Source organism: Caloenas nicobarica, chromosome 3, assembly GCF_036013445.1.
Source record: "Caloenas nicobarica isolate bCalNic1 chromosome 3, bCalNic1.hap1, whole genome shotgun sequence".
Classification (NCBI taxonomy): Eukaryota; Metazoa; Chordata; class Aves; order Columbiformes; family Columbidae; genus Caloenas; species Caloenas nicobarica.
The window spans coordinates 52,126,955-52,342,317 of NC_088247.1; the positions used below are offsets into that span (position 1 = coordinate 52,126,955).

The window sequence follows — 215,363 nt, forward strand, 5'->3', positions numbered from 1 at the left end:
ATACCTGTGTTGCTCATTATTTATTAGGATCACAGAGTAACTGTTTACTTTCTCTTATTTGACAGATTGTCAAATGTATGCATCCTACCTCCTATGGAAATGTTTACAAGGTCAATTTTTACTGTTTTAAATGAAACTAAGCCAAATTCTTAAGTTTTTTTACTGTTGTTCTCTGGAAAGTCAATTTCAAATGCTTAGTGCCTACTTGTGTAAGTGAAAGTCCTCAGGAAAAAAAATAAAACATATTGTGAAGATTTTTTTTTCTTTTAAAATAAGCCACTTTCTCTTCAAGTAAAACCAACAAAACATGCAAATATCATAATCTAAACAATTGTGGTAGCCTGCCACTCTATCTAGATATCTGAAACAAATGAAACTGTGCCACAAAATGTTGTGGGATTTCAAAATTACTTGGGGTATGAGTCCAAAATTTCTACTGGTCGAAATCCACAAAAAAGGAGTACATCAACTTTCATAGGTTTAGGACAACTACGTATATTGAGACCAAAAGTAGCAAAGATGATGAAAAATGTTATGCCCCTCCAGATCAGCTATTTTAATAAAAATATATTTTACAGGCACAACGATATTCAGTATACAAACATAAATTTATGTATGTTTCTGGAGAAACCAGGTGAAGAATATTCACTAATGGTATTAAAGAGGACAGAGAAAAGAAGGCAATTACAAAATAAGCTTTGTGCTACACAGTCATGAAAGAACAGATGTTATTCTACAATCAGATTGTTCCCTCCATCAGATTCAGATTTGGATTTTAATCCAGTCTTCTGAGTTGTTTGAGGCTATTTGATGTTCATATTCCAATTTGAACCATTGAACATATGCTGGATATCATGCAATTAGATAGTAGGGTATTTTTGGTGGAAGAAAATGGATAATACCATGATGAAGTTTTTATTTCTAATCCTGTATAACTTTCTTTAGTGTTTTCTATCACGAGAAGTCTGACTGCAGCAGAAAAGCAATAAGGAGCATTGACTGGACTAGCTCATGAATAATTCCTGATGTGAAATATTAATACTACTAATAATACTCCTAGAAGACTCCAGCTCAAGTCCTTCCTAATTCAGGGTGAAATCTTACATTGTGACCAAAAATGCCATAATGATGCATTAAAGTTTTAGTTTCAACAAAATTTCCCAATGACATATAGCGTAATACAGGCTGCTCAAACAAGGGCAATGCTTTACAGCAAGCGAAGTAAGTACTGCAAGAGAGTTTGTTCTTCATGGTTATTCAGAACAGTATATATTTTCTCCTAAAATTAGTCCCATAAAAGTCAGGTTGCCTATCTGAGCAGGTCACCTCTGTAGTCAATGGAGATAGATCCCTCCCATTCCAAGTGAGATAAGATGGGGGAGGGGATTATGAAAGGAAAGGATATCTCACTGTCCTGAAATGCTTGGCTCCCTCTGCTGACCAATGACATGGCATAAATAATTACTTTAAGCTGGAAACTTCCAGGCTGTTGAATTTACATGAGAGAAACACGTAGAATTTAGAGGAAGTAGGCAGCCACTAGCAGATAGTGTCTTAGTCTATCAAGCCCTAAATAAAAAGCACTGTTTGTGCTGTGTAGCAACTCATATGTGATTTATATGCATCACTTCCAGTCATTTTCTCTTTTTTATGTGAACCGTTGTGCATTGTGGGATTTTTTTTTGGCATAAATTACTTTATCTGCACTTGATCTGAGATAAGAAACAATATAATATCATTAAATGTGCAGATTCTCATGATGGCTGCAAAATGCAGAGTAGCATGAAGTATCACACTGTTGTTAATTGCAGTTCCTTATCAACAGCAAAGAGCAGTAAAAAAAAAAAAATTCTAATATTCGAATAGAAATTTAAGAGGAATCTCTTATAGTGCTGCAGAACAAAACAAACCTGAAATTGTAACTAGCAAAACCAAAGGAGAAATTTCTATTTTACACTCATTAGTTCAGTCAAATATGTGGTTTGATGAATTCAGTAAGTTTTGTCAGTGGGAAATTAAATAATACATAGCTTATGTGGATACCCCATGGGAAGATTTCTACCTTGGGTACTGTAGCAGCATTGCAGTAAATAACATGAAGAATCAATGGAGTCACTCCTTGGTGGTCTCAGTTCAGCTGCCTTTTTGTGGAAGCATTCATATGTTGGTTTAAATATACACATACCAAAAAATCTGTGATAAAAATTTGTACATTTTGGGTACAATCAGTGCCAAATGAATGTTGCCTAGAAGAAAACACAACAAAACAAAGCACACACACACAAAAAAACCCCAAAACAAACAAAAAACACACTTGTTTTTTTTCCTGAGAAGGAAAGTTAAAAATGAAATCCTTTTGATTATTTTCCAATATGAGTGAATTGGAACTGGTCCTAGAAAAGGCTAAAGAGAGGTAGATGAACAGGTCAAATCTGCTGTCACTTCCAAAGTAAAGCTGATTCTAACACAAATTATATAATCCAAGAAGAAGCAATATTGGAGAAGTATGTGAGCAGAGACGAAGGGGTCCTGCACTGCAGCGGGTAGAGGCGAGCCATTTAGATGAACCTTATATTTAAGACAAACTAGTAGATCACAGATATGCTGGAATGGGAACAGATGTTTTATATGACACAGTGCAGTGTTGTTTCCCTCCGTGTGGGATCAGAACTGAGTGGACTTAATTTTACAGTGCAAATGGATTAGAGAAGAAACAACAACAAAAACACCCCACACTTAGAGCACTTAAAAAAAACCTGTAGAGATGTTATCACTCTTAGAAGGGCAGATATACTATGCTAAAGAAACTAAATCTGTTAGGAACAGAATCAAAGATCAGGCAGAGAAACACCAGAATCTGTGGAAGAAAAAGAGTAAGAACATGGGCATTGATGTCAGACCTCTGGACAAAGATGTACTCCTGAAGGCCAGGAGATCCACAGTACCCAATACTATTGTGCTAAAATTAAAAGTGCCATTAAGCTAAACTAAAAGTTGTTGGGCTTGCCTGCTAGTAATTAGATCTAGGTAATGCAGGAGGCCTTACATGGTTTTAATAACTGTGAATAGACAGATTAGGGTTAGTTTGGGGGCTGATATGCCCCAGGTTGTAAGTGACAGCCTTCTGGATGAGTAGTTTTTGGCTATGGTCCAATTTGAACTATTATCTGTAGGGACTGGATTGGATTAAATTTTATATTAGCTTTGGGGATGAAGTCTGGACAAGGGTGGGCTTGTTGGTATGGGCCTTATGACTGTTGCAAATGAGGGCCTACAAAACTATTCTAAATTGCCAGGATGAAAGAGGTCACAGATCTAGTTTTTATGATGAACTCTGTAGGATTTGGGAATAGCTACAACTGGGTTTATGGGCTTGGATTCAGGTTAGTATGTTGGATGAACCTGCATAATGCCTAATCTCATTTTATGGCTCTTGCCAGTAGGGCCCATGTGGTATGCTTAATTTAACATAGTTAATTCAGGAAATTTTGCTTCTTTCTTCTTAGGGATGTACTCAGTGTGAAGCTTAAGTCACAGTTAGCTTTGGCATTAGGGATAATTTCAGAGGTTGGATCAACATGAAGCTGGGACCATGGGTCAATATTGGACTTAGAAGTGGCTATCAAGCTCCAATAAATGCTGTTGCTTAAAGGGAGCCACAAACTATGCTTAGTTGGAGATAAAAGAGAATGTAGGGAGACCAACATAGATTAACATTATAGTAAGAATTAGAACTGGGACTTACTTGGGCAGGAACTGGTGAAGGTGCGTTGTTTCTGGTTTTAGCAGGGGTTGTTGAGAGTATATGAAACCTACTGTCAGACCAGGTTATGATTCCTTCAAGGTCTGGTCTTAACAGTAGACTTAAAGTTGATTTGAAATGTATATTTGGAAATGAAAGATGAGTTATTTAGGTTAAAGCCAGTTCTAGAAGAATCTGAGTTCTAGAAGAAACTGAGGTTTTAGGTAATGGAGACCTCATTGTCAATCCTACTTCTGAGGCTGGCACTGGGGGATTTAAAGTCATCGTTAGGGTTCAGGTCAACATGAAGCAAAAAATCTGAACTAATTATGGATTTAAGATCTGCAAGAACCTATACTCATCATTGAAATTAGTAAGAGTCACTGACATAGTCATTAGCTTCAGCTAAGATTTGGAATAAAAGACTAGGACTAGATCAGTAATGGTATGCGCCAGGACCAACGCACATCTAAGTAGTCATTAGCCGAAACTTCTCTGCTGGAAGAGATGCATCTTTCATAGCCTAAGAGGAGAATGATATCCTTAATGGAAGGACTGTAGGTATCTGTAGCCTCTATGAGAGATGCTGCACCATCAGTAGTGATAAGACCTCAAGTAATTAACATTACTGGGACAGTGAAAGATCAGGAAAGCAGGAGATCCTATCACAAGCTATGCTGCTTCCATGGTCACCAGATATTTGCAGCAATTACAAGGCTCAGCAGAACCACTTCTCACCAGAACCTGAGCCTGCCAACAGAGGTGTGAGCAGGCAAAACAGGAGAGAAGTAGCACTTGGATCTGAAATGGAGGGAGGTGGAGTATCATGCCCATTACATAATTAGTGACACCAAATACTATTTCTTTGTATTTTGGATTCTTTGTTATATGCACAATTTTTTTCCCATTTAACAATGGCTGCATGTTACAGCGGTGTATGGAGCAATGGTTACACAGTTGGAGACATGTAAAAGACTATATTAGTGGCTGAACTAGGAAAATCTACTTCCTTTCCTTTTGGTTTAGTTGATTATTATCCTTGATCAAATAAAGGGCCACATGTTCATACTGCCCTTGTGCCCTGGTTGCTACAGTAAAAAGACACATACAGTGAAATTGTACATTCAGAGTTTGGTATTACATGGCTTTTTAATTCTTGCCATATTTCATTTTCTCATATAATTCAGTTTTGTTCAGAAACTGGCTTTATTGTTTAGTTACCTGTTTCACATCAAGATACATAGAGATCACACAAAATTTAATTAATTAAGTTACATATTTTAGAAATCTCTTCTACAGCAAGAAGTACCAACTGTATGTAATACAGGGGTGGACAATAAACAGCCCTTCCTTTCTCTCTAATATGGTCTTTACCAAGCTTCATCTTCAAAGTATGATCAGCCTTCAAAAAGTGGCCCAGACTTACAGTACCCTCGAATGACATCTTTACTTGGACTCTGCATGGTTTTTTTCACAAGTAGGTGTGCCATCCACTGACTGATATACTGGATCTGTCCTCCTCCACACCCACAGAGGCTGTGAGTTTCTGACAGCTCCCAGCTTTCAGTTCTTGGTAAGTACTTTAATTTTAGAGATGACGTGGGCAACCGCCAGGCATGCTTAAGATAGTAGTTCTCCAACTCCTGGCTCCTGAAAAGGAGCTGATGAACTACCTTCAGTGTCCTAGATGTAACAGTTATCTTTTCAGCTCTATTCCTGAAAATACCAAAATACTTGTCATTGCATAATTAATAGTATGGATGATTTTTAAATAATTTTAGAAGAAAATATAAGAAATTACCTGCTCTACTTAAGTTTCTTCTAAAATTGAAATGTGAATTTCATTCTAAATGAGGGTATGTGGAAAATTCTAGGGAAATTAATTTTTAAAGAGTAAAATATTGAGGATGAGACTGAAATGGACTCAGATCATTGCACTGGGGATGTAATACTTTGCTAAAATCAATAAATATGAACCAAGCCACAGATTAAGTTTGATAGTGAGCGATTCCAGCTGATCATGGTGTTTGCTCATTCAGAAGAAAAGCAGATCTCTGATCCTGCTCCAAAGTTTACATGAAGTGGAACAGTGTCATCAGAAGAAACTAAACACACATCTATATAGTCAGCTTGGTTTGCTTCTCTGCTTTTCAGAATAGTCTTTACCTCCTTATTATACCACCCATCCCGTATAACTGCTGGAGTACATCCTGGCTTCACCCTCAAGCCAAGCAGTTCCCTCAGCAGGAAAAGAGTACAAATCAAAAGTTTGTCCACTCCAGGGTCCACATCTACTCTACATTATTGATGTGAACCAGATTTTCCTCCTCAGCCCTTCACAGTCTTCCAAGAGTTGCCTTGTGGGTCTGCTGCTCTCTTCAGGGAGCTGGGAATGAGGTTCACAGTACTTCTGCCAGCAGTCAAAGAATGGTCTGTCACTGATATGCCATATGTCCCTGAGTCCTGGACAACTCAGACACAAGCAAAGCTGAACTATTTAGGCCTGGAACTGCGTCCCTTTCTCGTCTACCTCCAGGAAAAATGGAGTTTGGCAGATGGCTGTCCCTGAGGGATGCTTTTGCTCAGCCAATCCCTTTGCTTAGCACTTGTTGCTCACACAGATTCTTAATGTTGTGGCTCACATGAATTCCACGTGAAACACAAGCCTCCATGCATCCTATGTGGATCCTAGATGCCTCAGTTGAGGTTGAGAAGTCTGGTTGGCCACAGGACATGCAGCAGTTATGTAGTTACCACATGACAAGCTTTAAATCCCTTCAAGGCAGTTGGCCCTGGAAAGTGTCAGTGAAGTCTGCGAGGTCAAGGAGAGATGTTTGCCCACCTGCTTGGGCTACTCTGTGAGCCTCAGGCTGGCTACAGCCCTGCAGCACTGCAGTCAATGAGAGTTAACACCAGCCTCCAAGAAATACTAGTCACTTAGCAGAGCAGGCTGAACTGGGCATCACACAGGCTTTCAGATGAAATTGGATGATGTTCAGATAGTGTGCAGTGGAAAAGGTGTGTTTGATCAAAATCTGGCTATGCATTACATGTCCTGGTGGCTGAGCTGAAACGTGACCAGAGAGATAAGCTAACAAGTGCCTGAGCATGTTTGAAAAAGGAGTTTGGAGTTTAGCTTTATGCTGATGGGTACAGAGAGTTTTTGATACATATGAGGATCTGATCCTTAATCCCGTAAGTAATAGAAGATATCCAGGCATCTAATTTATAGGAAACTTACAAAATTATAAACTTATACAATAATCTCTCCAGGGAATTGGTGGATTCCCCAACCTGTAGACTTTTAAGATTCAGCTGGATAGGATGCTGGATCATCTTGTCTAGACTATGCTTTTGCCAGGAAAGGTTGGACAAGATGATGCTTGGGTTCCCTTCCAGCCTGGTATTCTATGATTTTATGATTACTTCTATAGCAATACTTACCTTTCTGTCTTTAAAGAAACAGATCTTCACTCTCATGATGCTGAGCAGAGCAACATATGAAAGCATGTAAAAAACCCATGAGACTGGGAGTTCAAAGCTTGAAAATGCCAGCCTCCATTCTTTCAGCTTATTGACAATTTCAAAGCTAAGACAAGGCTTCCACATCTGCATTTAGTTTCTCAAGTAAGCAAACAGTTCTGCCGAAGTGTTGCGCACTCAGCAGTTCCTGCTGACTGGCATTAGTGAAATGACTTTGCCAGGCAAGTGTGTGATGAAGAGCCACAGAGATACAAACAAAATTCTCAGGGTGGGGGTGGGCGTGGAGGGGGATCCGGTCTCGCTTCCCATCACTGGCCTGTGGTAGTACCAGCTGAAATGTGACACTTTTTCAGAACTACTGCATGGTACAAGAGTCCTTGTTTAGAAAAGGAAATAAATAGAAACATGCCATTTCTTTACAAAGTGGATATAAATTAGTGAAAGCCAGTGTCATTGATAACAGTGATTATTGTTGTCAGACAGGATTGAATTAAATGGAATTTCTCACCCACATAATATCATGCTGCATTGACCAATTTTCTTTCAGCCTCCAGGAATTTTGAAGAAATTGCCATTTTCCTGAGACAGGTTCATGAAGCAGGTTGGTGGGGCAGGCCATGTAAAACACACCAAAGGGTGGACAGCCGTCTATCTACATGGGCATGTGCAGCCTCAGGAGCCTTGATGTGCTTCCACTGCTTGACAGCAAAATCTGTCTCTCTCAAGCACTGCTTTATCTGCTGTTCCCAAAAGGAGCTTCAGAAGCTACAATGCCAAACAAACTTGGGCCAAGATCAAAGCATAAATCTGCACAATGTGTGTGATGGGCACAATGTATGGGAGAACAATTGGATCTGATATTCAGGTATGTAGAGCGTTTGCTGTCTGATTTCGCACTTTAATCTGTCCTGATAGAAAATTCTTCTTTGTTTGGCAGACTAGAACCAGAGGAAACAAATGAATTCTGCTCAAGACAACTGGAAAGTTTCCCTGCCACTTGTATCTCTCTCTTTTTTTTCAGTACTTCAGGTTTATTTGACAAGATGTGAGAGCACATATCTCTCACACACTGATCACAAGAGCTCTGCCAAGCTGACTGCCAGTAAGAGGATGTAGGTGAACACACAGAACAGAGGCAAAATGAAGCAAAATTAGTACATTTTTAACTAAGAGGTGCACGTCGTTTTCTGACCTAGTGTTTTAAATTCAAAGCAGCAAACCAGAAATCAAGAATTCAGACTTCGAGTTAACTTTATAGCGTAAAGTAGGAAAACCCCTACTTTATCTCAGCACAGGTTCATCATGCATTTGGATCTGCTGAAACTGCAGACCAAACCAATCTGGTGAAACAAAACAAACCAAAAGAATCCCACAGAATTTGGAGAGAGGAAAATATGCTGTTCATTTACCGATGAAGAGAAAGACATCCCAGGTTTTAATACCTAGCAGTATTAGTATCATAACTGTTTCAGCTAAGATCATCTTTTTTTGCAGTAACTTAGTTACACTGGTGGAAGTCTAAAATTTGGTGTTGCCAAGTTCTGATACTCTTTTTGTTGGGAATGGTGGACAGTTATATCCCCGGAATGGTTTGCTATGGCTTTCTTCATACTAACTTAGTGCAACTTGCAGGAGTAGGCAAATCCTGAGGGATTTGTCTAAGATTGTGTAGGCAGCAGTGCTATTGTTTGAGCAGCATTGAGAACTTCAGATACAAGGTGTTGGATGTCCTGGTCAGCAAGGGAGATGCACAGGTAGGTCAACAAACACAAATGGCTTCACAATATCTGCTGCTGCGTCTTCTGCCTTAACCCTTTATTCTGGTTTTGTTTATTTGTTTGTTTTTCTCTAGGCACAAAGAGCTCAGTGGTTCCTCACACGAGCAATCCTGCTCGCCAGGCTCTATCCTGGTATTGCTCAGGCTCCTCATCCTTTCCTAACTTCTCCCAGTGGAAGTCCCTGTCGAGGGCCGAAGAAGTCAGTCAGGAATGGGAGATGCCCCACTAGAAACCTTCTACCCTGCCCTGGGACCAGGTAACCAGAGGAGACAGGAGTGGAAGCCCTACGTGCGTCTCCTCTCACAAGGAGTGAAAGCTCCGTGCGTGAGCTTTTGCATGTTGTCTTAGAAAAAGGAAATTATCCTCATTTTCCCTTTCTACCCCCATCATAAGAGGAGGTTTGCAATTAAAAACCTGATGGAGTTTTGTTCCCAGAGAGGAGGGGTGGAGCGGGGGGTGGGGAAATCATCCATGTACCATAACAGATGGTTTAAGTACAGTGATTACTAAATCCCGAAGTTAAAATAGTTTAATTACAAAGTCAATACTGCCTCCAACCTCTGCTAAGCCTTTAGTGTAAAAACAACAGACGGTATAGTGCAAATGGTAGGACAATATTTAACCAGAACTTTGCATTAGCTACTGCAGTACAGCTCTCCATCAGGCCTTCAGCAAACGGAAGATCAACTGATTTTCCCAGCCTGTATTTGTTAACCATCTCTGCTTCAGTATCAATGGGTGGCTGTGAGAGAGCCACAAACAAACCCAAGGAAACAAACTGCAATACTATACTGCGAGCTGAGGCTCAGCAAGGTTGTATGTAAAGTACAATGTTGCAAGTGTACAACTGAGACAATTATTAGCACCTCACCAGGAATTAAGACAGAGGTAAAAAAGGTGAGCAGACAAAGTTATTTATATAAAATGAAAAAAAAAAGTGAAATAAGTAATGTTTTATTATAGACTATGGATTTTATAGAAAAAAATAACAGGACATGGGAAGGCACGGGGAAAGGAAAATTTGAGAATGATTTTAAATAACACAAATTTGATCTTTCACATGCAGAGAAAACAGCAAATCTATACAGCGTATTGTAGGAAAGTCTAAGCAAGCTGTGCTCTTGCAGCTGAGAGCCTTGGTCTTGGTCTTTACTGAGTGTGTACATATCCTCCATATTCTTTAGTAGTGACAAACCCTCCCTCTATTGGCTTATGTCCTTACAAACATCAACTGAAACATGGAGCCAGAAGAATCAGAGGAAATCTGGCTCTGCTTTATTAGCAGTATGCTAAAATTTGGACCCAACTGCCTCCATCAGGACACAGCGTAAGATACCCACCATCCACACCGCGTACGAAGCCCCGTGAGGCACTGCTCTGTTACCAAGCTGGGTGGGCAAAAGCAGGGTCTGACAAGCTGGTGACAAGAGACACAGACTCGTGAAAGTAAAAGCAAAAACTAGACAAATGGGAGATCATCTTCAATGCCTCTTCTTACCACTGACTCTTGCTGACCTCAAAGCAAAATCAGAAGCTAAAGCAAGAGAGAAAACAGGCGCCAACAGTGATGCTACAACACAGAGCAGTTCTTACAAGTGTGTTACCCCTTCATAATTTTTTTGACAGAGTTTGAGAGATGAAGAGTAACTTTGGGTGTCTGACATCATACTTTCTAAGTCAAATAAGAGTGTCTAGTAGCTGATCTGTTTTTCTAGGGTTCGTAATAAATACAGTCAGGACAGAGAGAGCTGCACCGGCCAAAATGGAGGGGGCAGAAGGGACACCCTAGTGAATCTAAAGGAAGATAATATTTAATCATTTAGAGGAAAGAGTAAAAATTCCTAGGGCTTGATCCTGCAAATTGCTGAATATTCCAGTCCTGCTTTTATTAAATTAACTTATATAAGTAGATTAATTGACTTTCAATTGAGACTTAGTGCAGGCTGAAGTGCTTCATTTCATTAGTGTGGAACTGATCTTCTGTAATAACAGAAAAAACCCCCATAAACTAATGTTCTGTTGGAAATGACAGAATGACTCAGGTGTAGCATTGATGATGCAAAAGCAACTTGAATTACTTCTTTACATGAATTGAAGATATTTGTATTTTTTCCTAGAATATGATAATAAGTGTTTATGTTACTATAATACTTTTAAAAAAAAATAGCCCTTAGAACATATTTTAGAAGCATTTTGAATTTCTCCTAATTTATTTTGTTCTCACGCTTGCCTCCCTTTCTTTACATAAGCATGTACTTGTAACTAGCAAATCAACCCAGAGAAATAAGGCACAGTCATAGCATGTTAATAAAACTGAGCCCAGGGCAGAACCCAGAAGTTTGCATCAGATCTTAGCCTCTCCCTGTAGCATGTGGGGCTCTATTGCCGTCTGCTCCCAGGGCAATTCTGTATTTAAGCCAGTAACTCTTTAATGACTGTTCTCACCCAGAACCACTGAGTCTGATGCTCAGCACCCAGTTCTGGGAGCAGGACTCTTTTCCATCAGGAGAAGATGATCCTGGGCACCCCTTGCAGATACCTGGAGGGAGAAGCTAAGAAGTGAAAACACCACCGCCTTCTCCTTCTGAACCTCAATAGGAGCTAAGGACTGAGGCTGCCTTCTCTGAACAGTCCGTTCCTACCAGTGTGCATTAGGTAGATCACACACGTAGTGATGCATAGGAGTTTAGGTGCATAAGTTCATCCGGGGTTTGTTACCTAAGCGCTCCTCATGTCACCTGAACTGACACTTTACAACTGGTTCTGACTCCGTGGGTAGGTTTTTTTGTTTGGTTTTTTTTGTTGTTGTTTGTTTGTTTGTTTTTACCTCAATAAGACATCAAGTATCTACTGCTTGGAAACGGCCTTGTATCCTGAGCAGGGTACAAGAAAGTAGGGTGATTCAAGTGATTTCAGGCTATCATCTTTGCTAGATAAGCAGATCACCATGAGAAGCATGCTAACACAGCAGTTATAATGTTTTTCCAGAAACACAGATATTTGGAAGAAAGTGCTCTCGGTGATCAAACATGATAGCAATATTAAGTCAGGTTGCCCAATGGCAACTGTTTCGCATGATGCACATTCAGGATTACGTCTGTGGGACAGCTGGAAACCATGACATCCAAATTCTGCCTTTCGCTGCCACACAAAATCTTGATTTCAGTAGAGGTTTCATGAGTAGATCAGGCAGAATTTGGTCCAAATGACCAGAGTCTTGACTTCACACTCTCACAGGAAACTATTCCTACAGCAATAATTCTTCACGGGAGATCTGCACTCTGAAAACAGCTGATTTCACTCTGAGTTCATCGGCAAGCCTTTGGATACATCCTGCCGGCACAAGGACTATCAGTGCTGTCATCACTGTTACCGGTGCTCTCGAAGCACTTGGTGACGCTGCTGCGGATGATGGCCCTGCTGTGCTGGCAGCTCCTCGGGCACAAGGAAGAGGAGGAAGGCAAGTTCCCACCACCCAAAGCTCACCCTCTGAAAATCTGGAGATGAAATGGCAGCTCAGGCTTGTTCAAGGCCTCACTGAAAAGCAAGGAGTCTGAATTCAGCCTGAAATATACAAGTGCATTAGAATACTAAATACATTTTTAATAGAGGAAGACATGTTTAAAAAAACTAAGCAGTGGAAAACCTGTTGTTGAAGATCTGACCTTTTTTTCCCCAACAAACATTTACCCAGAGTTGTCTCATGACTGGTTGACTTCTGTAATCCATTAGAAAGTGGCGCAGTTTCATGACATGATCAAACACCAAATGCAGCAGAAAGGCCATAACTGTATCTAAAAAGCTTTTGCTTTGTCAAAGCCTTTCACTAATGCTGGCAACAAAATTATTGAGGTCTATAATGAGCTGCTCTCTCTCAAATAATCCTTCTTATGAGCAGTGTTAAACTTTATATCTGCTTTTAAATTAAACACTTTGGGTTTATTAATGTTTCCTTTCCTCTCCAAATTTCTTTGTTGAGAAGACTTGCCAGAGGAAATGTACTAGCAACAGTAGGATGTGAAGTATAGTTTAGAATACATTAAACATATGTTGATGGGGCCATTAGGAGAGTTTATAGATACCACCACCTGTCTCTTATTCCACTTGCCATTACTTTAGTGACAGAAAAAATACTGTAAGAGAGGCGGCATGATACCATTAAATCTTTACTCTTATATTAGAAGGAACATATTAGCAAATTCACGACTTACTGCTAAAAAGATTTTCCAATAACGGCTCACTTATTGAGATAAATAAACCTGAATAAATAAGGAGGGTAGGGCCTAAAGAATAAATATGACTCTGGTTTTGGATGCAAGAGAGTCACTGAATATCTGAGAGGGAAGTACTTTGCCATTATAAATGTTCAACAGGTCAGTTAACGTTTTACTTGTTCTTTCAAAGCTGACAAGCGTATCCCTTACATTGTTATTGCAAAAATGTGCTCTTAGATATACCAAATACAGGTAGGGGTTTTTTGCCTTCAGGCAAAACAAAACAAAACAAATAAATAAATAAATGTAATTAAAAAAATTAAAATTAACAAAACAAAATAATAAAATAAAATAAAATAATAATAATTTAAAAAGTAAATAAGCTCTGTCACCGCAGCAGTCAGAGCAGCTGGCACCGCCTCGGCCCTGGGGCGCCCCCCGGCGGATGCGGGGAAGGCGCGGTGCGGGGAGCGGTGCGGGGAGCGGTGCAGGCGCGGTGAGGGGCGCGCAGGGCCGCGCAGGCGGCTCCGCGGAGGAGCCACAGGAGGGTTGGAGGGTGGGCTCGCTCCCGGCAGCGGTTTTTCTAAATCCGCAGTGAGAACCGTGCCTCGTTTGCGGGGGAGCGCTTGTTGTCCCCGGGTACCGGTGCCTGCCCCGACGGGGCCTCACAGTATTGTGGCTGCGGAGAGGAGGAACCCGAAATGCACCTTTGACGTCATGGAAAAAAGGCTTGACGCAAGGGAGAGGAGGTGCACGAGGGGCAGGTGGTGGCTGATGTGTCATCGTGCAGCCACAGGAAAAAGATAAAGATGAAAGTCACAGTAGCGAGGTGGGGAGAGGGGAGGAGATTGCTGTACCTTGGAGGTGGGCAAATACTGAGTGCATCAAAAAGGTGGGTTTGGAATGTCAAGGAAAACCTTGCTAAAAATCCAGGTTGAACTTTCTGAAAAAATTAGTTCGGAAAATTTTCCTCATCTACCCAGAATGGGCAAAGCTGCTGCGCAGCCTCTCCCAAGCCTGCTGCGTGAAACAGGGGAGAGCCCTGAGCAGGAGCACCTCCCAGCACCTCCAGTCCTCCTCCCAGTCCAGCCTCAGTGCACATGGTTCAGGAGCGTTCTCTTCAAAAACATTCATGCCAAACAGATCAGGTGAGAGGAAAAGGATGAGGTTCCTGGCAGAGCAGGTGCCGGCACGGGTAGAAGTCAAGGGCCATTTGCTGTCCTTTCTGGAGAGAGAAGGAAAAAGGTTGCTACACTTCGTTTCGGCCAGCATTCAGCAGGGTTTGATCAGGTTTGATCAGGAGATGGCAGCACAGTCCTGGAAAGCTCGAAAAAAATCCCCCCCCACACACTCTCCCTGTTAAGCAAAATTGCAGGGGGCTCAGGCAAGAAAAGCACTCTTGTGCCCACTGCAGGAAGAATTTAAAAGGGAAAAACACGCACGTCTCCAGTAAGTATTTGAACTTAATTGCAAAGAATCCAGTTAAAGATCAAAATTGGAATTTCTGCTGTGTATCACAGGAGTCCTTAAGCATGACACTGGCAGCACACCCTTCTGCAAAATGTTGCAGCCTCCCACAAAAGAAGACAACAACAACAACAACAACAACAAAGCAAACAAACCAAAAACAAAAAGGAGGGTGAAAGACTTCATTGCTTCAGTGCTGCTATCAGTTTATATGGAAGCATACACGTATCACCAAGAGAACCATAAAACTTCATAATAGAAAGATAAAACTGTGAGATTTTTCCTCCCTGTTTTCCAGTATTTGTTTTAAATAACTGAAAAAGAGGATTTAAAAAGCTGCCAGCCTGATAAGCAGGGCTTTACATCAGACTCACAAAGAATCTTCTGCTTGATACAGAGCTGATGTAGTTTTGCTATAATTGTTGCTCATTTCATTCCAAAAGGAAAAAAAAAAAAAAACAAACCTGTAGAGAACATAAAGTACCTGTAGCAATCCTGTGGCCAAATCAAGCAAACCTGAGCAAAACTGAAGTCACTACAAGCAGAGTGTTTCTGACATTCCTTGATGAGCTTTCAATCAGAAGCTGCAGGCAGAGATATTATTTTCAAGATATGTATTTTGCTTCTTTCCTGCCCCAGACTCTAGGCTTGGCCAATCCATGATTGAGGAATTCCCACAGACCTGCAGGTATTGCCAGGAAAAAACCTTGCAATTCATTAGGTGGTGCTGAAAGACTTTGTTGGAAGTGTCATCATGTTGACCCTGTCAGCGTTTTCTAGAGCTGGTGCACCTGAGAACTTAATGAGGGGAGATACTATTGGAAAAGCTATTTGGAGTTAGTTTGTTGCTGACTCTGGCATCCTAGCCAGATTCAAGACCTTTTGGTATTCACTGAATATACAAATCAATGCATGTAACCCCCTTTTTTGTCTGACTTTCATAGATCCATCTAATTTTTTGACACTTTATTTAGTATTAGAAACATTCAAAGAACATAACAAATGGAAAATTAGGGTTTAGCCAAATTGTATCAATTGTTGGTATTGGAACCTCAATGGTGCTCAAACAAGTTTCACTTGGCAGGACAACTGCACAAAAGCATTTGATGTTGAATCACAAGCTATTTTCAAGGTTCATACTCACAAAAGGGTTCAAATATAAGCAAATTAAAGTCCCAGTATTAATGAAATATGTTCTCGTTTCCTTTCTGCTTGCCAACTATTTAACCTGGTCAGGAGACAAATTCATGTGGGATTAATTCTATGGAGCCAACCTCAGATTCCTCCTGGCTTTCCTTGAAGTGAGGTATCCTTTGCTTCCTATCGTGCACAGTTTTGTAATGCAGCTGTACATTGTTGAAAAATTGCCACAATTCATGGCAGGGTGGCTGCACTTCAGCAATGAGAGAAGTTATTTGGAATACATATATCTATATTTGCATGCTTGTGAAGCTTACGTGTCTGGCCTGTTAAGCTCTAGGAAGCTCCTTGATGGACAATGCCATGATACACAGTGGATGGCAATTAAGTCATGAACCTAAGTGAAGAGAAACTGATCCTCAGCCCTGTGAACTCCAAAGGAACTTTAGAGTATTTTCCGTAATGCAAAAGGGTAAAGGCTCCTGTAGAGCGGAAAAACGTAGAAGACGAAGAAGAGGTGAAAAATCCTCTCCACAGCCAGTGACTCCTGTGTGCTGTGTGGTGTGGGGATCACCCCTCAGAACCAGGTGGCCTCAGGGCTCTGCACTCTTTGCACAGTGCACCAGCGAGAGAGATGACAGTGAGGAGCTGCCTGGAGGCAGCTCCTGCCACCACTCGTGCTCCATGCCTGCGGGTCTGCTCCAGCCAGGCCAGCCTCTGGTGGGCACTGGTGGGAACACGCTGAGCTGACATTACATTCTTCCAAGGTTCCATTCTGCCATGTGACAGAGAGGGAGCATTTGGCCCGGCAGTATAAAAACCTTCTGTTTTGGAGCAGAATGAGAAAAAGGAAGGAGAAGCAGAGATTTTGGCTGTAATCTCAGTGTGCCAGTCTTTCCCGGGAACTAAAACACATGCCGGCACAGGTACTACAGGAGGAAGGTACTTGGTGACTGTGAGGGGCTCAGCAGAGCCTGAATGACATTTACTCCTGCACATAAAGGTGTGATGAGTGGCAGAGGGAAGAGTCAGGGCTCATTCAGATCCGTGGTGGATTAGCTAAACATCTGCAAAACAAACTCACCACCTATGCAGGCTACAACCCAGGAACACAGGCAACAGATTTGCTCAGCTGCCAGCTAATTGGAAACTGAAAAAAAATTCTGCTTGCAACACATAGTGGCTGCCACAGTAACATGTGCTCATCTGTGCTCATTTAGTCCTTAAAGAAATGACTTGTTTCCTCCAACATGCACCAATTCTATAAGCACTTTTGGTGCCCTTATGCCTACACAGGTCCTGAGAAAATCATTGAGCAGAAGTCCACGCTTTTTCCATCTTTTTATTTAAACACAAACAGTGTGTCCAGGAGTATTTTTAAGCTGATATGATGAAGGCCTCCTCCGAAAGGCCAGAGAGAGGTGGGCACAAAAGGTCTGACAAAACTCCTGACCATACACCCTCCCCACAGTACTGGGCTGGTCCCCAGGCCAGCAGAGTGGCTGCATAGCCTCGCTAGCCATCGGCATGGAAGCTGGGAATGGAAAACAATTTTGACATTGGCAGCCTGGAGTACTGCCCTTCGCAAACACATTTGATGTTCATACATGGTCTCTTGGCTGCTGTTGCTGGGGACCATCTGTTGGGATGGCTTCGTGCCTGATCAAATGGTGTCATGCCAGTTTCACTGGGACATGAAATAGATGCCAAACAAAACGCGTCTGGTTTTACTTCTATTACTCTGAATTCAAAGCACATGCTAATACTAATCCCCCTTTTAACACTGCGGTGGTGCCAGTCAAACCTTCATTTTTTACCGCCATCTGCCAAATTTCTACCACGTACTTAGGTGCATAATGAAATCCGGCATAAATTGGTGCCGTTGATTTCACACAAATAGGGCACTGTTTCAGGGGTTTGGTGAGAGGTGTTAGCACTAATGACAGAGGTGAATGCGTGAGAGTTTCCTATACACGTAACACAGGATACTTGAAGGAGTTTGCCTAGGACATTTCTTTAAAAATTGCTCCTGAAACCACATCCAACTGACATAAATTTTCTGCTTGATTGAAATGTGACTTGTCAATTTAAAAATGCCATGGTGAACTAGGCATAGGTTTAAAAAGTCTCTACCAAATGTGCAAAGGCTTTGAGAATTTTGTATTACTCTGAGGTGTTCCAGAGACATTTTCTTTTCAATGTGCTATGAGTTCACCAGAGCTCCAACCCTGAAATACAGTAAAATCTTCCATGCTGTGGCAGGCTTTGCCATCTGGGTTTATATGACTAACTCCCTGTGAATGTTCCACATTCATAGAAGTGTGTTCCTGACCTCAGCCAAGATGAATATTATTGTCAAAATTGCCATCATTACAGCTACTGTGGGTTTTCAGATTCTTCTAATGTTTGTGGGGAAAATCCGTCTGCCACAGATGTTCCCTTGAGTGATGGATTTTCTCCTTTAGTCCCACAGCAGGTCAGGAAAGCCTAAGGGAGCATTCCCTGATGGACTTCCCTTTGGTCTTTGTCCTTCTTCTGCTGTGGAATCCTAAGAGGCTGGACATCTTGGACACCTCCTGCTGTCTCCTTCTCCTCCCTCTTTCCCCAGGTGGGAGATGACAAAGCCTTGGCAGTGGCCTCTCCTGGATCCAGGTGTGCCAATTTTAGGAAGGGCTGAAACTTCACAAGCCAGGCAAGTGTTTAATTCCTCAGCTCCTGGATTCATAATGATATAAACCTCTTCATTTTATTAATGATGCAACAGATTCCTGAGTTATTATCATTCAATAACCTTAATTAACTTTTTAACCATCTTGCTTACATTGCCTTCTTGTATATTCTTAAAATAAAAGTTACTGTGGCAATCTGAAAAAAATTACCACTAACAGTTAAAGAAAGTTGGAGAATGTGGAAGTTAGTTTCTGCTTGGTTGAGCATTGTATTACCAAAAAACCCCCAAAAAAAGGATAATTATTTGAATCTCCCAAGTAAATATGGCAGCGCGAGGAGCATAGGCCAACCAGAGGCATGTGGAGCAGCCATAAAATTAAAAATAAACTTAAGAGTAAATCTGCAGCTAAATGCAGACTGTGGGGATAGGATGTGAACTTCAGCTATTTCCTGGAGCTAGTGTGGCTCCAAAGTTTAACAGCTTTAGCCTTTGGAGACCCGGAGGCGTGCATACTTGTTTTCAGTTTCTCTTCCTTTCATCTCCCCCCACTCAGAGCTCTACCACCTCCAGCTGCCCTGCTCGCTTCGCCTCTCCCTGCAGAAGGACACTCCTCTCACCCTGTAGTGAACGTCCCACATCTGTTACCATCCTCCTGTCTTCCACCCCGTCCCAGCAGGATGGGGGCCCCGATTCCCATTTTTCCCTCAAGACCATCCAGGTTGATAAGTGACTGCCAGCTGCTCTCTGGATGTGCTGGCTCATGCCTGACAATTAAGCTTTTTATGATGAGTTTCAGTCTTGAATTTTCTCTTTCTAAATGATTTTTTGTTGTTGTTAAAACAACCATAGAGGTAATGGGGAAGGGTTAACGGAATAGAACACATTCTTATCTCACAGAGGCTGTGTGATAGCAAAGAGATACTTTCAGGCATAAATTTATTATTAGGGGGAAGTACTATAAAGCTCAAAAGTATCTCACTAAGCCTAGCTTGAGCTTTGTGTTCTTTTTGATTGTGACTCTTGTGCCTGCCTAGACTCAAGGCCAAATTCAATGTAGGAATGTGTTTCTAAAGTGTGTCTTGACATCTCCCTCATTTATGATAAAATTTTAATTTAATGCTCATTTCTTCTAATACTGTATGATAGTTTTCTTTGTTAAAAACAAATTCTAGTGTAACTCCTTGAAAGCCTTGAAAAATTGTCATGAATTATTTTTCATCAAATTACTTTACTCCAGTATTACCAATTTCCTAACCCATATCTCCAAGATATGTTCATTCCCCACTTCGCCCTATTTGTCAGTGACACTCAGCAAGGTCCTTTCCATTAAAATATTTTGTCCCCTTGTCACCTGCTAAATCCTCCAATTGTACAGTAGCAGACAAAATAGCAGAATACATAAATAGCAGAAGAAAATCAGCATACATTTTCATGAACTTTCAAGAAATTTGTTTACACATTTGAAATGTATAGAAGAAGGATAAACATAGATGTGTACACAGCTCTTATACATTCTAGTTCTTGATTTTGCCTGGAAGAAAATGTGTTGAATAGAGTTAAAGAATGGCAGAACAATGTAAACTGCAAACATGACAATGGAGGCTTTCTTATAGGAGGAAGAGAGAAAAACAAAACAAACCAAACCAACAACACCTTTGGAGATAACAGAATTAAGGACTTTGGATTTCTACATAGTGCTTTTCTACCTGTGCTTTGATTATCTATGCTACAGCCACAGGTGTCATTAAATGTGCATTATTTTTACTGTCTTTCAATGTAAATTCAAGACATGCTATCACCTAGCAGTGTCTTTAATTGGCAACACAGCTAAACTTATCTTAATGCAAAATCCATAGTAACATATCCTCTTTCCCTAGCCTGTTGTATCACCTCTCCTTCAGCACCAAAAATAAACTTATTATCAAGAAAGAAATGATAACAGCAAATAAACATTTAACCACAATCCATCTTCAAATATTGTTCATAATATCCTTACCTCCTTAACATCTTTCCTGAAATTAATCGTAAGTAAGTCCATTATTCATCCTTGCATGAACCAAAATTGAGAATTAGGTGTGCAGTCACTGTACAGCAGCTAATAAACTGCAGGTTAAAGTTCCTTCGGCATAGCAGTGTGAGCTAAAGACACTATGGCAACCTTAATATACACCATTTTTTCTTAGAGTATTTATAATTAGTTCCCTATTAATTTATAGATGAACAAACTTGTACTACCTGTATGTATATGTATACTCACATCGCACAGGTGTGATGTTTGTGCTTGCTTCTTTCATACAGAGTATATTCGCAGACTGCTGTTGTACCTAAATGGATCTTTCTCTGTACCCAAACTTTGGTGCTGTGTAATTGTAATTTATTAAAATGTATTTGCTATTGCAAAAGGCTCAATTCTGGGAAGCAACAAGCAACATCTTCCAGAGCTGAAACAGCACTGGACAAGATCTACAAAGAAGCAGAAGAGAACCTAATGTGCTCTTATAACAGCATTTTATTTAATGATAGAACCTTAAGGTTCCGTTAGGAACTGGGGTGACATATGAAAAAAATGGTACCTGCTTTATGTGTCCTGCAATCCACCTCTGTACCCATTTTCCATACACACTATCTTCCAATACTATTTTATTACGAATGTGGTAAATAGCATACTGCCACAGCAGATACCAGAAAATCACCAAGATGAATAGGCATCTATATGGTATTTGTGAGTGTTCCTAAGAATTCTACTTATATGAAGGGTTTTCTGGTTCCTCTAAAATAACTTCCTCTCTGCGCTGTAAGCTGGAGAAGACAGAGGAGTTAGAAGCTCACACAAGGAACTTGGGAGAGGAAAACACCAGATTTCAGTTTCTCCTTTTCTTTTTCTCTGGCAATGAAGACTTAATTACAGACAGATTTTTCCATAGGATACCTCTATGTTTGCAAACCTTTACCATGCAGCTACTCTACCAGTGACCCCTTCAGGTATATTGCTGCTTTGAGCTTACAAAGCTATCAATCCTGCAAATGATCTACCAAACTGACACCTGTGAGGGGAAAACCCCTCAGCTGCTGAAGCCCATGTGGTAGTCAGTGAAGCAGTTCTTATAGCAGCTAGAAGTAATCCTATATTGGGACTGATGATTGGAGTTTCATCACATGAAATAACCCTTCATCAGCACAATCGGTCTTCAAAATGTTTCAACAGTTGGGGCTAGTTGTCACTTCCAGAAGAACATTATCACCTGTTAAGGAAATAGGACATTTGGGGACACGCTTCACTGGCAATTTAGGAGAGCTTTCTTCCCAGAACTGAACGGGTGGTGGGGGAACAGAGTGGGATTTTTTGAGCTGTATCATCCAGTGTGCAAAACATAGAATAAAAAGTATTGCATAAGTGAATTGTTTGAGGAAGCGTTCCTCTGAAGTGATATGATACAGTGCTTTCAAGAGCAGCCTGTGAAAACAGCAGCTTTGCTGGGCACATTAATAACACCAGTTTGTTCACTGCAAACTGTTTCACGGGTTGCCAGTGAAGATGGAGTTCATTAAAAAATAATTTAAATTCTGCTACAGTCTGAGTTATACTGGAGGAAATCCAATGTAAACTTCACGTTATCAATTAAAAGATAAAATTGCCTGAACAATCTTAACTCTGCCCCATTGTACGTACGCATTGTGACACAGCCTTGAAGTACATCACCATGTGTTGCTGCAAGCCCACCTCAACATGTATTTCAGCTGATTCTGATGGAAAGATGAAGGGACTTCTAAAATATTCAATTTTGTATGTAGCCTTCAATGCACAGCCTTTTTCATAGCATACTGCAAACTACAGTTCCCCAGCACAGGATTCATCTCACCCATGATCAAGAAACCCTAATTATTTAGCCTCTGTAGGCATCTTGATCTCCTTTTTCCAGAGGGTGATTCATCTGACCTATTTTAGACTATCACTCAGGGTCAGATGTATCTCTTGATTTAGAGACCTGCATTTCACGTGAAACGATTGAGTCAGTACCCTCAGCTTCAAGATCAAACACTAATGTCATCTAGGATGATCAAATCTCTCTTTTTTTTTTTTTTTTTTTTTCCCCAAGGTTCTTCCAGCTTCCCTGTCTAAAACCCACAATCTCCTGAACACTATTTCTAAGAGTTTAGGGCTATCTATAAAGTTATTATGTTCAGTGAAGAAGGTAAATGGGTGAAAACAAGGTTCCAGACTTGACCATGGAAGTTGATTAAATGATCCAGTGATGTTTTCTGAACATTAATACTTGGTGTCATTTATTCTCAAACCTGAATCACTTGCCATAGCTTACTTCTGTGGTAAGAATGATGCTCAGTTCTTTGGGCCAGCATTGCAATTCCTGATTAAAACATCTTCAAATGCAGGATGGGATCAGCACTTACTCCCAGATCTAGGTCTGTGAAGAGTCACCATATGATTCAGCAGTGGAAGCATATTCTGATCTCTACAGTGGCTGATAGATCAAAACCCCCCTTGCCCCTAGCACATGCCTCCCAACCTGAGAGGAGCCGCGAGCGCTGGAGTGGTGCACGCCGACTCTGCCGTCGGGCATTACAGGCATTTCTCTCATTGGTGGTAAATATCTGGGAAATCTCTCTGCATTTTTGGCACTGTAAAGCTTGTGCTCAGCTATAACTTAGAGATAAATTATGGTACATTTAGCTGCCATTAGTTTCAAATTAGCAGTGTCATTTAGATTTCTACTTGTATAAATATTATTAAAGCTACAGATTCCAAAAGTTAGGACATATATTAACAGAGTGTGCTCACTAATCCTGGAAAGATCATGCCTCCTGTTCCATGGGATTTAGGCTTGTCTCTGATTCAAACAGATTTGTGGTGTGAAATGTTAAACAGTGCTTCTGGTGACTAGTTATTCACAAAGGCCAACGTTGATACCTCATTTTTCTTGTCTTCACACACTCTCGATTGCACTGGAAACTGCTCCTTTGAAAACAAAGCAAAAAATGAAAAAAACATGGTGTTTTCTTCCACGATTAGTTGCCAGTAGCTGGCAAAATAAAAGCCTGGACCAAGAAAAGATGACTCTTTCTGTTCTTATCCCTCACCATACCAAAGGGGACTCATGACTTGTAGTACGCATGGGTGGATTCAGATGTACTCCAGCTAGTTGTGTCCTTCACCCTGAGCTGCTTGCTGCAGCCTGTGAGGCAGGGCTAGAGCAGAGCCAAGTGACAGGGTGATGCTGACACTGCTTTCTGGTGGCCACCGTCAAAAAAACATTTAATTTATATGCCTCACCATCCGTGTACAGCAAGTTCCCTTGGCCCCCGTCAAGACTCTCGAAGGGAGAGCCAAGCCATGCCCCTTGGCCTGACTCATCCTTGGCAGACATTCAAGCTTTCAGCTTGCCTTGGAATAGATTACATTCACTTATAGCTATCCTTCCTAAATGTTTGGCCTTCAGAAGATAGTTAGTGGTCTCTGCTACTTTATATTGGTCCTGTTTGAAGTTGCCAGGTTTGAGGCATGAGGACTTTCCATCCTTACACAGAGCATCACATGGTAACTGGGGATATCTACAGATTCTGCAGTGCATCAGAATGAATGAAAACATTTTTCTTACAGTAAGACTTTTCTAAATTACTTTTAAAATTTCTTAATAATGAAAGAAAAAACCTAATGCTTTAGAAAATAATTAATAATGTTGATTTGCACTGGATGAAATTCTCCTTCAAGATGCAAATGATCAGATGTTGACAATCATTTATCTCGGGTACCAAGCCAGACAGATGTAAGTCAGCAGATGTATCCCTATTAGTGCTAAACTGAGACAGAGACAACAAATGTTACCTCTCGGTAGAGTTTATTAAACCATGCTCAACAGCATGTTGACATAGTTACACAGTATCCCAGCTTCTTCTGGCCTGCAACTGCCTAGTTCATTGCAAAGGTGAAGGAGCGGGCAATTGCACAAGTCCTGGCAGACATGCCTTCACTCTAAGACACTGGATTTGTGAAAGACTTTTCAAAGCATCAGTAGGAGCTGAAAGCTCTGTTGTCCTTTGCAGCTTTGAAAAATGTCCCTGTTGATTAGCGCATCGATTCCTGTGCTATGGCTCTCAAGCCATCTGCATAGTAGACCATTTGTTTGTACTGTAGATGGGCTGTTGCGGTTGCACATGTGCACTGACTATGGACCAAGTGTGTGCACTGGATGTCAGGAGATCTCTTATGTAGAGAAGCAATCATGCCATTCAACTAGCAAAGACTAACTATCAGAAGTAAACTGAATGAAAACCTCACTTTTTACCCACCTTCTCCCTTCCTGCTCCCCCTGTCAGTGCCCCAGGCTTGTTGTGTGCCACTTTATGTTGGTGCTTACACTAATAGTGATTTTCACGTGTAAGGAGCATATAGTGTCTTGTGGGTACCTGCTGTGGATTTCCATGCACAAATGATAATTGTTTCCATTTTTAATTCAAAATTATTTTTAACAATTTATTATTTTAGTCAAGTCTCATACTGCAGCAATGAGTGCCCAAAGAGCTGTCTTGCGTCAAGCTGTTCAATGATATTATGACACACATAATCTGAAACTAAAATAAGGACCTTCTATGTGTTTTACCCAGTAATGATTGATAATTTTAATTAATGTCTTCAGCGTTTTATAGAAGGGCAGTTTAAGTAATTCAGAATACAAAGCAGGGAGTTCCAGTACTCTTTTGGAGACTTGATCATATTCAGCAATTTGTGCCTTTCATTTACAAAAAGTCTAGGTTTCATGTTTTCAGAACAATTCTGCCAAACACCCATCTGTGTTGCTTTGTTTAAAATTACAACTAGCAAGCCAAAAATACATGTTCCATCCAACCAGCCTTATGGTAAACTAACTCTGAGATCCAAGTGCTAGCAATGCAATGGTGACTGTCATTGCAACGGCCTCAGGTGACACTGGCCTGTAAACAGGACTAGCAAGATGAAAAAAAAAAATCTTAAAATTATCTACCTTCTTCCAGACATTTCTGGACTGTTCTTGACCAGTGACTGGTTCTGTTTGAAATACACCATTTGCAGAGTCTGCCTGTGAAGACTATTCCAGAGACTAACAGATGCACTTTTCCATAAAGTTTATTTTTTCCATTCTAGTCTTTCCCCTGTATTTTTTTTTCAGTTTCTCCAAGGCTCCAGTAAGCTGCCAGAGAAAATAATGGCAGAAGTTCTGCAAGACGAAGAACTAAAGAAAAGGACACGAGGAGAGTTACTGCTTGTAGAAGGACTAAGTAAAGGGAAGATTTTTTGATGAACGCAGCAGTCAAGCGTGCCATATTCATCCTTCTGTTACCTTTTCTCTGTAAGTCACAAGTTGTTTTCTTTCTGGAGCTTCATTTCATTTACCTCAATAGTGAGAACAAACAAAAGGTCTGGGACAATTTGACTCACAGTGCAATAAGATATTTTCATACAGGATTTCCTTGTGTCTGCAGGCATTGAGGCAACCAAGACCCAGCTGCAGTTAGCTACCAACTCAAGATTTTGGACAGAAATGACCACTCAACTCTACCAGTGGTTGTAGCTACAGGGACAACAACTATGCAAGACTTGGACCACCTCATCATGCCTTGCTTGCCTGAGCACCAGTGCCAGAAACCAGCTTATTCTTATTCCAGACTCATTCTGGGATAATAATAATTTCTTTCTTGGGTGCATGCCACTTCAAAATAATTTGTTCATTTTTGTGTCTTTGAACTTTTACAAGACCAATAAAATAGTAGGAGGAAAGGCAGAAAAAAGGTTTACTTATATACTACAGTATCACAAACCACCTGAATGCACTTATGCACAATGAAATGTTAGATGGGCTGTGCTTACTCCTACAGGTCTGGTGCAATCATTTAAAGGCACATTCTTATAGAGCTAGTCTTCAGTTTTAGCCCATCCACCAAATCCCATTTGTTTGATATACTTTTCTGACACAAATGATGACTTTCAAAATGAGCAGTCAGTGCAAGAGCCTAACTGTTGAGCATGTAGCGTTCCCCAAACTTATGAAAACGTAGCATCTAAAGGCAGATGAAATGACAGTGACCTGAAATAACAGGAAGCTGGCCTCAGTTATATATCTGGCAAGGGCTGAGGGTGATGGAACCTTGTGAGCTGTATCTAAAACCATGAAATATATCTCTGCCCCTGAATGAACTGGAAGGCATATTTCAGCCCACAGCAAATCAAGATTCAAGTACCACTGGCCTTCGAGACCTCTGCTCGGTGCCTGTTCAGATCCAAATGCAGAAGCTTTGGGTGATCTTTTGACTCTACTGCTGTATTTTATTGGAACCTAAGTCTTCCCATTTATTTAGCTGTGGGCTTTCCCCAACACATTCACCAGCATTGATACTTCCCTTGTGAAAAATGGGAATGAGAGAGAAAAGTAAACTCTTGCATTAGCTCAGACCCTCTCCTGGGAGTCTGGAAGGCAGTGCTGGAGAATCCAAACTTTTGCAATCCTTTTTATTTTGTCTTAGAATATGTAATATTTTGTAAAATCTGTTCTGCAAAATGGTCAGCAAGAGATGAAAGGAAATCTCTTGGGACAAAAAAAAAAGTGTAAAGTAAAAACAGAGCCAGATAAGGAAAAAAAATGTTTGCATCCTGGAATGTTTCAATTCTTTCATCAGAGAGGGAAAAAGCGAGTTAATGCTCTGTATGGAAACATGCATGCTTTATGGGGCATGGGGATTTCAGGGATTTACAAGGTATACCTGCAGATCCCTGCATCCAGTTCAGATGCAGTGGCAGCAGTAATGGGGCTTAGTCTCCCTCTGCCCAACACCTGGTCCCAGTTTCCTCAGTGAGGAATGACAACTTTACAGAAGGATCACCAAGGGAGACAGTATGCAACAAAGGTTGTCTCATTTTCATAAGCAATGTAATTTCCATACCAAAAACTGTACCTAAGGAAGCTTGATGGGAAAAACACAGACAAATACAGTCTGACAGACACATTAGGTCGAAAGGTCTCTGCTCAAAATTAATCACAGTTCTTCCAGTTGAACAGTTACAAAAACTTCTGTCTGGGCCTCTCTGCAGTCAGATACATCACAAACATCACACACACATGGATTCATGATGTGTTGAGTCCAAACTAGATGCTGGCTCTCCCCTAGAAGGACAGTTTTGCTGTCCCTGATCTGTCTGTGTATCCTGCCCCATCCTGTGTATTGGTTCAGCAAGACACACCACTTCACTCATCAACTGGTTTGCTCTTCTTCACTGCCAGCTTCCAGCCAGAGCAGCCAGCAGAGGTGGCTCAGCCTGGCCATGCAGCAGCTGGGTACCAGTGACCAGGGAGAAGACATGTAACCTGGATCAGAGACGAGGAGAGCTGGCTTCTTTCTCCGTCTGCAGCTCAGAGCATAAGTTACTAGTGAAACTGCACCCCAGAGCTACCCGTTATAACATGATATGGGAAACCGATCACTTTGTGCTTGGAAATAGAAAGCTCTTAATAGGACTGAGCTGTTGCTGCTCACAGCAGTGATGTTCATGCCAGGGACTCCTGTTAATGACCATTGTTTTTGGTGGGATTTAGAGGATTGCTGGTGCTAACTAGTTTTGCTAAAATCTTCTTTGCTTTGGTGGGTCAACACTGAATCCCTAATCTTTTGAGGATGGTCCGAAGTGATTTTAGAGTTCACACTCAAAAAGTTTCATCACGCCTGTTGTTCATTGCGAAGGTGCAGTGGCACTGGCAAAGGGAGGAGCTTTCACAGCCCTTCCCACCTCACTGCTTAAGTCCATTGGGTTTTTGTGGTGATACACAACATTTGGGTAGGAAATACGTTATGGAACACCAGAAAACAAAGAACCAGAAAGGGCACAGACATTCTGCTGTGTAAGGAGTATTTCTAGTCTTGCCTCCTATAGCTCTGCTTAGAGAGGAGGACAGGGATTTTTTCACTGGCAGTGATGGAGATTTCTGCTATAGCCATTGGTAGGGAGTCAACACAGTGTCCCACGGTTGCTACTGCCAAACCTATTATAGGATTGTTGGCTCCCTTAGTTTATGGGCAATGTCCCTAATTCACCCATTGCAGGACTACAGGACAGGAGGAAAAATTTGGTCTTCCAAGGAGCGGAGGCCTCAGTCCCGTGCAGAACAACCCTAGAAGCTGCTTTCCTTCAGCAGCCGTGTGGTTTTGGCTAGTACCTGCCGGTGGCACAACTGGATGGGGGTATTGCTTGAACACCAAGAGGCTGGGGTGAAACACCAAGATAACTCTGACTATGTGTCATGGTCCATTCGGTGATGGACTCGTGATGGTTCATTTACCTTGATCTCGAGGTGCAAAATTAAGGCAACCAAAATGCCAAGGGGTTATAATTCAATCAAGCAGTGTTGCTTTATTAATTTGCCTGTAAAGCGGCAGGTGATAGAAAGAGAGTAGAGGAAAAGGGAAAGGTAAAAAGAAAAGGCAGAAAATGAGGCTGGGTTTACCACCGAACGAGCTCCAAAGGTGTCCCTCTGGTCTCAGGTCCCGTGACGAGAGTCCTACCGGTCCTCCGTCGTGGTTCAGGGTCCTCCGGTGGGGAGATCTCCCTGATGTCCCGTCAGGAGTTGTCTTTTATGCTTCTTCACCCCTCCTCACTCCTGTAGATCGAGGCCAATCTCCGCCTTTATTGCGCAATCCAGGCTTAACTGCGCAGGCCCGAAAAGTCCCCACTTCGCTTGCCAGGGCCCGTCTGCGCCTGCGTCGCCTCGGTTCAGGGGTCTCTTACCGGCCCGTTGGGTGACCTCAAGACCCTTGGCGAGCCTCTGTGCATGCTCTTCTTCGTTGGCCTCTTTTACAGGGAGGAGGTGGGGGGCAAGTCTGGCTCAAACACCAGGTGAAAATCCATCTTCTGGACAGCAGTTATTGTCCCTGGGTCGGAGACACCTGCACAACACAATTCCTTGCTTCAGGCCTCTCTCCAAATCATTGTCCAGTTCTTTCTCTCAGTCCATTCTGTTCTCCAAGTCCCTGATGGTGATGTTCAGGCAGAAACTGTTCTTCGGACCGACTCTCACACTATGCCTTCTGGAAAGCATTCTCAATAGAACTGCTGTATTTCTACATTTGCATTTGAAAGATGCTATGCACGCTTACATTTTAAGCATAAGTGGAGTCAGTGTATTAAGGTGTGAGTGATTTACAGACCACATTCAAAATTTAACCTGCCCATTTTTTAAAATGGAAAATGGTGGTTGCATAAACACTGTAACCATATATTACAAAAAAATCTTTCCGATGTCTGATATATAGCCTGAGTATAGTTCACCTAGGTATTGTGTTTTAAGAAAGACCAAAACATCTTTCAAGTCTTTCATTATTTAAAGATTATTCCAATTTATGGAAGTGGGGCTGTATTGTTAATTACACGTACTTTGTGTGTGTGCAGATATGGAATTACATGCAATTTCTGTCTGATTGTATTTTGATATACGACACACAGATTGAACTTTCAGCCTTCAACTTGCAATCTTTCCTAACAGTCACCTGAAAATTATAAAAGCATTGAATCTGGCCACCTTTGAACCACCGGTATTATTGTGGTGATTCAGGTTTTCCTTTGAAAATGCTGAAAGAAGATCATACTCCAGCAGGAGAAAGATAAGACTCAGTATTTTTCCTGTTCATCCTCACAGCATTCACATATGTGTTTCTGTATTGGTAGTGATTCATATCACAAATGCCTTTGTCCTTTTCTCTCTTTCAGCTACAATAGCCCAAGTAATTAACTAAGTGAAGAGGCTGTCAATTAAACACTGATACTAATCTTGGCATAAAAGCTCCCTTAAGAAACCCTAAGTTGGAACATATTTTACAGCATGACCACTGCCTTCATTCAGCTCACTTCTTGGACAATTAAGTGCTCCAAATGTTTGTGTGTCATCCGGGCAACATGAGTAGCGCGAACAACCCCTACTATAGATACAGTCCCTGCAAAGAATGCTTGGGGAGAACAATGCCTATTGTGCCAGCAAGGCTGATTTTATCAAGCAAGGGACATTATATAGTTAATTAATGCCAAGATCTTTAATGATAAGATTGTCAAGGACAATTAAGAAGATGATTATAAGTGTCCTTGGAAACAAGAATGCAATACTGATTTTAGCTTATTTTCAATAAGTGTAGCTTAAAGGTCAGTTTCTCTGAAGTGTGAATACTTAAGCATTCTTTGGATAGATGTCATTAAACATTAATCTCAGGAGGAAAACATATTTTTCAAATCTATCCATACTGCAAATGAAAAATGAATGTGAAACTCTTGCTAGAAAATTAAGGTAACATATTTCAACAATAAATAGCTAGTCAGTGTCACATCCTCAGCAACAGCTCTGGGTCCACACTCTGAAATTAAGTCAATGGAAAGACTTGCTCCAGCTTCAGCACAGCTTGTTCAAGACCATGACCACGTAGTCAGCAGATGAATAGGCTCTCCTTGGTCAGCCCACCCATGCTCAGGAAGCTTCTCCTGTTTCTCACCTGCCCAATTTTGGATCCAGCTTTACTGTGTCTTGCTCATGCACCAAAACCAAGCCCAAATGGCATTTGACATAAAATCCCTCTGTGAACTGGAAAGCTCACACAAGGAAAGTGATGATTACTGGTAGAACAGGTTGCACCTTGAATGTTGAAATTAGGAGATGAATTAATTTGTCCATTAGAACTGGAAAAGGGTTTGCTGCGAGAGAACATTTCAGCCTTCTACAAAGACATTGTCAATGCAAGACACTTTATGATTTAAAGTCTTAAGTAATTACATTAAAGATGAATCTAGCGCTGCATGTATGCTTAGGGATGAACAAATCCTTGTATCTGTCCATAATCCCCCCAGCTTCTAATGAACATTTTATGGTGTTAGTAAAGAAGCTCTTACAGCTTTTGAGTTTTGTAAAAGGGGTAAGCAAGAGAGTTTTCTTACTACACTATCTCTTACAGGTAAATTCAGTATTTGTCTTCTCTCCAATTAGCAAAGTATTAATTGCTGATTTAAAATATAAAGAAAACACATTTGCAAAGGTGAGACTACTGTAACCTTATGTTCTTTTATGGGTGGGAACAGACTAGAACTGAGATTGGCATACTTCCAAAAGCTTTTAGCGGTTGCTAGCACACTCGGAAATCAGTTTTAAGTAGGAGTTGTTTGAGGAATGGATGATCAGTAGATATGATTCCACAGATATGAAAAAAAAAAGGTTAGAAAAATATGTCATAATTAAAAACAGATGTGAACATTTCATACATATTTTTTTAAATGACAATAGTTCTAAGCAAGGAAGAAAAGGAAAGCTTTCAACTATAAGATGTAACACAAAGCTTCCATTCAGAGAAATGAAAAGAATATCTAAAATATCAGTGACCATTTCATTAAAACTAAAGATAAGGTAATAAAAAAGAATATACAATAGATAAACCCAAACTATATACAATAGATAAAAGCATAATGTAGGAACAGATGGTATAATTATAAATGAGGTACAGAAAAAATAAAGGGATTTAAGAAAGGCTGCTGTGCCACCTTTAAAGCAAATAATTCTGTAAGGAGCTATAAATGGATAGAAGAGGAAGCTTATTGTTTGGGAAAAAAAAGAACGTGAGGAAAACATTTTTTAAAATCAGTTATTTTCAAAACCAACGGGTTCAGACTTGCATACAAAATCCCGAAGGACAAGCTAAGGAGCTCTGCAGATCAGAATTTGTTTTTAAGCACTCAGAAATAAACTAAGAAGATACCAAATAGTAGAAAATTTAGCTTATTTTTTTTTCTTTCTTTTTAAAGAAAAGGGAAATTATTAAAGAAGTTGACCTAGGGAAATTTTTGCCAGTTGCCTGGTGTCAACCCTGAGTAAAATAATGAAAGTCTGTTCAAGATTATCAAGAAAGAGGTATGTTCAAGTCTACCAAGACTAAGAAACTACAAGCTACAAAAATGCAGTCAAAGGTAATCAGGACATTTTGTGGAATATTGCTCTTCTTAAACATTAAAAACACTGAGACCATACATGTGGTCAATAAATGCAACTATTTTCTGATAGTATAACTTGGATTTATCCCAGGTATCTGGTATAGTACCAAATGCCATATTGATTTTAAAAACCTGGTTCACTTTGAACCAGAGACGTGTACTGTTTGCCAGTGCCTGGTTTTAATGGGTTGGGAAGACCACTGTAAACCAAAATAGGATATAACAATAACATGTGACCTTGAAAGCTGCTTACATACAACCTTCTTCAGTCACCCCAAAGAAAGTATAATCTTTTCTTTAAAGGATCTTCCGGAGAAATCAAGATCTGGACCTTCCTTTTAGCAAAAAAATGTATTTCAAAGAGTGTGGAAGATGAGTGCAGTTCTGCAATGTAATCAGATCACGTTAAATATCTCTTCAGTTACTTCATAGTTAACTCTCTCCACTTCAGCTGAGACTATCGTTCTCCAGATTTTAGCCCCCACAACATGAACAAATTCACTGGAGCATGCCTGTCAGTCTGTAAGCTGCTACGCACTGAGATGTTGTTTCTGCACCTATTTTTATTTTGGAGAGGTGATGCCCAGTCGTGCATTCGGAGCATCATGGAAGGTGAGAGCTCGCCCTGTTCTCCCCTGGCATTTACCAAACATTTGGCTGCACACAACCCCATGGCCGCATCCCACCATCAGGAGACATCTGCTTTGCTTAAGGATGTGAAAAGCTGGAAGCTATGAAAGGGCTCTGTACACAAACATCACACATCCCCTGTTTGACACTCTTCTTTCCCCTTTTTTCTCTTTTGTTCTATTATACAGCAGATTCACTTCATATCTCTGTTAGATTCTAAGCTGGTGGGCAGAAAGACATGAAAGAAAAATGTATTTTAAATGAACCCAGGCTCCACACCTGAAGGCAGGAATAGAGCTAGGAGGTGTCAAAAGTCAGAACTTGCAGTATAATGTTGATAAGTATCCACTACAGTTGCCTCTACCTTTTCTTTCCTTGTTTCTTATCCCCTCTCCAATTATTATTTCCATTTAGTCCTGATCTTTCCTCTCCTCGTCTCCACAATGACGACCACTTAAAGCTTTCTGTGAAGAAAGTTGATTCATAATCTAATTTTCATGTACCAGCACAGCTGTGAGAAACTATTCCCTTTACAGCCATACCACAATGTGCATCACCGAGAAGATACTCAGAGACAGAACAAAGAATCTTGCAGCTCACTGGCCAGTGACACTCACCACCACAGGTGCCAAGTTCTCTGCTGCTTTGCTTCCATGCTCGAGCATGTTTCTGAGCAGAGGTGGGACTTCGTGAGCAAAAGGCTGAGCCTGGAAGCACAGCCACTCACCCCCTTCCCACCAGAAGCTGTGTGTATACCCGCAGCTTCAGAGCCCACCCTTCAGTGTACCCCGCACACTTAGAAAATTGAGAGGTTTGTTTGCATGTGATAAATACACAGAAATTTTGAAACATCCACAGTAGCAAAAAACCCCACACTGATACTTTTTCTACACAGAAATAAATCTGCAGGAAGCTAGAAGAAGACTAGTGAATAAAACCAAAAGTGCTAGGCTATTGCACAACACTATTTTGCCATGAAGTACATATGGATGTAAGCAGCAGCTGTTGCTCTGTAAGTCTGTCTTTCTTAACTACCTTATAATTTTGCTATTATTAATCAATCTCATTGCATGCTAAATGGTAAAGAAAATGTGGTTCCGATTGTCCGTTGACAAGCAACAGGGTTTTTTTCAGCAGGCTGTCTTCCTGGCAAACCAGTGGATTGCTTTTGCTGGCTCAGAAACTCAAACACACAGCCTTTCTGATGCTGACAGATTCCACCTGTCTCCCCTTTAATTAACATCTAATATGTAAACCATCTAATACATGTAACACTGCATAGCAAGGGATTAAGAAATAGAAGGTAACCCTTCATTCTAAAGCTGTGTCATCTCTTAGGATGTCATTACAAATGGCAAACAGTACCAAAATGAAATGAGAACTACACACTGGCAGAAACAGAAACATGTAGGTACTCTCACTACAACAAGTATAAACATATGTGAGCACAGAGACAAAATAAAGTGGAAGATGTAACAGCTTACCTAAATGGATTCACAAAGGTACTGCTCCAGCTCAGATATCATCTGATTTAATGCAATTATAAGGAAGAGTAGGATCTACTAATTTGTGTTCCCAGTTATTGCTAGCTAGATAAGCATTGTTTCTATAAGAATCTGGTGCCATCCATTAAGCCTATTAAAAGTGCTAATTAGCTTGTGTTCCACAAATGAAAGTGTCCAGGCTACACTCTGCTTTCTAATACCTGCCAGCAGCCAAAAGCTGGGGTTGAAAATAGACAAACACCTTCTAGGAAAGCCCTGTCACCACATTAAGATGTCAAAAGTAAGAGAGAGAAAATGCTCCTCTGCATCACAGTAGCTGATGAACAGGCATGAAATTTATGTGGCTGGGGGACGGGGCTTACCACCATTCACAGATAGCTAAGTTACGCAGAAGGTCAAGGCTGCTATGTTTTTATGATAACATCTAAGCAGAACACAAGCATTTGGAGAGTCTCATCCACACATCTGTCTAGGGAGTTAAACTCATGCAGAACAGCTGCAACAAGGCTTGCAATGCTCAACAAAGGGCAGGAAGATTAGAGAACTCAATAATAAGACATGAAAGACCCTAGTGGCAAGAGGAGAAGGGGAACTGTGCTCACTAACCCACAGCAATGACAAAAATCATTATTTGAAGCCTCTTAGAAATGACTGAAAGAGAGGGGCACGGGGGAACAGGGGGTCAGTGTAAAATCAACACCTCCTGGCAGGGTTGGCCTTTGTTTTTCTGCAGAATGTGAACTACGATCTTGTGGTATAAGCTCTTCAGCTAAAAATATTAAGTTGTAGCTGTTGTCTTTCATTTGCTCAAAATGAAGCTGGTGGCCAGTCCCCAAAAACACAGAGTGAAACTGCTCCATACCATGGGCTGAACCAGGTCTCTGACAGGAGAGAGGACAGAACTGCTCTCATGTCATTAAGGCATATACATATTTATTTGTGTTTCCCTCTTCCCTGCTTCCAGTTTCAGGAGATATGTAAACAAATATGTTGCTCCAACCCACATAAGACATCACAGGAGCCCATCATTCACAATATCTTCAGTGGCATCTGGTACCAAAGTGGAGGTGAGGAACAAAAGTTCACTCTGGGATCCATCCCATTTGGGAGTGATTTTTCAACCAATGATTATTCTCGCCAGAGTGGAAAAAAACAAAAAAAAGAGATTGCTTTGGCATCAGTGCAAATCCACATGAGCTGACTTTATCACATGCCTCACATCTCCATTTCTTAGAGCTTGGATACTTAATACTATGAATAATTAAGGAGCAATGAAAATAAATAAAGTCCATGAAGACCACAGACAGATGGCAATGAAGTGCTTCATTATAAATGTGCCCACATTGCCAACTACCCTTAAGTGCAGAGATCCATATTTATTGCTAACAAAAGACAGTGGAGTTTTAGCATGTCAGAGGTCTTTGAAAATAGTTTCCAAAAAGTCATTTTTGCTTTCTTTTCTGTCCACCTTTCTCAACTTTTCTGTTTACACCGCTAACATTTTTGAATGCTGGAAAGGGGTATCTTTGTCAGACGATGTCAGATGAACTGTCCATGAAACACTTGTCCCATCCTCTTCACCCCAGTTAATGGTCATGTTTACACTGTCACAAAGGCAGTGTCAGAGCACCCCTTAATAAAACACTCATATCAATATTGTGACAAGGCACAACTTTTACTTGCCTGATCTATGTATTGTTTAGGCATTGCATAGTCTGTGCTCTCTGTAATTTAGTACTGTCTTGAGTAAAGACCTAAAGGGGAAACAAAAAGCCTCCAAGTCCTGGTCTTTATTCAGTTCTTCCTGAAATAGGTGCTTTTTTCCAGTTATGTTAATTTGTAAGCATACAGATAATTGCTTTCTCACCCCATTGTTTTCTCTGAATGTTTTTGGAGAGAATAAACCTTCTACTCAGTTATTTACGTGCTGAGATTTGCTTCATTGTAGTTTAAAGATCAGTCCTGCATTTCCTAACTCTTTTTTTTTTTCCTACCACAGGCTAAATGCATTAGATGGATACACAATCATTCACAAGCCACTAAATCTTCCTTTTGAGATGGGACTCTCTAGCTAGAGTTTCACTCTTATCTCCATTTCTGATCAGAGAAGAAAGTCCTGCTACAGCCATCCTGCCTGGAAGCCTTCCACCAGCATCCTGCTCAGCAGAAGAACATGTGTCCTCCTCCCCCCACCCCTATGGCATCCAAAGACCCCACTAAACAAGCATCAGTTACCTCTTGATCTCTGTGTTTGCTCTGTTGGGAGTGATCACTCCATAGCAAGCAAGCTGAACTGGCAGATTTGCTGTGGCAGAGCCTTGTTCCAGACAAAATCCCAGAAAATGTGGGGTGATTTCTAGGTCTGAAGCGAAACTATTTAGAGGAGGAACCTTACACTTGCAATGGCTAATGGAGGATACATGTCAGTAAGGTTGGGGTCCCAGGGCTGGAGGGAAGAGGAAAGGAAAGAGTTTGTTAAAAAATAACACCTGCGGTGGGAGTAGGGTCTGGTGGAGATCGCCAAGCCAACCCTACCAGCAGGAGCAGATGAGCAACAGGAATTTAAGTGAGTAATCCCAGGAGCAACAGAAGTCATGCAGAGAGGTTTTCTATGGCTGCCTTGCATGGATTTTCTGCTCCTTAGTAATCTGGCTGAGCTCAAATTACAACATTTCTCCTTGGGGAAAGTACTAATGTTGGCATGTTTCCTATACTTATCTGATAGCTTTCTCAAGACTCAGGAGTTCAGTGTCATGGAGCTTTCTCAAGACTTAGGAGTTTGATATCATGGAGGTCTCTGTTCCTCCATCAGATATTTTTAAAATGGATAACAGCATGCAAACAGCCACGCACAGAGACTGGGCAGAGTTTACTTGGAGAAATCCTATGTTTTAGTGAAACAGGCTGAAAGTGGTTTGACAGCGTGCATTCAAAATCTAGCAAGTTTCATGGAAGGCTGGAATTATAGATTTGGGGAAAGATCTCAGTCACAAATTTTGACTACTTATTTTCATATTGATTTAGCCATATTTTTTTTTTCCCCCTCCTTCTTCTTTCTTCTCTCTTCTTTCTTCTCTCTTCTTTCTTCTTTCTTCTTTCTTCTCTCTTCTTTCTTCTTTCTTCTTTCTTCTTTCTACTTCCTTCTTCTTTTTCCTTTTTTTTTTTCCACACTAATAGAAGTTGGTAGTTTGGGCATGACAATTATTAGTGCACAAACAGACAGAGAGTGCCAAACACCAAAAGAAGACAAAGTCAGGGCTTTATCTCCAAGTAATTGAACTTAATCAAAGCATATGCTTTGTACACCTTGGTAATTTCATGCCAACGGAAGGGGAAAAGCTGTGGTCATATGTCAGTGAAGCTTTAAAAACTGTTAAACAAAAGTGAAGAGCTATTTTCCTAAGAAAAAAACCCAACTTTTGCATTTGAGCAAAGAGTGCAAGAAAATTGAACTCATACAGAACAAGTAGCAGAGAATTTGTCAGCTCCTGTGTTTCAGACTGGCTCGCTAGTGGATTTCAGGCATTTCTGTCTTGTTTAATCACTGTTAACTGCAGCCTGGAATGCTGATACAATGTGTAGTGAAAGCAAAGAGTGTAAATTGGGCATGATAGAGGTTTCTTGGTGCAGGAAGGAAGTAACATAACACTGGATGCAGCTCAAGTTGCACTGTGAGAAAAGAATGAATGAGCAAACCAAGTCTCTGTCACAAGACAAGAGAGACCAAAAAAATATATAATTAAGAAGAGGTTTAGAAGGGAAAGAATAATGAAATGTTTCCATTTTACTTCCTAAACTGACCTTTCTAAATACAGGAAGAAGACGTATAGATTTAAAAGCATGTTATGCTTGAGTTAAGATAATAATTTAAACAGTTACGTAACTTAGTTTTAGTGAGAAAAATCTACGGGTTAAGTGCCAATGTCTTTTTCCCAAAAGTTTCCAGGAGCCCAACTATTGTCATCTCTTGGGGACACTCGCATTCAGAACCACAGAGACGGATCTTCAGATGTACCAGCCATTTTGCTGTGAGCTCAACACACCCATGTGAGTAGAACTTCAGGATGTAGGTCCTACTGAGAAATCAGATGCCTAAACTCTGCTGGCTTAAAGTTCCTGCAGGGTATTTTAATATGGGAAAAGCTTTTTGAAGCTCTGTCCTCAGGTCTCTGACATTCTTGGCTGCTGACATCTGAACAAAATCCTTGGAAGTGTACTTTTACAAAAAAACACATATCACTATCTACCTTGTGTCTCCCCGGCATCCTCCATACAGAGAGGTAACAAGTGACTTTGTGTGGACCCCAATAATGATTGACTGCTGTTATCCTGTGTCCTGGCAGACTGGTTCATCTCCCATATTCTCAGATACTGTCTTTCAGTCTGGTGCTGTTGGTAGCCCAGTGGATCTGACACACTTACTGGGAGTTTCATGGGAGGCCACAGGACTGGATTAACCCAGAGCTAGCAGTGGTCATTGCTCATTGGGTGCATGACCTCCCACGCTCCAGATCTCATGGGGCTTTCACCCTAGTGCCAGCCCCATGGCCGTGGACAATGGTGCCTACAGGCAAGATCAACAATGGTGCAATTCAGTGATGGAGGAAACCCCAGCCACACTAGCAGACATCACCCTCCACTGCAAGGTAGAGCTTCAGGAGCTGGAACCCAATAGCTCCATACCTGGGAGCATAGGGGAGCCCATCCAGCACCCCTCAGGCTGTTGCCTGCCGTGGGCCATGCAGAGAAATTACTGGGGGCTGATGGGAACAGCCTCCTGTGGTATCTTTAGTTAGACCACCACATGAGCTCTGACCCATGAAGTGAGGGCAACAGATCAAGAATGTCCAACACGTTGAATACTTGCATCAGACCCTATAGGTTACAGATTGCCCAGAGACATTGTGGAGCCTTCATCATTGGAGATATTCAAAACCTGACTGGGCACAATCCTGGACAACCTGTTCAAGGTCACCTAGAGCAGGAAGGTTGGACTGGACGATCTAATGATGGGCCTTACTACCTCAGCAGTTCTGTGATTTGTTAAACCCAGTTAAGTTACCACAGAGTGGAACTTGCAGCCCTGCTCACTGATGGCATCCAACACTTCTTCACCAGCAGCAAGACAACTATGTGGACAACCTGCACAGGCACCAGTGTGTGGTTTCAAAAGGCCTGGTGATAAATCTGCCCTACCATTCAGAAGCTGTGCGAGGGATGGATGGCCCCATGGTTGCAGGTCATTAGTGTAATGAGCCCTGGGACACCCTGAGATCTTCTCAGGAGAAGCCTCGTGGTGGTACTTGAAGCTTCTGTTAGGACAACAGACATGGGAGACTTAGGCACCAGGGGAGAGGGGATGACAAGAGCAGCCTGGCATTTCCCTCTGTTCCCTGTGATTGTGCTTCTGTCCCTAAACCCAAAACACTGAACCTTCTCCTTGGAAAAAGACTTTGGAATCTTACTGTCTGCAGGTTTTTTATAATCAAGCCTGTTTTAACAATTAGGCTCACTCTCACTGAAACTAAGGGAGTTATAGAAAAACATTTTTTGCATTGTACACAGCTAAACTCTTGCTAGTGAAAAAATCCCAGGATGAGCAAGACCATTTCTTTGCAAGCAGCCAACTCAGAATTACCCTGACTTAAAATCCTGAAGAGACACTGACCCAATTTACAAATCATTCTTTAGTCTAAGCCACCCCTTTAGAACAAAAATCACTGTTTAGATGTTCTGAGATTGACAGCCTTGTTCAGATATTCAGCACCATATGAAGAACACTCCAGATAAAACTGCCATCAAAGTCCATAGTGCATTTCTCAGAGCTGTTATATTATAGACTCCATATTGTTTGTTGTATCTGGTTACACTACACTATAAAAAAGCCTCTGCTTTTTGTTACATGTATTTGCCACCTCATTTTACCTTCATAAAGAAATGTTTAGATTTCTGTCCTTTTGGATGTGGACTGAATAATGTCACATTTTTTTTATGAACATATATTTTGAATTTCAATGATAGAACACAAGGACAGTCCCAATGAACAGCTCTATTATACTTAAGAAATTGAGTTTCTATTCATAGGGAGCTGAGTAGCTCCTGTTAGATGGTTTCCCATACAAAAAACAGTGAAAACCTCCAAATGAGGCTGACTATGTCAAAACACTAAAACATTAATAGGATTTCTTCTCAAAGGAAAGACTGAATCAAAGTACAACTATACTGATATATCTTCTAATACAGCTATTTGCAACCTAAGAAGTGCCTTTACCTTGGTTTAAAATCACTCTGATTTCTGCTACAATGTTTTTGTCATAAATATGCACCTTATTATACAGAGGAAGGGCTTCTATGAACAGCATAAAGGACACGTTTACACACTAATTGTCTGGAACAGTGTATGATGTTTGCCACAAAATAAAATACTTGCCATTTTTCAGCTTTAGAACATCTTAATTTTGTGTTCATATTTTTCATTATCTGCTAGTACTTTTTAAAAACACGGACGTGAACAAAAGTGACTGTAATAATATTTGATAATATTTTTTCTGGAGTTATTTGGGAAAAGAGGACTTAATTCCCTGGTTCAGTGACAAAAACAGTCTCTCAAGTGGCAAGTCTTAGCCAAAACAACAGAAAATAAAAGGCAGAAAATATTTTGCTTTGTATAGAAGACACATGCAACCTTATCGAATTGTGCATGTTAGAAAAAACAAAGTCTTAGTAGAAATTTTTAGAGATAGAAATATTTCAGGGATGCAAGCACATATTCCAGATAATATATATGATTGTCAGCTTTCTCAAGGAGAATTTCGTCATTTGCAAGAGATGTGCAAAATATTGCCATTGATCTATTAGTCCTTAATATCCTTTCTGTTTAGGTAGAAGTATAAGACAGTGTGCAGACTAATGGAAAGACTAGCTCAGCAGTTGCAGCAAACTTTTGCTGAGGATCAAGAGACTGAAGCACAGACATCCCTAATCCAGCTCTGTACCACCCGAGAGTCTCCCTGTGCCCAAAAATCTGAAAGCAACATCCAGGGCTGGCAGGAACATAGACAGTGGCTATTCTGCTGGATTTTCCAAAAATGAGGCCACAATAACCAATTCACTTACTAATAATCAATACAACACATATCAGTGAACAGGTTCCCTACTTCAGCTTTAAGTGTACATGAATAATGGATACTTCATTGCGAAGTGAATATAAGCCCAAAGGAAGGAACAAGAGTGTTTTTCATCCCCAGCCTAAAGTATAAAAGGCTAAGCTCAGACATTTGGTGATCCCACAAACTTTTTTTTGAAAGTTTCTGTCTAAAATGTTCAAGTTCAAAAAGATTTTTGCCTTAAAAGGGTTTTCTGTTTTTGTTTCAGAAGATCTAAAACTCTTAAGTGCACTGGCCATGTGCTTCAACAGTAAAGCCAGTCAGAAACATCAGTATTTCTGCTAATAGAAGCACTGTTCAAAAGAAGAACACTACTCCTTAGTTTTCGTCCATAGCGAGCATTTGCTAGAAGGAAAGAGATATTGACCTCTGGCTTGTGGTGGGTAAATGTTAGATTACATTCAGCAAGTGAAAGTCAAAAGTGCTTTCTATGTTGCTTTTTAGTTAATGGCATCTGCTTTGTTATGACAGAGGCTGTTTGTTGTTCTTTCTACTCTAAAATACATATTTTGGTTCCAAAGCCCATTCTACATTTACAGTGGGAGCATCCCACAATGTGGGACATTAATGACAGTTACCTTTGTTTATAAAAATTAAATAGAATAGTTTATTTGTGATGAAGGTTTATAAGCTGTTGTCATAGAGTGGCTGTGATCAGTTACAGACAGATAGGAGGGGGGTTATTACCCACTGTTTATAAGTTATGAGAAATTGCCAGTAACCAGTGAATTCTTGCTTTGCTCCACAGAAATTTTGCTCAGTGTCCCTGTAGATTGTGTTACCCATTACCTGCAGGGTAAATTTTTTCCTGTTTCCCCTCCTTGGAGGCGAAGGCAGAGCAGGAGTGGACAACTAGCTTTTGACTGCGGAAGACTTTATTTTAGGCCCTTTACATGCCACAGATTTCCTATGCATTCTCACGGTTGCATGAGGTCGGCCCTACAACAGGGTCCCAACCCTTGGGGTTTGAAGCGGAGGTCGTATGCCCCATGAGACCCAGGGAGTCTGATGCCCAAGAACAGGAACAAGCCATACTGATCAGCAAATCTATCTCTGAATTTCTGTCGTCTTACTCAGTTTAAGTGCTTTCCCACTGCCCAGAGTTTCATATCCCTACATCTTCTCTCAAAAGATGCATTTTCATGGGTGGGAGCTAGCAACTCCTAAATAACAGTGCAGACCAATGAGCCAGGGAATGGAAGGCCTTTGGGGAGGTTCAAATCCTCAGTGTCTAGCCTGCAGGCTTTGCAGGAGTACATCTGGCTTTCGCTGTTCCCAAGAGGTTCAGCCAGCAACCCAAAGGGTCAGCAAGACCAAGATCATAGGGACAGGAGCATGACTCCATAAGAACACAAGTGCATTCATTGAGGTCAAAGTAGGAGAGGAGAGACATCTGTTCTGACCTCTGGTTCCTACCAACAACACTCCTGATGAAAAATGGATATGGACTTCAAGGCCAATGGCCAGAGCACAGGACCTTTTCTCCCTGTGGAAGGACTCCCTCACCAGGCTGCAGAGCAGAGCTCATTTTCTCTGTGACTGACCCCATTAACCTGACAGTTCTTGCTGAACAGTGGCAGAGCCTCAGTGCAGATATGGAGAGTACTTCTGACCCATTGGTCTCACTGAGGTGAGGTTTAATGGCTGTCATGGTTTAACCCCAGCTGGCAGACAAGCGCCAGAGAGCTGCTCAATCAATCCACCCCCTCCAGTTGGAGGTGGGGGAAAGAATCAAAAGGGAAGGGAGAAACTCGTGGGTTGAGATAAGAACAGTTTAATAAGACAGTAAAAAAAAGGAAATTCATAATAATAACAACAACAACAATATACATATGTGTATATAAATATATATAAAAAGTGATGCACAAGGCAACGGCTTACAAACACCAGTCTCATATAGCTGATCCTGGAAGAGGGGAGATCTGGACAGCAGTTTGTACTTGGACAGCCGGTCCTAGAAGAGTCCCCAGTCCTGAAAGACGATCCCAAAAGAGAGCAAAAAGGCAAAAGACCAAAATAGAAAAAGGTCAAAACCAGGCAAAAACTAGTGAGCCAGAATGGCCAGCTCCAGATATATATGGAGCATGATGCTAATGGTAGGGAATGTCTCATTAGCCAGCTGGGATATCAATCTGTTCTGTTTTACTCCCTCCCAGCTTCTATGCACACCTGGAGCTGGAAAGTTGAAAAAGCCCTTGGTCTACTTGACAACCGCAAAAACATCAGTGAGTTCTCAGCAACACCAACACCAAAACACAGCCTAGCTACCGGAAAGAAAAGCATGGGAAGTTCGGAGTGTTATCACATTATTCTCTTACTAAATCCCAAACAAAAGACTGGCAGTTACTAAAAAGAAAAAATTCTAACTACTGTGAAGAAAATTAACTCAATCCCAGCAGAACCAGCACAATGGCTTACTGTTTCTTCTTTCTGGGTGTTTTTATGGACCTGGTCTTACGGTTCTTGTGCCTCAGCAATCCCTCTCATGTTGCAAAAATAAGTATGTTAATGTTACAACCTGTATCAGGGGAATCATGAAAACAGCAGGTTAGTTACAACATATCCCCTCAGGACAAAAAAGCAGCTGCCAGTGCACTTCAATGGGTACATAAGTATCAGGTCAAAATACCTTTAAAAGGTAAAATAGGTGGCTCCAACAAGAAATTTGCAAAACAATTGCAACACAGACCAAAATTTTCACACAAAGGCTGATTTGTGCTATCAAAATCTTTAACAAATTCAAGTTTCGCAAAGTACAATAAATCAAAATTACCAGAATGCTTTATTTGTATTAGCACCTTCTAATTTTTCAGTTCATAATGATCTTGTCAGTGCCGATTGTTTTTTTATTCGAAGAGTGTTTGATCCAACCCAAAAACTAGTCTGGATAAAACATTTAATTTTGGTTCTTTGATAACTTCTTTTCAAATCAACCCAAGATTAATGTGAACGTGGTTTTTGGTTGTCTGAACCAAAGCCAAATAACTTTAAACTCTGGGTTACAAGTTGATTGTCCATTATGTGAAGTAGACAATTGCATTTAGTCTTAATGAGTTGTTGTAATATTAGACTAGGCTGAAACAACCAGCCAATTGCAGTCTTCAGATGTCTAGCATTTTCATGCATAGATTTTACATCCTCAGGTGCAGCCATTGCCACGACTGGTGTATCCGAGGTTTTCTCAACATTCCCTAAGCCAGTGTCAGCAAGTACTTCCAAAGGTGGTTGCACTCGTAATTAGATGCCATGATTGCTTCAGAAGATAACCTACCAAATCTGTAATTCACCCACATAAAAATGAAGGTGCATTTAAAGAGTTTAATAAAAAAGTGGTGATCTATGTTTTAGTCTCTTCTTACTAAACTCACAAGTTATTTAATAAACTCTGAAGAAACTACTTGCCAATAGAAGTTCCCCGACAGGTAATGTAACATAGGTTAGATTAAAAACCTCCACTGTGTCCCTCCCTGCTTCTGTACTTCTGTGGCCAAGGTGAGACCTGAGCTAGTGTCATACTTGCTCTCTTGTTCCTCAGCTAGTTCCAATGTCATATAAACCACCCTGAGCCATAAACAGCATTTATCCCACATCACTGGTTGTTTCAAAGCAGACATGCTCTCATTAGCTATCTCACATGCATCCCAATTTTTTTTAAAATGGTCCACTTCAGGGGATTACAAAAATCCACTGGCACACTACACACCAGAAGTGGTCAGATTCAAGTGTTTTCTTCAAGGCTGCCTCCATCTTGGTATTACACAGCTCCAGCCTCTTGAGGCTTCCACTAAGTAAAAGATGCCATTTAGCTCAGTCTGCTGAAATTCATCAGCAGGATGATTGTAAGTTAATTGGGAACATTTATTTGAACAATTTAGAAAGATAAAGCTGTATGGGCAGCCCAGTGCCACAGGACTACCCAGCTAAATTAACCTTAAAGGAAAACAGGAGGAGCTGCAAGAGGTATGCTCCTGAATGTGTGTTGAATTCAACTCTGTTCCATACTAATTTCATTTGAATATTTCAGAACTTTGGCATATCAATTAATGATGGCAAGCTGAGAGTAACCAGGTCCCAATTATTTCCATGTTCAGCTATGTGGTTAATTCATGAAAGTGTTAAATACAAGCTTTCCACCACTCAGGCAGAAGACACACATACTCCTGACACATGTTGGTTAAATAGACTTGAAAGGAAGTAGATTAATGATTTCTTTCCTTTCTTTACCACCATCTCACCATCTGACAAAGAACCAGGTACCCCAAGGTCTGCATCTGCACCCCCTTTCCCTTCTGGTAAGGTGTCTCTCTCTTCCCACCCAACCCCCAGCAATTTTTCCCCAGTTGTTTTCTTACCACTGAGTAATCCTATAAACAGGGGGATTGTGGCATTAGCCTGTTTACTTCTTTTTTACTCAACGCTGCATTGGAAGGATTAGTGTGAATTTAATCCACAAGTGCAAAGTGACAAAATGGGTCTCCAGCTTGCAGGTTCATAGTTCAGGCTCAGCACACACAATGCAGTCCCTTGGGTTTGTTTTTGTTTTCTTTTCCTTTTTTTTTTACTCACAGACAGAACAAGAATTTTAACAAATATGTAGAATGTCAAAACTGGCACCTCTAATCCGTGCCATACAAGGGAAATGGTGTTTCTGCAGCTCCCTTTCCTTCTCTGCCTGGATTAGCCACAGACCAACCAAAGTGATGGATTTTCATTAAGGTTTGGTGCCTAAAACAGGGCTGGGTGACATACAAGACAGGCCAGGTGAGTTTAGTGTTTTGTCTATTGATGCCTTGTCAGTGATACCACTGTATTTTCAAAGGCAGCGTGTCACTCAGCCACCCCTCAAAGAGCTCAGGGCTCTGATAAAAGCTGTGTGAGTGGTTTAAAGTTAAAATAAGTTCATACTGACAAAGACATTACATTTTTCACAACAGCCTCATACACTCTTCTCTTCCTATAGGAGGGTACATGAGAATTTTGTACCCACATAGCCCCTTTCAGGGAAGTGCCCAACTTGAGCAGGACCCTTGGGAGCCTTGCTGTACCTGGGCTCTATCACCTCTTTCTGTAGAAGTACAAAATCACAGTTAGCAACCATTTTCTCCCTACTGCATCTTGTGGTTAGCTGGGAATTGGGCATAAGCAACATCAGCCTATACAGCAGCAAACACCACCTAGGGCCACCGTAACCAAAAGAAGCCAGTCATGAATTTCCATTTCTCATTTACGTTACAGGGAGCTGACTGGCTCTTGTGGTCTCATACAAATCACATGAGATATTTTGGTATTACCAAAATTTTTCTTAGCAAGCTACACCATGCAATTGACTCCACCTTGCAGGTATTCAGCAGCTTCTGCGTAGAGGGGACATGGCACAAGAGTTTGATCCAATAAGGGGAATGTATGTGCCATTATTTTCAGGAGCTCAGAGTAGAGGTATAATAATTAAAGTTGTTCTGGAGACAGGGAAATTAAACTGCCTTGTAACTGAGAGACATGCCAACTCATTGGCTTGTCTGCAAGTTTGTGTCAAAATGCAAAAGCATTTTTCATGCCTGTGATATATGCTGAATAAGTTCAGAAACAGAGAGCATTCTGATAAATTGTTTTGAGGAACTCAGGGGAGACTGTGGAAGGACCAGCTGAGCAGAGTGTTTGCCGTACGCCTTGTACTGGCACAGCTGTATGGAGCCTCCTGGTGACACCAAACAGAAAAGCTCCCCGCTTGATTATTATAAATCAACATCCCAGGAGTGCTGCTGCATGAAAACATCACAGAACTGAAATTATTAGGGCACTTAAGAAATGAATTTTACTCAATAAAGCATTTTAAACTTTTCATTTTGTTTTGTTTCATAAAGCCAATATTCAGCTTCAGTGGTTCCATTCATTTTGCGTGCAACAACCAGTTTTAGGGCAATTATACCAAAGTTTAACTTAGCCAGCCACATCTCATTTGGTTATATGATTCCTTTACCTTGTTCATCATAACCAAAAAACATCTAGGCTTTTAAGAATATCTTAAATAAAAACATATTTTTTCCAATTGAAAACAATAATAAAATGTAAGAGGAGTTGCCCAGTAAAATACTTTTTCCTCACAGTATGGATGCAGGAAAAGAAAAAGTAGCCTTTTATATACACAATTAAATACACAGACAAGCTACGTGCGTACACATCTTTGTATGTGTATTTGCACAACTTAAACACTTTAAAAATAGCAATTACTTCAAAAGCAAAACAAATCAAAACAAAAAAACCTGCACGAAAATTTGTACTTCCTCTATTGTCTAACTAAAACTTGTAACTATATCCCTATTAAAAAACTGTAATTAGTTAGCACATTAATAAGTAAGGTGCACCTTCTATAATCTGAATGAAAAATCAACAGTTTTTCCTAGATAAGTTTTCATCCCTATTTAAAGACTTTATATGAGGATGCTGAAACAGTGTCTGATGTTAAGCTTTTGCCATTTCACTAGCTCTATACAACAAGTTTTCCTAAATAAAGTCAGGTTTTCTCCTTATTCACAGATTTTGTATGAAGATGCTGAAGGTGTCTGGTGTTAAGCTTTTGTCATTTTACTCGCTGTATCTATGTGAACTATTACAATAAGCAGTAGTCCAGCTGCATCCTTTTGGAATGTGCTATTTTTGCTTTCTAATTGTCATAATTAACCAGAAGCCAGAGTTTTACAGGTTTTTAGGCACTAGTCCACTGGAAGTCATGGAGTTTTTGAACCTACGTCAGTAAAATCTGGCAATGAGGGGACACACAAACATACCTTTTGAAATCTGGAACTAATTGATTTCTAAGCTTTCTCCACACACAGTGTCTTCCAAATGCAGAGAACATCTGCACCGTCAGCATATCAGGGTCTACACTCAGCAATCTGCCTGTGTAATGGGTCAGTCGCTTTGCAACAACAGTTAAGAAGGTATTGGGAAGAAGTAAGTCTTGCGTCTGTCACACCAGCCTCTGAAAAAGCCTCACAAGCTGTCTTCTGTCTGGGCATAAAAAGAGTTCCTTATGAATGTGGACCAAGCCTACCTTTCCATTTAGACACATAAGAATGTCCTTGCCCAAGTCAGAGTCATTTAGGTCAGTTTATTTGCACAAATACAGAGTCAGTGTGTGCAGATAAGTAAAGCATTGAAAATACTGGCTGGAAGGCATATGAACTTATGGTCAAACCTCTGAGCTGTCACACAGGATGTTTGGTCTCACTTCTTGCCATAGGTTGAGCTGGTTGGTGCTGGATGAGGGACTTTATTTTGCAGTGCTTCTGCCTACAAAGCAGAAGTAGCATACACAGTCCTTAATCTCATCAACTTTAGGCAAGATCTTTGCAGAGGCAGGAACAATCTTGTGCTGAGTATTTCAATATGTTTGACTTTTTGCAAATGGAAAGGGCAGATTTAATACGCAAGGCTAGGGAAGAGTGAGGAGAGCAGAGAGGGAAGTCTCCTCAACATGGAGTACAATAAATGGTGCAAGACCCACCTCATACAGCAGGGCAACCATTTGTCTTTGCTTAACTGTCACTTTCACACCTACATCTACTCCTAATCTTTAGGCTCCACTACATATAAGCAGTAAATCAGTGACAATATGAACCATCAAGATTTACACCTTGATTGGCAGGAGTCAATGGATTGCAAACACAAATCGCAATACTCTGTATTACATTGGATTGCAACCATGATTCGGGAGGTTAGAGTCTCACCACTGTTGCTTTTCTATTTTTTGCAAAAGCAAATTTCACAATTGCACCTTGTGAAACAACTTTCCAACAAGCTACCTCTTGCAGTTCGTCCTCTAGAGTGTGTGTTTGAGGCATATTTGTTTTGAGAGATCTTAAACTGTAAAGCGGTATGAACACTAGCCATCCACTTAATCTGAGCTGTCAGAGACAGTTTACCAGGCAAAGATGGATCTTGGTCTCTGACCCGCTAGGGCTGGTCATACTTGCAGCTCTATTGAAAAGAACCCAAACATGAAACAGCTTCTATAAGTCACACAGCACAGTGCATTTTAGTCAAAACAGAAAAAAACAGGAGGAAAGAAAACTTATCCGATGGTTATGTTTGAGGGAGCAGGGAGCGCAGAAAAGAACCACAGTACAGGAAAGGGGCAAGTGAAAAGCCATTGCTTCCTTCAGGATGCACAGCAGTGTTCGCTGTGGGGGCAGGAACCAAATTCTTCTTTTTATAATCAGCGTAATCCACCAGAAATAATACATAATTCCTTGTAACTGAACGGCTGTCTCACAGATGGATGGTGTAATGTGTCCCCTGCTTCCCTCACTCCCCCCTTCCATTTCTTTCCCTCACTGGAAGTTCCTGTAATTGTCACTTTGTAATGTATATTCCAGCACATGGACATGCAGAATGAACACTGCGTGCTCATTTCGCACTATAAATGATGTGTACAGCCTTGTGTCACAAACAGTAAATCCTTTATACCAAAAGCCTGCTCATTTTCACACCATTCACTTGCTCAGTAACAGTTGTCCAGATTTTTTAATTCAGCTCCTTACACTAATCCAGCAACTGCTGGTCTTAGACAGGTGCAGGGATCAAACAGGCTCAATAAACTAAAACATCTGGCCTGGAAATGATAATAGGCCCTTTTACTCTCCAAAGCAGGGGAGGAATGCAAAGTTTTCAAATGTTAAATCATGCAATTAGCCCCTGTAATATTCTTTTTTTTTTTTCAAAGAAATGAAACAATAGTGTTTTCTATTCAGAGTTTCATTCATTGCTTAGGTCTCTGCTCTCCTCTGTGGTGCAGTAGATGACAGGCCAAAGATGCTACATTATCATCTATTAAAAAAAGAAAAAAAAAAAAGAGACACATCTCCCCATTCCTTCACGACAACAGAGTTCAGTCATGCCAAGAGGCCCAGCCATGCATTAAGCCAAAAACAAGTTGTGGAGAAAAGCTTGGGAGTGCCTGTATCCCGGACAGTGGAAAATTGCTGTACAAGCCCAGTTTTGTGAAACCAAGTCGTGTTCAGCCACATGAAGGCTGGTAGGGGAACAGAGCTAATTGCAGACCATCACCCCACTGTCTGGATGACACCAGGAGACAGTTGTCCTCGCTCTCTCTCGAGTGCAGGGACTGCTGTCGAAGCTGGATAAAACATTTCAAACTCTGAAAGTGCTTTCAGAAATATTTCTGGTCAAGGTTGTCCAGGTTTGGAGCAGCTCTTACCACACTTACACCTGGGCTTGGTTAAGCTGAGCCCAGATTTGGGAGGCCCATCATCCTTTCCTCCAGGCATTGCTCCCAGCTGCCATGCCTCACCTTGGGTTGTCCATAGCTGCCACAGTGCCCCTCAGACTAAAATCAAGACTCTGCAGAAAAGGAGAGCCAAGAGAAGCTTTTATACCTATGACTAAGGTGATGTTGTCTTCTGGCAGTCCAAGTATGTGACCAAGTAGGAGGGACAGGTATGTTCTTATGTTTGTATTAGAAAATAATTTTCTGTGTCTTGTTCAGAAAGCTTTCCATCTTCTTGATGAAAATACTTTGGCCTGACTAAACAAAATCCTTTCAAAAAAAGTTTCAAACAGGCCTCACCTTGACTACTGACAGTCATTACATCTCATTAGAAGTGCTGGTATTTTTATCCAGCTGCTTTGCCAAGCTGCAGACTTGGTAACTCTGCACTGACTAAGTTTTCCTTTCTACTTGGAGCTGAATGTTGCGTGCTTCTCTTGAGTAAACAGGAATGTTCATCTTGAGCCAGAGAAACCTGGAAACAAGTTGTGGGTCCCACTCCAACCTTTGCCTCAAGTTTCCTGTGAGGTCTGAATGCTGGACTTTCAGACGTACTTCAAGCCTGGTTACACTTAGCACATCTGGTGCCAGACTTCCAAAGGTATGTTCAGTTCTTCTTACTGACAATCCAGCCTCAGAAATCTCTTTTGACAGGCTGAATTCAACTCTAAATAGGTTTCTCTTGAAAACACTGGTTTTAGGCTCTCATGGCTTTTAATTGAGGACAACTGGAATTGTAATATTAACACAGTGTGTAAGCTCTAGATGACCTACAATGCCGGTATCTTTTATAAGCACCAATATATAAAGGACTGATGTAATGAAAAGAAAAAAAAACATTCCCCCTCACTTCTGCAGGAACAGATTGCTGCAACATTCCCACACTACTGAATGTGGAGGTGCAGCCTTTGGGCCAGAGTCTGAGTGCATCACATAGATCCAGGTCAAGGTCTGCATTTTACTGCATGACTTCACTGAAAGGTCATGAGCCTTCAGCTAAAAACACCCTGCACTGCTGTAGTGCTGATGTAGGTTTTCCTCAGTCACTGTTTGTTGACAGTCACCGGCAGCTGTAGCGAATCTGGGTTCTCAGATAAAAGCGACTCAGAAGCCTGGCAAGGAAGGATTCAGGGAAACTCTTTATTTTTCCTGAATTCTTTTGGAAGGATTTGTTTAAGGACACAACAGTATGAAAACAGAGGTCTCTCAACACATGCTAAGTTATCGTTCATGTGTGTTAATGGGAACTGCATGATGCAAATGGGACAAAGAACCTAGCAGACAGAGTTAAGTCCATACCAGCCTTGAGAAGCAGTGTACCTAAGTCAGGGCCAAAGAAGAGACACAAAGTAGAGGTGAGTGCAAAGTAGAGACAGACAGAGACTTTATCTCAGATCGGTGCTCTTAAATGCTGAGGTCTTGTTGCATGATGGACTTTGGACTAGACAATGAGGTGGCCTGGGAGGCAGAGGTGTGCAATTAGAGGGGTCCTGTGTGCTCCCAAGGGCACTGAACTGCAGGGGAAGCCATCTCTCCTGCACAGCCCAAGGAGTGTCAGCTCCTCCTCACCTTGCTGCAACAGCTGGGTCAGACCCAGAACCAGCCACTGCATTCGACAGCTGAAGGAGCTTGGGTTGAACCCTAAAGGGTGGGATTGCCACAGGCATATCTTCATCCAGACCATCAGTAGAAGAGGGCATGCAGACATCAACCAGCTTAAGCCTGTACTCCTTCCTTTAGGAATCACAGGATGCTGGATTGGAAGCTTGTGGCCTCAGAAAAGATGCTGGAAAGATGTTTCTTTGAACAAGGCAGATGGTATGTCCCTGTGCTACCTTTGCTATACCCAGAAGCCAAGAAAATCCTTATAATCTCTGAAGGAATGACACAATTAAGAGCAAAATGCTATATTGCTACATATGCAAGCAATCTCTCAAGACGTAATTCTATTTTTGCCGATTAGAGTTTTAAAAGTCTCTCAAGTTGTGTTCACATTTACAGTTGCAACGATTTGTTTCAGAAACACACACAGATGAAGAAGTCAGGATTGTGTATAGGTTTCTTTTCCTGATTTTGTGGTGTTTCAGCTTCCCAGGTAAGCCAAAAATTTTTAACTTGTGACAAATCAACCAAGTCATTTACTTTTACTGTTACAGGGAACTGAAATTCCTCAACACATCCTTTGTTGGTCCCTGTGATCAATCAGCAAGTCATATGCCTACTTCAAATGGGTTCAGTGTTCAAAACCAATGGCTTATGGCCAAACTTAAATTCTTTGTGAAGGAGGTTTATGTCTCAGGGATGTTAGCACTGGAGTTAATGTCAAAGAAAAGTGCAGTAGAACAGTATAGAAGTCTGTGCAAAAGCCAGGAAAAAAAAATGTCTCTTCAGTCATAGGTGAGAAACTAGAAGCTCAGCTTCTCTATCTGGTTATATGGAAGTCAGAGGGTCAAGAAAATTCATCAAATCTGTAACAAGGTCTGTTCAAGCATTCTGAAGAAAGAGAGAGGGACCGGTCTCTAGAAAAACAAATCACTATCTTTTCCTCCCAGAAAACAGAGACCAGGTCTTGATTCATTAACATGCGGCTCCCAGTGGTACCTACCAGTACGCATGATTCTGTGATTTGCAACACAACCTATGCACTGAGGAGTCGCTCAGCTTTGCTTGACTTCACTTGTTTGTAGGTGCAAAACACCTGCTCACCAGAAATTGCAAGGTCAAGGCCATATTTAACACTGGCTACAAAGTTTAGGTGTTAAATGAAATCAAGCCAGAGATGCTTTTTTGTTACTAGAGAAAAAAAACAGCCAATTTTTTGTACATTTCGTGAATTCAGCAGCCCTTTTGACACATTAGATACTCTGGTTTGTTTAGGCCTGTCCCATGTCCTTACAAGTCTTCAGTTCAAATGCTTACTTCTAGTACACTAAATCCATCCTATATGTCTGTTATAAATAGGCTACTGCACATACAGCAAGTGCAGCCTCCACTACACACCCTTGTATGATCTCTTTAAATAGTGTACATATTCTCACGCTATATTTAGTGCTACATCCACAGTAACATATCATCACATCATTATATACAAAATGGCTTCATAAAACCAAATATCGAAGCCTGCATTAAAGTCTCCAAGACAAAAACTTCCCCTGGAAGTTTTATTTTATTTACTTTAATTAAATTTACATTGATTTTTACAGTCCTAGCTTGTGAAACTCACAAGCAAATTCAAGCAACAATTCTTTACCTTAGCAGATATGTCCTACTAGATAATTTTAAACTTACCAATTTGTACACAGACTTTCAAAACGTTCCAGGTTTCTCCAGGAATGCATGCAGACATGGACAAATATTCAAAAGCATTTGGAAAAATTGGCCATAAGCCATGGGAAAACAATGGAAACATTTTCAAAGATCTGGCTCCAGTGGCAGATATGGGTCACTTGGAGATATGCTCTTGAGTTCCTATTGAAAATCTGTCTCTCGGCAACTTCACCCATGTAACAATGAAGCTCCTGATCTCTTCATACCTTTATTCTCTTTTGTGTTTTTTTTTTTTTTCCATTTATTTGCACTCTATCATAGCTCATACTGTTTAGTTTGTGATAAACAACTTTGTAAAAAAAAATTATGTTGGTTACATTGCTTCTACAGTGCTTCTACATTTGAATCTAGCCATGTGAATGAGCTGTTCAGATAATTTTTGCCAATGCATATTGCCTTCTGTTTTGAACTTCAGCTTATTTGAATCAGCATACTGGCAACTTGCACACCTGGTAAAGACGGAATAGTCAATAAAAATGGAGTAGTAACCTCCTTCACTTCCCAAGTGAGAAATCTATACCAGGATGCTGTTCTGCTAGATGTTGCATCTACATAAAATAAGTATAGAAAAACATATGTATATGAGAAGAGGCACAGTAATACAATATTGGCTGACAGCAGTCTACATACTAAGCACATCAGCTACTTGTCATCTTTCTTTTTTTTTTCCTATTGTAGGTATCACAGACTAAAGGCGTCTTAAGTAGTCTCAGGGAGGATAATAATGTGGTTACATGGAATCTTCCCTAACATGGATAACTGCATGGGCAAGAGCATCTTGAAACTGAGCATATGATGGCAGTAGGGGTCAACTGGAGAAGAAAGTTGATATCTTGAAAGCAATAAAGGACTATTGAGTCAGGATAAAAAAGCCCAGGAAGCGCCCTGAGTTTAAAGTGTTTAATGCAGCAGAAAAATGGGGAATTGGTAGAGGCTGCATAGGGAAGGGTTGTCTGGAGAATGTGACAGGATGAGAAAATGGTCTTTGCAGCAACACTGATGAGACAGGATGATGTTTCATCAAGACCAGGGATGATAATTTTGAAGTAAAAAAATGCTGTATGGTAAACATGAAAGGCTACATTTTGCATAGATTATACAGTAAAATGTCATCAGTTGAGGTACCTTTCTGTAACACTCTAACTCAGCTGAACTCCAGACTGTTTTCTCCCCAGGTATTGACACTACAGTCCCTGAAACTTCACAGAGAGGTTCTCCAGGGAACCAGCCCAGATGAAAACTAAATCTTGCAAAAACAGCAGGTTTGTCTTGAAGCAGCATGACTCACTGAATTGCCTGACATGCCTGCACCAAAGCACAAACAGCATGAGAGAGGAGGAATATGGGACCAGAGTCAGGGTGGACATGGCAATCCCTGCGGTAAGATATTTCGCATTCATTCCTCTGCCAAAAGCTGGGAAAAGTGTAAGGCTGAGAAGAGTCCTGACTGCAGGATGATAAGTGTGTACAGTGCTAGGAAAAGAAAGTGTAGAAACTGAAAATGAAGAGTCATGTTTTAGATAGAGAAATCCTGAAGTGGTGACTAAGCTTCCATTAAGTGTTATAGGAGAGAGAAGACAAGATTTAAACTTGGGCAGAAGGAGACAGGTTAGGAGTTAAAAGGTAGACCTGTTAAGTTATTGATGTTTTAAATCCTATTTAAGATAAGCCATTTCCAAATGGTGCTGTTTGAGAGGTCACTGCCCTGAAAGCAGCAGTTAGAAAGATGGATCTTTTTGCTCCTGTCTGCAGTCGTTTGTCTGGTATGATATATGCCATGATATTACCTTACCTCTTGTACCATTACTAGTGTTTTCTTAAAAGCCTATTGCAGAGGACCGTTTGAAAGCCACAATTTTCCCATTATTATTGGAGTAATATCTTATCTTTGGTTATCGCAGCAAGATTGTTTTTAAAATGTTTCCAGCAGTTCCAAAACCAACTTAGACTGGGCTTAACCTCATTCCTTCTGGTAGTTAATTCCACTCAGAGACTTCATCCAGTCATGCTTTTTCCTTAGTTACAAGGAGGTTTATTAGTCACCATTAGCTTTGTTGGGTCAAAAGAAACCCTGCTCCAGCTGAGACAATTTCTAAAATACTCAAAAGATTTTTCAGAGAGACTAAGATGAGAGCTTAAATTGCCCTCAAAAACAAGGGAGTAAGTAGTTCTGTAGAACAAGCATACTGTGGTCCCACAAAGATGCCCAGGTTCTGTCTGCTTTGCAGATCATTACTTTGAAAAAAATCTCAAGTAACTCTCAAATTAAGCCCCCCAGACCTAAAAGCAGGTAAAGAAGAAATTAGCTAACAAAGGCAGGAAGAACTGTAGTGAGGAAACATGAGGAATGATGTCTTATCATAAAGCAAGATTGAATCATGATAAATAACTTCCATAAACTATGTTAAATTAAGATAAATGCAATTGTGTGGGCCTCAAGATGTTCCTTTCACATCCTGACTGAAGAGGTTTTCACAATCCTAAATTAAAAGCAAGCAAAGAAAACAAGAGCTTTGCAAGTAAAATACTGGAATTCTTTTCACCTGCTGTCTTAGAAGGACACCCACCACCAGCAGCCAACAGAGACCAGCGCTGCTCTGCCAAACCCCTTCTCAGATAATTATCCACGATATAGCCCACACGTTCAGACCTGGGCACCAGACTTCTGCAAGGGACTGCAAAGCAGCCCAGATAAAATCTGTATCAACCCACTGAGATAGAAATGTCCTCTCACCTCTGACATCTGACCTTGAGCTGGCAGCTGCATCATGCACTTCAGCCCATTACGTGAGTTCAGCCAAGTGGGTCTGGACCACAAAGCTGGTCTAGTGCATCAGGAGAAGACAACAGAGGGAAGGTCAACTGCTGGTCCCTATATCATTCTATACATATAACAAATCACACTGACTAAGGTCTTATTTCAAAGCTAACTGCAGACACAGCTGTACCAGTCTAATGTGACTGCACTCTTGATAATCTGTTGCCACATCCATTGCTGAGCATGTCTTGTGAAAATCTCTTGCTCTGCTTCAGGCTGAAGTCATCATGTTCAGTTAGGATGTAATTAGCTCTCACTGGTGTACTTCTTCTCAGGCAGAAGCTTGGGATGCATGCAGTTTGCATAAAATTTGGAGAGGGGAGTGATTTTTTTTTAAATCGTGTCTAATAGGAGAAGTGCTGTAAAAATGTTGACATTTTCATAGCATTTTTTTCAGATATATCTCAGTGCATTTTACCAACAGCGATCTGCTATAACTGTATCTGCTTCTTCCATAAGTGTATGTTGTCAGAAACCAGTACCCTAGTTCATTGGCTACCCTTGATTCTAAGAGACCGTCTCATTCATAACGTTTACAGAACACAGGAATGGATTTGTTTACCAAAACTTGTCCTTCAAACACTTTTTCAGTCTATTTTTAGAACAGGGGAAAGGCACCATAACCAACCCATAACGTACTGTAGGATGAATTCTGGGGTTGCTTCTTGTGCCCTCCAGAAAGTCTACTTACGTACATGATTGGAAATCAAAAGTGAAATCTGAGTGCAGTGAAGCAGACTTCAGTAGGTGAAATCATGTTAAGAAGCTGATCCTGTCACTTTAATATCTGCAACCAATTTGTCTGGACAAAACGTACTACAGGCATGGAAAATGTAAACTCATACTCAAATCCCACACTTTAAATATAGGACTATATGGCTGTCACATATTGCTAGGACAGTAATGTGAGTTCTGTCTACTTCAGGATCCCAGTGGACTGGATTATGAACTAGTTGTGCCTGGCAAGCAAGGACCCAGAGACAGATGAGTGGTCTCAGCAGTACCACGCAGGTCTGGAAAGCATGTGCAGAGAGATGCTTCTCAAAGACTTGTGTTCAGCTGTAGCAATTCATCACAGCCTCTCTCTTGGAGGTGTGTGTGGACCTTATTCCCGGACAGCAAAAAGCCTTTGCAGTCTGACAATATTAACTCTCTTACCTACCAGGGCTGGGAGAGAAAGGGCAGGTTTCAGTCAGGTGGTGTGTGAATCTGGCATGTCCTAGAGGTATCCAAGACTTCTGCAGGGGACTGGCAGATTTAAACAGATCAAGGCTGGGAACCTCCCAGTGCCTAAATGACTCTTGAAGCTTTTGTTCAGGCACCTGAGCATATAGGACTCTGATCCAGAACCTCATCAAAAGTAACTCCTGGCAAAAATATTTTGTTTGGTAGAAAATTTGAATTCAGACAGTTTTTCCATTTGTCTAATTTTTTTTTAACCTGAATACAGGGTGGATGGGGAGGGATAACTGTCAGTGCCACGTGGAGAGACAGGCTGTGGTATCATCCTGCTGCAGACATCAGAAAATCCAGCCATGAGCAAAAAAGCTTTACCAAACTGAACTTTGTCAGCTTGTCAGTTTAACTTTTCACTCCAAGATTGAAACTACAAAAGAAGGGTTTGATTTTGCACTTGCTATCATTACTCAATGGGCCAGCATTTTCAAGGTAATGAGTAACTGAGCTTCTTCAGTTGTCAGGCCTCCAAATCAACACCTGAACTCCTTCCTAGGGTTTTTCTCGACATGAGCTTTTACTCCTTGACCATGATACAGTTCACAGAGTACAGAGGAATGCTTCATGCTCCGTGAGTTTGAGACCAAAGGGATGCATTCAGACAGCCTGCTATGGCACTCAGGTTCGAAAGGACTATATCAGCTGCCAACAGTCTAAGGCTGCCAGATGCTGGATAATGAAAGAAGTAGACATGACACATAACTTACGCAAATAGATATATGTACTTCAGATCCAGCCTCTATCTCTTTACACGGGGAGCCACTCTAAGGAGCCAGCAGTGCAGAGTAGCTAAGGTTGTCTGCACATATAGTTGTTTCTTCTTGACTGGAGGCACAACTCTGACCATTGCAGTCTTTGCATTGGGACGTCTGCTGATAGCTATGGCAAAATTGGTAGAGTCGCTCCACCTCTCTATGCCTCCCTTGCCCCATCCACGTAACTCATACCTAATCTACTTGGAGCTGCAAATATGAGATGTGATTAATTAAAGAGAGAAAGTATTATAGATGTTCAGACAGAAGGAGCTGAGAGAGTCCGACAGGATCATTATTATTAACACAGAGTCAACATTCATATTCAGTGATGAAAGCCTCTCGGAGGAGTAATGCAAACCTATTGCTGGAATTAACACTCCCGCTCAAATTTGATAGTGCCTTTTATACAGGATTTTCATTTGTATTCACAGAAAAACATAAATAAGTGCTCAAGCTGGCCAATCTATCTCCTCTGTAACTAGCAGCATTCACAGTCACTTTATTGTATGAAATAATGTCTTGGTTTTTCCTCCCTTTATCTTGCTTGTGCCTGACCTTCCATTAAAAGTTGCTTGGAAACTGCTTAGAGAATAGTCAGCGGTGCTTCTTATTGATATCTTCCTTTTGTGATTTCTTTGCTATTCTATCCCTTTTTATTCCTTTCCAGAAGCTTTTTAAGCTAGAATAAGATGAAAAGAAACTAGAGAATCAAAGCCTAATATTTTTAAAAGGAACAGGAAAACCATCCTCCCTATGTACATTGACATGTCAAAGAAGAAATGCTCTTCTAATAAATGCTCCAGCAGATCTTTAACGTGTGTGTTATTATCAAGTGCTTTACACATTCTCTTTAGCAACCTGGTAATTAAAAGCCAGGCCATATAAAGTAGGTTGTGTCCAGAAATACACCTTACAATTGCTGTTGTATAGAAATAGTGGAAAGCGGGCACCAATATGACACCCATTTTACCAGAGGGGCTTTGTAAGGGTGGTTTGAGATGTCTCCTAAAATAAGGGTGGAGAAGAGGTGGCTCAGAGGATTTGCCACTGGGCAGCAGTGATCATGGTGGATAGTGGGAATTTAAGCAGTGGGCCAAGGGAAGGGATTATTCCCTTCTCCTCTGTTCTTGTGAGGCCACAGCTGGAGTTGTCAGGGACCTTCAAGGGATGGGGTCTCCCTGGGGACCAGGAGCAGTGGGAGCCCTTCCAGGGTGGCAGGGCAGGGCCTAGCAGCCAGAGCCATCCCACCACCACAGATAGGACCAGGGCAGCCTGGGGGCAGCTGGGAGCAGCCCCAGTCCCAGGCATCAGGTACCTCCCTGAGGACAAAACAGGATGTCATTCCTGGGGACAGTGTCCCCACAGCACTGTCTGACAGCCTCTGCCCACAGTCTCCAGGAGGATGCTGGTCCTGAGCCCAGCAACACATCTTCAAAGATCAGGGATACTCTCAGACCCTTGGCATCTGTGTCCGGTTTTGCACCTGTCTGCCAGTATAGAATCATATGGTCAGACTGGAACAAGTACAGCAAAGGACTAGCAGAATGGTTACGGGTGTGGAGTATTCAATATAAAAGGAAAAACTGAGAAAGATGTTTTTTTCTGGCCTGGAGAAGACAAAGAAAGAAGGTGAATCTAACAGTACTTTTCTACCAGTGTATCTACAGGGAATTACAGAGATGAAAGAGCCAGAGCTACAAATGAAAGAACAAGAGGAAGAGGTCCCAAGCTACAGTAATAGAAGTGCTGACTGGATATGAGGAAAGCATCTTTTATAAAAAGCACTGAAACATATGTCCATAATAGCTGGTGAATTTCCATCCTTGAAAATTTGGCTTGATAAAGCTGTGAACAAGCAGTTCTAACTTTGAAGTTAGCCCTGTCTCAAGCAGGGGACCAGACTGGATAACCTTTAGCCAATCTACATTTATTCTATGAAGCTATGATTCTACAGTGTCAGAGAAATATATTTACTGTGACGAATTCAGGCACACTTCTGAGTTGATGGTGTCTGGTGGGATGGTTGTCCACATGTATGTTCAGATGGACAAATCTGGAGCATCATTTGAGAAGAAGTGGCCTTATTCCGTAGCTATGTGTCTCACTGTGCTTTGTGTGAGCTTTCATCCTTCAACCTTTGGCCCTATGCTTGCCCAAAATTTCTGTACTGGGACACTAAGATGTCTCCATACAAACATGAAGGTCTAAATAGCCTTTCTCCCACTAACGCTTTGTTTTTATCCACGCTAAACCACATCATTGCCTTAACTGAAGTTGTTAGCACTTCTGACTGTCATGGACAGTAGCATGGTACTGTGTCTGGCTTTATTAAAATACACGGTAAAACTCCATGTTTTGGCTTAACAAGATTTCTGCCCCTGTTCCTAAACTTCCCTATATAAATAATATAGGTTGACTACAAAGAAAAGCCCAACAAAACATCTAAGTTTTATAAATAAAGAGGAAGCACATATTCTTGAAGCTGTGTTACAGTTTTCTCAGTGAAAAGTAATGGCAATTTAACCGTGGTGAGTATCATTTCAAGGTGTATTCTTCAAAACCATGGCACCTTAAAATGTTATTTATCATGTCCATATTTCATCACTTCTGGTTTTAATCCATAAATCAAGTCATTTTAAAGGAGAAAGTGCCAAGTATGGCATATTTGTAGACAAGACTAATTTTTTCACACACTTGCATTTCTTGGAACTGCAGAAGTTGCTTTCTTCAAGGTGCATGATAAGGATACACTTTTTAATAGGATTTAGCATGTAGAAATAAGACAGTAAATTTTACCAGCATGTAGAAATAAGACAGTAAATTTTACCAGCATGCAGTTCTTCTGTGAAGGAGTCTGCAAATACCACTTTAATCAATGTAGAACTGATGTCCTTAGATAATTTTTTGGTTTCTTTTTCTCCAGTTTAACTGACTGAATCCTTCCTTAAGTGTTTTTGAGCATGGTACTTTGCTGATCACAGTCTGATCAGCTTGCAAGCAAAGGTCACATCAATTCACAGATGTCAACATGTAGGTCTTATTTGCTTCGATCCAGAAATTCCAGGAAATTATCACATGGAGTTCTTTGCGTGCCCTTCCAGTGCATTGTCTTTCAGGCTAATATTTAAGATAGTGGTTGGGGTCAAATCTACATATATTAAACTGTTTATTTCCCTGGCCCTTTGTTTCTCCAGCCCCTTGACCCTGAGAAAATTATGTTTTATTTTCTAAGTTGCTCCAGTTTTGCTCTCTTTTATTTTCCTCAGGTTTCCCTATAGCTGGCTGGGTTACCTCATAATGATTTTAATAAATGATCACATTGCTGGCAAAATTTCTTATCAAAACCACAGCCAGACTCTGACTTGAGCCTGAAGGCAGATTTCTGCTCACAACGGATTGCAGTGATATTCTTCTGAAAAAACTGTCAGTAGCACTTTATTGTTTTTATGTGTTTGCATAATATCCTTTCACACTTATAATACCTTGAGGTATTATATTTTGGATATATATCCTCTGAAAGAGGAACATATGAATCCTAGATCAACTTCTCTGTACACTATTGGCAGTAAATTTCGTGATCACCTTTTTTTCAGTGAAAACAAAGAAAAGGTCTATTACAAGTTAAGAGTGCTGACTGTTATGAGGCCTGCAGACTTTCAGATTTGTCTTAGTCTGAAACAAATTTCGTTTTATTTTTACCGCCTTATATACTTATTTTAAGTAGTTTCTAAGTACTTCCCACCTGGTGCACCACAGTGGCTACGCTCAGGTCACTACAGAGACACAGAGATGCCCTGCATCTGGCAGGACAAACAACTGGCATGAAGGAACAGGACCTGTGTCAGTAGAAGCCATCGACTGTCTCCCTTCTGGGGCAAAGCCTAACAAGAAAACACTGGAAAAATTTACACGGCTGGGCAGGTTTTTCTCCACAGGGCATGGGGCTTGCATGCCACCATGTAGTCACCTCTTCCCTGTCCTCCTTTCTCCAGACCACAGCTAAACCACCTTCCCCGCTCCTTTTCACCCAGGTGCCTTTGCTACGTGCAGCCTCAGCTCTGCGTTGTCCATCAGGGCAGCTGCTGCCTGTGCTGTTGTGCTCCACATGGCAGGTTTTGTTCAGCAGCTGCATGGTTTGTTTCTCCCCAGCCCTGGGTGTCAACCCCTATAGCATTTCCTCTGCCCTTTCTACTTGCCATTACACTTCATCAGGACTGTCCCACTGTCATTGTCACAAGCATAGCTTCAGAGCCTTTCTGTGGACATAGCCCCTGGCATGTGTGCAGCAGCGGCCGCAGCTGAGCCTCACTGTCATTTGGGTTGTTCCTTGACTTGCTCATGCATTAGCTCACATGTCCCAGGGAGAGCTGGGAGCACATTTGGCTTGGGTTGGCACCTGGCATTTTGGTGCGTTCTTTGATGTCAGAGCATGAGAGACTGAGGAGCAGCCAGTAGTGGTCTCAATCCACCTTCATTTAAGGACCTTCTGTTTGCCATACACTGAAGCCAAAGTAACCTATTGCTCTTTGGGACCCATATCCTATAATGCACTGAATTTCTGGCTTGCAGATGCATGTCCCTGTGGGAACTGGAGATGTGTTTCAGGCCAGGTCCAGTTCAGATCCAGGCTTGTTCCTGCTGGCTAGCTCCACAGAAGGCTCATCAACATGGGGTAACAAGCTCTGTCCTCCAGGCCTTTTTTTCTTGGCTTGTACAAGGTTCTTTGAACTCCAAATTTAGGTATCTCTCCTAATTAATGATCATTTCACACTGTCTTCAAAAGCCATTGCATTTTGATTAGCCAGCAAATAAATATGGCTTCATTTTCTCCTCCAGGCACATATTTTCTCTGTCTCCTTAGCAGATAATTGAGTAGGCGAATAATAGCGTATGCACTTTAACAGTCTGCGCAGGAAAGGCAATACCAGCCTGGTCACCAAGAGAACTTTGCTGAAATAAAGCACTTAGCAAATTTGAGCCCTCAAAGGGAGAGAGAGGCTGCATTAGTGCACCCCGTTACATGGAGCCCTGATGGCTCCTGTGCAGGTGGTGCCTTGAAAGCACAGCACGCAGCCCTTCTTTGCCATAGATGCTTTGGCTCGCTCCCCCACCCCCACCTCATTGTGGAGCTATTATAACAGGGAAACAAACATGTTCTTGTTTCTCCTCAGCCAAACGTGGAAATAATCACCTTTGGAGCTGCCTAGGTCAACTCCACTGAAGTTGACGAGGTGGCTCTATCACAACTTAAAGATGAAAATCCATGAAACAATGAGATGCCCTTCCTTTTATTTGTTATCACTCCTAAATTGTTGCACGTTTCAACAGCACTTCAGGGCAAAAACAAGGGCAGAAGTCCCCTAAATGTTTTGCTATTCTCAGAACAGTGGTTAGGCAATGCATGTGGGGAAACAGTGAATGAATATGCCAGCCTTCTCACTGCATAAACCAGGTAAAACACAGCATGCAAAATCAAATAAGCAATTCAATTTGTCCTGTAATGAAGACATGGAGAACAGGGAGTGCTGGATACCCTCCAGATCATTTTGGTACATGTTATTTGCCCTTATTAATATATTGCTAGGATAGAAAACTTACTGCTATGCTTTCCGGTGAGTTGCTAAGTTCAGAGGAACAAGACGAAAGAAGTAAATCTTTCAGTAAGTGCTGCTTTTGAATTCTCTTGGCCTTGGAATGTGTTAAGGCATTGTATGTATCAAGTGTAAACAGATCCACCTACATATAACCAAATTAATATCAAGAGGTGCTGAACTTGCTTCCACAGCACTTAAGGCAGCCCTTCAGCCTTTATAGGGAAGAAAGGTGTCTTTATCACTAGCTTCAGAGAAGACCTGAATACCAAACTCCTTGAAAACAACAAAGCCTGTGCAGCAATTCAACAAGCAAAAATATTTTTAAACATATTCTGGAATCCTTTTTATTGTTCAGTTCTGTTTGTTGGATTGTAATAAAAAAACGCCTCAAGTTTACATGGGAGGTCAATGACTGGGAGATGCTTTGTTGCCTGTGACAGTTGTGCATCTCTTCAAATATATTAAAATACCAGAAGCAAAATGCTGTGGCACATCTCTTTGGGAAGCTTAATGATCTTGTATTATTTCCATGAACAGGTCCCACATCACTATGAGTCTACTGTCTTGCTCAAGAACATGACTGAATGCCTGACATTCTTTTCCTATGGCCAGGAGGAGGACTGTTGACAGGTTCCAGGACAAGACATAAATCTGCCTCTTGTCACCATAAAATGATACGTCGCATCTGGTAACACTGAATCTAAGGAGGAAATTACAGAGGAAGTTACCAAAAACAATTATTTAAGTTAAAGTTAAGTTAAAATATTTGAATGCAAAAAAAATTTTTAAAATAAAGTTTGCATATGTGTATCCTGATGGATCAAGGTGCTAGGGTCTACATTGTGACTACTAGGAATAGTGCCAGAAGAGATCTTGAAAGGTGATGTAGCCCCAGGGTAGAGAATAAAGTCAATTATATTTGCTTTCATACAACCAAGACAATTGACATTTTATATGTAGAATACAAACTTAGCTTTTCCCACATGCAAATATATAAATTACCAGATTATATTTACAGATATTTTGAGTACATTCCCTCACTTTTTGCCTTATGCAGACATGCTGGCTTTTCCCACAGAACAAAGCATTGGTACAGAATCATGAATAAAGCAACAGTGAAGCAGCATTTTGTAACATGTGTAAAAGCCCCACAAATGAGATTAAGAAACTCAAGCTACAGAAGTTTTATTCTGCCTCATGGCAGCTGCATAACCTCCTCCTCACCTCCTAAAATGTGCTCATTCATCAATAGCCATCAGAAGACATGGCTACTTGACACCCACCAGCACATCATGGGCACAATCATGAAAATCTTCCATTCTCACAGACTCCTGTTTATACATATGTGGTCACAGAAACCAATTCTCATGTATTTCTCTCTTCTGAGCAGGGATCCTACAACATAAACTCTTTCTCTGCTCTGGCAAAGTACAAAAGAAGTTAGTAATTGTGGTCTTTCAAGGTGTTGGTATTTGAAGTGTAAAATTGAACTGGCATCATTGGTGTTCTTTCTACGTCTTTTTTTTTTCCCTCAAAAACATTTGACTGTATAATGAAATTGGAGGATGTCTTTAACCTTCTTTTGCAAATTTTAGCTCAGAAGCTTTCATATGATGACACAGCCAAGAAAATACATAAGATTCTAATTAAACAAAATGTTTACCTCCTAGTATTACTATCTGACTTGAAATCTTAAATGCTTTGTTGGCTAAACATGGAAATGCTGCAAGTTATTCACAGGCTGAAGCAAGGCCAAAATGCTGCTGTTGTTTGGCCCAGATCCTACCAAGGGATTTTTTTTTGTTTCTCAGGCTACTTTAGGCACACAGCTTGCCCCACATAAATCAAGTCAAGTAACCCTAAAACTGACCAGGGAGAGGAAAAGGTAAAAAGTAGAAAGGATCTCGAGTGACAGAAACTTTAGTCAAGACCTTTCTTGACACAGTAGTTATAGCTGAAAAGTAGTTTTGTTTTCTACACAAGTAGGTGTCGTCTTCTCATCTTCATGAAATAAATGTAATCAGGCTCAGAACCTTGGATTATCATCCCTCCAGGAGAAAGGCAGGCTACCTTTTGTTTTGTGTTCAGCACTAATTACATCGCCAACAACAGAAATTCAAACATAACCACACTCTGCATGCAATAAAGAATAGCTAGGAAAGTTTTCAGCAGGCAAACCATGTTTTCGTGCAGTAAACTCACCATGATCCCCACAGATGACGCTTTTCTGATGTATAATTAATTCAATAGCACAAGTTGCACGATACCAAATGGTCCTGTGTTTTCACATGGCATTGCTTTTATTTACATGTCCATAACATTACAGGTTCGAGGAGCTGAGATTGAGACAGGGGCATCATGCCTGGTCACTGACTGTCAAAGTTGATGAGGAGTCGCAGGGAAGGGAAAGGGAGGCTCTGGAAAATTAAATTACTTCTTCAAGGACAAGCAGGTCTCTGGAAGCGCAGGTGCACAATAGAACAAGAATAAAATTAGCAGTCACATGACGTCTTGTAAAACTCTAAAAGTGTGAATCAATACCAACTTTCTGAGATAAGTATAATACTAGACCATCAGGGTTTTGATAATATTGAGTAACTTAAAGGTCCCATTTTCCACTGATTTCAGAACATGTTGGCTCAGATCAACAGTTCTGTTTAAAGACAAAAAGAACAATTATTAGCACTTTGATCCCCATGTTTTTTCTGAATCTTTTGATCTCGCCTGCAGAAATACCATAACCCCTGCTTTCTCCAACAACTGGCATAAATATTTCCCTGAAACAATTACTCCAATGGATCATTCCTTATTTCTGTATTACTGCTGATCTGACAAAGACAGCTGTAGGCGCTAGTAGATCAGTATGACAAGGACCATCTTATTTTCCCCAAGGCACTCTCAGCCAGACCTTTAACTGACATACCCAACACATTAGTTCACCAAAGACCAGGGAAGTTCTTGTGCTGTTGCCACTGGGGTGACCCTTTGCTTTGATTTAAAGTACTTGCTACTGTCATTCATGGATGTCCAATGGCATAATTTCCTCAAGATTTGGAAAGATGCGAGGTGACATTTTCCCAAAGTTTATTAACAATATTTGGTTTGTGAATGCTTTCCATTAGGAGAAGAAAAGAAGAAAGGAAAACAATGACATGGCAAGAAGCACTTTCTTTGCTGAAGAGTTATCTGTACTTATTACTAACTAGCACAGAGCTCTTTCCCATTTGTTTTTCCCTCGTCTTGTCATGCCTTAGCCCCTGTTGAGCTCTCCTGCAGCCCCATCATTTCCCCTCCCCACTGTGGGGCTGTGCTCCAGCCCCTGACGGGGTGCTCTGTCCTTGTCCTCTGCCTGCCCCGTGAGCCAGGAGCAGCTGTTGGGCCTCTGAACATCTCCTTACAGGCCACAGCCACCCTGGCCAGGGGCCAAGGGCTGCTGTCACCACCAGGCCCAGAGGACAGGAGACACACTCTCTGCTCGGTGTGTGCCCAGCACTGTGCTAGCTCGGAGGGGGGATGCAGCAGCGGCAGGAGCTGGGTCCCCACTCTGTTGGCAGTGGAGCAGTCTTCCCCAGAGGTGCTTGTCCTGCTTCATTTCTATTCTCGATCCCTTTGCTGACATGGGTCACTTCAAGGGCCCTGAGCCACGGCTGCTTCCTTTTTTTTTGGTTTGTTTTCCTGCAAATAATTGCGACATCAAATTGTTCTTTTCTTGAAAGACACGGCCAGACATGGGCTTTTGCATCACTGAAGGCTCGATAAGGTAAATGACCTAAAGTTCAATATGTAATTCCAAGACCTGACTTTTCAAATCTATATGCAGACGCCTTTTGTGCATATATAGTCCTGTAACTGTCGAACCCTACTAGGGACCTCCTCCAGTGGCATCTCTAAAGTTAGTTCATGGAACTCCTTCACATCCAAAGAAAATTCAGACTAGAGAAGTGACAAGCCCTACCTAGCCTTTTCTTGAAACAGTAAGAGATCTTAGAAGAGAGCTGGAACTGGACAGAACAAATTAGATTTTCAGCTTTTAGGGTGAGTTTCAGCTTCTCATACTTTTATTTTCCTTACCAAAACAGGAGCATGGATCCTTTGTTCTCATCAGGTTCAAACTCCAAATCCTTGTTGCAGAACAAAAATTTTCCACTGTTTTCAGCAGGAAATCACTTGGATATATTTTCTTCAAGATTCAGGTATCTTCCTGCACCTGTTGATGCTACCACCTAAAGAAAACCTTTTTGGGGTTTGTGTGTGTGTATGTATGTCCTGTATCATGGAAACTGAGCATTATGAAACTACAGTTTTGTCTGGATTGTCCCATCTATCTATAAAATATCACCAGATCCAGGAATTAGGTGATAGATGTTTTTAAGGCAGAAGACTTCAAACTATTAATATATATGTCCATACTTTCATTGCTGTTGTTGCTGCTGCCAGCTGGAGAAAGGGAGTTTATGTCCTCAATGCTGGCTGTTGCTACCAGGGCTGGGAGAGGAAGAGGAAAAGGACTTGGAGAATACCTGAAAGGACCTCAAGGAACATGCATACCAAGCGACTTCCCAAAGTACACAGTGCAGCACTACCAGTAGCACTCCAACTCCAATAGATGCTTATGCATTTATTTTGAGATACAGTATGGGAAGTACTGAATGGGACTGGGACCTTATCACTAAAGTGTTCGGTCTGTATTGCAGAAAAACTGGGCAATAACTGCTCCAAGTCACTACCTCTTGTCATTCTGATTAATAGTTACTTCACTGTGATATGTTTTTAAGCCAAGAGAGTTTTTCATCATTGTGGTGACAGTGTGCTTATGAACTGCACAATACAAAACTGGATTGGGAAATCTCTGCAAGAATTACCCTGATTTGGCTGAAGGTCACAGATTTTTTTTTTCTGAGGAGAAGATACCACCCTCTAGAAGGTAAAATATCATACATACCAGATCCAGGGTGAAAACCCCAGACCATACAATGTGCTTGGGAAGATAAATCACATGCAGGAATTGAAGCAGTTGACGTTACAAAACTTAGAGCAAATTATCTTTGGGGTGTCACTCATCTACCTCCAATCAGCCAATATGAGACCTAATTTATGGCCTCCTGCAAAAAAAGCCCAAACAAAACAAAACAAAAGATGTCACCTCATTACTTGACAAAGCAAATACTTTCATTTTGCAGCCTGCTCATCAGTTCCAGCTCAGTATTTTCCTTGAAAATCAATATTCATAATATTCAGAAGTGCAGCTGTAAGGAAATACAATTTATTTTCATATGAATCTAAAATGAAAAGAAAGCAAGGTGGTGCATGCTTACAGGCAACTCTGATTAGCACCCTTCTGCAGTCTTCTCTTACTGGTGAATGGGCTAAAACATCAACGATACATCCTATTGAGTCATCAAAAGGAACATGAAAGATATCCACTAGCTGGAAGAAAGAAAGCAGTCTCTGTTAAAATACACCTCATGGATCATTCAAAAAAATCAGGATTCCATTTTGCTGCAGTTTCGTCCTCCAGCTAAGGATCCCACGCCAACAGGGTAACAGATTTTTCTTGTGCCTTTGCAGGCAGCATACAGGTGGGTTGAAAAGGATGCCTGATCAATCTCTGCTCTGTTCAGTGCTTGTATTGCTTTTCCATGACACGACTTCACGGTGTACACCCGCAGTTATGGATTCTGAGAGAGGCCCGTGGTGCTGTGATACAGCAGGTGCTGTTCCCCAGACCTATGGCACTACTGGGAATGGATCCTGTGACAGAGAGGGACAACACACATCTGGGGAAGGAGTGGACAGATTAGGGAAGTGGGGTGTTGCAGCTTGTCTGACTTGTCTAACACATTCCCTGCAGATGCACATTACCTGCATGGTGATGGGGGTCAGTGCAAGGTAGACTGAGCAGCTGGGTTTGGGGCAAAGAGAAACACCTAAGTGTTTTGCTGAGTTCAAGCTGTAGGACTGTGTCAGGCTGTGGAGCGCACGTATGCTGGCTGAGTGTCTGCAACACATGGTGGAAGGAGGAAAACACATCACTGAATTAGTGCTCAGGTCAGTTATATGCCAGGTCTGTAACTGAGGAGCTGGGAGGTGGCAAAGGGTAGTGACGACTGTGCACAGGATTGCCCATTCAGCGTGGAGAACCTTGCTCCCCGCTCCTCATCCCATCCCTGCTGGTCCAGTTCATCCCAGGCATGCAAGGGCAGAGGTGCTGCACAAAACCCCCATCAGCCCTGCTTGGTTCCTCCACCTTTCCCCCACGGGGGCAAACCCCTACCTGGGGGCCAGCCCTGGCTCTCATCAAGCACAGCCACATGCCTGCTGGCACCAACACACCCAGAGTTTCCACCACGCCATCCTGGGCGCTGCCCGGGGCCTGCGGCGTGGCTGGCCCCCTGCTGCTGCGGCTCGCTGCCTGCTGCTCAGCTGTCCCACGCAGCAGCCCCGGGGCTTGGGTTACAGGACAGTTTCTAACTTTGTGCCTGTCCCAAGGCATCAAGGCAGAGGCACATGATTTGTAATTTATGAGGACACCCATAGAGCTGTCACTTTCAAGGCAGGTGTTGAGAAACTGGCAAGCGGCCCGAGCAAAGAAAAAGACTGACCTCACCCTGAAATAATGGTGGCCAACATGGTCACAGGACAGAGAGCATTGACATAAGCGGGCTTTAAAAATAACTAGGTCATCCTGCTAGACTAGCTCACTGTCTTATACAAAGAAGCCATGAGGTACCAATTTATAGTAAAAGTCAGAGCGTAAACAGCTATTCAAGGGGTTGACAAACGTGTAGTGTTTTGAGTCATCATTTTATTTAGCTTTTTAAATTCTCCTCCCCAAATCAAATTTTAAGTCACACCACTAGACATAGCATCAGAATAAGAAGAGAGCTTTCAATGTCCATGCACGGTGGTGGCACCAGACGCTGAGTGGCTGTGACTGCAGAGTGGTCACTAGTCTGCGTCATGGCTGCAGCCACCTCACTTCGAACCTGAGTCACGGCAAAAACCTGAAATGGCTGTTGGACTGGATGATTGATGTAGGTCTCTAGGTGTCTTCCAGCTGAAATGTCTGAAAATGAAGCAAAAGCTGTAAACATATAAACATTTTGTTGCAGAGGAAAGCTGCTGAATATGTGTTAGTAGAACCTGGCCTCAGGAAAAAAAGGAAAGGAAATCCAGAGAGGAAATGAATATTTCTCTTCCTAATCCAAACTTTGGAAAAAATCTTAAAGCAGACTGTTCTCCATTCAGGTCTGAGACAGGGCTGAGTGCTTTCAAACAAATGCTGGTTTACAGAACACACTTCACATCCTGTAAGATCAGGACATTTTGCTGCAATTCACAAGAGCAGAGAAACAGGATTTGGTTTAGCCAGAAATCTCACATAGTTTAAATAGCTACTAGGGGCCAATAGTGACTTAATTTTCGACATCCACATCCATAACACACCTATTCCTGGATTTATGGCACCCATTTAATTCCGCACACAGTTAAAGAGCACTTACTGCTCCTCCTGCCCTCTCCAGCTTGTTCTGTCATTTTGGAGAGAAAAAGGGTGATTTTCCTATAGAAATCTCTTTAAAAGTAACTCTTTCATACCACCTGAATGGTCTGAAGGGAAAGGACAAGAAGAGGGACTAGATAATGGCTACTGCAGCTCTATGCGTATACAGACACTGCATGCCCAGTAACACGAGAATTAAATTCATATGTCGGTTAACACTATTGGTTTTGTCAACAGTGTAAGTTTACAGCAAATTCTTCTTGGTTTTTGTTTCCTAAAGGAAAGCTACCCCTCAGCAGGGTGTACGGCACCCTTGCATTTAGCCAAACAGTTTTTCTCAGCCAGGAAAACAGAAACAAATTATATCGACATGGAAAACACTTGCTTTTGCTTTGACCAAGCATGCCTTTGGGTCAGCTGTTAATATTTTGTCACATGGTGACCGTTCCTCATCTGAGCAACTACTGAACTACCATAAAAAGTCCAGTATCACTGGCATTATGTTGTTTGTCAAGCTTGTAAAGCCGTTACCTAAATCAAGACATCAAGTTACCAGAGGTCAATAGATTGCTATTTCGTGCTTGATTATTTCTATACTCTCTCTAAAAAGTACTTGCTAATTTCCAGTTTCTCAGCTAACCTGTAATGATATAAAATGTCTTGTTCCAGTAAGGCATCTATGCTGCTGTTTCTGTTGTTCAGGTTTAGCATTCTCGGCTTATCACCCCAGGAAAGAGCAACACAGTGTCCCATGTACTGTGTTCAACTTACATCTAATTTTTCCATTACAACTTGCATCATGAGTGTAACTCCTACCTTTGCAGTTGTGGAAGAATTCAGTAGCTCAGTCCTGGAGATGTCAAAGTGAATAGCAAAAACAGTTAAAATAAAACAGGAGAATGACAATGAGTATGCATTTTAATGTTTTGCTTTTGTTTTAATAAACAAAACAAACAAACAACAAACAACAGTTTCTGGGACGCATTTTGTAAGACAGATTGAAAAAGGGGCTGTAAGCAGTTTGCAGCACTTTGTGATGCTTTGTAATTGACAGGCCAATTAAAGAAGAAATATCCTCAACAAAGCAGATTCTGTGAGCCCAAACATCTTATCAAAGTGACAGGCCGCCTAATTAGCTTCAAATGGAATTAGGAGCTCGGTCCCTGCTTCTTTTCCAGTAGTATGTCCATCCTAATTACCCATATCCTATTTCATTCACTTTGACTGTAAACACCTTTCCAATACAATAGATGCCTTCTTAATCAGTGTCCTACAGACTGGGTTTGAGAAAGCCACGGTGCCCGTGAAGTTGTCCTAAATTGATGCAACCCTCTTCGGTGTTTTCTCTACTACAACATAGCTGAGAATTATATTGATGAGCTGAATGACTGTAATTTCTGGATAGGTAACTAGGAAAAATTGACCCTGGAAAAATGGCATTCCCAGGCTTGTCAAAGAGCTATTATAGGCTGCCACAGAGCAACAGTAGAGTCTACAAGGTGATGTGAATGGTTCATAGAATCACAGAACATCCTGAGTTTGAAGGGAGCCACAAGGATCATTGAGTCCAACTCCTGTCCCTGTATAGGACAAACCCAAAATTCACATCATGTGTCTGAGGGCATTGTCCAATTGCTTCCTGAATACTGACAGGCTTGGAGCCGTGACTGCCCCCCTGGGGACCCTGTTCCAGTGCTCCACCACCATCTGAGTGAAGAACCTTTTCCTAAAGTCCAACCTAAACCTCCCCTGGCACATCTTCGTGCCATTCCCTTGGGTTCTGTCATTGATCACCAGAGAGAAGAGATCAGTCCCTGCCCCTCTTCCTCCCATTGTGAGGAAGTTGTAGCCTCCATGAGGTCTCCCCTCAGTCTCCTCCAGACTGAACAAACCAGGTGACTTTAGCCGCTCCTCATATGGCTACTGCTCTAAACCCTTCACCAACTTTGTGGCCCTTTTCTGGACACTCTCCAGTAGCTTAATATTTTTTTTATCCTGTGGCACCCAGAACTGCACACAGGGCTCCAGGTGAGGCCGCACCAGTGCGGAGCAGAGCGGGACAATCACCTTCCTCCCCGAGCTGGCAATGCTGTGCTGGATGCACCCAGGACACGGGTGGCCCTTTTGGCTGTCAGGGCACTGTTGGCTCATGTCCAACTTGCTGTCGACCAGAACCCACAGATCCCTCTCCACGGAGCTGCTCTCCAGCATCTTGCTCCACAGTCTGTATGTACAGCCAGGGTTGCTGTGTCCCAGGTGCAAAATCTGGCACTTGCCCTTGTTAAACTAAAAATGGTTGGTGATTGTCCATTTCTTTAATTTATCTAGGTAAACACAATTATTAAATTGTAATATTTAATTTACAGCTGGATGTGTAGCTTTCCCCTGTATGTGCAACTAATAGACCTTATATCCTTAAGTAAAGGAGAAGGAAAAGTGTCTTTGACTTTCTCTAAACTTGTGCTGCTAAATTACTTAGCAAAAGGTGAATCGAGCTACTTAGAATTTTGCAAATAGGGAAAACTTGACAAGATCATATTAGCAAAAATGTACAAGGAAGGAGTCAGTTAACTCATTCTCACAACACTGATCCTTACCCAGGAAAACGAGCCACAGATATCTCTTGGGACACTGGGCACACAGTCTCTCCAGGCACAGCTCTGCAGTTACCTGGTGAGCTGTTAAGTAGAGCAGAACTGAACTCAGTGCTTCCAGTACTCAGTGAGCCCTTCTTTGTCCCATGTCTATGGAGAGTGGTGGCAGGGCTACAAAACTTGGTTTATACTGCTTTTGTAAGCAGACAAAAACAAGTTCTGGGCAAATTCACTAAAAAGCATAGAAATAATAGCTAATTTTTGCTAAAGCTTATCACAGTTATGAGTCAACTGTAAACCATCCAGGCAGGTGAGAGCATCATGTTGGAGTTTTGTACCAGACTAGCTAAACATAAATAATCTCCAAACAACAGCCAGAGTTGCTAGGAAGCTACTTGAAGCTTTACAGTTATCCTCATTATGTTACAGGTTAAATAGGTTACATGTTTGAAGGTAACCTACCAGCAGACATCTTGATTAGGTATTTCTAGACTGACATCACCCACACATTTCATTTCTTGATAATTAATTCTATGCAGCACGAGAATTGTTGCAGCCATACAAAAGCTTTCATTATGATCCTGACTCTCTTGTTAAGATTGCACTAAATTTTGCATGAAAACAGGGGTTCCACCTCTTTGCATTTTTAGCAATAATATACATTGGCTGCTCAAAGAACAAGAGCTTTAATTTTGGAAAGGCACAATATTTTCAAGCAAGGATGCTCACAGAAGATCTTGTTTGCTGGAAACACTCGTGTAATTTAAAGACTATGCCAGGCAGAAAAGCATCTGAATTATTTTACAGCTATATGCCATTTTTGAACTATATGCTGATATAACATTTATACACTGTGAGTAGGATGATTAAAGCTTGTTGTACAAAAGTGAAAACATACAGTAGTCTATGCTTATTCTCCTCTTCCATGTCTAATTGGCTGAACATGTTGGTGGAAAGATGAGCACAGTACTGCTTCTGATTTAAAGGAAATGCTCCTTTTTGTTCTTAAACATCTTTCCTTGCTATAAATGCAGTCAATGAAACAGTAACACTGTTTTTGAACACGGTGCAGGTTATAAGTGTTCTCCTTGGCACCACAGCTACAAATGCCTCCAACTGCTCCAGCACAGCCTGCAGTGCCCTCAATTTGCACTTAAGACTTCCCAGTACACCCAGTTCCCTGCTTGCTCTTGTTGCCACTGAAGCAGCTTAGCCACCAGGGAATAGTCTTATGGAAGTGCCCTAATCCTTATTCTCTTCCCTAATCCTTGCAATCAGGGATATTTCCAGCTCAGGTATTATTAGAAGGATGCAACGTAAATATCAAAGGTGCTGTACACCAAACTAGGTCCAGAAGACTTTCTCACTACCATGCCACCCATCTTCCAGCCAGCTGAGTGGCCAAGAAAATAATAAATCTGATCCATGCAAAGTAGTTGGCCTGGGATGCCTCACTGCCCAGAGGCAAGCACGGAATCCAATTGACTAAATCCTTATGGCATCCCAGAAGACTGCCCTTCTCCTTAGTCTTCACTCAGCAATGTCTGTGGGTCTCTATGACTGCATCAATGGACCATCTTTTTTTCCCCACTCCTTCTCCTTTCCTTCCACAACTCCGAAGTCAAAAGATTTATTTTTGCCAGCCAGGTGAATTCCTTTGTCCTGTCTACTTTCTGAGGCTGCTTTGTCCTTTTCAGCATATTCAGGGTCCTCTGTGTCCAGAACCACAAGGTACTCAGTAACCTCAGTTAGGCTCACACTGTTGCAGTCGGTGCTCATACTGAGCTTGACACAAAGTTAGTCTGGTACTAGCAAAGTAATGAAGCATATCTCCAATTATTAAAAGTGGCTGATTACACCGGTCTCAAAATTTAAATTCTGACCAGAAAGAACAGACAGAAGTGTCTCTACTTAATTTCCCCTATACATAAAGTGTTCAGATGTTCATAGTTCAGATGTTCATAGATGTTCAGATGTTCAAAGTGTTCAGATGGTGCAGTGTTCAGTGTCCAGTATATAAACAGTTCAGAATTAGACTCAGAAATCCGCAGTGTATGCTCATCTGCAGATATTTGCCTTTGTTAAAATATTGACTCTTCCATCGTCTACAATAATCTGTGCTGTCCTTCCACAGAAAGGTCTACCCAAAATACTGTTATTCTGTTAACACCTGCTATGTCCCTAAGGATTGTGTAAGGGTAAAGTGTTACCAATTCTAATGCAACAAGCTTTTATTATTAATGCTCATTTCATTAAGGAACGATAAAAAAAAAGTTGTTTTGTTTTCTGTGAGAATCAAATCACAGTCAGAGACCCATTCACTGCATTGGGTAGAAAAAAGAAACAACATGCTAGTTCAGAAATCCGACAGCCTAAAGCCCTGCTAGAAATACTTTCTCTATTTGGAAAGAAGATTTATTGGATTTCAAGAAATACCTTTAGAAAGAAATCACTGTAGTACTGCTATTATTTGTAAATATCTGAACCAATTTAAAGAAAAGAACCCAACATCTCTGGGAAGTAAGGCCTGGGAGGACAAAGTGGAAAGGGTATCTCTCAGTGGAGATCTTGTAGGCTCACATTTCACAACCCTGTCTGTCCCCATTAGTTCCAGTTGCTAGAGGTTTTGAATGGACTTCCCATTATATGTTACATTTAACTCCCTCCCACACCTTTTATACAACTCTGCTCCTCAGAGGACAACTTGGTCTGAAGCAAATATGACTTGCATACAAGATTGTGTTTTGATATAGCCACATAAAAGATTTTTGCATGCTACAATGAGAAGAAAAGTGGTAAAGATCTCACAAACTAAGACTGTCCATAAGCTAAACACACGAAGATGTCAATGGAATTTCATTTGGGAAATTAATATGAGAGCTTTTGGAAACGGGAACATGCTATAGGTGTGAGATAACATACCTTGGAGTTACTTATTGTTTCTTTAAAGTAAAGTATAAGTGGCCTTTTTATTTGCTGAAATACATTTTAAACATTCAGAGCACACAGCTGCAAGCTCCCTGACTCTGTGTTCTAAAATCTTAATTACTAGAAGCATTTAGGTCCCTACCTGTTCAAGAAAGCCCTTCCTTAAGTGCAGATGAATATACAGATATTTAAGCATGTGTTTAGGTCTCTTTCTCAATTACAATTCAGCTTTTTAAATCTGCAAACATTGTTCTTTAAAGTTCATTTTGTGCAGAAGTAGTTAACTGTCATCACTTCTTGTGACCTAATGAGTAGAAAAGTCAGGGTTTAGTTTGGTTAAGACAAGAAAGTAGGCCAAAGCTGTTGACAACAGCCAGGTTGGCACGGTCTGGCAGGGAATGGACTGTTCTGGTCTCAGCATTTCTCTGCAAGACCTTCACCTGTAAATCCTGGGTGTGAGCGGGGCCGTCCGCTGCAGCAGGCAGCACTTGCTGCCTCTCATGGCTACAGCCCAGCAGGGAGAACGAGTTGGTGGTCTCAAACCAGGCAGTTGTGCATGGCAAAAATCCCCAGCATTAATCCATACCCTTGATGGCAGAAGTCATGGCAGAAAGAACCAGCACCAAAGTAAGAAGAGAAATATGCCAGCCAGTACAGGACCCCACTTTCCTCTAAACAGGCTAGGGAGGCATGAAGGGAAAAGCCTCTGGAGCAAGTCATACAAACAAGTCAGTGTGGTAGGAATCAGCGATGGTGTCCAGGCTGTATCTTTTAGACACACAGTGCCCAAAGAAAACCCAAGACACTTTTCTAGATGAAGTAATATTTTGCACAAAGAAAGAAACAGAACACAGCACACTATACAGGCAATCTGCAGATATCAAACAATCCCTAAGTAATGCTGAGATACAGCTGCAAAAAAACCCAACAACAACAACAACAAACAAACAAATCCCACCAAAAAAAATGAAAACAAACAAACAAAAAACCCCAACAAAACAAAAAGACCCCAAGCCAGACCAATCCAAAACAAAAAACCCCGTGGTCCTGTATTCCTGTGGGACAATTGTGGGACAAATGGGGAGCTAGCAACTTGATAACTTGCTCCTACATCACCTAATTAATCTTCATCACAAGTTAAGGCAAATGTTCAGGACCACTAACTCTCACCACCACTGAAGTCTTGTCACTGAAACCACATGCACTGCCAAAGTCTAATTCACAGTCGATTTTTCTTTAATTCACCAGATGGCAAAGATATGGAAGAAAGAAGAAACAGCAAATTTTCCTTCCCCACCATTATGGAAAACTGGTCAAAGGAACAGAATATTTATGGCAGATTGTGTGGGGACAATCAAAAGATGGAAAACATGAGCTATTAGATAACCCTCCAGCTCCTCTCATCTGGCAGAAGCGCGTGTTACCACATCGTCTCATGCACATTCCCAGCCACCGCTAATTCATTACTTGCAGACCTGCCCCCTTTCCCTAAAAATGACAGATGCCAGTGCTCTAACACGGGTCTGCCCAGATGCGTCCCCCCACCGCCCCAGCCTGTGCCTGGCCAGCCCTGCGGGAGGCTGGCCGGCATGGTGAGTTAAGCCTAAGATTCTCAGGATTCCCCACAACATAACAGCAATGCTTCGGAGAGTTTCTGCAGCTTGTTATGGGGGATGCCGTGCATGGTTACTACAGGGTATATTTTCATTTAGTCTGAATGCTTGGCACCCTTGGACCGTAAACAGAAGCCTAGGTAGAAATAGATGGAATTATTTACTTACGCTCCCAGTGATGAAAATGATTAGTCAATTAACTTTACTAATGTACAGTATCTTGTGAGAAGATAAGATGTCAACAAGTGAAGCTAGCTTCCAGATCGTGTCAAAAAGAACAAGCCTGCTGGCATTTAGGCTGATTTATGGTGAACTATGACAAGTATGCAAATTATGAAAGTTCCCTTTTATGTTTACATTTGTGCATTTTTCTTTGGCTATTTCTGATGATAGGCAGATTAGTGCAGCTACTTATAATTTGATCTCATTGACAGGAGAGCATTCAGCCTAGAGAGACATCCTGCAGCCCCAGCTTCCTGTACTACAACAGGCTGAGGGCGCCGTGTTGGTAAATATCTTCAAGGGGAAAATGGCAGCTAAAATTAGGCACGATGATATTACAGGGATCACTGAGAAAAAGCCCAGATGAAAAAAGTTTATAACATGAGACAGGTTCAATTAGTTATTCAGTTCATTTAAGTAGTCCAGCTGGACAATTATAGACAGCTACCAATTCCATTACATAATCATGAAGCAATGTCCTCATGAACTTCTATTTGTGCATCACTGTATCCATCCAGGATCTCTAAATCTCTTTTCAGTTCACTTGTCAAATCCAACCTTCCCCTTGTACAGGATAGCTCCTGGCCTATAGTCCTGCATGTGTTATCCACACTTATGTAGTAAAATTTCTTGATGTCTCAAACCATGTAGGTGCTTCAAACTTTCTCCAACTTAGCGGTCAGCTCAGGTACTAAAAGTGCCTTGATCATGGATGGCCTGGACCACAGGTTTCCAGTCATTTAATGCAAATGTAACTTCATCCTCTAATTGTACACTTCCACCTTCCTGGGCGATCTTACTCTCCCTCTGCTAATCCTCTGCTGTCATTCTACCAAAGGAAGGGAAGATTACAGATTACAGTCAAGCAACAGGGTTCCCTCAAACACATCTAGCTGAGTGAAACTGGTTAAGGGATGAATTCTACAAATATTCTTTGGGAAAAAACTGCCCCAAACTCTCAGTTTGTCAAAAGCCACATGACTCTGTGAATTCTCCATGTCTTTTATTTGAGTGGGCAGTTTTGGTGAAGAGTAAATCCAAGTATTATGGTCTCCAGAGAGCATACTTTAGAGATTTCCTGTGAACATTCATTTTCCATCTTCAATGAAAGTGACTCAAAACAATTTGTCCTCCTTAGGTTATTAAGAATCCTTTCAGGCAACCACTGAATTAAGAATCTTTTCAGGCTCACTCCAAGTGATGGCCAACACATAGTCCACTATATGAGGAGCAACACACCCGTGTTTGTACATATAAACCCAAAACTGCCAGCATCTTCCTGGCCATTCCTGTATGTCTGGACATCTTGTTTGCACTACCACCAGCAGATGAGGTCTAGCATCAGCAGCAAGCAGGAATTTCTGACAATGAGTAGCCCTGATTTTGGTGCATTTGCTTGTAAGGACCTTTCATTGCACATGTGCGAGAACAGTTTGAGATAACATTCAGGTCATAAAAAATACAGAATATTAAGGAATATCTAATATCAAAATGAGGTTCATTATCTGTGTAATCAGTTCCTGTGTGTAGGCCCACCTCACAGTGTACAGAAATATGTTAAAGCAGCTCTTCAGCTTCAGCTGTAGGGACTCGTATTTTAAACTCATTTTGTCCCCCAATTCAAGCCCAAGCTGCAGATAAAAATGACCCTGACACAATAAGGTAAGTGGTGGTAACAAGGCAGACCCACTTTCAGGTCTTGTCAGTTTGTATTTAACTGAATAATTCGTGTAACTACCAATTTTCTCATTTCTGGCATTTGCCTCCAATGTACTGTGCCATAAGATATTGCAAAGCTTTCAGTACTATCAGCTGCTAATAAATTTCTTTCATGTACATTGGTAATTCTCTCCCCACCCTGTAAATAGTAATAATAATAAGTTACAGTTTGCATGCATATTATTTTAATGTAGACATGTGCAAAATAGCTGTTGATTTGAAAAGCAATTGCATCAGTGGGAAAAATGAAATTTTCCATTGCAAGGCTATATGAATTATCTGGAAGACCCTCTGTCTCCTGAAATCAAGTAATGCTGAGTCTCACAACACTAACCACTGCTGCTACATTCCCAAAATGCTGAAACGTGGTTCAAAGGGCAGCTTACCATAGTAAAAGCAAAAAAGTAAACTTCAGTTTCATTTTTTCCAACAAACATAATGTTCCAAGGCAACTTACAAAGCTGTGTGGTCACTGGCGTTCCCAGACACCAGCAAGGGCTCACAGGGTGAGCAGACCCCGCGCAGTCAAGAGTGAGCTCCCGGGCACAGCTCCTCCATTCCCAGCCCGTCCACATTCCTGGTGAGATGACACAGGCTTCTCCTTTGGCCATGTCTGACAGTAGGACACAAAACCCACCGTCAGCCCTGCGACACAGTTTCCACCCAGGGGGAGTTTCCAGCCCTTGTAGTCCCACACCACTTAAAGGGAGCTAGGCCCTGGGATTTTTCCAGGCAATAAGATGGAAGAACGATGGATGGGACATCCCCATCCAGATTTGATTTACTGGAGGTAGATTTCAACCAAAGGGTGAGGCCAGGAGTCCCCAAGGACACAGGTGGTTTTCATACATTCTCTTCTCTGTCAGACAGACTACCTCAAAGCACAGGGCACAGCCCAGGCTTTTGTGGCCACGTGTGGTCAGTGTTTACAGGTCACCCCATGACAGCAAAGCCCTTGCTGGTGGCCTCAGACACTCCATCTCAGTCACTCATTCAAGGGCAGGGTGCTTGTATATTTTCTTCCTGGCCATGGGTTCTTCCCCTTTAACAGAAAGATAACACTAACTCTAACACTAATACTAATGAGATAAATGGAGGAAGATAAAACACCTCACACATAAGTAGCCAAACAATTGTTACAATGTCATATTCAACAACTCTTGGCCAGAGAATGTCCTGAATAACCCAGATTACTTAGATCTGATTCCAGGCTGAACCTCTCTCTCACTTATCTGTAAAAAAGTTAGAAGGGGATTTAAAGGACAGCCTACCTTAGCATAGACAGAATGGTCAACTGCAGTTCAATTCTTTCCATTGGACACTACCTACAAAGCTACTTAGTCACTGGCATCCCCAGGTGTCATCTGTGGACAAAATTGTACATCTTGGCACTCCCAAGGACTGAATTCAGATCTAAACTTTGAGGAGGTCCACAAGCGTAAGGATGATGCAAAAAAGTCTCTGAATGAATCCTGAGTGTTAACCAAGTACAGTCACATTTTTTTCAGGGTAAAGGAGTATTTCCACAGCAGCTTCCAGATGAGTGAAGCAGAAGAGGCAAGATAACACTGTTGGTCTTTGCCTTCCTGTACAGCTGCCACATGCTGCAACCAGTGACATCCTCTCTGCCAATGACTGCATGGGAGGTACAGCATTTCTGCTGGGCCCCTGCAGGCTGCTTAAAAGTCCAGCAGAAAACCTGGGAACTTCAGAATATGAAGCTGTTTTCTTCATCACTTTTTCCTGTGGATGGTTGTGCAAAAAATTTGAAAGCTTTGGAAAAATGAAAAGGAAACATTTTCCACACAGAAGAGATACTTTTTCTTGGAAGGAACAGTAAGAGAACCTCTAGAGTATTTTCTTAAAGGATGTAGCTCCTGAACATCAAGCAATCAGTTTTCCCTCTATAAAAATTAAGCCTTTCACATGATGTTGCTTGCCTGGAAAACTTGCAGGTTTACATTATTAAAATTCCTCTGTTCCTTAGGTGATATTACTTAGTATTGTGCAGTGTTAGCAATACAAAAATATCTCCACATACATGTTCATGAAGTAAAGCTGAGAGGTATAAGCTCTGTTTTCATTATTTGAACCCAAAGAACACATATATGAACGTAAAGTTTAGGAAGAGATGATGTAGCTAGACAAGCAGCTAAAAGACATTACTTTTCTTGCAAAGTTTGCATCTCATGTGTTCTTAAACTATCCAGGATTGAACACTATTATTTCTACTATTTCCACTAGAAACATACACTTGTTTTTTTCTAACTAAACACTATAATTCATATTCTTAAAGTTAAGAAAATTTCATTTTAATTACAAGTAAGTAGCCCACATTGACCTTTCAAACTTTAGTTATTAGAAAATAAAGAAGTACAATAAAATCTGAAAAACCTTGAGGAGGAACGTTGATTTCTTGGGCTTCAAAACTTACAGAAACTTTGCACCTCTGTCTCTAACTAGAAGCCAGCAGAAATTACCTGGGACATCAAAAAATAAATGAAATAAACTGCGAGCAAAAAAGCTGTTCTGAGCACTTGGTTTAACCATGTCATAGTTTAGTCAGTCACATAATGTTAGAACACACTTGATATGAGAGAGAGAGATGTCCAACCTTATTAAGCAGAAGCTATCTCAGAAGTTGAAACAAAAGAGGAATCAAAGATTGTTCCTACTCTGGAAGCAAAACAGGCACTGTTGGGATAATACAATTTACATATCTCCCTCCTTTTCTTAATAGAAAGGAAGAAAATGAGAGCAAAGTCACCAAGTCTGAGAAGTATTAGGCCATATCTGCTGTCATGAATATCTACACAAGTCACTAGGAAGCATGTCTTTGCAGGTCCCTGTGTTCCTGCCAAATTACTAGTAGATCTCCAGTGTAACAGAAATAATGTGAAATAAAAATGTGAGCTCATCATATGAGCTCATTTATCTTACTGGGTCCTGAGAACTGTAGTGTGGAATGGGAGTAAAGGCTGGGGAAGTGCTCATCATTGGGTACAGTTGCAGTCTTATTAAACATCCAGTTGTCACCCTCTCCAGGGATAAGTCACACAGAATGAGGGATGAAGTAAAAAACTTCAGGAGTCGTTAAAACATTTCTGTCTTAATATCAGTTTGGAGGAAGCCTACTGGCAGAAAATGCTGAACTCAGTCTGGACACAGTAGGAGTTTCAGCAAGAAGAGGAGTGAGATCTTTCACAGGAACCAGCCTGTGCAATCTCCCTTGGCAACCACCAACTAGCACTGAAGGAAATAGTTTCTGCTCCAAGTACACAGATCATTTAATACACATGTAATACACATTTAATACACATGGTCATACAGCAGTGTGTGCATGTGGATGTGTGCACACATATTACTTTTAAGATACCAGGGTCTCTTCTCCCAAGCAGTAAGAAACAGGACAAGAGGAAATGGCCTCAAGTTGCACCAGGGGAGATTTATACTGGATATTAGGAAATACTGGTTATTGGGAAAGACACTGTGAGGGTTGTCAGGCATTGGAACAGGCTGGTGGAGTCACCATCCCTGGAGGTGTTTAAAAGATGTGTAGATGAGGTTCTTAGGGACACGGTTTAGAGTTGGACTTGACAGTGTTAGGTTAATGGTTAGACTCGATGATCTTAAAGGTCTTTTCCAACCAACATGATTCTTTGATTCTATGAAAACAAAACCCCTCTGGTGCACATAGCCTTCTTGGGGAAAAGATGACAATAAATGTGGGATAAGTGTTAGTTGCATTGAATGAAGCAATACTGTAAGATACTCAGACAGTTTAATGATGAATATGGTAACTGAATATAGGGGAGGAAGAACTGAATTTTAGCAGAATATCTCTAAACTGGAATTTGTGTAATCAAACTCTGTAAATATGTGTAGACTTGCCTACTGCTAAGAAAAGCACCAATCTCAACATAAAGCAAAGTATATTAATTTCTATGTATATTGTGGCTGAGATCATGTTGATGACTGCTCATTTTAAAAGGCAAAGTACGACATGCAATCTTACTTGTTATACATCCAGCTCAGCAAAATATCTTGACTTTAAACATGGGCTTCTGCCCCGAGGAGCAGTTTGCTGAATGAAGGCCGGACATAGCTAGTGCAAGAAATGAGAGAGTTTCAGAAGCGTAAGATACACACTCCTATAAGACTGTAACTTTACGGGAGAGCAGCAGGCACCTCTCCTCTTACACAGGCAGCTGCTCCAGAAATGCTCCCTTGTTTACTGCCAGCAGTGCGTGCAGCAGAAGAGCTCGCCTCCACTCCTGCATCGCGATTCAAAGGCGCATGTAACGAGGGGGTGCGTGCCTGCCGAATCCTCCTGTCAGCATATCTTCTCGGTTTTCACTTCTTCTTCGCTACTTTGCAAACTCTCCGCTATTTTTTCCCAAGCCATAACACAGGGGCTCTTGGAGATTATTGCCATTCTCCCCCTGCCTGTCATACACCTTGTTTCCAAGTATGGTCACTATGAGGGGACTGTCGCTTGGAGCCTTTGTGGAAAATTAATGGCAGACAGGAAAGGGCAAAAAAGACAGGACAGATGGCTCTGTCACCACCAGCCTGATGCCATGAGAGAGCTTCGGTGCCTTTGCAAATGCCACTCTGTTCTGCAGACTTACTCTGAAGTTGATCCGATTGCACCCTTGGCAGCTGTCTTTCTTGTTTTTTACAAGATTTTTCCTTGTCCTTTGACTTACTGGCACCATCCACCTGGCGAATGAAAAAGTTCAGTTTTTAAATTAGTGACTGGGTGCTGATGGTCTGAAATACTGTTTAACTATAAGCGTATTGGCATCTTGCTAGAAGTGGTGTTGAATAGTGTTGTTAATAGGGCTTGTTTACTTGCTGGTTAAAATCCAAATCGGGTCAGCTGAGACCTGAAGAGGCAATGAGTAAACTTCTAATTTAGTAGATGAACGGAGTGATGTCACCCCACTTTATTCTTTAAATGGCATTCTGTCTAGTTTCACTTTCACAGTGAAACACACACCCATAGTATATTTGGAGTACATTGGAAGCACTAAGAGATGCGTCTCCTTCTGTGAGCAGTGCCAGACAAACTGTGGTTCAGTTTATGCTAATACTTGTAAAGATATGATTAGGATTTTATGCGTTTAAAACACAATGGACTTCAATAGGGTGAATAAATTGTGATATGACACCAGGCCACGCAGTCAGAGTCTGCAGATAGAAAGCTAATATCCTGTCCTCTGGAGAAGCGGAGCTATAATCTCTAGTTATGTAGTTTCAGCCTGTGTGATTGTAATTATAGGAAAAGTTCTACATTGCACACATCACAAGACAGTTTGCTATTAGGAAAGAACAATTCATGTCAGGCATATTTGCTTTCAAAGACTGGTATGTTTGTAATATTTTGTTAATTAGATGCAAGATTAAATGTTTTTAATTTCCACCACTTTTGATATTGTAGGAGAATATTTCCAGGATTGGGCAAAATTTAAAAACTGGAGAATTAGACTGACAACCGGAAGAGCTAGTGCTCCAGTGTGATTTGGAGTGGAACCACTTGTCTACATGTGAATATGTGTCAGTGTCCCAAATCTACAGACAGTACTCAACTGTGGCTACTTGATGTGAAGAAATATCTGAGATCTTGCACATTCTTGGGTGCATTAATGGGAATTTTGAGACAGAAGTAAACAGGAGATTCTTGCCATTCCTGTATCTCACTCCTAAGGAGAGGTACAGGCGGTTTCTCTACTACCAGGTCTAGCCCCTGCTTGATGTCAGCTTTTCCCATGATAATTTTGCATAGCACACCAACACTACTGAGTACTGGAAAATGCTGGAAACATAGCTACAGATTGCTTGCAGGAAGACAGCTGACAGCCCACCTTCTGGAGTGAAAAGAGCTTTTTCTGTTGCTGTGAAGCAGGAAGGGGTTTGCTGTCACAGAACTGTATCACCAAGTCAGTGATATCACTCCTCATAGAGAAGCCTGCTGCTCCACATGCTCAAACAGGTTGATTTTCTTTTCCTAATCAAACTCATCTTCAAGACTGATTCAATGAAAAGTTATTACATTAAAGTTTTAAGATAAAACGAAGCCCCAATCTGGGCAAAAAATTCTCATTCTGTAGTGATGGGTTACAATTATACCTGAATATAAAGTATTAAAAGAATTTACATAGTCTGCCTGGAAAATGGGCCTGAAATAACTGAGCTCACTGTGTTGTAGTTCTGAGGTTGCCAGCACCCAGCTTTGTGACATTAATCCATATATCAGAGAAGACCACTTTAGAATAGTCTGCAACAGGGGTAAACTCTGGATTTATGAAAACAGAAGTTGAGCAATGTATATAGCAGCAGGATTTCAGGAATATCCAGGATGAGGCATCTTCCTATCCTAAAGCAGTTGTTGATAAGTTTTCTAGCTTTACCTGAATCATTCTGTATTCTTCTGATTTCTTTGAGCAAGAAGAATTTGTAGTTCAATTATACCGTTACCAGCAGACCTCACTTCTGTTTTGTGTCCAGACAAATTAGAATGGAAGTGAATTTTATCTTTGGGATTTACAAAGCAAGATGGTATGCAATGACAATGTCACTTATGAGGTTAAACAGGGAAAAGTGTAAGTCATTATATTACAATATATCTGCTTAACAAGTGGTGGTCTTACCTTGTCTGGGCTTCGCCAACATGTCAGCACTCAAAGACATGAACAATAAACACACTGCTCAGTTGCAAAGCCTACTGTAGACACCACTACTAAATCTGTTGCAACTAAACCAAGCTCCCGCAGCCATTCGCTTCCAGGCCTGGAAACATCTTTTCGTGTATTCTATACCCTGTCCAAACTTTAATCAGAGGCTGAAAGCAAAAAGATTGCCAAGAAGGATGTAAAAACATAAGCGTAGTCCAATATTCACTCTTGGTAGTGGACATGCTGAGTATGCGACATGCCACGCTGCAGTCCCTTGGGTAGGAAAGTTGAATTAACTCATAGATGCAATTTCATGTCTTATATTAATTACTCAGGTAGCTTCCATGCTGCCCAAATTCATGGAGAGTCATAATGTTTGCCCTTTCCAGGATGAATCTGAAATATCTGCCTTCCTTTCCTGATATATTTGCCCAATGATCTCCATTCCTCTCCTTTCTCATTTGTCTTAAAACATTCCCCAACATATTACTCTTACTCCACACCTTTAAATGGTCAAGTATTCTGTCCTTTGTCCAGCTGGATGACTTGGATTTCTCAGCCCCAGCCTAGATGTGACATTTCTACTTGTTGTCCTTCCAGAATATTAAAAAATAAAGTGTTGTCAATAGAAGACAAGCACTTGACTTTTGCTTTTGCAGATGGAAGCTTCTGTTCACGTTTCCACCTGTGCGGCATCACTTACACATATCAAAAGAATTTTCTACTATTACATTTAATTGTCAACATATTCTGTAGTGCCCATAGGAAAATTATGTCATGATGAATTGGAGGGAAGAGTTCCCTGTAATCTCCATGGGAGGACAGATACCGTACTTCTGTTTCACATCCCAGAAGGACAGCCACCTTGGCCGTCTTCAATTCTTGTTCTGTGTCCCTTCTTTATCAGGCAATAAGTGTATGTCACCACCATGAGGTCTCACTAGGAAGGCTGCAGAGGAACTTTAGGAATATCAGGCTCTTAGGCAATCCACAAAGCCTAACATGAGGTTACTTTTTCCAGGCTGCAAGCCTGAGTCAGGTGCTTGATGGAGGGTAACTAAATAATATCTGCCAGCTTAGAGCGTATGTTTGAAAAACAAAGGTGGTGTTAGAGTAAGTCTGGAGTTATGTGCACAAACTTGGACTGTAGTTCCTCTCCCTGGCAGTAAGCCTTGGTGCTCTGAAGAGCCTACATGAGGTCTAATGAAAGTGCAGGGTAAATAAATAATGCCTGTGATTTTACTTGTTTCATTTACCAGATAGATATGAGGAAAGAACTTTTTACCAGATAGATATGAGGAAAGAACTTTTTTCCAGAAAGACCTTGAAATTCAAAGATGAAGCTTCATCCTAGGATTGAATGGTGGTGGCAACTGCTCAGTGGCAATGTGTGGAGAATAAGCACTGGATCAAGACCATCTCTTTTAGGAACAGACAAACCCATTGCAGATGAGGAGATGAAGCCCTGCTACTTCACAGGTTCAGGTGGGAATAAAGGATGTGCTCCCTGGACTGCAGACTAGAAAGGGGAGTGCTGCCTGAAGGTATAGCTACAGTGGACCAAGAAGAGCTCCAGAAACAGCTGTGGGAAGACACATTGCCTCTCCCCGCCAGCCATGCCTCCTGTTGTATGCCCCACTCAACCTTGCAGAACAGCAACCCAAGTGCTGCCAGTATTGTGGCAAGAGAAAAGGAGGCAGAGATTAACTAGTGGATAAAGTTTCTCCATCTTTACTACTCCAAACTTTACAAGCAATACTGATGACTTGCTGCTAGCTGCAGCTTGTTAGGAGAACCATACCTTTTTTCCACTAACAAAAAGTCTGTATCAATAAGCAGAGACCAAGCCTCTGCCTTTCACTGAATGCAGTCCTGTGGATCAGATGTGATGGGATGGCAAGGACAGAGACATCACAGTGGTAGTGGGCTCATTTCAGTGTCTACCTGACACACAACTGCCTCGTACTCATTAGAGTCTGGAGAATGCAGAAAGACAAGAGCTTCTTAAAATACTGCAACCCAAACATCTCATCAGATACACTGTGTTGGAGCAAAAGACCTCCTGAATGTTTATAAATATGTAAGGAGTGAGTGTCACGACAATGAAGCCAAGCTCTTCTCGGTGACAACCAATGATAGGACAAGGGGCAATGGATACAAACTGGAACACAGGAGATTCCACTTAAATATGAGAAGAAACTTCTTCACAGTGAGGGTGACAGAGCACTGGAACAGGCTGCCCAGGGAGGTTGTGGAGTCTCCTTCTCTGGAAACATTCAAAACCCGCCTGGACGCCTTCCTGTGTAACCTCACCCAGGTGTTCTTGCTCTAGCAGGGGGATTTGACTAGATGATCTTTTGAGGTCCCTTACAATCCCTATCATTCTGTGATTCTGTGAAATAAGAAGGTCATGTGCAGTGACTCAGAAGTCATGTTCAGGGTAAGCAAGTAGCGGAGAGGAGGGGGGAAGAATGGGGATGCTGCATGGGACTGGCAGAGAAAATGTTAAAAGTCAGAACTATATGAATGTGACATGCACATGTTCTTAGTAATACAGGATGCTTAGAATAGACAGGATGCCAAGGAGGACACAAGCAAGGTGTTGGATAACAGGTTATTAAATGTCAAGTGAATTAAAGTGTGTTCTATACCAGGTCAGGTGAGTGCTGATTAATTATGACTGTGTCAGCAAAATGGGTAAGCACTTACAGGCACTCTTGAAAAGTAGTTACATGAGGTTGAAGAAGATGCCTGCTCCACCCAGACACTTGTGGCAGAGACATGGTTTGCATTATGTGATAGTTACAATGCCTTTGTGAGGCACATTTAGTCCTTATGAGCAACAAACAAGGAAAACTACAGAGAATACGACTGAAACTGTAGAATATTAAATTAATGCAGTCAGAATATTGACTTGGATGGCTTCTATGAGAGGAAAATTAATCAAAAAGCAAAGCTTATGTAAAATGTAGCACATGCAGGAATACAGGCATGTGCGTGTAGCCTAAGGGAAAAAGGGTGAAGAAACAAATTCTTCTCTAAGACAAAGCACAGACAAGGACCTATTTACCTCCAGACTAGCTTCCCTGCTTCCCAGAATTTAGAATGTATCATTTCTTCATTCATCCTTACCTGCTCTCTCGTATCAAAGACACATTACTCTAGTATTTCTTCAAAAAGCCTGCATTACCCTGGTAAGCTCACTCCTCTCACCCTATAGACTGGTTCTTGTTTTCCAAAATAAATGTTTTGAAGGGGGAGGCTGCTGAGCCCATTTTCTTCATCAGTTTGGAAACATTTTTCAGCTCTTTGTCTCTGAAGCTGGTTTTGGAAGAGCTGAAGAACCAGAAAAGTGACATCAACCTTTTAGGGTGGCAGAGCAGAAGAAGAACCAGAAAGGTTCACCAGCAGTTCTGACCATGGAGAGAAAGCTCCTCTGGTCAACCTGAACTGGCCATCTTTGGGAACAGTTCCTTGCCAAGTGGGTGAGGTCAAGTATGGATTAAGGAGCTCCAGCCTGCACAAGATTTAGGCAGGAGTTGAACTATGATAATAATTCACAGCAGTCTGCAAGGTGCCATATTAAACCTCTTGCTTTTCTTTCCTCCGTTCCATCAGCTCCTTTTCTTACGAGGGATGCAGAGAAGAGTTGTTTTCAGGGAATAGTGCTATTAACAGCATGTTTAGAGGAATAAATGTAGCAAATGAGCACATTTTTTGAATATTATCTCCATGATAAGTCTAATACACTGTTCTGTCAAACCAATGGAAAACATTCTTCCATATTGCCAAGCGCCCTGGGAGTTCGGAGTGTCACTTAGCCACCATCAGTTTTTACTGTTTGATCTGACTCTTAAAACATCGGCAGTTGCAATTAGTCAATACATGTATCCAGAAAAACAAGCATCAATAATGTCAGCCAAAAGAGATACATGAGTAGCTTCTGTATATAGATGACATTTATTACTACTGTGGAGACTGAGATGAATAGCTGTGTGTGACCAGGATCAGACCACAGGCTCGTCATGTCTGTGTAAGAGCTCCTTAATGACATTTTGGACATCTACACTGATATACATTTTTAAAGTTTTTCAGAAAGCCACAATCAGCATGCTGCTTCATTCACCAGTAGCAAAGTCAGTCTCCATTAAACTCTTGCTATAGGATGTGCACTGTCAAAAGGAAGTAGGAAGCAACTCAGGGGTGGCAGGAAATGGCAGCTGGGCCAATACTGCTCAGGTCAACTGGCAATAACAAGCAAGGAAGGTGAGACCAAAGAGCAACAAAAATGGATTCAAAAAAATGGAACAGAAAGCCCTCCTACTCAATAAAAACTTAGGCATTTGCAATTATTTAGCAGCTCAACTCAAATAAGTAATGTAGATGCTAGAGTATTTAAGGAGGAATCAATCTTCTGGCCTCCCCTAGACATTCGTGACCTTTTTGTGTCCTTGCTTTTCCATAGTCTTAAGCCAAACAAACATTATCTTTCCTTCATCATGTTCACAGAAGAGCACATTCAAACCAATTCTTGAATACCACCTTTTCTCTTTGATTGAGCAGAATGACAGTAGTGATGAAATTAAGTAGAAAGTTTGATTTTGTATAAAAAAGAAAATAAAAAAGAATATCAAGAGAACTAGAAAATTCTATTTTGAGAAAGCTATTGAAGTTATGATTTAATGAACAATTCAAAATCCTAAGCTACTTTCCCAGGAGAGAGGAATCTGTAGCACCTCTTGTAATAGCTTATCATTCCAAGCAATCACAAACCATTGAGTGATGCCTGGAAGGTCAGCATTTAGATTTATGTTAATAAGCAAACACATCACTTTTCTTGCAAGGGGAGTCAAATGTTCAGAGTTGAGAGAACGGAAGTAATAATGTGTGTTTTAATGGACTCAAAGAAGAGTACGCTAAAAGATGCAAGCCCTGTATCTTTTAAATAAAGGTGGCACTGTTGAAGATAGATTTTTACACACTTCTTGAAACTTCAGATTCTGCTATTAAAACATTTCATACAACTTGACTGAAGGATACCAAGCAAAAGATTTAAATCTTAAGATTTAACATCCCACTAATGAGGATGTTAGTATAATCACACACCAAGTCTAACTCCAGCAGCTCCTCTAAGCCTGCTCCCCTTGGTGACAGCCCCTTTGCCAGTTGGAGTGGCCGACTCTGCCTTGTCTGGAATTTTCTTGATCTCCTGTCTTGAGTGGCAGCTGCTGGCACCCTGTGAGTTCAGGGAATTTGCTGGCATATTGTGGGTCAGGCACAGCGGACACCTGAGCACAGCAGAAAAGCCGGCTGAGGCCCTGCTTACTGGGCGGGGGGGGAGAGTACTGAAAAGAGAAAGAAAAGAAAGGAGATTGGTGCATCAGACCTGAAGGTATAATGCTTTTTTAATTAATCTCTGTCCAGACAGTAGTCAACCCCGTGTGCCATATTTTGCCTGGACCAGATTGATTAACCTGACTGCAATGGCAATGTACTAAAACACCAACCCATGCACACATGCCTGGTGACTGCTAAATTCAGGTGCCAACAGGCACAGCCACCTCTCTATGGTGCCAGGTTACTTCCTTAGGGTTGGAGTGGCTGCTTCAATACCCAAGTTCCCTTATCTGGCTCTGCATGGGCTTATTTGGCACAGACACCATGCTGCATGCAGACCTGGAGCCAGTTGCACTTCACTGAGCCCTGAGGTAGGGCTGGAAATGCTGTGCTGGGGTATCTGATGTGGATCTGCCTCGGCATCCTCCCATCCAAAGAGTACTGCAAATTTTCACACCTGAGTCATCACCTGGAGTTTCTCTGTCTCTGCAGCATCGCTTATACCCACAAAGAGTAACCAGCCTGTGAGTATCAGATGTATTTCCTTTGGCTTCAAAGCTTTCATTAGACTGGAAGCATTTAAAATACCAGACTGTTAATACCAGCAGACATTTGCAAAAGCACAGCAGGCACATTTCTTATTGCTCTGTTGTTTACTAAGTGTATTTCTTATTAACTTCAAGTATCTTGCTTTGTGCTGTAACTGAAGACCTCTTGGAAATTTCTGTTAGAGCAACATATCTCAGGCTGTCTCCTTAGCAGAACTTTCTACATTGATTATGTTACTCAAGCCTGAATTACCTACCATGTTTTTCTCCAGGTAAAACTTTAGTCTTCTTTTTGACATACACATTTTTAAGCAGCTTGGGGATTAGTTCCCTGAGAAGTTAGTTATTTCTCTATGCAGCCAGTAGAGATCTGATGGGGCATTTCCTATCCCCACCTCCAGAGAGCTCTCTGAGCGTCTTCTTTGCTGTAAGAGGAGATACCTGTCCTTGCAGAGGGGTGTTTCATACCGGCTCAGGCTGTTGTGCCTGGTGTCCATGTCCAGGTCTTCCATGAATGGATTCAAGGAGAGCATCTCAGGCTATGGGGAAGCATGATAAATCCCAGAGAGCTGTGCAGGACCTTGCCTGCCAGGCTGCCATGGCTGGTGTCACTGGCCAAACAGATGGAGGTAGGTGTGATAGGAACAGAAGCAAGTGTCAATAGCTATCAGAGTGCTGCATCCAAGAAAGTCATCCATACAGGCATAAACATTTTGACGGACTTGTTTTTGGCAAACGGAAACTTCTGATTACTGAGCAACCCAAAATGTCTGCTTGTTAACCAGCTAGTCCGTTGATGGTTCAACTGGAAACAAATTTTCCCAGTTAAAGTACAGCCTTGTAGAAACCAGATGTCCTGGTTCATCATTTTCAGGTCAGGAGCTGTCCATCATACAACTAGATCATGACAGGGTGAGAAGCCAGAGCTATGGATTTCCACCATGAAAAAACTAATGGCATAATCTTATCTTTTGCAATTATTGGAGGAAGCCCTTGGTCAGAAGAAAGCCAGAAAATCCTGCTAAGTCCTTTTCATGAAGTAGATCATCTGCTATCCGAATTATAGGAGCCCAAACTGATGAATTACACATGGCACTGACATTAAATCTTGGTGCGTCTAGTGCTTTTTTGGTTTTTAAATATGTCTACCCTCTATTGGAGAGTCAGCATGTGTTGTCACAGCTTGGCTGCCTAATTTTAACCACTAATGGGGCTCGCTTATCCCCAGGATCCAACTTCAGGCTAGAAATAGGAAGCCGAGTGATGGTCATGTGTTTGACAAGGAGCCGGGCAGTGGGCCAAAACACATTTGAGCTGGATGGAATTTCTTGCCCCTGTGAAAATGCAGCGCTAAATCTTCCTCCCCCACTCGCCTCTTTACACACAAGTGGATCCCTCTAGTACAGTGAACTGTCACCCGAAACTAACAAGGAGGATGTGTCTCCCGGCAATCCGAGCTTCGGTCAAAAGTTCACCACTTGCCAGCCCCCTTATGCCAACTTGGACCAAGATTTCTGGAATGGTTAGAAAAATATTTTAATGTAATTCACCTTGCTATGCTATTTCATTAATAACCTCTAAAAATGCAAAGAGTGCGGCCTTCAAATTCCTTGACATCCTCAGCATATGACTAATAATAATGAAACTTTCTCGCTGTCTGCAAAGCCACTCTGTGAACGCTCTGTTTTCCCTGGAGTTTCATGGAGCCTTTAGAAAATGAAGCACATTTGCCATGTCCATTTTTTACAGCCAAGTAACCGCTGTTCGGCCGAGTCCGCCTGAGCTGGCTCTTTGTCCACCCCACCAAACTGAACTTTCCTCTCTCCCTGCACTCTGCTATTTTTCTCACAAGAATATTTTGTCCGGGCATAATTTGGACGTGCGTGAAATATTCATTTACACATTACATCTTTCTTATTTTCTCTATATCTGTTTCGAATCCAGTCTCTCAATGTCTTCCAAAATATGTCATCCAAGTGAAGCACGGAGCTGTTACCAGCCCAGGACTGTGTGCGCTCCATACTGCACTGAGGGAAAAGGGCTCAGCCCTCGGATGGGGGCAGAGCGTGTCTCACATGCCATTATATAACATGAAACCAATGTATACAAGAAAGTCTTTAAAAGTACATTTTACAGAGATCCCTATTTCTACATCTTACTTCAAGCATTTCTTTCTAAAATAGCCTTTTGGGAGTCACTGGATGAGACTTTGTTCACTGGGGGTAAGGCCAAGGCTACAGGATTGCTTTCTGCTCCATGTCTGCATTCAGGCTTCTTGAACTAAGAGTTTATAAATCACTGAGTGGTATCTAGGTTTAAACTAATTCCAGATTAATTTTTTGCTCTTTGCTCTAGATTTTGCCCCAGTGGCAAAAGAAGAGCAAAGAGTCAGAAGTGTTTCATTCTGAACACCTCCCAAACCAGTAGTAAAACAGAAATCCTCTCATCCTCAGCTTTTTTAAAGCAGTGACAGGGGTGATTATGGCCCATATATTTTGCTTGATAGATCCATTTCCACTACACAGCCAGATCTAGTGGGATCATGTTCCACAGCTCCCAGTTGACATGCAAGCATTTGGAGATGCCATGCTAGATGATTAGAACAGACCCTTTACCTGACTGAAGCCTCCTCTACACCTGGGAGATTTGTGATTTTCCCACCATGAGAAGCACTTGAGATCAAATCAAGAGTGCTACCAAAACCCATGAAAGGTTATAATCCAAACATACTCCCTCCAGCAAGCTTAGCCAGAGGAAGAATTCCCTGAGAACCACCCCATGCAGTGCCCAGCTGCCCTATCTCGCATCATAGGGTCTGTTCATATCACACTCAACCAGAGGCAAACAGACAGATCCAGAAAAGTGTAGAAAGGGGAAGTGGCGAAAAACTATTTTTATCCCTGATGACCTTCCACTGCATTAATTCTAAATTATTACTTTCCTAATTAATCCCATTTTTTTCCTACCCTGCCCTGTGCCTGCCTCAATCAGCCGTTCATTTTTAGATTAAGATTGTGCCATATGCACTGAGAATTTATTTCCAACAACTTCACTCACTACCAGATGTAATCTTCCAGCACAGGTGAGGTTGGCCACAGAAGAAGTTTTCCAGAAGTGTAATGAAGATGGAATATTTTTTCCAAAATATTTCCCTATTTGTTCAATATTTTCCTATTTGTTCAAAAATTGGGCCCAGGAAAAAACTGTAACTTTCCAACCTGCTCTAGAGGTAAGCAAAAACTGGGGAAAAAGAAACAAATTTTTTTCAAGACAGTTTAGTGACATTTTGAGGTCCAGAATATTTGTTGATGGTTGTAAATGTTCCCAGTCCCATTTGCCTTGGAATTTGAAATAACACAGACAACTAACAGTGGGTTTGGGAGTGTACTTTTTGTGGTGTGGACCACTGATTTGATATTTAGAAGATAGAAACCAGCTTTCCTCCAAAGTATGGGCAGCTGTTACACTTCCACCAAACACCGCTATATGAACAGTGCTCCGGGTTTTTTCCCCATAGGTTTGGCCAATGTCTCCAGTCACCATTTGTAACCCCATGGTACATGGTGCAGAAACAGCTGCAGCCTGAGGTGGGAGAAGTGTTCCCTTGCAGGTGCTTTCTGCAAACAGCCACTTGCTGTGTCTTCCAGGAGAGAAAGAAGAACCAGCTTCTTGCCTCTTCTGGTTTCAGAGAAACACTATCTACTGGCCTGAACACTGGCTTTATGTTGAGACAATTCTTCAACAAAATACTAGAGTTTTTTTTAAAGAAAATAATCCTTTTCCAAGTTTTTAGTGAATAATTTGATAGTTGCTGACAATTTTCATCTCTGGACTTTCCTTATGGTTGCCAGAGAACGAGAAAGAATATGTGTGTACCTACATATAATGTATACATACACAAATGAGTGTGCATGTATTTATCTCTACATACACATGCATACATTTTTAACCACTTTTCCTGTCTTCTTCACAATAAACTGTCCATTTGTGACAGGGTGTCAGAATATGGTTATCTGAGAGTACGTCCCAAGTGGCTGACATACCAGTGGTGTAGCATTTTGATCAGTCACAAACCCCATTTACCAAGAAAAGCCAATTGTACATGTATTGTAGGTAAGTTGATCAGTGGAAAGCCGTCCATACATGTAAACTGATGAAGAAAACAGGTTTTGGAAATAACTGTGTATTTAATAAGCATTTCTGCAGGTTCATTTTTCATGTACTTGCTGTTGGCTCATCATGCCAACAGTGTGCTTCTGCAACTTCTGCTCTGAAAACCAAACCTAGCCCTCTACTCCTTTTCTTCTCCCTTTCCCATCAATAGCAAAGCATTTTCTTGATTTCCCAGCTGTTGCTCACTGTGGGTCAGCAAGTCTGTGAAGCTGGAAACCTCAGTGCAGGTGGGAGCAGGCTGTCAGAAGCATTTTTCATGCATCAACAAGACCTGCTCTAAGTAGGTTTACATAGCATTCACAGAATCACAGAATCACAGAATGTTAGGGATTGGAAGGGACCTCAAAAGATCATCTAGTCCAATCCCCCTGCCAGGGCAGGAACACCTAGGTGAGGTTACACAGGAAGGCGTCCAGGCGGGTTTTGAATGTCTCCAGAGAAGGAGACTCCACCACCTCCCTGGGCAGCCTGTTCCAGTGTTCTGTCACCCTCACTGAGAAGAAGTTTCTTCTCAAATTTAAGTGGAACCTCTTGTGTTCCAGCTTGAACCCATTACCCCTTGTCTTACTGTTGGTTGTCACCGAGAAGAGCCTGGCTCCATCCTCGTGACACCCACCCTTTATATATTTATAAACATTGATGAGGTCACACCTCAGTCTCCTCTTCTTCAAGCTAAAGAGCCCCAGCTCCCTCAGCCTTTCCTCATAAGGGAGATGCTCCACTCCCTTTGCATTGTGTCAAAGAAAGGTGTAACGGCCAGCTGGCCATCCACGCCGGGAATGTTGCTTATACTGGCAGGGCTGAGATGAGGGTGCAAGTTCTTAGGAAAATGTCCCAGTCCAAACCAGGCCCTGCGAGGGGCACCTGTTGAAGGCACACATGCAAAAAGATCTCCCCACAAAAACTGAAGGAACCATGCTGGCATCTCCAGGGGCTGAGACTTCACCTAACTCTAGCAAAAAGGGTGGAAAGGATGACCCTGATGGAGGAATGAGGCGTAGGTGAAAGTTCTCCCTTCCATGACTGAGGGACCAGCAACAGACTTAGAAAGCAACAGCATCAGGGAAAACCCTGTCAAAACTATCAACTACAACAGAACTAAACAGTGATCAGCTGTAGTGCTTATTGTATAGCTGAATGCTAATTAATCTATGCTAGGGTTTTTAAAGGCATTGATCTTCCCAATACAGGGAGATTTTCAGCCATCCATCAAAATAAATTTAAAAAATAAGTAAAAAAGAGAGAAAAATATGAATTCAGTAGAGCTGTGGGAAATTAATGGATTTGGTTAAGCCAAGTGTTTCCACCAAGGACAACAGCAAACTGGAAATGCTATGGGTCTCTAAAAGAGATTGGAGGCAAATCTTGTCCATGAATCTGCTGCATATTAACTTTCAGGCTGACCAACTGCAGTAAGCCAAAGTGTTCTCTCCAGTCCTTGGTTTAGAAGTTCCCCCATAATTTCTTTTAGATCTGAAGGCTTGACTTCTAGATATTAGGTGTTCAGCCTTTCCTTTCCATGAAATCCCTTTCAAATTGTCTCTACTTAGGTAGCTCATAATTGTGACAAATTTGTATAATAGGGTATTATGTAGGTAAGAAGGTATGTATGTAGGTAGGTAGGGTAGAAGAGAGAGAGAGAGAGAAGTAATCTTGATAGGAATATTCTAGCAGACACGTAAACTACAACTCCCAAAGTATTTGGGGCTCTTCAGTGCGAAAGACGCTGTATATATTTTGTGCGTGTTTTCATATATATTTTAAATGTTTTTTATTTTTTCTGGAAAGCAAAAGGATTCACTCTTTGTGTTGATAAACTTCTAACTGACTTATATTTTAGGATAAATGATGAGTGCAGAGGAACGTAGTTGAAGAAAAAAATTTGTTGGCTTAGAAATTATTGCCTTTTTACTAAGTTAATGAGGATGATGGAGTATTTTTTTCTGCTTATTGTTTCTTGTATGTGTGGAATCAGTACTAAGCATGTGCTCTCCTAGATGCAGAAGAAAACAAGGTTCTGATTAAAGCACATGTATCTACTTGGATGAAAGCATGCAGTCTCAGGATGCCCTGAATACCCTTTTGAAAGTTCATTTTACCCTTGTGCCAGCTTTCTCTCATGTATGTAAAAGCTGTAAGGCAGCATCACTGATTTAGGAGATTAACACTGATACAATTCATGGAGCAGGAGTCATCTTGCTTTTCTCAAATAACAGAAGCATACAGAAGTGTGCCACAGGGCAGTTGCTTTTAGGATGTTGCTGGGACTGACGGAAGGGTATGCATTTCCACATTTCCTCCTGTGCTGCAAGAGGAATCCCTGGGCTGGACAAACTGAAGAACACTCAACACTCAACGGTTGAACACCACCCTCCTTCTGTGGGGTGACTGACTTTTAGCACTGTGCCAGGGTAATGAGCAAAACTAACATGGCAAAGAACCAGTGGCCAACCTCTGAAGCTCCAGTGAAGAGCAGGACACACAGCCCAAACTATCTGCAAGCAGAAAAGAAGCAGCATACCCATAATTCTTCATATATGGTCTATGGGGCAAGAGAAAGCATACGGACAAATGGTTATGACATCTTCTCCAACACCATCTTGAAACAGCGTAATGGCAATTGCAGGTCAGTGGAGCAGGCACCTGGGTATGTATTGCTGAATAATGACTGTTGTCCTCCCCTGAGAGAAGATGCTTACCTGGAAAAAGGTTCACCACCCGTTAATCAGTGCGTGGTTTCCCCTGGAGCGTGGTCACAAGCTGTGCTCTGTATGGGAAGGGGCAGGAGTGGGATGTCCCATGCTGTGGGAATGTGAGGACTGTGGAGTTTGCACGGTACTGGAAGGCGAGAGACTGAGGTATGGCTCAGTACACGCCAGCTGGAAAGACACAATGTACTGAAAGACATGCGTCTGTCCTCGGCTGCGCAGGAGGCTGGGATGCACCATGGGGCGTGTGGTAGAGGAAGGAGCTGTAAGCGATTCCCGAGGCTCCCACCCTTCCTCTGAATCACGGGGGTGGTGACAGGCCTTCCCAACAGTTTTTTCTTACCTGTTTCTGATTTCCCTGGAAAACACCATCAGCCCCCGCTTCAGCTGCTTTGCTTGCTGGAGCAGCCTGAGCAACTACCAGCCTGCCCCAGGAAGGTGTTGAGGGCTCCAGGAGGCAGTAGCATCCCTGCACAACAAAACCACCTCCCGCAGTAAAGCTAGGTGCCAGTCTATTCCCAGGCCAGGACTACAGGGGCAGATCAGGACAAGAGTCACACAGGCTGGTAAAATTGTCACCATGACCAGCATTAGGCAGTATAACAAAAACTAATGCCTTAATGATGGGCAAACTAGTTTGTTCAGTGCAGCAGTTGAATTATTTCAACAGCCAGAGACATACAAATATCTCTGAGCTGCCTTCCCGCTCCACACTGTGTTTGGCCAGCTCTTCAGCTTTCATGCTTTCCTCTGAAATAAAACATCCTCCCATCTGGCTAGTGAACTGTCTGTGAGTTAAAAATGGATTTCTGAAAACAGTTGTTCAAAAAGTTATGTCAAATTCTGGGCCTAAATGAACTCCTGACTATTAAATTCTTCTGAAGCAGCAACTCAAAGTATTTGTCACCCTGTGTGCTTGGCTCTTGCTGACTAATACAGAACCTCAACAGAGACTTAAAGGTAATTTTTAAAGTTTTCCTCAATTGAGATATCTCTCTGAATTGAAAATTGTATTCTCTTACTTTGATATATGAGACAGACCTGCATTTCAAAAGCTTGATTTGTCAGGATAGTACCTCCATAAATTTAACTCAGTAGACCAGAAGTTCTTTGATGCACACAAGCCTTCCTGAAAGAAGAAAGCATAATCATGTGAGAAGTATGAAATGCCTTACTTTCTCTAAATTTATGGCTCTTACCTCCTCTGCCAGCCCACTGACTGATTTGTATGTACATGGAAAACACTTTGCAGTCTGGGAAAGTGTCTACCTCAGCATGAGAAAAGTTCCTTCTTTAAAATGCATGACCATATTGTGTGAAGACCTCAGCACATGATCCGTTGTACTCTCTTTATGATTTCTCTTTGGGGGTATGTTTATTGTATAAGATTTCATAATTCCATCCCTATCCTAGTATTTTTGTGTACAAGCAGGAGCATAGGACACAGATCACATGTGTCCTCAATAGAATCTGGAGCATTGTTATTTATTACAAATATTTCATCTGCATAGTATTTCTTAGCCTTCCATATTAAATCAGATAAATCTACACAGATACTAATATAAGATTAAGGCAGAGTTTCCAGACGGGCTACAATATAGCTATGTATATACTGTTTTCCAGTGGATTGGTCTACAATAAATAAGTATTATTATGAAAATCAAAGGGCATTTTATTTTGTCCCCTTCTCCCTCACACAGGTTGATTCCATACCTTTCTTACCATTTTCCTCTCTTTTGCTTGTTTTTCGAAACTGATTTCTAAAGGTGGAGTTGGCTTTTGCAACCATCAGGACTAAGTTCTCTCTTAAGTATGACCATAAAAAATGTTAAATGTGGGCTCTGTTCAGTTTCAGAAGGTCAGGACATTTTCCAGCCTGTGAAATCACACCTATTTACATTCAACCCAGGAGCTACATTATTTGGGGCAGTTCCAGACAATGAGAACACAATTCGCTGTACCATGGCTCCACCTCCAGTATTTTACTATGAATTTTCTTTTGGCTTAATTTTGCACTTACTTTGTTTAAAATTTACTCTGTTATCATTTTCTAGCGACATTTTCTTGAAGGTTAGCCAAACATGCGTTAAAGAAAACAGAAGTAAACCAATGAACCCCTCTGGTGTGATATAATATTGCCCACCCTGAGCAATAGTAGTTTCCACTTGAGGAAGGCTTAATCATGGAACTAAATGAGAATCTTTTTTTTCCTTATCCCAGCTTCATGTTGCCAGTATTATACAAAACCTTGTACTGACAATAAAGCATATACTTTACCTGTTTGTGCTCTATCAAAAACCTGATCATCTTGTTTCCTTGCATCGAGCCACCTGCTCTCTCAAGCTGCAGTCTTTCTCTGCCATCTACCTCCCTCTGTCTGAAATATTAGCTACAAAAGTGGAAAGATGCTTTTAAAATGAAAACACTTCTAGGAATTAAGGCCTTCACTTAAAAAACACCTTCTTTTTCAAAACAAAGCACACAAATCTAGGACTGTGTGCCATCAAAGTTACTGAAACTGGATATTGCAGAGGATCTACAGATCACAATTGCATAAAGAATTTAGTGCATGTATTATATTAATAGGGCTAGTGCTTAAGCAGCTTTGACAGACTTCAGACACAGCCTGTTTCTACTTTTACATCACAGAAATAAAAAGAAAGTAAAACAAAACAGAAAAATACTTAGTTTGTGCTTGGGGGTGATTGCTAGGGAAAATTTTGTCTGAAGTTGCCTCTCTGTCCTGAGCACAGCTGCGGAAATATATATTATATAGCTTGTATATAAGTACAAGGATATCTGTAGAGCATCTTGGTGAATGAATCTCGGAACAAGCTGGATTCACCCACCAGTGGTTTAGTGCTGGGGGTAGGGGGGTGCACAGTCATTCAGCTCATATCCGGGTGTGCCACAACACGTGCATCAGAAAAGATGCTAGCTCTACCTCTGAAGACAAAATTGAGCCCATTACTATAATGATTTGTGAAAAAACTTCCCTGAGCTTTTGTATTGCAAAATCAAGTCCTAAATTCAATGTGTTCTCACACACGTTAACATATTCCCTCATGACAGCTCTGAATTTCCCTTCCAGCCCTGCATAACGATCTCTTCATCTGCCGCAATCAGTAGAGGAAAGACAGGTGATGCCTCTGGCCCATAAGGGCTGGGTGGGACGGGTGAGTGACATACGCCAGATGCTGAGCCCTGAGCCAGACTGCAGCTCCCCTGTAAATACATCATGGAGTAAAAATCACCACGTACATTCCAGCTGCTGCAGAGTGTGTCACTGGAGTAGACATGTGGTCACATATACAAACATGCACCAAATAGTATCTGTACGTGTCGCTAATTAGCAGCTAGCAGCTAATTCATAGACCCACAGGGAAAATAGGAAAAGAAAAACAAATAAACAAACAAACGAAACCACCATGCCTTCAAAAGAAGATTACAATTAATTATAAAAGGCCTCTGAGGTTGAAAAGTAAAACCAAAATATTCTTCAGGACAGTGAAGGAGACAACGAAGCTAGTGGTTTGTGTCACCGTGCTGGTTTACCATACTGATTTTTATCTTTAATTTCAGTTAATTCAGTGTCTGTAAAAACTAGCAAGCCAGCAGCTCTTGAACCTAAAGTCTTCTGCATCAATAGAGACCCAGAAGCTGCACCTCAAAAGGTCCCTGGGAACACCATGGTAACAGTTGCCAAGCCCTAAAAGACCAAAAAGCTTTTAGGCAGATAGAGCACAAAGACTGACAAGATAAGAAAGAAGAACAGCAATATTGCTCTTAATCCATTTCAGCCGAAGTAATGCATTCTACTGAAATTTAAGTATGTACTGAGTTCTACAGACAGATTGAGGCATTAAAAAATAAAATAGAGAGCGGAAACAGGAAGACGAGTGAAACCAAAGTTATCATCTCATAAAGGAGGCACTGCACACACACATCACTCTGTGATGTGCACAGTAAATGGACAAAAATTGAAAGAAACTGGAGTCACCAGAAAATCTTTAGTATTTAAGAGTGTGAATATTGCTATATAGGAGTACAGTATATGAACATTATATATGACTATATTAGCTATTTTGTGAACTGTGCAAGTTGTTCATCAGCCACTTGGAAGGTGATATAAAATCACATCAATAAATTTTGCAGGTAACATAGTGACAATACTGGTGAGTAAGGTAGGAAGTGGGACATTTGGAAAGACCTGAGTCTTTTGCTAAGTCTCTCAACGCTTTCAAGAACAAACAGCACACAAATGGAGCTGTTTCCAGGGCTGCACATCTAGGACCAAGGAAGACAGGTGATGGAAAGGGTCCTGGAAAGATTGACTCTACAAAGGGTTGTGAGCAGATGTCATAGGTTCGCATAGGATCACCAAAGGTTTCAGCCTGGTTACCTGCAATCGCAGTCAGCTATGTAAGACCTGAGAAGAAAGGCTAGAAACATCCCGGTGCCATCAGCCCCATACCACCAAGTAGTCCTTGGTTTTTACAAACTTGTAATAGTGATCCTGAAAATAGTGTGGTATCCCAATACTGGGAAAGCATGTCTGCATGATGTGCCTTTATAATTGTGTTGTGGGGAAAAAAAAAAAAAAGCTGTAAGCATCAGTTGCTAAGAAGGGATTCAGCAGGAGTGATGCTAGAGTAATAACAAGTTCTTGTGGAAGTATTTTTAAAATAATGTTGAAAAATTGCACAGAGTGCAAAGAAAAAAGGTACTAAAACTATCTGAGGACTGAAGAAATTGCCGTAGAAAATTAAGGAGCTGCATCTATTTTGGCAAAACCAAAAAGATTATTATGTAGAATAAAATAGGTTTCATAACAGAAACATTACATACCAAAGGACTGTTTAGCTAAGCGAAGTAAGGCATTACATGAACCAACAGCTGGAAGCTGAAGCCAGCCCAACTCAAGCTGGAAGTGAGAAACACTAAAGGCAGCTGAACACTCTGGTAAACAGCTGCAGCAAGGTCTGGATTCTCCATCCACCTCGTGTATCTTCCAGTCGGGAAAGTGTCCCTTCCTGGAAACAGCAAAAGTCTTCCTGAGCTTCTAAAAAAGTGCGTTATCAACAGCTTGAAGTACATATGAGATCAGACTGACAAAACAGAAAGGTGCCTTCTAGCTAACAAAAACTTAATAATTTTGTCAAACATTATGTTCGCTGCTCAAACATTTGCACACTGGGTGCTGGCAGGTTGGCACTGGACGTAGGGTTTCCTGGAAAGGTGAGCAACAAATGTGGTCAGTGCTATCACGTTTCCACTATTTTTTTGTCCCAGCCTTTCTGAATGTTGTTTTGTTTGATGTCCTGTTTGCCTGTCCAGTGAGCCATTCACATTAATACCCAATTCTTCTTTCATGAAAGGTTCCAGCTTAGTTAGAAGATAACTTTGACTTGCTTTATAGGAATGTTTTCCAAGGCAAGTTTAACTTTCTGCATCTTGCTGTTTATCAGAACCCATCATTCTTTATTCCTAACAAGATTTTCTTTTTGCACTGCTCCTATGAAACAATAGCAGTGTATGACTGTAGGAGAAAGCCCATGCCAGTGTTTCAATGGTACACAGCCAAATCTTAACCCATGTCCTTCTTAAAAGTGTGCTTTCCTTCATTGCTCTCATCATTTTCTCCCTGAGATGTCTCAGCCATTTTTGTCCAAGCCTTTGTTGTTCCTCGAGTCACTCAACCCACCTAAAATTCTTCGGTTAGGACCAAGAAAAACTATTTATATATAATTGTAAATATGCAGTGAGATCATTAGTGAATATAGTTTCTGACCCTTCGTTTCCAGAATAATCTACTATACAAGGACTGATTTCAGAGAGTGAACTGAGAAGGCAAAACAATGCCAGCACCTTTGCATGAATGTTTGTATTGCTTTGCATTAAGGCACTAAAGTTTGCTTGTGTCTTATATTGGACAGTTAGACAGTCAAATAGCTGCTTATAATAAAATAACTGAATTCATGCCAAACTCCATCAGACCTAATGCCTCTAACCTATACTTGAATGTGAGGTAAAACTCCTAAATTCATCCCTCAAGGAGAGATTCCCCAGGGGACATGAACTAGACTATCTGCCACATTGCAGCACCTGGTTGCACATGTTGTTATTTTATTGATGTTATTTTATTGTTGTTATTTTATTTTTCACAAGAAGAAATGCTCAACCTTGGCAAGTGTCAGGTCCTAACTTTACTACTGCACAAAATCATTGATGAAGAGCTCGTATGAACCGCAGGAAGGTGTGCTGTGTCTTTGGAGTACATGTTCAAACAGACTCACCTTCTGAGAAATTGGCCTTTTTTTTTGTGCATCGCCCAGCGTACCGTTACTTTTGAAACAGGCACAGATCTCTGTGTGGTGGGAAAGCTCCCTGCATCTCAGGAGCAGGGACACACAGGAGAAGCGAGATCCCGTCTTCCCAAGAGAGGACCCTCAGTCTCTCACTGCACAGAGCGGAGGGGCGTTCCTTAGCTTACTGCCTTATTTTGGATGCCAGCCACAGAGTGAGTCCTTCCCCACACCATGGCTATTCGCTTGCTACTCAGGAGAAATAAAATGATAGACTATGAAATACATTTCCCTTTTTAAGACCTAATACCAACAGTTCTTCCCCTCATTTTCTTCTTGAGCACCGACACAAAATTTGCTCTGCTGGGGGAAGGAACAGTGCTGAGGCTGAACCCCACAGCCATGGCGTTCCAGGCTGCACCGCAGTATGAGATACAAATTTACCAAACTAGAAGAGGGAGGAAAAAAAATGTTTAAATATGAGTTTTAAACCTTGCACCTGGTGCAGAAAAAATTGAAACATATGCTCATTAGGCACTAAAAGATGATTGTGGTGAAGGACAGGCATTCAGAACAATTCTTCTGACTTGGAATTCAAAAATTATGTTTTGGGGGAAACAGAGCCAAATACTAATTTTTAATTGTATTTTCTGCAAAAATTAATTTAAGATTTCCTGGTCTTCAAAATTCAAAGTGTTCATTCTTTTCAGATATTTTTCCCCATAGTTTTGTAAACAATCAGAATTTGAAAACCAAGTAATGTTATTTTGCTCGTATTTTCTGTATTTTTTATTTTATTACAAATGTTTAAAACATGACTTAAAACTGGTCTCTCCACAGTAGTTGTGACCCATACCATGAAGCTGAACGCTTCCAAGAGTTGATATTGAAATGAGAACTTACATCTCTGTTAGAAACGAATCGACCTCCCATGCATCTCCTTCAAAATTAGCGGTTAAGATGCGTTCGCCTATTTACACCTCTGTGTGTCGTACTCAGCAGAAAGGCAGGGAGTAAATCGAGTTTACCTTCAAGATAATTTGTTCTTTTCACGTGCCTTTGCCCTCGGCGTTGTTTGAGTTTCTATTAAATGCAAAAGCATCTTAATTCCCGGCATTTTTAATGATTCAAAGTTTCTCGGAAGATTCCTCCTTGGAAGCCACCGATTTTTCCTCCTTTGCCTCGTCGGAACTTTCAGTACATGTAACTTTGGTGGTGGCATTTTGCGGCGGACGCCGGACTCGGTGGGATTAGAGGGGGTTACCCACATCCCTGCCTTTCCCGAAGCCCGGCTTCATCCACTTCGACAGCGGGGCCCGACGAGCCGGGGGACGATGGGAGCGTCCTGCCCGGGGGGGCGCGGAGGGAGCTGGTACCGGCGGTGGGGCAGCACCCGGTACGGTGAGCACATGAAATAAATGAAACGAAAAGCAGCCGGAGAGGGTCTGCCCCGCTGGGCAAGCCCCCCGCTTCCCCCGCAGCCGCTCCGTTCCACCACACCCCGCGGCCGCCGGCGAGTCCCGACGCGGTCGGGGCGGGCGGCGGGTGCCGGAGCTTCTCCCGCAACTCCCGCCCCGCTGCTCCCGGGCAGCCCCGGCTGCAGGAGAGGGCTCTGCCCGGCTCCCCCACCCCTGCCTCTCGCCGGACCTGGGGCCGGGGCTGAAACTACTCCCCCCACACGGTGCCCACGGAGCCCCGCCGGCCCCGGTGCATTTGCGGGAGGAAGCCGCGCTATAGGGAGGGAGAGAGGCAGGGAAAGAGGGCAGGGAGGGGTTGTCATATCAGCCCAGCGCGGCCTCATCCCCCCTCACTCCTCCCACCAATGAGTGGTGCCTCTTAACCCCCGGGAACCTCCCTCCCGCGAACCACTACTCCACTTTGCAGAACACGAGTTGATGAGAAAAAAAATAATTCTCGGCCGCGGCCAGCCATGAGCTGTTTGGATGTTATGTACCAAGTCTACGGTCCTCCCCAGTCCTACTTCGCAGCAGCCTACAGCCCCTATCACCCGGTACGTGCGGGGGGCAGCGATGAAGAGGCAGGGGGTGGGAGGGGTGCCATCTGGAGGATGGTCGTCTGGGGCCTTACCAAAAGGAAAAAGGGAAAAGGAGAAGGGGAGGGGAAAGGGTGGAGGGGGGAAGATCTGGGAGCCTGCGATGGTGAGTGGAGCAGAACCGCATCCCACCTTGGCGCGGGGCTCGGCAGGGTACGTACCCCGGCGGCGACCGACGGGCTGCGGGCTGCCTTGAGAGCGATTTTATCCCTGCGACGGTTTTTTAGGGATTTTTTTTTCCCCTTTTGCCGGGACGGGCTCCATCCAAGTGCAGCAGCTCAGGGGAGCGATGCCCGCGGTTTGCAGGGGGCCCGCGGGCAGTGGCGAGGGCGAGCTGCCCGGGGCATCGCTCACCCCCTGCGCACCGGCATCCCGGCCGCAGCCGCGGGAGCCACTTCGGGCAGATATTTTGCCAGCCCCTTGGCGAGGTGCTCCGGAATTACCCCTGGAAGAGCGGGACGCGAGAGTGCCGGAAGGTTGCCGCGTCTCCCCGGCTTGACGTAGGGGGAGGAAGCCCCGGCCCCGACCGGGGCAAGGGCTGCTCCCCGCTCTCTCCTCCCGCTCGGCGGCGAGAACTCGGTCCGTTCCACCGGCTCCCGCGGCGGCAGCGGTTGCCTGCGAGACCCGCAGGTACTTCGTGGCCGAGAGCCACGTCTCGCCGCCGCAGTGCGTGCAGCTCCGCCCGACTATCGCGGGTACCGACTGATCACCGAAAGTCGATAAAAGGATCCCGCTGACCGCAGGGATGTTTCGCGGCAAGCACAGCCCGTCGTGCGCGGGGAGCTGCCCGCCGCGGGATGCCTGCTGTCCCGCGTGGGTCAGGGCTCGTTTCCCCGGCCTGCACCTGCTGCACGCCGCTTTCTCTTTCGCCCTCTGGTTTTCTCATTTTTTCCTCCCCCTTATCCGTTCCAGAAATTAATTCCTTCTTCCCTCAGCAAAACGAAAAAGAGGAAGGATAGAGAGAGCAGCACTCCGGGCTCGGGGCGGGCGGCAGCCCCCGTCGTGCGGGGCCGGTGCTGGAGCAAGCGGTTCCACGTAGCACCCGGCGTGGTGGCCCGTGTGCCACCTCCAGCGCCTGGCAGGGGAGCCGGAATACCTGTTACAAATAGCAAATTATGTCTTCCCCTACCTTGCTTTCCTCTCCTACCCCCCCACTCCCCGCACATGGCTTCGTGGCATTACTTAGGGGGATGATCATTACATCAATATCAGAGCCGGGAGCCAAATGGAAAGACCGTCGTCACGAAAGAGTGACATTATTAAATATCTCGCGTGTTTCGGCCCAGGACTTCGAGCCGTCCCCTCGGTGCTTCACCCGGGGCCCGCCCCAGGTCTCTGCCCGCAGCGGCCAAGCCCGGGTTCCGCGTCTCCGTTGCTTATTTCTAAGAAACTCCCAGCAGCTGCAGACAGGCTAACGCTGATAAAGAGAAAATGGGAAACATCCAGCAAACTTCTGTTTTCCCACACAGCGGGATCCAGTGAAAACAGAATGATCTTGTAGGAAATACCTGGAACTTCTTGCTGGCCAGGGAAATACTTTTTTTTCCCCTGAAATGTGTTTGAGGCTGCCAGTGGTTTGTTTTGGTTTTGTTTTGTTTTGTTGGGGTTTTTTTGTGTGTGTGGTTGGGGTTTTTTTGTTTGTTTGTTTTTTCCCTTCCTCCTCCTCGCCGCTGTGAGTTGCAGGACACTCTTTGGGTCAGATTTTGCTATCCGGGGACCGAGCGGCGCTCGCCACCCCCGAGTGCGCGGCCGCCGCCTGCCCGCGGCCCTCGCTTCGTCACCCCACACCTCAGCCCCTTGACGGCCGCTGTCCCCCCAGGAGCCGGCCTGCAAAGTGCCTTCTTGTGCGGGACTTCGTGCTGGGGACCCATCTGTGTAATCCCCCTATCCGGTACGGAGGCTACCTTGCTCCATCCCGGTCGGCATCTCTGGGTTTCGGGTCCCCAGACCAACTTGCAGCCCCTTCGCTGCCTCCGCAGGGTGGGGCAGAAATGCTGCTACGGGGTGCTGGGTGCTGCTGGTGGGACGGCCGGCAGCCGAGGACCAGACTTTTGCATCCTCTGGGAAAACTCGCAAGAGCTGGCTCGGCGCTGCATCCCGGCTGCCACAGAGAGGGACAGCGCACCTTGCCGCGCTGCGCTGCGTAACCGGCTCTGTTTTCTTTCCTTCCTTCCCGTTCCCGCCCCCTCGACTTTCCTCCAGAAACTCGCCTTTTACTCCAAAATGCAAGAAGCCCCGGAGAGCGGCAGCAGCGCCAGCGCCAGCAGCTCCTTCTCTAGCCACCCCGCGACCAGCATCAAGGAGGAAGACTGTAGCCCCGAGAAGGAGCGACCCCCCGAGGCCGAGTACATCAGCTCCCGCTGCGTCCTCTTCACCTACTTCCAGGGGGACATCAGCGCCGTGGTGGACGAGCACTTCAGCCGGGCGCTGAGCCAGCCCAGCAGCTTCTCGCTCGGTAGCGCGAAAGCGGCGCGGAACGCCGGCTCCTGGCGCGGTGAGGCGCGGTGGGGCGCGGGGGAGGGCGGTGGGGCTCGGTGGGGCGCGTAGGGCGGCGGGACCCCCTCCGGGGCATCTCCCTCCTCTCCGCCGGCCGCGGGTGCCCGGCGGGCAGCCCCTGAGAGCCCGTTGTCCCAGTTCGGGAGCCGCGAGCTGCTTGAGTCTTTTAGAGAAAAAAAGGAAAAGAAAACCCCCTTCTGTTTGCGCCGTGCTGCCCGTGCCAAGCGAGGCAGTCGGCGGAACCCAATCGCCTTTACACAGGCGATTTACCTGACGGGGGCTGCAGCCAAACAAGCTGCTGAGGGATCCCCTCACTGTGGCTGTGGCAAGTGCCTCCCCTGCTGACCCAGCCGGGGCAGCTTAAAGTCTAGTGTGGTGGTCATCGAAGGTGGGAACAAAGCAAAAGGCAAATGTGGAAATCATCTTGCCAGCTTCCCACTGCTAAGAATCAGACTGAGTATGTGCCTGGATCTTGTACTACATGTATCACCACCCTGCTTGCTTCTGGAGCAGAGACAAGGACCCTAAATTTCTGAAAATGGCAGCTTTCAGACCTGCCCACAGCAGCGGCCCTGTGCTGGCAAGGCTGAGGCCACAGCTGATGTACAGCTCTCCATAGCCATGCCTGATTCAACATGGACGAGCCCGTCAGGGTACCCAAGGAAGAGGGGAATAACCTTCTCCACTCTCTGCCCACCAGACTTAGGGCAGGCACACCTCCTGTGGCAGTTTTGAGGACCCTTCCTTGGAGGGTCACCCACTCAGCCAAGAGTTGGTTTCCCAGACCCTCCACAAGTTGCCCTTGGTGGTTTCTAAGAATGAAATAGTAGTTTAAATATTTCATGAGCAAAAGATATTCAGTGTTGGAATTGATGCCAGGAGAGGAGAGTTCTTTGCTCATTTTGAACCTCTTCCCTTTTTCCTGAGTAATGCCAGGAGGCAAAACTGACCTACCTTCTCGCAAACACATATCAGGAGTGTGTTTTTGTGTCTCAGGAACAGTGTGCATTGCCAGTTAATAACGCATAGTCTCTATCTGTGCTATTAATAATCCCTAGTCCATCCTGTATGTTGCTTACTGAGTAAAGAAAATGTAGGGTACTTGTCCTTTGCCCTGCCAGTCTCCAAAGATCTGGAGAGTGCCTCCCAAATATGTTAATAATATACCCAAGAAACAGCTGTAAGTCCAGTGTAATAGATGGGAAATTGCCCTCACGTGTTTAGAAAATTCAAGCTGGCCCTTAGTCACATCTCATGCTGTTCCTGCCCACTTTGAAACTGCACAGAAGCAGCAGCCGCTTTCCTGGCAGGATCAGTCATTCCCTGAGGTGTTGGGTGTAAATGCTTAGGCAGGGAGATTACTACAAAAACAAACAAGAACAATCCAATCCTGGAAATTGCTGAGGTGCATAAAAGCTCCCGCTCAGTTTCCACTGCTGAGGAAAAGAGATGTTTACCTCACCTTGGATAACAGCCTTTTCTCTAAATACATAGTAAGAGAAACCTGGAGCAAATAGTTTCAGTTCCATGGGTAAGCCCTGGGCAAGGTGCATTGGATGTTTATCTGGAGGGGAATCTGTACTTGTTGGGAGTAATTTCTTGTGTTTGGCAGTTTTGAGGGGGATAAAGGGAAGGCGAGGGCTGGCTTGAGGGGATTTGGGAATGGGTTGAGCCCTAGGGAAAAGAGGTCAGGGCTTGCTGGATGTGCTCATTGCTGTCTTTCCTTTCTCTGCCTCTGCCTTCATCCAGATGGCTCCTTCCCGATGAGCCAGCGCAGCTTCCCGCCATCCTTCTGGAACAGCACGTACCAGCCCTCCTCGGTCCCAGCCACCCTGAGCAGCCCCCTGGCTGCTGCCGCCCACAGCGAGCTGCCCTTCGCCGCTGCTGATCCCTACGCACCCGCCTCTCTGCACGGCCACCTGCACCAGGGTGGCCCCGAGCCCTGGCACCATGCCCACCACCACCACCACCACCACCACCCCTACATCGGGACACAGAGCACTGCTTACCCCCGCCCTGCCGCCATGCACGAGGTCTACGGGCCCCACTTCGACCCCCGCTACGGCTCGCTCCTCGTGCCCACTGCCTCTGTCCGCCCCCACCGCCTCACCCCCGCCTCCGTGCCCACGCCGGTCAGCCCCCCCTGCGAACTCGGCAAGAGCGAGGCAGGCACTGCCGCAGCCTGGACAACACCGGGACCCTTTCCCAGTGGGGCGGGGGACATGGCACAGAGCCTCAGCCTCAATGTGGACGCAGGTAAAAAGCTGCCCTTGGCCTCTCTGGGTCCTCCCGGCTCAGCTGCACTCCTGCTCCCCGCCTCCCTCACACCACCCAGAGTAGTGGGGATGGACCCTCTCTGGTGGGGTGGATGAGGTACTGCTGTAGGGGGACAAATTGGGGGTGGAAGCCCCGTGGGAGGTACCTGAGCTGTGCCCTGGGTGCCCTTCTTGGGGCTCTCAGGTCAGGCAAGTAAGGAAGGGGAGGGCAAGGATGGGACAGGGCAATGCATCTATGCCCCCCCAACTTCTTTTGAATTTCTGACACCCACAAACATGCCCTGAGGGTACAGGTTGCTTTGTGGTACTCTTGTCCTGGCCCTGGCTCTTCCTCTGCCTTGGACAGCAAGAGCTGGGAGCAAGACAGAGCTACCCCAAAGGTCACGGCTCAGTCCCACCACAAATGGCTCCTTACAGTGGCCCCACTGTAGGCAGGAGGGAGGTGTGCCTACCTGCCATCTGGCTGGGGTCTTCTCCTTGCTCCACAGCCTCCTGGGGCTCCAGAGAGCCCACGCTTTAGACTGATTCCTGATCTCACCTGGCAGAAATGCAGTTTATCTTTCTCTGTCCTTAAATGCCTGTACCTATTTTTCTTCTTCCCTTTTTTTTTTTTTTTTCTCTCCGTTCTCAGGTTTGCAGCCGCAGGATAAAAGCAAGGATCTATACTGGTTTTAGAGCTGTCCTTCACTCTTCTTCCCCTGGCTCTCCCCTGTAGATCTCTGCCTGTTAGACATGGTGGCATTCGGAGCTGAAATCGGGTCAGTTTGTAACAGCTTCTGATCTTGGTTTGCAGCTCGCCGTTACTCCTTCTGTGGTGGATCCCTTCTGAGCTGATGTGCTGACACAAAGACTCCCAGATCCCCCCTTGCCCTTTTCCAAGCCCACTGTGGCCCTGCAGCTCGGGGAAAGACAACAGGACTTAAAAGGACCCGGCATTGCAAGGACGATACTTCAGACTTATTTCAGAGAGGAAGATCCTTCTGTTGCAAGAGGAGAGCCAAAGACGTTGAAGTTCTATTTAAGCAGACCCCATACCCAGAACTGCAGTCAGACTACTCTAAAAGAGTCAAATGACATCATGGATGGTGATGCAAAACCACTGGCCTTCATACAGGGGGCAGAGGAAATCATGAGGGCCTTTTTTTTAGTGGTATGAATATTTTTTTATGGCAGTGAAAATTATTTCTCAAATGCAAACACGGGAAAGCTACTTAGCAGTCTTGAACTGGATTTATACTTTACATTATAGAAAAGTAAAAGGAGAAGAAACTGGAACTCATGAACATTTTTGAATTATCAAGGAACTGTTCAGATTTTTCAGCTTTGTGGTTGTGAGTGGCAAGTGTCTGGCTGAGGCCACCTGCCCTGAGCTTACAGAGATGCAGCTGTTCCATGCACAACTGCTCAAACCCCAGAAAGACAAAAAAGCAAGGTGGCACTTTTCAGACTTTGGCACAACATTTGCATTGGATATAAAACAGTTGTTTGGTTGTGGTTTTTTGGTTTTGTTTTGTTTTTTACAAGAAAAATTTTCTGGTGAAAGAAACCCCCTCTTTAAAGCAGGCGAAGGAAACCTGTGAAGAACTGCTTGCCCTCAACCCACCAGCCTTTAAGAGGAACATCTGAAGGAAAGGCACATAATGGACAATAGGTCTGAGTTGCCTCTAACATTTCTCTTTGTCTTCTTGTTGCTGTCATTTTGTCACTTTAATAGTTGTTTTGTTTTGGTTTTTTTGAAAGGAGGAATAAGGTATCTATTTAACAGTAGAAAAGCTGTATTAAAGGTATCTCCTTTTTCACCCTGTGTGCTTTTATGAAGAATTAAAGCTAAATAAGATAAATGAAGCATACTGGAAGCTTCAGGATGAAACAGGAAAAATGCCTGTCATGTGGATGAAGTGGGTTATTTTATTACTTTGCATTATAGATGAAGAGAAATCCTAGCAGTTGAAAATATTTCATTACTGAGTAAAAAATACAGTGATAAATACAAAAGATAAGAAAATGCAAGTTGGTTGCAGTGCTACGTTTTAGTGCATGATATATCTGTAAGACAGGTTAATGTAAGGGGGCTGCTCCATAGTAGCAGCTGTTCCTTCATAAAGCTGATAGAAGAGCGGACTGTAGCATTCAGCATTGCTATTGCACAAGCAAATTAAAATGCTATTATTGGGTGATGAATAATTAATGAAACAGAGCAGAAGTGGCAATTTCCCCTTAAATGCTGACTATTTACAAGCAAAGTGTCTGCTCCCAACACTACTGTGCTTTGTTTTGTTCTAATTTTTCTTAATGTAAGGTCTTTGAAAGCTGACAAAGTTCAATGCATGTAAGAGTCTTAACATTACCTCTCTGACACTGGGAGAAGCAGTAGAAAATGGACTTTTCTGCCACAATGAGAGTTTTTAACTTCTGACACTCTCACGTAATCTGATGTAATGTTCACCACGCGTCAGAAATGGAGTCAAGAAAAACCAAAACACTCTTGTCCCAGGTTTCAGCTGAGCCATAACTCCATTTATGGGAAAGAATAGGAATCCCAATAGTAAGAATACCATGACACAGTGTGAGTAAATACTGTGAGAAGCTGACAAGGAGCTGCTTTGAAATACACCGTATGTGGAACATCCCTGGCCAGAGCTTGGCACATGGCAGGAGGTGACTTGCTGTGATTCCTTTAGCCAAACGCGCCCCTGAGCATTTCGCCCTCAGCCTCCAATTAGCCAGAGCCCAGACAAGCTGTAAAGGGCAAGGGCACGACTCCAGAATTTATATGACTGGTTAAACCAAAAATGTTCTGAGGTGTCTATTAAGAAAAAAGGCAGCAGGGTTTTGCAGGAGAAAAGTAGCTGAAAATGACGTTTAACTTTACTGTTGCAGAGGCTTGGAGCTAACAGGATCATTCTGTAGCATTTGCCTGTGGTTTTCTTTAGGGTGTTTTTAACGTTTGTTTGGTTGTTGTTGTTTTTTAATATTAATGTGGCTCTAGCATTGGTTGTGCTTCACCAGAATAGTTTCTTTTTTCTTTCTTTTCCCCCCCTGTCCTCTACGATTCATAATAAGAAGGACTGGGAAATACAGCACGAATACATTCGGAAATATTCATACAAGCACAAACCAGTCATATACTTTATTGGCATTTACAATTCATTTTGACTGTGAATGTTTTCAAGCATGAGAATTTATGCAATGAATACATGGATATTGCCTTTGACATTTGTTCTTCAGGTACTCTTTTTTATTGTCGTATTGTGAGAGCATCTCAAGGCGAGATTGTGGCTCAAGGTGTTAGATGTTATGCAAACAATTTTTTAAAAATATTCCTACTCCAGATGGAGTGCAGTCTGAAAGTGCACATGCCGTATTTTGGCTAATCCTTGCAGAGTTTTGCTCACTCAGCATTACTCTGACTTCAGAGGCACTGCTCACAGCATCTACCTTTAACGTTTGGGAGTGAATCTTTGCAGGACTGGAGCCACAGCTCCTAAGGCAGTAACAGTGCAAATAACCTCGGTGCTATTTCACAGGTCTGTTTTATTCCTCTTCGCTTCACAGATTGATTGCTTAATCATGAATGCTTGCAGGAAATCTGGAAATAGAAAAGGAATGCTTCTTATATGTTACATATGTCTTATACGTCATGTGTTTGTCACACACCAGAAGAACAGGGCTGTGGGTCCTGTAGCCCGAAGAGCAGAATATCCCACTGCCCCTTTTGCAAGTGTTGTGCAGAGGTTTGAACCAGCTTGTGCTCTCTGACTGCCCACCTGACAAACAAAGGAGCCTGGCTGGGACAGACAGACAAACAAGCTCTGAGCCCTTTCATGCAGAGTCCAGGGAAAGAGGCAGAGGGATGGGATCTGCCTCAGAGCACGGCAGTACAGGGTGTAGCGAGAGGATCCACTGATACCAAGAGTGGTTTGTAGAAGTTTGCAGAGTGAACTCTGAGCATATTCACTGCAGACATTTATTTTCCATTCTGAAAGTAACTGAAACTTAGCAAAGTACAAAAGAATACTGTTTAAATCAACTCCAAGGTTAACAGTGATCTATCAAGGAAAGGGTGGAAGTGAGGATGGGATATAATATTTGTGGTCGTAGTCTCCACTTTATTTTAATGAGGGTTTCACTTTGGTACAGCTGCAGTTGCAAGAACGTGGCAGAGAGCTCTTTAGACACATCTATATGTGGCCCTGAACTTACAGTCTAATGTTGGCGAGCCTTAGGGTAACCTTCCTTGCTTCCCGTCTCCTTTTCCAGTGGATTTTCCATAGGACTTCCCAGCAGAGGAGGAGGGGGCAAGGAGAGCGAGGGTGAAGGAGCCTGAGTAATCCCTTGTGCCTCTGCTGGACCATGTGCTGCCTGTCTCTGAGGAAATATATCTGCCCTGTCTCCTCCTTGGGTCATGCTGGACCGCTGTCCCTTCTCGCCTTCCCTTTGAAGTCCTGTTTAGGTTCCTGACAAGCTCTAGTGAGGGCTTAAAGGTTGGTCTCTTCCTAGAAGGGAGGAAAAATGCTGCTGGTGGCTTTAGATGCACTAGCATTCTCAGACTGGTAGTTCTCGTGCATCTTTTTCTGGGCAAGGGTTGTAATTAACATGCCCTTTTGATTACAGAAGGGTGAGCCAGCTCCTCTGGGGGATTGCAGCGTCCTGGCTGGCTTCCCTGGCCTGCTACCCAGAGGAGCAGTTGTGGCATGGGAAGGAGAAAGGCTCACGGTGTGATTATCTAGAGGAGTGAGGTATTGATTCTGTAGGCTAGGGAATTTTGCTTAGGGAAATGGGAATAGGGGAGAGTTAAAATAAACATTTTTTAAAATCAAAAAAAGGAAAAAGGAAAAGAAGAGAAAGGAGAAGAAGAAGGAGAAGAAAAAGAAAAAAGGAGAAGGAAAAGAAGAAGGAGAAGGAAAAAATAAAAATAAAAAGAAGAAAAAAGGAAAAGGAGAAAAAGAAAAAGAAAAAGGAGAAAAAGAAAAAGAAAAAGGAGAAAAAGAACAGGAAAAATAAAAATAAAAAAAAAAGAAAAAGAAAAAGAAAAAGAAAGAGAAAAAGAAAAAGAAAGAGAAAAAGAAAAAGAAAGAGAAAAAGAAAAAGAAAAAGAAAGAGAAAAAGAAAAAGAAAAAGAAAGAGAAAAAGAATAAGAAAAAGAAAAAGAATAAGAAAAAGAAAAAGAAAGAGAAAAAGAAAAAGAAAGAGAAAAAGAAAAAGAAAGAGAAAAAGAAAGAGAAAAAGAAAAAGAAAGAGAAAAAGAAAAAGAAAAAGAAAAAGAAAAAAGAAAAAGAATAAGAAAAAGAAAAAGAAAAAGAAAGATAAAAAGAAAAATCTTTACTTCAGTCAGCCCCCAGGCTTCAGGTCTACAGCCTTGGCAACCATAGTGTTAAGTTAATTCCCAGAACAGTTAGACTGTTCCCTAAACCGACTGTACTTATAAGCAGCTCAGGCCAGCAGGGTCCCCCTGTTCAGGTCCATCTCTAATCACAGAGGAGAAGTTACCTTTGCAGTGCACCTTCTATTGCCTCCACAGCCCGGCATAACCCATGAATCATGTGCACCAACCTGTGAGTGTAAACTCTAACAGAGAGGCGCTGGGGGACCATGTCTCCCCTCCTCCTGCCTCTGTCCTCTGTGCATCAGGTCCTGTGGGAGAAAGCGAAGGCACTGGAGGAGCCCAGGCAAGGTGTAGAGGTGTGGGGTGCTGGGTTCAGGGAGCAGGCTGCAGGTTGCAAGGGTGCAAGGGTGCACATCCCTGGTCCCCACTCACATGCAAGGCAATCTCCCTTTGCCATGCTTGCCTGCAGCTCACAAAAACACAGGCTGACAGAGGAACGAACCATTTCTTTAAGGTTGTGTCAGTTGCTTATTTACATCCACAGTAAAGGCAGGATAAATACAGAACAGAAGAGCTGTCCCACTAGAAGTTGTAATACCACACTGGACATTACTGAGGGGGCTCCGTCTCCTCATTACGTGGGATATTCCCACCTGGCCCAGGAACGGCTGCAACGCACGCTCCTCATTCATCACACCCCCACAACTTCTCCACTCATCTTCTCCTTGACTTCTGGATCAAGGCCTGACTCTGCATCTCGTCCCCTCTCTGTTCTCCTGCTGCACCCTGTCTCTTCCTTCCTGCACATACTTCCCTGGCCCCACGCTGCAGCAATGAGGAGCAAAGAAATGGCATTAGGAGAGACACAAACTTTCCCATCAGTGCTGTTTGCATGAAGTTGAAGCACGAGTATTTGTACAATAAACAGACTTGGACCGACATAGACTCCCTGCAGAAAAGCCAGTATGTGGCCTCAATCCCGTACCATACTCCTGTGGTAGGAACCAAGCCCTAATCCCCGATCCAGTGGAACTACTTTTTTTTTTTTTTTTTTTCCACAGAGTCCTAAAGAGCTGCAACAGCCCCAGTTGCACACAGACACAAATGATTATTCTCTCCTGACAGAGCTGCACAGCTCCCTCCTTGTATTTAACTGCAGTCCCAGTGAGCTGGATCAGGAAAGAGACACTTGATAGCTGCTGTTTCCGTGGTTGAAATATTTGTGAAGTTAGCGCATAATCTGAAAGCAGAAACTAATAAATTATAGGGTGCTAATTGGGGCCGGAGTGGAGCTGTCAATCATATTATCCTAAACACACAGAGACCCTCATAACCTAAAAAGGCAAGAGAGCCTCCAGGAGCAGCTCCCAGTTGTCACTAGCCATGACCTCCACTTCAGTGAGAGCACAGAGAGTCAAGGCAGAGAATTTATTCTGCTAAGAAAATGCAAATCTCATGTTTAAGAGGGCACTTGTATTTGGTTTTGTTTGCCCTCTTTGGGAGGGTATTTCTCAGGGCACTTTATTGGTTTGTTTTGTCACTTCACTTGACATTCTTGCAACTTAAAAAAAATATAAATCAGATAAGAATTTGCAATTTTTATATACGCATGGTCCTTAGAGTAACAGTCATAAATTTTGTCACAGTCCAAACTCTTTGGATATAGGCCTGTCTTCTAAAAGCCATCTTATTGCTCACATTTTTTTTTTTTTCTTCTCATGCCCCAGAAACACATAAACTACTTTGAAGCTGCAGGAGTCTGTGATCTGGGCCAAAACACAAGTGTGCAAACACAGTAGTAACAGGGCATTTGCAGCTCTAGTCACTTTGTCACCACCTTTTCTTATACTGCTTTCATCAAGATCAAGTATTTTACTCATCGTATAAAATTGAATCGAAGGATGCTAAAGAGGTCTAGTAACACTTTTCCCTATAAATTAATTTCTATATGGAGACAGGTAGACATTTCAGAAAGCATTCCTTGCACAAAAGATCTGAAAGACATTAGGAGCAACCTAAAAGTTAGGAGTGAAAAAGCTTGATTTTGGTGGCAGTATGACTACTGCATGCAGACCTGACAACTGAGCCTGAAGGTCCAACCCTTTTCCTGGTGACACCTCACCCACCCCTCGGTGACTATCTAAACTTACTGCTGCAAGACCACATGACTAAGTGTACAAAGACTTTTAAAGATATTTCTAAATGTGTGATTTTTTTCCTGCATTTTTGATGCCTGTATTAATTATTTAATGCCAGTCTTGAATATTGGCAAGAAATAGGACCCACAGTCCCTTCTCTGCTTGCTTCTGTGAAGAGAAATGAGAGCATCTAACCTGGCGATGCTGCCACTAAAGCCAAGAGCCATCTCTGAGTGGGGTAGGCAAGAGGACATATTTGACAACGGACTGTGGTTTATCATGGCCACTAATTTTGTTTTAGTAGATTCAGGTACAGGATAATTCTTTGTGCCTTAAGCAACAGACTCAAAAATTAAAGAGTGATGCCTCTAGTAAGATAACAAAGACTATGTCAGCAGACAAACCGATGGAAGCACAAAGCTGGAAAAGTCCTACTTGAAGAACACAAGGCTGCACCGTGTAAGTAGGTTTTGATCCTTGGGGATGTGGTGATATCAGACTGAAGAAATACAAAGATGTAAGAGAAGATATTCTCATAAAAGGTTAATTCTGTGACTCCCAGACTTCTGCCTCTCCTGTTTCTCTGTAAGAGAAAGCTAAATATATTCGCAACTGGAAATTACTGAGAACTTACACATGGTCAGCCCTCCTGGAAAGGTGCGAAAATTGGATAGGTGAAGAGAAATACACCAGGAGATTAATCAGAGTGGTGAGATTTTGGTGGTACAAAACATGTTGAAACTCCACTGAGTTTCCTATAGGACAGGTGAAGAGGTAACTGTAGTTGCTTACTGTAGTGCATAGGAGAACAAAGGCATTTCAGTGGCCACATCTCTGCCAAGCACTAAGTGACTTGTCAGGGAAGATAGGAGAGAAAAAAAAATCAGGAAAAAGAAGATCCAGCTATGTCAACAGCATTGCAAAAGGGACTGGTACCCAAACAGAGAGTGGCTGTTTCACAGCTCCATCCTTACCGTAAAAGATAGAAGGTCGTGATGAACATCCTCCAAATGGAAGACGTCATCTGAAGAAGTTAACACATTATTAAAAAGGTCATTTTATACGGCAGTATCAGTCGTGTCACTGGCAATAATGACAATATTTTGGCGTCATCACTTGGCTTTGATGCACTGGGTTTCTGGTTATTTATTAGAGTTAAAACATAATGTCAGTTAGAGGTGCCAAGTGTCATTATAAATAGACCCACGATCGCTTAAAAATCCACCTGGTATGCAAGCTCCTGCAACTCACTGCAGTGTGTGTGTGTGTCAGGAAAACTTTCAAGAATCAGTTAAAAGAAATGAAGGTGAACCAGAATTTTTTAACCACCATCAGACCTGTCAGGGGTATTTTACAGACATTCTTTTCTATAATGACTATTTTCAGGTCTGTTATAGCTGAGTTAAGATCAGGTTTGCGTAGAAAGACATAAGTTTGAATCTAGAAGGAAGCTTGCCTTCACAGTTCTTATTAAAATGCACAGTCTTAAACCTGTACCACAAAGAATCAGTTTCACCTGGTTGTGTGCCTTCATATGCAGCATGCCACAGATATCAGAGAAAAAAAAAGCCACCAAAAGATGGAGGTATTAGTCAATTAAAGTAGACAGTAAAACTGCGCTGAAAACAGCTGAGAGAAGCAAGGATTCAGTGGCCCTGCAATAAAGATCTTTGTGCCCTTCCATACAAGTATTTAGGGAACCAAATTTTGAGGGACCTTGTGATCTGAAGGATCTTACTAGTCTGTGTTATCTAGGGTACCAGGAAAGCTGAGAAACAACAACTTATTTCTCAGCCCTGGGCCCTGGCTCGAGCTTCTCACATAAGCGCGGCTGTGGTGAACTCAGCTCCTGCCTTTCTTGTCCCTGCCACTTATTAGTTTTTGCAGGTAAAGAAGTAATAGAAAACACTCATGTTAGCAGTGTAGCTGCACGACCTTTTGCCTTTATGGTAGTGATTAAGTTGCCTGAATCTTGGGACGATGCCATTGAATGACTGACAGTAAAGTCTCCCAGAGAAGATGAGACTTGAATGTTAAATATAAAAAAGGCAAAGAAATAATCTGAAGGCCTCACATTTTTCAGTCCTATGTGATACAAGCAAACATGTCTTTTGCTTTCCATATCTCAAAAAATCCTCTTTTCAAAATGTATAAGTTTCGTCTTTGGAGATCCTGACATCCACAATCCCATAACTCGTGTCAGGCTGCTGAGTGGTCCCTCTGCGGCACATGGGCATGAGTGAGTGATCCCACTGAAACGTGGCATGTCTCACAGCCGCAGCTACATGTAAATTTTCTATAAGTTTATCTGTGACCCAGTAAAGACTTAATATTTTTGTTATAAAGCATTATTTTTTCCTTTGTAGGATCTTGATTGTGGTCCTGAATGGCAAACCTGAGGTACACAGGTTTTGGATAGATCTGGGCATGAGGATGTGCTGGCTCAAAGGCCCTTGCAAACAACTCTGAAAAAGAGAAATGCACTGATGGTCGGGTGTTACCTTCTGCTGTAGACCAAGGGAACTGATGACAGCAGACCTAGAATTGATGCCACTGGAAATACTGCCTTAGTAAATATGTAGCATCTGCCCTGGCCCTTCACATTTACAAAATAATTTAAAAACTTTAATTAATCACCACAGTATTTGTGTTATGTTGTAGTAAATACTATTCATAGGTAGCAGTAATTATTTTTCATCCATTCATATGGATGTCAAGTCTGCAGCTGAGAGATTAAATAAGCCAGCTAAAGCCACATAGTATGTCCATGTCTGTCCAAGCACGGCTCAGAGTTCAGTCATTGCCAGCACTAGTGGGTAGTGTGCGGTATCACGTCCTGAAGCATGCTCACCATCATTCCTCAGTGATCTCGCCAAGTGTTTGCGTTGGCATCAAGAAGCAAGTAAGATCTTGAGACAGGAACTGACTGCAAACCAGAGACTCACCTGGGACATCAGCACCTGGCACCACACGTCTCCTCTTCCTGGGCAGGTTAGAGACTGTGCTGGGTCTGGCTGGGATGGACTTCATTTTCTTCATAGCAGCTTATCTTCAATGAGATAGAGAAGGTGAAGTGATGAAGATGTGTAAAGAAAAGGGTGATAGGGAAACATGAGGGAATAAGAAATTCTTTGCAAGTGCCATCATGAGTGGATGCAAGTGAGGCAAGTTTGCATACAGCAAATTCAGCTTTACCGTGACTCAGTGGAACAGTTGTGTTTGCATCCTTCCTCTAAGCCAGGGAAATGTGGGGGAATGGAGTGATGGGTAGGGCCATGCTCAGAGCTGACAAACTGTATCACTGAGCATCCCTCAGATCACTGCATGTATGGGGAAGGTTAGGTATTGTGTCTTTCAGTGAATTCAGCAAGTTGTAGATCAGGATCCTTAGATTTGGATTGAAAGATTTGTGGTTTATCCAGTCCAATCCATTTTTCATATTATTAGGTGCAAAAGGCATAGATCACTAGTCGATATCCTGAGCTTTCCTTTATTGGCAATGTGTTAAACTTGACGTTTTCTTCTTCATCATGCTGTGAGAAATCCTCCATTAAAATTAGTCTTGTCTTGAAACACTTATAAACTGTTGAGAAAGCAAGAGTTATCTTCCCCTCTGTTTTTTCTGTACTGCTTTGGGTATTCATGGCTACTTCAAGAACTCAGGGGCGTTACTTCTGGCTGCTGTCTGCCACTGACACTCACCTTGCCCGTTAACCTATTTTCCCTGTGTTGGACAGGCTCTTGCGTGACTCTTTTCCAACTTGGACCTACACGAATCTGAACTGACTTGGGTTATCACATCACAGACATGGTCATGGGGCCTGTGAAAGGTGTTGCCTAGACAAAAAATTGGCAGGATTCTAGGCCTCTTCTGCCAAAGAAAAAGATAGCATATGAAGTCCCATTGATTTTCAAAACTTTTGTTTGTGGCTTGCTGAGTGAGCAGTACTCTGTAGTTAGGTGGAATTACACACATATATGAAGTCATCTGGGTGTGGTGAGTACAGAACTGGGGTCTTCTTGGTTTCTGACCAGCGCATGCTACTGGTTAGTAAATGTTATTCATGTTTAAGTTACTGAAATGGAAGGAACGGCTGTACAACCACTCAAGCAGCACTTGAAGAGCAAGGAAACATTATACAGTGTTTATGTATTTGTCTGTCACTCGTGGTCTGGTAAGCATAGCTTAGGATTAAAAAACAAAGTGTTGCAGTTATTGTTATTAGCAAATCTGGCTTGTACACTAATTTGTAGATGAAGAAAAAAATTTACATAATTATAGACTGCTTGAATGAGCTTTGTCAGGAACTTTGAAGAATCCTGATTCAAAAGATGTCCATTTCTATTTCTTTTGAGTAAAATGGTCAAGCCCCTAATTTCTTGTTCATTTGTGTTGGATCTCTGTTTAACAAACTTTTGAAGCTTGATTTCAGTGGAGCCACGTATTGAAAATGTATACATTTTGACATCAGATAGTGCCTTTACTACTTTTCAGTGTCTCCCATTATCAAATATTTGCATAAAATCAAAGCACATTTCTAGCTTCCTGACAGATGTCAGTGAAGAGCTCTGCATAATTTGCAAACTTCTATTCATGATGGAAATGTTCCAAAAGGTTCATTGTTGTCTTTTATTCAATAATGATTTATGTATCATTTTATTATATACTTTGACTTGATCTTCAAACACATCAAGGAAAAGTACCTCCCTTCACCCAGTCTGATAAAAAATAAGCAAGGATGATGAACATTAAAAAGGGAAAGGAAAATAAACGTAAGAGAAAAAGGACTGTCTAGATTCACACATCAATTGCTGTGCAACTTAACGTTCAAGATGACTGTAAGCATTTGCTCAAATTAAATAATGAAATAGACCATTCCCAGCAATGGGCAACCCAGACTCCTTTCTTCAGTTGCTTTCTGATTTGGAGTTCATAAAAATACATCAGGAATTTATGTTAGTTTTTCAATTTGTAAAGTCTTATTCGTGCACAATGAAGCTATATTTCAACTGTTTTTTCTTTTCATGAGTGAGTTTGTCCCTTCTTTGAAACAGCACATCAGCGCTTCCTTTTCGGAAGGACTGCCTGTGTCTGAGGCATATGTGATTGCATAAGTTTGATCAACACTACAGTAAAATCACTTGCTGTCTGATTATAAGTTTTATTCCCTTAAACTATCTCCTGTGAAACACCCAAGACATAACATGTAGAAAATTAAAAGTTACATAATTGTTGTCTTATTCTGCTACACATCATTCAGTACCTTATGATATTTTGTGATAATTTTAGTGTTTTAGAGAGTTGTTGGGTTTTTTTAAGACACCTCTGTAAGTGTGACAACGTGCTGAATATTTTCCTTGGCTTTTGTCTTCTTTGACAGAGCTTTTTCTCTTCTTTTCCTCCTTCTTTCAAACAGAGGGAACCAGACTTAAGTATGTTCAGCCAAACTGATGCTTCCTTGATCTTGCTTGCCTTCTTTGACTAATACCAAATAATTTAAGCCCTCTTGATTCCTTGTTTCCATCAACATGGCTGAAAGAATACTGTCTGAATCTGCACATGGAACATCACTATCTGTATTAAAAAGAAAGACAACAGCCCAGTGATATACATGTAGTATTAGAAAGTAAACAACATCAGACAGCTGTTGGAGAAAGTTGGCTTAGTGACCACATAAAGAGCGACTGATGATTCAGATTTGTTTTCCCGCTTTTGCCTGTGTGGATTATAGCTTTAAGCAAATCACTAGGGAAGGTTGGTCATCACTATCTGTACCTCCACAGGCAGTAATACAGTTATGAACACATGGTTCTCTTCTTTTGGTAATAAAGATAGCCTGCATAAAGCCAAAGTGATTTTAATCTGTACCTTTGTGTCACCCTGATAATAACACTGCTAAAGAGTACTGTAACATAGGCGGTTTTCTGCCTACTAAATCATTATGTATAGTCTCTCTAAAGGACTTGTAATATTCTGTCTTTCTAGAAGCTTAAACTTGGCAATCCAGTGTGTTTTCACCATTTCTAAAAACTTTATATTTTTTCCCTAATTTGATGCTGTTCACACATGCAGTTGCCTGAAATCTGTTGCAGGGGATACATATTTTTCAAAATGTAAAAATACTAACTAAAGTCTCAAGTGATAACTGTTACCATTTTGTGGATTTATTTTTGTAAGATATACCTTCTTTTATTACACTCCTTTTCTTACTTCATAACTGGAAAATGAAGCATGCAACATTCAAGGTTTTCTGTTCAAAACAAACACAAGCATTGTGTTGTTGCACAAGGCAATATACAGTTTATTATGTCACTATAATCATACACTCTCCCAAGCTATAAAGTCAGAAGTCTGTTCCACATGCTAGAGTCCATCAGGAAAGATTATCAGGAGAAGTCTGAAGGAGAATTTAGTTTTTAGGAACCTGTTAGCAAGATGAGGACTGAGACACAGAGCAAACTGTGGTCACATACCACAGTGACTGACAGCTATGAAAAATCATTTGATACTCACTTTGTCAGTTCAGGACTATTATGGCAATATTTAGTAATTCAATCCCGACCAAGACTTTACCAAACAGTACAGCTCTTTGTATTTGAGTTTTGTTTCATAAAGCTTTTAATGGAAACCCTTGGGGGCAAGTTGCTTTGGAAAACGCATACTGGGAAATGCTGAGGGCATGTTTGCAGTAAACCCTTAAGAGAGAAACCTTAAAATAAAGACCCAAGTAAAACTGGGTATTTACAGACCAGACATATGCCGGCTGACCTGTCTAAGTATAGAACACTAGAGGAGCATTCAGATTTGTTTCCTGTATAAGTATCTGGAACTGATGAGGTGATGTTTACACAAATGTGAGTATGAGGTCACTGAGATATTTTTACCAGATATATAGATACATTACTAATTCTTTCCCCAACAGATCTGAAGAACTACAGAATATATAAAATATTATAATCCTTTTTCAGCTTATGCCCCACTGCGTTTCTCATTATAGTGAAAAAGAGCTAAAAATATCAAACACCTTGCCCTGGTTTTACTTTTTGAGCTTGGGGACAAAATAAACAGGAAGGACTATTTTTGCAGAATATGCTTACCCTATCCAAAACCAGAGGAAGAATATAATGTTGATGTCCTTTCTTCTATGACATGACACATATGAGCTACATATTGCCACTCTCACAATGAGATTTTTGACTACAAGTGCCCTTTCCTTCACTGTTGTGTCATCTCTTAACGCAATGTTCGGCACCTATGAAAGCTTAGCACCATTCTGCCATACAAGCCAAAAAATCTATGAAAATATGTCAGTAGTACCATGCTTGCCTCTCATGTAAGTCAGCAAAGCAAGCAAATAATTTTTGCTTACTTAGCTGTATGATGGATGGAGGTAAAAGGTAATTAAAATGAGTAACTGAGGAAAAAAATATCATTATATGTTGTGAAATTCCCTGAGAATTGTCAGATGTAGAAGCTCCACCAACACCCTGGGAAGCCAGAAGCCAATGCAGAGAATTCTGAATACACGTTGGAAGCCCCTTCCAAAAAACATTAAGAATTTGAAGCAAGATAGAGAGAAGCTGGAGTGAGAAGGTAGATCAGTATATTCATGAGATATCATTCTTTTACTTTCAGTTTTAACATTGCTAAAATTAGTTGATTGATGTATAGTCATGCTGGGTTATACGTGAGTAAATGCAGGATAAACCATGTGATGTGATCCCCTCAGATTTCACAAGCAAGGCCACGCTGACCCAACAAAACATCCCAAGACAAGGCGTCCAAGGAACACCTTCATGGAATCTGAAGTCGTGCTGGAGAGTCAACTCCAAACACTTAAATCCTGAGGGGTTGTCTACGCCGCGGACTGCTGCATAGTGTAGAGTTACCCATGTCTGCTTTGAACACCCTACCTCAGGACAAGAGGCGGGCTAGCTCTTGCACTCCAGAACTTTGTACAGGCTGAGAAGTACGCTGCTGAAGAGCAGGTTCTCACCAAGCTCCGTGCTCTCTCAGGTAGACTGCTTCCAGTAACTAAAATGGCACATTCAAAGCTCGGCACTGTACTTGCATGGATACGTGTTATCAGGTCCTAAATGCACGTAGCTTTGACCTTGCTGGACACTTTTCCTAGTAATGGTGTGCTTGAAGCACAACTTCTGAGCCAAATTGCAGGTAAATTTATCACAACGCATCCCTCCAGGGGTAGGCAGATGCTTACTCTAGAGAGGCCTGCATTAATTAACACAAGAAACTGTGGTCGCCTGACTCATACTAATGGGGGATGGAGTTAGCTTGCTTAGCCTCCTCTGAGGAGACTGGTCCCAAACTGATAAAATCTGTGCTTCCTCCTCCCCAATCTCAGCATCTCAGTCGGCTGCTTCCTGCCACAGGGCAGCCAGGGTGCCGAGCTGGGTCACGTATCCTGCCTTGCAGTCGCAGAGTGGCTTTCCTTGTCTGCTCTATAGGCTGTGTGGGCTCACATGTTTTGAAGTCTTGCCTGGAAGGGTGCAAATTTTTGTGGTGTCTTGATAAGCAGATGGTTTTTTTGGTGTTTAAGTTCAGAAGGTGACAACATAGAAGAAGAAAAAAAAAAGTCCATAGAAAGGCTGATTGGTAGAGACTGAACAAACTGATCTAGAGATTTTGTTCTTCTAATCACAGTTATTTCAGGGCCAGATCCTCAGCTAGAATGAATTAAAAACACTCCATAGAAACTGGTGGGATGCCACTGATTTACACCAGCTAAGTAGCCAGCCTGAGGCTTTACTAATTCTGGGTAACACAATCCCTTATGATGCTTAACACCTTCAATATGGTAAGGTATTTAGAAGTGAAGCCACGTTTACTTTTTCCCACTAACATCTTCTTGCTTTTCTCATATGCGCTCTGCCCTTTGTCCCTGCCACACAAGGCACATTGTAGTAAAACAAGAGAGTGGCTGACTTACTGGCATGGCTGAAAGATGTGCCCCACGGTGAACACATTCAAAAGACGCGTTTGATGACATATCTTTATTAAGGGTGTAAAAGGTGGCTATTGAACCCTGACTTCTGCACCTCAGCTATGTTGGTAAGCTCACGGAGATAGTTCCTGTGTGGAGAGTATTTTCCTAATACCTGCTGGCCACCTGGAACTGAAGGTGCTGTGTTTCAGTTTCTGCACATTGCCAGTAAGAATATAAATAGAACAAATATATATCCGTTTTAATACTCCACTCTGTATTATATATCAGCTGAGATATATCTGTGTTTCCTGTCTGATGAAGCATATGATCTTGCATGGTTTGAGGGTGACTCACCAAGCTTTGCTATTCTGTCAGACACTAAAGGTGCTAAAAGTGAGAATTTTGCTCATCCTGCATTTCCACTGCACTAAACTGCTTGAAGCACTGACTACCTGTCTTCTTATTTTAATAGATTCTTGAGAGATCTGTGGATTGAAACCTCTGTGTACAAGAAGCTGTCTTGGGAAATACAGATATAAACCTGTTTGTTATCTTGTTTGTTATCATTTATAATATAAGAGCACCAAAAAAGGTAATTTCCATATTTGCTGAAATACAATAAGGCTGCATAAACAGGAAAGCATCCCCCTCACCTTCTCTGGGTCACAAAGCAGGATTCATTTTAATAAGTTTGAATCACCCAGATCTTACATGTCTGGTTTAAGCTCCTTGCCTAGGCTGCCTTACCAGTCAATGGAGAGAGAAAGGAGGAATTAATCCCTTTGTAGAGGTGATTATTTCACATTCTTACCTTTACGCAATAACATCCCCTGAACATGTCCGCAACTCTCTGGTGACTGTCAAACAGCCTAGACAGCCAGCATAAATGCAGTGCCTGAGTTTTAGTTGCTGATATCTATACACCTATACTACACAAATGTCAGCTCTTATCATATAATCGGATTTTTTTTCCTCAGTCCCAGGCAAAATATTAGCATGACTTTCTTTGCAGTATCATATGGCTTGTGTGTGCTCTCTGGAATCAAACAGCATTTTTCTAGGGGACAAATAAGAAACGATCACGTCACCAAGTCACTCTTTTCCTGCAGTGTTGTAACCACTTGCTGTTTTGGAAGAAGCCTTTTCTCTGACCTCCGCTGGCTTTGGGTCAGCCACTCACTAAGCTAAGTGGGGAAGAGGATTACTGAATTTCAGAAAAATACAAAGGAGGCTAGGTTTTTAAAATGTCTCTTATCAACACATCTGCTTTAGAGAAGCTTCCGTTTGTCCAAGTGATTACTTTAAGTTCAGAGAGGTGTGCAGAATAGTTTTTAAATTTGTCTGGTTTTAGGAAAATAAACTGATGACTCTCACACAGGGAACAGCAAACCAGTACTACTCAGCCAGTAGAGAGGGCAGACAGATAATTAATGGTGAAATCACTGATTCCAGATTTTAATATCAAATCCCTTCAATATGAGGCTTTGCATTGAGATTAAAAAAAAAAAAAGGTGATATTTTTAGCAAGTACCTTAATTACTGAAAAAAAAAAATACACCGAGCCAGTGGCTTTGGAACGAAAAGCAAAAAAAAGGAAACATTACAAAATTCTGTTTTATCTTCCCATATTTTTCAAGCAGTATCTCCAGCTTAGAGATTTAAAAATGATGGGTTTGAGGCCAAATGTGTTTCTTTTCAGTCTTTTGCCCTGGATTTCCTCAGGCTCTCTCCAGCTGCCCTGCATCTCCTCTCACCACTTCCAGCAGTAAAAGTGTGGTGCTGTGACACAGCTTCTGGGCAATTACACATTTTTTCCTTATAGGTCCAAAAAGGATTGTGGGGAGCAGCACTGATAAGAACAGCCCTCCTGGGTCATAAAGGCAAGGAGCTGCTCCAGCTGCTTAATGCCCAGTTGTCTGATGTTGGAAAAGATGTTTGCCAAAACAAGCAGGTGTTTCTATCCATAAAGGTGCACACTCGGGACCTGAAAACATATAGTGCTGTCTTGTATGTGTAAATGTAAGAAGCTATGTCTGAAAATAGATGGACTGGTTATTTTTACAGCAATCCTGTTAGAATGCTGATTCATGACATTTCATCTGCATTTCTTGAAACTGGAAGAAGAAGAGCAGATCTTTCAGCAATGAATGGGGACTCTGGTGACGGGGCCTCTGCTCAGTTGATGCCTACCAGATTCAAAACCCACCAGTGTCTCAGTCCTCCAACTGGATAGTCCCTTCCTTACTCAAAAAAATATTGTTAATGCTCCTTAATGCCCATGACCAATGTCCTGGGAAAGCCTGTAAGAGCAAGAAGAAAAAGCTCTGAACTGTTAGACCTGTGTCTGGTCCTGAGCTTGCTTCCCGCCCTTCGCAAGCAGCAGTGCTAAGAGCTGCTGGTATTTCTCAGGCATATTTATTGCCACTTGATGCCTTCTTTGGAAGGGTAACTCTTGCAATAACAAACCTGGTGTCCCTTTTGCCATCTCCATGCTCTCCCATTAGTGTGCTGTCTAGACCACTAACATACCGTCCGTATTAGTTCACCCAGACTTGCAAGCTGTGTGTCATACTGCACCAGCATTAATGTTGTTGAGAAAATCTGATGTTTTCCAGCTCTCCCACCTAGGAAACAGTATTGACAATGTGTACAGACCTCCTAAAGGTAAGGCTCAACAGAATTTGGAAGGTGTATGATTCTATGTAGGGCTAAGTATCACAGTTATTTTGAGGCCTGTGGTTCCACTTTGCTTGACATTTGGCTCTTTCTCTGGAACCAAGTCTTCTGGTGAAAGCAAGTATTTCTTGGCAGGAGGCTCGTGACAGGAGTTTCATTACACACAAAGGCCAATGACCACGTAACATTTTTGGAAAATGTTTTCCAGGACAATCCGTCATGGAACAGTCTTTTGGATTATTTGTTTTGGCTGTCATCTTTCTACTACCACTACAAACACCAGAGGTACTTCAGTTAGTCCCAACCGAAAATGAATGCAAATTTTAAAAATTGTTTACTTATTATATAGTGTTTTACAAATCACAAACTGAGATACTATTTACACAGAGTCATAATGGAGCATGGATTTCAGTCCAGAAGCTTAACTAGAACCCAAATTGCCATTTCTTGCTTAAATCAATTGCACTTCTGAAGCCCATGTTTCACTGAACTCCACTGCATGAGATTTACATTGCAGGGAGAAAAACCGTTGAATTAATCTAATGCTGGAGAGCTACATGCATGTGTCCCTGATCAGACAATTCAGCAACACTTAGACATCACCAAGACTCTAGGCCTTCAGGGAAGTATGCAGCATAACATTTTAACAGGCTTATAAAGCCTACTTGGGGAAAGAGTCAAGTGTTTAGCCTTTTAAAATACATTTAAATGAAAGTATGATATATAAATGAATAAAATTCAAGCTATACTGTCTCCTGATGGGTACCTCCTGTATGAAAATCACCACATGAGACTGAGGAGAAGTTGAGGAGTTTCAAGAAATGAAGCATGAAAACATTGAATGGAAGAAGAGAAAGAGTTGCTTTGCCTTCCCACCCCAATGCAGATCCAGCAGTGGCTCTGTGGCAACAACAGCTGGGCAGAGCCTATGGAAAGAGACGAATGAGAGGAAGCCACATGAGGGAACAGGGCTCGGGGAGAGAATGTGCCGAGCAGAACAGCCTGGCTCTGAGACCCATTGCCAAAGCTCTGCCTGCATTGAATTGCCCTGCTTACCACAGTGGGCCAGATTTAACCAACTAGGTTATTATAAACATGCTTAATGGAATCTTATTTAAAAAGTGACCATGGCCAACAGATTCCCTGAACACAGCGTACATTATAGAGTACCACTATTATTAAAACTACCCTGAAAGTCCATTATACAACAACATTTTCTGTAGTAAACTCTTTTTTCAAATTTTAACCATTCAAACTGAAGCTTTGCATGGAAGCCTCAGTCCATATTTTTCTTTTCAATAGTCTGGCCATTTCTAAGAACACTACGTTTGTCCCTGGCAAAACAATGGCTTTTACTCCGTGATCTCTGCTGTGTGGCAGAACCTGAAAATTTGGCAAAATAATGTCTTTTACATTAAAAATATGAATTTGTCATCCCAGTGAAAGTAATGATTCAAATAGATTGAGCAAGTTAACAGCAGGGGAAAGATCATGCCTAGCTGGCACATGCTAAGCAGAGACTTGCACTGAAATGAAAATCCTTGCGTGTTACACTTTTGCAGGTCTGCTACACCAAAAGGACAACACCTATATTCCAGCTTCTTTCGCCAACTCTAAGGAGCAGAAGGGGAGGCTTGTATTTAAAAGATTCAGCCCTGCTAAAGATTTTAACAGGTACTGCTGCAATGCCACAAGAATTTCTTAACGCCCTTAGTTTTCATGTCTCTGTGCCCAGGGAGTTAGGGAATACAGAGCAAAGATGTCTAAGCTCGGAAACCACACTAGCTCAGGAGTAGATGCAAGCCGTTGAATCAGTACAGCCCTGTGCCCAGTGGATGTTGTGTTCCTGTAGCCTTCTGAAAAATAAACATCTAGTCTGAGATGCTGTGTCCAAGTCAAATATGGCAAGTCACCTAGATTCCAGACGTCATCAATGGAGAGAAAGGCAAAAGGCGACCGCTTTCATGCTATGATACACCCCTAAAATATAGGAGTTGTCACTCTCTGGAGATGTCTGTTTCTGCCCCTGACTACAGAGATATCTTAGCTAGTATGTCCTAGCTTCTAGACAGCTGCATTTAGGTGAGATGAAGCCCATCCAAAATGTAAGGCCTATTAGCTAGGGCATAGTGCCTAATTAATTGGCTGTAATCCTTTCCTGAGCTAATGCCAGGCCTAGATTTGTGCCAGATTAAATATCTCTTTCCTGAACTCCGCTATTCACAATGAAGATGCCCTTAAAGAAACTAAGAAATTACACTAAATGCAAAGAAACAAAGCTTTTCATTATACATAAAGGTGCAAGATCAGCTGTTAAAAAAGTAGAAAACTATAGGTTATGATAATGATTAGCAAAATATCAACTAGGCTATAATTAACTGAGCATTTGACACTGCCAGGGAATTGATTATAGGTAGAATCCTGCAGAAAAATGACTACTTATTTGTGTAATTGAGTACTGAGCCACTCCTGGAATGGATCAGGAAGTTTTTAGGAAATCCTGATGTATCAAAACTGCTTATAAAGCAGGGTGAGTGCCTAGTTCAACAACATTTTGTGAAAGAAAAAAACAAATCAAAGAAACCAACAAACAAAAAACCAAGTCTTGAGATATTTTAGAAACAACTAGTTTTTGCTTTTTTAGAATGGAAAGTAATTCTTTTAACAAGAAATATTTTAATTAGAAAACCATAGAATGCGAACAGGTTAAATTAAATTAAAAGGAAAAAAACACCCTCTGAAATAAAAGTCAAATAATTAAAAGTTCCTTTTTGTAGATTTTCAGATCACATTGTTTACTAAGACTTCACTTTTTCTCAAGGATTAGCCAGTCAGGAATTACTGCTTCTTGTTCTGTCTCAGTCAGGATGTTCATTTCCATGTTTTGATTATTTGAATCACATTTGCACAGACAACTTCAAATTTACCATCACCTACTGGTTTTTTAATTCCTGTCTTCACAATCTTAATAATGTTCTTGTATAATTGAGCTTTGTTGTGCCTCATGTCTTAAGTATCTCTTTCCCAACAACACTTAGTTCTATTCATTCCCAGTGTGCAGAGCACAGATATGGTGTGACTCCTGGCTGGATCTGTCACAGTTTGAGCTAGGGTCAAGGCTGCCCTTACTTAGGTACCTTATTTGTGCCTCACTTTCTGGCAACTACTGAATCGGTGCTCCTAAAGTAAGTGCCTAACTGCCATGTTTACCTGATGAAGAGGGAATAGATGCCTTTGAAATTGGAACAGACTTCCACCCAGAAGCCTTCTAAAGCTTTCCTGGATGTACAAGGAACTTAAGTTTTTATTTTAGTGGAACAAGGTCATGAAGTATCAAAAATGTAGATGCAAGCTGGATGTCTCTGTGAAGCAGACTCAGTTGCAACTTCATAGGAGTCTTTTTGTTTGGTAGTCTTACATGCGCTTTACCTAATGCATCATACCTAATGGCACCTAGTGAATCATTACAGGTTCATTATGAGAGAGGCAAAACTTTGGCTTCCCCATTTTATAGGCAGAGAATTTGAGGTGGTGACAAATGCAGTGAAAAGAACTGCCGAATCCCACTTTGTTAGTGGGGAAGAGGCCATGGAGACAGCAGGTGTTGGCCCAGACTCACCTTCAAAAGCTTGGTTGATGACTCCAGTTGCTACCTGTTTGTCTTCAAGGTGGTGGATTAAGGACAGTGGAGAGTGTCTTATCTCTTGCAGTTTGTCCTGAATATGTGCAAAGGTAGGTCTACTGTGAGGTTCTTGGGCCCAGCATCTTGTCATTAAATCACATCTGGAAAAAAAATTGTTAAAATGCAAACAGGAAATATAATAGAATCATTCATCTCGATACTTAACATTAAATCATCTGAGAAGCAAGTCTGGCTTAGATTTTTAACTTCCAAAAATGTTATATGTGGTACAAAGATTATCATCAGCTGCTGAGGGAGGGAAAAGCAGATTAAAGATCAGTTGTCAGGAATACTCACTATGAATGCTTTAAATTTTTTAAAGATGGATATTTTTGAGATTGTGAGCAGCTATAACATTAAAAAGACACATTTGCCATTAATATCTGCTTCCACCAAAGAAGTCACCAATATTTTCTAAGAAAGGAGACAAAGAGGTAATTCTTCCACAGAAAAAAAATAAAAAAATTAAAAAATTAAAGATACCTAAACCTAGAATCTGCTCTGAAGTTATCAGGTTATTTAATGCTCCTTCAACTCGTGGTACCTCAAATTTAGGGGAACTTCAATGAAAACCCTCCAGTACAGAGAGGGTTAATTTAGACTTTTGCCTCCAGATGAAAACAAATAGGGATAAGTTTTCCCATCAAAGGCAAAAATGGTATGAGTTTCCTCCCAGTGCAAGGACCACAGCCCACCTTGCACAACACTATCTGTACCATTCAGTGGAAAACTGCCCCTCCTGTTTGTCTAAAGGACGGGGCTGATTTATATTGCTTACTCAAGGTGAGCCCAGGCTACATAAAACCAAATCCTACAAAAGCCAGGGCAAGCCAGGCTGAAAACCAAAACACAGCTAGCACCTGGACATGCAAATTGTTGGGAGTGAAGAGAGGTCTTAGAGTCTCAAAACCCCCGAGTGTCATTTGGGCAGCCAGTGAAAGGCCAGTTTAGGAAGCTGCTACTGGAATGCGGAGTATTCACCTCTAAGCCCTAAGTTCAAATCCTCCCCTGACAAGCAACCTCCCAGATCTGCTGCTATGTGACACCAGCCGCTACTGAATTATGTGAAATGAACTGGCTTGCTCAGATCCTCGCTTACCCATCTTAAAAAGGAGACTTCTGTCCTTCCCCCCAATTGGGTATTTTACAAAACCTGTGGTAACAGATGGGAGTAATCTTGACTTCTGATTTTTCAATCATATTAAAATATTGGCATTGGGTGAGAAATGTGAGCAGAAAAATTGTTTCAAAACCACTTTACGTTGACCTGTATTGTGTGGTTGTGGAGCTGAATGAAGTGTTTCTTTTTTTTCAAAAGGATCCAATGAAAACTTGAAAATCCATTTTAAGAATCTAAAAAAGTGATAGAGACTTTCTAATGCTCTGAATCACTTCATCTGCTTACCATCAGGTGTACTGTTTTTTGATGACACTGGAAATATAGATTGAAAAGTACTGAATAGGACTCAAAGTAAAATAACTCTGATTTTACTTCTGCTGCCAGCAAAGTGTCTGTCACATCGAATTTGAAAGCCAGCCTTGGGTGCTGGAAGGCAAACAATCTGCTTTCTGGTGATACTGGTTGGTAGGATATCCAATAAAAACACATGAGTTCAGGTGCTGTGATCCACCAGGTTAGAACTTGGGCTCTCAGGAGCAGAGCCTTGTGCAAGGTGTAGCAATGAAGGAAAAGAGCTGACTGAGTACACTGCTCCTCTAATGGAAAGGAACAAACAGCCACAGGCCAATGGAGGGAGAAAGAAACAGAAAATGATACATAAGCCATAGAGTCATAAACTGGTTTGGGTTGGAAAGGGCCATCTAGCCCAACCCCGCTGCCATGGGCAGGAACAACTTCCACTGGACCAGGTTGCTGAAAGCCCCATCCAACCTGGCCTTGAACACTTCCATGGATGGGGCATCCACAACTTCCCTGGGCAGCCTGTTTCAGTGCCTCACCACTTATCATAAAAAATTTCTTCTTTGTATACAATCTGAATGTACCCTCTTTTCATTTATGAAAGAAGAACATGACAAAAATGGATTCTGAATATTTTTGTATTCATAAGACCAATCTCTGTATGTCTAAATAACAATTTTTTTATTGGACAGTATGCTTTATAAAGCTGTTCAGTTTTGTTATTGAGTGGGGATATTCATTGCTGTCAAAACACTCAGGACTAGAATTTTCTCATTTTAATCATATTCCATATTCTTATTTCAAAGAACTTGCTGGTTGGCTTAAAATATTAATAGCAGATAGAACTGATATTGTTCATAAAGTATTTAATTCAGATAAGCTTTAGGTTTCTAACAACAAAAACTTTCATGCTGTCTCAGAATATAACTGCAAATTTTGCATGGACAGCTGTTTGTGGCATGATATTTAGCTTTCAAGGCATGTTGTGACATCCAAAGTTTTAAGTCACGTGGCATAAACTTTCATTAGCCCAGAAAAGCATCAGCATGATGCAGGTGAAAAGTCAGGTTGATATGCCAAGATATACATAAATGACGGCTTGAAACATTCCTATATTTTATGGGAGCCAAACATGGGCTAGCAAATAGTACACCCCTTCAGTATGTGGATGAGACTCAGATGGTTCCCTTACATCATGGGGAAAGCTTTTCAGGAAGAAATGAAAAATAACAGATCCAAACACAACTTCAGCTGAAGGTTTATGTTAGGTTTAAGTACTAGCCTGTACACGTAGATGTGCACCTACACACTTACATTTCACAGCTGTGTTTTATCTGGGTGGGGCAACTGGTAACCATATGTTCAACAGAGATGCATACGTGAGGCAAATAAGAATTCAAGAGCCTGGAAAACCAAAGAACTAATACCCTGTATCTAATATTGGAGGCTGAAAGTGAACAATTCCTGAAATGAGCTTTAGTGCACAGAAGCCACAGGACATTATCAATTTTCTCTCACACATGATGGAAAATATAGTTGATGTGGGAATTTTTCTTAGAAAAGGAGACAATTTGTGGGGATCAAAAAGATCCCTTGCTTCCATTTGATGCATTCTGAGCAAGCCCTCCTTTTCTCCTGTCCTCCATATCCTTCCAGTGGGGCATTCCCAGAACCAAGTAGCAAAAGCTCTTAGTTACCAAACCGAAGTTTCTTCATCAAACTCAGTTGTGTACCTTTGCATGGGACTGAGCATTTGGTGAAACCACAGCCAGTCAGCAAGTGGCACCATGCTTGTACAAATTCTCCTGACTGTAATCCACTGCCTTCGAGGATCTGTGTTAAGTTAGCTCAGTTCAGACCCAACCTTGGCATGCTCTTGCATGCAAGCCTCACAGCCAGGTGGTTGTGCCAGATGTGGATCTCTGACTGCAAAAGTAGTGCCATTTATACATCTAATTCATCTCACTGAATGAGGCTCATTTATAGATCCCCAAACCCCTTTTCCAATTCATTAGCAATCTTTACTCATCCACACTTCTTTGGGGGAAATCAAATGATTACTCCCTGGAGTAACATCTTGTGAGGGAGAGGGGGAGCATTTCTCCCCCCTGCCCAAAAAAACCTGCAGTCCCACTTCCTTAGTGATTTTACACCCCAAGGTTTCTGTGTCAGTCCTACTTGCCCTTGCAGTGTAAGCCTACCACAGATTCCTAAACACTTCTCAGCTGAAGTAGTTTGGCCTTTGAACTCTCTTCCTATCAGTGATGGTTTGTTTTGTTAAATGACAATGAGCAAGTCAAAGTGCTGAGGAGACAATTACTGACTGCTGGTGTCCTGATGCAGGTTCAAAACCACAAGGAGGGAAGCAGGAATGTCAAGAATCCCAGCATGCCATTAATGACCCAGCAAAGTAGCAAAAAGCTATTTACACTACTGACAGAAGATGTGTGCAGGTGCTGAGTGTTCACCAAATGAGATAAAAGATGGTACAGGAGTCTAAGAGCTCATTCAGCCCCTTGGCTTTCAAAACCTACGTTACTGCTATTAAGCCCTCATCCTACAAGTTACAACAGGCAGACCAGTATTCAAGCTGTACCTTCTGGGCTAAATTTAAGATCTGGGACCATAAAAATGACTTCAAGCAAAGTTTTCTTGATTCTTCTGAAGATCTGGTCACTTATTTTAAAGGCAACTTATAAGCCTCTGTGTGAGCTTGAATATCACACTAGTACATGGCTATACATTACCTCCTTTGCTTTTTTGTTCACAGGACACTTGTCAGGAATTTTTCGAGGAAACGTTTTTCAGCAAAAAATATTGAAATTGAAATTACTTTGGGCTTTCATTTGTTCTGTGACTTTCAGTTTTCACTCTGTTCTTAAAAAAATCCTTATCTCTTCAGTTCTTCAGTTCCTCCAAATGCTAAAGCTTACTTTAAAAAAAAAATATCGCTAATATGGTGCTTCAGCTATACTTACATAATGATAAATAATGACCCTCTCTGGAACTCAGAGCATGGTAATTATGTGTGACCTATCACGGAGATCTGGGCTTGCCAATTACAGAATTGTTCTCAATCCATTTCCTCAGCCCCAGGAGTAAGAATTGTGCACTTTAAGTAGCCTGTCCTTCAGTTTGTAGGACCTGTTGTCAAGTGCATTGCTGTGACTGCTTGTGCAGAGTGGGTGATATAGGAATTGCAACATGAAATTAGACAATACGAAGTGATCACTGGGCTCAGGTTCAACTTCCTCCTTTGTACACTTCTGTCCAGTATGGGTTTGATCCACTATATGTATTCATTTTATTCTTTTAGTTGCAAGAATTTTGCAATTAAACCAGAATTTTGTGCTCAAGAGACAAATGGGAATTGAAAGCTTTGTTTATACAGTTCAGTGAAAGACTAACCAGAAGTGCAGGCTTGCCTTTTGCTCTACTGCTTCAGCTTTTCCTATTGTCTTTTGTAAGAGTTATATCTGCAGAGAGAACACAGTTTATTTTCCACGTATGCTCTAATATTAGCCTAATTCTTGCAACTACCATTGAGAAAGCCAGTTATATCTGCTATTGTAGGCACATGGTGTACAGGGACCAGTAAATTCTTTTTTAAAGCCATCTTAACTTTTAACCAATACCATCAGGCACAGTCAGTCTGTTGTCACATTACTACCAGATTCATGCCCAAGACTGACTTTACATTGTTTCTGAAATTCTGTTTAAAAGACCAATATCCACCATTCAACTTCAACACTTAAGTTCTTACTCACAAGCAGCACTACTGGATGAGTTAGTAGTGGGTTGGCAGCTACAAGTGCTAACTGTTTTATCTGAAAAAAAATGGAGGAAGTTGAACTCTTAATGGGTATAAGTAACATTCAAAATGATGGCCATTTGGCAATAAGCCTCATGCTTCTTATAAATATTATCAACAATATTTAAACAAAATTAACTTACAGGTCATCAGGACAGTTATCTGGAGATTCCAGCCTTCCTCCGGATCGTACATGCTGTAAAACTTCTGTATTAGAGAAACCTGGATATGGCTGTTGACCCAAAGTTAGTGTTTCCCACACTAAGACTCCAAAAGCCCTAAGAAACATCAACAAAAGAATCAATTACCATAGTCATCATGAACAATCTCCTCATAAACCGTTAAAATGTCTCTAACCTAAGAATAAGACTCAGTTACGAAAATTAGGAGTAAGAAGTTTTAATTTTTTGTGAAACAATTCACATTTCCTTAAGCCAGCCTCTGGAATAGCTAAAATAAATGTGTAGAACTGACATAATTTTCCAGACTCACCGCGATACAGCTTAAAAGACATTGAGAGCCCACAACTTCCCCAAGCAATGCTCTCTGGTTGAGCATGTCCTCACTGAAACAAGGGTTTAGAAATCTCTAGAGGTGTGGTTAGAAATGGAGAGAGACACATTCTCCTAAGCACCACTCACTAAGCAATCAGCACCTCATTTGGTTTGGCACAGAGCACGAAACCACTTGCTTAGATAAATGTAAGAGTGGCAGTCAAATGGATGGGCTGCGGGGGCTGAGGACTTGGACAAGATTACAGAATCACAGAATGGTTGGGGTTGGAAGGGACCTCTGGAGATCATCTAGTCCAATCCATCTGCCAAAGCATGTACACCTGGAGCAGATTGCACGGGAAAATTGGTGGGCTATAGCCCACCATGAGTACCTACGGTTACCAAAATCTAAATTTGTGTGAAACTCAGGTTTAATGGATCTAGTCCTTTTTTTTTTTCCCTCCCCCTCCCCATACCTCCTCCTGACAAGGCATCTCGGCTTCTTCACCATAAACTGAAACCCACCCAAATACACACTTTTAGTAAATTTCCATAGTAAAGTACTATGACCTTCCCCTGATGATGCTGAGAAAATTTGGCTTCAAAATAAAGAAATCACCAGAAGAGGGTAAAACAGTAAGGGGAAAGTATTTGGCTGTAGGAAGGAAATGTCAATCAACCTAATGGAATACAAAATGGAACAGCATGCAGGCAGTCAATTTACTGCCCGATCAAGCAAAAATCATATTGTGGGCCTAGAACAAAGTTGTTTAATTGAGTGACACTAGTTCTTTCCAGCCAGAATCCAAAGGTAGAACTCAAAGCATTAAGAAATATAACCATGCAGGTACTGTCATGATGACAAACTTTTCATTAGTTCATTAAAATATCACTTAGGAGGAAATCTGCCTTAGCCTAGAAATTATTAGGGATGGCAGTATACTACCTTATCATTCTCCCTGTAAATCAATATTTTCTTGCTATGGGATTTAGTATGATTATTCCCACAGCTGTGTGGCTGCTATAACTCACCAGACATCAGAGCGATTTGTAAAGATACCATCAATGACGCTTTCAGGAGCCATCCATCTGACAGGGAGCAGGCCTTCTCCTATTTTCCTGTAATAATCATTTTTATAGATATCTCTGGCAAGTCCAAAATCACCAATCTTTACTACCCGAGAGGAGCTCACGTATCTTTTCTCAGACACAAGGCAGTTGCGAGCAGCCAGGTCCCTGATTAGAAAGGCAGAAACAAGAGGATGGAGTTAGCACTGCATGGTAGCTCAGGTCAGAAGGAACCTCTGGAGGTCACCTTGTTCAACCCTCTCTTCAGAGCAACGCCAGCTTTGAGGTTGGATCAAGTGGCTTAGGGCCTCATCCAGTTAAGTTTTGCCTATCTTCAAGACCGGAGATGGTACAGCCCCTCTCTACAACCTGTTCCAGTGATTGATCCCACATATTGTGAACAATATAATCAGGTTTCTCTTGCTGTAACTTGTGCCTGTTGGCTCTCTTCATTTCCCCATGCACTTCTGAGAAAAGCCTGACCCTGTGTCCTCTGTAGCTACCCGTTAGGCAGATGAAAGCAGTAAATGTATCTCCTCTCTTGCCCTTCCCTTTGTTGCACAGGATATGATTCTTGCCTAGGGTGCAATGAGTACTGGATTCAGGTCTTAGAGCAGCCCACCGTTTTGTGACACAACTGTAGGTGAGTTTTAGCAGGAAAGCATAACAAATTTTACTCCAGTGCTCTTATCTTCCCTGTTACATTGTGACATCTTTCTACGCATTTTTTCCCAAGTAAGATAATTAGTCCCGATATTGTGGGTAAACCTTGGAAAACTTAGGAAATCAGTCTTGTACCTGTGTATAAAACGCATTTTCTCTAAATAGACACAGCCTTTGCAAATATCCAAACATATATCCAAGAGATCAGTCACTGTCAGTAAGGGACTCTGGAGCTACAAGAAACAAAGACGGAAGTTAGCCGTGTCTTCCAGCTTTACGAGCTCAGAACAACCACCTCCCCATGCAAAAATGGTATTGTTTCCTCATTTGAAATGTATAGGATTTTTCAAAAACATACAAAGAACAAGTACAAAATCTCTGGATGTCAACACAGTGAATGCTAATTACTGTCACAATAAACTGCCAAATCACTACAGTGCAAGGCAGGTTAATACTTCCTGTTCTTTGATTTGGGGCTAAAAATATCCTGGGACCTTCAGAATTGTTTCTTCATTATAGTGGAAGAAATGAGACCCTCAAAATTTCCTCCCACTATGAAATCAGGTTTGCTTGCTGTTTTATTATTCAGTATAATATTATCATTCTGTTACTTAACAGATATCTCACTACTGAAGACACAATTTTTGTCGGTGACCTAATGACATTCAAGCTTCTTCACAGCAACTCTGAATGCAAGGTCAGCACTCAACATTGAGGTCCCAAGGTGTTAGGGAAAAGTCAGGTCAGACCTTGCAGGTACACAAACAGCTGAACTCCAGGATGACCTCCGAGAAAGGGAAAAACTGAGAACCTGTGGGCAGTTACAGGTTAAAAATATGTGTCTTATGGTCTTTAGCCTACCTTTTGCTTTCTGGCTCCTCGTAAATAGCTAAGTAGATCCCCTCCTTCCATCAGCTCCAGTATAAGGTACTGAGGTTCATTTAACAGGCAAACGCCAAGCAACTTCAGAATGTGGGGGTGATCAAATTTACTGAAAAGGAGGACATGACCGTAAGATTCCATATAAGAAATCCAGCTGGTTGATGGCTAGAAAGTCCATATAGCTGCAAGCAATGAATGAGCCATTTGGCCTTTACAATCCCACCTCTACCAACAAGAGGATTTAGTAACTCACAGTGCCTGGATTTGCTCAGTCACGGGGAGAGTTCAGGGACATCCTTTCAAGACACAGGCTTACACTGTGCTTTGATGGGTAGTCTAATGCATGCACGTGTATTAAAAGCACACTTCATAGTATTTCCAGGAAGCAAAGAAAGGTAGCCAAATGGCAATCTCGTCTAGGAATAACATTAATTGCCACCTGCACATTAAAAGTATCTGTATTATTTTAATAGAGTACTTTTACTACTATATTCATAGTAGAACTGCTGATGCAGAGAAATGCACAGAGAAAGGAAGAGCATGAGGTGCAACATATTATTTTCACAGTTCAGAGGAGAACTGTTTCTCACAGTACATTTTCAAGAGAAACAAAATATGCATGAGAAATACTTGCAGATATGCTAGTAATTGCCCACGTGTGTCCAAAGAGAGTGGGATTACCACAGAGCAATCAGCACTCTCAGATCTAGCACTTCTCAAAGAACGAAGAATATTTATAGCCTCTGTCAGTGCCTGTGTTTTTACAATCACATTTCTTGTGTTAGAAAATGGTGTTCCCTTTGCACTGCTGTGTGATGTGACTTGCATCAGCAGTCATAGAAACTTGACTCTGTTGGGGGAAACTGTTGGTGTCTAAAATGCTGTTAAGTGCACAAATGTAAACAAACAAATAAAACAGAAGGACAGTTTCCTTCTAACTTCTTTCAATTCACATAACCTTAGGTGTGGGCAGAGACTCTAGAGTAAAGTGTGATTTTGAATTTGACAGCTCCCCCCGGCCTCTAACACATACCTCTCAGCCAGCCAAACTTCGGCACTCCCAAGACCAGAAAGAGGGGAAGGTGCACCTGGCACTTTCCTTACAGCTCACACAGCCCTTTCTCCACAGAGCTGCCATTCCTGACTTCCCAAGTCATGGGATACACACAAGAATTTGCTACATATATTTGTACACAAAGGACTGACCAATAACCAATATCAAATGCCTTTTGAAATACAGGCAACTCAATTTCCACATTGCTGCATAGCAATAATGGAAGAAACAAATAGTCGTTGCTTAACTGGGACAGTATGCGTAACACTACAATCCAGATTTTAATGAACATCCAAAAAGGCGAGCAAAAAAAAAGCTACATTTACATATCTAGCATCAACATTTGTAAGCAATCAGATCCACTTATTTTTCCTTTCTGCTCTTGGCTTCATTTATGAGACCCTACAGATAAATATCAATAAAAATCATTAAGCCCTCCATGAGGGAATGAATCATTCTTTTTTCACATTAAAAAATGTAAGATTTAAAGCATCTAAAACATACCCATTTAAAACCATTATTGTTTAATGGGAATATATAATGTTTTAATTTCTTTATTCTCTTTGTTACTATGTCTGATTGTATTGGTGTACATCAATGCTTACATTTAAATGTATTAATTTCCAATTACGTATTTTTCCAGGATTTCTAGTTTTGGATTATTAGCTGCAACAAGAAAGCAGTATTGGGGAATCTTCAGAGACTTTTAGCTGTGGGTACGTATAATATCCATACTACATAGAAAAGAAACCTTAACTGGGTATATGACTGCTAGGTAGACTGAAAATAGATTGTAGGAAGTTTACACACAAAACTTACTATTTCCCATTAATTTACATTTTAATGACATGGATCCATTTTGGTTTTCAGGAGTCTTTTATCTCATTCAGTGTATGGTATGTGGAAAAAGGTGAAAAATGCAAGATTTTTTTTAAAAGTATGTAAGTACAAAAATGAATGCCATGAAAACAAATGTCAAATTTAATAACATTATGTTTTCTGTGCAGGATATAAAATCTTTCATTTTTCAAAAGATGCTTCTAATTCTGCACTCGTGAATAATAAGGAAGAGAAGTGCAGACATGCATCTGAAAACTAAACCACACTCTCAGTCTTATGTTACCAGCTGAAAACTCACTCAAACTTCTATTTGTTTTCATGGAGACTCTGGAAAGCCAGATTTCTAGGTGGCACACAGACCTTCTATGTGAAATTCTCACACTGATGACAGACACATTATTTTTTTAAGTCTGCTTCAATAGAAGAGGTATGTGGCAACCTCTAGTGGTAAGTATGTGCATTTTTTAAAAACAGTTAATTGAAACTTCAAGGCATCAGCTTGTTCTGATATGTTTATTTTGGTAAAATGGGATTAGCCAAATGTTACCCAATTGCCTTTAACAACAAATGCGGTTATAGGGAAGCAAAGATACCGAAATCATCTGTCCAAACCAAATAAATCCATGACATGAGCACACTGAACTTGCTGTCTGTATGTTAAATTTTGCTAATCAGTTTTATAGCTTTATTTTTAAAATATTAATCAACAGTGATTTAATTTTTTTTGCAGAAGGAGGAGAATGCCCACAAAACACCACAGTAATTTGTTTAGAGGAAAGTGTTACTTTCATTCCTCTTGAAGGCCACCACCCTCACATGATACTGGCTCCGAAGGGTGTCCAGTGGCAGAGCTGTCCCTACCTCATTAAGTGTGCCTCCTTCAAGAATTCACTCTTCTCATGGTCTGTCGCACCCTTCTTCAAAGTCTACTCAATACAAAGCAAAAGTGTAATAGCACTTAGGTCACCACCACTATTATCACGTAGCACTTAAGTAAAGCAATCAGACATAGACATGGCCTTAAAATACACATTTAGCAATCATTACAAGGAGATAGGCTCAACCCTAAGTGACCTGCAAGAAATACTGCAGGAAAATACCCAGATCTGTCAACATCTGTTTCTGTGGTTTAACCTCTGAGCCAAATCCCTCTGCCTACCCCGCTCTGTTGCCAGAGAAATACACAGCTGCAGTTACCTTGACTGCTACTTTGGATTCTCCACTTCCATCTGCCAAGATGTCTACCGCAGTCCCTTCATACACCTCTCCAAACGCTCCACTTCCTAACAATTTGTGTAAGTTCAGTTTGTCCCGAGGGAAAGCTGGCAGTGATTCAATCTCTGCTTGAGAAGGAAGAGTGCTACAAAACAGCAATAGTAGTCACTTGTTCATGCCTAAGAACGTATGAAATGTTATTAAAATTCATCCTTAAATGAATCTGGTACTATTTGTCTCATTGGATACATTTAAAGGGAGCTCAGGCAAAGCCTGGATATTTTGGAAGCTACTGGAAAACACTAGGTGTTCTTCCTTCCCTTGTACTTGTGTTTCTTGCTAATGTGAGTGTGTAGGGTGGACTGGGGGCAACCCAGGCAAGGGTGCACACCAGAGAGCCAACATGGTAGGGCCTACTTCAGAGCAGACCTGCCCTACAGTGCAGATGCAGCCCTTAACTCCACCTTGAGGTGTCACTGATGAAAACCAGTCCAGGGAAGCCCTCTTAGATGTTTTTGTCCTGAAAATATATTTGCTCCAGGAGCATACCTTACAGCATAACAGGCATTGGCTAGTCCCACTGTCTCAGCCATTCCCCTGAGTCGAGCTAATTCTTTATCTTCCTTCATAAACACTATCTGCCCAAGCATGGCCTGTTTTCTGGATTTCCATCTTTGGTGCCATACTGGAACAGAAAAGCAGACCATCAGATATTTCACTCTGAGAGCATCCCAGCATGCAAGCAGGCTGAAAGGCTACAGCTGTTTTGTTATCCTGTTCAATATGACCCCTCAGCAGCTCATGTAAGCAAGACATTTCTATTTGGTCACCATCTTTTTCCCACAAAACACAGACAACTGGTCCTTGAGCTGAGAAATTAGTCAAGACCCAAACCCAAAGGGCTATTGCTGTATCCCAGGGATAGGATGAAGAGTGAGAGGGCAGGACCACCACATATGGACACCTACATCTCAGGGTAATCTCTACACCAGTAGAGATCAGTAATTACTCCTACATTTATACAGTCCTAAAACTACATTCGGTCCTTTGAAGGCAACCGCGAGGCTGGTGTGGCCCCCAGTGAAAATGAGTTTGACACCCCTGCTCTACACCCTTTCTTCAGGCACAAAGCTTAAGAGAAAAAAAATTGGATCCTTTGCAGAATAAAAGCAGTGTCCAATTTGAGAGTTCCTTCAGCGTTCCTGTGTTCTCCTTGCAGGTAATCGACAGCAAGAGCTGCCTGAGGATAGAGTGAATTGGAATCCTGTCCTTGATACTGAAAACATAACTCACCATCTCTAGGGCCTCAAAGGATGAGAAAATACAAATTCCTGTCAGCTCTTACCCTGAGGATTGTTCAGCATTTCCCTAAACCTAGAGGCTGATCATCTCCCATCATCTGAACTGCCTTTTACTGAGGCCTGGCAAACCAAGGATATGTGAAAAACTCAGCTACATACCAAAACCAAATAACACGGCCACAGTCAAGCCCAGCACAACAACTCCGCTCGCAGCAGCAATGGCAATGATGGTGTCTGGGGAGATCACTGTATCTATTAAATAGAATGGGAAAATTGGTTAGTAACTCTGTATACAAACCAAATCAGTCCTAAGGAGCTGAGTAAACCTGAGAAAACCCTTGAGCTGCCTGCTGTGTAAATGTTTTCATCTGCACAAAGCTCTCTTGTAAGCTGTATGTAGATGTCTACATTTGGTCAGACTAATCCTCCTCCCACAGCTCTGGGCCACTCCTGTAGTGATGATCTACTGTGTACATGGAAAGAGAAAATGCTGAACTGTTTAACCACTCAAGGTGAGATTTTCAAAAACACAAAGTGCAGGTCTAATGTTCTGTCTAAGGGCAAAAAGTAATCCTCACATCCTTACCCAGTGTGGGAGCTTGCCTTTATTTCAGGAATCATACCACAATGCAGTGTTCAGGCCCACAGATACAAACTGGTATAAATGATCAGAAGCAAATTCCAGGCCCACTGTGCCATACAAAAGAGCCTGGATGAGCACCAGCAGCTGGGCTCACCATATAAAAGTCGCCATTTATAACTGCTTGGACACATTACTTTACCTGTTCAGCAATATCATGATTAAAATAGCAGGTCTGTCTTCATAAATTGGTATGGTTACTCTGAATAAAAAAACTTCATTAGCAGAGTAAGAAAGTACAGGACATACCTTCACCCAAAATTATATCCTTGCTTGTGTCACTGTATTCACCCAGTCCCAGCACATTTGCAGCTGCCACTCTGAACTGGAAAGTTCCTTCTAGGTTCTTGGCCTCCCATGTGCAAATACTGGTACAGGAGCCATTGTAAACCACCTCCCACAAGGACTTCGTGGTGTTGTCAGAATGCTTCCTGCAACAGGTAGAGCAAAATAACACAGGTACGTCATTAACGCAGTCAGGGCAGATTACTGCTTCCCTCCCATCTTTCTTCACTTCAGTTCCATGGCCTTCAAAATATCTCTCTCTGCCTGCATGAAAGCAAGCTCAATCTCGTAATGGGGTTTTGGCTGTGGAGCAGAAGATTGTATCATGCCATTTCAGCAATGCTAGGAATCACACATCTTTAGCTTGGCATCAGAAGTGAGATGGTAGGATGTTTTAGACATAAAAATCTCCAGCACTGTTTCACCTGTTTCAGTAAACACCTCACAGCCAAGAGCTCAAAACTTTCCTATTTAGCTTTCAGAAAAAAAAATAGACATTTATTTTTGTGTCCTGCTAGAGGTTTTTGCTTTCCTGGGCTCAGAGTAATTCAGTGGCTCTTGTGCATCAGGTTTCACAAACTAAACAGGAAGCAGGTCATTGGCAGTGAAGACTCAATTCTTCAGCTAGCCAGTTTCCCACAGTATCTGCTGACTGCTGGGTATATTTCTTCCTTTCCCCATTGGACTGAGATTGATTGCTCACAATAAATTCAGAGCTGATTATTCACCAACCAAAAGCAGACCATGTATTTAAACTTGAAAGGCCATATCTGAAATATCATTTCATGTCACGCAAGACACTAATATTTCATATGAAATGACCTTCATGTGCATGTCAATCATTCTCCCAACACACTTTAATGCAGGAAAAAAAGGTCAAACACTTCTAAACCAGAAAGACATGGGAAAACTGTGTGTTCATGACATCTCTACCAGAACTGTATGAAAAACAGGGTTTGTTTCAAAGGTCTATGTAAATATTTTCTAGAATGCTATACCACTGGCCTAACATTTTTCTACCTGGTATAAAATGACCATGAGGTTCAAAGCCAAATTCAGACAAAAACATCAGCATGTGCACATTCAAACTGCAGGAGGAATGCTCATTTCATTAAAAAAACCCAACACCTTAGCAATGTATTAAGATTTCAGAGATGAATGAGAAGCTGGAGCCTAAAGAACATAGTGGCTAACACACAGCCCTGACACAGGCCAAGGGTCTGTCCTTTCTTTATCCATGCACAGTAAGCCAGGTACAAACTGGCTGTTGGCATATCAAAATTATGGTGGTCTCATAGCATGCAGGTCAGTGCTGCTGCACACTCACAAAACTGTACGGAGGAAGCTTACAGCACCAGGAAAGTATGTCTGGGTGAAAACTTATATAGGTAAAGTATTCCCAGCTCCACGGTGCTGTCAGTCCTTAGCTTTCATAAGCACAGAGTTAGCTGAGGAAAAATAAATAATATCTGAGTTTAAAAAATTGCTTCCCTCTATCAGTCCTGATTTCAAAAAATGTCATAGGAATATATCAGAAGATGGACTTTCCCCATTTTTAAACAATGCATTAAGTCTTGCACTGCCTACCTTAAATAAACCACTTCAGAGTCATGGCTAAAAAATTAGAAATTTCAAAGTCATTAACCACAACAATACACTCTAACCTGTCCATTCAGCCCTTACAGTGCCAGTGCAGGAATGAGTGAGAACTGGCACTCTATAGATGCCTAATGAGTGTAACATGTATAGTCCAGACAATCTGTATTTGATGACAGAGTGCTTTAAAAATTATCTCGTCATCCCAAGTTAGTGGGAATACCTTATGATTCTTTCTGGCCACTTCCTAACACCCTTCCATTATTCCTGTGAACAATATTTCTACATATATTTTAGCTGAGAATACATACTAAATGTTTAAAATTTGCGATCTGATGGTATGTCCAAATCTTCTTCTAATCCACCAACATATATCCAAATATATCCCTGTATTTCAGGGTTGGTCTGTAAATGTTGTTAGTGTGTATTTTCTTCCAAGTTTTCCAGGAATTTCTGGAAATGGTGGCTCCTTAGTTTACCCGAGAAAGAGATCCCATGAAAAGGGCCATTTATGAGAAGGGTCATTGATATTTCACTCTTCCTATCGGAGCCAAACTGAAAGCCCCTGCACGTCCAGATTTGTTATGGGCTGCTCTCTATGGGAAGAGTACCTGCACGCATAGCTTACCTGCTTTCTAAGATGTAATAAGTCAGGTTGCTTCCGTTGTCATCAGCCTTTTCCCACTGTACAGAGTTTTTGGTGTCTTCTGATTCTTTTGGAACTCCTGGCTTACTGGGAACACCAGCTAAGACCAAAGGAGGGGAGAAACAGAATACTTACAACATGTTTATAGCAAGACAAAGGGCTAATGAGCACAGGGAAAAATTTAGACGTGCACATGAGTGTTCAGAAATATAAAACAATGGAGGATCTATATCAGTAATACTCATGGAGTATGAATCTTTGGCCTTTGTTTTGTGATGGACAAATTTCAAAATTTATATTCACATGCGGCCTTTCACCTGTAGTTATGAGTTCATATGCATCCAGGCATTTCGTTTCAGTTCCCTTCACTCTTTTCCTGTGCTCCACTTGAAAGTGAACCTCATTTCTTTCACCCTTTTACTTTTGCAGATGTGATACTGTACTATTTATTTTTCAAACACACAAAACTATTGGGTTTTAGTACAAGAAAGTTGCCTGCTAAATTTTATAAAATATTGTATTTGAATATTCACGTCCTGAAAAGAGTCTTAAAATCTTGTTATCCTACATTCAGCGCTTACCTGTAGTTTTAAAGCTTGTTGGAGAGGAAGTACTTTTCACTCCTGTAACATAAACTACTGTTACTCTTACAAAGTAGTTGGTTGAAGGAAGAGTTCCTGTGAGATTGCATGTGTAAACAAGATCTGCTGTGCACGCAGTGCTTGCAGGAGAAAACCAGTCACTTTTTGTTTGCCACTAGAAAAATAAAATATCATCATGGTCAACTTTCTTACTCCGCTGAACGTGTGTCACAGTTCTATTCCTGGGTAGATTAATTACTTTTCCACCTTTTAATATCATAGGAGAGAGTTTATGCACGTGCTGTTTCAATCACGCGACTTTGTCCTCTTGGAGACCAAGGACAAAAAACCCATTTTTTTCTTTGTTTTCAGGAGACCTACAAGTCTTGGCAGCCACAAAGGACAACAGATTAAGTGACCCCTTTGCACAGCCAAAAGGAGCCTTCCCCTTGCTTATCTCTGTACATCTTGTATTTCTGGATCACTGTGACAGACCCATGAGTTCAGCTTGCCATGATGCACTTGAAAGGAGGCAGTTTAGTGGAATTGTGCTATGACATTTGTTTTAGGGCAGATGGGAAATGTTTGGTGTAGGTCTAATGAATCTGATGATCTATATTAAGGAATCTACGTGATCCAGCTTAGCACATGACATTTTCTGTGTCTAGTGGTCCAGACATTAAAATCTGAAGCTTCCATCCATGCTGCTCTCACTGCAGCACTTACCTCGACAGTCTGCACTTCCAGACCCATTTTTCTCTCCATCATTTTCTCCTAGCCTCTATCACAGGAAAATAAAATTCAGATACTAGCTTGTAGCTCATATTAAATGCAGAAAACTCCTTTCTTCTCTTTCTTGTGCAGAGCAGACATAGGATATCCAGCTACAAGCCAGCTTGAGGGAGGGCAGTGAGGAAAGAGGGAGGAGAGTCTACTGAAACAGGAGACCTGGGAGGAATTCTGGTGGGGTCATCCAGGATGTCCTTTGGCACTATGGAGTATTATATGCTACAGCTGCACTCTCCCTTGTTCCTGGCAAACACTGCCTCCATCCTGCCCCTTCTGAGCCACTGAGACTGATGTCACCCTGCCCAAATTAACCACTGAGCCTCTTCAGATTCATTCTGCCACCCTGTGCTGCTCATGAGGACAGAGTGGGTTAAATTTGCTCATCTGGACAAAAACTGAAGGGTATTTTTACCTTACACAGCTCAAACCAAAAGCTGGTTTCATTGACGTGAAGAGGAGCTCTCCATTCCAGCTGGAAACTGGTATTTCTGGGAACTATATTGTCAGGTGCAGCTGGAGTCTCAAAAGTTTCTGCAATAACAGGGACACTTTCGGAAAACCAGTTCTCGTTGGGATGAAAAGCAAGAACCTGGTCAGGAAAGAGATAAACAGTACAACACCAGACCAACTGGAAAAGTAGCGTTAGCAACTCCAAGTGCTTGGAAGATTAGCTGTTTTCAACAAGACAATATTCAGGCAATAAAAGTATAGGCATAGAAAGATTTTGAGCCTGACGGCTGAGGCGTTGCACATCTTCAGACTGGAAGTTTATGGCCTAGAGTTTCCTTCCTTGGAGACTCTTCTTAGTTTCTCATTTGATCTTTCTAAAAAGACTCTTCTCTTTCTAGACTTCTCTTAAATGCCACAAATTCTTACACAGGCATACAGGTGTCACTTCACGTACTGGGCAGTGTTTCAGAATCACAAAAATACAAGGTGAGGAAATGGCCTGGTATACCACCTTCCAGTAAGCCACAATCAAATATGACAGATGTTTGAGTATGCATACTTACATATATATATAAAGCTATACAGGTTTATAGGTATTCCTCATTTTACCATCCAAACCATTCACAAAAGCACAAAATCAATTTAAGGACAGAACAGGTCCCGTCCAGTCATCAGCTCAATGTCCAGTCACCAGCTCAGTGTTCTCTCAGACCATGGGTGAACTGGGATAATCACTCTCTCACTGTATGTGATGCACTCAGTGTGCATTCTGCAGACATGTTTACTTGGTTGCTTTTGAAAATGTCACTCTGGTGATAGCCCTGCTGGCCTGATATGTCATTTATTATTTCCTTTTAACCCTTCACCTGTAAAGGGCAAAGCAGTATGTTTTATTCTCATGAATCCACATTGGACATTTTTATTCCTGTGTTATACTCTAGATGCTTGTAGACCAACTATTTACCATTCTGTCTTAATAATACCTATGTATGTTCTAATATAGTCCTAGTAAAACCATATACATCCTTAAAATAACTTCAGGTACTAAATTCACACAGAGTAGTCTATAATTTCCTTTTTGAAGCTAAGTGTGACTTTTTTTCTTGGTAGTTCTGTGGGACTTCCTCTCTTCCAAAAGTTACTGAAGATAATTGTGAACATTCATAGACTATTTTTAACCAGCTCCTTAGGTAGCTTAAGGCAATCAGATGCTGTTGACTTAAATATATATAATCTAAACAAATATTCTTTAACCTGATCTTTCCTTCTCCTGATCTGTTCTGCTAACATTGGCTTCATGCAGTTGTGTTAAATACCTAGCCACAAGCCTCCTGTTCCTAAAAACTAAACAAACAAAAAAAACCCCACTAGAAACTGCAAGTTGTTCTTTCTACTGTCTTCCTCTTCAAAATACTAACAGAGCCTTTCCAGCTGCCTTTTTAGTCCTTGCTACTTTGAACTCTTTTGGTTCCTCCACCTTCTTGATTTTGTCTCCACATTATTTTTTTTGCTCATTTTTACCGAAATGACTAGTGCTTAGGAAGGTAATACTGACATTACTTCAGGATGGTGCTTCCCCTGCCCTGGCTGCCCAAAAAGCCTCACTGCCTGAGTCTGAGAGCAGGGGTGGCGGGAGGGCTGCTCTGTCTGCCCCCAGTTCTCACCGTTCATAGCCCAGCATAACTACACAAGACACCGAAGTTTTTGTGCAACACCAGCGTGGGAGTCCACATGAACTGCAGCAGCTGGTGGATGGATGTCCCAATCTGCTGCTTCTGCTAGCTAGCCTGCAGCTGGCCTCTTATTATATTTCCTATCTTCCTCTATGACTTGCTTGGACAGTGGGAGAAACTACTTCTTCACTTGCACCAACAGCATCATATTTCAATGCAATCCAAACTCAGAGGGTTTGTAACCACCCTTCAATATTCTTGTCTACAGAAATTGTCTTCAAAGGCCACCAAATAGCCAAGCCCCTACTTGCATGTTTAAATTATTGTTAGTCCTCTACATCTGTTAAAGGGTCAACATTGATATATTGTTCTTGTTATGAACTTTGCATGTATATTTTATAGTACACTTTTCTTTAAAATGTGACTGCTGGAAGACAGAATCAGGCAACTATTAATCCGCTCATCTACTATATCTCTATGAATATTTCCAGTACTTTTTGGTTTATTAGACTAAGAATTTTTTTTTTCTAAATGAAAAGTTATTTATTGAATGAAAAGCAGCAATTCACAAAATGGCTGAGTTTGCTCTTGGTGTAACATAAGGAGGTTTTCCCTTTATGAAGGTTTCAGATATGTTGCTTTCCTGAGAAAAGCTTTTATCTTTCAGCCATGTACTCACATAGCCCTGGTTATTGCACTACAACTAGTCCTTCACAAGCAGGTCACATTTCCAGGTGTCCTCCTTTCAGAACAGAGGTTAGCCATCACTTGACCCTCTGTTAGCGTGTTGCATGGAGATTAAGGGCAGTAACAACAGGATTGCAGCAGAATCTCCTATTTATTTTTGAGATTTGTGGTGTGCTCCCCAAATAGAAAAGATCTCAGTTCTAGGATTTTATCTGAACCATCTATGTAGGAATAAACCGTGATGTTTATTTTTCCTTAAGACTAAAGGACTGAGAGACGTCTGCCAAGTTTTGAACTCATATTTTCAAAACACACATACAGCTTTCCAGAAGAGCAGCATAAAGATTTGCAAGTTAGTGCAGGTAAAGCTGCTTATATTATACCTTGAATGAATAGTTTGTTCCGGATTGGAGCCCACTGACAGACCAGGCAAGTGTCCCATCTGGAAATTCACTTTTTCGCAAGGGTGTCGCTGGGACAGGAGGCAATAAATTGACAGAGATTTGATAGCGGACAGATTCTAGAGGTCCATTTGTCTTCAAAGGTTCACTCCAAGATATGTTGATGGTGGTGTCAGACAAAACCACTGTCGTAATGAAATCAACTGCCTCTGGGACTGAAACAGAAAGAAAAAATAATCTCCTTTCAGGGACAGATGTTACTAGAGGGTTTTTTTTGTTTTCTTACGTTACTTTTAGAGAAGTCAAGAACTATCACTGAAGAAAGAAAAAAGGTTACAAGTTTATGGATATAACCCATTTACAGGGCTGACACTCTACACATGTAAAACTCATATTCTTCTATAGTCAGTCAGCTGCAGATAAGTTCAAAATATTTTGAGGGACTTTTTTAATATCGCCTTGGTTACCCTACCATGCAAGCAAACTAAAAAAACCACCAGCTGCTGTCCTACACTTCTACATTTGTAGTCATATCACTGAATTCCTGCTGTCTGTTTCCTGATCAGGGTCTCAGATGTGAGTTTAGTATGATGCTTACTTAGATATGCACTAGAAAAAGTACTTATGTACTATTCCAATTGGAAAGTCCTTTCTTGAACCAAAACGTCTGAAGGAAGAAAACCCTAAACTCGGCATTGTTTGCCATCATTTACAGTTTTGCTCAGAAACACATGGTCTGGCTGAGCTGCGTAAGCAAGAAACTGGGTTGCTGGTCTGGTTACTCCATGCCAACTGGTTACTCACTAATTGTTTTGGAAAAATGAACCCTTCCTTTGAAGCTTTGAGATCACAGACTTTGAAATCGTATATGACATGCCCCAACTCCACATTAAAAATTATTTTTTCCTATTGAACAATCTAGATAGGTAAAAAGTTAAGTCATTACGCTATCTATGTTCCTAGCATAAAATACTTATGACTACATATGCTATAACGTTTATTCTAGGAGCAAGACTGCAGATTATTTAAGTGAAATGTGCAGAAGCTGAACTAGTAAAGACAAGTCTAATTTCACTAGCTAAAACATATGTGGAGAAAGAGTGACACTCTGTGGCAAGAGCAATGCAGCAGTTTTTCCAAGTCGTCTTCCTTGCATTTGTTGGAAAGTACAGATTAATCCAAACTACTTTCGTTTCATTACAGAATTGAGGGAAAGACAGAAGGAATTCACACAGCTTCAGAGGTACAAAACAGTGCACACATTTCAAAAAGCCCTAGCACTATCTGATTACAATTTAAACTAGCAGTTACATACAAGCAATTGAGAACATAAGTGCCAGAATACATATGCATTCTGTTTACAGTGGGTTGGAAATTTTTAAACAAATTGTGAGAATTTCTGAATGCTGATACAAATATATATTTAAAATGCTCTAGCTTTGGGGGCTGGTGTGGTTTGGGGTTTGGTTTGGGTTTTTTTGTTTGTCATTGATTTTGGAGGGTTGGTTTTTTGCTTGCTTTGCCTTTTTTGTTTAGTTGGTTTGGTTTTGTTTGCTTGGGTTTTTCGTTTGGTTTTCTTTGTTTGTTTAGGACTTTATTCTGATCATGACATTCTGGTTTGCCCCAACTAGAGTTTCATGTTTCATTTTAACTTTACTGAAAAATTCCATTTGAGTGGAGCAACCCAGTCTCCCATTTCTAATGCTACCTTTGTGCTTTGCCCCTGAGAGGGTACGTTGTTGCAGGATGGCTCAGAAGCAATAGTGTGAATTCTTGCCACATCCCAATAGTATTCAGGCTTATTCAATCAGTGTGTCATATAGTTTTTTGCAATACAGATGTGGGTTCCCATGCAAAGAATTGAAATCTACTTATCATAGGCCAGGTTTTTTTTTTATTTCTTGCCATACTCTCCTAAGAAATATGCTCGTAATAGCCAGAGAACCACACAGGATGAGAACCTATCTGCTTGATGCTGCAGATGCTAAAAGATCTGATTGTTAAGAGGAAAAAAAATGCATGGTGGAAGAGAATTTCCAAAGTGTAGCATCCCTGGATCCTAAAAGAAGAGTGGCAGTGTGCCTGCACCTCTTGTTCCACTTCCATTTGAAAGATGAAAAGAGGCTCATCTTAGATTGAGGTTTTCTTAACAGGAAAAACATGACTGCTCCCAGGACAAGAAACAAGGAATGATCTGTACTTAAGAAGAGCCGCTGGCAGCTCACAGGTGATGCTCTCCTGTGGACAACGGTGGCAAAAAGAAACGTTACTTGTTCTATGGATGAACCTTTAAAGAAACACTGAGACGAGCAAGAAAAACACAGCGGTGGCTGCTCTTCTTTGAATTCAGTTGCTTCAGCACCTTCTGAAGGAGCCAAAAGCCAAGCAGAGGTAAAGAAAGAGAAGTGAAAAACATAGGCCTCCTGCTGTGGCACCCTGTCTGCATATCACAGCAATATCCCCATAGCTGCGTGGTCTGCAGAGCTGTACCTCAGCTACGGGCAACCCTGCTGTAGCTGGGTTAACTGAGCTAATGTCCAAGGACCAGGTGTTACCGTGCCTCTCAGTTTCACTCCCTCACCTTCTCTCGGAGAAGAATTGCTCCAGTGCTGCAGGACAAGAGCCAGGCTGGAAAACTAGTGATGGTGGCAGCTATAGCATTCCCACATCACTGTGAGTTCAGCAGCAAGCATCTCTGGGTACAATCTCCACAGTCCTTCCTGCAAAATACAAACTGCCTGCCATGTAGGCTTGGCTACAATTCGGCCTTGCTGACCTGGTTATTGTCAGAGGTGCCTGATGGCTCTGCAAGTGGTGAGTTTATGTGGATCAAGTTCACCCTGGCTGGTGACACCAGGCACAGCAAATGGAGCACAGATGCAGAGCAAATCCGACCCAACAGAAGAGCAAGTGCTATGTATACTACAGGAAATAGCTAGCTCTCATCATAGTTTTCCATGTTTTCATCAAGTGAGTCCAGCAGCTTCACTCCAATGGTGAGAAAATTATCTGAAGAGCAGTGCAAATTCAGCTGCTCATGAAGACAGATACAAGTGGGCATGTGCATACACACACATGCAAAATAAGAAAAAGTGCTGAGCAAGCTACTTCTATTGGGTTGGGTTGCAAGTCAACACAACCCATGCAAAGGCACAGCATGCATCTTCAGATAATGCTTTTCTTTCTGGGAGATGACGAGAGCTTCAGGGAAACTGGGATGGTGGCTGCTCCACAGCTGCAAACAGGTGGAGTGAAGCAGGGAGTGAGCAGAGGCATCTTCCTGCCCTAATTAAGGTACTTCCAACCACAGGAAACATCTAGCTCAGACTAGTAGTATTCTCAAAGAATAAGGACATCTTGAACTCGGACTGTCTATGAATCTCGGTTGCCCTTGTGGCATCTGAGCAAAGCTTCTGGGCCATGTTGGTTTCAAGGAGAGATGGGAGACAGGCTGGCACTCCTAGTGCCAGCACCTAGGTCTGCATTGAAGTGTAGCAGAGAGTGGAGTTTCCTCACTATGAAATGCCCCTCGTTTCAACAAATACGACAAGACGAGCAGTCAGTAGTTTTGGACTCAAGCAGACGTCTGAACCCACAGACAAAAACCAGCATTTCTAGTTTCTATTAAGTCAGGGAACTAAGCCAGCACCAGATCTATGTTCTGCAATGGAAAGTCCAGCACAGGGTGGAGAGGATAACTATGAAGGTAGGTAATCCCTAACCAGTCCACTCTCTGCCTTAAATTACACAGTGAATATTCAAGTTCAAAGCACTACTCCTAACTTTCTTCTTCTAGTGTAAAAGGGCCTGAGAAGGGCACATCAAAATTCTTGAAATCAGCTGAAAATGTGCAATTGTCATTCAGACCAAGAGAAGTAAAAATAAAGTGTTGTATTTTTGGCCTGGTTCACAATAAATCAAACCTGCATTACCCTAAGAAATAGTAATTATGAGAATAACGTCAAGCCATGGGGAAAAATCTTAATGCTGAATAACGCATGTATTTAAACATATATAACCACATATACATTCAAACACAATTTATTAAAAATGTGGTCCAAGGCAGAAACTGCAATTGTTTAGCCACTTTTAACCACAGTTTATCTTTCCTCAGGAAGCCAATGAGCAAAAGCACTAAAGAATACATACATGTGTCATGAATCTTACAGATTCATCAAGTCTGGTTGCTAAAACCTTATGAAGATCTACATAGGTTACATTTTAAGCAGAAAATTTCTCTGTTTTCTGATTTGCAACCCAAACTTACACACATCTTCCTTTAACTGAGTTGAGAATTCTGTTCAAAGTCAGAATAAAATGTGAAACAAACCTCCATACAGAGTTGTGACAATTGTCTCTTTTCCCATAGGCAGCACTTCCTGATCTGAATAGTAGTTTTTCACTGCAACTTGTATGACATAACTTGAAAATGGCTGTAGATTGTCTATGATAGCTATAGGACCCTGAAATTCCTGTAATTCAAAATCAGATAATAAACAGGTATTCTTAGAAAAGAGATTCATATGTCACACCAATCATCTGTCAATAAAATGAGTGTTAAAAAAGTAATACAGTAGGGCTTTTGCATTCTAATACACTTTAGCATTTAAAAAAGAGAATGTTAAAATGATAGTTTTGTTAATAGGTCACTACAGAAAATACATGCTAAAAAACAAGCTGAGATGTAATTAGCATGGCTACAACAGCACATCGTTCAGTGGCTGGTGCTTAAATAGGAAATGGCAAAGCCCAAAAAAATGTAACAGAAAAAATTACTTTAGGCAAGTACATTTACCACAAAACACATGAAGGCAAGCCTTATGATTGCTGGAGAGTCTCAAGAGTTATTTAAACAGATTAATATCAACCACAACTGCTCTTTTTACAAGTACAAACTGAAAACCTGTTTTAACAGGATTTTAGCAAAGACATGTTAAAAAGTAGAGGAGTACTTGCACAAAGGAAAGTTAAAGAATCTACCACTTAACAAATACTGGTGAGAAAGGGGAATTACTATTGGGGATATAGAAGCAGAAAAACTGCCTGAGAGAAAGTAACAAAATGGCTTGTAAAATGACAAGCAGTGATATCACATTCCCTGTTCACATATGGTATCATGTGCGTTTTTACTCCAAAATAACCATACCAATGAGTTTTGCTGTAGAGCAGACAAACAGTAGCTTGAGTTCCCGTGGCTGTTAGTCATTTGTCCAAAAAATACCAGATATGTTGGCGTAGGCTGCGCTATGCCAGGACATAGCTGCTGTGGTATGGCAGATGGCAAGCTTAATGTAAAACTGGTGTTTGTCGTATCAAGAATAGTAGGTTTCTCAGTGTCTAGCAATAGAATCAGGCATCTTTTATCTAGGAAAGACATCAAAAAATGAAAAAAAAATTACTCCTGGACCAATTCAAACTTGCATGGCATTCAATTACCATTCCTATGAGAAAGCATAACCACAAATTATTCTCTCTGCTTTCACAAACAGAAATAGAAAAAAAAACCCCACCACCCGAATGTACTTTATTTGATTGCTTTCATGGACACAAAAATGGCAGTCATCAAAGTAAAGTCTCATTTACAGATTCATTTAAGGTACAGATTTACTGAAGAATTTAAGTTCTTCTTTAAGTACCTAAATACCTTGGAAATCCAGATCGTGTTGCTGTATTATCAAGGACAGTACACACTGATGAGTCCGAACTTACTTTTCACAGAAAAGACAGATATGCAGAATAGAGAGCAACTTTCTCTAGCAATTAAATGTTATCTCTTTTTTCTTTCAAACAGATTTTCACGTGTAAAGTTGACAGTAACACAACAGGGAAAGAGGAGACATTTTGGAAGGAGAAAAGGAGTCTATAGAGAGAACACAATAGAAAACTACTCTCTGGTAGTAAACAAAAAGTAACAAAAGAGCACCCCTCATCACTTGATTCAATGATCCTGAGGGTTTCTTCCAACTGAAATGATTCTATGGTTCTAAATGGTCTTGCTGCCAAGAAGGAAAAGATTAAGGAGATGCATGGGGAAGATGGTACAAGGACCAATGTTTGCCCTTAGGCCAGAGCAACTGACCTCATTGTTGAAATCTTTTCTCTCTGAGCAACCCCGCCAGTCCTACAAATGGCAAGTTCATGCACATAAGGGAAGGAGAATAACAAATTCTGTTTAACAAAAATAAATGTGAAGTTGAATCCTTGTCAATTTTTTAGTTACTTAGAGTAGTATAACTCCCACGGGAAAAGTCCCAGATGGAATAAAGAATTGAGTCATTTTCAGAGTCAAAGTTTCTGTCAGGTTGTTCCATAGAAATGTGTTTACCCCGACAAGAAAATCCTTCACTCATATTCAGTCCCCTTCCTCCTAACCCTGAAGAGAAATCATTCTCTCACAGAATCTGTGACAGGACAATAATTTTCACTGAGTACTTCTGATGTTTTAAATGATCAACTGACATCACATCTCTGGATGCCAATTAAATAGGTTAGAATGAAAGGAAACTCTAGCAGTACTCCTTGCTCACATCACTAAAGCAGCAAAAAGCATGTCAGTCAAACCAGCTGGTCTTTGCAAATACCACTTTTTCACAGATACACTATTTGCTTTCGGTACTGAAAGAAGAATTTCTTTTCTTATTTTAGTGTGTTCATTTATCTTAAACTTGTGTGAATAATTCAGAACATTGTGTTCCCTCCACCCCCAAATGCCAAGGCTGTGTATTTTTCCAAATACATTTATAGCAGTCAATGTAAATAAGAAAAGCTCTATGAGGATCTCTGGGTAGAAATAATCTCTTTGGACTGAAATTCGGTTCTTTCCCTTCTGCATCAGCTAAGCCTGAGGCTCTTGCATGAAACCCTGACCCTGGGAACAGGGATTGGCACATTCTGTACCAAGCCCGGCTCCTGCACCAACGCCAAGCCCACACAGACCTCACGGGAACAAACTTGCCCAAAGTGTTGGAGAGAATAGCCTGGGCACTGGTCAGAGCAGCTGCGGGCAGGAGTAACTACTGGCTGCCCAAAATAGCGTGAAGTTATTTTATTCCAAAAAGTCCATTCTGTTAAAATATTATCTTGTATATTTGACAGGTTATTATGCAAAACTGAAGTTAAAGAATTATTTTTAATATATTCATTGTGCTAGTAGGTGTTCTAAACCTCTACATTCACCACGATAATCCCTAGAGGGACCATGAATCCTAACTTTCTATTAAAACTAATTTGTATTTCTTTCGTTGTCGTTCTACAATGGTTTTTTTAAATTATTAAGAGTCCTAAGTGAAGCCTGGGTCTACTATAATGTAAGTTGTAATTGCGTCTCAGGTACTTCTTTATAAATCATTTTAATAAGCAGAGTTCTTATTTGTCTTTGGAAGGGCAGGGGTTTTGTTTGTTTGTTTGTTTGAACTTCGCATACTTGTGAACAAAACCAGAAATCTGTATCATAACAGGGAGCATTACCAAACTGTTGCTACACTTTGTGGACATGTTTGCTCTTTTTCTGTGTTTTAAAGTGCACCACCTTTTCTAAATCTCCAGGTCTGACACAACTTTGAAAATTGGCATGATTTGGCTTCAACATCTTGAATCTTTGAAACACGGGCAATATCCCTCATCATGACCTTCCACGTGATCCAACACAAGGTCAGTCCTTACATTCATCCTTTTAAAAATACATATAGCGAATTGTTTCCCTCTAGAAGGCATCTGAATCTATAAAGCATACTTTACATAAATACACATAGCATGGTCTGCAACTTACATACATGCTCTGAAATAAATTTGTTCCATTTACAAAACAACCCATAATCTCCTCTACCTGGATACAATTGCGCCGCTGAGCTGTACGCTAAGATTTTCAGCTCATGATTTGCTCTCTTCTGAAGAGAATGTCTTGTGCTTGCTTTATTTGCTAGCCAGATTTCAGTGTATTCCTCCATTTCAATGCTCCAGTATATAAATTTCTTATCTACAGTCAAGCTGCCAATTTTCTTACCTGTAGGAAAAGATTGTACAGTTAAGCTTCAGAATAAACCCTGAGCAGACAATTTTACAAGAGGAGATGGCTTTTTGTATTCACAGTGAGTCATTATGAGTATGTTGGTCATACCATATCTTCAAAAACCTCCCCTGGAAAAGAGAATTCTGATATTTTTCAGTACATCTCATGCAGCTGAGATACTTTGTTTTTTGAGTCTACAAGTGCAGATTGGTAGGATTTTTATTATCCACAATTATGAGAACTCCAATTCAATTAACAAACACCAGAAATAAAACACAAGAGCAAGAGTTGCCTATGGAAACTTCATCATTTTTCCAAGATGAAAACCACAGTGCTCTGCCATCTCCCAGGAACAATTAAGACAGCTCCTCAGGTAATAGAACAGCTTTACCAGCACTCCTCCAGAATCAAGCTGAAAATTGAGCAACCAAGATTAAGTGTTATTATTACAAGAAGCACAACACAGTTAAATTGTCATACAAGACACTATCAGTATAAAGTACCCTCCCCACATATTGAAGTCTGCAATGCCACTTTCACGCATAACTTAAGAGAGTATTGTAACTTTACATTGACATAAAATGGAACAGGTGTATCTAATAGGACACCCTAGCAAAAAAAATGTGTTAATACTATAAGTAAGATCTACTGACATTTAGCATTCGAGGCTGTAGTGTCTCCCTTTGGTTTACATCTTACTGGAATACATACTTGCATCAGTAAATATCTTCACACTGCTCCTCCTAGTTTGTATCAACAGGTTACACAACTGGAAGCACAGAACATAAACATTTTGTCCATCTTGCCTATAGATAAATCATTTCTATAAATAAAGTGCTTCATAAATGCTGTTTTACTGAAATGAACATTGTTTGATGTAAGAGACAGCAAGAATCACAAACTACCTAGAAACATAACAGAGCGCTCAGACCTTGAAAACTTGGTATTTTGGTAATTCTCCAGCAGTGGCAACCATCCACGTCTGAGGCCCATATTTCATCTCTTCCTTTGATAAAGAGCAGCTGAGGATTCTTGGAGTCAGACACATCTATACTTATAGGTCTTCCTAGCTCTGCTTCTGCCACGTTACAGGTGCAGTAGTTCCTCATCTGTTCTTCTGCTGATATGTATCCCAAAATGTGGTGCACGGTGTTATTCAGAATATCGTAATAAAACATGCGGCTGCCATAATCAAGCTCTTCCATCCAGTACAAGCGGCTATCAAATAAAATGCATTGCTTACAGTCGAAAAACTTCAATCTGAGCAATCTGCACTACATGCAGTCTTATAAGTGACTACAGCTGCAAACCTCCCAAACATTTAAAACAAGGTAACTACAACAGCATATTTGCAGAGTGATTCCAGGTGTTTAAAGGATATTTTTGAGTGGAACATCATAATAACTTACTATTCTGGATAAAACAGTTACTGTAAAAAAATGTTGTCTGGTGCTGACTTTGCATCACTTCAGTAGAAGAACCTATCAGTATTTAAGTATCATTTGAAATTTTTACTCAAATGCAGACATCTTTTGAAATTAAATGAGTCCAAACTCAACTAGCAGCATAAAAGTAGAACTACATCCAGAAGTTTCTGAGGTTTACATGATGCAAAAAATCATATACTGTAAAAGGTCCTTTTTGGTCCCAACAGTTGATGATTTCAGGAAAATCATGTTTAAAATATGCTTTTAAAAGTTACTAGTAATATATATCTTACCTTAAGAAAGGATATGACAACAGAGATGATACAGTTGAATTACTTTTACCCAACTGTATGTTCAAGGCTTTTAGAGATTTTATCTTGAGCTCAAGATCAATAACAAATACTTCAGTTTCATTCCATGGCGTTTTCAGGGCAACAAAGATATGTCTTGCAATCCAGTCAACTGTGATGGCTGTGGCATTGTGAAGATATGCATCTTTGAAAAACTTATGAGAAAGATAAAGACATTACTAAAGCTGCTTGAAAGCAGAATTTTCCCACCTGATGCTAGTGCATTGTGAAATTAGATTTTTTTCTGAAATAGTTTCTACTTGGCAAGTAGAAGTCAAAATATAAAGAGATTCCATGGAGTAAAGATTTCAATATTTTTATACAAATGAACAATGTTGTGTTACAAATACCAATTGTTGCTTCCATATTGCTTCCATATACTTGAAATTAGAATGAAATCAAGTTTAATTTAATTACATTTGACAAACAAAAAACATTGTATTTAATAATGTGAATTTTAAATTAAATATCTGTTGAAATACCTTATCAACAAAACAGAGGACAGTAAATCATACATGTTTAATAGGAAAACTTTACCACTGGCATACTCTGGTCTATTCTAATAGCTATTGATGAACAAAAACAATTATATTATATTATACATTAAAAAATTATATTATACATATTTTTATTGTACTGCTAGACAGGAAAATTTTCCAGCTAATCTACTTCATATTATATCTCAAACGAACCAACAGTCATTAAGAAAATTGTCTTTCCACTTCTGTTTTCCCCACTGTATTTTGCCATTAAATGTGCTTTGTTCAGCATGCTGCTTTTTTTCTGTTTCAAATATGCAGCTTTGACTTCTTCAAAAACATAATTGACCGCAAAATAATGCAATAATGGCCACATATTTTCCTAGATTCTCTCAAGAAAGGGAATGAACAATGGAATACCTGAAATTTTGAAGTAGTCTTCATATGCAGGAGAAAAAGAGAATCTTCTACAATATAGTACGCTTTGTCATCATCAACAGTATAACAGATGTCCTTTACATTTGCCTTTGCTGAAAGTTCCCATATGGTATTATTATTGTCTGTGTCAGTAAGAAACAACTTGTTGGCAGAAAGAGTTATTAGAGTTGGGACAGGGAAAAGATCTGGAAAGAAAAGTGCACAGCAGAATTTTCAAAAAAACAATCTAGACAATAGTAATCATTCAAAAGGAAAGCAAGTACAAGATAAAAATAAATTACGGCCCTGCACAAATTATATTTGGTCATATGTCCCAGCAAATAAATAAAATAATGAGATATCTTCTTGTCATCACTTATAAACTCCTGAGGTTTTTCAAATGTTTTTTTTTAAAGCCTAGTAAAACCAGATTTGCTCACTTAATTATCTTTAACAGCCAAAGTATAAATAGTCTATGATCCCTACTAGATCTCTAACTCTCTTGGTTACTTTTCACAGCCCAATTAGAAATATTCTATGATCCCTAGCAGTATGCAGGTTACAGATCAAAACCTGCTGTTCCATTCTCTCCTGAGGTTGTGTAGAAAAGTTAATTTTACATAATTTTGAGGAAAGGCTTGAAATGCCTGAAATCTAATCTAATGATAAGAAATATCTTAACCATTTCATGTCAGAAGCTGTAACTCTGTGGTGTCTGGTGTAGGGTGTAACAAATGTCACACGAAGTGTCAGAGGCTCTTTATCAGATTACCAAATTCCTGTACTGCCAATTTCACCAGCTATAAGACACAAAACATGAGATGACGTCTAAGTCACCCATACCTGATGAGTTCCACTCTGCTATATCAGACAAAGGTCCTGGACCCACAGAGGTGAAGGCTTGCACCTGTGGGACAGGAGATTGTTATATATGTTAAATAGCAACAAAAATCATTGCATCTGAGAGCCTGTAGAATCACAGTTAATGAGGAAAAAAAAAAAAAACACACGCACACAAAACACAAAACAACAACAACAACAAACAGATCCCCTGGCTGCTCAGCTAGGAACCCATTCATGTGCTCTGTTTGACCTAAGGATGTGCTGGTCAGTTTAAAGGCTATATTCAGGGCTGGACCACGGCTATGAAGAGAATTTTAAGCAGCGGTCCAGAGAGTGACTATTTATGCTGCATTTATCAATTAGAGCTCAAGGGACACCAGACAGGCTTGTCTTCTTCCCCAGGCTGGAGTAGTTACTACTATTGGTTGATGTTGCAACCAACATGGTGTTCTCTCCCATCAGTACCCTGCCTATTACATGCTATTGTGTTTTTAATGCGTCCTTCAAGTGCATATTCTGTGTGTTCTAAACCTTCTATCAAAATGAAAATGTGACTTCTTGAGAAGCTTTAATGTGGAAGTCTCTTCTTATGAAAGCCATGTGAGCCCTTGCGTTTCTCCAGCAGGGGAATTTCTCTCAATCTCTGCCTCTGTTTTAACAGCCCATCACCCTCCACTAGCTCAGCAGAATCTGTGTTTAACTTGTAGCTTTTAGCAGTGGTTTTGGGCAACCTCTAGAAAAGGTTCTTTTGGGCCTCACCAAACCTGTATAACATTGCAGCATTGTTTTACACCTTATTTAGTGAACAATACAATATGTAGAAAGGTTAAGACAGGTATCTAAAGGTGAGTCAGTGAATGAGCAGTTCCATAAGCAAAAACCACAAGTTCTTGCTCCAAGCTCAATACCATCTCCTGGGCAAATCCATCAGGCTGCACTGATAACATCTACCATCTAGCATGAGATAAGTTCAGTAATTTTTCATACCTGAAACCTTACTGTGAGGCTAGGAGGCACATTTCTGAGAGAAAAGACCATCAGGGTGGGTTTGATGTTGCTCACGTTCCACTCTGTGGAGATGTCAGCGGTGCCATTCTGACTCAATAGTTGATAGTAAACCCTGAACTGTGTTAATATGCCATTGTCCCTTTTGGGCCTGTCCCACCTGAACTCCACAAGGACTTTCTCATCACTCCTATGTAGGTTATTTTGTAACACATATATTCTGGGGTTCGTAGGGGCTGAAGGAACTGTGTCAAAGAAAAAAAAAAAAAAAAGGCAAAAACACAGAGCAAAGTACTCCTATTGAAACACCAGCTCTACTTCATAAATAACTCTTCCAGTTTTGAGCCTGAACTTTACAACTCCAATGCTGGCAGAGGCAGATAGCAATTGGTGAGGTGTAAATTAGATAAGAATATCTAAAACTTAATGGTAATTCCTTTCTGGTTTTCATTGGTGTGTAGGTATCTGATTTTAATTTGCTTAGCAAAAAAGAGCTGTATAAACAAAGAAAAATGCACTCCTGCACTCAGTTTAGGACATATCTATTTAGCCAAGTCCTGTAGATAACAATGGAGCTGCAAGAATATTCTCAATATAGAATGTACTCTATTCACTCTCCTCACCACTTCAAAATCTATCGCAACTCATAAGCTTTCTCAGTGCTCCAGTCACTCAGCACTATGTTTTAGCTGACTTGACTTTGACCTACATGAGTGCAAAAATAAACACCGAAGTAAAAAGTGCATAACCTTTAGTAAAAACTTAATAAGCAGTTAATATATTATATGCAGCCTTTGATGGTCATGGTAATGGTTCTCAATTTCTCTTTCTTGTTCATAGTCATAGGCACATGGTGCATACATTGTCATGCACTTTCTGTTCCGAATTTTATTGCTGATGCTGTGGGCATTTATGTGTGCAGTGGATAATTGCCAAAGATACTCAAGAACATGTTCTTGCAACTTTGCCTAGAGCTGACTCGCCCTGAACCTGCTCATTCCTCTCCAGGGTTTCACTTGCTGACACAGACCTGGTTCCAGTACCTGTTACAGATGAGGAATGGGGTTTAAAATACTGGTACCTCCTTCAGGGGCTCGAAGGAATACAGATGTTGTAGGTGCCTTGCCCCAGTATGTGTATGGAGTGACAGTAAAATCAAAGAGTGCAAATGGTTCCAGGCCATCGACTCGGTAGGATGGCACTGTCAGGTTATGGTGATGGAGGCACCGTTCACCCTCCAAAGTCTGTGAATGAAACAAAACAGAACAAAATAAAACAAAGCATTTATTTCCCTCTCAGAAAGGCCTTCAGTTTTCCAAAATTCCCCTCACCAGTCTGGTCAACTAATTCAAGACAGAGTTTCTCTTCCTGTGAATGATTACTGTTCCATCAGCTTCTGTAGCACCACAGTGATGCGTAGCAATCTGCTAGCAATCTGCCCTTTAATTTAAAGTACCGACTGCCAAACATGCTGAAATTAAGCATGGATGAAGGCTAGATTTCACATTCAGGCAAAGGCTGTCCCACTGGAAGCTCAGAGGACACTTCTTGTCTCTGACTTACTGCGAAAGGCTTTCTCACACTTTGAGCACTGGGAGCTCCTCACCCACTCTTCACACCCCAGCAGCTTGCCCAGAGCTACTGCTAAGCCTGTGCTCCTCCTGTGCTGGCCTCAGTGGTGGAGAAACAGGAAAACTTGCTTTATACCTACAGTTTAGTTTCATTGCTTGACTGATTTGCAAATGCTGGCGAAGAAATAAACTGTATTTTGATTTTAAAATATATACATCAGCAAGTAGACACAGAAATACATGTAGATAATAAAGTAGGATTGCATTAATATCCTCACTTGTAGAGCTTTTGATCCCGTGCAGTAAAAGACAGTTCCCCAGTCCACATTTGTGGAGGGACTCCAAGTGATGTGAAAACTTGAAGAATTTCCTTCAACCCTGAAGGAAGACTCTGGCACTGGATCTGGAATCACTTTTGGTGTAAAAGAAAAATTTCCTGTCCATAAAGAGAGGAAGAAATAATAATAATTTAAAGAATATGAGCAGTAGGTAGTCTTTTCAAACCTGACTTAGAATATTAAAGTATTATGAAAAATCCTGTAAGCTGCCATTAGATAGAAACAATGACTAACACCACCATGTTTTCTTTTTAGCCATACCCATCAGCTTTTATAATTGTACGTTATTCAGGTATAGTCTGATGTATTTATTAATTAGTTGTTGTTGTTGTTATCTTTTATAAAATGACTAAAGAATTTCAAGAATGAAGAATTACAGGTTGACAATGAATGCCTTTGTTGAGGAGTTTAGATAAAGAAAATAATGTACCTGGCAAAGGTTTAAGTGATGTGTGAACAAGTGTAAAGGCTTCAAACTCTGCTGGCTGTGAGAAGGGAATGCTAAGGCTCTGATTGACTTCCTGAGTTGTAATGAACTGAAGACTATTAATCCAGAACAGACGACCACTGTAGTACTCCAGTGCAACCTGAGATACTTCTGAGATACTCCATGCTACAAATTCTGTGATGATGGCATTACCACAACTGTGAAAACGTGTATGAGATCAGCAAAATGAAAACACATGTAGAGAGAACAAGATTTATGCAATGTTTGACACATTGATAAGATTCTCATCATTCAAATTTTTAATACTCATGTAGGAGGCAAGAAAACAATTCAAAAAGTTTTCTTGAAGTTCTCTGCAGCAGAACACTTTTCAGAATGGCACATTGCAGGAACACCCGCAAAACAAAGCCTTCATTCCCTTGATTTCACTAGAAAACTGTTATAAAACAGCTTAATATTCTGACGTATGGATGTAGAAAATTAAAGATTTTGAAACATCAGCCTCACTGAAACAGTGGAGTCTACTTCACAGCATGAGATTCATTCTGCTTCATTACAGCAGGTTCCCAGATTAATCTTACCCTGCTAGTTTCCTGATAACCTTCCATTATTTATTCAACTCTATTAATATTCTCCTCCACTGGCCTCACCGGTTATTTAATCTGTCTTGTTATTTCTATGTCAAAATTTACAGGCTTTTTTTGGTCTCAATTTTTCTTCTGGGTAAGAGATTAAATAAGGCATAAGAGGCATCACTTTGCCATGTCAGAAATGTATTTCAGCTTAGACACATGCTATCCAAAACAAATTTTCAAAAGCTTTCACAGGCTATCAGGTCCATTAGAATGCATTATTTCTAATCTCACTATTCTGGCATGCCAGGGACAATGATTTATGGCTGCCAATTGGTTCACAATGGAGAGGCATGTTATAGCTAAAAGTAATGAACACATTTTTATTCTTTAAACGTTTACCATTAATCATAGTACGTCTAAAATCAGAAAGTTCAGCTGATTCCACACAAAGCCAGCAACTTCATGAGCACATGTAAATACAGATACTGTTCAACTAAGTTTAAGAGGTTTAACCTGATGCTTGGGAAAAAAAAATAAAAAAAAATAAAAAGGCACTCTCCATACTCTCCGTATGAAAAGAAGCAAAAATGCAGTTTCATGAGCTACCACTCATCATGCACTTGACACTTAAAGAACAAATTACTATTTTTCTCAAGGTCTTAGTATATATTCAAGCTGACCTAGAAAGATGGGTTTATTCTGTTTTTTTAAAAAACTTTGCCTCTCAGGAATACTGAAGCCATTTCAAGCTCAGGATGCTCAAGAGGAAACCCTGCTGAGTTCTGATTGCTCAGGTGAGAAAGTGGTGTCAGTTCAAGTCCTAAGCTCCACGCAAGATGAGCAAGTTACAGCTCTGGGTACTTGAAAACTGTCAGCTGTTGTAAATGTCAAGATAAAATACAAAATAAATGGTGATTACTTCCTAAAGCTAAGTCTTAGAATTGATGAGTATGACCTTAGTTCACTTAAGCATCCATACTATGTTTCTCTTACTGTAAAACCATGTTAATAACACCTCAACATGTAGTTTGCCGTCAATCAGGTGTGACCATTATGTCTTCTTTTGTTCATTGTAAAATTAGCAATGAGTCTGCCCAGCACTGGATGAAATTTGTTTCTAAAGAGTATCACAAAAACTAGAAAATACAGACTTTCTTACCTCTGATATACATTTACTTACCCTTCTTTGCAAAGAGAAACTCTGTACAGGTTTAGGCATAGACTATCTTGCACAAGCCAGTAGAGAAAACCATAGGTGAGATCCAAAGTTAAACTGACCACCTAAGAAAAACAAGTCCAAATAGCAGTTTAAACATGCCTTCTCTTCTGAGGCAGAAGCCCTTAGGCATAACTGTTGTCTTGACAGCATCATGAGTAGCTCTTTGGCAAAAATATTATTGTCAAAAATAACATTACTATGAAGCATTATTCTAACACAGAGAGAAGTAGCACTAGAAAATAATTTGGTCTTGGGTAGACACCCCTTTAGAGCAACCGATGATTTTCTAGGCAGCATTCTATGAGTGTCCGTCACAGTGTTCACCCCTGGAGTATCTGAGTACTTCTGATATGATGACAATGGTGTATCAAGTGATTAGTGGAACTACCTTTCAAAATTTCCAGAACATCTGTTGTATTTTAATATTCTTTGTCAGAAACAGGTGGTTGATATCCAGTCTGAAAGTCAGACTCACTTTTTGAAATAAGTATTTCATATATTTTGTCTTTGTTTTCTAGCTTTGATTTTACTCATAGAATATTTAATGTGTTACATTATTTATGGAATATGGGGCAAAATTTTTATTGATGTATTTGGTTAAGCAGGAAATCCAAATATTTACAATTTTGTAAATCATCTATTATTAAATAAGAGTCAGGGAGGGAAATTAAACAATCTTCCTTTTCCTTACTTCAATATTTCATCTTCATCTAAACCAGGTGCAAGATATTTTTTCATTTTTAATATGATCCAGTATTTAAAAATAGAGCTTTCTTGCTCTTGCAGTAAACAACATATTCAATACCATATGCAAAAATAATAGAAATCAGATATGTTAATCTGTTCTGTGAGTAACAAAGAATTTGCTTCCACAAAATTAGTCTGCTAAATGTTATCAAGTTCAGTCATTAGCACAGCTTACAAGTTGTTAGGGGCTTCTCTGAACGTGTTTTCTGGCAGCTCTCAAACTTCTTATCCAAACACTAGTTGGAGTTATTCTTTTATAAGCTTAAATTTCCATTATGGATGTAAGTGGAGCAGACTTTTTTTTTTTTTTAACTCTTCGTTAATAAACTGCAGAAGATGATGACAGGAAAGCAAATGCCACATCCCTTAGTTGTCTGTTGGTCCTTATGTAACCACAATCTTGACATATTTCTGTTGACATTGTGTGTCAGAAAATCAAGGTTTGAATGATTGCTCCTGTAGATTTTCCTGTTAAAAATATTTTACAGTATGTATGTGCCCAAGTGTATATTTGATCAAGCATGTTATATTTTATTCCATTTACCTATTCTCCCTCTCTTGCTCAACACCAAGTCACATCTTCCTGGATCTGTCTTGCTTTTTGAAACATTTGGATCCTCTTTCCTTGCCCCACTATTTTCTGCAACTATTACATTTTCTCATAGATGTGCCCATCTTCTTTCTCCTAATCCCTCTCTCCCCATTAACAAAAGGCAAAGAAATACTGGTACTATTCATATTGAGGACTTAGGCAGTAATTTACCACCTCCCTTTCATTGCACTTCAAAAATAGACAAACTTTTCCCATTTCAAGAGAGGTATGAGTGTCTGGACATGATATGTAGTTGTGATCATGCAATGTAACTCCATATCATAAGATGCAAGATAAATTTAGCTTCTTGAAATACACCTTGACTAGAAATATTAAGAGGCCACACCGAGAGGGTCCTGGTCCCTCCTTCATACAACACACTTTGCTGCTCCCCTATAAATTACTTCTGTCCAAGGCACATTGTACCATGTAAACGGCTTGCTAAGGGCTTTGGAAGTTCTGTGCCAGATCCTAAACTGGAATAAATCAGAGTAGTCTGCCAAAATCAATCAAGCTATGCCAATACACACTAGCTAAGCTAAACAACTGATTGGAAAATAAAACAATTATCATAAAGGAATCTAGTTTCAGCCAAAGAAATTAGACTTTCAAAGCTCTGCCTTCATATCTTTTTAGGAAACCTGTCATCTACAAAGTAGTCGCTTCTATTCTTATAAGTCAGATTTCAAGCTAAAATGAGATACAGCTATATACTGATGAAGATTCTGTACTGACCAGCTGAGCAGCCACTCTTTATTAGAAAAAGAGCTAGTAAATACCAGTAACAACCAGTTATACAGAGAACATGCTCTAAGTGTTGGATAACAACAATTAACTATTACATCTGTGTTTTAATGTTGAGGAAAGAGGTACTCTTTTCAGGATAAAGGACTCCATTGTATAAGGAAGATATATATTTCTATTTGTGCAAAACATAATGACCAGCTTGGTAATTCCACCTTTAAATAATGTTGTACTGCCATTTTTTCCTGATAGGTTTATTTTGGGTTTATTTTAATGAACAAACACCTGTCAGCTATAACTGGTCACTTCTCAACCTAGACATTTTTACTTGGCTTTTTTCCTGTACACATCACAGCAGGAGGCTGAGTTCAGGAAGTCAGTGCATAGATTAGGGGCAGCATCGAAGCAGGAGAGGAGACGTTTGTTTGTAGGAGGTGTGAATAAGTGGATGGTTGAAGGCTGGTATCACTGACATAAAGGTGCAGAAAAAAAAATGACATGAGCAGACAAGCAGTCTTATTGCTGCCAAGGTTCTCGAAAACAAGAACAAGAAAATTTAAGGTTAGCATGAGGCAATTCAGAGAAACAGGTAGTGGATCAAAAGAAAAGGGCAAGGAAGGTGATGTTCACCACTTAGAATAAACTGCAAATTGTCAGCGCTTTGCAACAGATCGCCCAGAAGGTATGTGGTAAGTTAAGTGCACTGTTGAGCTGGGACAGCGTGTCTCTTCCCGTGAAGACAGTCCACACCAGCCAGCTTCCGTGAAGAGCCGTGGAAAATGCAGTGACCATTTGCAACACAGACATGTGACAAAAGTTGTTCAGTTCTTCTGTAGTTAGGTTTACAAATACAGCAGGTGCCGCACCAGAACCAGCTTTCCCTCTGCCCCCCAGGCCCCCATCAATGTAACAGGGATCTGTGAGACTGGCTGGCCTTTCCGAATGTTAAATGCCTTTCAGAGGCTAAGCTAAGCCTGGCTTTTGTTTTAATGATCAGAGAAACATCAGCCTCTTCTCCTTTAGGAAAGGAAATGGGAATGTTCTGGGCAACGATACAAAGGTAACCAAGAGACATAGATGTCTAAAGTTTAGAAAGGGTCTTTAATAGAGAGGTTGTCTTCAGGTAAAATGGGAGCACAAATTGTAAGACAGATGGAATTTTTTTTAAAGGCTTCTTTAGCAAGAGCTGTGTTTTAAAGAATGCTGTTGCAGCAATAACATAGCTAACTTAACCTCTTCTGTGGCAGTCTAACACTTGGGACAGAGGGTAAAACCCCACGCTGGCTGTGGTTTGAGGTGGAGAGCATTCAGCTTTTCTTTGAGAGAGACTTCATAGCATAAAAGCACTGCAAAAGATGGGACAGTCACTCAGCCTGATCTGCTCAGGACACAGGCTGGGAAAGTTTCATAGGTTCATCAAACCTTGTGTGCTTCACCAGGTCTGCAGTCCCCATCCTACTGACTCCCAGTGTCCTCCAGTCCCTGTTGTGGCAGTAGGGGGCTTTCTTATCAGGGAGTTGGGTCATCCGTCACTTTTCTCCCAGCTACATGGGGAGGAGGAGGGAGGGGAGAGGAGGGGAGGAGAGGAGAGGGAAAGGGAGGAAGGAAGGAAGCAAGCATATGCATGGCACCAGTTGCCACCCCACCTCTTTCATCAGCACAAGCAAAAGCTGTCTCTGCAGCAGCATCTTTGCAGCATGAAGTGCCACTCTGGTGTCCCCAGCAAGTGTCTAGCCCCCAAACTAGCTTTGTCAGGACCTGTGAGGTGGGAAACATCACAGAGGAGGCAGGATGCTATGGAGCTCCTGCTCCGTATTTTGATTGGAAAGCCAGAACTGACAACTAGAAAAAGCAAATAACTTTCATACATGGGAAGGAGCAGCATTACAGCCATAAGGACACCTTTTATATCACATTTTGTTGCGAGGGTGTGACTTTAGAATTACAGGCCAGAGTTTTGGTACAGCTATTACAAGAATTAATTCTTATCCTGTTCTTGAAATGATATAACAATATTGTAAGAAAGGCATGTTATTTTTCTGGTCATAACACAGTGATCTTGACAACCATGAACACTGACTATATGCAAGAGATCTAAGCACACCCCCCCCAATTAAAAAAAAAAAAAACACAGTCACCTGTTTACCAGAAAACTGTAGCTGCTCTTGTAACACAAGATACTCCTCTCCATTCAGTCTTGCGCTCTCCACTGAATACATCGTGGCCCAGTACAAATAGCCATTTACTGAATCCACTACTAGGTCCTTCACTAGGAACACCACATGAGCCACAACATCCATATGGCCTCCCAGCAGCGATTTTCTGTAGATCTAGGGACAAAAGAATTGCTTTTAGCATCACACCTAAGTTATCAGTCATGATCAATTGAGTATACATAAGTGACATTTCCACATCTGTTTAGCAAAAGCTTATGTAAGCCTTCAGCTTTCAAAGCCTAAACCTTTTGCATTCCAAGTATAAGGATGAAGAATAAGGCAAAATTATTAGTTAATGTTTGCCAGAAAGTAACAAAAGCAAAAGCTGAAATATCTCTTCCCCTTGGCTTTCCCAGTTTTGGCAGCTTTCTGTCTGACAGAGTTTCTCACCCACTTCTTATTCACTATTCACAAGTGTAAATGAGGGTGCAAGGCAGTGTGAAATCTGGCCTTCTAGCTCCAGTTTCTAAAACAGCTTCTGACTTTGCACTTACAAGAAATAGAAGGCATAATTTGACAGCACTGCATAAATTAGCACTGCAATTTTGAAGGCAGATACCTTTTAAATAATTCACATGTCAATGTTCCTGATATGAGAGTGTACAAAGAGTAATTGTAATTATTTTTTTATCTGCAGTGATCTGCAAAATATCACAGTACACAGGCCAATCATGAAAGTCTCTCTGTAAACAAATTGTGTCAAATTTCCTGCATATATAGGGATTAAAATAAAGTCCATCTACTTCTTAACTGAGATCAACTTGGCAGCCTCCATTTTCACTATCTTCACTTATTTTTACAGTGCTGAACCCAACAAAAGTGCTGATAGCATGTTTGATTTGCCTGGTTTGCCCCTGAAGTTCAGTATCCTGCATTAGTGAATATTAGTGAACATTTTACCCCAAACTTTTGTACAACTCTGGAAAATCACACGGGAAAGGCCTCTTTGTTCTACACTATAATAGCAAAGGTCCAAATGCATGTCTGGTTGGAAGAAATAAGGATTATCTTCCCGAACACTGTTTTACAGTCTTTCTTACTGACTTGTTTCTTTTTTTCCTTTCAAAAAGTGCAACTATACCTACCGTATTTGCTTTACCAGCCCAGTACAAGCACTGACCCAACCAATCAAAGGCCAACATCCTTGCATTTCTGATGTCGGATATATAAGTATTCTCAGTGGTACCCTCTCTTTTGCTCAATGACCAGGTCTGTACTTTGCCCATGGAATTAATCCAATAAAGAGTGTCATTATACCAGTCAAAGTCTTGAAGAAAGAAAAGGAAGATATTAAGTATTTCACAAACACGTAAATAAAAAACCATATTTTCGAAAGAAAAAAATGTAGCCAGACACTTCCTTTTTTAAAAAATCAATACAAATGAACAGTTAGGCTCAGTTAACATGAAAACAGATACTTCCTTACAGGAATACAATGCACATATGTAGTACATTTATAGTCCTGATGATTATAAATGTAGGACATATATTAGGACATTGGAGGCAGAACTATTTAGCTCAGAGAGTTGATTTTAGCTCTGCTGTAACTGTGGTGATGTCAGCAGAGTTTCACTAAGGATTAATTTGGCCCATAAAGTAGAAGAAAGCGGATGAACACAAAGGCTTGGCTCAGCAAAGATGCTGCACTGCACTGCATTCAAATCTAGACTGCTGCAATGAAAACTCTTGTCTTTCAGTTCTGTTGATGAAATTTATGAGGAGCTAATAAATGCCGACAACTCTGTAGCAGCAGCATGTAGTTTGTTTAGTATTTACCTGAAATATTTCTTATTTGAGAATAGAGGAGTTGTCCTGGCCCATAGCTATCCAGCCGCTGCTTCCAGAGCCCTTCAACCCCCACCGCCAATATATACGGTTCTTCTTCAGCTGATAAAGAAAGAAAAATGCAGTTGTACACACAAATACTTGATGCATAATATTTATATTTCAATACCAGGGGTTCCTGTTTCTTGCAAGGTACTGAAGCCCAGTTAAAACTGCCCCTGACCTAAGAAATAATGGACAAAGAAGAAAGGCGTGAAAACATCATCATTTGAGAAACTCAGAGATTCAGGGCAGGTTTAGATCTGGAACGATAAGACAATTTGGAATCCTACTAGATGCCTAAAAACCACTGTGGGTCTACAAGGTCTACAAACTTCGGATGTTGTGCACACATCCATTTCCTTCAGTATCTATGTTCAAACTAAAGATTTTCAGCTTTTAGTGAGCCTCCGCTTTCCCATAAACTGTCATTAATCCTCAAGGCAGTGCTCAAACCACTTCATCATAGGAAGTGCTTTACAGAGAACAGGAAAGGAATAACACCTCTCATAACTGTTCATTTGATAGTGTATCAAATAATGTGTTTGATAATGTATTTGCATTAGAGAAATGTATATAAGTAGCAATAATAAATACATAGTATATACCACTACTGTCCTAGAGAATCTTGCTACTTTAACTAAAAGCAAATTTACTTATCCTGGATTCTTTAATCGTTCTAAGACAGCTCTTCTCGTGTCCCTCATTTTGCAGTCTTTGCCCAAAGCTTGGACCTCACCAGATGGAAAGCTGTATGCATAACTTGTTCTTCCTTTCTCCTGCACGACAAAGCAATTCTCACCTTCTTCTAAAGTTGTGCCTCTAAATGACTCCGACCATGGCCCTTCACCAGCAGGAGATGCAGCTCTGACAGACACTTCATATGCCGTGAAGCTGGCCAGTTCCTTCATTGTAAACCTCGTGTCGCTAATGTTTGAGACAATCCATTCCTCCTCAGATGGGTGCCGAGATGACACTTTCACATCATAGGTCCAGCTCTGCCAAGCAGACAGACCTGTGAGATAGAAACAATCATGTTATTACAGAGTGGATAGCTGTAACAGAAGATGTGCATTCTTTGAGAAAACTGTATGTATGTATGTATGTATGCCAGTATCAGGGGAATTAGAAAAAGGATAAATTAAAAATGTACGCTCACTCACTTTGGGACCAACCAAGCATAGTGGTTCAATCCCTCACAAAGAATGAAGTTGAAAGAATAAACATTTTCCTCAACCAGGTAATTTTCTGCTATTCAAAAACACATGCACAGAGGACAGAGACTATAGCACAGTCACTGATCAAAAGCCACTACGTCTTTGGCCTGCATTTTCTGTGTGATATCAGCAACCAATGTTACTGCTACTTGCCCTGATTAAAATACCGTGAAGATGACAAATGAGTTAGCAATATAAAGTTGTATTAATTTAGTCAGACAGTTTACCTATTCTACTGGCAAATTTTTGGTTAAATATTTCAAATTCAGGTAATTGCACAACTTCCAGCAGAATCAGAAACTGAAGTCACCAAAGCCCAGCATCAGGAGAAGGGAAACCAGGAAGTTATTCTGCTAGAAACAAAAGGACTGGACTTTCAGGAAGAAACAACCAAACTTACTGGTTCCAATAGGGTGTTCAGGTGGTTTCCAGCTGATCACAGCTTGGTCCAATCCAAACAGTGCCGTGACAAACCGAGGAGGAGTTGGTAGAGGAAAAGGCTGAGTAGATGCTCCATAGAAAACCAAGTTGCCAAAGCCAAAGTACTCTGGATAGGCCAAATTGCAATCCACGACATACTCATTGAAGCTAGAACTCCCCACTGGAGAGGCCTCCTCATGGTAAACTGCCCAGCCATCTGTGACAGTAAATGTGTCATCCTCATAAACAAAGCTCTCCACGTCATTAAGTGGCATGTGTGATCGCAGTATGTGAAGTTCTGAACCATCAAGAAAACCTGACACAAAGGCTTGTTCTGTTTTGTTGAAGAAAATAAGTCTCTTAGATTGGAAGCTGATCATGAAGTCTCTCAGAGCGCTGGATTGTACTACGGGTGAAGCTGTGGAGGCAGTGCCAGGAAAGAGTGGAAGGTTTGCTCTGTATATGCCATCCTCCAGGAGACAGAAAATGTAGCTGGCCATGGAGCAAAATAGACCCAAATAACTACAGCACAAGAACTCCGTAGATGAGTTACAAATATTTTAACAGCTCAGAGATGTGCCTATCTTTATGCAGACAATAGGAAAACACTTTTCGTGCTATTAATATACATCCTGGAAGAATTAAGCATATCAATTTTTACCTTCTGGGGATTTGGCTGGCAGATTATTGGACAATATTCTTCCATAATACCTCAAGTATTAAGCATGGACATTTAAAAAGTACAGAGCTTCATATTTGTAAAAGCAAGGAATGTCTGGAAACCAAATTTCTGCATTGGAAATACTTAATTTCCTCTAACACCCTAGGAAGAAAATGCAGAAAACAACACTGCATGGCATGACTCTTGTTCCAATTGTTTTGTAGTTTGTTATGTCTTGCCAATTGCACTTCTGTTTTGATAAGGGAAGAGTTTGAAGCAGGAACCTAGATGACTAATGAAGTGAAGAAAATTAGAGAGGAGCTTTATAGAACCTTTGACACCAAATGCTCAAAGGAGGACACTTACCCATTAAAGGGATCTGCTATAACCTTCCTGGGGGACATCACATAAAGAGGAGTGATGTCTTCAGCTGCTGCGCAATTCTCTAAATGGCAGACATGTATCTGGGGAATGAGAAGAAAAACTGGTGATGCATTCATAAGGCATTTGCTGGTGAGCAAATGAGCTGACCTGAGATTCCTTCAGGAGAACCAGACAATGAAACATCTCTCTGACAATCTTAGGTTCTCCTGGGCTCCTGAGCTGTCAGTCACCCGAGTATAACACTTGCTCAGTGGGGAAAGTATGAATGCATGCATGACAGCTTACCCTGAAAGAGCTGTCTGTCAGTCATCCTCGTCTTAACTTCCTGCCTCTAAGCTGGAGGGAAACCCCCAATTTGGGGGGTATAGGCAGACTGTGCTTCGAAAACAGTCTAGTAAAGAAGGGAAAAGAGGGAAGCAAGTGCTTTTCTGATCCTGGGAGCAATACCTTGGGATTTCGATAACCTGCAATGGATTCAGAAATCCCTACCATCAGTCTGTCCATCTACACCTCATTTGTATCTTTTTCTCACTACTGCTTTTCCTGCTCCCTCTTCCCTGAGCAGTAAGCGAAAAAATCAGACATAGCAAGAGGTTTACAAAAACAAACAATAAATCCCCCATTAACCATTTAGGGAAACTTTCCAGTTCTTTGTGCATTAGAAGATAACAAAGGTACATGCAAAGTCTGACCGTTAGAGTAACTGATGTTTTATGAGTAGGGATCCAGTGCAGGGTTGCCATCACTTTTACTTCAAGTTGAAACAGTTGTAATCTCAGCTGTCACCATAGGTTTGAAACACTTTCCCTCTTGAACACCATTTGCCAATTCTGAAGGGCATTATATCACTAATTACTTATTTGACCTCCTTCTTGAGACAGAATAGGAACTGAACAAGCTAGATGGAGAACAAAGTAACGAAGTCGCTTATATTGGGTATGAGGTGGGTGTGAACTCAGTCCCAAAAACAAAGCAGTTAAAATCAAAGTGGTTTATGTGCTAAGAAGAAAAATAAGACAAGGACTCAGAGTTCCATATAGCCTGTTTGCTTTAAATATGACCTGATATTCAAGCCTTTCTTCTTTTTTAAGTCTCTGAAATATGTGAATATTATTAAATTTTAAAAATCTATTTCTATAATTATATTTTGTGCATGCATACTTATATAAAAATCAAATTTTCTTATGTAAAATAAATCACAGTAATGTTTCCAATGAAATAAGAAATTAATTAAGGCCTAGAGCACTACCTTTCCATTCATGACAAAGTATATCCTCTGATAAAGCCAGTCTACTGAGATGGATGTAATATTCCCCCAGCCAGCATAAAAGAGTGTTAGGTCAGATACATCGGACATATTTGTAGCTCCTTTCACCCAGATGGAATTCCCCTCAGAAAAATAGACAACTTCCTGATAAACATTCACAGAAATTCCTAAAATAGAAAGATATGTGCAGAGATAATAAGTTTCAGTTTTTCAGTTACTTTTTCTACTTGCCTTAAAAAGAAATATTTTTCAATCTGCAACCCAACATCATTGGAGAAAAGTTAACTGGTTTTCTCTTCCACTTCTACTTTCAGATAATAAGGAAACTTTCCTATTTGCTATGTAAGTGAAATTATCACAGACAATTCCCCTTCAGAAAGCTAATCAGACAAAAAGAGGATGTATGACATGCAAAACAACTGGCACTGATCGACCCTCTCCAGGGCAAACAAATGTGGTTCTCATTTCCTCAAAAGAGATTAGACAGAATTGGTCCCAATACTGAGCCCTGGGGAACACCACTCGTGGCCGTCCACCAACTGGATTTGACTCCATTCACCACAACTCTTTGGGCCCAGCCATCCAGCCAGTTCTTTATCCATTGCAGAGTAAACCCATCCAGGCCATGAGCTGCCAGCTTCTCCAGAAGAATGCTGTGGGAAACAGTGTCAAAAGCCTTACTGAAGTCTAAGTAGACAAAATCCACAGCCTTTCCCTCATCTACTAGGTGGGTCACCTTGTTGTAGAAGATCAGGTGGGTCAAACAGGACCAACCAATTACAGGGAAACACCTGCTTTGGCTTCATCCTAACTCAATTTAGCTACTTACTATGTAAAAGTCCAGCTCCAAAGTAGCTGCCTAGATTCAGTGAAGAAAAGGTTGCACTGGGGAGAACAATTAATCTCTTCCCAATGTCTGTCATTTCAAATAGCTCGAATCATGTCCTGAAAGTTCCTGTTTCTCCCCACTGACAATGAAGGGAGGCTAGATACTCTCTCATGCTAGAGGAGGTTCATTCTGTCCTTGGTGAACACAGAGGTCTAAGTCATACTTGAGATAAGAGGAGAGAGCCCAATCTGGTTTTACCTGTAATGTTGTGGTGTATAATACCATTTTGCAGGCACTGGGCTGCTTCAAGGAAATGTTCTGTGTACCTCTTCCTTAGAGACTGATTTCTGGATAGGAAGAGCCATGTTGCTTTTTCCTTAACTAAAAAAAAAAAAAAAAATCCGAATTAAGATAGGTGACTGCATCACAGAGAAAAATGTTTCTAGCTCAGATACGGCACTAACAGACATGTGTATACACGTGCACACACATATATACGTGTACATATATATTTTTACACTAGCAATGGCTGACTAAAATTCAAACTCTTTGAATGTTGAAAATGGACAGAGTTATTCACTGCAGTGCCTTCTGGCTGCTCACCACAGGGTGAGAATGCACCACAGGAATTTCACACCGTCGTTTCGGGTAACAGCAGTGAGTCCTCAGTGAGGGAAAGGAAGCTGGAGCAAATGAGGCCCTACGAACTCTCGAGGAAACAAGGGCACCGAGACATCCATGTCACTCCGAGATCCAATGGAAGTGGGACATTTAACCTCCCTGGGCCTCTTTGAAAAGCCCATTCAAACTAGAATATTATCCCACAGAGCTGGGGAAAAGCAAAGGAAGTATGTTTGTTTAATGTATTTCATCATGCTGACCAGTGTTTTCAAGGAGCAAGTAGTTTTCACAAGTAAAGATGATAATGGGATAATATTATCTTCTTCAGAGTTGATAAATTTAAAAAATGTTGTGGATTTTTTTCTTTTTAAGTCGCAGATTTTGAAGTCAAGTCGTGCTTATACAGGCCCAAGTAACTTACATCAAAACACTGTAGCAAATCCATACCTTCTGTCTAGGCTATGCATAGCTCTGGAAAAGATAGCTAGTCTTGCTTCTGAATCTCAGATCCCTGAAAACCTTGCATATCCCTTGCTAAATTGATTCACAAAGTAGTTACCATCATTTCGAAAAGCAGTGCATTATTTCAAGTCTGCATTTGGCTACTTTCAGTTTCCAAACAATCCTTCCTTTTTTTTTTTTCTCTCCCTCTAGGTTAAACAGCTGTCTGCTACCAGATATTATTTCCTCATATGGGTATCACAAGACTGTGGTTGAATGCCGTCTTAATTAATTCCTGCATAACCTGCATAGATTGAGCTGCATGTGTTTCTCACATGACACACACACACAATGAGTCATCTCAGTAATGACCTCTCCAAAGCAGAGTGCAAGAGGCCACTATCACTTCCTTATCTTGAAAGGAGAGGTGGAATGGTTCTCTACCCTCAGAAAATGTTTTTTTGGGGGGTATGGTTGTTCGTTTGTTTGTTTTCTACCTGAAATTAATTGGTTGGTAATTAGCTTAATGAACACCATCAAATGTACCAGCCTGGACATTTCACAAATGGCACAAATGTTTATGGCTCAGGGTCAGCCAGCCCTAGGGCAAACCTTTGTGGAGTCGCCAGATAAGGACGTATCAGTGTGTCTGAGTACTAGAGAAGCTATAAGCTCGATTTCTCCAACCAATAGCAGAAGATTAGAGATTCGGAGACAGACTTAAAGTGTTCACTAGGATTGAAGAGTTTCCAGGTGTTTGACGACTGGATTTCTTCAGGAGGAGGGGAGCATCTTTTGTTTTCTTTTCTAAAAATACGTTTTGGTAATATTGATTTCGTTATCACTTATGCTGCATCTCAACATGTACCTTTCTCTGGCAATTAATTAATATTTCTTCAATGCTTTGAGTGATATCTACAGTGTATCATTACTTTCATTATTAATTAGGTAATATAGTAAGATAAATACAGCTACGAAAGAGCAATAAATATTGATAGGATTTCTTATATTTGGCATGAGATAACTGAGGAAGTTTCGGCAAAAGAGATCTGTATTAAGTACTTATTATTATTAGAAGAATAACAAATAAGAATTTGTTTGTAAACTGCTAAAATCTCACCTAGAAAATGAAAGTATGTCCTGTCAGTCACTGTCTCTAACCACTGAGGTGTTTTTCATCTGCAATACACCTCAGGCCAAATTTCTTGGGGCTTACCAGCATCACAGGTTATTACCATGCTGTGTAGCCCAATAATGTCTACAGATAAAACACAGGAGTCTCTCTGATATGCTAGTGACTCTTCAGTGTACAAGTCCTTTTCATGCACTGTTTACAGTCTAAATATTATTCTCTTCTGCCAGGTACATGGCAGCCCAGCAAACGTGACTTTGTCCCCAGGAACAGACAATTATAAGGACTCTACTACTTTTGTACCTTTGGATTCCGGGGTTGTGATGTTGGCTTCAGCAGGGGGTCCAGTACCAAACTCATTAACTGCCACAATACTGAACCTACAGTAAAGCAAAGAGACAGGTTTTGGTTTGCAGGTTTGTTTTGAAAGATTCCCTGAGAAATATTTTATCAAGTAAGGCAGCTGCTACAGAAGTGCTTAACTTCCAGAAAATGCCTGTTTAAATATAATGCCCTGAGAAATTTATAATAAAAATAAAACCAACCAGAATCTGAATTCCCTGAAGGTGGGACAACAACAGAATCTTCTAAATTAAAATTCAAAGTAGGATTTCAGACTCAGAAGAGCAACACAACTTCATTTCAAAGCAGTGCAAACAGAATGCGGGCCTTTGTGTTTAATAAAAATGAAGGAATTTTTCCAGATGTTTAAGGGGCTAGGGAGTATTGCTCTGTTATTCCCTGCATATGCTGAAAACATGCCACATAAGATTAAAAAAATGAAAAACAGCAGCTAAGAAAATGCACCCTTCTGGACCTATTGCTTTTCCTTCCTCCTCATCTCACTTGCACATAAGCAGCCAACTCATCTGGAATAACTCCGTTATCTCAAGGAAGGAACTCTTGTTTTTGGCAAGAACAAAAGTAAGCTGCATAATTGTGCAGCAGTGGTATTTAGGCATATCTTGTACTATCTGGGCAATAAGAGCTACAGCACACTTGGCCACTCTGGTTGTATTTTCTTTTTGTACCTGTAAGTGCTGTTTGGGAAGGTGGAGTAGAACTGAAAGCTGTGCCCTCTCGAGGCTCTCAGCAGTTCATGATTCTCACTGGTCAGGAGCAAGTTATATCCAACAATCAATCCGTTGGGAAAAAGTGGTGGAGACCAACTAACTTCAACAGTGTTTGGACTTGAGCTCTGGATATCTTTAATGACAGGAGCTGTTGCAGGAGCTGCAAGAGACAGAAATCATTAACTCTGGGACGGCATTTAATACATTAATTGGTTTTTTCTTTTTTTTAGGTACATTTTTAGGTTTCACACCTGCTAATTCATTTATACTAATAAACATGATTAGAACAGCATAAGATTTCAGCAATGGTTAACCTTTTTTTTTAGTATCCAGGAGAATGTGCGTGTATTTCAGTCAAAAAATTAACATGCATAATTATGCACAAAAGTATCCAGTGTGCCCTCACAATATTGACCATATACTTTTCCATATGTGTTTTTCAAACTAAAAGCAGGAAGCAGCCCTAAATCTTCTAGTTCAAATAAAAAGAGCCTATAGAATTTTAGTTTGGTCTTCCGCAGCTACACAGCAGACAGCATACACATCATTCTGAAGATTAAGCATCAGTGTTTTCCATGAAAGAAACAACAAGGAAATCTAAACATTTCTGATATGGTCCTGAAAGATGCAATTAGAAGTTCTATTCATCACCTCCAAAAGCATGTGTCCGGTAACTGGGACTTGACGGAGAATGGAGCTGCAGCTGAGATGTAATGATCCAAGTGACTCGAAACACGTACCCCGTGAAGGCTTGGAGGTCTTTGACTGTATACGAATTTTCAGATACTACCTAGATCAATGCACAGACACAATCATTTTTTTTCTTCCTCCATCTGCAGTTCTATGTAGAGTGTTATCAGGGCAAAAGAGGTCTCATACAACCACATACGTATTTCAAGATACTGAAATGTAGCATCCTAAGTTTAAATAAGAGGAAATTCTGGGAGCTATTTTCACCATAGACTTTGATTTTCCATCCTTTCAGAACTTTTTGTCTTTTCTTCAGAACACACTACCAAATCTAAACAACGAGTAGAGAGATGGAAGGATGGATGCAATATAATAGTAAATTTGAAGAATCAGGTAAAAAACTAAAACAATAACATATTATGGGCAATGTATTTTAAACTGTTGATATGTATACTACAAATTCAAGATCCAATAGCTCCTAGTTACTCTAAAATATTTATGGTCTGAAGCAATTTTTCCCCGTTATTTCACCAATGATTAATTCAGTAGAACTTCCTGCTTAGCAAATTATCTTTACCTTTGATTTGTGGCACAAACTTGCCATGCTCTGTAAATTGGTCCAACCGAGTTGATAGCAAGATAAAAAGTGTACAGTTGACGCAAAAGTACATAATATGAGAATAACCATACTGAGTCAGAACAAAGGTCTACAAAGCCAAGTATTGTGTCTTTGACAAGAACCAAAAAATATGTCTAGGGAAAGGTACAAAAAAAAGAGAAAGCCTACAATGATATTTATTTTAAATACTCTCAGACTTGGCATTTTATAAGCATGGCTCAACACGAAACAATGCCAATGTTTGCATTTACTAGAACCTAATTTTTTCTTCCATTAATTGGTCCAGTGACTTTTTGAACTCCACTTAGTAATTTTAGTTATTTCAATATTTAGTAGTTGAAATTCAGTAATTTAACATCCACATCTGCCAGAAAGCAGCTGAACATTTGAACTACACATTCTGTGAGAAAATACCTTCATTTGCTAGTTTTGACTCTGATAACTGCTAGTTTCTATCAAGGTCCCTAGTTCCTATGTTGGAGGAAATGGATAATAGTTGTCCATTTCTCAGCTTCCCTATGCTATTCATGATTTTGTAAACCTCTTTCTTGTACCTAACATATTATCCAATATTTTTCTAAAATAAAATGAAGAGCAGAGATGACAAGCACAACCATTGTCCTGCAAATACACTAAGAATCCCAAAATATTTTACCAGTCTTAGCCAACTGCTAGGAAAAGACAAAGGAACAACTTAATTCAGTAGTAAATTACAGCTACTTCTGTTTCAAAATCTAGTCATTACTTTCTTTCCTCATGTGTTTTTTTAATACGATTGCACGCTATTAATAAATTACCCTTTCTTTCTCCAGTGAAACAGGATAGGATTATAAATAAAATCAAGAACCTATTTCCTTGCCAAGTAAAAGGAAATGTTCTTCTTTACCTCTGTGTACCTCCAGTCTCCAGGGAGCTGATTGAACTTCCACTGGATAATATATTTCACTCCAGAGATGTTAGCTGGCTTCCACCCTAGTGTGACATTGTGACTTCCAATGGCAGATGCAAATGGAGCTCTAGGCTCGTTCAAGTAGTCTAAAAGGAAAATATAATTCAACAGTGAGAAAAAACCTCCATGACAATCTCTGGGCCTTAAAGGTTAAAGCCTGTCACTCCACACACCCAAAAGTTGTGAGGCCAATGAAAAGACAGAAAATAATACATTGAAAATGTTGCTGAATAAATCGCATGACATTTTAAACACAGTTTGATAAGTAAGCCCGAACTGGGCCAAGCTCGATGAGAGCGTATGTGATTACAACTCTGTGCTTTGGTAAATGAACTTTTAGTTATAGATACTTAGTAAAATTTTGCTGAATAGAAACCTAGAGAAGCTGTGGTAGACTTCCAAAGAGATTTTCAAGGAGCCTATTTCAATAGCACTGTATTAGCCCAGTTGTTCCCATGTAAGTCTCAGGAGCTTTTGGCAAAGATTTCAAGGTAGCAGACAGGTCTTGACAAAGTATCATCTTAAGCAGTTGAGAGTGGATTTTAAAAGTCTGGTGTCCATGAAAGGGAGGAAAATTAGTTTCACGATAAGAAACAGTTAACTTCATTGTATTTGTTAAAAGAAAATAGAGGAGTGGTAATTTTCTGATGAATAAAAATACTCCAGACATTCCTATTTTTTCAAAGAAATCCAGAGAGTAGGACAAGACTATAATGTTAAAAGTGAATTTATCAGACTGTGAATCAGACACAGGACTCCATTCAGACTTACTCTGTGCTTCAACTCCGTATGCATCCTCTGCACGGCTACAGCCAAATTTACAGGAAACTGCCTGTGTAGGGTACAGAACTCACTGGTTAGTTTTGTGCAAAGGCAAACTTCCTTCTAGAATTATGCAGACACAGCTTAAACACGTACAAATCCTGTGGACATACTGAATACATACAAACCCTGTGGAAGTCTTTACATTCATTCTGAAAAACAGCAGTACCACAAACTCAATCCGAAGAGCTTCCTGAGAGCGTTTCCATCGGTTCACTGGGCACTGAATTAGGGTTCTCCTCATCACACACTGTCCTTTTGTGGAAAGCACAACTATGGGGCTACATTAAAGCTGGAAATAGAATTCAGTGACAACCATGGAGTCAGGAAACAATGTTTTTTAACATGTTAATGCTACATGCCACATGTTTGATTTCACTCTTTCCTGATTCCTGTCTTTCCTGTGAATGAGGAACATTCTTCCAAATGTACTTCCAGTCAGTTTACAAAATAGTTGAAATTAGTGATTCATCAGAGCAGCCATGCCTAATTCACACTTCCTTGTTAGTAGTTACTCCTTCTGGTACAGTTGCTGCAAACTGTACAAAACTGTACAAAGCTGCAAACATAACAAATACCCCAAGGCAGTGAGTTCTCCATGCTCACATCCTAAAACCAGAAAACTCCTAAGAGTTTCCAGTTTAGGTAAGGAACATAGATATAGTTCTACCCAGCTTTATAGGTAGAGAACTTAAGACGACATAGTAACATTTTCCAGGTGCATCTCAGTAGCTTAAAAATTACATATATGACTGTGTTTTCTGGAAAGCTGAAACTTTTGAGAAGTGATGGTTTGAGCTTTTCTAGACAAGTATTTTATTTGGGCTCATGTTATTCTGCAAGTTCATTCACCCTATAAAATCTTGAAGTTTGCTTCATACAGCAGCCACCTTCCAAGTGATAATTAACCTTCAGATCATTCAGAAACAATTCATTATGTTAAGTGAGCAAATTTTTTAATTGTTCTTCCTGCGATTCTAGGATATACACTTCCAGCACCCTACAGAAACTGATAAGGCATGTTATTTCAGACAACAGAGTTGCAGGTGAGATGGATTTAAAAACTTGCTTAGCAGTGTATTCCTACATACATTATCTCATATCTAGGCATTCAGTGCCAAGTGCAAGTACTTAAAAAGTTTTTTTCTGATGTTTTTATATTTGGAGAAATAAAATACTTTGAAGAGAATTATCATGACTCCTGCCATCTGCTCTGCCTGAAAACAAGCAACAGTCACATATTCTCCATTGATCAGAACTGCCCCTGTGTGAGCCAGATTCTGCTGCCCTTGTGAATATTCCTACCAAATTCAGCGGCACTCCCATGTTTCTAGGTGAGCGATAATATCCAACAGGAGTGATACTACCAGATTCCAGTCCCATGGTGTAGTCACAGGACAGAGCTGAGCCAACACCAAAGGAAAAGCTGCGCACTTACTCGCCCTCCTCTCCCCTGCAGACCGCAGTGACCTGTTCCTCTGCAGGCAGTGACCTCCTGCTCACCTGACCATGTGGGGAGTCAAGTCAGCCAACTGATACAGTGGAAAAATAATCTCGCAAAAGCCCTTGCAGAGTTAGTGAATTTAACTGGCATATTGTGTGGCAAGACAAAAGCAAAAACAAAACAAACAAAAAAAAGCCAACAACAACAACAAAAAATCGCACTAATTTGGTGTTTCTACAAAAGTTGCTTACTTCTTGGATTGTTCCTACACTCCAAAACCATCATTTAGCGTATTTGAAAATCTTTGTCATGGTTACAATTTCACAGATTAAAAAGCATTTAAAAAGTCAGCCTTTTCAATCCGAGTTCCAGCTTGCCAATGCACTTGTGCTCCTACTCGGAATTCCCTCCAACTCCACCATCTCCTGCTTGAAGTACATTACTCCCATCTGGGTACGACCTTCATACTGAGGCCTCAACAGTCTCAAATGCAATCCTGCAGTCATCCCATACCATCCCACACTCTGTATTCATCATAAAAGGGCCCCAGAAAGGCACCATCTCTTTAGCAACACTTTGTTGCCTCGTACTTATCACTGTAAACCCAGTCCATCTGCAACACAGACCAGGTGCTCCCCATTTGATATCTCTTTCAAAGGACAACACATTGCCCCTTACCAAATTGCATTTTACTTCATTCGAAGACTCTACCCAGTCAAGAGTGTATTTTGTCTTCTAGTTCCCACTCCATGTTGCCACTTCTCATCAAACAGGTGTCATACCAGTCTTAATAAGCATTCTCCTAGTTCATCTTCAATGGCATTAATGAAAAACTGGATAGAACAAGACTTCTGTGAGAGCCTAGAACACAGTTTAAATCTATCTGTACTGCATACCATACTGGTGTGATTAGTCTGCTTTCTTGAAAGCAATATTCTTTGCCACACAGCAGTTTTAAATGCAAACATGTCCTTATCCACCATACTGGAAAGAAAGAATTCAGATACTTAACTCATTCTTCATCTTTAGGGAGCACAAAACAAGTAGACCTGGACTGATAAGTTTATATATCTACATTGTATTTCTTAGCACTATATGGACATTGTAATCACTGAAACCATGATTTTTTTAATTGATCTGATAGCATTTAACTTACCTCACATGCTCTAATGTATGTCTTGTTCTGCCAAGAAGCAAATAAATAAAATGCAGGATTAGCATAAATACAATCACAGAGTATTTCAGATAGTATCAATTAATTAATAGTTTTTTGCAGTGAAAGTATGCTACAAAACCTTATCACTGGCAAATAATGAAAGAAAGAAAACCCACACTTGAAAAACCAGAAAGTCAACATTAAAATGATGCCAGGGATGAATGAGCTTCAGGTGTTCAGGAGGTCCAGAAAAAAAGGCAGTTAAAAAACTATCATGGCAGTTGTCCCAGACCAATGCTAATTCTTATTCATTGGTTTAATAAAAGCGAGAAATCAATCTAGTAAAGACCATGTGCTTCATTTACATATGCATACAACTCTGAGACAGGCCCCAGTAGAGTAAAATCCTGAAAAGCACTAGTTCTTTCTCACTGCCTGAATATCTGGGTGAGTGGTTGAACTTAATGAACTGTAAAACGTCCCCACATTTTAACAAACTGGGAGGAGTGGCTGACATGTCAGAAGGCAGTGCTGCCATCCAGTGAGACCTGGACAGGCTGGAGAGTTGGGCAGGGAAAAATTTAATGAAATATAACAAGGGCAAGTGCAGAGTCTCACATCTGGGCAGGAACAACCTCAGGTTCCAGTATAAGTTGGGGAATGACCTATTAGAGAGCAGTGTAGGGGAAAGGGACCTGGGGATCCTGGTGGACAGCAGGATGACCATGAGCCAGCACTGTGCCCTTGTGGGCAAGAAGGCCAATGGCATCCTTGGATGTATTAGAAGTGGGGTGATTAGCAGGTCGACAGATGTTCTCCTTCCCCTCTACTCTGCCCTGGTGAGACCTCATCTGGAATATTGTGTCCAGTTCTGGGCCCCTCAGTTCAAGAAGGACAGGGAACTGCTGGAGAGAGTCCAGCGCAGGGCCACAAAGATGATGAAGGGAGTGGAGCATCTCCCCTATGAGGAAAGGCTGAGGGAGCTGGGTCTCTTTAGCTTGGAGAAGAGGAGACTGAGAGGCAACCTCATTAATGTTTATAAATATATAAAGGGTGAGTGTCACGACAATGGAGCCAGCCTCTTCTCGGTGACAACCAATGATAGGACAAGGGGCAATGGGTACAAACTGGAACACAGGAGGTTCCACTTCAATATAAGAAACGTCTTCACAGTGAGGGTGACAACACTGGAACAGGCTACCCAGGGAGGTTGTGGAGTCTCCTTCTCTGGAGACATTCAAAACCCGCCTGGACACCTTCCTGTGTAACCTCATCTAGGTGTTCCTGCTGTGGCAGGGAGATTGGACTAGATGATCTTTCGAGGTCCCTTCCAATCCCTAACATTCTGTGATTCTGTAACTCCCATAGCAAGGATTATTAACTTTCCAAGTTTATGAATGCACTGAAAAATATATTCATTGTATCTTTTTCATAGAAACACTCCTCTGGTTAGGTTTTCCACATCTGCCATTGGCTAAGGTTCTTGATGGACTGGATACAAGTGCTATAGAGCCAAGGCTAAGGCAATACTCACACATTTCAGTGGGCAATTGATTTGCACCGTTGCATTCCAAAACTGACATCCCTGTGTGCACTGCAAAGACAGACAGTGGCTTTAAAAAAGGATGTTGAAAGTACATTTTTAAAGAGAGGGGATACTCCATACGCTAAGAGTGAGGACAACAGTTCAATTTCCAGATGAAGGAAAATATTCTGCTTGACCAAGTCACTTAGGTCTATAACAAAAATATTAAATATACCAAAGATTATAGGTACTCACATACTATGTACAGTAAGGGAATTATGTTGCATAGTGTTCTTCTCAATGTAAAATCAAATACAGAGCAGAAGAAAAAATAAATAATTCTTAGAGATTGGTTTGTGCAAAACAGTAGATGTTCAACTACCTGTTCAGTTCTGCTAAAGTCTTTGACACCCTTGCATGTACTGAGGGCAGTAAAAGGATTGCAGGACACCTGAGCAGACTGTGACTGTCACCTGGAGAGAGTGCTTGGCTTTACACAAGCCCTGGGAAAGGGCTGATGCACAGCTCCAGAAGCAGAAGGAGCCCTGGCTAATGACAGTCCATGTCCAGTCTTGCTCTGGGAATGAGTCATCCAGCCACGGTGTGTGCGGTCAGTGCTCCCTCTCTCCCAGCTTTATTTTACCCCTTGTTCTCTGTGGAGAAGAGATATGGAGCACACAGTACATCCAAGCACAGTGGAAAGCCACGTGACGCAAGCCTCCCACTCTCCAACAGGCAAGGCATTGGCTTTAAAACCATGAGTTTTCAAAGATGTAATGAATATGATGTGGTTTGGGTTTTATGTTGGACTTCACTTGTGTATTCAGTCCCACTCACTTCTTCATGATCATGTATCATTTTTCTTTTTAAAAGGAAGCTGGAAGGGAATGGCTTTGGAAGCAGGAGACTCTGACATTGAGCATTGCAAAGCCTCATGAAAAAAGTAAGACTTGGTAACACTGAGCAAAGGTACACAGTGACCTAAATGAGTGAGTCAACCTTGCTATGCATTGTCATGACAACACAGCTTTTATGGCCCCAGCATCATAAATGACCTGGCCTTGCTAGATGCCAGGTGCTGAGAGGCTGCTTCCCACTAGTCTCTGTGGAAACATTGATGATTGAATTCTCCACCACTCTTCAAAGAATACGTATAACTGTCAGTTTAAATTGCATTTGAAATCTGAACTAGGAGAACATTAGCTGAAACGGTTGCAAGAATGCTGCTATGGAAAGCTCATGTAAAGCTTAAGAGTCCTCCATGATAGACACAGCAAATTGAAGTCCTATAGATCTCTAAATTCTCAAAAATTGTAATTTTAAGTTTTCTCCCATCAAATCATTGCAAAAACAGAATAAACCACTTAACTGTACAAAGGTAGCTAAATAAAATTGTCTTAATGATCTGTATTTTGGAGGAAACACTAGTTTTAATTCATTTTCTCAGAAATGAGTGCTTATGAACTTTGTAGATCACAAATGTGAACACGACTCACGGCAGAGATCCACACCCTTTACACATTTTCTTTAAACAAAAAAGACAATTGTGTCTTTAATAACTTGAGCCAATTCTAAACACACAACCTATTGACTTATGCCAGACAGGCAACTGTGCACATTTATGTGAAGTCTTTGACAATACAATCATTGTACCCATTTTATTCAAATAGCAGTAACATAAAATGTCAGTAATTAACGAAGTAAACTGTTACTCACTGCTCCAGTTATGTCACTAACATTGCAAAGGTTAGTAATTCCAAGTTCTCCTTCCTATAAGAGAAATACATACATTTTTACAGAGTCAAAATGTTTCCCAAAAATTCTTCGATTAAAATATATTAAAGCATTATTTTCTTGCAAAACAAATTTTCTTTGACTAATGTTTCCTAATTTGAAGAAATTTATCATCGACAGACCAGTAGCTTCTCACTTGAGAATAATTTCAGAGTACCATCGAAGACATTGGCATAATCAGCTGGTGTCAATTACGTTATCTCAGATAAGAATTTGGTTCTCATCTGATTCTGGTTCACGGAATCAATAATGAAAGTTTCATAAATACTTTAGGCATAAATGACAAAGCCAAGTGGTTTTGACCTCTTGAGAGCAGAAAGACCTTCCTTCAAGTGGAATGTCTTTTGTCTAGCATCTTTTTGAAGGGATTTTACACAGCCATATGGTGACCGCCCTTCGTCCCCTGCCAAAAGTGCTCTTGAGCTAAGGTGCCTATTTTTTCACATCATTCAAAGTGTGCAAAACAAGTCACCACCTGTGAAATGCAAATGATTTGAGGATGTATCTAACAGCCTTGGAGAGCTGAATGTTAGGTCTTAAGCTTTGTCCTGCAAGGAGGTAAGAGCACCCTTAATAAAACAGCTCTCAGGAAGAAATTTTCAGCACACTGGGCACACTGTGACAATAGTGAGAATCAAAGGTATCACAAAGCAAATGTAAATGCAATAAGTAGTCTGGAGGTGAAAAATACGATTTACAGCTCTCGGACTCCAAGATCATATTTTTCTCATCTGAATCCCTTATACAATACATTCGCTGAACAGGAATGAGATTTTCCTGTCTTTCAAAGCTGAGAGGAACAGAAACTTACTTCTTACTCTGAATTAATTTAAGCTTAAATCAAAGGATCCTCATTAAAGTTATCATTGCATGATAGGTCTCCATCAGGGAAGGCAATTAATTCTTTCACTGATGCAAAAATTAGAAATAGTTTTAAAGGAACTGTCAGACAAATATATGAAATAAAATGGAGCAGGTGATAGTCCTCTGCAGTAGGTTTCCACAGCTAGTTAGCCCTAAGGCACAAAATGTTCTTTTTACAGAGCAAAGGTACATGGTCTTCTAAACAACATCAACATTTCAGGCAAATAGAAACAAGGAGGTAACTCCTGAAAGCCTCATACAGAATTGTTGTTTGGATTTGAGAGGTTTTGCTTATCTTTGTTGTGCATCAGTAGAAGGAAAAATAATAAATTCCACTTGAGTACTCAAAGGAGCACTATGAAAGTACAAGATTAAGGATCCAACCACTTACTTTAGTACTTAAAGAAATATCCACGATTTAAAGAGTAACTGACTTAAAAAAGAAGCTGAAACTATTTTGGGATAATTGTGCAGGCCACAGATTCCCAGCCAATTTCTTGTGAATTTCCAGTTTTTCTAGGTTTATATAAGAAAAGTCATAGACTAGACAGAAACTGATAAGTAAAGTGTATAAACTGAAAGAATAAAGGGTTATCTCCTTCACCCTCCAGGGTCTTTAGCGTTTATAGTAATTTCAGGAGCTGTTGGAACTTAAGTATATAAAGTATAAAACAAAAACACATGCAAAGTGGTTAATGGCATTTATTCCTTACCCGGTTCCACAAATTCAAATATTAAACATTAGTTCTCAAACTCTGTTTTTACTCAGCTACATTCTTTAAAACAATTTTGAAAAAAGCTAATACGTAATAGAGAATTCTTACAGTGCTAATAACCATCTATGTTTCAAAAGATCAAGCACAGTTTTTCAAAACTTACCAGGTTACTTGTACATAAGTTTTGACAGTTTTTTGAGAAAGTACAGTACACTGCAGAAATCCATACACAGTAAAAAGCAGCAAATCTGTTTAGCGGGAGATCCCAAAGGCAAATGTTCCTCATAACTTGAACAGTTTCATCTGGCAGTCCAATTCTTTCTTTGACTTGGCCATACAAATTCCTTTTAGTCTAGATGACGGAGATGCGACTGTGAACTTTCTGCATTTCAGTGTATTAAATATTTTTTAAATCCTTGTTTACACTCCGTTCCTTCAACAACTTTTCAGCTTCCTGGAGCACTTGTCTTGAAATTGCGTAACATCTATTTCATAGTTTCTTATTAAACCACTGAAACAAAAGAGTCAGCCAATGAAACTCAGCGTATCTCCTTACATAAATATAATCAATGTACAGAGGAAACTGAGTGCAATGCTGTTAATCGGGTGCTCCAAGCAACACGGAAACAGGGAGAGAGTGAGAGAAAACTGGTCTAATCTTCATTTCCACTGTGATTAAGCTATTTCTAAGTATTTTCAAGTGGATACAACTAAGTAAATTTGTTTGCGATGATGGATAAATTTGTTAGAACACTATCATATCAGTCAGTACAAAAATTATAATTAATTATCTATTTTAATGACTGTTTCCAAATGTTCCATTTCTACACCAAAATACCACTCAAAACAGACCCCTGCCTGTCTTCTGACGCAACATAGACACATGGTAATGAGAGCAAATCCACATGAGTGGGCACGATGGTACTAGTAAGTTTGTGCCCATATCATGGAATAAAATAGAACCTGATGGATTATTTGTGTATCTAATTTAAAAAGACTTGAAGAGTCCTACCTAAAGTTGAAGACTCACATTAAAGAGGTCAGTGAGAATCCAAGAACACCCAGCTCCCAGTCTGTAGTACATCTCTGTTGTACCACGGGGCCGTCCACAGAGTCATTCTGTGAACTGCAATAGGAAATTGATCCAGCTTACAAACATATATGTATATATAAACAAATTATACATAATTTCTGTGCATGTGTATTATGCATTGTAAATAAAATGTGCTATTTTATACATAACATAGCATTTAATGAGAAGTTTAACCTGACACATTGTGTCATTGCTGCTTAAACAGGGGACCCACTTTCCTACCACATGTAAATGTTCCTTTACCTTCTCAAGCCCCACTCACCATGCAAAACATCCTGCAGTCATGCGATAAACCAGGCTGAGAATCTGGTTAACACTAACCCAGCAACAAAAAAAGTGAATTGGTTAACATGACCCTGATGTTATTTTCTTTGATTCAGGCTGCAGCACAGCCCCATGTGCTGCTGTGCCCATGCATGGTAGGTGAAAGGCACTAAAAGCACCGAGATGGAAGAAAAAGATAAGCTGGGCTGGAGAGAGATGGTGGATATTGCCAAGCACATGGCTCGAAGGTGGTCAAAGGAAAGGCTTTGTGGAGGAGACTTCTTCCTTTTCTTCCACTTGTCCTGGGAAGCATTTGGGGGTTTGCTTGTGCATTATCTCAGCCTCCTCACCACTACTCAAGGGAACTCCTAGAAGAGAGGGCTGAGGGCTAAGGGCTTTCAGCTTCACAGGTGAAGGGAAGTTACTGCCCCATTTGCTTGTCACTTCTCTGCTCCAGAAGGATGCTGCCCACCTTCCAGCCCACCAGCAAAGCTGCTCAAGAGGGAACTCCTTAGCTCCAGCCAAAATAATCCAGTCTAGTCTGACTGCTTAAATAGTAGTTCTTTGCTAATCCAGCTCATCTGGGCTGAAGAAGTTTCATCAGAGCTCACATGAGCAGCATAACTGAAGAGGAATCTGGTGACAGGCAGCTGTAGGCTGCAATTTCACGAGACAGAGCACTTTGTGCTTTGGGTAGATCTTTAGGAGATTTAAGACCCTCAGGATTTGACCTCTAGTTCTATACCAGTAAATTAAATGTACCCACATCCACACCCTAACAGGTGGCATAGGATAACTCAGATCCACGCTTTAAAAATCACTCATACTCCAGGAGAGGATGGCCACAACTCAAACACCTATGAGGAATGACTCCCAGCTTTTACTAACTCACATACTGTTCCTGGATATTATTTGGGCTAGTGCTGACATTGACCAAAGCAAGCCAGGCACAAATATAACAGTTTAACAGTAGGTTTATGTGGTCATTTGGAATTAGCACTGCTGCCTGGCATGGCTTTAAATTGCTAGTTTAGATATAGCACAGGTTAACAAATGTGTCTAATTTCAATCTTAAATATATATATATATATCATTGCATCTATTATTCAACACTTTGGGGTTTGGTTTTGTTTTTTAGGAAACAATTTATTGTTAGGATGTGTCTTGGGTCTTATTTGAAGTTGTATAGGGAGGTGCAGTGGGAGGGGAAAAAGAGGGATCAAGTTAAGATTCTGATGAGGAATGTAATCAAGGTGTACCTGAAAGCCTGAAGAAGTCATCAGACACATAAAAATATCGGCATTTGGCTCTTAGGGCAAGAAAATTTCGCTACTATAAAATATGCATAACTAAACCGTTCTTTATAACTGGAAAGATTTGCAAATACTGATGCTGATAGTTCTTGTGAGAATTTTCACATTCATATATGTGTACTACATGCATACCTTGCACAAATGGGCTCTAACCATTACTGCAGATAATTAATAAAATAATATTAAAGATATTATTCAAAAGAATAGTTCGTTTCAGGATGCAGAAATTTTTCATAGACTTTCAGCACTGTTTTCCACCAGGTGTCACTGTAACATCCCATAAACCGGGATCTTCAAAGAAAAAAAGCACTGAACTCTTTCCTTTCTTGTTTATGATTATACTGACACATTGGCCAAACAAATACTAGCAGTAACCTAGGCCTTTGAATTTTTCCCCTAAATTTAAAGAATTCTTCAGGAAGAGAGTATTTATGGGCTTTAGAAACCAAACTTTAAAAGGAGGGTTTGTAAAATCTGCAAAAGATGGGGTATGTGTTATTTTTAAGGGCATCTCTTCCATAAAACTACATCCTGGCACAGAACTAGGAATCCAAACTCTGTGGGACATCATTAATAAACCTTGTCCTTTATATTATAGATCTACATAGAGAATATAATTTTCTTAATTGAAAAGCGCAGCACAGGGAGAGAAAATCTGGGAGGCTGCAAGAGAGAAGACTGTAAATGAGGAGAAAAATAGCAGTGTAATGCATAACAGAGAAAAGCAGACTCTATTACAATTCCCTACCTGAACAGCAGCACATATCAGAGCACCTCACAAACTGTGGATTCATCTTTTAAACTTCCTTGAAAGCAATAAAAATATATACAAACAAATGATCAGCCCTGATAGTAATGAATATGGACTCTTATATCCTGAGGAGAAAAATGCATATTATTACTTCCATTAAGGCAACTGACATCTTCTTTATACCTGGAGTTATCATGATCAGTAAAGAAAAATCTTTCCTGTGTGTGAGCATGCACATATTTGTGCATATGTACACATGGATGGTATTGTATAAGCAGATTAATGATCCTAAGAGACAGAGGTTTAGGGCTCCTATGTACTTAGAGCAGAAGACTGAAATCGTTGGCTCAGGGTGGGTTGGCAGCCTCCCCTACCATACACCCCAGTGTGCAAAGTGTTACCCCTACGGCTGGAGGCATCTGTTGGAAAGCTGGTAAGGCTTTCTGTTTGAAAGCCCTGTCTGGGCTGCCAAAGGTTATAACCCAACACATTATACAAACTGATGCCAGCTCCAGGTTATTTTCATACTCCAGAGGAAAAGCTGTCAAATTTCAGGGCAGGTCCCAGCTGCCCCAGGCCAGGAGCCATGCAATCATCCCTGACCCAGTGGCAGCACCTCCATCAAAAAGGGAGGCCAAGCAGCTCAGGGTAATACTCACTCCAGCCATTTAATGTTGATCTGCTCCCACGTGTGAGTTCGGCATCTAAAATCACATCAAATGAAACACTTGACCATGCACCATCATTTGAACATGTCTGTACATAGTTTCACAAAACCACATCATTCAACAGCAATTGGAAGGACTGCAAAACAGAAAAAAAGGATGCCTGAGGAGGCAAGGAGGGCGACACCCAAAGGCCCCAAATGTCTGTGTATAATCTGGACTGCTTGTACCAAGTTACATAGCAATAAAAATTCCCTAAAATTAGACCACATTCATGAGTCCTGTCTTGGTAGGGGGGAAGTTGGGAGAGGTGAGAAAGGAGAGACTGAATCCCACAGGCAGCCTACAGGGCAGAGCAATGAAAAGGAAAATCTCAGCTTTTACTTATCAGTTTCTAAGCCCTTTGTCTTGTGGGGGTAGCCTTGAAAAGATATTGCTCATGTGAAGCACTCAGTAGTGGTGACAGATTCTCACTCTTTTCCAAAGATCACAGATTATTCTCGTTTTCCCTCCAGCTATGGGCCCTCATTAGCTTTTGAATTTCTCAGTAAAGTAAGTGAACAAGGACCCTGAGGGCAAAAAGCTGCCCTCCGCTGCCCCTGCCTCCCTCTCCTTTTATTTGCTAGCGCAACTGCTCGGGCAGTTGTTCGTCTGGCAATAGCAGCCAGTCGGTCAGGGAGAGCTTTGCACAAACAGAGGGAAGACTCGTACAAGAGAAACCCCCTGGAGTCTGGATCAAGATTTATATCTATCTCTGCAGATTAGAGAAGTGGGGTTGGGGAGGGGGGAGAAGCAGACTGTTAAACTGGATCAAATTGGAAAGACAGTCATGCATGAGATACTTAGCTAAACCAGTCAGGAGACAGGGATTTGTTTCTATTGATCTGCAGTAATGATGACTGGAGAAATGTCTCATTAAGCAAAGTACAATGATGGATTTCAGACTAGGCAAATTTGAGCTGTGGAGATGAACAATAGCAAGAGATGTGAAAGGTAGGCCAGGACAGAAAATATAAGGAATGCGCTAAAGGGTAACAAGGATCTATAAATATGCTGCTAAAAAAATGAAATCTTAAAAAAACCCCAAAAACCTGTATCAGGGCTTACTAAATTACTTTTGTGTAATCATCCTATATGACATCAGGGGACAAAGGAAGCAACAATGTGACAATAAAAACCTTGCTGTCAAGTAGATAAAGCTTGCACTGCTTTTTGTATTGTATTGCTTTAAAGAGGATAGGTTGGCAAGGTATTTACAAAGCACTTTAGTGATTTGTTCAGCTATATTATCTATTAGGTATCTTCTGATTGGCACTAATCAAACGTGCAGTCTGAAATGTGAAGAAAACTACATTTCAAACTACACATGTAGCAGACAGGGCAACAGTGTAAATGTAAAGTGGCCTGATGCAGTATGTCTGAAGAGGACTGCATGGGAAAGATTTACAAAGGTTTTTAGAGAGGAACAGAAGGAAAGAAGATTGCTTACTGCAGAGGGAGTGACTTATTGCTCTGAGCATGTAGATCAGTGTATAAGAAGATATAAAGCCAAGATTAGGAGAAAAAGACAAAAGGAGCAGAAGCAGTAGTGTAGATTACATGATCTTTGTAGACATCTTCAGAACAGTCATGCTCAGCCTGCATAAACATCTCCCATAAAAGGCTTTACCTCTAAAACCTCCTGGTTTCCATGGTATTCCAAAATACCTGAACATTTAATCTCCCAGTAGTTTCATGAAAAGAAATTGCTCATCCAGCAACCCAGAAGAGAGCCCATCTGCACAGAGTTTGTGACAGCTGGAGAAGCAACAGTGCCCACCATGTGGGGAAGGAGTTAGCAGGGCCTGGTTTTGACCATTTCAATCACCTGCTTGTGACAGTGTGTTTCTGGAGTGCTGTTTGGATGCACTGCTCACTAACCTTTCAGTAAATATCTAGAGTTTCAGTCCCTCTCCCCCAAAATTTCCTGTCCTCCTCTCCTTGGCCGAGCAGTGCCCCTGGGTACAGGCACTGCCACTGGTCCACGGGAACAAGGAGTTCGCTTTCTCTACACAAGCAAGAGCAAAGCCCCTTGTAGTAGAAAAAAAAAAAAAAAAAATTCTCTAAAATGTTTTCGAGCCTCCAACAGGCAAACACAGATTTGTTGCAAACAGCTGGACATAAGTTTGATCCCTTCTTGTTTGAGGGACAGGGAAATGTCCCTGGAAAGACCACGGTTAGCTGGGACTTCTGACATCAAGAATCTTGGGGATGGTAACCCAGGACATCCTTTCCATCTGCTTTAACAGGTGAAAAGGTAAATGCTGTGGGAAAGCCATAGCTAACATATACCAACACCACAGGCAACCCAGTCAGCTCTTAAGATTGTATCTTCTAATGGTTTCAAACCCCTTTGGAGTACCAAGAGCAGCCATGATTTAAGAGATGGCCTTTCCTCAGGAGTCGCTTGTCACCTCGCTGGATGGAGGCGAAGGCCTGAGCACTCGTCCACAGCTGCCACATCCAGACCAAGCCCTGCTGAGAGGCAGCCAGTGCTGAGCCCCATGACTGTGCACCTGCTCCTTGACACAGGGAACGCCTGGTGCTCCATCCTGCTGCCTAAATATAGGTCACTGGTGATACTCGCCCAGTTTTAGGGTATCCCAGAGGTTCATCCAGGGATGGGGGCAGCTGGGCAGGGCCTGGCAGGCAGGGTCTGTCCCAATCCCAGCCAGGAGCAGGGCAGCCAGGAAGAATGGGGCAGCCCCAGCCCCAGGCATCAGGCACCTCCCTGGGGATGGGGACAGGCTGAGACCAGGCTGGGACATGGGCACATGGCTCAGTGGGGCCCACAGCTGGGGAGGGCAGGGCTGTGGGAGCTGGAGACCAGCCTTGCTGACGCATCCCTGGGGCAGGGGATGATGGTGCCAGGGCTCTGACGTGGACTCCTCGGCTGTGGCCAGGGGGTGAGCCCCTTGAGGCCAGGCAGGGACAGGCAGACCCCCCTCAGGTCCAGGGCAGGGAGGTGTCACCCCAGAGCAATGGAGACCCCTGCCCTTCCGGACCAGCAGCTGTGAGGCAAGGGGATCATCTTAGCATCTCAAAAGGCAGGAGATGCCTCTGTTCAGGCCACTGAACCAAGCCTGACATCTCCATTGACCGCAACAGCAGTCACCTGCATTTAGATTTATTGATTTTAAATTAATTACAATGCTTTAAAACAGCCTAAGTATTATCTGTCTCCAGCTGTGTGTGTGCTGCCCCTCGTGCTGGCACTGATGTGCTGTCAGACCCACAACAAAGCAGTTGCCTGGGTGTTGAACCAGCTTTTCCTTTTCCCTTGGCTGAGGAAGTTTCCTGACAGTTGAGGGAAGTTTCATTCCTGAAGAGGTTTTCTTCACTGAGAAGTCAGGCAGATGCCAAAGCAAGAAGAGAGGCAAACACACAGAGCTACACCTGAACGCTAATAGTGAGGTTGCACACCAAGGCTGAGAGGATTTATCACCCTGCGAAAAAGAGCATCCCTGACATTTTACCTTCCCTTTCCCTCTCACCATGTTCCCAGACCTCAATTTCCCCTGTCCTGTCCTAGCAGTGTGGTCATCCCTTGCACCAGCTCTGGTGCTGTTTTGATGCTCTGTTGAGCTAATTCAGGTCACTGACACAGCAGAAAGACTTTCACCTTGTTGTCAAGAAAACGTTTTGCTGGCTCAGCAAGTTGAATTGTCTCAACACATCAGGTGAGCACCAGGAAGGCCAAGAAATGGACCTTTTTACTCAGCTAGTTCAAACCTTCACTCTAACAGCTGCTATTGTTAACTAACTTTCTGTCTGAGGATACATCATTGTTCCTTAATAGAAAGAAGCCTGGGGACCTGGGTCTGCTGTTTATGATGTGTTTGAATGTGATCTTGGACAATAGAGCAGTGACCTCTCTCTGCATTATGATAATATAAATAACAAGAGTTGGCCTTCAATTGTGAGCACATCTGTACTCCCTAAAGATTTGCAAAACAATGACATGCTTAAGCTGTAATTACAAATACTACCTCAAGATAAAGCAGGATAAGAGAGGAGAAGCATTAAACAAGGGATGTCATACTGATTCATATGTTTTTACTCCCAAGATTAAAGATATAAATTGACTTATGAAAAGTATATTATTTTTCAGTATTACCTATATGCACAAACACATGCACACACACAGCCCTGCATCTTCTAATGCTGAAATGAGTCAGTGGAGCTCAAAGAAGAAAGGAACGCACTAGAAAGAGAAAATCTCTAGATCAAAACAGATGTAACAGAATTACTTATTTTAAAACAATTGATACTGTAACAACTATTGCTGAGAAGAAGTTTCTGTATTTTTTCTTTTCTAGCAATGTTTGGAATATGAATTTAATTACACACCAGAGAAAGTCTATTCTGTGAAAATGGCTAATGTGCCCTTTTGCAGTAATCCACAGCAGAGACTGCAGAAGAGACCATATCCACCAACCCCTGCAGACACTCGTGTTCACAGCCCAGTGTGCAGGTGGATACCCATCGTAATAGCATCTTAAATGAAGGTTGAAGAGCTGAGGTGCCGGCACATGCTCTGTTCTGCTGCTCTGCAGCTGCAGAAATTAGGCAGATCAGATTACTATGGGTGCAACAATGCCCTGAAACACTACAGCAAGATCCATCAGAACCTGGAAAGCAAGGGCCCAAAGGAGCACCCACTGCTGCTTTTAGCACAGGCTCCTCCGGTAACTTCAGGGTAGTTTAGATTAGGCCCAAGAACTAAGAGGACTGCTAAGTAATAATTCTTCCTTTGGCAGAGTTTCCAGGTCCAGAAAGAGTGCCCAGGCACATACACTTTAATATCTGTATGCCAATCAAAATAGTTCATTGCTTTTTTGCACATGGTTTTCAGATAAAGATGATCCACACGAGAAATTTCTATAAGACCAGTGAAACAAAATAGCTGTAAATATTTCTCTTGTGTAGCAACAAGTCAGCCTTCACTTGGTAGAACACCTGTCTGCAAATGTTATCACTATTTTCTGACTGTGGTATCTCTGTCATGCTGGTTTTCATTTTTTTGCTTCAATGTTCACTATTTTATTACATTAATGTAATTCCACACATGAAAACAACAACAAAAAGTCCCCAGGACACTAATGTAAAACAAGGAACATCAAGAAAAAATATTGTTAAATATTGTTTAAGATGTGAGGAAGTAAGTGAAGGTTCATGGTCCACCATAGCCAGCCTTTGCAACCAGAGCAAACCAATGTGGGATAACCTACATGTGCTCCAACAGTGGTTTGTAACTGAGAGGAGGCTGAAGAGCAGCCAGGCTCCCTGCTCCTGCTTGTTTAGAAATGGTTGAACTGGCAAACTGAGAAGTCATAATTCACCACCTTACCAGTGACAGGAGTGGACGGTGTGACAGAGGATATCTGACCACCATTTTTTAATGGCTTTGACTCTCTAGATCCCTAGTAATGAGGGCATGTTGATAGGAGTATGGGAGAGGGACCAAATAATGCCATGAGAACGAACCAAAATCCATTTGATTTCTCTCTTTTCGAAGTAAAATCTACAAAGTCGGTCAGAAAACAGTTCAGCAGTGTTAACATGAATCCTGATGATTGATTTATATAGCATGTTCATCTTTTTTGAAACAGTAGGTCAAATACCTATAAATACATAAATGATACAGTATTCAAATGCAGAAAACAGAAGTCTGAGCCTAAAAGATTATGGTAATCCCTGAAAAGATGCTGAGTTCTCGTAACTCCCAGATGAGCAGGATGCTCCATGAGAAAGAAGCTGCAGGGAATCATGTCCTCTCTAGAGACTAGAGGTATGTGTTTCCACTGCAGGACCATACCAGGTAATTATTATCAAGGTTAGTTTTGCCCTGGTTTGAGCAGCCACCAACACAGCCTGTGGCTGACTGCACCAGCATCATGCTCACCATTTGGGATTCTGGGTGTGCATCCTCCATCCATCTCCTCCGTGAAGCTGCCTGTTTCTCTGGGCACATGAGGAATGTGGCTGGGTAGTGGGGATTGTTGCAGGGACTTTGGCCACACACAGGTGTTCTCCGACAGGGTTGGTCATGCCAGCTGAAGGTTTCCTTGTTCTTAACTGCTTGGTGCTGTTCATCCACTGGAGGAATGTCTTCAGACGAAACCAGCTGGGTTCACTCAAACCTTTTAAGCTGCTGTGGACAAATGTGTACGAAACAGGTAAGAAAACACATATACTGCAGAGCCTTTAGAGTGGGAACTCAACATACCCAGACAGCAAGAGCTGGAAATGAAGATTAGGCAGCAGAGCTGCTCACCTGGTGAAAGCCTGGCCCTGGGCCTCATGTCTGCCATCGGCACAGGAGAGCAGCCCACAGGAGGTGAATTCCTGGGCTGAATCCACATAGGCAGATAGCCCGGCCCACCACTCTGCACCAAAAACACCGCCATGCCCAAGGGAAGGAGAGGAAATCACGTCTGATTTTGGTGGACAAATGCCATGCTGGATATAGGGGAAACAAAATACAGGTTGAATTTAAGACTAGGAGGTAGACCTAACTAGGTCTCAGCTACATAGATGACATTTTGAAAAAGGCCTTAAGGGCCATTTGTGAACCACAGGGCCAAGAACAGCCACCAGTATGCATGTCTAGCATAACTACAGTGTCTTTAACAAAAAAGAATGGACAAAAGGATGACAAAATTTCTTACTTTGGGAAGGAATATTTGAGAAATCATACTGTCCACACAAACCTAACTTTAATTGATAAAAATTCTCAATTATTGGTCATTTATTATGTTAGGAGGAATGAATGTTTAAAGCTGATTTGAGTGTTCACCATCCTGCTACATTTACTTTCTGTTATCCAGTTATCTTTGACAAGGAACTGAAGGTGGGCTCTAATTTTTTTTATTTCATACACAGGCACAATAATACATTGAATACTGTAATTAAAATATCGGAAAATATTCAAAATCAAGCCAATTTTTAAAAATTTTTTTTAGAAGGCACAAAGGTCTTTACAAAGATAGATGACATTTGATCAGTTTTTTACATTTAATAAATAGCCTGGCCTTAAAAGCAATTGACAGTAAACCCTCAAACTATATATACAGTTGTAATCCACAGCTGTGACAGTTATGAATTACAAGAATTTGACCTTGTAATTCATTGGTGTAATGCCCCAATGCTATGTGAAAAAGTTGCACAAGAAGCTTTTTCTCCACACATAATGATTATCGCAGATTTATGAGCCCAGCTTCCACTATGCATAACTGGCTGATTTCTGTGAAGCTCCCAGGGAGTGCAAACTTCCATAGAGCCCAAAGTGAGCACAGGGTGGGGGGAGGGAGCACAGTCCCACACATCACTAATTACTGAATTAATAAGCATGATTCCCATCCCTTTCTCTTCAAAGAAATCAACTGAAGGGAAAGAAGGCCATCTCTGGACTTATTTTTCCACCCCTGAGGCTTTCTGCCTGATTTCACATCACACCCTGCAAGAAAACTGCAACTTATCATGAACACTTGAAATTTGGATAAAGGGCTAGAACTGGTGTAAATGGAATGATTTTTGTTAAACCAGGCAGTCACTCTGCTCACACTTGTATTTGCTTTCAGCTCTCTAAGCTTACTCCTATTGCCAGGGGTTTAGTGATCAATAAAACAGTATGTAAACTGCTCTCTCTAGTATACATGAGAGTAAGTGCCATACTCACTACATGAGAAATTGTTAAACTCTGCTCACGTGCCTTCACCTTCCATTACTCCACACATTTTTTTGGAAGAACATAACTAGACTGATTGCTGTCTTTATTAAAAAGGCATGTGATTCAAACATAATTGGTTATTCCTGGAAGTGACCACGGGATTGCTTCATATCTTGCACAAGTTCTTTCTTAGCTCCTACTTGGATGCAGCCTCATAAGCATGAGTAAATTATTAAGACTACTTGCCTCTCACGGAAAAAAAATGCAAACCATGCAAATTCAGCTGTGAACTCACCCTCAAAAAGAAAACATGCTACAGTTCAAAATTACATACTACCTGTGTGTTAAGAGGAAAGATTGGTTATCTTTTGAATGTATGAGGGCTAATACCTCACAGAAACAGGAGAATTCTTAAAAACACCTATAAAAAGCAATGAGAGCTTTGTCACTGGCAAACTGATCAAGGATGCTGCCAACAAGTCAGTTATAAAATAGTAGGCTCTGTTTTGACAAAGAGTGTCATGAATCTTTAGATCACAATATTTTTCAAGACAACCCGAAAACAATATGTTTAAATGAAAAGGAACATTCTGCCCCATATTTCTTGACAGAAAATAAGACAGCAGCATGGCACGTCTGGTTGATTATCTTTAAAATCTGGATGATTAGCAACTTTATGTCATTTTGCTTGAAAGTAAGACAAATTATGACCTAAGACTATCAAGCAGCTGTGAGAAACGGCAAAATATGTGGCAGTGGGACAAATGATTAGTCTTCAGCTTGATCTCATAATTGCATCATAATAGGTGACATGATTGGATAGGTTACAGTAATTAAAGTGATGAAAAGTGCACATTCATCCCCTATATGGCTCTCATTAGAGTTACACCCAACTGCTGCTGTTGTAGTGAATGAGGCTGCGTATCCTCTTTAGCATCCAATTATCCCACAGGCAGCGCCTGCCAGCCCTGGTGAGGAAGGGCCCTGCTACTGCTCCCGCCCAGACAAGACCTATTATTCTGCTGAAAATAGAAGAAAAAAGTCTTGAAGCCTGCTGCAGTTTGGTTTTCTCTCCCAGAGATTATTACTCGAATTTATTGCCCCAAATTTCTTCTTCCACGTTCTGAAGGTCTAAGAATATTTATGGTCTCTCCTCCCTGGGGATTTTTGCTACTAGCTTAACTGCATAATGCCAGTATTATGGTTCCAACTCATCCGTACGGGTGTGGGCAGCAACTTGTGCCAGTGCAAGTTAAACTGTTTCTTCCATCTGAAGAAGTTTTTTTCTGGCTAATTTTTGCCTTGTATTTCCCTTAAAGTAATGAAGCACTGAGTCATGATATCCTCTTAGTTACTTGCACAGAACTACCTGAAAAGTGGAAATGTTATTTGACTACTTCCTTGACTCCTGTGCATTTTGACACCTGGAGAGTACAGTACGCAGGGATGGAGGTTGCTAACATGAACCTCACCAGAACCACAGCTGGCTCTGACATGGGGAGCCCAGTCCGGCAGTCTGGTACAAATTGAGAAGACCTTTTTGCAGCAATGGTCAGGTGAATATCGAGAAGCCCAGAGGAGTCCTGGAGGTCAGTCCATCTCTAGTTGGTGTAATAGTATGCAGACCTTAACAGAGGCTGAAATGTTTTTGCTGCTCCCTAGGCATGGCCTTAGTCTTCCAATGACACAAATGCAGCAGAGTGTACTGTGTCCATTAAACACTCTGCATATACAGAATAATTCAGGTGTATCTCAAGGAACTCGCCAGACTTTTTAAGCCATGCCACAACCTTGCAGCAGCACTGATCTGGCTGTAACTTAATAATTTTTAACAAGGAGGGTTCTTTATGTATCATATACAAATATTGAATCGAGATGCATCTCAGGCTTTTACTTCCTATGTTTTATTTTCTGATTTTTTATTTAACCACCACATATGCTTCTGGTAAAACACAGTACCTGAGTACACAGAGATCAGCAACTAGGGCATTTTGTTCTCAGTTTTACCTGTAAATCCATTGTACTATTTGTTTTGCACCAATGAAACTGCAAAACCTGGCCCATGTATAAGGACAGTTAAAAGACCTCAATCTGCAAGCTACCCCTCTGCTAAATGACAAGATTAACATATCTCTCAATGTCTAGAATTGTTCTTCCGCTTTGTGATTTGTGACCTTGGGCCCTCTCCACTTCACTGTGCCTTATGATTCTTCCCCCTTCTACATGGTCAGCAAAGAGCGTGCTCACAACTTCTGAAGAACAGGAATTTTCCTGTTAGCTGCACAAAAGAAAGGCTGCTTCAATACAGTGGAACTTAGACCTCTTTGTATAAATTACATTTTTTGCCTTTTTTCTTTCTCCTAGAACAAATGTACTAAACAAGATGCTTTTGAAAGGAAATATGTATATAGTGTCAAGCTTGCAACATAAGCTTAGGTAAACTCTTCAGTGTGTTTTTACTTCCTTCTCTGCCTCTTCCCCCAGGCAAACTACTGGCTCTAAATCACACAAGGCAACAAGGACTCATTAGATACTTTAGATCTGTTTAGAAGCAGCTCTTTCAGTGTGTGTTACATACAAGTATGTAACAGTATACAACAAGTGTAGGTAAGAACGTAAATCCATGAAGCTATAGATTGTACAAGTCTATAAATGACAACTGAGCATGTTCCCGCCATACTGACCAACCACCTTCTAAAGTGTTTTGAACTGATTTTGTCTTGAAGTCCTGTCTTGCTGTGCATCCTGGAGTCAGACATCATTTCTGATTTGCAAGTGGCTGCACAGTAAATGTATCAATATAATGAAAACTAGTTGAGATACATTATCTACTTTTGGGTGACACAGTTAATACCATTTGCATTAAACACACAAAATACTCCTAACTGGTATGCTCAGAAAACTAACTGTAAAGGAAGGGCATGTGCTCATGCTAAAAAGCAACCTGTTTACATCCTTGGGTGAATACTGTTTCTTCCAAATTAAGTCAGTGTTATTGACCAAAATTAGCTGCATTAAGCTGTCAGAAGCGGTCTGCCAGGGAGCATTCGTGTTGTGAAGCTCCCATTGTGTGTCATCCCCACAAGTTATTAGTCAGGCTTGATGTATGCCTTTTTTCTGAATTAAACTTTTCCCTTTGCTCAAAGCACTTGCCTTTAAAACTGTATTTATTTAAAAGCTGGTTTTAATTCTCCTCCTTGCAAAGGGAAATTTGAAAAAGTACACATGAACCAAAGTAGCAATGTGACAGGGGTTACACAAGTTCTTGAATAACAGCTTTGAGAACTATAGACTACTTCATTCATCTTCATGATTATTTAATCTTGGAAGCTGACAGCAAGTTCCTTGCCCACAGCATATTGAAAACTGACAGGGAGAGGGCATGATAAAGTAACGTGAATTTAATAGCAAAATAAATAATAGAGAAGCTACTGCACTGATTGTGTTATTCATTATCCTACTGAAGTCAATAGAAACCCCCTGCTTCCAACATCTTCTGGAAGATGTGAAGTTTCCATCTGAACATTATAGACATTTGCAATGGGAAACATGTGGCCTTGGGTAAGCAACCAGCTCCTGCTGAGTCCAGGGTGGTGAGAAGATTGAAAAGACAACCCTTCTGTACAGTAAACTCTTTCACCAATCACAAAAGGAAAACAAATACCACTCCCAGATATTTTACAGCCCTGGTCTCAAGGGCATGACTTGTCGTTTTACTGCAAATCGTTGGAATAAAAATAACTGTGAAGGGAATTATTCTCTAGCTATCTGTCCCAGAGGACGTTGCCAAGCCTCCAACGCCCAGCAGAAGGAGAAAGTTTCCTTTCCTAGTGTGTGCCAACCCGTCTCCCTCCCCCTTATGAGCCTCCCAAAGGTGTGATAGGCAAAAACCTTCCAAGGCTGCTAGCTTGCCTGTACCAGCTCCCAGCCACCCAAGTTCTACTGAAAGCTCAGCACTGGCAACTTTATCTGCAAGCACCGCAGCAAAGGGTTTTGCATATTCGGTTGCCCAAGACCACCAGACTCAGTTTATTGCAGCACTGCCTCCATAAAGTTACTTGGCACTGACTTGCAGAACTTTCCTGCCAATATTCATCATGACCCTTAACAAGTACAACTAAAACCTGGCCCTATTATGAAGAATATATTCTAGATCTCAGTGGATGGAAAGCAAATCAGTTTAATTCCCAGTACCAATCTGTGTATGACTGACTGGTTTTGATTCCCACTGAAACTGATACAAAACGACATTTGCTATTTTGTTGTTACATTGCTTTTCAATAACTGCAACTCTTTCACAAGTGATACATGATTTGCAACATCTATATTATTCTAGTTATTTCTCTCTCTCATATTTTAATTTATGTTTGGTGTTGTTGCTAGGTTTTGAACCAGCATTTGGTATTAGAGAAGTTATTTTCTATGACAACAATATTTTTACCAATTCCATGTTCTTTTAAAATCTAGTCTTGAGGCTGTTGCAGAGTTTGACTTTCTTGCACTTGCCCCTCCATAATCACTCTCATTTGTATGGATTTGTTCCTGACAATCTATGAGACAAATACAGTAACAGGCCACTTTTATTCATATGGACACACTCCTCTTTAGAAGTGTCTCAGCCTTCAGATTATTGAAGCGAATGACCCACCACAACCTCCTTCAGCCAGAAGGATACTGGCATTTGCTGATGAGGTCCAGCAAGGATTAAGTCTGACTGCTAAACTGCTGCAGTAAAGAAGGCTCTGCCTTACACCCTGTCCAATGATTTAGTCGAGATTTCAAACTCTCCTTTGCAAAGAAGGGATAAGTCTCATCTACTAAAAAACTGTGTTAAATACATATACCAAGAATGCAATGTACTGGGTACACAGTAAAAAATATGCCTGATCACATATGGAGTCTGAAAAGTTAA

The 215,363-nt window shown here is 41.2% G+C and overlaps 2 protein-coding genes and 1 long non-coding RNA gene across 7 annotated transcripts; 1 reads left to right on the top strand and 2 right to left on the bottom strand.

The window, feature by feature from the left end:
• Positions 1-71,647: 71,647 nt before the first annotated feature.
• LOC135987769 (uncharacterized) lies at positions 71,648-81,984 on the bottom strand. Its single transcript, XR_010606046.1, has 3 exons — positions 81,846-81,984; positions 73,129-73,162; positions 71,648-71,877 (listed from the first exon to the last, which is right to left on the bottom strand). It is a non-coding gene; the product is annotated as an uncharacterized LOC135987769 (long non-coding RNA).
• Positions 81,985-108,973: 26,989 nt separating this feature from the next.
• On the top strand, positions 108,974-117,175 carry VGLL2 (vestigial like family member 2). 5 transcript variants are annotated; one of them, XM_065631732.1, is made up of 4 exons: positions 108,974-109,147; positions 111,392-111,683; positions 113,435-113,941; positions 114,593-117,175. In XM_065631732.1, the coding sequence occupies exons 1-4, from the start codon at positions 109,067-109,069 to the stop codon at positions 114,634-114,636; spliced, it is 924 nt and encodes a 307-aa protein (XP_065487804.1). In that variant the 5' UTR covers positions 108,974-109,066; the 3' UTR covers positions 114,637-117,175. The 5 variants fall into 5 exon arrangements, with proteins under 5 accessions (XP_065487804.1, XP_065487805.1, XP_065487803.1 ...); XM_065631733.1 differs by having other exon boundaries at positions 108,975-109,147; positions 114,755-117,175; XM_065631731.1 differs by lacking the exon at positions 108,974-109,147 and adding an exon at positions 109,205-109,342.
• Positions 117,176-126,539: 9,364 nt separating this feature from the next.
• On the bottom strand, positions 126,540-198,940 carry ROS1 (ROS proto-oncogene 1, receptor tyrosine kinase). The gene is made up of 44 exons (XM_065631224.1): positions 198,818-198,940; positions 196,997-197,050; positions 195,290-195,349; positions 193,756-193,782; positions 191,105-191,165; positions 190,271-190,419; positions 188,727-188,865; positions 188,034-188,235; positions 187,306-187,382; positions 185,067-185,189; positions 183,962-184,146; positions 182,695-182,792; positions 181,648-182,159; positions 180,833-181,045; positions 179,983-180,093; positions 179,292-179,473; positions 178,129-178,320; positions 173,869-173,969; positions 172,096-172,310; positions 171,598-171,763; positions 170,838-170,998; positions 169,739-170,001; positions 168,752-168,815; positions 167,912-168,114; positions 166,956-167,167; positions 166,167-166,453; positions 165,053-165,229; positions 162,374-162,591; positions 161,558-161,699; positions 157,210-157,442; positions 154,429-154,605; positions 153,228-153,402; positions 152,629-152,746; positions 150,369-150,550; positions 149,639-149,731; positions 148,728-148,863; positions 148,161-148,323; positions 147,825-147,889; positions 145,049-145,178; positions 144,323-144,420; positions 143,489-143,692; positions 142,106-142,240; positions 136,669-136,832; positions 126,540-127,000 (listed from the first exon to the last, which is right to left on the bottom strand). Exons 1-44 carry the CDS (start codon positions 198,938-198,940, stop codon positions 126,855-126,857), a joined length of 6,936 nt encoding a protein of 2,311 aa, XP_065487296.1. The 3' UTR covers positions 126,540-126,854.
• Between the last annotated feature and the right edge of the window lie 16,423 nt (positions 198,941-215,363).

Bases quoted from the DNA above. Each gene is read 5' to 3' on its own strand.
- VGLL2 (XM_065631731.1), top strand. From the start codon at position 109,205: ATGGTCGTCTGGGGCCTTACCAAAAGGAAAAAGGGAAAAGGAGAAGGG. The intron at 109,343-111,391 runs GTACGTACCCCG...ACTTTCCTCCAG, and splicing joins TTGGCGCGGGGCTCGGCAGG to AAACTCGCCTTTTACTCCAA. The intron at 111,684-113,434 runs GTGAGGCGCGGT...GCCTTCATCCAG, and splicing joins GAACGCCGGCTCCTGGCGCG to ATGGCTCCTTCCCGATGAGC.
- ROS1 (XM_065631224.1), bottom strand. From the start codon at position 198,940: ATGAGGAACATTTGCCTTTGGGATCTCCCGCTAAACAGATTTGCTGCT. The intron at 185,190-187,305 runs GTACAAAAGTAG...TTTTTTTTTTAG, and splicing joins CACAACCCCGGAATCCAAAG to TTAAGGAAAAAGCAACATGG. The intron at 180,094-180,832 runs GTGAGAATTGCT...TTTCTTTATCAG, and splicing joins AGGCACAACTTTAGAAGAAG to CTGAAGAAGAACCGTATATA.